Source organism: Brachypodium distachyon, chromosome 5 (genome assembly GCF_000005505.3).
Source record: "Brachypodium distachyon strain Bd21 chromosome 5, Brachypodium_distachyon_v3.0, whole genome shotgun sequence".
Lineage (NCBI taxonomy): Eukaryota > Viridiplantae > Streptophyta > Magnoliopsida > Poales > Poaceae > Brachypodium > Brachypodium distachyon.
The window spans coordinates 26124314-26392809 of NC_016135.3; the positions used below are offsets into that span (position 1 = coordinate 26124314).

Below are 268496 nucleotides of genomic sequence, written 5' to 3' on the forward strand. Positions count from 1 at the left end.
CACAGCCGTGCGCAGAAATATTTTACTAACTCAAGGCCATGATAAGTTATCACCGTGGCCCTGTGGTATTCCTACTGTGACCTGCTGCGGCTAGCGCTGAGCGTGATTTACCTAACCCAACCAAACCAAACCAGCCCACGTTAATCCATCCAAGTGACACTTAGGACGAATTTGGTTGGGGCACTTTGGGCCCGTATTAGATACCCCGTAACCCGATACGGGTCCGGGTGTTTGGTTGTGACTCTATGTAACCGCTTTAAACTGTATCGGATACATCTCTTCGCTAGGGGAATAACGCCCGACCTCGAGCAAAATCAGATTCGGGAATCGGCTTCTCTTCCTCTCTCCGCACGATGGCGACCTAGCCGGCGACCAGTCCTCGTCCTCGTCTCCCCTCCCCTCCCCTCCCCTCCCTCCACTTCGTCCTTCCGGCGGTGTGCGGCTCAGGCGGCGGCGGCTGCTCTCCCTCTCTGCGACATCGACTCCTCCGCGATCTAGGGTTCACAAGATACACCCCGATTCCGCCATCGCCTCTATTCTTCCCCTCCCTACACATGATTCCGCCCCTCTCCTCTTTCTTGATCTGCTGCTCTTGATTTGGATTGAACATGGCGGCTCTCTCCTCTCTGCTCAGATCTGCTCCCATTAACACCGGAGGAAGATGTCGCTCAAAGGTCGCCGACGTCAGCCCCAGAATCTCCGCCGCCCCCACCGGCAACCACAAGAACTGGGATAGGGACTTCGTCAAGGTCGACCAGGCCACCCTCCTTAGCCTCATCCTGGTAGATCTCCTATCCCTTTGGCCCCTCAGATCACATTAATTTTTCCTTGCTGCATGTTCTTGATGTAATTTGCAATTCCATGTTCTTGTTTTTTTTTTGCGGGGGAATTCCATGTTCTTGTTGTCTGATGAGTACCACAACATTGATCCTCTGATTCTTGATTATGCATTTAAAAATTATTGTCATGGCTAGGCTAACCTGGCATTGCTTCTATTATTATGACCAGTAGTTTCACTAGTAGATTGCTTCTGTTCTGTCCAAAAGTAGAACTGACAATTGCTTTTATTTTTACTTTTAGAGAAGAAAACCTTTATTACTGTGTACAACATCTCTTTTTTTTTTACCCAATGTTTGTTCTTATGATGAGTAGTCTAGTGCTTATGTAAACCATATCTTAATTTTTGTAGACCAACATGGCTCGTCTCCCATTAAACGCACGATCAAGAAGAAGGAACCTGAGAATTAGGCTAATGATGAGTAGTCTAGTAATGATGTATTACTATGTGTGGTTAATGTTTTTCGTCGCCTATAGAAGAAGGTGTTTGAAAATAGAGAGGAGGATTAGGAATAGGAGTCTTAGGGCTCAGCGATTGTTTGAGATGATTCATGAGAGTGACAAGGGTTGCATATCTGAGCTGCGTGTTAATAAAAGAACCTTCCACATTCTATGTGATATGGTGGCAGAATTTGGTGGCCTTAGGGGCACACACAATACTTCACTTGAAGAAATAGTAGCTTCCTTTCTATATACCTTGTCTCACCATATTAAGAATATGACAGTTGGCAAGTATTTCTACAGGAGTGGAGAGACAGTGAGTAGGAATTTCAATGCTTGCCTTCTAGCTGTGCTTAAGCTGCACTCTTTGCTGCTTGAGAAACCAGAGCCTATACCTGAGGACAGTGACGATCCAAAATGAAAATATTTCAAGGTAATTAGATATTGAGCCAGTATAGTACCATATTTGAAAAATTAATGATATAATGGCCTGTATTAATTTTTTTCTTGTTTTTTTGTTGCTGTTGTAGAACTGTTTGGGTGCCTTAGATGGTACTCATGTTAAGGTTACTGTCCCAGCAGACATTAAACGGAGGTATAGGTCGAGGAAGGCTGAGATTAGTACCAATGTCTTAGGTGTTTGTGGACCTGACATGAAGTATATTTACATGTTGCCTGGATGGGAGGGCTCTGCCCATGATGGGAGAGTTTTAAGAGATGCTATCTCACGCCCTAATGGTTTACGAGTACCTGCAGACCAATATTACCTAGTTGATGTTGGATACATAAATGGGAAGGGGGTTTTAGCTCCATACCGAGGACAGAGGTATCATATTGGTGGTTGGACCGCACAAAACCCACCAAATAGCGCTGAAGAATATTTCAACATGTGTCATGCTAAAGCTAGAAACATTGTTGAGAGGTCTTTTGCTAGAATCAAGAATAAATGGGCAATTTTGAGGTCTCCATGCTTTTATCCTCTAAAAACACAATGCAGAATTATAATGGCATGTGGTTTGATGCACAATCTGATTTTAGAAGAGATGGGAGATGATGAGGATGAAGATGAGTTTGTGGTGGAACAAGATATACATGAAGGGGAGCACCATGCACCCGAATTTATCACATCTATCTCTTCTTCTAATGAGTGGACTCATCGTAGAGATGTTATGGCCCAAGAAATGTATAATAACTATAGAGCTAATCACTGAGGTGTGTATTTTGGAGGGTTCTATTGTTATTATTGTTTATTCTATTTCATCTTTTTTGGTAAACTAACTAACTTTTATATTGTTTCATCTATGGATAGTATTGAAACCAACGCAAGAGGAAGGGGAAAAAATAAGAGGAAGTGGACTATTGTTGAAGATGATGAGCTTATTAAGGCAATGTATGAGCTGTCCATGGACCCAAAGTGGAAATGTGATGGTGGTTTCAAAAATGGCTACTCGTCTGTTCTGGAAGCTCAACTTGCAAAAAGCTTACCTGATCATAACCTAACAGCAGTTCCACACATTGAGTCTAGAGGGAGGCACTTTAGGACCAAGTTCGGTGCAATTGAAGTAATGCTGGCAAGGCGTGGTTTTACCTGGGATGATCAGAGGAAGATGGTGCAATGCGAGAAGCAGCAATATGATGATCATTGTAAGGTAAATAATAATCCCTATTGCTTGCTGGCTGGTAAATGATGCTGAGAGTAATGATTTCTTTGCCATGTGTGTGATTAAGTGAAGTAGAAAAATATGCTTGCTGGCACGAATGCAGATGGTTAATTTGGTCATGGACTTGAGTCAAGTGTGGAAGTGTGCTGTTTGAGTGAAGTTGTTTTGATCCTAAAAATTGTGTCTTTTGTTTGATATGTTGAATTGTTAGAAGGATATACTAGATAAATGAGTTTTGTCAGATTTGATACTCCTAAAGATGTTGTTTTGGCATTGCTTGGATGACAGTTGGTCTGTCGTTGTTGTAAGTTTGGCCGTTGTGGCTGCTTGAATTGTTAGAAGTACCTGTGTGGCTCTGTACTGTCTCAACCTGGCGTCCTTCCGGCCAGATGCAGGTGTAAGCACTCCGTCCAAAACCAAACAACGGAGTGCAATTAGAAAGCAGTATAGACATTAACCAAACAAAGCACGTAATGGGAAACATTATTCCGATGCGGGGTGATCTGATACGGAGCATCCAGTCCGATCCCCTGACGCAACCAAACACGTCCTTAGGTGGACTGGTTCCGTAAGCCAAACCAGCCCATCATAACCCAACGTACCTAGGTGGTCTGGCTCTAAACCGGCGAACCCACCCACCCAAAGACGAGAGAAGGAGAGCGGCGCGGCGGCCGGTCGGGGGAAGGAGTACGTGGAAGCTAGCTGCTAGCCCTGCCCCAACATGCTCAATAGGAGAAAACGAAGAGAGATACGTGAAAAGGAAACAGGGAGGAAGAAGACGCATGGGCAAGCAGCGGCACCCACCGACCCATCCGACCCAAGCCATCCCATCCAGCTAATCATTTGCATGCTAAACCATCTACACCCACCCAAACCATAATTTCCCCAACCACCAAACTAAGGCTACAAAACCCACGAAGCCCATCTTAACCCAACCGAGCAAACCAAAGCTCAGCGCTAGCTGCCGCGGCTGCGTCCGCCTGCAGGTTTGAGTGGAAGACATTTTAGTTAGGCTGTTGGATTTGCGTGCGAGTTTGAGTTTGAGTGCGTCTGTGTGTGAGATTGTTTCAGTGTGTCTATGTATGTTAGACCGTGAGTTGGGTGTTGTTTGTAATGGGAGAAAAATCGATTTCGAAAGTAATGTATGATTAGGATTCGAGTAAACTCGATGATCCCCTGCAGCATGGACGAAGACAGGAGGGTAGGGGGCGGGGGGACAGGCCGCCCTATGAAAATTATTTTTTACTTTATACTTCCTTCATTTGGGTTTATAAGACACACGTGGAATTTTATGTCAAACTTTGACCAAAATTACATTGGCCGCCATGAGTTTGTCTTTGGCGCTATCTGTTTTTTTTTCTTATTGCTACTCGAAACGGAAACATAATTCTCGTTAATCATGGCACATCAAGCTCCAGCTCGAAGCAAACGCGCCATGAGTTCTTCTTCTTCACCGCTTTCCTGCACACAAAATTAAAACCCACTGCCTAGGTGCAATTGCACCGCAAGCTGGGAAATTCCGTGTGTTTTCCTCATAGGAATGGTCGCCTGTGCTCTGCTCATGGCGGTAGGCTTCTGGTGCTATGGCCGAAAGACCCGTGCCAGGAATCGGGCGGCGGACGGCGACGGCTGCGCGGCGCAGCCGCCGCAATGACGTGCTGCGGCGCGTGCTGGTTCGAATGGAAGACATTTTAGTTAACTTGTTGGATTTGAGTGCGAGTTTGAGTGCGTATGTGTCTGTTAGGCTTTGAGTTGGATTTGAGTGTGAGTTTTAGTTTGAGTGTGTTCGTGTATGTTAGGCTGTGAGTTGGGTGTTGCTTGTGATGGGAGAAAGATCGATTATTTCTTTCGAAAGTAATGTCCGATTAGGATTCGAGTAAGTTCGATGATCCCCTGCCGCAGGGACAGAGACGGGGGGGGGGGGGGGGGCAGGCCCCCTATGAAAATTGTTTTTTACTTTATACTTACTCCGTTTGGGTTTACAAGACACACGCGGAATTTTATGTCAAACTTTGACAAAAAATTACATTGGCAATATGAGATTATTGCGGCACAAAACATATATTGTTGGATTCGTATTGAAAAACTCATTCTAATGTTATAACTTTTATGTACATATACAAAATATAATTTGAATAATTGTTGGTCAAAGTGTTGCACAAATTTCAATAGAATCCTTATAAACCCAAACGAGTGAGTAATTACTTCTGATTTTGCCCCGCATAAGCTCAACTCGCCCCCCTTATATACTAGTAAAACACCCGTGCGTTGCAACCGGATAAAACATAGAATATAGAGACATATATTCATGTAGCCGAGTGCTTAATTGGTGATGATTCATTTTCTCAATGGACTGTCGTATTTGTCTTTAAAATACCGTTGCAACGGGATAAAGAAAGAATACTATGAGACATATATTCAAACAACTGAGTGGTAGTGGTGATTCATTTTCTCAATGAAATATCATTGTTAATACTGACAGATGATTGAAGCTTGATAATTTTAATATATAAAAATCATGTCATCTCACCTGCAGAACTTGTCGCTCAACAACCAATGTTGCAATCTATGTCATCTTCTTCATAAAAGTAGTTTAAACAAGAATACTTAACATAAACATGGGTGGTACATCAAGTTCAATTTTCATTTGCTCAAACGGATGATCCACTATTTTTTGCAGCATGCACATTTCGATGGAGTATACCCAATAACTCGAACCTCTTAGCTGAATTTTAGTTGCATCAGTTTAAGGCTTTTCTAGTACATACTACGGCAGAAAGAAGAAGATGAAACTGCCGGAAAGAGCAACCTACTTAAGAAATTGTGCAGAGAAATGAAAGATATTAGCATAAAGGGACATATAATCGATGGAAAGTAGTACAGTGATCCATGTAACTGTCAGCCCAACGAAGGTGCAGGAATGACAAACAAGCAAGCATGCCTGTCCTACTTGAAGCAACACCAAAGTTACACAGCACGACTGGAGGATCGCAATTTTTGAAATGACACCAAAATGAGATATCTCATGTTCCGCAGAACAACAAGGAAATTAAACTTGTAGAAAAAAAATAGTAGCAATGAAGGGCCAACAGTACTACCTTATAGTACAGTTCAGTTCAATGCGCGGGAGTGAGAGAAGAGCGTGAGCGGGGAAGGAATGGAAGACGTCGCAAGTGAGGCTCGGGTTACCTTACATGGATGAGGGAGGCAAATGCAATGAAGCTGGTCGCACCGGCAGGCTGGGGCGCCGTCATCGTGGTTCCTGGTTGTCTTCGTCAGAAACAAAAAAACTTACAATTCCCCAACCCCCGATCCTGAATCTCGGGCCTGTGGAGATCAAATCTGCCACCAACGACGGTTGCGATGCGGGTGCATATAACTCTTTCCTCGTGCCCGTGGATCCGCCATTGCCGCATGCCTCCTCGATTTTGCCGCCACCGCCGTGATGCGGGAGAACAGAATCGTGCGCGCGAATTTGAGGTCGGGCACAGTAGCTCTGGCACACGTTGGGAGCGGGCTGGCGTCGGCGTGCGCCTCCCGCCGCCTCGGGGACGTGCCCGTGAGCGCCTGCAGGCGGGAGAAAACTCCCGGCGACGAGGTGACGTACGGTCGACGCCCGCGGTTCTCACCACCAACTGTAATTTAATAGATAGTAATAGATATATCAAATTCATGGTTCCATCCGTTCCCTGCAGGCCTATATATACATACACACACACATTAATACATCCGAATATCGGATCGATAAGCCTGGTTAACTGCACATACATGATCGACACGATCAACAACCATGGGATCCTTACTGACACGATTAATCGATCAACCATGGGGGTCCTTACTCATTTCTTCCCCTTGATGATGATGATGATGATATATGTGTCAGAGGCCCGTTCACAAAACGGTGAGTAGTTTCTTCCGATTCCTTCCATTAATCTGTTCCCGCGCTCGACTGATTCCTTGTAATTTTTGAGTAATAATACTTCCTCCGACCAGTATTACTTGTCTCAAATTTGCTCAAATACGGATGTATCTATATGTGAAAAACGACTAGATACATGTAATATTTCGACTAATAATTCTGACCGGAGTAATAACGAAAGATCGTCCGTATGAATCGCCGTTGGTGATGAACAGACAGCAGGACGCCGAGGACGCCTTGTTCCACGCCCGGACCGCCCTCAAAAAATAGAACTCCAACCATCCGGTACGTACAAGAAGAAAAAAGAAATTGCTCAATGAATGCATCTATCGATCCACGTATAGCTCCCTGTCGTTCCAGTTTACGTCACCGTGCCCGAACACAAGCTAGGAAAGCATGCCGGCATGCGCCGAAATCAAGACACTACGCCAGGCTAGGCACACCTCAGGACTCAGGATTCAGTGAACTGGAGACATGTTACGACTCGCTATTCGAGTGAAGTGAGTGCCGGCCGCCGCACTTTCTTTAATCGAGAGCGCAGCCATGCACGGCACAGCACATGCATGCCGCAGCTAGCGGCAGAAAGGAAAGGTAGAAAAGGCCGATGGAACGTCGCGAACCAACGGCTGTCCGTCGCCTGGCGTACGTCAGTGGTCGATCGGCGGCCGGCTGGGGCTGGATCGATGTCGATCGATCGGCCTGCGGGGCCTCATTGCCCAGGACGGATCCGCCCAGAATTCACGCAAGATTCCCATGCCTTTTCTTTCTTTCCGCGTCGGACATGGCCGGCAGTGGCTCCGGGAGTTGGTCGATCGATCGTGTGGGTGGTGGTGGACCTGCGCGCGGTTCCCGAGGAAGGTCTCGTGCGGCTAGTGCGGCTAGTGGGGGCGCCCAGCACCCAAGATCCCCCGAGATCCCCATGTCAGTCTTTGCTGTCTTTGCTGTAGTTGCTGGTTGGGTGCTGAGTGCTGTTGCCTGACAGCTGCTGCCGACTTGCCGTACGTGCTGGATCTACATCTACTGGAGCCGGCCGGCAAAGATTCCACGGTAAATAATCTGCTCTACTACTCGTCAGGGCCAAAGCCACACGAAACGATCGACGCTGTGCGTGGATGATCAGTGAAAGTTGGTACGTATTGAAATGTGAAATCTCCGGGAGAAGTTTCTCTTTCTTTCTGAAAAGATGTCTAGAGAGAACTCAGATGCACGTTCTTGCGTGCATCCCATGTGTTCTTGCGTTTTGATCATGAAACGGAGCAGCGCAGTCTCATATTTCACGTGCTTGATTTAGTATGTAATCTCATGACGGGCGCGCCGCAAATGTAACCGGGGACGTTTACGATGGTCAGCACGTACAATGCATGCGGCCGGACGGACGACCAAAGTCTCCATGGTTATCGGCACGACAAAATGAAGGGAAAATATGCATGCCGAGTAGTCTTCTTGTACTCTGTATTAGTTTTTGCAGCCAGTTGGATGTGCCGCTAAGCATGCCGGCTCATCATCCATTGACCAATGGCAAGGCACGAGATAAGGTTAATCTGAAGATAACATTCTCTTTCTTCTGAGTACTGACCTCTGTATTTGCATGCACTACTTGGCTACGGGATGGATGACCGGATATATATGCTTGTTGCTTTGCAGGATTGGCTTCAAACTGGTCACGGCAAGGCGAGACTGCCACGCCGCTGCCATCCATCAGAGATGTACTCGATCTCCTAGTCTGCATGCATGCCAGTACCGGTATTTTGCAAATCTGTAATCTTAAAAATTGCGTGCCGTGACAACGTCAAACGTAGACATGCATAATCGAGTACGCGAGCTAACTGGCCAGGTCTCATCTCAATAAGAATTGCACGCGGTCATGTGTGTTTGTGTGTGTGGTACGTAGCTCAAGAGCGAGGTTCAGATGCACCTGCCTGTTGGATACGCGTTCTGCTCAGGCTTATATGACATCACAGATGATGAGATGACCATGGACAAGATTTGGGGTACAGCTCGATTGTCCGCCCTGCCGGCAATGCCGTGATTCCGGCCTATCTTGAACGGTGTGACTCGACGATCCCATCGAGTTTTCCGCGTGAAAGATGGCCGAGGATGGAAACTCAATTTGCACCCGATCATCGCCGCATTTAACTTTTTTTTTGAGGGGATCGCCGCATTAAACTAACACGCCTCTTTTTCCTTGGGCCTTTTTTTAGCGGGACCTTGGGCCGTTTTTTGGTGTTTAACTTCCCAAACAGGCTACTGGTCAAGAAAAAAAACTTCCTAAACAGGCCTTAAATGGGGCAGGCATGCAACTCAGAGCCTGCATTCTGACACTGATACGGGCCCTTTATGGGCCGCAGTAATTCAGTCAAAACGAACCCACTTGTACACCGGACTGGGCTAGTCAGCCAGTAGTAGCAAGAAAGAAGGGGCTCTTCCATCTTCCCGTCGCATCTTCCCGTGCAGCCCGCTGCCCCGACCGCCGACGAGGACTCCACACGACCTTGAGGCTGTCGCGCCGCGCCGTAGAGCTTTGCCCTCCCCATCCCAGCCCTCCTCGACGCCAAGCTAATCACCACCAATCATTTCCATTCGGGTTCCCCCCCCCGCAGTCATCTGATCGGCGCCGCTCCCAGATCAGATCCGCCCCGGCGGTCGTCGGAGCACCGCCATGGCGCTCAGCCTCCGGAAGAAGCAGCTCGGTAAGCTCGAACCCCTCCCCGCGTTGCATCTCCCTACTAGATCTACATGTCTGGTTCTAACAACCTCCCTCTCGTGTCTCTGATCCAGATGTGATCACGCGGATGCTTCACCTTTACCAGCAGCAGTCGTCGCCCGACGGCGGGGGCGACGGGGAGGAGGAGGCGTACAAGATCCTGGTGATGGACGGGCCCTGCATCTCGCTCCTCTCGCCGGTGCTCCGCGTCGGCGACCTCCGCAAGCACGGGGTCACCCTCCACCTCAACATCGACAAGGCGCGGCAGCAGGTCGCCGACGCTCCCGCGGTCTACCTCGTCCGCCCCACGCCCGCGAACGCCGACCGCATCGCCGCCGACGCTGCCGCTGGGCTCTACGCCTCGTTCCACGTCAACTTCTCCACATCCGTCCCGCGGCCCGTCCTCGAGCGCCTCGCCTCCGCCACCGCCTCTTCCCGCTCGGCGCACCGCGTGGCGCGCGTTGCCGACCAGTACCTCGACTTCATCTGCCTCGAGGACGGCCTCTTCTCCCTAGCCCAGCCGCGCGCCTATGTGGCCCTAAACGACCCCGCTGCTGCCGACGCAGACATCAATGCGCTCGTCGACGCCGTTGCGCTTGGCCTCTTCTGTGTCGTGGCTACGCTCGGCTCTGTGCCCATCATCAGGTGCGCAAGCGGTGGCCCGGCCGAGATGGTCGCGGCCGCCCTGGATGCTCGCCTTCGGGATCACCTCCTTGCCAAGCCAAACCTCTTCACAGAGGCTGCGTCCAGCGCTGCCTCATCGTTCCAGCGTCCGGTCCTATGCCTGTTTGACAGAAATTTTGAATTGTCAGTAGGGATACAACACGATTGGAGCTACCGGCCTCTGGTCCATGATGTTCTCAGCTTGAAGCTGAACAAGTTGAAGTTGCCATCGGAGAAGTACGATTTGGACGACTCCGACCCATTTTGGGTGGCCAACAGCTGGTCTCCATTCCCCAAAGTGGCCGAGGAAATAGAGGCACAGCTCGCCAAGTACAAGCAGGATGTAGATGAGGTGAACCAGCGCACGGGTGGTGGAAGGGATGGTGTTGAGTTTGATGGCACTGATCTTATTGGGAACACCAAGCACCTCATGAATGCGGTGAACTCGCTGCCTGAGCTGACAGAACGGAAGAAGATGATTGATAAGCACACAAATATTGCAACCGCGTTACTTGGGCATATCAAGGAGAGATCTCTGGATGGATATTATGAGTGCGAGAATGATATGCTTGTGAATGGTACCGTGGATCGGAACATGCTGCTGAGCCTCCTCAGAGGGAAGGGCACCAAGGAGGATAAGCTCCGTTTGGCTGTGACCTATCTGCTGTCCTTTGAGGCGCCACCACCATCTGAACTCGAGCAGGTCGAGGCTGCGCTGCGGGAGTCAGAAGTGGACATGTCTGCATTCCTGTATGTGAAGAGGATAAAGTCGTTGAACACACAGTTTGCTGCTGCATCAAGCACCGCAAGCAGGAGCAACATTGTTGATTGGGCGGAGAAGCTTTACGGGCAGTCCATTAGTGCTGTGACGGCAGGTGTGAAGAATCTCTTGTCAGATGGGAGGCAGCTCGCTCTGGCAAGGACAGTTGAAGCCCTGATGGAAGGTAAACCAAACCCAGAGGTTGACAACTACCTATTGTTTGATCCACGGGCCCCTAGATCTGGAACTGGTGGGCAGTTTAGAGGACCCTTCAGAGAAGCAATTGTTTTCATGATTGGTGGTGGAAATTACATCGAGTACAGGAGCTTGATCGAGCTAGGGCAACAGTCACAGCCTTCCAAGCATGTCATTTATGGAGCAACAGAGATTCTTAATGGGGTGGAGTTTATTCAGCAACTTGCGGAATTGGGGCAGAAAGCAGGGTTGGGTGGTGGCAGCAGCAACATACCTCTGCAGTAAAAATGCTCTTATCAGACGTTTTTATGTTGAGCAGTGATTCAAGCTTCATAGATTACAGTAAATAGTCTCTTGCCAGACACTTTGATGTGAGTGATCCAGGCTGCATAGCCTAATGGTATCAAATTTCTTAAACTCAAGTTTATGGCACTGCTTGGAATGAGTCACCAATACAAAGCTTGCTTGCGATTCCAACTCTTCCCGAAGTCTGATATGTTCAAGTGTCCATGTATGCTCATTTTCTTTTTGTTTCTTTTGCCCCTTTTGAGGAATGCTAGTGGAATCTTGTTTGAAATTGAATACAACAAAAAATCAGTCCAGTGAATCTTCTGTCACTAGTTCTGATTTTGGATATATTGATTTTGTTTAGAGTTTGTGATGAATATTTTTCAAAGGGGACCCCCTTTTCAAACGGTTATTGTAACATGTCTCATCTTGACCAAAGCTTTGAGAAGAATATATTTATTTCTGTTGCAGTTTACTCTGGGAACTTTTATTATTTTGTCATGAATAAAAATATTGAAAGCTGATCCTAGATTATGTGCTATGTGGTCCGTCAGCTCTTTGGAATTGATAAAAAAAATAGAAGTGGCCCAAAATCATATTGTCTCCAGCCCGTCAACTATTTGGAAAGAAAGGTAAGTCAAGAAACTGATAATCTGGCTTCTTTTTATGGTCAAATGTTGCCTACGGTTCATTTAACTATTCAAGACATTGCCACTTCCATTGGAGCTATGCATTCTGTGAATTGTTTTGGTGTCAGCATGCCAACATATTTAATTTATCCTTAATTAGCTTGTCTTTTTTCTTATAAAATGCTCATAGGTGAGAACAACCCTGTCAATATTTTCATTTTAGCCTTCTCTAACATAGGTCTAAGCATTATATAGGTTGCCGAATTTGTCAGTTTAAACTGTTTATGTATCATTATTTTATCCTCTAGGCCGAAAATTCCCTCCTATTTCAAGTTTAGCATTAACAGTAGTGGTCATGGTTGGATCGGCATATTTTTCACTGGGAATTCATATCTTTAACTTTTCTCTTGCCCATCTATTGTTCACCAATATACCTACTGTTTATGTATCATTATTTTATCCTCTAGGCCGAAAATTCCCTCCTATTTCAAGTTTAGCATTAACAGTAGTGGTCATGGTTGGATCGGCATATTTTTCACTGGGAATTCACATCTTTAACTTTTCTCTTGCCCATCTATTGTTCACCAATATACCTACTTTTTTTATTCTGCTATTGCACTAGGCCACTGGCTACACCTTTGTGTGGCTTTGTTCTTATTTTCCTTCTTTGTATATCACATGAATAAAATTTGGACAATGAATCGGGGCTGAGGCCTGTTAGCTTAACGCAATCTATAAAAAAAATACAACCACTGTTAAGCACACTACATATGTGATTGTGCTCAGGGTTTCGCTATTTGAATGTATATACATGTAGATGTATATGAAATAGATAGTCAGATAGGAATCACTTGGACCAGCTCATTTAACTCTACAGAAAATCACATCCCATGTATTTTTTATCCAAGGCTTATTTTATGTACCGAAAATTATGGTGAGTTTTTACTGAAAATATATTGAGTCATTCTGTTTTGTTATTTTTTTCCCACGGACTCATTTGATGCCACTTGCAGCCTGAACTGAAAAATACCAGAAACAGCTATGGTATGTTGTGCTTTGTGTTCTGCTTGGCTCCCAGGTCCCAGGTATGTGCAGAGCCAGCGTTGGCATCAGCAAGGCCCTCCAGATATTTGCTATTAGATATATTTCCTTAACTGGTTACATTAATATATGTACAGAGTAGCACAGTCACATCCTGTAATCCAGATGTTTAGAGTTAAGATGCATGTGGCCAAAACAGATTGGATCATTCTTTACTGGGCTGAAATAGGCAACGTGCGGCAAGCTGTGTCGCCTATTGCACATTAATAGTTTCCTATGTCCACTAGATATTCAGGCTATGATTTGTCATGGATATTTTCAAGACTATTGTCTGTTGTTTCTATTGGTACTACTAAAAGTCATTCAGGAAGAATTCGATCTCTATTTTTGTTTGTGTTTGGAATTTTTGTTTATCCGATATGATACCGATCTTCATCAGAAAGAAATGCGTTTGCTGTGCTCCTGCCAACCTGTATGGATCTGTGTGGAACGGAGGGAGTACGTGACAGTGGCAACCTGTGAAAGTGCAACCAGGTAAGCTGGTAAGTTTTCTCATATCCTTCTGCTGATACAGAAGTCTCTGCAGGTGACAATCCAGCGAGACGGAACATGTGGTCGATGATCTCTCTCTTTCTAAATCTCCTTCTATCTCTTCATCTAATCACGAATTTTCTTCTCCCCGGCTGAAACTTTGTTCTCTGGTACAGAGCCCTGATTTTCTTTTTCTTTTTTTGAGAATGGTACAGCACCCTGCTTGGAAGGTGGATCAATAATTACTGAGAGAGAAGGGCCTTTTTAAGCTTTCCATGAACTAGTCCAATTCAATAGCCCATTCACTGGCAGGACATACAAAAACAAAGCCCATATTCTGACGCTGATTAGGGCCCTTAACGGGCGAATCGACCGCACCAATTAAGCCAACACGAGCTCATTTTACTAGTCGGACTGGGCTAGTCCGCCAGTAGCCCTAGTAGCAGCAAGAAAGAAGGGATTCTTTCGGCCATCTTTCCCGTGCCGCGCGCAGCCCCAACCGCCGCCGCCTTCTCCATACGGGCGCGAGGCCGCCTCGCCGCAGAGCTTTGCCCTTCCCGTCCTGCCCTCCGACGCTAAGCTAAGCACCACCAACCCTTTTTCCTTCGGTTCGCCCACCGCGGTCCTCTGATGGGCGAGCGGCTCGCCGGCGCCGAGAAAGAGGTAAAAGAGCAAAGAGCCAGCAACCGGAAAACCTGCCCGACAGGTCTATTACTCATTCAAATTGGCTTTTTTGTTGCCCCGTTCTTCCCAGGTGCTCGTTGAGATTGTGAGGTTCACCCAGAAGAACGGGCTGAAAGGAGCCGAGGGGGGATGGAAGGATTTCTTGGGTCGGAACGACAAGAAGTTCGGCGTCTCCGTTAGCGACCCCAAGAAGCGAACCAAGGATGTGCTGCTCGCTTTCCTTCTAACCTTCTCCAAAGATTTCCAGAAGGTAGTATCTTGATTCAGCCATCTGTGTTGCACTGCATATGGCTGTATGCAGTTCGTTTTAAGTATCGGGTCCATGGTACTGACGATTTTGAGGCTCTACATTTGGTTCTAGTACTTCAGAAAATTGGTAAGGCGTCACACGGAACGAAGAGCTATAGAGCAGTACATGAATGATTTTTCTGGAAAGGTTTCTCCTGAGCAGGTAGTGTTAACAATCAGGTTGCTAGATTCATGTGGTTTCATCGACACCATCATTATTTACTGAACTTACAGTATTGGTGTATGTTGTGCATTGCAGAAGCTTGTTCAATTGACAACAGAACACATTGAGTACAGGAAAAATTACTACTTCCCATCTTACCAAGAGGTGCATGCTCTGTTTTCTTCTGTTTATTCACAAATCGATGATCCAGCCCTTAGGATTCCTGCTAGTATTAAATTTTTCGGTTGGACTACTTTTCATGGTTGTTAAAGGATCACATTTGTAATTGTAATTGTTGTTAGATTTTTCATTTAAAAAAAAATCCTAGTCCAAATTCCGAGGCTCAAATTTATAGCCTCATCTCCTTCTCATACTTAAGCAAGTTTAATGAAGTATTAATGTATTGAATTCTTCATTTTACCTGTCTGATAGTTAATGAATGTTTAAGCTTCTCGTTGATCAGAGATTATTGCCTCTACTTACTTATTTGTAGGGATGGAAAATAATGCGGATTGGAAAAGTCTCTAATAGTATGAACTCGGGAGCCATGTTGGCAATTGATTGCGAGATGGTCCTTTGCCATGATGGTACAGAAGCCGTTGTTCGAGTGTGTGTTGTAGACAACAAACTGGAGGTAGCACATTATTGTTTGTAAACCAATTTTGTTTAGATTTTTTGGATTGTCAGTTCAACCTCACTAAAATTCATTTTTTCCAGGTGAAGTTGGATACACTTGTGAATCCCTGTAAAGCTATTGCAGACTATAGGACACACATCACTGCTGTGTCTAAGAAGGATTTAGAAGGTGTCACGTGCTCACTAGTTGATGTTCAGGTAGGTTGTTCGCACAAACATCTTTCGTATATTTATATTTCCTTCATGGTGGTTATACTTGTCTTTCTCTTCCCAGAAATCACTGAAGAAAATCTTGGCCAAAGGAAAGATTTTGGTTGGCCATAGCTTATATAGAGATTTACATGGTAAGCTGCAATTTGATCGTGTCTAATCTCTTCAACCTTTTCATGTAGTTATTCAATGCTTCCACTGTGTTTGTTTTGGCTCAGTTCTTTTTTGTCATCCAACATCATTTAACTCAAGTTCCTATTGTTTCCCTGCTTGCAGCTCTGAAATTTGATTACAGTCGAGTCGTTGATACAGCATATATCTTCAAGTATGCGAATTTGCCTACTACCGCATCAGCTTCTTTAAACAGCCTTTGCAAGGTATGGTCATAGGAGCACTATATAGCATTGTTCTTTGTTCTGTCAAACGAACAAAGTAAAATTAGCCATGTTTTGTGACCCAAGACACACAATGCATAGAAAGGACTAATCTTATTTCATTTACTACCCTTTCCCCTGAACTTTCTAGAGTAAATGTTTGATAGAGTTATGCAGGATTGCAAGATACTTTATCTCTATTTTATGATTTGATATTTCTCCCTGTTCGAGCTTGCAGTCGCTTCTCTTATATTTCAGAAACTATATGATGGTATGGAACCATGGATTAATGATTAATTCGATGATTTTTTGTGCTTCTAGTCTGTTTGTGGGTATTCTGTTCGAGAGGAAGGAGAACCACATAATTGCTTGAAGGATGCAGAAGCTGCGATGAATCTAGTTATTGCAAAGCTTAAGAGTGGATTTGATGATCCCATTGAAATTGCAGAGAATTGTGTAAGAGTTGAAAGAATGTCCTTTATTCTCAGTGCTGTCTGTTATTGAGTTGACGCCTGATATGTGTTTCCACTTCCTAGGTACCTGAATCTGATCAGTTGAAGTTGCTTGCTCACAGAATTCCAGTCTATCTGCCTTGTAAAGAGCTGCTTAAAATTTTCTCTGGGAATCCCAGCATTGAGGAGAAGGTTTTCTCAGATCTTTTGTTGCTTGCTCTATAAACGTGTATGCATAGTTTATTGATTTTTTTCCTTTCCTTTTCAACAGATTGAATCAAGGATTCGAGGCAATTTTTATTCTACGTGTATTTTGTTCAAGGACATAGGTGAGGCAGACAAAGCATTCGAAGAACTAGATGGCCAAGAGACTAAGGTATGCTTGAGTTCACCAGTTGGTTCTTTGTCATAGTGGCGTTGTGCTTTATTCTTCTGATTGTCAAATTGAACCAGTGCATGATTAACCCTCTGTATCTTATACTTTGCTGAATCATGCAGGACTCGAGTGGGCGACTTCAAAAATCTGTGCTGCTGAAGCGTGACAATGGAGATGTTGTGAGCTTCTTTGTCCGGAAGATGGTATATGGTTCCCGGATCACCAACTCCGAAATTTCGAAGAAGAGGCCACAGCCTATTGAGAACGAGGATCCAAAGAAAGAAGATGCTAATGGAGATAAGCAAAAAAAGCAAAGAACTAGCAAGAAGCGTGTGAAGAAAGCAAAGACACCAGTGGTTGAGTGAAGAACGTTGGGGAAAGAGGCTGACTGCTAAAGGCCATTCTGTTACAAATGGATGCAGGGAGGAGGTGCTGCTGGAGAAAGATTCTGAGATTAGAGAAGTGTGAAGCACCCGACATGTCGGTATAGTTTGATCGTGACTCGGCGAAACAATTTTGCCTTGGCGAATGCTGTGTTTCTAACTTCTATACGAGAATAGTGTATCGCTGCCTCTACTGATCTCCGAGCTCTTAAATGCTGTGCTTGATGATCGGCATGTAGGTGCTTGACTGCCAATTGCTAACCATGAATCATGAAAATTGTGTTCTAATTGAGTGGTTTGCTATCTAGCGGTGTTACTTCTGTACTTTTGAGCTGAAAGTGGTATGGATTTTAGGAAGCCCTTGTTGTGGGAGTTAATTTTTTTGTCTTCAAGATTGTATCATGCGTCTTGTTTCATCTGTATCTCTCAATTTGTTACTGCAGTCCCATGCAAGGAGACCAAGACATGCATATTTTGATCTCTAATTCCACAAGGACCAAAATATGCATGACCTCGACTCGAAAACAAAGAACACTAAATTGCATATACATCGAACGAAGTACAGACGGGAGCAAAAACCTGTGACGGAACATCACTAGGCGTCAATATACCCTTTACATGCATTCGAAAGCATCCAACGCACCCTCATTTACATATGATTTCAGAAACTTTAAAAGGATCAGTTCATCAGAATGCAACATGGAGGAGCCAACCATTGTGGGTCTTCCATGTCTCTTTAGCCGATCAACTAACAACAAACTTTTTAGCTAAGAGCAGCAGCTGTTCCTGTAATCAAATAATGCTGTTAAGCTTTAGCCAGGCCCAATTCTTGCTCGGTTTCAGAAATTCGCCTATTCCTAGCACTGTGCTGTTTGACTATACAAGATTTTTTCTGTGGTTTCAGGTTCCACAATCCACAGGTACCTTGAAGCTTTCTTGGTTCCGGTAAAGATGGCATGTCCAGTGGAGAGACAAATTGGCACTTAATTGAATATTCAACAAGTTGATGCAAGATTTAAGATTTTGACAATGTGGCATCCAACTTGTCTGCAATCATTGCAATCCATGCCTGAAAGGAAGTTCACCAGATGATGAGTAATTCTCTAGCAAGCCCAGTGTCCTATGTGTGGTCCTCTTTAGATTATAATTAGATGGAAACTACATATTTAGGAGAAATCATGAAATTCAAGTATTCAAAATAATGCTAAATGACCTCATATCCAAAGAAACAGCATACCTGATCAAGATTAGTGAACCCCCTTATAGTGTCACCACCAATAATTGCAATTCCGTTATCACCAATTGGCTGCAAAATTAGAGCCTAGAGAGCAGAAAAGATGTTAAAATCTTTGCATGGAATTTTCATATTACTAACAGACTTTTTTCATATAGCGAAAATTAAAGGATTGCCTGGAGGTCATCTACTCTTAAAATGAAATTGTGAAACACAATAAGTTAAAATCGTACAAACGCATGCTGACATACAATAAGTTGTGGAAAATGAAATGATTTAGCACCTGTGTGTTAGCTGGTAAAAATGGCAACTCAGACCTTCCAGGGTATAGAGCAAGATTTGCTAGATAAGATTCTGCAAAGAGAGCATAGTTTTGGTACTGTATACAGTTAGAACAACATCTGAAAACAAGACACACTCACGCTTCTTGGATTCGATGGCGCTTGTGTAAAGGGAACCTTGGGTGAACTTCTGTGCATCAACGGTAACTGCAATATCATCTTCAGGAGAGCCAGCGGCAACCCCAATCTGAAGAATGCAATTACCTCCGTACACAACAACCAAGGATTTGCAGCAAGTTGCAGCCGTAAGGGAATCCCATGTCCTATTTATAAAGAACATAAGTTGTAACCAGATTCATAACACAAATTCCTTCATAGTATGAAACAAGCACACAGATTCATGTATCAACTAAATTATTGTTCGTTTGTTTTGTAAATCGAGTACGAATCATCTCATTCATGTGCATCAGTAGAACCGTTACCAAAGTAGTTCATGAAGAGCAGGACTTGATACACCTGGAACAACTCTCTTACACTCGACACCTTGAGGAGCCACCTAGTATATACATCATATCGAACATGGAAAAAATTACTACACGAAAGAAGAATACGGGATACATGATAAAAGCCAGTGCAAAAGTTCTCACCGGAGAAATGGATTTCGGGCGGATGGACAGCCAGACAAGGCCGGCAAGAATATCAGTGACAGAGAGCGCGAGAGTCAGTATGTCTGCCCTGGACTGCGAACTGTAGGGAAAACAAAGAAAGCACTGAAACAAGCAGCAATTTAGGGGCTCTGCGAGAGCTAGGAGTAGAGGAAACCAAACAAGAAAAAGAGTAAATTTTGTGGCTCTGCAAGCAAAATGCCGGGAGACGGACCTGGAGGCGTCGGCGACGGCGGCGATGCCGGAGAGTGCGCGGTTGAGGAGGACGGCGAGGAGGGATACGCCGCCGACGAGGATCGGCAGGCCGCGGACGAGCGTGTCGTTGCTCCGGACCCAGCTCCCCACCCACTCCTGCCGCGGCCGCAATGCCCTGCTCCGGAGCGTGTCTTGTTGCTGCACAAGTGCAGATAAAAAGCAAAATAAGACATTATTAGAGTTCATCCAAGGCAAAGAGGAGCAGAAGACAGGATGTTGTGAACGGAGGGAAGCACCCACGCTAGGCGGCGGGGAAAATGGTCCGGAGGGAAGCCGGCTGCGGTGCCGGAGCTTCGTGGATGGGGATGGAGCAAAGGCACGGCTTCTCAGCAGGCTCAGCTCCATGCTGGCGGGCTATGCTCCAGGAGAGCAACCCCCGCGAGCGGAGGCCGCCGGACACTGTACGTTGCTGGGGACGACGACGTGGAACGACTGCGGCCGGTCGTTATTATTGTGTTCCTGTGTTCGATTTTGCAGGAACGGTTATTGCTTGCCGTGTTGGCTGGCGCGCCAAGGAGTTTTGGCCCAATCCAGCAAAGAAGAAAGAAGAAGCGGCCATGTGTCGACGGCTTCCGACGGGTGTTTGTGCCTGATAACCTGCAGAATGTTATCTGAGGCGCCATCAAGTGCCCCTAGTTGCACAATGAACAGAGATTATACCTTTGGGCATCGGGCCAGCGGCACACCGTGGCAGGCAGAATGGCCCCAGTCTATTAGCAATAACTAGCACGATACCGTGTGTTGTTTTTACAGATTGAAAATCCCAACACACTACTCCCTCCGATCCCTCCAATCCTAAATTGTTGTCGAAATATTGCATGTATCTAGAAGTCTTTTAAAAATAGATACATTCATATCTAGACAAATTTGAGTCAAAGAATTTAGGATCCGAAGGAATACATATTTAAAGAAAATGTTGTACTGTCATTTATCGCAATCTCAATGGTTTGAAGGTGACTGACCGCCATCGCCAATTGAGGTCCTCGTAGGATTAAGGATTACTATAACAGTAGCAATAATAATATTGATACTACTACTAATAATAAGAACGCCCGCTCTTAGATTTAATCGCTAATTTGCTAGCACTCCCAACAAACAACACTCTGCTACAGATACATCACACCAAGAATTACACATACTTTACACCCCAAAATCGAACACAGCATTGTAACACGACGCAATTGCAAAGAACGGTTAGTTTTCAAACTATACACGAGCTAATGGAATTTTTGGCATGCTTATCTAATTGCCAGCTTGCTACAGTCATAGCTCCGAAAGTATAGCAGGAATATAGTGGGAAAGCTCAGCAGTAAGGGACTGAAACCCGTTGACAAGTTGCGTGTGGAATTCCTGGTCTTCTTCCCCTATCAATCTAAAATGCACACGGATAGCGCGCTTGCAAACCGCCATGAATTCAAGCAATGCAGCGATGAGCTGCTGCAGTTCTTGAGATCGGAGCCTGGTTGCAGGCTCTCCAGATAAGAAAGCAGTGCAAACACTTAATACACCACTGTTGACCTGCATCACAATTTATTTATTTTTGGAAATTAGCAAAACAAAGAAAATAGAGCAAGTAGTAGTTAAACCTGTGCAGAGTATCCTACCTGAACAGCTACACTTCCTTGGAGTATCCTTTGCAGGCTTTGAAGTCTTGGTAGTTGATCACCTTCAGAACTACGTGGTTCTTCTAATTCATTTCTCAATGCAGCTGTCCTTGTTTCAATCATCCCAATTGCATTCTCAACAGGCGAAAACTCTAGAGATTCAGATTCGATCACTAGCAGGCGATTTACCAAAGCAGGAAACGAGCCCTCTGTTTGGAGTACCGTGCGTCTCTTCCATTGAGATTCGAGGCCACCTTGTGTTTTCCCATTCTTTGTGAATGGTGTATCGAAGAGGAAACGGTCAAACACGCGTGCACGCACAGTGCCAGTAGATAAAGAGAGAATCCTTTCCCTCCTACTCTCCAAGTCCTCGTCCTCCATTACAGGATCAACAGCAGTTATCTGCAGATAGCAGACACCAGGTTGCAGCTCATCGGCATTGACTTGTCTCGAGTCAGGAATTATGTGTAAATTCTGATTGCCATCCATCTTAGCCTCATAGGTGTGACTAAGCTTCTCCATGATGTCACCCAGACGAACATCCCGTGGCTCTCTAAACACATACTCCTTTTTATTGAGCTTGCCAAATCGATCCCCATAAAATCCAACTCTGTAGTATGTGGCATCAATGAATGGAATAGGGCTAGCCTCCTGTTCAAGAATTGACTCATAGATGTTCGTGAGTGACGCATGGCACTTAGCCAGTTGCCCATAAGCCCTTCTGCTCTTGTACACAGGAATAATGAGTTCCTGAATGCTAGCACAAAAATGGTATAGTTCAGCCTGTGCGAAGAGCTTGTTGGCAAGTTCAAGATACTTCACAGCTGAATCCACAGTAAGCTTGGATGCACCATATCCCTCAACTTCTGCTGCAGATACTTCTGCACCCACATCAGTGCCGACAATAGGACAGATCCTACACAGGGAAGCAACATGCTCCCTGCTCCACACAGCATCATTCCTTCCAACAAGTGCCTATAAGAAAGAGTGAAGGTCAGAAATCGCAGGATTGCTGGGATGGAAGAAAAGGAGTTAGGATACAACCTGCATGATCACACCAGCTACAGCAACTGCACACTGTGCAGCTTCAGCCCATGATTGCATCTCCTGGTGGGCGTCACATAGGTGCAGTAACCACATAATATGAAGATCGGGAACAGGTGCATAGGCCAATGCTAGCTTATAGAAACCCTCAGCAGCTGCACACCTGTCCAGAGTTGTTACGGAACCCTAAAAGGAACATCAAAATTTACAGGTTAAGTGCTCGGTACTTCCTGAAGAAATTCAAATGGATAAAGGTGACACAGCTAAAAACAGAATCACAAACTGGTTTTTCAAGTGTCCACATGACATAAACAAAAGGTAGATTTGCCTGATCCATTTTAGCACAATATATGCTGCGACACTTCCACCATATGGATTCATATGCAAAACTTGCTTACCAAAAGGGCATGTTCAAGGCCAGCATCAAGGGCCTGGACTAGACATTTTGATAGATGTTTAACTTCTACCCAAGACCACCTGTTGTCAGTGGAACCTTCAGCAGCCACCTCCAGTGCGTTAACAGGGAGCCCACAGTCGTTCAACTGATCCTTACTTCTGACATCAGCCATTTCCTCTAGTGATTTTCTAAGACGCCGAGCTTCACCACTTTCTTCAAGAGAGCCATCAGATTTCATTTGAGTTACTTGCACATCAGACAGCAATTCTGACAAAGTAATAGTCAACATGACCCTCAACCTTGTGGTGCTCTTGAAATAGTTGAATGAGTTCTAGAAGCATAAAAATATCTGTATCAGGATCATTCGTTTTATGTTTTTACATAACTGAAATTTAGCAACCAGCTTACCCTAACAAGGATCTGCAATCCAACAACGGCCCTTTTCCTAACAGAATCATTTCGGAATACAGCAAGTCGCAAAAGATGAAAAGCAATTTGCTTCAAGAAGCGGTCATTCTCCCGTGCCATCAGTGTTGCACCATGAAGACTGAATATATTATAGACCACAGGAAGAAAAGCTTCCCAAAAAGTTAAGGGCTGGCTCCTAGACAAAAGACCCATTAAGATAGATGTCACACAATCTAGCTTAGTGTAATCAGTAGAGATGCTAAGAGAAGCTGCCGCAACCGAAAACTTCTCAATTATTCCCAATACTTCAAGGCTCACAGCGGTACTAAGATTTTCTTCCCAGAGTTCCTGTAGAATTTTTTTGTCAGATTGAAGAGTTAAAAACACTGCAAGATCCACATGGGAATGTACTTACCAACTTCTGTCTCAGTACTGGATGTAGAGACTCTCTCAATGCCCTGGCTGTTGATCCAATTCTTGAAGATTGTGCTTGAGCAAGTGCTTCCCTCAATGAATAGGGTTGATTTGGGGAACTTAGTTGAGGGCTAACCCTGTTCCACATGTATCCATTTTCTGGTGTTCCCTGAGGCTGCGTTAAATAGCAGTCATGAGTATGAAAACAAACTAACGATTTTCCATGGTCATATTTACAAAACAAATAATGGAAAGCACTATATTCAGAGAGACTAAAACTCTAAAAGTAAACAACTCCCTTAGGGCCATTGGTAATAATCCAAACAGGTGTCTATTTAATGCACACTTGACTATTGATAATACTCCCTCCGTCCCATATTAAGTGCCGAAATATTACATGTATCTAGACGCTTTTTAGGTATAGATACATCCATATTCGGGCAAATTTGAGTCACTTAATATGGGACAGAGGGAGTAGTTGCAAGCAAGCTTCAGAGCTAGGGACCAGTGTCACTGGCCGAAATTTTCCTCAGAAAAACAGGATTTTTTTGTGACTAGGCAACAATGGTTGGCTTGAGATGGGAGTATTTAGCATATCGGAAGGGCTACTTGGTCAAAGCCCGTTTGTCAGTGGCCATTTTCTGAAGATCTACGTTATTCGAACGGTAAGAAATTAATAAGCAAAAAAAAAAGCAATGGCCAAAGTCAAAACTGCAGACCAGTATAATGAGGAGCCATCTTGACTGACTAATCGGCTGGTTAGTCACCATTAATATTATTAAAAGCAGAAAGATGATAATGTCATTGAAAGCTTAATCGATTGACTAAAACAACCAATTTACCTCTTCATTTTTTAACAAGCTTACTATGACACGCATTACTGCAATGACATGCACGATGTTATTTAATTGTTGTTCAGAAATAAGGGGGATATGAAAATGCATTGTTCTGAACTCATGTGGACTCACCATAAACAGACCAGACATGTCTAATCAGTTTCTGCCAGAGATGCCTACTGTACAATTTCTCTGCAATAGCGTGTTAAATGTTACCAGATTATCTGCCGCAAAGAACCCTAAGCAACAATGCTGATAAGTATTGGAACCTACTCCAGTACATGTTACCAGATTAACTGTTAAGATACTACTCTAAGCTAGGAAATTCCAAGAAAGCCAGAATGATTCAAGCTCCAAGCATCTCACTTGGAGCTTATGTAATACACAAACTATTTAATACCGTGAAAACTCTTTTTGGTAAAAACATTATTGCTGGAAAGTTAGGCTCGTATAAATAATGTGCCAACATACCCTTATTTCATGGCGTGAAGCCTCGGACAAGTATGCGTTAACTGATGGGGATAATCGATCAGAATACTTGGGGGACACAGGGCGCTCAGCATCAGGACTCCGAGAACTAGAGCCTAGCAGCAAGCTATCTCCTGTTCTATTGTGCTGCAGAGAGCATTCAAAAGACTTAGTTCTGAATAAACTACTAAGAATCATTGTGATTTAATGGTAACAAAGCAGATTCAGAACCAATTATAACAAATAAATGCAAACTTCCTATACAACCGATTATTAGACGAGTGCTTGTGTAAGTTGAAATAAGTAAAAAAATACAGCAGTTGCTCAATGGAAAAAGTTGGATTCAATACACTCCTACCAGTTCCCCAAGAGCAATTTGCAAATCATCGTATCAATTTTACACCCCACACCTCCTCTCCACGTCCCTCACCTAATCTTTTTATATAAAAACGACGAGGTTGTTTTCCTGAACAATCACTAAAATAATTTGCATAATTTGTAACCATGATATTTCTTTTATATATAAAAAAGAAGCAGGTATTCTACACCCTCCTTAATTTTTACAAAACTTTCGGATCACACCCATGGACGGCTTCGAAGAGCTACTTCATTGGCGTGGATCCATACGATGCATACTTTATCTCCCTAGCTCATTACTCTTGGATGCATTTATCCCTGTCATGGGTTACACTCTAGCAGCAGCTCCCAGATATGCCGTAGTGCATTCTGGAGGCATTGATTCAGCAGGGACCAAATAATTGCATGAAATGAATCCCTCCTCTCTTAATGAGCAAGTATTAACCACTTCCAGCTTCCGGATTACCTTTCCTGCATTAGCTGCCAAAAACTCATACAAGAGCTTGGGCAAACCAACCCGACAGCAGTGCTGGTGAGAACAGCTAGTGCTGCAGTGCGTAGTGACAGCCACGGGCCAGGTCATTGTCATGGAGTTGAACAGTTCTTTTGCCAGCAACAATGACAGCATCGTCACAGTCAGTGGCGAAGCCAGCCAAGAGAAGCACCGGTGTCATCCCCACTATGCCAGTATTTTTTACAAATAAATGTTCTTTGCTAATTTATAAAGAAAATGCATGAAATCGTTGGTGTCAATTGACACCAGCCACATAACATAGCTCCGCCCCTGGCCACAGTATATACCTACACTGACCATGGCCACAGAGAGTCTGAGCATTTCTTTTGCCAGAAACGATGATAATGTCGTCATACGTCATGGCATTTACCTATCCACAGCCACACAGCTAAGAACAAGGTTGAGGTATACTGGCACGCACATCTATTCTTCAGTGAGGTATCACTCTTGCGTGACAACCTGAACAAGCTCCAAGTTTCCCCAGCATGGCTGATGACGACGTGCAGCTTTGGTTATGCAGTGTCATGGCGTACAGTCAAAGCTGATATTATAGCGAAAAGAACAGACACATGGAACTAAGGCGGCCTATTGATGGTCCGCAACCAGGTTGGCTCTGAAACAAAACGACCAGTGGTGGCTAGAAAAGAGGACAAAAAGATGACAGGGTGGGTCATGCATCTGTCAGACACGTGGCAAAATCACCTTTCTTTGCCCTCCAATGTGGCAAAATAACCACTAAAACAGTCAATAAGGGGTTAAATGATCTTGTTTTGAACATATGGTGCAAGATACTGGACTTATTCCATGACAAAATGTGGGGTAGCAGAAGCGTTATTGTCTATATCTGTAAAACATGTCATGAAATATGACGAAATTCTTTGGAGCACACCCCTTAACTCTCTGTTGTGTGGTGTGGACACACCAATCAGGATGCATTCTAATCAGACCCCAATATCAATGTCAAAAAAAAATTGTGTACTGAGGGTTTAGTGAGATTGTAATATCAGAACAGAAGGTGATATACATTACAATCAATCACAGAATTTGATAATACAGGGAAATAATTGAACATTCTAAACTATCAACAAGGGCTATTGTACGAACCTCAAAATGGGTTATACATTCTTCAAGTAGCTTGAAGAACAGTCTGGTTCTAGCAATGCTCTGTTGCCACGCTTTTATAAGAGTTGTGTCATCCAAGTTCCTTATGATTTGCAAAATGACCACTAGAACTTCACGCTTTTCAACAGCATTTAGATTATAGAACACAGGCATCTCATCTAGAATCTGAAGAAGTGTTTTTCACAGGTAAAGAAATTGGTAATGAGAACCGTGTATGTGTGCCAAAGCTTGAAGAGAAACAGAGTACTAATTACTGATAATCATTTCGAAGAAGTTAACTGTGAAAATAAATTTCCATGCACCTGTCCTATAAGAGGGAAATACAGCTGAGCAATGTACAGCTTGTCTTCACTTTTTTGATACCGTGCGTCAAATTCATGCTTGCTTATCAGGACAACCAAAATACGAGCCGCCTACAATAGTTGCAACACGGTACATTTTCACATAAACAAGAATAAATTGCCATCACATATGGGACAGTTAATAAGTGCATTGAGAGGTGGCCCTAAGTATTTTATTCCAATTGAGATGCTTACTTTTGCTCGCTGTAATAAATCATCATGGTCAAGGGTGAGAAAGATCTCCTGGATAAGAACAGACGAGAGATAATTCCTGCAACAAGAATATATTGTCATACAAATCACACCCGGCCCAAAAAATATTAAGCTAAAATGATTAGCAGCATGTTGGCACATGAGATGTTCATTTGTGTTCTAATTGGATCTTCAAGATAAACAAGACTAGAGCAATCCAGGATTGGTTAACACTGTGCATAGTAAATGTAAGGATTAGCAGAAAACGTGCTAAATGCATATGGCAATAAATTATGAAGAACGGAATAAAATGCAGTAAATAAAACATATAGCGCGAAGACTAAGGGCTCTGAATAACGGAACTAGCCAATTAAACATTTTCAGGAGCTCGAATATTAATACTTCACTAGTAGCTTGGTAATAACAGATTAAGATCTAAAATAGCATTTGAAGAAACAGGAAAAGGAGAGGCTTACCTATCAGAGGGGTCTCGGCCAGGCATCTCAACAAAAAGATCGTGATCACATATTATCTGCAGGAATGTCAATTTGCAATCATGGAGAACTGATTGACAAACCCCTGCAAACTTGTCCATATACAACGAAACCTGAATAACATAGATGTTTAATTAGCAGCATATGAAAGATAGTTATGCATATCTATACTTGGAAGGAAGCTCCTCACTAGCTTTACTCTTGTGGATTAGCAACTTGATAAAAATCAACTGATGTAGTATCCAATCAACAGTAAAAGAAATAGTACGCAGGTTAAAAGAAGCACTGAAAATATATCAAATGGTAGCACTTGAAATAAAAAACTTCAATGTTGAGGTGAAGGTGGACTTCCAAGTTTCAACATTACCAGCTCAAAAACTTGGCGTGGCTCGATGATTGATAAAAGATCATAACAAAAGAAAGCAAGAGTGCTGTTCAAGCGCTTTGCCAAATTTAAACCCTTTTTACAGCGTTCATGAACCTCAGTTAAAAGGCAATCAAACAGCTGCATGATACATCTGAATACACCTTCTTTCAACTGTAGCGGCGGGACATCTTCACCTAGCACATGGCAGCACATCAGAACCATACATTGTAGTATAACTAAATATTCATGTACTGAGAGTATGAAACTACTATATTTGTAACTACAGTTACAAGTGCTTGGTGGTTGGTGCTACCTAGTGGAAGATTGTGGTAGAAGAGACGACTTTGTTCCAATCCCATTGATTTTACAATAAGCTCCAGAAAAAACCAAGCCATTGCCAACACATCATCATAGACAGGCCCAACTCTATAACCTTTAGCCTAAAATGACAAAAGAGAGTAATGGTGAAGCAGAGCAGCAGAAACAGGCGATTCTAATGAAAAGAAGCCAACTCTGGAGTACTCCCTCCGATCCATAAAAAGTGCGCTCATTTTGTACTAAGTACAAATTTTGTACTAAGTGGGGACACTTTTTATGAATCGGAGGGAGTACTCAATAAGCAGAGAAGTGTAACAAAAATAATCATCGTCAGAGGATATATGCAAGAACACTAAAAGTAAAACAATAAGATGTAAGAATATTTCAGATATTCGACATGGTCCATGTAATTTACCGATATAATTCTAATAAACAATCGTCTAGCGTGATGGTTACTAGGCACCTCTTCTCTCCCTGCCAAAAATAATATAAACCTATTGTATATGTGTATATATATGAATTACTGGAGTGCAACCTTGACAACGTGATGGTGTGTGCAGGCAGTTACATTGCTGCATGGAGTTAATGGTGTAGCCGTTGAGTGGCTCCTGTGCATGCTGTTAAGTGACATTGGCCGGCATTGGCCGTGTGGTAATTAACCCAGCAGTTGGTGCAATTAAAATTGAACAGACGCCTTCCATAAAGAGATGCATCTATTAGAACAGACATGTGTCCTTGGAAATGTCTCTTGATGCATATATAAAGTGAGTCTGGCTTGCAAGCATTCATGGTCAGCAAAAGGACTTGCGACACAGGATGATAAGGGACTGCGCGATGCGTGTACAAGTAAATGGTGCACGTTGAGTATGGACAATTGGACATACACATATACATAAGCGTCAAAATGTAGATACATAGTACACATAGTAGTGTTGTTCTTGGATCATCGAAGAGAAGACAAAACACACTACTACGACTACTCTAAATTGATGATGCCTGAGATTCCGCATGGATTATGGAGGCAACAAGGTACTCTACATCGGAGGTTTCTCACGGTTTATAGAAACTGAAGTCTGAAGGTATTTAAATCAAAGAGTCGAGAAGGTTGAATCAAATCTGTGTTTCAACAATCTTGGAGAAAAGTTCCACATCACAGTTTTTCTTACATAAGAATCAAACTGTCTCGTATCAACTAGTCCTTGTGCAAATGCTTATTATTAGTGCAAGTGGTATGCATCCTCAACAATTTAGATAATAAAACTGCAAAGTTTGAGTAGGATTGCATGATATCAAGTTCTGAAACTTGTGAACACTGCAGCATTAAATAGTCCTAGCGACATCAAGGAGATAATTAAGGCGTTAAGACATTTCAGAAGTATTGAGAGTTGGTTATGTCCTGGGTATGGAGTATATGATTATGTCATGACCAGCCCATGCAGACAATCAAGACCATTGGATGACCGTGATTATGTTGGCAAGGGATCGAGTGGAACAAATTCAACAACTGATAACTCAAAACAAAGAGAAGGAATTGATACTAACCTTACTCCGAGCTAGGCTACCCCAAACAGTAGATAAACCAGGGTATACAGGTGTCTGCCGATCACCAAAGTCATCAAAAGCAAAATCAACATAATTAACAAGAAACCTATTTCTCTCAGCCCCATCAGATGATTCCTGCTGAACCCTGTGACAGAAATGCACTAATTGTAACCCGATTTGAGGAACACATGTGATCCTGACTCCTCAACTTTTATAAGCACCAATGCGCGACATGGATATTGGAGGAACGAAGACAATGGCAAGGTAAAAACTAGGTAAATATGTGAGGACGTTGCAAAGATCTTTGTGATAGGGCCTCTAAAGATGAGTACGACACAGCGGCCTTCTCAATCCGTGTCTGTTGTGCTGTAATGTGCAAATGGAATGTGGAACCAGCAAGGGCTCACATAAGGTAAAACTAACAGTTTATACTACTCCAAATGCTGAATCTCTTGAGAGAGAACAAACAATTAGTAGAATCAGACATCACAACACGTGAATAAAATGGCATCTAAATTCCAAAGCATCGATGTATTTAACTTTCTCCAGCAAAAATGCATGGATGTCTAAAGGTTGAGTAATAGGATTTGAGAAGTTGGCCGGACATGGAATGCTAAAGCTCTTGAAAGAAACTGGCACAAAGCCACGAACAAGTATAAAATATCAGAGGCATGCATAAACCAAACAAAAGGCAGGGAATTACCGGGTTAGAATATTAACCATGGCTCGAAATGCAGCAACCTGCAAAGGAAAAATATCTATAACGTCAAATATGGTGTGCAAAATTATCAAGATGTACACTCTGCAACAAATAAGCTCCGTCAAAAAGATAAGTGTGCTCTCATTCTGCAGAGTGGAAAGTTGAAACAAAAGCAAAGCAACAACCTGAAGTGTTTCACCACCATCACCAATAAGACGCAGCAGCATGTTGAGTATTGGGTGAAGAAATTGTAACAATGCAGTAGATTCAACATTCTTTAAACTATTTATGGCCTGCACCCAAAAAAGGCGTTGGTATAAAGTGCAAAGTACCAATACGATGTAAATAAGTAAATTTATGCAAAATACCACAAAGGAACATTGAAAGAAATAGTGCGGATGGATTTTCTTTGTTCCAGAATTTTACAATATTCTATGTCTTATTGTCATTGTCATGTTTTGCTTAACACCTTTGCATCTCTCAACATACAAACACTTATAGACTTGTAGCAAGGTATTTTAGTCAAGTTGTAGAGAACACACCAAATACTTCACTATTTCTTCCCCAAAAAAACACAAATAACTGGGCAGCATTTGCGTGACACTTAATAACACGTTAAAAGGTATGTTCATTATCAAGGATAAAACAAAATGAGAAAAGACACAGATCACTAGCATAGAACATCCACAGAAATTGAAACAAATTGCTAAAAAAACTCGGTGTAGGAAATGGTTAAACAGATATGCGGATCTGCAGGCAGTTCAAGAATATTATGTGCTACTTTTGCTAATAGTAAAGCATTGTTAATGAATAACAGGCCAAACAGAAGGCAAAAGCAGGATATCTTTCTTGTGTGTTTAGCATAAAAGCAAAAACATCAGCAGTGGAAGGATCATAAAGGAAATAAGCCATTCAACAGCAAAAAAAAAAAACATACCTCAAGAAGCTCAGAACCCCAAGGTGGACTTGTATGTAGTGTGTGGCGGTCATACTCGACAAAAAAGTCTCTTATCCTTTCATTAACTGGCAACAACGAAGAGCAAAGTCTTAACCGCAGCCTGAAAACAGCTTTTCCATCCTCCAGGTATTCCATTCTCTCCTGTATAAGAATTAAAATTCAAGTTAAAACTATTGCTGCAAATGTATTTGAAATAATTCTACAATCAAGGAGGAAGAAACAGTGAAAATAAAAGGACAAGCAGCAAACCTTTCCACTTTCCTGCAGGTAATGCGGAACAAGCTCTCGTAAAATTGGCAAAGATACCTCTGAAAGTAACCTGTTAAATTCGCAAGATTGTTATACATCAAGTTCAATTCCATTCTCATCGGCTCATAACTTATTTTTAAGATACCGCAAGCACTTCAGAGTTCCTCATCAAACTTGTGGTACCCATTGAGACAGTAGTCCGCATGTGATCTAATCTAATTGTATAGATGGCCCTCGAGAAGTATGTGTACAGTGTATACGCTATGTCCAACACGCTATCGCAAAAGGCAACCAGCTCTTAACTTCTTTAATTATGTTTACTCCTACAAACATGTCAATCAATGTCAGCAGTCTGCTCAACACAGGGCAACACAACCTGTTAGATGGTTTGATCTAACACAGAGAGTAGTATAATCTCTCGAACACTTACTCCCTCAGATCCATAATAAGTGTCTTGGATTTAGTACAAAGTTACAACTCCAAGACACTTATTATGATAACTTTGTACTAAATCCAAGACACCTATTATGGATCGGAGGGAGTAGTATTTATTTTTTAATTTTACCACCACAAGGACATTGTGCTAATAAGTATGGTAAGCAGTATGCACTAGTCTTGCTTGTGAATGAGTACCCCAGTGCTTTTTTAATTAGTTGCACAAAGTGGCAGAAGTGCGGTTCTAAAATTACTAAGGTCCGTGTCCGTTAATTTGCTAGTTAAACTATGTAACGATATAGCTTGATGATTTAACAATATAATGGTTGCTCCCAAGTTTTCGCAATAAACCTTAATTCTTCATATTATTCGATTTTGGTCATATAAACTGAATAGGTTAGCATGATACATAAAGTATTAAGTTGGATGTGATCATAATTCATACATATGAAGCAACTAACCAAGACTAGCTCAATTTAAGCATTTCGTGTATATGAAAATAAAGATGACAAACTAATACATACTGAATGTGCGTCGACAGTGGAAGTGCAGCATATCCCACAATCACCTGAAGGAGCACAAACATGTAAGACACCAGCAAAACAAATATCAACAGGTGGAACAAGCATAGTAGTGTGTTCTCATTGATAAGGAAAAGAAGGCATACTGGTTTAGGGGCTTCAAGTTTCATTTGGAGATCTACATGGAAGAATGTGAACAGAAGATGATGTTGGGGAGTCAATAGAGCAGGCAGACTGATCTTCACTTCATCATGGAAGCAAGACATTCTCGTGCCAACAGAAATCTGGGTATGGACAAACTTCTGTAGCGTTGTACTCCAATCCGTTGGATGAATAGCCTGAAACCCAATATATCTAGTGGCTAAGAATATTGAGCAGACACCAACAAAACAAGAAGAGTATAATAACTGCCGAGACGAACCTCCAGTGGAAGTTTACGGATGTCAGCATCATCCTTTCTCAATTCTACTCTTACGAATAGATTTCTCTTGCGGCTCAAGCTGACGGTCAATGGGTACACATACAGGCAATGGAAAAGTTGAGAAAATGGTTCGCTTCGAGTCATCATCCGAAAGTCAAAAGCTTGAAACTGTATCAAGAGAGAATGCATCTCATATAGACAGAAAAAGACTTGTAACCCTACGCATAAATTTAAACTCAACAAAAAGAGGCAGATGAGGAACTCTTCTAGTTACATTGTCACCATTCTCTGCATTGGAATTTTGACCATTCTGGTGTGCATTTTTCTGGGCAACAGCACTAGAATTCAGATAACTGTGGGCCCCATCAAAGCTATTCCTGTGATGTCTGCCATTATTGAGTTCAGCACCATGCAATTCATTGTTCATGCTCCCACCTTCAGAAATGGTATCTGCATCATTACGGTCATTATGAAGTTTTTCCACCTCTAGCCTCAGTACACCTTTAACTGGTTTGTGTGCTTTCCGTTTCGGATCCTACAAAAGAATTGGCACGATTAATTAGTTAACAATCACTTGATTAAAATTAACTGACTTTGCTCAGCTGCCGAAGCTTACTTGGAGGGAGTCCTCTATGTAGCTTTCCTTCACTTTGTTTAAGTTTGATATCTCTACAATAACCGAGCTTCCACTTGAATAATGGTTGAGTTTTCCGTCCAAAGCGAGCTTGGAAGTAGGCTCCATGATGCTATCTTGAGAACTTGAGCCTGAAATACTTCGTGCTAAAGGGCTGCTAGGAGAGGCTGCATCACCCACACCACCAGCATGGTTGTTTTCAAACAAAGGAATCATTGCCCATGCAAATGGCTCTTTATATGGCATGATTCGAGACCAAATTTGCAGCTTCTGCTTCTCTTTCTCAGTCAAGTGCACCTGTTGCAAAATTGAGCATAAGAGTAATGACGACACATAAGATTAAAAGAGGAGATTTCTTTCTTACGGGTTCTTTGCGGGAATAAACGGAAGGAGTTACTCCCCCTTCTTCAGTAGCAGCTTTTTCAAGCTGGATCAGAAGGCAGACTGATGGTGAAGGGGCATCCAACGAAAAAACACCCCAACGGTCCAAAGAAATATGAGCCTAATAAGATAAAAAGAAATGAAAATGGTCAATTCAAATTAGATTAATATGGGGGTTCAGTATAATTAACAGGCTGCGATTGTTTGTATTTGTAGATATCGACAGCAAAAATTTAGAGGATATAAATAAGGATCCAGAAGGGAGTATTTTGCTCCTTACATCTTGCATTTCTGTTGGAAGTATGCGGAAATAGAAGTCTTCAGATAGTTTTTCTCTTCTATCTCTGTTGTACAAGCAAATTGTACCGCCAAAAGGTTCTGCACATGATACATGGTCAAAAGGCAAGTCAGCAATCATGATGTCAAGTACAAATGAGAACAATCTTGCATTTTAGTGGTCTTGAACCAAACAAGAAAAGCTGTTTATTTTTTCTTACCTACTAATCCAGCTTCTAATGACAAAGATAACACCTTTACAGTTATCTTCAATCCACTGCTCAGAGTTATAACATGTTATAACATGTGACTAGTAAGTAGTAACAAACATTTCTCAGAGTCTAAGAAGTGAAAAGAAAAGCAAAGACATATTTAATGCCTGAGTTTGCAGCTTAAAGCGAACCTGATGTGTGTTGCAGGGAGACTTTCTGTCACCCGTTGGCCAAATATCAAAGATCTCTCGTTGTTCCAATCAAATGCAGGTTCGTATGCCGGTAAAGGTGAGAGACTACAGGGCTGAAAAATCATGCAGGGTAACATGCCGTTAATGCTTACATCGAGATAGCAATTGCTGCTGCATATGCTAATGTCAGTTCATCAAATATACGGTAGATTGGTAGACACATTACAGATAAAAAAAACTGCAAGACATAAGGAAACAAGAAAGGAACTCAAGGAAGGGTAACTTACAAGCATTAAGCAAAGAAAATCAATGTTTGGTGTCTCAAAAGTTTAAACTGGTTCTGCTAGAAATATCCACGTCAACAATAGTACTGTGTGCAATGTAGTTTGTTTGCACTTTGCACAGCATGTAATAAATCAGGAAAGACTCAAAATGTACTAGTCAATTGAATGCATGGAGGTTCCAGACAGCTTATACAAGGGAACAAAAGTTCAACAAGAAAGCATTGTAGTAGCTGAAACAAAGGGCCAGCAGATGAATAACTGCATAATTAAATAAAAATTTAAATGAGGACCCTCATGTGTGGTTTAGCTAGTATGACACTAAAGAGGCAAGTAAAAAAAGCAAAGCACATGATAAACATCCAACTAAAACAAAATTTAATGAGCATAAACTTACTTTGTTTGAAGATGAAGCAGACGGTTCAGTCTCATATATTTGCCTCCCTGAGGTGCTTGGCATATCATCTTCAGTAGTTTCCTCAGGCTTGGAAAGCTGCAATTCTATGATAAACCAAGAATATAAATTTATTTTGTGGACAATATAATGAAGCTAATTCAGTCACACGAATGGTGGATTACCTGTTTCTATGTCAGTATCAGGTCCCTCAAAAATTTGACTTCGAAAGGACGGTGGTGCGACACTCTCATATCGACCGTATTTGCAGTCATCTTTAACAAAATCAGCCTTATAGCACTGTACCAACTCATTTAGATGTGGCCATTGCTCTAAATTTTCATTAAGCTGGAAAAAAAAGGCACTTAGCTTTTTTATCTCTAATTCTTAGAATATAAATTAGCAACAAGGATGTACAACACAATACAGAGGGAATAAATCTATCATGGAATGACATACACATGAGAAGAATGGAAAAAATGATAGTCACAGCCCATACCCCATGTGCCACATCGTATGCACTACCACAACAATCCAAAAGCTCGATAAACAACAGCCACATTCATACAACTAATAAACAAAATAGGACCATGACCACAAGTAGTTAATGACACATACCAGTGGATCCAGGTCCAGGTTCCCAGCACACGACACCCTTGGAATCAACTTGAACCGCTGCCATTCCCTCGCTGCTGCGTCCGCCACCAGCTGAACCGCCACCCACCAGCAAACCAATAAAGCACAAATCAGTGTGGCGCAACAACGAGCAGCACTAAACAAGAAGCAGCATCATCAACTGACAACCCGAAAATAAAAACCAACCCAATCCCATACGACGAGAGGTAATTCAAACCTGAGCTCAGGATCTCACCACTGTGGTCCAGATCCACGATTGAGGTGTGCCTCACTAAAGAAACAGTGCAAATGAATCCCCCTCCCACCCACTCCGCCTACCTGAAGCACCATGAACCAGCTGGAAGGCAAAAGCTGGGGGGAGACAAGGGTACGGACACTCATTGTGCATTGCTTGTGTTCATCATGTCTTGCTCTGCTCCACTCTTCCTGGGCTTGAGGGTTTGGTAAAGTGGAAAGGGAGCGAAGCAGGCAGGCAGCAAGTGGAGGTGGGAGGACAAGTGTTTTCTAATTACTGGAAAAGGAGGGGAAAGCAATACTAGTATCAAAAGGGGAGCAACTAGGCATTGGACATACTGCGCAGGGCAATAGTCAGTTCCATAAATGTTTCATGACATTAATGCATATGACGTATCAGGTTTTTTTCATTTTTGTTTCATAACATTTCCAAATGGATTCAACTAAATTTAGGAAATGGTTTCATAAAATTTTCAAGCTTGTATTACTAAAGTTCACGCATGTTCCAGACAAATTTCAAGCCTGTTAAAATGAATTTCACTCATTTCAGTCGGTTTTCAAGATTTCACTTGGATTTCAAAGATGTTCAAGTTTCATTAGGATTGTAGTGAGTTTCAAAAAAAGAACTGTACTACGGAGCAACCTCTCAGCCGCCCGACCCATCTAGCCCCTACCACATGTCCCCTTCATCTTGCGCAAAACTAGCAGCTCACTTCAGCGGCTAATCGGATGATGCGGGAGCGGGAGCGGGAGCGGGGCGCGACCATGCTCCAAACAGTCACCCCCCTAAGATACCAATTGAAAAGATACACCTACGTTTCACAAGTTTCTCTTAGGTTTCGGTAAGGTGCCACTCGGTTTTCAACGAGGTTTCACTTGGGTTTCAAGGACTTTTCATTTGAGATTTTAATGAGCTATGGCAAAAGTTACACCTAGGTTTCACTCAGGTTTCAATTTCGTAGTGGTTTCAGGTTTCGACGAGCTTCCATAGTACTTTCAGGTTTCAATTGGAATTTTGATGAGATTCGAATGCAAGCAATTAGTTCATCTACATTCCAAAGAACAGAAGATTAGTATAGCATCAGGTATGTGCAGTAAATTGAGGGACTCACCAAAAATCTCTTACAGACAATACTATATTGACATAAAATGAAGGACTGAAAACAAATGTGCAAAGGTTTCAGTCAGGTTTGAGATGAGTTTTGGACAAGTTTTAGCCATGCTCCACATGAATTACACATACTCCGAGAAATTAGAAGCAAGTTCCACAGGCATTACACATATACGGATAAATTGCAAGCAAGTTCCACATGCATTACCCATATTTGCAATGCGCACAAATAAATCAGGCGACAAATCGTAAAGGAAACTGCCATGGGCATGCCTCGAGAATAAACACAAGAGCTCCAGGGATCCCAAATTTTCACGTTGAACAGAACCAACCAAATCTGAACACAGAGTCGAAGAAAACTCACCAGATCCGCTGCCGACATGCTTGCAGTGAGGGTGTGCGGCGGTGAAGATGACCGACAGCAATGTCACCCAACCGGCCTCGCCTCGGCCTCCTCCCTCATGTCCCGCACCGTGCCAAGCAAAGCACTAGAGTGGAAGCCGGCCAGATGCTGCCGCGGCAGTTGATTGGACCTCGGCCCACGGGTGGAGGACCCGGTAGGACCTTGATTTTTTTGCCTCGGTTACGAACTGGGGAAGATTATGAAACCGGGAAGCTAAAGGGCGGAATCCGTTGGTGGGGTGATGGGAGGAGAAACGGTCGGGAGCGAGAGAATCGAAAGGGGAGATCAACCTGAAGTGGAGGCGCTCGCGCGAGGAGGAAGGCGAGCTCGGGCGCTCGGCAGCGGGATGGGCAGAGAGGTGGCGGCGCTCGCGCGAGGAGGAAGAAGATCCACAGAGCGAGGGGAAATTAATGGCGGAAGAAAGGGAGAGGGAGAGAGTAGATGGGGATGCTTTCAGGGAAAGAGACGATATCTTTCTCTATCGATGCGTGGGGCGCCGTCGTCGTCTTTCTACGCAGCTTGTGCCCAGCGCCGCTCCACTCCACTGCACTCCACTCCGCTCTCCCTCCCTACCCACTGGATTCCGTGATCCCTTCGAAGCCCCGCAAAAACCATCGTGCGCCCCTCTGGCGCTTTACTAGTTTATTACTGACGATTTCTCTCTCTAATGACAGTATTCTTTGCTCGGTGTGCTCGTGTTTTGCTGACCTGTGTCCCCTTATCCTCTTCTAAGCCAACGCTTCGTCAAAGTGTGCCTGGTGCTTACTACTAGTACTACTCCACTGTACTAGCTCAACAGCTGAAATCAGGAGCAATCTTGCTAGCGGTAGCTCAGCAGGTGAACTCAGGAGCAATCGCTAGCGGTTGAGCTAAGCAGCAATGTACTCCAGTATACATACATACTCTGTAGCTCCTTCATGGAAATTGCCACGTGGCGAATCAGATTATCAGACACTGGCACTTCGATCGGTTGTTAGGAGAGCTGCAGCACCGAGTCAAGCCTGCATTGTTCTGTTGTGTCTTTTGTTAAGGCGGCCTGGATTAGATTTTGTTGGTTAGCCAACTATTCTCACCGAACTTTGAAATCTCTTAAGGCTAGGAGCAGTTCTTTCTTTAAAAAGTACAAAACGTTCTTCTTCTTCTTTTTTCACAAACAAAAAATCCAAGTCTCATCTGAACACTGGTACGTGGAACCCATCATGCGAACGATACCCGGCTCGGCCGAACAGTAATTTAGAACATAGTCCTACCTATATTGACCGGATTTCGGATTTCTTCAGACAAATTTTTTTTGACCGGAATGGCAGGTGCTCTGCCTTTTCATTTAGAAGAATAGAAGAGTACAAAAATGTTACAACACCTAGCAGCAATGAAGCGCCTGATGAAAACAGGAATACACAGAGATCAACCAGCACCGGCTGAGAAAACTACAGGTTTACAATTTCTTCAGACAACTAAGCCGGCGTTACGGCTACGTGCGAGGATTTCTTACACGCTCGTACGGATTGCCAACTGTCTGTCGCGTCGTATCTGCCTGTCTCTCCCGTGTGGTTACAAACGCGGTGTAGATGCAGAAGGAGCCATGTAAGCCAAATTAAATTAACCAATGCGACGCCCTTGTCCAGAACCGGACGTCGCACTCTACATGCCATCATGCTCACGTGGAGCCAGTGAAGCGAAAGTTGCAACACATGCGTGCTGCCAGGTGCCACGAATCACCTGCTGCCCCATGAAAATTCCGCGATCAGCGCACCAAGGAGTTTCGGCCCAATCCAGCGAAGAAGAAAGAAGAGGCGACAGTGTGCTTCCGGTGCTCTTCTAGTTTCTACTATGTTTGGGCCAAAAAGTCTGGCCCAATTGGAACCCACGGAGATACAGAGCCATCCTACCGGAGACCGAGGCGAAGTGTCGCCGCCGAGTCGCCGATAGCTCCGGTTCGATTCGATCAGCCACTTACTGACTTACTTAGCTTACTGTAGATGTTAGCTGAAATGTGTGGTTGATGGTTGTTATCACCAACGGAGATTGATTGCTTAGGTTAAGCTCAAGAAGAAGAATGAATAGCGTGGTGACTGGTGACGCCCTGCTGCCCACTCGAACGCGACCGCTTCCCAGATCCATCTCCAGCAGCAGCAGCAGCAGCTCCCTCCCAGATCAATTTTCCGTCCCGGTCCCGGGCCACACGTCCTCGTCGTCCCCTTCTCAGCACAGGGCCACGCGCTGCCACTTCTAGACTTCGCCTCCCAGCTCGCCGCCCGCGGCCTCCGCCTCACCGTGGTCACCACGCCGGCCAACCTCCCGCTCCTCTCCCCTCTCCTCGCCGCTTACCCAAGCTCCATCCGTCCCCTCACGCTCCCCTTCCCAACCCACAATTCCCTCCCGCCCGGCGTCGAGAGCACCAAGAACTGCCCCCCTTCCTTCTTCCCCGCCTTCATCCACGCCTTCGCCGCGCTCCACCACCCCATCCTCTCATGGGCCAACTCGCAACAGCAGCAGCACGACCCCGTCGTCGCCATCGTGTCCGACTTCTTCTGCGGGTGGACGCAGCCGCTCGCGGCGGAGCTCGGCGTGCCCCGGCTCGTCTTCTCGCCCTCCGGTGTCCTCGGCGCCGCCGTCCCGCACTCGCTCCTCCGCCGGCTCGTCCGCCGCCCGCCGGACGATGCCGATGACGGGTTTAAGGTCGCCTTCCCGGGGATTCCTGGGGAGCCGGCGTACCAGTGGAGGGAGATCTCCATGATGTACAGGATGTACACCGAAGGCCGCCTGGAGCCTCAGGTCGGGGAGGCCGTGAGGAGGAATTTCCTCTGGAACTTGGAGAGCTGGGGATTTGTGTCGAACACGCTGCGCGCGCTCGAGGGGAGGTACCTGGAGGCCCCGCTCGAGGACCTCGGGTTCCGGCGCGTGTGGGCGGTGGGACCGCTCGCGCCGGAGAAGGACGTCGCCGGAGATAGAGGAGGCGAGGCGGCCGTTTCCGCCGGCGATCTCGGCGCCTGGCTCGACGGCTTCCCGGAAGGCTCGGTCGTGTACGTCTGCTTCGGGAGCCAGACGGTGCTGAACCAAGCCGTGGCTGCCGCGTTAGCCGAGGCGCTGGAGCTCAGCGCCGTCCCGTTCGTGTGGGTCGTGGGCGCCGGCGCCGGGGACGAAGTGGTCCCGCAAGGCTTCGAGGCGCTCGTGAGTCGCGGGCGGGTGGTGCGCGGGTGGGCGCCGCAGGTGGCGGTGCTGAGGCACGCGGCGGTGGGGTGGTTCATGACGCACTGCGGCTGGAACTCGGTGCTGGAGGCGGTGGCCGCCGGGGTGCCGATGCTGGCGTGGCCCATGACGGCGGATCAGTTCGTGAACGCGCGGCTGCTCGTGGACGAGGCGCGCGTCGCGGTGCGCGCGTGCGCGGGAGGCGTCGGCGTCGCCCCGGACGCCCGCGAGCTGGCCGCCATGCTGGCCGGCGCCGTCGGGGAAGGTGGGGGCGGCGCAAGGGCGCGCGCCAGGGAGCTCGCGAAGGAAGCGGCGAGCGCGACCATGGAAGGCGGGAGCTCCCGCGATGATTTGGACCGCTTGGTGCGAGAGATTCGGAAGCTTTGAGATCCATCCACGTGGCTCCGCACAGAACACGTGTTCTGGAAGGAAGACTGGCTTGCTGTATGCCTGTATGAATGTGATGGAAAAAAGGATGGGATGAGTATATAGTATAGATTTATTTATCCTAAATTATTTATTTATTTATTTATTGTGTATTTGTATATTTTTATTTGTTTGTGAAGAGATTTCAAAAAATCGGATACACATCTCTCACAGCACAAATAATTCTCGTATACACTTCCATTTTGCTGTCAATTGCAGAAACGAACCAACGTGAAAAAATGCATAGCGTGCAGGAAGGCAGTTCCACTCTTCAGGTTATCTCCGAGCAGATGGTTTTTGATAGCACAACTAGAATATGGAATATGGATGTGAGACTGAGCTTTGAACTCGGCTCAGAAATTCAGAAACTCCGGCAAGCCATCTCCCCAATTCAATTCTCCAGTGGCTGCTGGGCCCAATGGGCAACTGCAAAGGCAGCCCAAGCTCTAGGTTGGACGTACGTCTCCGGTTCCCGTTGCCAACGACGAGCCGGGCCCCCGTGACGCTGAATCGTTGTCACAATATGGTGCTCTTCCCTGCCAAAAAAATTTGGTGCTCTCCAATCTCGATATTACTCCGTACCTTATTTTTCCTGCTTTGCTGGCCTGATGCACCTCCTGAGAATTATCTCTTTTGTTGCGGGTAGAGAATTATCTCTTTCAACTATGTGTACTGAATCTGATCTCATATGTTGCAAGTAGCAGCACTGACAAGTTTCCAATCCCATTCGCGTGCGATCTACTAGCTTCAAATTTAAGGAGCACCAGTCTCAAACACAGACCAAACGATCCCGAAATAAAACTGACCGACGCGTACGCCGACATCTGGTCTGAACAAGCCGTTTGCCAGCAGGAAACACAGGGGAATTAAGCGGCCGTGTCAGGAATGCCGGAAGCCACGGAGGACCCCGTACGCCGACGTTTGACTTAACCAACCTACCTGGCCCATGTTTCACCAGCGAAACAGACCATGTGGCAGCTTGAGGGGAGGTATCTTCCGTCCGTTCTCCTGCTTTAATTCCATTTCAAGCGTCGCTGCTCGTGAATCGGCATCGGTCAGTACTATTTGCCTCAGTTGTACGTGCACCTACGGCTTCCTCGATTGATCTTCTTCCTGGGCAGCAGTGGTCCCGTACTCGCATTGTTTCAACCCAAAGCAAAAGCAAAGCAAAGAACCTTCCTGATGAGTTGGAATCCAGCATCCAAGCGCACACAGCTGGGGAGATCTGGGATGGAAAACGTTTCGCTGCTGGCCTTGAGTTGTGAACCATGTGGGGGAATTGTGGTTTGTAGAGGCACCGGTGGTTGGGTCATTGGGTCAGCAGAGAGATACTCCAGTAGCCAAACTACTCACATTGCCAAGTTTTTTATCTGCTTAAGTCACTCATCCAGACATCCACAGCTTTCCTTGCTGACAGCCTTTCAAGACAATCCATCTATGTTTGTAATTGTATGTGCAAGTTTAAGATATTTATATATGATTACGGAACTGTTCAAAACCGTGTAGCGACAAGTGAATGAGAGTGAAAGGTCCAGCAGGAGGAGGACATCACATGAGACGAGATGTGTAACGTCAACTGAAAACTCCCTTTCGGCCCTTGATTTAGCGTGATTGCAGGAGACTGTTTTAATTTGTGCACAGCTGCCTACCTGGAGATTATTCGGGTACTAGCGCGGCCGCAAAGAAGTCAAAAGAAGTTTGTTATGGGCATGTGGGGAGGACGGGATGGATGTACTATGTGGAAATGAGAGCCCCAATATGATATGATTGGGATTTGTGATGCTCTACTGTTGCAAGGTGGATTGTCCAAGTTTGGCGCCTCACTGAAGATAAAGAATTAAAGACTGATATTAGTCGGTACCGAAGTCGTAGTACCAGTGAAATTAGGGTCAGTCAGTTATCTTTCCCAGTCTCCGAGTTTTCTTCCATGTTGTTTAACATTGTTTCAAGTGTACTTAAAGCAAAAAATCATAACATGATTGGGTTCTCATGTGTCTCTGTACTCCAGATTAGGCTATCACATCCTATACTACATCCTTTTTTGTTCAACTAATGGAAGTCCTGATGTCATCCAACCACATATTACAGCGTATCTGCGTATGCTTTGCTTAAATGCTTCATGGATTTTCGTTGGGAATCACTACAGCAACCGATTCGCTAATTAAGGAAAGCCGCACCTCCAATCAACTGAAATCGGCATCGCTAATGCTTTCAAACAAAGCATGTTATCATCTTAGACCTCTGGATCAGCTGTAGACGTCTCGTCAAGCCATCAACTTGCCATTTTTAAGCTAACGTCCGAAAGAATACTTGCCGAACGAACAAAAAACTAGGCAAAATTGCTCTATTACGCATGGTATCACCACCTAAAAAACTCGTTTCTCACCAGTCCTACTCCTACATGTGCTGGCCGGATCAACTAGATCAGACAACCAGCAGCTGTTGCACAGTAGATTGGTACTAGTGCTATATAAAACTGCAACTACAAAAAGGAAATGCAGGAAAGCAGCAGTGGTGGGAGGGGCTCTGCCTTTCAGTTTCAGCTGGGCGAAAGGAGACGCTCCTATCGCTGCCCTTTCTGTCGGCGTCCCTGCCAACGGCAGATGGCTGCGAGATGCTGTCCCTTTTCACCCGCCGTGCATTGCTTCGCTTCAATTCTTCACTTCACCCCCGTCCTGCAGGCTCTCTGACGGTAAACTCCCTGCAGAATGGCAGCCGGCCAGCAGCACAGGGGCCAGGTTTCCAGCTGCAGGTACAGGAATCCAGGACTCAGATTTGCTTGCTCTGTAGCGCTAGCTCCCTTGAGTTCGAAGCATGTATGGGTTTCTCCTGTGAACTGGGCCTCGTCGTGTCTGTCCGAGCACGGACGGCGTGTAGCGTAAACGACAACGCTCTAACCACTTCTCCATCAACTGGCGCTTAATTAAACAAGGCAGAAAGGGAACGTTAAATGGTGCTTAAAAGCATGGGGGTGGTGACTGAGAGCGGCAGCAGCCCGGAAAGGGAGAGACTCCACCTAATTGCAACCTAAACGTCGCTTTTCCTGTCGGTTTCGCCTCTGGGAGACGATGATTAAGCTCATGACCTTAGCTAGCTGTGCCTCCTGCTGATTATATTACTACTAGTACGCGGTAGCTAGATGAAATGAGCGCATATGGCATCTTAAACTAAAGAAAGGTGTCAAGGGGAGGGAAAAGTTGGGAGAGAAAAAGCAAAGCCATGCAACTCATGCTAATATATATGCTATGAACGATGGGGAATAAGTAATTGTTATGCGATCGCTGTTTGTGTTTATGTTTCACCAAACGGTCAGTGCCAAGCACAACAAACATGCATATGACTCCAGAATATACTCATATAAGTAGTTAACTTGATGCCAGAATGAAGTGTTCAACCTTCGGTATGCACATGTGCAGCCGCGCCTGTGTCTCAAAGCTCTGGTACTAAATTCTTGATTCAAATTTATCCAAATATGGATGTATCTATTCTTAAAAAGCATCTAGATACATGTAATATTTCGATAACAATTTAGAATCGGCGGGAGTATAACTGAAGAGAACAACAAGAAAATGACACAGCTTTATACTCTCTACTCCTAGTAGTAGTATTTTGTTTTCGAAACGCGAGCACAATGTATTATATTAAGACTGCTAACAAAAGAAATCTGGTCTAGCAGTACTCCTGCCACGAATCGACGAGTATATATCTTAATCAATTCGCCGACTGCTGACGGGACTGGTTGGTTGTTCCAGTGCAGCTTTCGCCAACGGCCGGTTTCCGGTGAGCGTGACGCCAAGCTGCGTAGGTGTTGTTGCAATCGGCGAAACCCTGGCCTGGCATACACGTAGGCATCCAAAACCAGCTTGAATACGCCCTCTGCATTGCGCTAGCCGACGGTGGCACCGGTAGAATGGCTTAGCGCGTCTCTGATTCTCTTCTATAGTTAGGTGTATACGCTGATCTAGCTACCTTAAGACAGTTGACCGACCGTCGATCGGATTCAGATCGAGTGGACAAGGCAGCTCCGTCGTGTGTAAACTGTAGCGGAGCCAGCCGGGCCTGTACTGTACCGGTCAGGTCTTTCTATTCTGTTTCTTGAATCTTGATTGAAGCCAGATCGATCGATCAGAGTCCGACCGAAGCCGACTGCACACACAGCCGGTCTGCTCATGTGTCAGTTCGTGAGCCAGCTACCTTGTACTGCTCATCTTCAGGCTCCTTTCCCTTCCAAGGCGAGTACTAATAACTGAGATGTTCCTTTCTCGAAAGAGGAGTGGGATCTTTGCCCTTCCCTGCCTCGCGCAGGCATCTTGCTCTTTTTAAGAAGAGGGGATCTGATCTGACGCACAAGTCCATGCAGCGGCAGCGCTGTCAAGCCTTCATCAGAAACGACAGTGGCATTACCAAAAAGCAGAGTTATAAAAGGGAGGCGGCCTTGAACGGTAATGCGGAGTAGATCCGTAAATGGGATGGCCGTAGCACGAGAGCTTTTACGGGTTGTGATGTGCAGCAGAAATTATGAATTCAGAAGTGGTACTATGAGGAGTATATAGTTTGCATTCATGGCCGCCCTCTGCATGTGCATGTGGCTTGCACGTGTGTGCCATCCCCACTTGGTTTAAGAGGCAAGCTCCTTTTGGTAAATTCAACGCGGTTTGGTTAGCAAAAGGGGCAAGAATTAAACTGTGATGCGTGCCTTTGCTTAAAAGAAGGAAGAAAGTAGTACGTGCTTGTGTTGTGGTGCGGAAAAGGGTCTCACACTACTTCAAATTCGACATGAATTTGAGTGTACCATATCAAACTCTTCGTGGCCGATGCCAAATTTACGCTTTGATATATATCTTATCACATCTTATCGCGACGTCAAGCTAGCGCCTCGTCACGGCACCGAGCTTGCTCCTTGTCCGGATGTTGAGTCACGCCTTGGTCGATGCCAAATCTCGTCAAAACAGTGAGCTTGCACACTGCGTCGGGACGCTAAGTCAAGCCTTGGTCGATGTGTCATACATAATCATGATGCCAAGCTCGATCCTCGTCCGGACTCGGAGTCATACCTCGGTCGATGCCATATATCGTCCCGTCGAACTTATCCCTTGTCCCGAACGTTAAGTCACGCCTCGCGCGATGCCACACATTGTCACGCCGTCGAGCTTATCCCTCGTCTGGACGTCAAGTCATATCTCCGTCGATGCTAAACATCATCACGCCATTGAGCTTATCTCTTGTCGGGGCGTCAAGAAACCCGGCCTTGTCCAGATGTCAAGTTATGCCTCAAAATATTATTGGAATATTTCATGAGAGCGAGGCAAATGACCATCGTGCCCTTCCACTGTCCCCCAATGGGAGAGGGGCAAAACTGTACTCCTATCGTATCCGGGTCTTCATTATATATTAAATACCATTTGTGTGTACGTGAGAAATGGGATCTCACTTTGTAAAAACTAGACTCACTAGCGACAAGAATGTTCTCACTTCACCGCTCTGCAGTTTTCAGTTTACCTCGACACGATGAGGGCATCATGTTTCGCTATGTTGTAATAGCATTCTTCTCGTGTTTCAGCTTGGCGTACTCCCTGTGCATTCCCGAAGACCGACGTAACTGATATCAAGAGTGTCCAAAGTACAGTGCCTAGTCCCGTAAACGGAAGTTTACATTTCATGACGGAACGAGACGTAGCCCTCGGCCTTCGAGACCAACGGATCAGATCATTCTGGGGATCCTACTGTCTTGATCGTTGAATCGCGCCAAACTCTGGGACTGCAAAAGGAACACGGCCAAAAAAGAATAAAACAAGCGAATTTACTGTATGACAACGTGGGTTTTAACCTCGTAGCTCACAATAACTGTACAACTATTGGCACCGGAGTCGTAGTAGCAGTACTCCACTCCGTACGATTTGCTACCGTTATCACATCTTGTCTGCACAAAGTTTTGATACACCAGCGAGTAGGTAATTCCTCCTTCACGATAGGGCCTAAAAAGCCCGCCTAAAGTAAACGAGCTTTTTAAACCGTAGTAGTAGTGCGGTGAATGGTGATTTGGCACGCGCTACTAAAGGCGTGCTTACTTTGATAACAGCCGAAATTTGGCCACATTTCCGCTGCCTCCCCGAGTTCCCGGCCGCGTGTTCACCACGAGGAACCAAGAACCAACCGGCCGGCACCGCCGCCTCTCCCCCGTGCGGCACGGCTGGCTCCCCTGCGGCGATCTGCTGCTGCCAACTGCCGAATTCCCAGAGTAAACCCCACCCCCGTTCCATCCCCACCTCACCATCCACCACCTGCGCCCTCTTTTACTTATCTCCTCCTAATAATTGCCTTCTTCCTCGCTTTCCCTTCCCTTCCCCGGCCCCGGCCTCACCTCGTCCTCCTATCCCCCACCTTCTCTTATACCACACTTCCCCCGCCCCGCTCCTAGCCAAAGCCAAACCCAACCTGCAACCAGCAACCCAGCCAAAGTCTGCCCCCCGGCCCGGCGAGCTTACGAGACGAGGATGAAGCTCCCGCTGTCGGCGGGGTCGCCCGACGCGGCGGCGCTGCCGGAGTCGGCCAGCAAGCCGTCGCTGCCGGCCACGTGGCTGATCCTGCACGCGCTCTTCTGCGCCACATCCATGGCCGTCGGGTTCCGCTTCTCGCGCCTCGTCGTCTTCCTCCTCTTCCTCCCGACCCCGCCCATGGACCCCGCCGCGCACCTCGTGTCGCTCGTCTCCCCGCCCGTCATGCTCGCCAGCGCCAACGCCACCGCCGCCACCATCACCACCACCACGACCACCACCACCACCGTCACCACCACCACCACGGTCGCCGAGGCGCATCACGACCACGGCCATGTCCACCATGGCCCCGTCTTCGTGGGCCGGCACGCCATCCGGGTCCGCTCCTGGCCGCACCCAGACCCCGCCGAGCTCATCAAGGCGCACCACATCCTCGCCGCCGTCCAGGACGCGCAGCGCAGCAGCAGAAGACGCGGGGCGGAGCCGGTGAGGCCTGTGATTGCTGTCACCCCGACTGCCACTTCCGCGCTCCAGGCGCCGTGCCTGACTTCGCTGGCGCACACGCTGCGCATCGTCGATGGCCCGCTCTTGTGGATCGTCGCCGAGCCTGGCCACCGCACCGACGCCGTCGCCGCCGTGCTCTCCCGCTCCGGCCTCGACTTCCTCCACCTCGCTGGCCCCGCCGGCGCCTCCACCGCGCGCCTGCGAATGCACGCCCTCAGGTACTGCCTTACTACTGCTAAAAGATGCTCGCCGTCGCAGCACTAGATCTCGCCAAGCGGCGCCCCTGGTCTTATTAGATGGGATTTCCCGCATCTGTTTGTTCACAATTTGGATCTCTCTGGGGATTAATACAGGGAGATACGGAAGCAGCGGATGGACGGCGTGGTGGTGTTCGCGGACGAGAACGGCATCCTCCGCACGGAGCTATTCGACGAGGCACAGAAGGTGAAATCCGTGGGCGCCGTGCCCGTCGGCATCCTGGGCGAGGACGAAGGCACCAAGGAGTCGTTCCTCCAAGGGCCCGCCTGCGACGACGCCGGGAAGCTGGTGGGATACCACGTCTCGGAGGAGACCCTGCTGCCGGCGGAGCGGGGCGACATGCTGCTGTCGAGCAGGCTGGAGTGGGCCGGGTTCGTGCTCAACGCGCGGGTGCTCTGGGAGGGCGCGCCGGAGCGGCCCGACTGGGTGCGCGACCTCGACGCCGTCGACGGCGCCGCGCACCTCGACAGCCCGCTCGCGCTCGTCACCGATGCCGCCCGCGTCGAGCCGCTCGCCAAGTGCGCCCAGGCGGCGCTCGCGTGGTCGCTCCGCTCCGATGCTCTGCACGAAGTCAAATTCCCGCATGAGTAAGTTTTCCTTCGTCCCTGTTTGTTTGGATTCCTCTTCACTTAGCGAAAACGAAATTACAGCGTGATTGTTCTTTTTTTAGATGACAGCGTGTTGTTGATTGCTACTGATTGTTGATTAGTGCCTACGTTAAGTTAGTCCCATTCTTAGATCTAAGATTTGGTTTCATGGCGCGACAAGAATGTAAGTTAGGTCGTGCAAATTATGGTTGGTTGGCCATGATGGTCACTGTGTTCCTTCCTAATGAGGTTGGTGGGCGTGTACGATTCGGGGGGCGCCCAGAAATCAATTCGTTTAGGCCTTAACCATGTGCCCACCGGACATAAACAGGACCTTATTTTTGAACTGTCTTTGGCTACCCTCGGTATCATACTACTAGTCCCTGCTCATAACGTGTATGTATAGGTTGTCATCGATGTGACAGTCTATCTCAGTTCGCTGCTGTTTTCGCCAAATAGTTTCAGCCGTCTTGTTATGCTTTTCTTGTAGTATGGCCCTGGTAGTACAGTACAATAATACAATACGGGTATACAATGTAGTACTCCCTCACCACGACAATTATTTAGGAACGGAAGGAGTACTAATGTAGTACTACCGTATACTCCAATATTAGTATACTGTATATTCCATGTGGGTATTCCTCGAATTCTGCCACGATATTAGGATTTCCTTTTCGTATTAGCGGAACAATGTATAATAACCAGGACATGAGAGATTCCACTGTTCAGCGACGCTTATGGTGTAACTTGTTTAATCATCATAGGGGATAATACCACATTCATCTGCCTTTCTCTAAAAGACACATTTAATGTCTTGCACATGCTCACCTAATCTAGCTGGCTTATGCTTTATGTCAAAGAAAGTCGAGCCAGGTCATTCTAAACATTCATACTTACCACGTCAGTTGACATATCCTGTCGTCGATGGAACTTCCTGGAACCCATACATGAGAACCACTTTTGTTTAAAGACTCTGAAATGCATCCTGTCCGTAATCTTCATTTTTAATTAATTCCTTTTGGAGAAGTGTACAATAATACAGGTTGGTGGGTTGCTCGTTGGTGTTCGTATTTTAGACTGTCATGGGAAAATAATTCACAAGATTTAAGAGATGAATCAATCAGCTCATGATTTAATCCCTACTGCTCTTTCATTATTCTTACTGTTTTATTCAAAAATAAAAATGCATCCCCACTTCTGTTTGCTACGAGGAGCAGTACCTAACTATCTTCCATTTTCGCGCAGATGGAAATTTGATCCTCCTCTGGTGAATGCCGCTTCGCGTCAACAGAGCGTAGTAAATACTGAAGATGGTCACTAGAGAACAGAAATTTTGTGAACAACTGAAAATCAGAGCTATGGGCCGCCTGCTTTGTGAAGCCTCCACCGATGCATCTGTCCCTCGCTGGTGCCAAGGGCTCTCAACCCAAGTAACAGAAGGTAGCTCGGCTCAGCTCAGCTAATGTGTTGGGAGTGCAGAAAGTCACAGACGATACATCTATAAATCAGCAAGCATGTTTTGTATCATCATCGTATAAAATAGTTACAAAAAAAAGTTTAATTATATGCACCATTCATCGCTTCTCCATTAGGTAGATATTTTAGGCGTATTTCTTTTGTGTAATATATAGATCAGGGCAGGGGCTCGCGGAATTGGTCTGGGGGTTAAGGCCGTTTTGTTCGTGTAATTGTGTGAAATAATAATGATCCACCTCATTTGGTGACGGCGTTTTACCATGTATCCAGAGTGTACCGACGTTGCTCAGAAAAACAGAGCATGTGACGGTATCAGGTTTTGCGCCCAAAATGAAAATGTGGTCGGTGATGGTTATGGTGCTCCTCTTCCACTTTGCACATAATTTGTCGGTTATGGTCTTAGCAGCAGCTGCTAAACTCTGCCGGAACAAATAAGCTTGGAGGTAGTTATGGATCCTCTTATGACAGCTTGGAGCAGAGGCCCGCGTAGACGCCCACCATCGACGACGGCGAACGTGATCCCTCGCAGATCACAGCGTAGCCGCCTCTGACCGCGGAACACTCTGCCGTACTCGCACGGGAGAATCAGCAGCAGTGGCCCCTCTAGCGCCGTGTTGTCCGATTAGAAAGACCATTAGACCACTAACACTGAGCGGTGAATTTTGTGGTTTAACTGGTGGCCAGGCACCTAGAGCATTTTGCTCCTCCTCCCTTTCTTCCTTCTAATCTCGGCAATGTGCTTACTCAATAGTCAAGGTGAAGTTTGTGCTTAATTTGTGGTGAACTGGTGACCAGGCACCTCGAGCGCTTTGCTCTTCCTGGCTTTCCTCCTTCTCGGCAATGTATGCCGCATCTGGCATGAGTGCTTAGTGCTTACTCAATAGTCAAATACCCACCAAATCGTCCTGCGATGCGGCTACCAGAAGGAAGAAGAGGACCATGGCTGTAGAAGGGAATGGAATAGCGTGAACTTGGTACTGCGATACTGAGGTTGCTTTCTTCTCATTAGTCTATTTCTACATACTCCATTTTGGAATAAAGTTCTTGATCTGTTCACGGTGCTGAACCACTAAACATGTTCTCCTTTCCTCAAAATAGATTTGTTCACGGGGTAAACGAACAGTCATTCGGGAAAGAGTTGTTGGTTTTGTCAATGATGGGGAAGAGTTTCAACTCATTGCCTTTTCAGCTCAGGAAACTGATCGTAAAGTTGCAAATTAGTCTTCCATTTTTCACTTCAGGAAAAAGATTCTAAAATTGCGTCTCTGTGTGTTGACAATTTTCCATGTATCTGATCAAAAATAGTTTGATAGGAAATAGGAACCATTACTGATAAGTAAAATGTTCTCCTTTCCTCAAAATGGATAAACAAACAGTCATTTGGGAAAGGTTTTGTCAACAATGACGGGGAAGAGTTCAACTCATGGCCTTTTCAGTTCAGGAAACTGACGCGTAAAGTTGCAAATTAATCATCAATTTTTCAATTTAAGATTTTTTTCTTCTAAAATTGCTTCTCCGTGTGTTGAAAGTTTTGCATGTATCTACGAATTTGGTTCCTTATGGTGGAAGCAGCATACCGAGGTTCAAGTTCTAAACTTGACATGTGCGTTCGTATTTTCCGAATTTATTGTAGGTTTTAACCGGTGTTGTTCTTTTCATGAGAGTGACGTATTCTTCAACGAGTAGCCTGTGATACTTGTCAATCTCAAGATCTGTTAAAACAAGCTTTGAGGTACTGAAAATCTGCTACTTCGAGTAGAACAATAAGCAAGCTTCGAGGTACTAGTTAAAAATGCAAAAAATGCAATTTCACTCATCTTAATACAAAAACACTCGTACTTATTTATTCACTCCCAAATTCTGATGATTTACAGATGAGTTTTCCAATAGATCCACCGGCTGCAATCCAAACCAAACTCTACATAACCGTTCATGGGGTCAACAACCCAAGCAACATAATAAATCGATCTTAAACCACGACGGGTTTGGGCGGCAGGTCCTTGCCGGCGAGGAAGTGCTCGAAGAGCTGGCTAGCCTGCACGGGCTTGAGGGTGGGCACCATGTGCCCGGCTCCCCGGACGGTGACGAAGGTGAGACTCTCGTAGCCCAACGTGTACCCGCCGACCTGGTCGCTGGTGAACCACTCTCTCCACTCTTTCACAGTCTTCAGCCCCAGCTTCGTCAGCGCTCGCCGGGTGCCCGTGACGGGGACAACGCCGTCCGTGTCGCCGCTGTACACCCAGACCCGGAGCCCGGCTTCCACCGCCTTCTTGATCGCCGGCAACGTCGATCTCGGCGCCTCCTGCCAGTTGTGGAACACCGTGTCGCTGCACCCAGACCACCTGTAACAACACAAGATGTTATTACTAGCTTGTTACTCTCAGACCGTTGAGCTTGGACTTCAAAATGACGAACTTTTGCCGGACCTGTAGGGGATGATGCCGGACGTGTTGGCATGGAGCGCGTGTTGCACGTCGCGGCGGTTCAGGTAGGCATTGGTGTACTGGTCCTGGCACGGGTCGTAGGCGTCGTACAGGAGCCGGAGACGAAGCTGGCCATGGGTTTTCTTGTTCTTGTTGTTATCGGTGTTGATGGGGGATGATGACCGGCGCCGGAGACGGCGTGCCGTGGAGTTGGCGGTGCACAAGGGGGTGTAGAGGCTGTAGAGGTCGATGTCGTTGAAGCCGCTGTAGAGGTAGTTCAAGGCGATTTCGCAGGCGATGGTGTTGTTCTGGTGGTCGTTGTCGAACTTGCAGTTCTCGATGACGGCGGCGTGGAGCTCGTCGGAGACGAGGGCGTGGTCCCACGTGTAGTCCACCGTGCCGCGGCTGTCCGACGCGTCGTCGATCGCCGGGTTCCCGATCTTAAGGAAGAAGATACATGAACACCTCTAGTACTGTATTTTAATTTGCAGTGGCCAGCTACGTACCAGGTATCCCTTGAGATTGATCTGGTTGCTCTTGTGTTCCTTCTTGTTTTTCTCCAGGATCTTCTCGGCGAGCTGGGGGACATAGTGCCCTGCAATGCATATGCACAGAATTAGACACGTAGTAGTAACCAGTATGAGATTAATTTGATCGAACAGGAGCTATTGCTAATCTTACCGGCATAGCTCTCTCCGGCAAGGTAGAAATCATGGCCTTTGAACTGCGGGAACCTCTCGAACCAGTTCACGAGGAAAATGTACGCATCGTGGGCTTCACAAACACATGCATGCATCGATCGAGTCAGGTTGCATGGTTACAGAAAATTTGGACAAATAAAGGGATTAAGGGAGAGATGTATGTATGTACGTACCGGCGAGCTCGTCACCGAAACTAGTGAGATCGGCGGAGGTGTTTGTGTACGAGAATCCGACGCCGGCAGGTTGCTCCAAGAAGAGCAGATTCGCCTCTGCAGTTGCACCCATAAAGGTTTTAAGATTAACATTAAGATGATTGCAATTAGCAAACATGACCAAAATAATTTGACAACAACATTTCTAGATAAATAAAATCTCAAGAAACTCGAATAAAATTTGACAGCATGTCACTGAATTGTTGTTACCTTTGTTCCATGCGTTGGGGTTTAGCCTGAGCTCCGGACTTCCCTTCTGGGTCTGCAAGGGGCCCAGCTCCTGCAACGCTCCGTATCCCAGCGACGAGCATCCCGGCCCTGCATCATCATCATCCATCGAAGGCAGTATAAATTAACAAAATGCGTCATCAAAAAAGATTACTTTCACAGGAAATGCGTTTGTATACCTCCGTTGAGCCAGAGGACGAGGGGCTTCTTGCTGACATGCCGAGCGGCCTCGAAGAACCAGTAGAAGAGGGCTCGGCCGTGGGTGGCGTTCACCGTGACATAGCCCGAGAATTGCCTGAACCCGACACCCGCCGGCTGCCCCGGCAGGGATTCCACCCGGTCCGCCTCCTGCCGGTCGAACACTTTCTCGAACCCGCCGCCGCTGCCTTGATGGTGGCGGCCGTCGTGCCTAGCCGCCGCAGGTATCGTCAATGCCGTAGCAAGGGCAAATGCGAGTAGTAGAACGGCGCTCGCCGCCGCCGTCGACATTGTTAAACTTCTGCTGCTCTGTGGTGTGGTATACTGGTATGTGCTACAAGTCTAGGCCTGAAGGTGATCAGTTGATCTCATACGGGTTATATAGATGGCTGGAAGAATATACATATGGCAGAAAGTAATATTTTTGAAGCTGTATTCCAGTTAGGATTGAACGTGCATGTTTTGTTTTGGTAGGTGGTGCGAGCTATATTTGGATGGGAATCAATCTAGGAGGAATTAGAGACGTGAAAGATCAATGTATTTGTTAAGTGGTGATTGGTGAAGATGGGGTGGGATATCTATTAGTACCATATCAGGAGATTTATTTATGTAGATGCATGATATATCTGGACTGATTACCACACCAGGTTATTATTTCAAGGTTATGACAGTCCATGGTAATTATGTTGGCGAAAAAATAAATTGCAGTAGCTAGCATTGGCTGTACAGAGTATTTATGTTGGTGAACTTGCAACAGCTATTGGCAGAAAAAAGAGTTGACAAGGTAGCCGTGCCTTGGCATTCCATGGTTTAGACGAATTGTTATTTTTATCATCTGATTGCAATGCAAAATTTGCATTGCTTTCTCGTCAATGGAAGTGCCTCCAACAAAGCATCTCACAAGTTTGTTTGTAGCTAATCTTCAGTGCTCTTCAAATCTGTGATTCATATTCTGCGCTTGAATGGGAAGTATTTATACACTATGTACACTTGATGCCCATGAACATATATTTTCAAAAATATTTTTGAAATTCAGTGTTCAAAACTAAATGTTACTCCCTCCGATCCATAATAGGTGTATCCGATTTAGTACAACTTTGTACTAATTTTGTACTAAATCTGAGATACTTATTATGGATTGGGGTACAAGTTTTAACGGTACAAGTTTTAACGGTACAAATTTTACCTGAATTCATTTTATTTACTTTCACTTCTTCTCCATGAGCCATGACCAAAGGAAATACACACATGGTTACAATTCAGAGTTCCTAATTGACATCTCATTTGCAGTATGGCACGAAAACTAATAATAGGAATTGCAGCATATTACAGTCTATGTAAAATTATCTTGGAATTTCGGATGATTGGATGAACTCTTTCTCCAAGCTGTATAGTCTAGTTCCTTCGCCGCCTTTGTTGCCCTTGAATGACTGATCATTTGGAGCATTCTGGCTCACTCTTGTTGTCTGAGAATTGTCATGAACCTTTGAACTCTGTACGTCAAGTGTTGTTTCCACTTGCCTCATTGTAGGCCTTTCTTCACCTTTCAGACTTAAGCATGATACTGTGAGTCTTGCAACCACCGCAGCATCTTCAGCCCCTCCCTCCTCAACAATTTGTGTGTCTAGAATATCTAACAAGCGATTGTCTCTTACTGTTGACACAAAATGGGATGCTAGGCTTGTGACTTCTGATGAATGAGAAGAAAAAACTGGTGTTACCCTTGTCAGTAGCTCTGCTAGGATGACGCCAAAGCTGTAAACATCGCTCTTCTCTGTGAGTCGACTGGTGTAGTAGTATTCAGGATCAAGGTAACCATAAGTTCCTTGGACAGCTGTAAGTATTCCTGTCTCATCTATTGCAATTGACCTTGAAGCTCCAAAATCTGACACTTTTGCTGCTAAAGTATCAGTGAGTAGTATATTTGCACATTTGATATCTCTATGGTATACTGATATGGAAGCAGCAGAATGTAGATATGCAATAGCCCTTGCAGTTTCTAGTGCAATCCTCAACCTATCTTTCCATGACAAAGGGCTCTCACTTTTGCCATGCAGATGAAACGAGAGAGTTCCATTTGATATGAACTCATAAACTAGCAGAGGAACTTCTGTCTCGAGGCAGCAGCCAAAGAGCTTCACCACATTCCTGTGGTTTGTCTGTGAAAGTATGACAACCTCATTGATGAACTGATCGATTTCCCGTTGGAGGACGATTTTGGCCTTCTTGATGGCCACAACACGCTGATCAGATAAGATGCCTTTGTACACCATGCCATGGCCACCACCACCAAGGATGCGATTATGGTCAAATTTGTTGGTTGCTTGCTGTAGCTCTTCCAAGCTGAAAATTCTCGTTCTTTCGGCTATATCTTTGTTTGAAGAGATTAACTGTTGTAGAAGCAATCCATGGTTTTTCTTGAAGAACTTTTGTCTCAACTTCTTGACCCTTCGTTGCTTGAGTTTATTGGTGATTTTGGCAACACCCAAAAGTGAAAACAGTAGGGCCAAACCAGCACTTATTGCAACCAGAGTGATTAAACCTGCAGAAACGGAAGTAAGGATTGATAGTACAGTATATGCCGCATGCATTTCAAAATTTTGAACTGAAAGTTTGTAACTACTCAACTGTACCATGACAAAGGTTTTCTTAGAATATTTATCAGAACAATCATATAGGAAGTAATTTTTCTTTCCAAGGTCAGTGATCACAAGTCACTAATATATGAAACACACAACCCTCTGTATTTATTTATTTTTATTTCTTAAGACCAATGCCTTCAGAGCTTAAATATTATGACGACTGACCTTAAAACTGAGGAATGCAGGAGTTAGTATTTTCTGTAGCCGTTCTACTGATGTACTGCATAGCAAATAACTATCATAATTCTATGGTCCTTGATGATAATTAAGTAAAACCTTAGGCCAAGTAAATGAGTTGTATTTGTACCTGGGAGGCTGATGATGCTTTTCGTTGCTGAGCAGCGGTATGTCCCTGGTATGTTGATGCAGGTTCCTTGCAGGCATGGATAAACATCTGGCTGTTGGCACTCGTCGATATCTGAAAAAGGAGGGGAAAAAATACAGTTGAAAAGCAGAGGGATGTCGTAAATAAAAAATACAATATTGCTTGTCGAAATAAAACACACAATTTGCTTGAGAAAGCCGAGGTTTGTTGAAATTGCAGTTGAAGCCTCTAAACATTGAACAAAAAAGGTAAAAATTTGTGGTGCATGAGAATACTAAGAACAAAAGGAAGAAAAAATACAGTTGAAAATCACGTAAGGATCTATCATCTTACTTCAAAGTTCATTCCAAGATACTACTGTCAGCAAGCAACGAAAACACCACCAGTAAACGGACTAACGGAGTACACAACCCTCTGCACACCGGCTGCCGCCAGCTGCCTAGGTAACTGCTGGTCACCATGGGTAGGGGATGGTGATCCTGCCGCAGGACTCCAGGCAGGAGCAGCCTTGCCTGACGCCAAAAGGGTAAGGGACCTGCCGCAGGCCTCCAGCAGCCTGCAGCCGGGCAAGGCTACTGGAAAAGTGATTGCCACAAGGAGCTGAAGTGCCATCATTGTTGGCATGAGAATTGAGAAGCTTTGCTTGTGGTTAGGGAACGGAGAAGAACCATCTTGAGTATGATGCTGTTGTGGCATGGCTTTGGAAGTTGGAACTAGCTAGACAAGGGTGGACCAATGATCGTTTCCTGCTTCTTTTTTAGTAAAGGAAAGTAGAGATAAACAAATACTCCAGTGATGAGTGCAGTATTTACCTTGGCATCCATTAGAGATGTAAGGGTTGCCCTCGTATCCATTCAAGCACTTGCACCATAGCCGCATGTATTCATTGTCCTTGTAGACCATGACGCTGTTTAAGGTCGTGCACATTCCTCATTCAACTAATAGCATGTCCTTGTCACGGTTCACATCCAGCGACCATTCCAACACCGCCGGAACCACTGTTGAATCAGCAATCTTCTGTTGTTCTTCAGGGTAATTCAGCTGCAACATGGCCCCCTTTTCCCTGAACCACTCTTGATCGGCTATGAAGAACACTCCGTATCCCGAGTCATTGCCACGTGTCTGAACCAAGTGATTAAACCGGACGCTAAAGGATGAGAGACCTGGCTCCGCGACGAGCATCTCGCAGCAGCCGAGGCCAGAGCATGAACTAGCGTTTAACCCATTCCCGTACTGGCAATACGTGGCGCATACACTAATGTACCGGTCCACATCATCAACGAGGCCGACTACGAGGTCGCATCCCATGGTCATGAACTGGTTATGTTTTGCGGACACCGTCAGGCGGCCGGCGGTGGGTGCCAGGCTGGCGGGCCACGTTCCGTTGAACGTCTCCAAGGAGGATTCCTGGAGCATCTTGGTGTTGATCCGCACCGTGCCATCCAGCAGGGAGATCTCGACCACTTCCGCTGATGCCGTGCCACCACCTCCTACGAAGAGCTTTGGCGGCTGGCTCGTCTTGTTGCAGGTGAGGTTGAAGCCCTCACGGAAGCACCCTTGCCCGATGCCGAAAGGGTACGGGACGGTCACATTGCCGCACGCTTTGGGGCAACCAGGCAAGGCTACCGGAGCGGCTAGTGCTGTGGCTGTAAGAAGCTGAAGCATCAGTGCTGTGATCATGGCAGTTGCACATATCTTAGCTTTTATGGAAGGAGTAGATGGACTAGTTGGTCTCATCTTGCAGACCTTTGCTACTTCCTGCTTGCTCAATTCAGGACTCAGGACTATATATAATATATATACACACTCTTTAGCAGAAGCGAATGAGTGTGTTTAATTACCGCCCTACCTGCCGTAGTGAGCAGGGTAATTGAACCTGGTACGTCGCTCTCGTGTTAGTCAAAGTGAACGGGACAGGATGGTCGCACACTGATTAGTTATCTAATGATCCTCTGGTCTTACTTGGAAATAATGTGTCACGACTTGTCTTTAGCAATAATAACGTGTCTTCGTGGGAATTTATGTTGAAGGGGTCAGTGATTTGCTGCTTAAGTAACGAATGGTACTTTGTCAGTGATGTGACAATCTTCTGTTTTGCGTGGAAACTCATGGCCAACTTAAACTCTTATGTATACCTATAGTGGACTTCGTGGACTATGGTGTCATCGGTCAGTATGTTCGTCACTGGGTGCCATGGTCGCACAGTACCATCCGGGGCAAGGACGTGCCACTGTGTCCACGAACCCGTTAACTCCAGCGTCCAGACAACCAAGAAGCGGCAATTTTGACGACTGGGAGCAAAACACAAAATACCTCAATGCTGCTGGACCCCCGCTCGGTGGGAACTCACTTGGGCATTTCATCAAACAGCTCTCCTGCACTGCCAAGAACCCAAATTGAACTGAGGATTCGTGGCTATAAGCCTATAACCATATTCACGAGGATCGATCCTGTATCGAGTCACTCACCATTAATCCCCCACCAAGCACCAAGCACCAAGCACCTCGCGAAGAAGTTAGAAGAGGTGGACTGCGCCGCGATTACGGAGTGCAAGGCCCCTCTTCACAGCGGCTGCCGCTGGCCGCCGGCCGCCGGTCGCCTGAGTACCCGCACCATTCGCCGCGCCGGCCTGCCGCCGACCAGAACCCAAGCCGCGCGCTAGCATATTGTTCTCCGCTCTGTTATCTTTTTCTTTTTAGGGGAACCGCTCTGTTGTCTCTGTTAGCCTCGGTCACTCTTCCAATTCACACGGCCACTGCGTAGGTCGTACGCGGCTGGGACGAATCGCGGCCCAAATTCAGCGTACGCTGCTATCTTATTTCTTTGCCCTTTCCGGGTACGTTCTCCGTTTTCTAGCCAGCCCATGGGCCTCCCGGAAGTACCTACAACTAAATGCTAGTGAATGGAAGAAATTAAAGCAGTGTTTTCTCGAAGAGTAATGCACCGCATGTCCTAACTCTTTCGTAAGTTATTTTTTGAAATTTTTGAATCCCAATTGTTTCGTAAATGGTTCACCGCAGGCCCTAATATGGCTCGGGCGAATGCCTACGTGGCTGTCTAGGCACACTTGTCAGGTGCCAACGTGCACCTTTTTTTATTGAAAAAACATTCATGGAACCTTCGTGGCTCTTCTCGTGCCCCATCTATCCGGCGAGGCCAAGGTCGCCGGCGTCAGGGTACCCCTGCGGCTCCGACACGCGTGCCGCTCTTCCTCCCCCGCCCGACGAGTGCCCCTGCCGCTAGCGCTCCTCCGCCGCCGTCAGTCTTGCGCTGGCCGTCGACGTGGCTCCTCCGCCTCCGTCCCGATGTGCGCCCCTCCTGCTCCGACACGCGTCGCTACTCTTCCTCCATCGCCCGACGCGCATCCCCGCCGCTCCTAGTGGCGACGTGCTTGGTTCACCGGGGCGTAGCAGCAGCGACGGGGCGCCGCCTCGGTTCACCGTCGAGGGCGACCAAATCAGCTTCTCCCCCTTCGATTCCTCCCTCTGTTAGCCTCCCCATACCTTTCTTACCAAAAGCCCTCGGTCAATTCCAGTATTGGCGGCCTTTGGTGAGCTCCCAACGTAAGCCACCGCTGCCGGACCTCCGCGTCAATGCTGCTGCTCATGTCCTCCTCTCTTAAATTAATCGTGTCCAGAGCTTGCCGTACACCCACTGAGCATTAGCCCTCTACTAATGTTAGGATACAGCGAGCTAGCGCCGTGTGAAACCGTCGTGGCTCGCCGGCGAGCTACAACCCTCCCCGTAGAGCTAGTCCACCGTCTGGAGGTTCCTCTCGTCGCGTTGAAGCTCCCGGTACCAGCGTCGCCCACTGCCGTTGACCTTCCCCTCCGGCGAGCTGGGAGGAGGAGCATTGCCAGAGAGAGAGAGGGGCAGAGAACGGAGATGACCAGAGAGAGGGGCCAAGGAAAGAGCAAGGAAGGTGCTAGGGATGTTTTTGCAAAAAAGGGTTCACATTGGCACCTGACAAGTGGGCCCAAATAGCCACGTAGACACCAGGCACGCGCTCGAGCCATCTTAGGTCCTGCGCTAAACCACTTACGAAACAATGGGGACTCAAACGTGCAGTTTCAAAAAATTGGTACTAATTTGAGACTTTTACGAAAGAATTAGAACTTCTGATGTATTTTACTCTTTCTCAAAAAAAGAGGAAATTAAACAGAGGAAAGTTTTTTTTTTTTTTGACCACAGGAGTGAAGTTAGCACAGTAATAGTGGCATGACGATACCTTGGCATCCAACAGCGATGTAAGGATTGCCTTCGTACCCTTCCGAGCAGCGGCACCCTACTTTGGATACCCCAATGCTGGCAGCGAAGCTGTTCAAGCCTATGCATGTCCAACCAGAATCCTGGTTAAACATGACCAGATCACCATCGCGTTCCACCTCCAGCCACCATTCCAGCACGGTTGGCACGCTCGTCACCTTCCTGCTGGCGCCATAGAAGAAGCTATCGAAATGGAACGTGCTATTCCGCAAGGCGCCGACGTTCCGGCTGAACCACTCGGAATCAACCACGAAGGCGCCCCCGAAGGGAACGTCCACGTAGTCGTAACGGGCCGTCTGGGCCAGGTCCTTGAACTGGACCCCGTACGCGGGCAAACCCTGCGTTATGGTCGTCTGGCAGCAGCCGACGCCCGAGCACGAGGCGTCCTCGAGGCCCGGCAAGGTATCGCACAGCGCGGCGCAAGCGCTGACGTACTCGTGCCGGGAGTCCCCCTGGCCGTCCCGGTGGCCGGCGACGAGGTGGGCGATGATGTTGCACCCGACGGCCACGAAGACGTTGTGCTGCGTCGACACCGCGATTGTGGCGTTGGGCGTTAGGCCGCCGGACCACGAGGCGCCGTTGTCGACACCGAGAGTGGTCGCGTTTAGAACCTTGCTCCGGATTCGCACGGTGAGGTCTGAGAGGGAGATGGCGTCCACTTCCACGGCGTCGCCCAGGAAGAGCTTGGGTGGATGGCGCGTCTCGTCGCAGGTGAGGTTGAAGCCCGGGCGGGAGCAGGATTGCCCGATGCCGAAAGGGTAGGGGACGGTGATGCTGCCGCAGGACTCCGGGCAGCCCGGCAAGGCTACTGGAAAAGCGGTGGCCACGAGGAGCTGAAGTGCCATCACCGTTGGCCTGAGAAGCTTTGCTTGTGGGCAAGGAATGGAGGAAAGGAGAAAATTCATCTTGAGCATGACGCTGTGTTTGGTTAAGCCTGGCCTTTGAAACTGGCTAGACAAGGGTGTGGTACTACCGCTGACCGTTCTCGTTTTGTAGGAAAAATCGTTGGACTTCTCAGTTGACTTCAACTTCCACTCCAACCACGGCAGTATAGGCTACTGCTGATCAAGACACACTACAAGTTAATTCGTCGTTGAGACCACGACCGAAAGTTCAATTGGGTGGCACCGAAAGCGTATGTCACACTTCAGCTCCTAGCTAGTTACCACAAAACAAAGCGACTTCCCTGCTGAATGAATTTGTCACACGTTTTGGCGTTTTGCTTTTCGAAACTGGAAAAATTCATTCCACCTCCCCGATAGCTAGGGAGAGCTGTGAATGTTGTATGAGTTTTTTTGTTTCACGTTTAGATTCACTTTTCACATATCTCGGAAAGTTTGAGTGTTTGACAGATTACCCAAAACACTTCTCTCAATTATTCTTGTGTTTTTCCTATGTACTCTCTTCGATCCATAGCAAGTGTCTTGAATTTAGTACTCCCTCCGTCTGTTATTATGTGACTCAAATTTGTCTAAATATGGATGTATCTATATATTAAAATACATCTAGATACATATAATAGAAAGTTACTTAATATGAGACGAAGTGAGCACAACTTTGTACTAAATCATGTACTTCCTCTAATCTTAAATTCTTGACTCAAATTTGACCAAATGTGGATGTATCTATTCTTAAAAAGCGTCTAGATACATGTAATATTTTGACAACAATTTAGGATCGGAGAGAGTATTTAACATGCAATGACATTTTACTCATATATTCGTCTATTTATCTGTATTGTAATCGTGTGATCCGGAGAATGACCCACAGGGCGACCACGTTTCAAGGCAATGTGTATATGGGCTCAAAATTTGTTCAGGCTAGCCGGTCATATGGCCCAGCTTTAAAGAAAAGAAGCTAGACAGACTAGTGCCCATTGGATCGTGGGCCCAGGCAGGCGTCCGGCCTGTCCGCGCTGTGCAGTAGATCAAGGCCACCCATTGTAACCGGTATGCACCTTTTTTTTTCCTCCCTCTGTTCTGGTTCTAAGCAATGAAATTTCGTTTTCATTTAAGATGTTTCCAGCAAATTTCGACCTCAATCAACACGAAGGTGCCGGGCAAGCGCCAAAGCAATGAAATTTCCTTTTTATTTACGCGCACAAGACTTATCCAGTAGCGACGGCGCCTCTCGTCTTCTTCGATCTTCTTCTTCCACGCCTGTCTTGCCTAGAAACTCTTTCCGGTCCAACAACACTGTGCACTGCAAGCAAAATGCTGCTTAATTACTACTCTCTCCGATTCTAAATTGTTATCGAAATATTACATGTATCTAAACGTGTTTTAAGAATAGATATATCCATATTTCACAAATTTGATTCAAAAATTTAGGATCAGAGGGAGCACCGTCCTTAGTTGACTAACCGTTAGAATGGTAAGCATACATGTCGAGTATAAAAATATAACTCCTGCATCGGCTGCATGGGCGGTGGCTAGCTTGCAGAAATGCAGCTCTCGTGTCGGTCATGTGGATCAATAAATCCTTATGCGTGTCAGCATAACTCGTCAAGCGACGACCACAATACATGAACTCTGATATCCAAGAAATTTGTTTTGACGAAACACATATCCAAGATATAGAATTGCCACGCGTATCGTGCAGGAGTACCTGCGAACAGCGACACGATGAGTATAGAAACCACACAATTCCCAGCCGGAGACTTGTCCGCTTTCGTATGAGCGAAGCGATTGTAAATTACTCCGTACAGTACTAGTATGTCTGAAGACTGAATAAAGTATACTCTGCGTATACAGTTATACACTATACAGCCCTCCAGGGTCCAGGCCTTTAAGTAGTAGCCGGAGCCCACTTCCTAGCTCGCAAACCAGAAGCTCAGCAGCAACCAGCTTCAGCTTAGGCACTACAATGGTTAGGGCGTTGGATCTCTCCGTGGCTGCCAAAGGCTTCGCGGCCGGGGCCGTCTCCGCGCAGCACGCTGCGCCCGGTACCGTCGTGGGCTTTGTCTTCGTCTTCGTGGCTGCGGTTGCGATCGTGGCCATGGCCGCGTTCGGCTGCGCCGACGGCGCTAGCGGGCCTAAACGCCGCAGCCATTGGGGCGGCGGTGGCGCGGGAGGCGGCGCCGGCTGCGGAGGTGGTGGAGGAGGTTGTGGCGGCGGAGGCGGTGGAGGAGGTTGTGGCGGCGGAGGCGGTGGCTGTTAATTAATTAAGGATGCGCGTCTTATGGGGGGGGACTACGATGTACGATCAAAACCGAGTTCTTGGCGTGTACAGATGTACTGTGTATTGCTGTGTTACGGGACTATATGTATATATATACACGTACTCTCCGTAATATTGCAACACTACTGTAGATATGGGATCTCGTATTGCCTATACGTATATTTGTACTACTCATGTACCATTTGTGATTGTTTTGCGTAATTGCAGTTAGAATAAAGGAAAGTTTGTGGATCTTAATAAATGACATTATATTTGACATAAAAACAGCATATGTTTGCTAAACAAAAACTGAGTAACATATTTTTCCATAGGATTGGGTAAATGTGGCCAACAAGTCGAGCCGTCCCATCAGCACCGGTCATTTCCCTAGGAAAACAAAAACAAATTATCGGCACACGTATGAAAGTGTAGTGTCCACAGACTCACTTGTCATCCCTCCATACGGGTATACGGGTACACACGGGTATGAATTGTACATCCTCGTGCCCGTACACGACGGGCACAAGATTTTCTTGTTTACATACGAAGAAAGAGCTATGTGCCGCCTAGCCCAGCAAAATTACGCCCCGTCTTTTCATGCCCACCTCTGATTTAACTTTGCCGTGCAGACAAGAACTCAGCGATCAGCAATGCAAGCAGGCGACAGCCGACAAGCACACGCGTCGCCTGCAACCACATCCACACGGATGTTAACGATGTGAAATGCCTTTGAACCATCGATTCATCCAACAGTTCAAACTTCAAAGACGTCAAACCTCACGATGTATACACACTCGGCCGGGCGACATCCGGATTAGGGAAATATCTGCGTACGACCGCGTACTAATCAACGCCATCGCAATCTACAGAAAACAACACTAGTCGAGGACTTGTTACGGGTTACGTGAGAGTGAAGAACAGAGCAAGCTGAATAAGTCATCGGCTGACATTTCTCTGCTCCAGGTGCAGCTTCCAAGCCTTCAAATACTGACACCGACCGGCCTTATAACTCACATCACAGACAATCAATCGTTAAGCACAAGCTAGATACGATGGTTAGAGCTCTGGGAGGTCTCGCCGCTGGCTCCGTGCAGTACTATGCGCCCGGCAGCGTCGTGGGGCTAGCATTCGGGTTCGTGGCCGCCGTTGCGATCCTGGCCATCGCCGTGTTCGGCTGCGCCGGCCACAAGAGAAGGCGGAAGGGGAACAAGCCTAAACGTCGTCGCGGAGGAGGAGGAGGTGAAGACGGAGACGGCGGCGGCTATGAAGGCGGAGGAGGTGACGGGGGCGGAGGCGTAGGCTGCTGAGGACGGCCGGCCATCATGATTACACTATGTAAATTGTTTGGTCAAAGGTCAACATATAAGAGTATTTTGTATTCCATATTTGATATTGTGGTCTCTTGGACTGTACAAATTGAGTAGTGCCTTTGGAAGCATGTTGCACCGTTTCAACGGCTATGTACAAATATAAATTGTCCAACTAGGCGAGTCCACTACGTCTATATTTAATTTAGAAATACTATATGTTTTTTTAGCCTCTCTATGTTTTTCTCAAAATATTAAACCATCAGCAGGCTCGAATCTATTCTTCTTTCTTATAGAGGAAGCTCGAATTTATTAAGCAAAATTTGAGAGGAAGCTCCAATTTATTCAGTCCGTGAATCCCTTTCGTCAATAGTTTGGTCTTTGGGTTGGTTCGGTACATCGGTTTGATAACCCATTTTAGAGCATTTTCAAAATAAACCGGCTTTTATCTAAGCACCTAAGCATTGGTGCTTGTGTTCTATAGGACATGTGCTTAATTAGACACCTCTAGTATAGAAATAAACACTAGTGTTCGAGAATAAACCGGTTTAATTATGTAGCACTAGTTTAAGCACTTTGCATTTGGACATGCTCTTATACCAATTGGACCGCGATGGCTGAACCACAGGGGCCCATAAAACACCATTGGAGACTGACTATGGGCCGTCCCTGTGTTTCACTTGTGTCCGTGAGCGAGTGCCGGCCCGGGTTATTAGAAGGATTTCGGGCTCCCCTAAAAAAAAGAAGGATTTCGGCTAGGCCGGGCTAAAAGAACTGCTCGATCGTGGCGTAGAGCTTCGAAGAGGAAGCACGGCGTGGGCCAAGCAACCTCGATGAACCTGTCTCCATACTTTTTTTTTCTTCTTCTGAAAATCCCACCTATCAAAACGAAGACACAAGAAAGAAAAAAAACAGCAATATACAACACGGTGCATGGCTTCTTTGATCTTGCCTCAAAACTCTTGCCGGTCGAACCATCGTTCGGTGCTGGATAAAACCTCACGTACGTCTCAGCATATATAGGATCGATCTATAACTAACTCGTCAAACCAACAACCGATCAGGCTCAATCATCCAAGAGATACAGAACGCAACGGGACACGCGACACGCGTGGCATGTGGAAGCATCTGCGTACGGCGACGCGACGAGTGCAGAAATCTCATTTAACCGAAAGGGCGAAGATCAAAGTATATCTGAGATAAATTATAGGGAACTGACTTCTGATTGCGGCACGTACTACATCGTGTTATTCCTTCCGTCCTCACGGTCCGGGCCCTTCAACTAGTAGTCCAGTCGACCACCACCCCTTCGTGGCTCACAAACAAAAGAACCGCTCAGCCAGGCAAGATCTGGCCCTACACACGATGGTGAGAGTGCTGGATCTCGCCGCGGCCACCGAAGCGTTCGGCGCCGGCGCCGGCACCGTCGTGGGTTCAGTCTTCGTCTTCGCGGCGGCGGTTGCGATCGTGGCCATGGCGTTGTTCGGCTGCGCCGACGGGAAGCCCAAGCGACGCCGCCGCTGGGCCAGCGGCGGTCCGGGAGGCGGCGCCGGGTGCGGAGGCGGTGCAGGATGCGGCGGGGGAGGCGGCGGCTGCGGGGGCGGAGGGGGCGGCGGCGGAGGAGGAGGCCCTTAATCGAAGGACGTGCGTCTCATTGCAGGAGGGGGCGGCGATTTCTTGACATGGAGTTGTGTTAGTGCCATGTTGTTACTGTGCTCACGGGATTGAGTGTTGGCTGTACAAATATTCGCGCTCGATGTATACTTTTGTATGTAAGAATTGCTTGTGGATGCCATTTTGTTTTGTGCTTGTGGAGCTAGGCGATTTCTGATCATGAACAGCAGATGAAACACGAACTGTGTTAAAACAGTGTTCCTTTCCTTTGTGTCATGAATCATCGTGAGTTCTGCAGCGACTGCTGGGCCGGGTTCGTGTCGTAGAGCGTCGAAGAAGAAGCACAGCTTGGGCCGAAAATATATGGAGCCCATGTAGAACGTTCAGGGCCAAAGCACACGCTGGAGTCGGTTAAAACAAACACACACACTGTACTCCGTAGTGTGTTGCGGCCTACCGGAACGAGGAAACACGAAAGAAGATAAACATGAGAACGGTCAGCTGCTATCCCTCGCAGACCTCGTGGTACAATACAACGCAACGAAGTAAGGATGTTTGCTCCATGGCTTGCATAAGCCAAAGCACGCCGAGAATGATTGCATCTATTCCCTTTGTCTTAATAAGTGATTCAAATTTATGAATGTATCTATATTAAAGAGCCTTTTTCCGGTACCCTTATACTGCTTGAGGAGAGGAAGCAGTATATAATATCCACCCTTGGTTTCTAAAGGGTGGAATAGACATTTATTTTTTGAGATAATCCTTAATTAGGAGTAAAATGTCCGTAGTGGGCTTCAGATACGGCCTATTCTTTGTGTTCGCCTGTGTGCTCTTGCCGGCGGTGCCGGTCGACCTCCCTAGCTAGGCTTTCATGGTCGTGGCCCTCTAGATCCTGCCATCATCGTCCTCACCTGCAAGCCCCGCCTCGACCTTGCCGGCAATCACCATCGGCCTGACTGGCCGAGCCCTTGTCGACCTTGCCGGCAAGCCCAGCGGGCGCCGGCCGTCTCAGGCTCTCAGCTCCCTGACCACAGCATGCAAGTGAACATCGAAGCAGTGGGGATATCCGTCATATAACTCCGAATTAAAGTTCACAAGGATGGATGATTTTCTCTTTGCGAAGCGAACCTAGCTAGGTGTCTAGGTGTGCATAGTCCGTAGATCGTCAGGCACATCACCATCTTCTGACTAATCATGAATGCTCTGTCTAGGATATGGATTTAGCACTTTGCATCGATCATGAGAATTCACTTATATTTGAACTAGAGGCATGTTGAAGCAAGAACAGTTCGGAATCCCCACAAAGGAGCCTGAGACGGCCGGCGCCGCTGAGCTTGTTGGCGACGTCTCCAGTCTCGACAAGGGCTAGGGCAGTCGGGCTGATGGTGCTTGCCGGCAAGTCCGACGGGGGCTGGGGCTGGCGAGGCTTGCAGAGTTGCAGGTCAGATCGATGATGGCAGGATCTAGAGAGGGCCATGACCACGAGTGCCTTGCTAGCGAGGTCGACCGGCACCGTCGGCAAGAGCAAACAGGCGAACACCGGATGGGCCGTATCTGAAGCCCACTACTACGGATGTTTTACTGCTGATTAAGAATTATCCCCCCTAAAAAAAAATTGTCTTAAAAAAGAAATGTCTATTCTACCCTTTAAAAACCAACGGTGGATACTGTATATTGCTTCCTCTCCTCTAGCAGTATGAGGGTGCCATAAAAAAGCTCATATTAAAAGACATCTAGATACATGTAATATTTCGACACTTAATATAGCTCATATTAAAAGACATCTAGATACATGTAATATTTCGACACTTAATATAGCTCATATTAAAAGACATCTAGATACATGTAATATTTCAACACTTAATATGGGGCGGAGTGAGTATGTTCAGAAAAACTGAAAGAGAGAATGATTGTGTCTACGGGACAGCTTGAGTCATCAGAGTAACCTGGTACTGTAACAGTCTCATTTGCTTTTAACTGTGTTGAAAAAAAATGCTTTATTCGTTTTGACTGTAAGCATGAAGAAGCAAATCCAACATTTGTTTATGTGACCGAAATATTGAAATTATATTCACGGCTGCACTTCTGAACTGTAGCTATTGCTAGCAAGGCAAGAAATTCAGAGGTTTCACTTCGTACGGTGATAGCAGTATAGTTATATGGATAACTAGCATATATATGTGTTCTCCAAAGGAAATACTTAATCAGCAAAAACATTGGAATTTATATATCCTCTCTGACTCTGGAGCATAGCTATCCAGTAGCACAGGGGGCCACTAATTTAAAGCGATCGAACAAGGAAAAGCAGAAGAGGGGCAAGAAAAGGAAAAGAGGCAAAAGCTACAAAGATGTTCCTGCATTCCTGCTTCCATTTTACAGGGCTGGCTGCCTAGCTAAACTATGATGGCACTTGCGGAATCATGTCAGCAGAAAGACAAAGCTGAAAAGAAGCTAGCTGAGGCAAGCAACAAAGCCCAGCGATGACAAAAGCATAAACCAAAGCTACAAAAGGGAAAAGGTTCAGAAAACGAATTCTGCTACTACTACCTAGCCTGCTGCTTTGCTGCATCGATCATTTTGTTAGCAGTCTTCTTCTACCCTGTCTCTGGCCTGTCAGTGTCGTGCATGCTGCTTCCTATGTTTGCATCATGCCATACCCCCTTTTATGTCTTTGCTGTGTGTGCGACTTCTGAAACTATTGTCAGTTTTGATCTCATCACTTCAGGATCAGGCCCAGGGCCAGGCCACCTTCTCCTTTGCATGCACCGCCCGAATCATTCCATTCCAAAGATCGGTGTCTGAAAGGCTGCCATATTTGGGGAGTAGTATCCAAAGGGGCTGGGCGTCACGGAGCTTTCATAGGTCCCGCCACTGAATGCCATGGGCGTCGCGAACGGCACCGAAGACGGGCAGCCGTTGGAGTTTTGCTCCTGGTCCTGCTGCTGCTGCTGCTGCTGATGATGATCTTGCTCTTGCTGCTGCTGATGATGTAAGCTGCCTCCGCCATTGCCGTAGCATTGTGCCGCTGTCATTGTGGCGGCATTGTGGGCGTTGGCGAAGTCCAGGTTGACGCCGGAGCTGTAGAGGCCGTAGCCCAGCCCCTGCAGGTTCCCCTGCTGGTGGTGCTGCATGGCCAGGAACGACAGGTAATCGTTTTCATGCTGGTTGTACTTCATCGGGAGCGCCGTGAACGCCAGCGAGTGCGGCGCGATGCTCGGGGCATCGACGTCGGAGATCACCGGAGTGGGCTCTAAAGCACATTTGCTGCCCCGGTTGGCGCCCGAGGCGGTGCCGATCGGGAGGTTGCTGCTGCTGATGCTCTCGACGTTGTACCGGCCGATCTCAAAGTTTGTCACGGCGTTCAGGCCGCGGAACTTGATGGCCGCGATGTCGTAGGCTTCCGCGGCTTCCTCCTCAGTACCTATGTCAATGCAACATTTTTAAATTTTTGCACTAAGGTCCACATACTAAGTTTCTCATGTCAGTATAAAATAGTGGTAGCAAGATCAGTGCAACACATCGAACATATGGTTCATGGACATAAATATTCAGACCACGTATGCACGAGAATATGCCATGAGCTTTCAGTTCTAGCTAGACAGCAATGCAGGCTACATCATTAAGGCTTTGGACTAATTGGCTTGCTACTGACAGACCCACGGGTGTGGTGAGCTTAGTCAAAAGTAATAATGGCCGTTTCAGCATGCAAGGCGCTCCTAATATAATCACATGTCAGATGCTTTGTGGAAAGCTGGTCGCCAACAGTAACTATATTCCAAAGACCAAATACAGGTTGCTGCTACATGCAGTGCACGAAGAAAGAAAGTGTTCGGGTTGCCATCGATCTATACATAACAAGGCAAGCAAGCATGCATGGTCGTGGCTTCTTCTTTTTCCTCCTCTGGGTAAAAGCCCCCAAACCATCATAAAAGACGACAAATTCGAATCAAATGTGGGCATGCCAAGGATGCATCTGGTCAAACCTGATGATTTTGACCTAGATAGAATATGTCGACGAATCTAGCGGCAACACTAGTACGTTCAGTAAATAAATTAAGATTGAACCTACATGCAAGGCACAGTATTATAATGTGATGGTTAACGAAAAGATGCGACGAATGCTTGCTTGGAGGAGAGGGCCAACACGTGTTCACTCTTACTCCTTGGAATGCTTTCGGAATACTACCTAACAAGTTTAACAAAAGATTGTACCACCCTTCACTCCTTAATCTATCCATAATATATCCACATCGTCCCACTATGTCTGTTTTCCTTTTGGAAACAAAAGAGATAATGTAGCTGGTAAAGACATCAGATCATGCCTTAAATTTTATAGATATCCTGGTTAAATATCCAATGATTGTAACACACTGGCAGTACTGGATAATAGGTGACATGTATATATGCATTCTTTCTTTTTAGAGGTGAGGGAACCATGTTTGCGCATCCAGGTACAAATAATATGAAATTCATATGGCGTATACTCACTGAATGTTCCGAGGTAGAGGTCCTTGTTACCAGCCACCCTCCCGATCCTTGCTTGCCATCGACCATGCTGGTGATGTCTACATGATTGCATTGCATGCAAAACGAACACTTTTAGCAAACACCATGCAAGAGGCCACACATGATATTTAATCCACGAGTGAAATAAAAATATGAACCTTGTGACACCCCTGTAGATAGAAGCACCCCGGGAGAATCCACTACTCTTTCTGCACAACAATACAGGTTTTTCTCTCATTAAATCCACTTGAAAGACAAAGCTAAATGCTGAAACATGCATGCATGTGAGCGTGCACACAAATTAAGCTAGTGCAAAATTGGAAGCATGATCATGATTAGCCTAGTTCCTATATGTACCTCCGAAGGGAAGCTACAAACTCCTGGCGCGTCATGTGCTTCATCTCCTCAAGCTCATTTTCATAGTCAGCAACCTGAAAAAGAACACTTGCCCAATAAAGATGTGCCCACGGAAGCATACGCATGGATATGCAATGCATTTACTATGCCTTTTCTTTTGCAGCTGCCAAGATCGAGTTCTTTCAATCGGTCATGCAAGTATATGTATTGTTGTCACTCCGTGATCTTACCGGGAAGTTGGTGGTAGTGCTAGCACCCCAGTACTTCAAAGCGGCAAGATCATACGCCCTCGCTGCCTTCTCCTCCTTGTCATAGCCACCTGTTCAACAACAGTAGAGTCAGTACTAGAATCATCCACCACATCCTAGTTGCTCTCACAATCAATCTGAAGAAGAACTACAAGCCTTCTTACCGAGATACACTGAAGAAGACACCAGAAGCAGCAGCCATCGATGAGAAAACACATCATCGAGAAGTAAAAAAGTTAGGCACAGCCAAGGACGGAACCGGTTATGATCAGCCAAGTAAAGAAGTTGTGTGCTGACCTTGGCGGCCCTTGCGGCTCTGGCCTTCACGCCGGCAGCTGTTGTCCCACAGATGCGCTTCGTACCGACCCGTCCAACGATGCCTAAAAGATTCGCCAAAATGGGCAGCACAATCAGATTCAGCCACAACTTGATCGAGCTATATAGGAAGAAAAATCTTCAACAACTTTACTATTTCAGTCCGTTCTGTTCTTCCACATGCATGGTGGACTAAGTTGTGGACGATGGATCGATCTACGCACCCAAAAAAACAACCAGCAGAGCAGCTACCTAAGGCAGTTCTAAACTAACATCTTCCAGTAGTTTGCATGCAACAAGTACTAGTATATATACTGCTCAAGATCAAGAAGCCAAGCAGGGCATGCACATAGCACTTGTAGTTTTCTTGTGCAATAGACGGATCAATCAATCAATTAATCGATCGATCACCCTTTAGCTTGCTTACCGAGTGACGCCACGGTAGATGGAGGTCCTCTGCCCGAACGAGTCCACGGCCTTCTTCGTCTCCGGCGCCGGCGCCGCCACGAGCGGCAGAGCCAGCTTCGCCTCGGCCGCCTGCTCCTCCAGAGCCACGACCGGCGGCGGCGCGGCGGGCGACGTCCCAGTGCCGCCGCTTCCAAGAAACCCACCGGCGGCCAGGAACTTGAGCTCTGACTCGTACATCTCCGCCGCCGCTCCTGCAGGCACAACCGGCCCGCCACCGCCGCCATTACCGTTCCCCCCGCCGCCGCCGAGGAAGTCCTCGAGCTTGGGCGGCGGCGCGGCCCCGGCGATGGCGGCCAGCTCCGCCGCCGCCCCGCGTTCCTCCTCCTCCATGCCACCTGCACATGCGCCCATAGACTGATTAATGAGAAAGAAGAAGAAGAAGAAGAAGAAGAAGAAGAAGAGAGAGATGGATCGAGGCCATAGAGGAGTAGTAGTAGCAACTAACAGTGGTGGGCGAGGGAGAAGTTGAGCCATGGGTAATGGTGATGCTGCTGCTGCGCGGCGTCCATGTCCATGGCCGTAGTCAGAAACTCAGAAGTCCTCCTCGAAGCGAGCGTGCGTGAGTGTGTGTTTCGTTTCTCGAGAGCTGAAGCGAGAGGCGATTGGCGTCCTCGGGAGGTGAATGAAGAACCAAGAATGGGCGGTGCAGTCCAAGGCGTTAAAATAGAGAAGCAAGGAGACGGAGCACGGCTCGCGAGGGGGCCAGGGCCGCGGTATATTTCTATGTGGGTTTCGACAGAGGTGAGAACGAACGAGAGATGCTCTTTTACTCCGGCCTCCGTGGCTTTTTTGGCCGAAGAGTCGGGGCACTGTAGCAGCAGCTAGCGGTGGTAGGAGTTGAAGGACGAGTATTCTTCTACGGCGATGAGATGAGATGAGATGGTGTGTTTTACAGGTGGAGGCAAATGGTACGGGCGGCCGGGGGGGCGGGATATCCTTGACCGCCTTGGAAGCAAAGGCGGCCATGCATGCAGCAGATGGATAAGTTCGGCCGGCCTTATTCTCGTACAATTGATTTTACCTGGCCGTTCGATGTGGCCTCTGGCTTCTTCTACGCCGCTCGATCATCTTTTGTGGTGCCACGGCACCGGGCGTATATATACAGGAGTATGTCGGGGCTGAAGCTACAGGGGATCGGTCGTGAAGTGGGCCAAAAGGCAAAGGCAAGTGCATGCGGCATGGTCCTTACTCGAAAGGGACACCGAAATTCAGGACTCTGCTGTGCTGACGACCGTGTCGTCGGAACATTCAGACTAGCTAGCTACTACTCGTAAGACAGTAGTGCTTGGCGAGTTGGCGTGGCATTGACCCGTGATAGTATACACGCATGATTAGCAGTGGAACCAACCCGTAAAACATGATGTTGTGGGAGAGAGCGGGATCGGGGCCTCCGGGGCTTTATGCCTCGCATGGAGGAACCGAAGGAAGCATCGCCGGCCGTTGTTGCCTTGTTGGGGCCCGTCGTCCGGGGACACACATCCCTTGATGAGCAGTCCGCGGGAAATGCTGGATGGATGGATGGATGGCCGGCCAGTGATTTCGTCGCTCGCTCGCCATGCGGTGCATGCACGTGTGAGCGATAAGTCGCATGTTTTTTTTACTTACAGATCAATCGACATGTATTTGATATTCATTTCTTAAAAAAGAAGACGACCTCCCTTATGAATATCCACATCCAAGCTTAATTTCATTTCGCCAGGTGTCCGGGGGGAACAATGTTCGGCTAACTCGGTCAGTTTGGTTGCCGGAGTTCAGTAAAAACTTCGCCAGTTAATTTGGCGTACCGTTGTGGCGTTGTCAAGGTTTCGGTTCCATGGGGTGATAATAATTAAAACCTAATCTCAGCCGTGTTACAAAAACCAATTAAGCTTTTCAATCGTGTGATAAATTTTGCCGAGACTCGGAAGATCGACTACACGCAAAGGCATCGCCCTGGATCCTTCCTTCAGGGCGGCACGTGCCGCACGGGCGCCGTTGGCGACCATTTAGGCTGGCTGGCCGGGCAGCGCGCGCCGCGGGGCGAAGTCGGCATGGATGCACGTGAGGGACGCGTGCGCCGTACCTTTGTCTTCCCGGCGCTTATAATTACCGCGATGCTCTCTGACGTCCCCGGTGCATGCACGTGCGGCGTGAGTGTCCGTTCGTTCGTAGAGAATCCATGTATGCTGTCCGGAAGGGGGCTAGGAAATGGAATCTGGTCAAAGACTCTGAACCGGAGTGGGTAGAGACTAGAGAGGTGGCGAGGAGAAGAGAAGAAGAAGGGGGTGGGCGTCACGTGGACACGGCCATTTTTTAAGAGCCAGCCAACGTCGACGGGAATTCGAAGAAATGTATGGCAATTCGCTTGGCGTACGACCGAGTTTTTCACACTAGGCGAATCGCGCCTGCTCAAGATCATGCTAGCCGTGGACGGAGTTTGATCGAGAGGAAAAAAATTCACTTGAATCTATATGGTCACATACGTGATACGTTGAAAATTGACTACTAACTCTTCTTTTTTCCGGCTAGACTACTAAGGGCCTCTTTGGATCTTCAAATCCTAAGGAATAATTCCTATAGATACCATTTGGATCATAGGATTTGCACCGAATGAATTTCATGGGATAGGAAATTTTCCTCCAAATTTTGGAGGAATCCAAGCATGAGGTCTAACCTCTTTAAGGGCCTCTTTGATTCACGGGATAGGAAAAACGCAGGAATAGGAAAATCACATGATTGAAATGTCATGCCCATTCGTATATATCCTATAGGGTTTGTGTTAGACCAATGTTTGTTTGATTGAACACAGGAAAAACAAAGGAATTTGAAAAAGAGGTTGGAGTGGATGAAATATGGAATTTAGTGCAATGGAATCCTTTGAAAAAGAGATTGGAGTGAATTTTTTTGTGCATGGCATTCCAATCCTATATTTTTCCTATTTCTATGTTTTTGCAATCGTACGATCCAAAGAGGCCCTAACTGTTTTTTTTGGGGTAGACTACTAACTGTTGTCGTTCACTTTTGTCAGCATTTTTTGGATCAGGTTAGCATTAAGTCAAACAACCCGCTCCGATACAACACCATTTTTATCGTATCATAAAGTTTATAAGTAAATTCGGTGTACGGAATTGAGAAAAAAACGAAAATTCACTCACTGCAAGGCACTTGAAAAGAAATAACATAAATCCAAACGCTATAGCTGCCTGGTGAAAGAGATAAACGAGCTTCCCTAAAAAAACAGATAAACGAGCCGGCCTCTTCCGTGAAACAGGATAATTAAACGAGCCGGCCTCTTCCGTTGTGCTCCGAATGAACACCTGTAACTTGCATCGCGGTGGAAGAGAGCCCCGGCATGCGAAGGCGGTGGTGACCATAGCCATGCATGGACACCACCAACCCCAATTAGTAGGTGTCCTACGGATAACAACGGATCCTCTGTTCCGGGAGGGGGCACGTCACAGGAAGACACCGGATGACTCACGGTCCAGATAGGGACGAGAAAGGCTAGCAGAACATGCCCCCCCACCGATTATTAGTTAGCTGCTAGATCATGCGAAGCTGTTGTTGGTTAATCAATCATCAGTACTACTTACGTGCGTGAGTGATTCCGAAGGGATTCCATATAAATCTATCGGTGGATATGCATTGCCTGCCGCGCAGCACACGTAGCTGCTGGCTTCGCGCGCTTTGCGTCCCGTACGTACTAACCAAGCTTAAACTAAGCAGAATGCATGGGCTAGCTGGCTAGCTGCCTCGAGCGATATAATCAGACCGGTGAGCCGAAAAAGGCTCGACGCTCTGCACGTGCCTCGCACTACCGGTGTACTAGTGCTAGCTTCTTCTAGCTGAACCGCCTAGCTGTTGTTAACATGTTCGTGGTTCAGGTGTGCAGGGGTTGTACCGTAGTAGGTGTCTGCACTCGACAGAACCCACACTGCGTATGCATGCAGATTCCTCCAGAAAAATCTCGTAGAACTCAAGAGCATGTCCGTTCAACACACGCTTCTCCGTCAGACAAAATGAACGTGGCGAGTGAGTATGTGACTTAGCGTGTGTTTGGTTTGAGCCCCAATCAGCCCCATCAATTTTTTGGCAAATTTTGGCATGACCAAATTTTTGGCAAGTGGAAGTTGTTTGGATTACAACCATTGTAATGGGCCAATTTTTTGGCAAACTTAATGTTCCCATATTTGGTTTGCAGCCAACGTAACACAAACCTTTGAATGATGCTACAATTTTCCTTTCGAAAACTTTAATTAGCATGAACTACTTCTATTTTCTGGAGGTAAATCTAGAAGTAAATGATACAGTAGATTATAGAAGTGGATTGAGACAGATCAAAGCACCGAATCACTTGAAAGGAGATAACGTGGAGATACTTCTGATATGATTCGATGCATGCATAGGAGGCCTGCCGATTGCAGCGATCGGTGTGCATAGCCCGACGAAAAGGAAGGAAAAAAGATAAGAATAGAAGATATAGGAACTGCATTCTTCCGTATTCGTAATTCATCCAGCGAGAAAGACGTTACCAAATCTTTGGCGAAGCTTTTCCCCGCCGGCAACTCGCCAATGCTTCGCGTGGAAAATCGCAGGCGTGGCCCCGGTGTGCTGGGCGAGCCAAAATTTTGGAGTCCATCCAAACAACAGCCAAATGTCACCAGCAAGCCAATCTTTTGGTAAGGTCAGTTTTGGTCATAAACCAAACACACCCTTATTATCTGAAGTCTGAACGCTGAAGCTCTTGGTTTGGGTCATGCAAGATGCAGCGGCCTGACCTCCGAGGCGAACATACACATTGAGATTCTCGCTTAGTTTCTTTTTTTTACAAAAAGATACAACGATCCATTCATTGTCAAAGAGGGTCGCGCGATGCGGCCCGGGAACAAAAGTTTAGGAAAGTACAAAACTCATGAGAAAGAGGGGGGTTGCATACACTACGAATGTATACTGTTTGAGCGCCCAAGACAGTATATGCGTCTGAGAGACAAAATGAAAAAACATGAACTAGATAGACCTCTGCGTGATCCGTTCTCCACGGCGTTCTTGCCGGAGACCCGACGCTTTGCAGTCAGAATTTAGCGCCCGGATGTGTTGAGGAATGTGAATAAGGAATGGAGATGGGGTAGGAGGTAGCATGTGTGGGTGCTGTGCGGATCGATCCGTCCTGACGTCGCACATCCGATCTTCCGCGCGCCTGGACATTGTTCGCCAAGCTGCGGCGACAACTCCTGGATCTCGACGAGTGCACGCGAATACGATACCTTCGCTGCTGGGTACTCCAGCAAACCTACAAGCCTCACACAAAAACTAAACAGCGAACCATCTCCCAGTAGTACATAGCTGAAACTAAAACCTGACTAGAACAAATTCTAGAAAGATGATTGCTATGGGCTGGCGGTCAAAGAAATTCTTAATTCGGCGACATCAATGGTCACGGTCCTTCATGAAAGTTTGGAACACTACGGATGATATACGTCTTGGTCAAATTGAGCGGCGGCGGCGAATGGCAGCGACGACCGAGCCTGAGCGTCGCCGGACGGCGGGACAACAGCTGTAGAACGGAAGTGGAGGAAACCAAGGACGCCGGCCGGGCGGCGCATGCAGTGACAGAGCGCCGAAACCGGGAGGACGGCGGCTGAGTGGCAGTGGCGGAAAAGCCGCTCCGATGTGAACTGAAACAGCGGCATATTAGCCACGATCTACAGAACGAAGGAGCAATAAGCCACAATTTGTGGACGAAAATGTCAATATTACCTCCTAATTCAACGGCCAGATTTGATTATACTCTTCCCTCCCCCTAGACAGTATCAAGGTCCCGTAAAAACGGCACGGCGACGCGCGCCGACAGTCAAATTAAGACGGTAGCGGTTCTGCACTTCTGCTGACAGTTGACAATGGCGTACGTGGCGATAAGTGTGCATCACGTTTCCTACACGTGGAGATGGATGACGAGCATGCACATTACCTGAAGGTCTCAGCTGAGCTCATGTGCCTGCAGAAGAGGAAAAAAGGAGGCGACAATGTGACTATGAGTATAGCTGGAGGGGCCGCACATGCACGCGATGACTTGGTACATTTTGGGGGTAGATGACTTAGAGATCGAGCAGAGACCTATAGCTAGGGGACAAGTACATACAAGTGTATCGCCTGGCTGTTCGTTTATGGAGTTGTCTATGCACGGAAGCTGGTAGAAAGGCTACGTGACGGTAGCCCTTGTATGTAATCCCTCAATCTCATATTCAGTAACTCAAATTTGCCTAAATATGAATGTGTCTATGATTAAAAAATGTCTAGTACATATAATAGAATGTCATTTGATATGAAACGGTGTGAGTACATACTTGCGGGCGATGGAAAGACAGGGTTTACAAGCAAGCACTACTAGCACTAACCTGTGAGCAGAAAAAACGGGAGAAAAGGCAACCACCTCTCTCATCTCCTCCGGATGGCCACCGGCGGAGCCAGACTAATGCCTGGTATGCAATGCATACCCAGATTTCTTGGCTGAAACTTTATTACTACTAGTACTCTTATCACTGCTTAGTATACATGTGTATGACAGTGGTGTATTAGTATAATGCTAGCTGCCTTTTGAATTCCAACCGCATGGCTCACCAACATCTTGTCTCGTGTCAGCATGGCTTGCTTTTAGGACACTGCCTTGCAGATAGGATTAATTAAGTTTCATTATCGGTGAGATCTTGATCATGATTTTTCATATTCATGTGTCTATCCATTCGATGGTTTACCTGCGTGTAGTGTGTCGGTCTAAATATGAATGTAACTGATGAATTGAGCCGAAATCTAATACGACTAAAATTGTCAGTCTATCATATATACGCCTGCCGCCGTCTCCTCGCCTCCCTTGGTACACGTACTCTCTCGTCGACTAGTTTTTGGTCAGAGAAAAAAAAAGCATTGCATAGTTTTTGGTCAGAGAAAAAAAAAGCACTGCATACCCACCTTTGAAATCCTGGCTAGGCCCCTGCGGATGGCAATGGCGCCACCACGACGTGTCTCCCGTCGTCAATGTACAAATATATTGTCTGTTTGACATGGAGTTCAGGATGTTATTATACTTGTTTGTTTGACATGGAGGCCCGTCGGTATGTGTACTCAATATCAAATCAAAGGCTTCATGTTTGGAGTACAATTTTATAAAGCCAACTAGTAATGGCATCTCTGGCGCGCTTAGACTTCGCGTTAGTTTTGTGGATTCGATGCACACGCACGCACGTACAGTCGTACACACGCGCTCACTGGCCTGCAGCCTCGTCGTCAGTAGCGTCACAATGGTGCTGTCGGCACGGGCTAGCTGCGACTGCGAGCGGTCGTCCGGTTTAGTTTTCTCAGCACGTGGGAGGAGGGCAGGTGTACAGCGAGCGTGCCTGGCCAAAGTTTGTAGTTCGTGCAGTCTGGCCGGCGTCAGAAACGGCCAAGATCGATGTCTGAACCCTGAAGAAGGGACATGGAACTTGCGCGGGAGGAGCAAAAACTCAGACTGGCATCGGCGGTGCGGATTTCAGCTCCTCGCCGCTTGCGAGAACGGTCCAGAGCAAGCGCCAGGGACTTGTTATCCTCGAATACATATTTGTTTTTTCTGAGATCACCCTGACGATATCTGTGTCAAAGTTTAAAAAAAAGCCAATACTTCCCCTGAACATGAACCACTAATCATCTTCAGCTCCATGGTCCAAAAAACAACCCGGTTCTTGCGTTGATAAGAAAAAAGAAGCGGTAAACGCATATATGCAGCATTAAGAAGCAATTTTCGACTTGCACATTACCTTAAGCAAGCCATATTGTCGGTACAGCAAGATAAAAAATGACTAGGAATTGCTCCTTGAGCTACCCCACACCATCATATAATAGACAAGCACTTGTTTTATAAACCAGATGCAAAATTTGTTTTGGCAGTATTTAAAGTATACATGATATCCTCGTCTCAAACTGTATGATTTATCCCCTTGCTACAAATTTCTCGGGGATATTCGAGTACTATCAATCTACAACAGCTCTTATTCTTTCAACCATCCACATATAATAAATATCGGTAACCATGTTAGATGTCAAAGAATTACACCGATTAACTCCAATTTCTAGGCAATGGGACGCTTCATTCTGAAAACTCGCGACTGGGTTGGCGTCCACCATGTCATACAGGTAACACATCTTTACTTCTACACGCTAGAGCTAATAATGTGAGATGGTATTTACCATACATCACGGAGGTACCTGCCTTCCATCTGTAGGCTCTTTACATAGCTCTCGGTTTTGGAGTTATCCAAAGATCCCTGAAACAAAATGTCAATGAAGTGTTGAGAAAATCATGAGTGTGACTTTTCTTCACAGCCCCTCTGACTTATAAAGATCTCAAAACAGTAACCGCGGTTTGGGAACAAATGTCTTTTATTTACCTGCTCTTGAACTATTGTGTGAAGAACTCTGTGTACGTCTCGCGCCATGCCCTTAGCGTCACCACAAACATATACATAACCACCCTGAGAGATGATGTTCCAGATCTCTGTGGCCTGTAAACAAGAGAGCAAAATCTAGTTGAGTACAACTATATCATGGAGATGCATGTACTCCCTCTGTCCCATATTAAGTGACTTTCTATTACATGTATGTAGACGTTTTTTAGGCATAAATAAATCCATATTTGGCCAAATTTGAGTCACTTAATATGGGACGGAGGGAGTATATAACTGGTGAAGAACAACAGTGTAGCAAAAATGCCAAGCTTATATGCAACCTTCTCCACCATCTTATGCTGCACATATTCTTTGGTTGGTCCTTCACGAGAGTAGGCGACAACTAGCTCAGAAAGCGCCCCCTCCTGAAGGAAATTTTGCAACTCATCTTCATATATGTAGTCCTGCAAAATGGCCATTCAGAAAATAAGATCAGTAATAAATTAGCAACACACCATTTGTTTCATTGACTAGATTTTGATCTGTACCATATTACGGTTCCTGCATCCAAAGAAGAGGATTGAAGTACCCAATCCAACTCCAGATTCTTTTAGAGCTAACCTTTCCTGATTAAGCGGGAAAATGAAGTTACTAGGGCCATATCAAATCCCAAGTGAGGAAAATACAAGCTCCTTGGTAAAACAAACCTGCAAGAAGCCCCTAAAAGGTGCTAGCCCAGTCCCAGGACCAATCATGATAACCGGAGTGGATGGATCTGCAGGTAACTTAAAATTTGACTGCCTCACAAAAATTGGTGCCCAGCTGCATTCTTCGCTATATTCCAATGGAAGTGTGTTCTGCGAAGGACACATTCAAGGATAAATAAATCGACTACAAGAAACTCTCTTGTCACAGGAAATTCGATGACTTCATACAGGAAGAAATTTGAAATATGTAAAAGAAACATACCTTCATCCATGTTGAGCAAACTCCTTGGTGAATCCTTTCCGTTGGTGTAGGTCCATAAACTAATGCACACGTCACATGAATTCTGGAGGGAGCCATCCTGTAGAGGTACTCAAGCTGTCAGAGATCCCGATCTCAAAAGCACAATATAGTATCATTGAGATAAGCCACATGGTCCCATACGACCACAACCAAAAGGAGGTCTGTGTTAGCTTATACAGTTTCCCTAAAAAAATGACCTATGATGTGACAAAGCAGCGATGTTGAATGAGAAGAATTTATGCATTGTGAAGAATTTTACCCAACAATAGAGCTTTAAACATACTTTTTTACATGGGCAGTAAATAGAAGAATAATTAAGTAAATAACATACTTTGGAGACGATGATATGGAGTAGTATCGGGGTTGTAGCCGAGGAGCTACTGCTGCAAAGAACACTCCCAAGGGAGGCTTAGCAGATGGAAATGCAGCCATGACTTCAAGAAGGCTCCTCTGGCTAGCTACTATCCACTGAGAATACTCATCCTGCATACAAAAGTTAACATTCAGTGATGAAGGTCTACCAGCTAAACAAACTACAACGTAAGCTCTTAAACATCATACCTTTCCAGCAGGAGAGGCCAAAAATCTCAGTCGTTCAGCTTCAGTCGGGTCAGAAGCATGAGAAGCTAAAGCAACCAGGGCAGCCTGGATGAACATGTCATTCAAGGATTGATCAACTTCTCAAAACAAACTATAGCAATTTAAAGAAAAACAGTTAGCTAGTCATGAGTACCTTCTTCGGTGAATTGAGTAGATCAGCGTAACGTAAAAGTGCAGTTCGTAAGGTGCACGGAGATGGGAAGGGTGGGGCCAAGGAACCCCCTTTACGAGGAGATCCATCTTCTGCATCTGCATGTATGGAGAAAACTGTGTCTGGGGAAAGACCAAGAAGCCTTTCAGCCTGCTCCACGGTATCGACGGAATTTTCTGAATACACACCAACATGATCTCCAGTTTCATATCTGAAACAACGTTTTAAAGCATATAAGTTGCTATGTACTTGCGTTTGTTTAGCTTGCACAAAAAGGTTTAAAACTACGAGGAGAAACCAATGCAACAGTTGAAACCCGGAAAACAAAACATTAGGTAACAAATGGCCCACAAGATGCTTCCTGAATAGTCTGGAATAAAACTACTACCTCCATTCCTAAAGATAAGATGTTCTAGCTTTGTCCTAACTCCTAAGTAAAAAAATTAAAAGTTCGACCAAGTTTATAGAAAAATAAACTAATATCCACAATATCAGATAAGCATATTTTGAATATATTAGATATATATCATGATGGATGTAATGAAACTAATTTGGAGTTCTAGATGTTGGTAGGTTTTTCTATGAACTTGGTCAAACTTTAGGTCATAGCCAGAACATCTTATATTTAGGAACATAGGGGGTACATACCATGAAGAAAAGCGAGAAACTTAACAAAATATGGGTAAAATTCTAGGCAACGGATATCAAGAAACTTACACAAGACCAGTGCCTGAAATATCAAATTCCAGATGAATACAGGAGCGGTCAGAAGCTGGTTTATGTAGTTCCTTTCGAACAGCAACATTAGACCTTGACAATCCACAACACGGTTAGCAATATTGTAATTTGTAAATACTCAACTGTAACTGAATAGAAGGTGCCGATAAATATTTGGACATGCAAATACCTGCAAGGGTGATGGATATCAATAACGCCGTTACCATTGGCAAGAGTCCAGGATTTATCTTCAACCACTAAATCTGATTTATCGATAAATACAACTCTGTATTCAGGTATAGCAGCAGTGTACGGAGTTGATGCACCAGTAGTATCATCGTCATCGCGAAGCAGTTGGTCAAGTTCTGGCCATACTTGTTCTTTCCTGCAGATATTAAGAAAAAGAACAATTCCCGTTCAAGCTACTGCAGCACAACTATATAACAGCAAAATGACATAAGCATCCCAGAAAATTCATAAAAATATTAGGCGAACAAATGTCTCAGACAACCACTTGATTCGGTATGCCAAATGATATGTGACTTAGAAGTTATAGTTCTATTTATAACCATAGGTCCATAAGAACCATAACCCATCCAAGCTGTCTAAACTGTCACATGTAACGGAATAACTGAATAATAGTATGTATTTTCTTCCTAAATGTCTGAAATTATATATAATCCCAACTTAGGAAGGCGAATGCCATCACATTACCGGTTTGAAAACAAAGTTAAAGGCTGCAACATCTAAAAGTAGCTAAGCAAACAAATAGTAACAGCTTTCTTACAATCTATCTGGTTCTAGAAATACAAATATCAAAGTTTCTTCTCATCCACTTTTGCATATCATGAGTTTGTTGGTGTGTGCCATTCCCAGATCCAGATTGACCAAAAATCAGTCCCAGTTTCGGATACAGCCAAAAACAGAAGATTTATTCATGCCAAGACTCAGACCAATCAAAGCAAACACTTCACACCCAAGCCTGTATCTTGTGGATACATAAACAAGTCAAATAGATATTACCAAAATACAGAACAATCAAGCAAAGATTTGGCACCCAAGTCTGGACCTTGGCATCTTGCTGACAGAAAGCGAAGCTAAATACTAGCTAGTCCACTCTTGTCCCTATGCAGAAGATATGTACCAAACAAAGAGAATGCATAACATATTATATTGTCTGTCCTTTTCATACCAAGCGGTGAAGTCATCCTCAATGCATTGATCATCATCACCAAGGCCACAAGGAACAAGACGCTTGCCACCTAGATACCAAAAAAAAAATCAACAGAATGATGCCTACAGGATCAAATCACATACGCATCAAACAAATAGAATATATGCAGAAAATAATCACCGACTATATCATGCAACGGGCTCAACAAAACACTAGGTGAAAAACTAACATAGCAGTATATAATGAAAAAAAATAGAATACGTGTGCATAGACATACCATATGCCAAAACTTGCTAGTGAGAATTAGAGAAATACTATAAGTTCGATGACAACTGTTAGGAATCGCGAATTGTTCAATACTGTTGCCAAGATCACTAAAGTTGGAAAATAGCAACTGATGTGTCGATGACATGTGGCCTCATGCCCCACATATGCTCCTTGCATACAATGGTGTTCTCCAATGAATTTTTCAAAATGAACCATGTATGGTATTTTTTAGACAATAATTAGGATATCAAGGTGGAGTTAATTAGCACATGTTTCCTATTCTGCTCCTATTCAATACAAAAACGACGAGAGTCACTTTTCAGAGCAGTAAAATCATCAGGTTCAGGTTGTGGAAGCTTTTATCTCCAATCATAATACAGGGATCAATTCCACCATCCTGCATGTTTTCTCCTAGAAAAAAGCCTAGCGATGAGCCTCCAATTCTTTTGTCGGTTTCTTGTTGCTGCAATGATGCTTGTACCATTGCTCCTATTTTTGCATGATGTGACAAGAGTGTTGCAAGATGCTGTTCTGGACTTCTGATTCCTACGAGTTATTGAGTACTACTGAATTGATGATTCATGAAATTTCCTTTGCTCATGTACTGCAGAATCTTTCAAGAGAATGTTCCAGTCTTATCTTTTGATTCGTACAAGCTAATTTATTTTGCTCATGTTCTGCATAATTTTCCAGCGATGTTCATGCTCACTTATGCTTGTGTCTTACTACATTGGTGTAGTCCAGTTTACCGATTTAAGCCCTAAATATAGTTTCTGGTCAAAACAAATCTGCAAGATGACAATCGTCCACCAACAGAAACTGTTATGTTGGGAAATGTGTTCCCGTCTTACCGCAACAAATTGTTCAAAAACAACAATGCACCTACAGTACACCCTATTTTTCCAAATACTCGACATCTTTTTACCAAAGGTCTTCCCCAAATACTTGGTACTTTACACGTCCTAATGCATCCTTTTCCATTTTAACATTGCCATGTTGTCCACCTTGTTGTTTGAGCAACTTACTGAGAGGGGCATTTTTTTTAATTAAAAAACTTCGACAATGATCACTGAATTATGTGTGTTGGCAAGAAAATGCCAACTATTTGAAACAGGGGTGTGTCTTCTCAAAATTTCTTGGAAAATATCATAAATTGAAGGCTTACCCTGCTCCTCCAGCAGCTCGTCCACCACCTTTGCAACCTATATTTTACATACAGATAAACTAAACATCAAGATACAGCACTAATCAACCTTTGTATCAGCGACATCTCATTTTCAATGAAGCAAACCTTATTAAAATGCTCATATTGCCTGTTCCCAAGACCAAATACAGCATACTTAAAATCCTTCAGCCAAACTTCCTTCTCCTTCCCCTGCTTAGGTAAAAACATAAGCTGACTAAAATTAGCCTCATATTCCTCTGCTTAGGTACAAACTAGTGAGCAAATGTCAACGAAACAAATTTTACAAACCTCGGTGAACCATTTGTAGAATCTTGCTGCATTATCAGTGGGCTCCCCATCCCCATAGCTGTGGTTATCAAACATAATTAGCCATGGAAGTTGATAACATAAGCTGACTAAAATAGCTGATTATGGATAATTCGTACAAAAAAATGTTTTGCTCAAGTCTGTTACATCTTTTCACAGAAAACAGCAACCAGATTGCCAGCAACATATTGTTCACTAGACTATACATGATAACAAATGAAGCTGATTCTCCCTGAAAAAATGCCACAGCCAATTCCAACTCAGATAGCAATGAATGCCTTCATTGAGTTATCGCATCATTCCCAATTGCAATGATCACTCGTGAGTTAACAGCAGAGACACACATTGTGCTAGACTTATAGTGTCTTACGTGTCTTGGTGCTGGCACACAGTTCACTCGCGCGTTACGACAAAAAAAAGAGGGTAGGAGCATTACGGAATCAAGCGCAATCGACAAAACAGGCAATTCAGCAATCTACCAATCAAAACAGCGAGAGCTCACGTTGCTAAGAAGAACAGCACGAGTGTTTCCTTCTTCAGTTTCTCCTCGTACTCGTCGTCCTCCGCAGCATAGTCATCCTACACACGTTCCAAGCTCCAATCAAATTCCCAACGACAAGCAGGTAGCAAGCAGTTGAACGAACAAACAAGCACATGCAGATCATCGCCAATTACCAGATCCACCACTTTGAACACCGTCTTCTCATACCGGACCTTGGCCTCCTCGGCCATAGCCTACACCAATCAAATCCCAACAGAATCGAATCGAATCAGACAAAGGCAACTCTAGTTAAGAAAAGCACGGGAGCTTTCGGATCGGGGGACCGGATCGGATCGGACAGCGACCTTGGCGAAGCCCTCGGCGGTGCCGGTCTGCGTGCCGAAGAAGATGGTGACGCGCTTGCGGCCGTCGTCGGCGTCGGCGTCGGCGTCGACCTTGACCGGCGGCGGGCGGAGAGGCGTGGCGGCCGGCTTGGACGGCGCGCCGCCGCCGGATCGGAACCACACGGCCAGGACGAGCAGCCCGGCCACGAGGGCGGCGGCCGTGGCCGCGAGCGCGACGAGCGGGTCGCCCCCCGCGGCGGCGGCGAGCTCCGGCGGGAGCACGGACGCCGCCCACGACCTCGCCGCCTCCAGCGCCATCCTCTCTAGCTAGCTACCCCCTTCCGGCGGAGGGACTGGCCCGGGGAGGGCAGAGATGGGGGGAGGGCAAGCCGAGGCGAGGCGCTCGTGGGGCGCACCTACCACCAACTGCTGAACTGCTTGGCTGCTGTGGAGAAGAGAAGGAGAAGGAGACGCAAAGGGGTTGGGGGTTAAGTTCCCCCCGGTTTGTTTACCTTTCTTTACTCGGGATTTTCTTCCCTTTTCCGGGACGACGAGCTAGAGGCGTGTGTGATCTGTTTTTTTTACTACCCTTGTTTACTTTTTGCTTAGATTTAGAAAGTTAAAAGGCTGTTTTCTCGATCTGGGAACGGAAGCCAGCCGTGTCTGAACTTGGGATCTCCAGTCCAGCATCCGCTCTGCTGTCCGGGGCCCGCCCGGGTGCTGTAAAAAACGGCCATGGAAAAAGCAACAGCAGATTTGGAACTTTTCGTTACTATATATCGTCACACATAAAAAGGTTTGCATCTGCAAGGCGATATGCGTTATTTTTCCTTTTTTGCATTTCAACGGGAGTATTATGCCGAGAGTGCTTCAGGGAAAGGAGCAAAATGTGGTGCCAGGGGAGAGAGTGGCTAGGACGATGGCGAACGTTGTCGGGCAACCGATGACTGGAAGAGTGGTAGAGGCTATTGAAGCGTGTCGTTGGTGCTTGTCTAAAAGCCGGCCGAAGTGTTAGCTGCATGCAGTATGCGCGCGTCGCCGTCAAGGGGCGTTGAGTCTTTTCTTTTTCTGAAACACTGGAATATTAGCGTCACTGACGGTTCTTTGTACCGTGTAGCATCTTGAGAGAAGAGCAGCAGCTATGGACTTCATCAGTATCCGGATACCAATTTCTCATAAAACGTATGCTATGGCGTCTACTCATGGGGGCGGTATGGCTAATGTCACTTTTTCATCGACGTGCCTGTTATGATCTCGTGGGAGCGCGGTGTGGCTAATGTCAGCAGTGGTACAACAGCTGCTTTGGAGGAAGATTGGTGGATGATTGTGTCACAGGAAAGACATGGAACTCCATGCATCGTTGTCTTCTGGTGGTGCCTTGGTGGATTTAATGTGCCATTCTAGACAGAAACGATCAAACGAGTACATACACACACACACACATATTTATTGCAATCGCAAGCCGGATTATTTGTTGAGGCTCTGCCTTGATTAGAGAGACGGTCGAGCAACAGAGCTCGTGTCAAGCCGGATGTGGCTTTCGAATCAGCGCGCACGTACATATAAGAACTCTCAACCAAGTTAATCATGAGAATTCTGAACCGCTAACTTGCCCGCGGTTAATTTTCTGGTCGTGCAAGCAGACGACGGCCGGTTTTGACCCGAGAGTTAGGAGAGACGTACATGCCTGCAAAATTATGTGTAGGGAGGAAATGTGTAAAGCACGCTCGCCCAGTAGTAATGCCGTCTAAAACTTATCTGAAATCGCATCCGTTTCTGTTTCAGAAAGTTTTTTTTGTTGTTGAGAAATTCTGTTTCAGAAAGTTTGACGTGCAGAGTCCAGACTTCTTTCGCTTCCCGTCCAACAAGTAGATCCAACATCCACCAACTCCTGCTGGGCCGTGAACCTCTGCACTTTGCAGACGCGCACACACAAGGCCCGTTACCAAAACCAGAAGGAAAGGGTCCAACGGAGCAGCGGAAAGCCTTTGCTCAATTGCCGCACCGAAATTATTCTCAAAAAAAAATAATTGCCGCACCGAAATCGGCAAGCAGGATGACTTCATCACCTGCCCCCGGAATTGACTCCGCGATTTTTTGGACGTGGTTTAGATAGATGTCTCGGTTTTCATCGGCGATGCTTTCATGCTTCGGTCGTGTTCGTGGCCAGATGCGGCCGTCCAGCCCTTTGTCTTTTCTTCCTGTGGCGTCATGAGCCATGACTGGTTCCCCAGCCTTGCGGCTCGTGGAGTACGTACGCGCGCGCGGGTGCTTCATTTTCTTCGCCGGCGCCGGCTAAGCTGCTAGCTAGCGCGTGGTTCTAGCTAGGCCGGCCGGGCTCCATGGGTCGTACGTACTACAGTACGTATGTACGTACTACAATACTGGTATTGACTTCACAGCTAGCTACTGTGTACACCTTGCTGGCCCTGTTCTGTTCCGTGCATGAATCCATCCTGCGACGTGTCGAACTGTCGGTGCATGCCTGATCAAAAAACCAAAAAAATCTGAAGAAATCATAGAGTTATCTTAGGAATAACATTCTGAGATCCCTTGCAGGAGCTCCGCGCTGCGTGGTCAAATTTAATTTGTTGATGCCTGCCCGAGTGGGGCGCTATCTTCCTCTTCCCTCCCTCCCGTCTCTCCCTAGTCTCTTCCTTCCTCTCCAAGCAAGTGAAGCGGCTGCGCCGGGACCGACGGCGATGAGACAGGCCATAAAGGTGGGCCAAGGGCGAGGAGATCGAGCTGGAGCAACGGTGACGTAGCGGGCAACGACGGGGCAAGAAGGTTACAAGATCCAGCGAGGTAATAAGCCCGGACGACCCAACTATGGGTCAAAAAGAGTGGCCGGCGCGAAAGTGATGGTTGGTTCCCGACCTTAGAGGGATGGCCGATGTTAAATTATAGGAAACGTGTGTATTTCCAAGTCGATGATCATGGTTGATTCTTTATCCAACGAAAATCAGGTACATATTGCACATAAATTAAAATGGATGCAACTTTGGTCCACTTCTTCGAGATAGGTACATCAATTTATGATAAATCGTTCTCAAAATCTAAAATACTTGTGCAAGGTCCGAGTGACCAATAAAGTAAGGGTATAGCTATATCTCAATCACCTGATATTTAAGCAAAAGGTTTAAATCTTAGTTGGCGTATCAAAACCGTTGAATTAAGATCTAAATATCATCTTCACTTCCTCATCTTTCACATGTCGTTGTTGGATTAAGATTCAAAAGTCAAGAACTTCAACTCATCTATAACTAAAAAACATGTAACTTCTCAGTAGCAAACCGGCCGATATAAAATAAAAGGAGGATGTATATCTATATCTATACCTATCTAAAAAATACGGACTGTTCCCTTCACCGTCGTCTGTCAAACTTTCCATAAAATTTGTGGGACCCTTAGGGTTGCATGTATATTAGGCCTAATAAGCCGGCTGGCCCATTACCTGCACCAAATTGGACTGGAACTCCACCAGATCGGTCCAGATTCAATCAATCACGAATACAACACAACTTCAAACTTAACGTATCAATCACCATCGGTCCAATACAACCTCCCGTAACTAAGCATGTATCAATATCGGTATGGAATATGGATCGTATGAAAAAAAGTCATAAAGCAATCTCAGGAAAATCAATCCAATCCGAGCCAGAAAAACTGATCCATCCCTCTCTCCCAGCGAAGCTCCACGCCATGGCCCATGGATCGTTACAATAGTCGGGATAGGATCGATCAATGTACTTGCTCGTAAATTATGCCTACGGCCTACAAGCGTCTCTAAAAAAATTACTACTCCCTCCGATCAATATTAATTGTGTCAAATTTGCCCAAATATGGATGTATTTATGCCTTAAAAGGGAGTATGTCTACGGGTGGACAGAAACTACAAGTCCGAATGCATGGCACAAGCCGCTGCACAACGCAATCACCCACGAAGATGCAAATCGGCACAGGCACAATGACAGTTCGACTGTCGACAGATCGGCCTATACGAGGGATTCTACACTAGACTCTAGACATCGCTGACGCCTTGAAGCCAAAATTTATTTAGGTGGATCTATTTGTAAGCTAGCCTTTTGTGATAGGTTTAATTAGCTCTAATTGCTGGTTAAAGTTTTGAGATTGTCATGTCGACTAAGAAATACGTATCCGAGAAAAGAAAAAATAGAAAGCGAGCAGATGATTTGATAAAATCACAGAGAGGATAAATTTATAAAATTTTATGTGTTGTGACGAATTTTTGACATATTTTATACATACATATTTGGATATTATTTAGATGTTCATATTAGGGGCCCGGTTTTTTAAATTCGCCTGAGGCCCTCGAAATCACAGGACCGGCCCTGGCCGGATGCCACCCAGTTACCCACCATATCATTGGCAGCCGCCTTCGTTGCTCCCATCAACACAATGCCAGGGCCACCGCCGCATCCACCCTCCAATCCGCCACCACCAGGTCCACCACCACGCTGCTGCCTATCGTTGTTTCTTCCTCACAGGTAGCCCCAGGATCGTTCCCTCTTCTTATCTGGGCAATCCGGCTATTGCCTCACACCTGCGCCGACGAGGTCATCCACCGCCGGACCCCGAGCTGCCTTGCTCCCGTCTGTTTCCGCGCGAGGGGTTCCGTCGAATCAGTTCGCCCTTGTGTATCAGTACTTTGCCGGAAAAAATGCACTTGCTAGCTACTAGCTCCATCCATTAATTCAGAGATATGCATCGTTTGTGGATCGAATTTAGCTAGCTACTAAATACCCTGTTAGTTTCCTCGGTTGAATTTAACTAGCTTACTAAATACCCTGTTTTTGCTTATGCTGGTACAGGTTTTTTTTATGGAATCTTGCAATGTGAGAGTCGGAAACGCAGCAACAAAGATTTTTGTGATGGTGCTTCTCTGTCTTGCGGGCTTCTGGATTCCGGAGGTCTTCAACCGAGGGGTCGTCCCACTCGCATACATAATAAGGAAGAGGAACAACATGACCGAGATGTCATTCACCTGCTAGACGGCATCTATCTTCCGTGTGCAAGCTCAGCGGGCCGTGGCAGCTCACGGAATTTCGGCTAGTAATTTAAAATAAAGGAGATGTATATAATTCATAGGCTGTCGAGCTCAGATCAACCGTGCGGGCGTACACAAATCCATCCATCACGCGACACCGACATGCATGTTCCCAATCCCACACCACACATGCAGCATGCATGCATGCATGTACGGAACGGTAGGATCGATCGATATGGAGTGAACCGAAGTCCGAAGCCCGCGGCTCACACGAACACAGACACGGATCCTTCAGAAAAAAGAACACACACGGAGGATATACTGGCACACATTCCAAATCCCAGTATATTCCACGTAAGCTTGATGGCGACGGATATCCGCATCACTGTAGTACCTACTTCCCCCGCAAATTAACGGAATAAAACGTCGCTGGTGTTCAAAAGGGAGATCCCATTATCCCAACCGTCCCCGACGTCCGATCCGTGGCAGCCGCTCGCTGGGGTCCAAATCAAACAAGTACACAGAGAACGATCATATAGATGGACGAGAAGGCGAATTAAGCCTCGCTCTCACGATAAAAGCACAAAGAAGTCAACAGCCCATTAAAACCGAGGGGGACGTACGTGCTGGTTGCGCATACTTGGATTGGATATACGAAATTGACGCCCAACTGCACGGGGCACAGTGCCCCGGATAGTGACAGCGCCGTTCGATTGAAAGTACGATACGATTGATACGTATAATGCTTCGAACCCACATGTTCAGTCAGTTGCAGACAAGCTCTGTGTGCTCTGGTTTTCTTTATTGGCACCAGCCGTGTCATCAACGACACAGGCCAGCCGGGGAAAAATTGTAAACGGGAGAAAAAGCTTAGATTTCGGGAGACAGATCTCGGGACGATGTACTGGCCGGGCTTTATGAATCAATCGATCACCAGGAGTGGAGTGGAGTGGAGTGGACTAGAGTATACTAATTACACGTGGTTAATTATTAATCGGGCAGGCGTGCAGTGTGTCTGATTAATTGATTATCTGGCCGCACCTCCTCCGCATTGCTTGGTCGTCGTCGTCCTTCCGTTCGACGATTTCTTCGGGAGTATCCGGATCCTCTTGGCCACGCGCACGAAATCCCTGACACGACAAAGGGCAAACTTAACAAAACCGTCATGCATCAGACGACACTGATCTTATCGGAAGTCAGAACACAATGTTAAGCATAGTGGGCAACTAGATCAAGGAAGGAAGGTGGGTCTCTCAAGAAATATATGTATCAGCTATACTCCTTCCGGCTCGTATTAAGTGGTGTCGTGCAACAAACTTGTGACAATATGGGACGTTCCCGTCAAAAAGACAATATGGGACTGAGCAGAGTACTTACCTCCAGTTGAGGTCGCCGGCGAGGAGGAGGTCGTCCTCCATGTCCTCGTACGCCACGACGTGTCCCGGCACGGCATTGGAGAGATCCACAAGCGCCCCGCCCTGGCCCTCAACGTCCGCAGCGGCAGTATTGCCATCGTCTTCGTCTTCATCGACGAACATGCGGCGGAGCGCGGCGGCGAGGCTGCGGTACCCGGAGTGGCGGCCGAGGTGGACGCGGTGGGAGATGCAGCGGTCGCCCAGCACCACGGTCACCGGCGGCACCACGCCCGCCGCCAGCGCGTCCTCCTGCCCCTGCGGCGTCGTCGATAGCCGCAGCACCTTCCGGTTCTGCTGCTGCTGGTCGGACGACGGCCCTCCAGGCGCTGGAGGCGGGCGGCGCTTCGGGTGCTGCTGCTGCTGTTGGAAGAAGCCGGTGCCGCTGCCGCTGGGTCCGGAGCCGTTGGCGTTGCCGCTCATCATCTTGATGAGATTACCGCGCCTGATTGATCGATTGCCGGCCTGGGTTTGTGGTGTGGGCGGTTGTGTATGAAGAAGGGTTTAAGTGGGAGCACTGCTTAAGTAGTCTTGAACTCTTGATGGTTAGTTGTGTTTTTTTTTCTTTCTCTTGCGGCCGGATTCTGGGAGGATTTATAGGAACGTGATGTTCTGATGGATCTCATCTCATGATGATGACGGGAGTGAGAGGAGGTCAGCTAGCTGCTAGTGTACCTAGGGTTACAGGGCCGGACTGCACGCTCGTTTAATAATGCAGAATCGATCACCAAAGTATATTCTCACATACAACGCCAGCTTTGACGACTTGTGCGACCGGACTGCCTAATTAATAATATGCAGAATCACCAAAAATATTCTTGCACATAAAAACGACAGCTTTCACGACTACTGTGACCATGCATGTACCGCTGCCGTGTCGTCCTGCTGTATAACACGGACAAACGTAGGCGTAAATGGAACCATGGACATTTTATCTCGTACGTGTACTAGCCGATGGACAGAAGAAAAAGCTGAACAACTGCTGGCGATTGCCTTGTGCCAGCAGGGTTGCTTGCAAGTGAGAAAAGGAGAAACACACAACCACACACACAGACACATATAAAACCCCATTTAGTATGTTACTCTATCTTGCAGGGTAACCCGAGGCATATGTACACGTAAACTAACAGGTCCAGATCAGCCACATACAGTTTTCTTGCTGTTGCTGGGGCATACTAGATGGGCGTGTGTTCTCCGGCCTGGGAAGAAACGGTTGAATGCTACACCAGCCATGCAGCGAGGGGAGCGGGAGTCTGTTCTCGTTATCCGTGACGAGGCGGATCAAACCGTTTCGACGCACGCGACGCGGCCTAGCTATGCATGCACGCACGACCGCGCAGGCGTAGCGGCCGCCGAACGGCTCGCCGTTTGACCCTCTCCTGGTCTCGTTCCTCGACCCGGCCTCATCCAAATTAACATGTATATGGACGCTTTTCGGTTCATGGATACATGTAGCCTAAAAAAAAGTTCATGGATATATACATGTGTACATATCTAGATAAAGCTGTGACAATGAATTTAAATCGGAAATAGTGTTAATTTTTCGTCATATCTAATATCTAATTAAAGTAGCAGAAACTCTATGGCTCAGATTTAACAAGTTATCGGATGGTGAAGATTCAATCTAGCGGATAATTAAAACCCAAAGCAGCCCTGACTACTTTAAAGTAGCAGACACAACTGTATGGAAATCTCGGTAGTACGAAAACAACAACAGAAAAGTATGAAAAGGAAAAACACTCGGTTTGAAATCAATCACGTTAAGAATCCATGAAAAAATCAATCTTCATAATATAGATATAGAGATCAATTCGGTATGGAAACAGGAAAAGACACGGCATGGAAACCAAAGAATAATACAATACGTACTATAATTGGTACCGTATGGATAGGTAGAAGAATCCCTGAGATTCACCACATCAAGCTGCTTCGACGAGCTTGCTTCGCCACCTCGCGCGCAGCTATAGTAGGTAGTCGAACGGGCCGTGCAGGCGCAGCTGCCTCGCTGCTGTACTCATGCGGCTGGGCCGTCCCCTCGCCGTTGCATCCATGCCGCCGCCGCCGTATTGCTGCACCGCCAACCTGCAGCTGCGGCCGTCGTGATCTCTCGCCGCCGATGCCAGGACCGAGCCGTCCAGCCTTCCTTTACTAAATCCGCCGCATGCCTCTGACACCTTCGGCGTCGCAGGACGGCAAGAGCCGTCGAGGTCAGTTTGTTTTCTTAATTTTGCGGTATTGCAAACAGAAAAAAAAAAACCTCGGTACAGAAACAATACAGAAGATATGGAACAAAAAGTGTCGGTATGAAAATAAAAATATAATCTTCGTATAAATTAGAAATGAATCGCAATTTTTTTTAAAAAAATTCGCTGGAGACAGGCAAATTATGTATCACCGGTAGACACGGTACAACGTATCCAGACCGACTGTATTGGATGTAGATACCCGTCCTTTGGCATGCAGCCGTGCCACCAAATACAAAGTAAACAAATCTATATTCTATATGAACCGATTAGAAAAATTACATACATCGACTACGATGAAAAAACACAATAGATGTTTGAGACCTCAAGACAATTTTTTTAAAAAACTTTAACATAAGGTAATATGTCTCATCGGTATAGAGCAATCAATAAAAGCAAATCGAAACAAATCGGTATTTTTTCAAAATAAAAACAATCGATAAGAACATAACGTAGAGGTTTGTTATGTAGTACTCCCTCCGTCCCATGTTAAGTGTCAAAATATTACATGTATCTAGATGTATATTTTAGTATATAGTTACTTCCATTTTAAAAAAAAATTGAGTCACTTAATATGTGATGGAGGGAGTACTATAAACCAAATCTCATCAAGGTTAACATAGCTATAAAGATATGCAAATTGATTTCTGATTGGTATCGAGTAGAAAAAAAGAATAGGGAATAGAAACAAATTTAATCCGATCAGTATGAAGCAATTCAGAATAAAAGAAAATTTAGACAAATTGAGAAGAAGATAACATAGCGGTTTGTTACGTAGTATAGACCAAATCTCATCGGTACGCACGGACAAAAAAAAGGAATTCTGTATAAGAATTTAATGTTGCTACAAAGATAAAAAATTTATAAGAAGTGAATATTGGTACGGAGCTATAGAAATTGATTTCTGATAGGTACCGAGTAGAGAAAAGTCAGGAATACAAACAAATTTGATGTGATCGGCATGGAGCAATCTACATCTGCCGATAGGTAGCAGCACCCTCGCATGAAAACGCCAGCTGGAATCTAATCTACCATAGGCACAACCAATTCCACAACCATGACCGCAAGTCAAACAAACTCTCGCCACTCGCCGTCAAAAGCAGCAAAAAACTCAGAAAAAACACACTGGAATAAAGGAGATTTCGTGTGGAACATCGGCTAAAAGAGAATCTGAAAAATCATACGGACACAATTGGATGGATAAAAAAGTTCTTATTGCATCATGAATATCGAAATAATAATTCAGGATTAAAGAATCTATACGTGATGTCTAAAAGAGCACTTTTAAAATGATAAAAAAAATTGCCATGCAAATAATGCAGCAAAAAACACAAGTGTTACGAGTATAAGATGAACACTTTTGTATTGCAGACAATGGTAATACATTACGAATCTCTTAGTAAAACATGTAATGACTACCTAATCTACAATATAATCGATGTGATATGAACAAATCTAATCATTTAGACCATCCAGTCTTATCATTCAGAAAATCTATATCACCAAATAGTAAATAAATATAACAAATCAAATTTCCCAAAGAGTCATTAACCAAGTCTAAATTGCATACAAATATAATACACTTAGACTGCATGCAAAATTAGTCCATTAAAAATATAAAAAAAAATTATTTCATTATGCAAATCCGCGCAATCTGGCTAGTTTAATCTAAAAACAACATCGATAGGTAAAGCACGACACATGCATATTCTAGCTACATTAAACACCTGCACAATACTAACGTACCACATGCATATTCTTTGTGTTTGTTGGCGAAACAGTGCTCAACAATGAATGATAGACCCGGCCGGCCGGTGCCGGCTGGCCTGACACGCGCGCGTGCATGCATGTTCGATCGATCGACCGATCCTTCGATCTGTGTGGCGTTGCCACTTTTTGTCTGTTTGGAGCGACGTACTTACTTACTGTGTACGTACTTATGTTACGTTGAGCAGAGAATGCATGGGTTGCATGAGCTCGGTCGATCACCGGCCGCATGCAACCTATTAAAGACTGGACTTATAGTTATGTCTGCGGATGCATATCTATAATATTTATAAAATTGATTCTCACTAAAACTCATTTAACGTTTGCAAGCTCAACGTGCAAGGTGTTCACAGCACGTACCATCCACATCCCCACTAAGACGCATTCAATGACATGTAAGGTGTTCATAGCACCATCCACATCAAGCACATCATACAACCCATATGGAATTCATTTTGGAGGCACATTCTATAATTCAAATTTTTTAGCGCCCAAGACTTTTCGTCTAAAAATTTCGTCAACTGCCCATATTTTTTTTCCATGAGAATTCCAAATATTTAGGTTCCGCGTATTTTTTTCCTTACGAAATAGTTAGTGTTCGTGTACATAAAAATGCTCGCATTATTTTGTTGCAATGTGTTTTGTATGATGAAGTGGTTCTATAATATTCATATTTCTTTTGTATTTGATGATTTTATTATCATTTGTCCGTAACATCAAATGCAAAAATCAAATACTCCCTCCGTCCAACAAAAGATGTCTCAACTTTTACTAAATTTGAATGCATCTATATACTAAGTCATGTGTAGATACTTTCAAATTTTGACAAACTTAAGACATTTTTTGTTGAATGGAAGGAGTAGAATTTTTTGCGGCAACACACGGGGGGAATCATTTAGCACGAGAGGAAGTATTAACCGAGTAACGTGTAGGTATTTGGTACAGTGCAGACTATGGATTCAGTTAATTGGGCGAGCGTGCACGCAATGCCAGCAAGCCTGGAGTACTGCAGTGCACAGATTCGCGTACAGTAATGTGTGTATTCGTGTGATCGTGTCTGATTATGCAGGCCTGCCTGCATGCATGCAGTATGCACAGACATCCTTGTTCCGCATGCAGACCCGGCAGAACGAGCGCACCGATCGAGAGAGGAAGAAGAAGAGACGCAATTTGGGGATGGCCCCGGCATTCGTGTGTGCCTGGCCATGTCGTTTTCCTCCCAAGTTGTAGCTTGCAATCCATGTGAAGGACTACGCGTGCGACTATCTCTGTTGGCACTAGTTTATAACTTTATATATGCATATCTACTGTGTGCGTACTGTGTATACGTATGCTTGAGTTTTCGCCTCGATATTTTCGGAAAGGAAGGGCTAAATATTTGCGTGAAATTAGCGTGCTCCTCCGATTCATATTAGTTGTCTCAAATTTGTTCAAATATGGATATATTTACGTATAAAAAACGACTAGATAGATACACGGAAGGAGTTACGTATATTCTCTTTTTCTGAGCCATGCATGCATGGGAATATATAGGGTATAAGCACAAAAGCACAAAAGTGTCTCCCCTACGCATTGCATACGACGTCCGAACCACGCTGCATGTGCATGTTTTGATATCAGCTGCATATACATAGGTCGGGTCAAGCTAGTCGTAGCTAGCTTTGTCCCAAAGCCACCTACTGCCCACTTTTACGACAGATTTGACGTTGTTTATCGATCCCACAAGAATCCGTGTGCGCCAGATTTGCGATCTGGTGTGTTATTTATTCGTTCCACATGCGAGCTGCACGTACGCACGCACAGCAGCACGAACGTACGTGCTCTCTACGGACGTGGACCAGCTGCTAGCTATAGCTAGAGCTAGGTGCACAAGCGGGCGGGCGGCCGGACTTGGAGATGCCGAAGTTAAGACGATCGAATGTTCTTGGCCCGTAGGCAAATGTACGCACCGCCGCGTTAACCCGCAAAATTCTTGCCTGGCCGAGCGAATCGGGGCTGGCGGCTGCGGCTGCGAGCGAAGGGAAGGGAAGGAGGAAAAAAACGGGCGATGGACCGACGAGGCGGCGTCGATGGTGTCCCCGACGTACTGCTTTGCCCGCGCGCGCTCGTGCGGGTTGCTTCTCAGGGTTGGGCTTCGGGGTTTGGTTTGCTTGGGAGCGGAGCTCGATCGGGATCCGGGCAGCAGGCAGCAGCGGTCGGTGTTGTGCGTCCGTTGCGTGCTCCGCTCGCCAGTTCCCACGGTGCCTCGGCCCTCGCCCACGGTTCTAGTGAAGACTCGTTATTACGTGCGGGTTTCGTCGGTTTTTCAGGCGTGCATCGATCCCTCGACTGTGCCGGCCGGTGCTCCGTAGTTTTCTGAAACCCAGGCGTTGCACGTACGGCTTGCTTCCTTTCTGTCTTGGATGCAATTGGAAATTATAGAAATCTCTAAATTAGTACTCCCTCCGTCCCCAAAAAGTGTCTGAATTTGTACAAGATCTTGTACAAATCCACGACGGTTATTTTGGGACGGAGGCATCTTGTACAAATCCACAACACTTTTTGGGGACGGAGGGAGTATAAAATTGGACGAAAGGCTTGCTTGATTCCGGCGACGAGAGGGGTTACTCCCGGCTGTGGCGGGAGATGCTTCCGGCAGCGGCGGAACCATATAAACCGCTTTCCAACAGAGATGAGCGGTAATGTTGGGCTGGGTCGAGAGCGTCAGGCACAGGGAAATTGCTGGAATCGTCCAGTGCCATATGGAATTTAGTTAGTACGAGAACCTTATGGGCAAAGAAAAGTGCATATTTGATCGTATGTCCCACTTTACTTTACATTTTGATCATCTGCCTCTTACTATAAGCACTTACCTAGAAGCTGTTGTAGAACCGAAAAGAACTATTGGTCAAAGAAGCTCAACGATGCGAGTGTGGGATATGATGCTTGATATAGGCACCATGAGAACTGATTAATTGGCCTGAATATTCACATGTATGGAAGGTTGAAGAACATGTGTGATGATGGAGTATCCAAACAACTGACTCCGACAAAAAAACGGAAAAGGAAAAAAAGGGCCATATTAACTCAATCAATTGAATACCAACCGACTTACTACAGTGGGCGGCCTTGTTCGTTTCTGTATACTGTATACACTATGATCTCCTCCTCCTCCTCCTCAGAGCTTCCGTTTGTTTTCTCGAACACGCCGAGCGGCGTGTCATTTCCATTAAGAAGAAAGCGCAAGAAGCGTGACTGTTTCCGAGTCACTCGTGCCAAGATGCTGCTTCAGACAGGCTGAACTTTTGCCGTGGAGAAGCAGAACAGCTCATCAAAATAAGATGTCTTTTCAAGGGTATTTGGTACACTAATTACAGGTGTGGTTGGTGGCATCAATCATCACCTGCAACAGAATAGCAAAGTTTAATATTTATGGCGTAGTAGAAATCAGAAGAAAAAGCCATTGGTCTATGACTGACGGATTATCACTCACTGGATTGTGGATCAACATGAACAAAGAAACTGGCAGCAACTATTAGATAACACAAGATCAGCATGAGTCCTTTCAAATAGTTTGCAATGCCATCCTGCAGGAAAAAAGAAGACAAATATAGGAGCAAACGAGGAATGGTAAGGTCTCAAAATGTATTCCAGCTTACTGTTCAGGCTCCAACAGATATCAATGAAAACGAGGAAACAAGAAAGCTAGCTAACTATAAAACTTTCAAGGTGGAAAAATCCCAGAGAAATCACCAATTGCAACCTAACGGGACCTTTCCTCTCTTTTATTCAGGACATGGAGACAATTACTGTTCAGTGAAAGAGTTAATGTGGTATCAAATTGATTATGATCATTAAATCACTACAGGTTTAGTGTTTATATTTTTTTTTTGAGGAATGCTTAATGAAAATATTGGATGTATTATTTAAAATAGTGCATAGTGGAGTGCTAATACAGACAGTTCACTTAGATGGAGTGCTACCAAAAAGTATTAATATGTCTTCATATTAAGAATGCACGTTTGACGAAAAATATGTCTTAATATTCACTTAATAACCTACCTGTAGCATAAATGCCACAACAAGTACTGTTATGAAGAGAGTCGCTGTCTCAAATAGTTGAAAATTCAAGTCCATCTTTTGCCCCATCATCCAACCAACGACGACACAAAATGGAATCTGCATTAACACAGACATATGTCAATTTTCACAAAGAAGAATCTGACGTTATACACAAACGAAAATATAACATGGACGAAGAAGAGTAATCTACAGAGGCACTTAGTTGAAGTGTTCATTTCAGTTTTGATTATCTATTTATTAGTTCATTTCTACACTTAGCTGGAGAGCACACATTCAGGCAGATATCATGACAACATAAATAATAAATGCAAAAGCATTACCACAAACATTGATATCTGCGTTGACGATCCAATTGCAACACCTAATGTTATGTCCTGTAGCAAAGAAAAATAAATACGCGGACAGTTAGGAGATAACTGAAGGATGAAAACTCAAAAGTAAGCATGTCTAAACACTTACAAGCTTATCTTTCATGGCAAACATTATTGCGCTCGCATGTTCTGCTGCATTGCCCACGATAGGAAGCAAAATAACACTGATAAAAGCCACTGGTAGGTTCAATGAATCAGATGCTCCCTGCCAGCAATAGAGCAAAACGGTGACCAATTACATCCTTGCACATGTATACAGTTGACATGTAAGACTAACAAAATATCTGTATCATGGCAACAGTAGTTGAATATGTCCTACGATGCATAGTAGTTATTATATATATGCCCACTTGTCCATGTATTTGCCATGTCAATGAGGCAAGCATAACTTATCATATCTATAATATATCCATATAACCATTCCCAAATTAAGATGACATTTCCATGACAGACAGCGTTCACTATCAACAAAATTGGTTTTCCTAAGTCCTCAACTGTAACAGGTTAGTTGTAACAGACTTCAGTTATCACATGCAAAGAGACACTGGTGTTTTTGTTTTGTCTTCTTCTACTGGGGCAGAGAAAGAATACCTCAATGGCATTAACCAAGTATTCAGATAGGACAGAAATCCATATCGTTAACACAGCAAGCCATGTGATGGCCTCCCACATGCTAATCTCCGTTTCTTCATCTTCCTCTGTAGTATCCTCATTAGGCACCTCTTCCTGTATATTGGTCAAACTTTCAGAAAATAAGGAAGCATTTTTTATTTAGAAAATGGAAGCTTTATTACCTCTGCCTCTATTTTTTTCTAGAAAATAGAAAGTGGAAGCTTTATTACCTCTGCCTCTGTTTTTGCTAGAAAATAGAAAATGAGGAAGCATGGTTTGCATTTTTTATATTTAAGGGTCTAAATAGTTCCATAGCAAGGAAAATCATATGGTTTTTCAAGTTGAAAGTAGAGGTGCAACATGGTGACCCTCAGGGTACCCTTTGACCCTACTTAGTTCAAACAAATGAACTAGTTTTCCAAAAAGTTGTGTCATTTTAAAATTTTAGTTCATTTGGTTGAGCTAAGGAGGGTCAAAGGGTACCCTGAGGGTTACAATTTTGCATCTCTAGTGGAAAGCAACACAATAGTTTGTGTTAAGATTGAGCTAACAACATGGATAAACCCACAATAGATACTACAGCCTGAGAGGTATGGTCTTTTCATCAACAAGAAATAAACAGATTTAGGCACCACACTTACACTGCCAATTTGACTGTAACTGTTGTTCCGTCCACTTAATTGAAAATAAAGATAGCTTGCATATGCCACAAGCATAACACAACTACTGAACCTTGAAAGAGCAACCTCAGAAGCCCCTTGCTTCACTTCTGAATGTGTGAAATGAAGGACAGCAGGAAACATCAGTCCCATAACAGCCATCAACAGTAAACCTGAGTTAACAACAGCAGTTGCCTGTAATTAAAAGAAAAGTTTCACTATCAGAGGTTTCCCATGGAAAAGATATATAATAATTAATCAATCCACAAACATCACCTTACTGAAGACTTGGTCTTTGTTGCGATGAACAATACCACCAGCAAAGAAAGCGCAGCCAACTACCAATAGCATATTTGATAAAATAGAACCCAACAGTGATTGCTGAACTACTCGGATCATTCCATTTTTCAAAGCATATATTGCTATTATCATCTCAGTTGCATTTCCGAATGTAGCATTCAGAAGGCCTCCGACTGCAAATTCGAGAAAAATAGAATATTTTCTCTTATTTGAAAGACTCTGGATTTTCTAATAGGTTATAAACCATAAAGATGAAAATACATACGTGTTGGACCAGTGTATATCGCGAGCTGCCTGTAGAACAGTGAAATTGGTGTCAAATTTTATTATGCCGGGAAAGAAAGTAGAGAGTTTACTAACTCACTCAGTTGCATAACCCAACCGCTCGGCTAGTGGTGTTATTCCTAGCATGCTGAAAAGGAAAATCAATCCCTGCAATTTTAATGAAGTAGAAAACGTTTCAGCATTGACTGAATCATCTTTAACTTAAATGTACCATTGAACTGAACAGAATGAAGAAAGGTCTCTGAATGATGAAACATTAGAGCATAACAAAAACTACTGAAAAAACTACTCCTTCCGTCCAACAAAGGATGTCTCAACTTTGAATAAATTTGAATACATCTATACGCTAAGTCATGTCTAGATACATCCAAATTTTGATAAACTTGAGACATCTTTTGTTGGACGGAGGGAGTACATGTTATTGAAGATCAGTGAGTACCATCACAAGCTTTCCTCGAATGCGTACTATCAAACTTCTCCAAGTGCTATCGACTTAAATGTGTTATTTTGAAGTGAAAAAAGCATCAACTAGTGATCTATAAATTAATAGCATTGAGATGGAGATAAATTCCCACGACACACTTACGTGCATCCTTGTAGTGTAGTACAGAATGATCGTAGCAGGCCCAAACGGCAACAGCAAGTTGAGCTTGGACGTGAATATTACTGTCCTGATGCTCTGCAGTACTCTCTCCACAGGTCTCTGCAAGCTCCAGGTCTGAACCACGCTGGACAGCCCGCCATTTGGCACCTGCGGACCGTTTGCCTTGAAAGCCCCCATCTCGATTTGATGACTTTCCATCATCTATAACCACAGGAAAGAGTAGTATCGTAAGCAAATAGCACTAAAAGAAGCAAGTTTTCTAAAATTAGGTGCAGATTCGATTCCTGTTCTGCGTCCAGGGGACTTGACGTGGGATATAGGGGCCGAATTTTTTGGAAAATTATGCTGCGCCCGCACCAGGGCACCAAGTCCGCCCAAGTAAAATAGAGGTCAGAAGAACCCAATCGCAATATGGACGAACTGACTGATTTTTACATTAGCAGGGTAACACGCAGCAACCAGATCGACAACTAGCTAAACGGAGAGGAGAGTGATCTATGTCTTACAATTGCTCGCTGCCACACCGAAAGGACGGATCCCCAAGATAAAACCTGACAAAGAGCAATCCCCTTATACGAGGAAAAAATTGAAATCTATCCACGCGGTCCAGCACAGCAGACCTGGCTGGCAGTTCAGTCGCCCTCCGGAACCGAATCGCGAAGAAGAAGAGAACAACAAAAGGGATGAATAGGTGGAGAAATTAGAGATGGAGAACCGGCGAGAAGAGGAAAAGCATTGGAGCCGGGTAAAACTCGGAATTCTAATGCGGTTTCCTCATGGCGCACTAAGCACGGGAAGCGAGCAATTGTCTTCCGAGGAAGACGCACGACGGCACGGGAAGCCCACTAACCGAGCACGACTAATACTAAATTACTAGTACTACTTGCTGCATCCGACCTAAAATCGATGAGAGAATACTAGGAGCAAACATCAACTGAATCTGACACACCACCAACCTTGGGCGCTGCAGCCGCCACCCGCAGCGGCCGGCGGGGTTAGACGGGATCGGCCGCCAGTCCTCCTAGTCTTCGCGCGGCGTTGGCTGCTCCCTCGGGATCATCATTCGCGCGCCGCCTGCAGGAGGGGGGAAGAAGAGCGAAGCTGTGTGCGAGCTGGTGGAGGGGAATTTGCAGGTCTGGGGTGGGTGGCTGCAGGGAATTCCGTAGCAGCTGCTCTTGCTGCTGCTCCCCCCACGACGCCCGCGCCGGCACCGGCAAATCTGCTCGCTCTTTCCTCGCCTGCTTCCTTCCTCTCCTCGGCGGGTCGTATGCGTCCGGGGGAGCAGTGCCTAGGACGGCTTCTCCATGTGAGGACTTTGGCTTCGGTTTGGTTTTCGAGTCGTGTTTGGGGGTTTGGTTTGGGCGATTGAAAATTCTTTGCCGTTTAAAACACACCAGACTGGGAACACTAGATTATTTAAGTTAGGAGAGACGGCAAGTCTGGAACAGATTTTTTTTTTCCTGATAGATGAAGCGAGCTTGTTGAACATTGACCGATTAATTATTTAAGGGACATTCATACTTGAGTAGATCAAATACTAGCAGGTTAGCCTGTTGTGAGAATGTTTCTCTGTTGCAGAAGATTTGAAAGTATGGATGTCTTTCTGACAAATTCTAGTTCGGCGGTATCTACATACTCGTATTCAGATAAGGTCGGTCGTTTTGACTATTACTAACATGGTTTCGGTTATGCATCTAGGTACATAGATTTTAAATACATACCAAATGACATCAATCTTATGCCGCGTAGTTGTAAACATCGAGTAAAGCCTAACCAAAATAAAATAAACGTATCTATAATGTACTGATAAAGTTATCTTTTTTAGGTTAGACAAAGTTATTAGACCAATTTGTAACTCATTATACATACCAAAGTTCTAGCTAAACACAAGAATGCATAGGTCCCGCACTTTGCAAGAGCAACACATAACGTTTTAGACAACTCTTGTATAAGAAGAAAAACTCTTGTATTTCCTTCGAAAAAACGGTCTACCACAACAAAAATCATAGAAATCAGGTCACCTTCGGACCCTTCTATCGCTCGGCTTGGGCGACTCGGGGGAACACCACCTCACAGCCGCTAGACTTTCATCTAGCTCCTCCTCTCCTACTGATGTTGTTGGCCTCGTCATGGTGACGTTCAACATTGAGGGGGTGCTCGTGGCTTTTTCGGATGTCGCTGTTGATGTGTGCTCGTGGAAAGCAATGGTTGTGTCTGTCATGGGTGGTGGCAGGTGGTCGGATATGTGCGGCGATTCGGCTCCCTTTCATGTTGTTCTAGACCTAATATGGAGCTCTAGCACACATGCTGGATTGGACAACAACGACGTCTTTGACATCATTCCCTCCACGGTGGCGAAGTGTTGACCCTTGGTGGCGTTAACTGCTTTGTCTCGAGGGTTGTCAATGATTCGGCAATCCTCTGATCTTGTTTTTTGCAAGGTTATATCGTGTTTGGTGAGGGAAAGCATATCTATGTATTTGTTGCGGGCCTCGGTATGCGATGCCTTTCACATTCACCGCCGAAACATGGTTGTTGGGTTGTAATTTAATCGATATGTGGCATTTCGGTCTGGTATACGTCTTTAAAGATATCAAAAGGTATGATTTTAATCTTTAGTCATTTTCCGTCAAAATTAATTGTAGGGCACAGCAGGCACATGGAAGAGGAGTTGTGGTCCCTGGGATTATCGGATAAGCTCACCTAGAAAATCCCAGGGCCCACCGACAGTCTGATGCCCAACCTGCCCCGAAAATCCCCATCAGCTCAGTAGACCACCATCACGAGTTCACCAAACACGCTGACCTGACGACCCCGCACAAAACCCCCCAAAACTCGAGCACCGAGAAGCCAAACCATGGCCCTCGCCACGTTGACGACCCCACTCGCGCCTCTCGCCGTCTCCCCGGCCCCGATCCGCGCCTCCCAGTGCTCCCTCCTCTTCCTGCGCGGCTCTCCGGCGCCCGCCCTCCTCTCGCTCCGCTCGGGCGCCCGCCTCCTCGCGGCAGTTGCCTCCAAGGAACCCGAGCTCGGCGGCGGCGGCGGGGACGGTTCGGGATCTGGGAGCGGTGGTGCGGGCGGGAGCGGAGGCGGTGGGGCCAGTGACCCGAAGGAGGGTGGGGAGGAGGGGGAGGGAGAGGAGAAGAAGATGGGGGAGGGGCTCTCCATGTCGCAGAAGCTCACCCTCGCCTACGCCGCGCTCGTCGGAGGTAACGCCACCAGCCCAAAATGATATATTCATTCCTTTCTTTTTCGTAGCGATACATTGCAGATGCGTTGCATTCTAGTGAATTGCAGTATGTCCTTTGCGAACTACGACCCATCATTGATCAGTTGCAAACAATTATGGCCCGCACGAACTTATTGGTTCTGAAGTCAAATGGCAGCATGGGACTGTGCTCTGTGCTGTTCTCCAGTGCCCCTACATTTTTCTCCAGTCCATGGATTCAATGCTCAACTCTCCTTTTAGATAGAGACAAGCTGCTTGTTATTGATATAAACTGAGACACATATCTCTTGGATAGTAGGGTTCCCTGTTATGCAAGACCAAATCTCTATATCCTTGTTAGTCAAGTTTAATGACTACTAATTATGTTCCGCACGAACTTATTGGTACTGAAGTTTGACTTGCGATAGAAGGTCAAATGGCAGCATGCACTGTGCTTTGTGTTGTTCTCCAATGCCCCTGCATCTTTCTCCATTCCACTGCTTTCCAGCATTGTTTCAATGCTTAACTCTCCCTTTAGATAGAGATAAACTGCTTGCTATCGATGACGCTCCGGGAGTGTTTTGGTATCACATATTTGACTGCCTTAGCAAGTGATACACATCTTGGATAGTTGGATCCCCTGTCTGTTATGCAAGACTAAATCTCTATGCCCTTGGTAGTCAAGTTCAATAGTTTAAATTGACTTAACAGCTGTACAAGCCAGTAGGCAGGCTCATCAACACTCTTGATTAATCTGTTCCTTCTTTAATCGAGCAACATAGTGCTTAGCAAATTGCAAAACATAAAAATTGGTCGCCTTCCTATGTGTCAAAGAATACTCTTCTCGCTCTTAGTGTTAACTCCCTCGATTAGGCTTGCAAACAAGAGCATTTTGATTTCATAACAGGGCTAAAGTGTTCTCACTAATTTCTATCAACGGAGATTCTAAGTGGGGCACGTGCCCCACTTGGTCTTATCATACGGCGCCCGTTGGTCCGTCTGATCACATTTTCTCCCGATCCGCCTCTGTTCTGGATCTCGTCTCCTGATCCCCTTCCCCCGATAGCGAGCACTCCTTGGTTCTCCTCCCGATTGGAGTTTGGCGCAGCGGCAGAACCCAAATACCGAGCAGGCCGCGGTGGCGAGCAGGGAGGCCACGGGCGGCGGAGCAGCGTGCGTAGGCAGAGCAGGGAGGCCACGGGCGACGGAGCAGCGTGCGTTGGCGGAGCAGGGAGGGAGCGGGTGGTGAAGAAGGGCGCGGCCATGGCGGCGGAGCATCGTCAAAGTAGGGTGGCGACCACGGTGGCTGAGCAGACGCTGCCCCCAAATCCCGAGCAGGGGGCGAGCGCTTCGGCGGCAGTGCACCACAGCCGCAGGTGCAGGTGTTTTGAAGTCATTTTATTCGGTTTCCTTCCCTTTCTTTTTGCATCCATGGCGCCATGGATGAGGGTGAGCTAGCTAGTGCTGCTAAGCTCGTGCGTCGAGCGTGTGAAGTGTGAACCGGAGGAGATTGAGGAGCGAGCTAGAGATTCTGTGATGATGACAAGTAGGAGCTTTGCAAAGCATCTCTCTGCAGATTATTCTAAAAAAACATCTCTCTGATCAACTATGAATAGCTCATCTAAAAACTAGCTCGTTGTACAGGCAGGGTGTTCGACGTTTTGTCTCACCCAAATGAGCTTGCATGTACCACCGTTGGTTTATGCCATGTTCAGATTATTGTACATGTACAACTTTGTTTGTTGTAAGAATTTTGTGAGGTCGTAATTTGCTTGATCGGCTTACCATCGTGTCAAAAGGCCACGGCTGTCATGATTGTAGGAAAATTGGAAAGTACTGACGATCCACAAACTGCACTGTGATTTTGCTTTCATCTGTGGAATGTGTTTTATCTCTAAATAGCTGTCTTCGAAAGTTAAATGTAGAAGCAATTGCCATACATTTTTTACCCCATCGACCATGTTATTTGATCCTAATAGCCACATTGTTTATGAGTGCTCAATTTCCATGTTTTTTGTCCCTTGCAATCAGATTATTTGATGCTAGTTGCCATATTATTTACCACCGTTCAATTGCCATGTTTTTTGCCCATACCGACCAGGTTATTTGATCCTAGTTGCCATGTTGTGTAGCACAACACAATTGCCATGTTTTTTGTCCATAGCGACCAGATTATTTGATCCTAGTTGCCATGTTGTTTACCATCGTTAAATCGCCATGTTTTTTGCCCCCAGCGACCAGATTATTTGATGCTAGTTGCCATATTGTTTACCACCGTTCAATTGCCAAGATTTTTTGCCCATAACGACCAGGTTATTTGATCCTAATTGCCATGTTGTTTAGCACAACACAATTGCCATGTTTTTTGTCCATAGCGACCAGATTATTTGATCCTAGTTGCCATGCTGTTTACCACCGTAAAATCGTCATGTTTTTTTCCCCCAGCGACCAGATTATTTAATGCTAGTTGCCATATTGTTTACAACTGTTCAATTGCCATGTTTTTTGCCCATAGCGACCAGGTTATTTGATCTTATTTGCCATGTTGTTTAGCACAACACAATTGCCATGTTTTTTGTCCATATATAGCGACCAGATTATTTGATCCTAGTTGGCATGTTGTTTAGCACCGTTAAATCGCCATGTTTTTTGCCCCCAGCGACCAGATTATTTGATGCTAGTTGCCATATTGTTTACCACCGTTCAATTGCCAGTTTTTTGCCCATAGCAACCAGGTTATTTGATCCTAGTTGCCATTTGTTTACCACCACTCAAATTGCCATGTTTTTTTTGCCCCTAGCGACTAGGTTATTTGATCCTAGTTGCCATGTTGTTTACCACCGTTAAATCGCCATGTTATTTGCCCCCAGCGACCAGATTATTTGATGCTAGTTGCCACATTGTTTATGACCGCTCAATTGCCATGTTTTTTGTCCCTAGCGATCAAATTATTTGACCGACCGACCTCGAAAGAAGTAGCTAGTCGAGCTAATCTATATGATCCCACGTTCTCTTAATATGTTCTCATGGCAAGCATACCCAGTTGTTTCTCCCCGTTGATCTCGTTGATGGCGGTAAGGCAATCGGAAGCAACTGGACTGTATTGGGCCGCGCGGGCGCGTGAGCTACGTGGGCCACGTGAAGTGGAGCGGGCGCGTGCATGCGGCCGAGAGCGAGCGCGTGGCCGCGCGAGGTGCAGGCCAGATCGAGCGCGCGGGCATGCGGGCGAAGGTGCCGCTGGCCACGCCTACGTGGGGCACGCCGCTGCCTAGTTTGGTCCTTCTATCAAATGCCTTAGATTTTTAGAATAGGAATTTTTATTAACATATTATTATTATGTATGTGAAACTAGTATAGGGCGAAGGACTCCTGACAGTATTTTAGCTACACCAACCATCTTACATGGAGTTCTACAACCTTTTGCTGTGTTATACCTGAAAGCGCTCTGATATACACAGAAAAAACAAACTGACTGTTCTTACCAAGTTGCAACTTGTTTTGAGAATTGATTGTTAGCCTTCTAACTTTTGTAGCCGGTGGAGTAATGGGGTACATGAAGAGCGGAAGCCAGAAGTCGCTAGCTGCAGGAGGCATATCAGCCCTGGTGCTGTACTTCGTTCACACTCAACTCCCAGTGAGACCTGTCTTTGCATCGTCGATTGGGTTAGGTATGGAGTGTCTTTTCCTGAGCCATATTTGTTTTGGTACCTTTCTTCCTTGCTTGGGAGCTGCATCAACACCGAGATTCTTGTCCTGATGCCCTAATTTTTGTTGGCTTTGCATCACAGGTATATCAGCGGCACTACTGACAGTCATGGGATCTCGCTTCAAGAAGTCTGGAAAGATATTCCCAGCTGGTGTTGTGTCTCTTCTTTCCTTCGTCATGGTTGGTGGTTACTTCCACGGAATTTTGCGTAGCTCACATGCGTGATGCAGTCGGTGTAAATTACCAGATGCACCTCCCGGCTTTAGATTTCTGAATCACTTCTTTTGTGTGTGTTTTAAAGCACTTATCTGCATCTACTACTTTGTATTCTAGGGACTTGCTGTTGTACCTATCGTCATGTTGAATTGATGTGATGTCCTAGCGAGCTAGATAAGCATGTGATCAAAATAGTGGTGGACGATAATTTGGACAATCATGTACGAATCCAGTTCTTTTACCAGCAATAAAAGGTTGCATTTTGGGTGGAACTCTGTGCTGGTATTGAATTATCATGGACACAAATGTATTTGTGAAGGAGAGAGCAAGTAACCACCAAACTGATGCAAATTTTCCCCCTTCTCTGTTGCATCCATGGTTAGGTTATTATGGAAACATGAAATGCAGTATGTAGCTGGCATGGCAACACAACCTGACCAGTAATATCTGCACTACAATCGGTGTACACTTTACTCGGATTCAAGTAGGAGTAGCTTTTGTTATACGTTGTTTTAAAACTCTTCTCTTACACTGGTAATAGTTGCGGCTACGTTTCTTCAGCAACACGCGCGCAAATCCTGACAGATTGGTTCAGCCACCTGTTAGGTTGGCTGCTGCAGAAAGCCAGAAACGGTGCCTCAGAGTTCCAGCGTGGTTCAACATTTCCAGGAGCGGTGCTTTTGGTGCCAGCCCAAGTGATGTTGTTTATCCAGAGGGAGAGTCCAAAAGGATGATGACCTGTCCGGTCCGGGAGAAGGGGAGCACCCCGAAGGTGTGAGCCATGCCGTGTAATGCACTGCAAGGGAGCCTGGAGACCAGAGGAGTCAGATATGACCACCAAGGAAAATGCAGTACGACGAGGCAGACGACACTCAAAAGAGTGCTTCATGGAATCAGGCTTGTGTCCGGGCGTCCGGCGGCCTGCAGGTTATTTCAATTCCAGCAGAGGCAGACGACACTGAAAAGCTCCATCCTTCAACTGGTATACTGTGTAAGACAGAAAAAAGAACGACAATTCGAAACCAACCAAAATATAGTTGTATAACTGGGGCAACACAGATGGATGATATCATTGACTAGGGGAACAAAGTCACGGTCAGACAGACAAGGGGCACGATTTACAGGGACAGCATACCATAGCAGTTCGGCGGAGTAAACAGGTTCCGCGACAGAGTAAACTAGCAAAAGAGAACAGAACAATGGCAATAGAGGTTCTGGTCGAATTATTATCACGACACTAAGGTGTAAACATCGCATCAGCTAACATAACACACATCCTTTTTTTTTTCCTTCTTCGAAACGTCAGGGACTGTCTTTCGGTTACTGGGCCTTGCCCTCGGCAGCTATCTCCATCCCAGATGCTCCCATGCCTTCAGATGGCTTTGCAGGGCTGTAAGGAGCTTTGCTCACGATCCTGCTTCATAAGACCGTTTAAAATAATCAGTTGAAGCCAGCAAAAGAAAGGTAGCTGAAAGCCTGAAAATGACTCCAGCTATATATGCAAGATAATCGACGCAGGTATTCCATCTGGATCGGACTACAAAACTATTCTGAGATGTCGTAGCTTGCATGTTTTTTTTCTTTACATCTTTAGCGTCCTCGTGCAAAGAAAAAAAACTTAAAGGCAATCGGTCGTCCTATGAAATAATGGATGTGACTAAATCAACTAAGTGCAGCTCAGTAGTCTCCTAAAAGGTGTAAAATGGTAATGCAGAACACTGATTCCTAAGTCGTAACTACCAACTGAACTAGAAGACAAGCAAAGATGATCTATGAAATGCATGAGCGCTAAAGGGAGAACCATTAATTTTATCACATGAATCATGTCAAAAATCGATAATCGTACAATCCAAGGCTATCAGCTTGCTATGCTACATATTATGGAATAATTCTCTGTAGTGATCTAACTATTAACAAATCTTACATTCCGACTCAAAACTAGAGAAAATGTTTGTCTCTTGCAAGTTCATTTTCAAAGAATCACGCAGATTTTGTACTACATAATCATGGAGCACTTGACTGCAAATCACGTGTATCATCAAAACATTTGTGCTAGAACATTCAAGTTGAACATAGAACAATCATCCAAATATAGCTCAAAGGCCAAATAGATTAATTGACTCGATCATGAACTGGGTGCAGTAACAAAAGTTTTGGCTTTGGCCTCATACAAATGGATTCCTGCATGCTGTGGTACAGCATACCCAACATGTGGAGAGATAAACCAATAAATTAAAAGGAGGGGGGGGGGGGGGGGTGTAATACTAATACTACCCACCAGAGAGTAGAGACTAGAGTGCTGTTTCTACTCTTCATTTATGCTAACCTGTCACGACGTTTCTCCAGGAAGCGCTGAAGGGAGTGCCTCCGGGCAATGGGGAGATCTGCAAGGCAGGTGAGATTTAATAAAATGTTGGATCTATCAAGACTCTTTAAAGACACTCCATAAATTTGTGAAAATATCTAGTGGCTTACCAGCCTGAAGCTTCGAAATCGAGCTAGGATCTGTGACAGCCATAGGTTGTCCAGCTGCTACAGAAGTGCTCTGAAGTGAGAGTGAGCGGGTAAGCGCTGCAGCTTGGGCAGCATTGTTTGCAGGCATCACTGGAGGCTTAACAGCTGTGGCAGCAGTAGTTTTTGTGGCCGCCGCAGCAGCTGCTGCAATAAGCATGATTGCTTGAGCCTATTGATGCAAATGACACAGCTAGTGTGTTAGTACAGTTCAACAATTTGCCTGAGAACATGATAGATGTAAGAAATGTAAAATATTACCTTCTCTGGTGGCACTGAATCATATACACATACTGATCCACCGTAGAAAATGGTAAGCTGTGCAGGATTAGCTGGAGGGCTCGACATTGGCAACATTCCAGACCTAATAATTAAAAGCAAAAATGGTAAAAATATGTAATGAAAAAAATACTATGAAAGTTGGCAGATGCATCACACGTGGCACTCACTGATTGCGTACATGAAAATTAGATGGAATTTAAGGGCAACTTGCAATGTAAAATTGGAGGCCAAGTTAGCTCACTGATGTACACCGTTCAGTCACGTATTTACAACACGCATGCCATATTCGCATCGATTTAGTTGGAGCAAATTAATGACAAATATTAAATGTTGACTCACTTCATCTGCGACCAGGCATCTATTCAAGAACTATTCTACATTCTACTTGATGGGTCCTTATTATATAAACTCCAGGCTTGGGTGCAATCACCAAGCGCTCAGGCTAACAAAAATTGAAAACAAATTCTAGATGTAATTCATGGGTTACCATACTTAAATTTCAAGTTCAAATTCCTTATATATTCAGAGTAATACACTGGTAAATCTAACATTTTTTCAGTATTTGAATTTGTGCTCTTAGAACGGAATGAAACTTTTGAAAAATTATACATAGGTAGAAGTTTTGGAATACATCTAGAATTGTTTTTTACTTTTGTGGAGTTTGTTAGTTAAGCGCATGGTAACTGTATCGTAAGAGCTTGGTGCAGGCAATACACCTCCCCTACTAAGTGAATTGACGCCTAAGTCATGCCTTTCTGGTACTCTGGTCCTATGGCCCACACCACAACTTTCAGTAACTGTAAAATTCAAGTCAAGCTCAGTAACATCAACTACTTTGTAGGTGCCCGCAATTTGAGTCTAACAACATCTATGTTGCATGACGTGAGATCAAACAACAGCAGACTATGACTTGAATGTGGTCCACTCTGAAGTATTCAACATCTGGTGGACGGGTTTGTGCCACATAACGTCCAGTTACTTGTCTGACTAGTTCAAAAGCTGTCAAGATAGATTTAATCAGCATAGCTTCTATTCCATCCTAAGCACTGGACCTACCAACATATTGGTATTGGACTCCACAGTTTTTCTTCAAGCGTTTACAAATAATAGATCTAAAACGTCCTGCAAATTATATAGCTATACGCAGGAAAATGATGTGGCATTTATTCTTAGTGAGAACATTTGTCATGTGGCAAATTATTTTAACTCCAACCCTAAACCTTATCCATCATTTACAGCAGCCCAGCATGTAATCATTAAACAATTGCCAAACTATACGGGTTAATATTCTACTGCATTTATGGGACACCAAATTATGGGGGGCATAAATATTGTAAATAATTGTATGTTGCACGTACAGCATCGCAGCCAGCAAATATGCCAAACAGCTCAGAACTAGTATCAGGCTTAGCAAACCGTCCCATGTACGGTTCAATAAACCGGGATAGATAAAAGGGGCCTTAACAAACATATCACGAGATATCTGAAGGATTAGTTCAACGCTGTGGTTTGTCAATAGGTGGCCAGGGACTACGTCCTTGGTACCTAGCTCCACAATTTGTCCTGAAGACTTGAAGTAAACAGAGAAGAAAGTGTTTTCCTTTTCTTTTTATTGAATCCTTGGTAGGTTGGATGTTGTCTGATTGATGACTCAGGTTTAATCAGATCTACACTTCCTCCCATTTTTCTCACAAACGGCTTGAGGTGTGTATCACTGAGAAGAATGCAAGTGACCTAAAGGAGTTCCCACCATGAACCTAACTCAACAATTGGATAAAAAACTTTCCATAACGCTATCAAGAAGAATAAAAAACTGGAGCGGTGAGGGAGGGGGGTAGAGCTGTTTGGATCTGTGCCCCTCTTGGGCAAAGTATTTTCCAGCCATAAACTAACTCAGTTAGGTCTAGAAAAAGAAAAATTAATTAGCGGAGAGAATCAAATCGGCTGTCCCATGGAAGCAAACTTGATATAATTGGTTTTTTTTTGCCAGGGATGTAAACTCATCGATAGGAGCAAAACAAGTAAATTAGTTTGCCATGAAATCAACAAGGGAGGTTTTTGCAGTTATAGATCAGTACAAAGAGGAACTTAACGCATGCGAGTTTAATAACAACAAAGGATGAGGAGTGTGGCAAAGCCGGATTTCCAGCAACCCAAACATCCGGATGAGAACACCTGCTACCAAAATTTCACCCTCCTTTATCCGAATTGGGACTTAAGAACAGCAAGGGAGGCCGTTTTTTCCCCAAAAACAGGAAACGTAAGAAGGGAGCATTTGAACTGCAGGGAGATAGGATCGTTAGCAACGAGAACGAACACGCATTCCTGAATCCACACCGACTCGCACTCAATTTTGATCCGCCGCACGCAACTTCGATCCCCAAGGCCAAAAGCAAGGGCTCCTCCACGATAACACCGAACCTCAGGGTGCCAAATGCGAAAGCTCATGAAGAACAGGGGAGAAGCGACGGAGCCGGCTGTGAGACGAGAAGTGAAGATAGGAACAAGAAGAGAAGCCGTATACACAAATACTCCGAAAAAATTCACACCATGGACACACCATCTACGAAGAAACCACCATGGTTTCTGAAGAGCAAGAAGGATTCGAAAGCTACCTGCTGCTGCCGTTGGCCAGTGGGGGTCTGCCGAGTCCTTGCCCTTGCTGCGACTCCTGGGTCTCCTTCTCCTGCTCCTTCCTCCCCTCTTCCCCCTTAATAGTGCTCCTCTCCAGCAGATCCATCTCTGGCTTCAGCCAACTGCTCTCTCTCTTCTCTCTCTCTCTCTCTCTGGGGCTTGGGAAAGGGACTTGAAGAGAGAATTGAAGGAAACGGGAGGGCTCGGAGATAAAGAGAGACCGGGAGCGGGTAATGTGTACAGCGAAAGGAGCATGTGAATGTCGTGACGAGCTAATAAAATAATACCGCTACACAATATCTTTATGCATTCAATTGTGCTCTGTGCTTTTATAATCTGTCGCACTGTACAGCTGCTAATAAAGATTTGCAAGAAACAATCTGCCACGGTGAATGGGAGTCAGTGATTGTGGTAAATGGCTAGCCATGATTCCATGCTTAATTCTGATTTTTCTTTAATGCATTTGTATGGTTGTCATATGTGAGTATTTCTATGGAAACAACATGGAATAAATTTTTTTATAAGAAACATATCAATTACATTAAAAACAGTCCAATCCACATCCCCGAAGTAATTTATTTCAGGTCATTTCTTCCTGCTCCCACCTCCATGTAAAAGTCTTGTTTGGCTTGACTACACATCCTGCTTTTTATTTCGGCAGTGTGCGATTCATGTAACTTGAGGGTTTCATTCTCCCTTGCGTTTTCTTCCTCGGTTATGTACCCACGGAGTTTTCCATCTCTGTCTATGCTTGTCTCCAGAGACGGGTGTGACGAGTATTCGATGGCACATGGCCTCTCCATGCTGCCATAAGGAGCGCCGATCGTGCATAGCGTCCATCACCATCGAGTCGTCACCACATGTCATCATTTGTCGCTAATTGTTGCCATGTACCGGCCTTGTAGTCACCATTACCTGGAGGGTTTGGCTTTTGCCAGTTTCCTACTCGTTGATGAAATAATGAGGCAAGGGACGATAGTCGAGGAGGTAAAACCTGAACTTTTGATTAATGGATTTTAGTTACAAGACAATGGAATTCTCTTAAAAGTTGAAAATATAACGTCTCTCAAAAATACGTTGAAAATTTCTAGTTTTATAGCTGAAATTAAGTTTATCAAACTTTGTAGTACAAATCCGTGGTTGTTTTGTCGTCTTCGGCGTTGCCACCAACAACATGGAATATTGCCGGTGATTGCGGAAGGTTGTTTGTCCTCTAATTGAGAAATAGTCTATGTCCTTTTAGTATCGATCGATCTATAGTACTGCTTTTACTTTGTCAAAAGAATTGGCGTCAGTTGAAGATAAGGAAAATCGAGAGGATTTTTAATTGTAGATTGTTTTTCGAGATCAAATGGGCTCCTCGCCCCTGTTCCATTCATCTCTGATGAACAAAGCAAACAGTTGTGGCCATCTGCCTTTAGCAGGGAGATTATTGGAAATTATTTGTTTCCCCCGGTACTTTTGATTTTCTTTGGTGGCCCTTTTCACCTTGGTAATTCCAAAGATAATTTTTATGTTCGTTGTGTCAAAAATTACGCCAAATGTATGCAAATATAATTCTTCTCTCTTTACCTTATATAATCTTATGGATCAATGGTTTGTTTTTAGATTTGTATATGGAGTAGTCGTCCTTCCCAAATTACTCGGTGGCTCAACGTCCACGCATTGTAACATCGTAGGAGGAAGCAGCAATAGCCAATTCTTCGGTCGGCAGTCATGAAATGTTGAATGTTTTACATTTGACCCAAGGTCTAGGTAGAGGCATAACTTGACCTGGCCTGGGCCTCTGTCAAATCTAACCAGCTCCGAGCTCATTTCTGACCGAGAAAGTCACGACCCCGTGACAAAAATCAACAAGGCACCACCGTCACCAATTTCCAAAGACGCTAAATAACGAGCTCCACGAACCACACGATCGATGGAACTAAACTTGTCCGGTGGATCGAGCCCCAACAGAATGCGCTAGCTAAAAACCGCGTGCACCGCCGCACGTCACCTCGCGTGGCCTACCACCTTACCTGGAGGAGACGGAGACGTGCTCTGCAGGGCTCATTCATCCCGTGGCCAGAAAACGGAAGGGGAAAGCCGGCCGTTCGATTACCCGATCGAGCACGAGGCCGTCCCGACCATCCGATCAGATCCGACGGTCACGGAGAGCACACGTGCTTTTCCCCCCTTTCTTCGCTGCGAGTGGACGCCCACTCGGACGCGACGTGACCCGTGCTTAGCCAGTTCCGGCAACGGTCCTCTCGAACAGAAAAAAAGAGGAAACTAAACTGCCTGCCAAGTCTCCTCGAGGCCATTTTTCGGCAGGGCAATAATAAATCGCCGGCCTTCGTCCCGATCGAGATGCGTGCACAAATTCGGGAAAAAAACAGAACTGCTCTCTCTCCTCGGAGAACAGACAAGTTGGTGTCCGAAAATCACGTGTTCCCCGGTAGAACAAACTTGTGCCGACATGCAATGCACGGAGTCAGGCATGCATGGAGAAGAATTGGAGATGATGGCACCGGCCGGTACACCTAATTTTGACAAGCTTGGCCAGATCGTGTGTACCGATCGAAACTGATTCGAAGATCGCCATGGATGAATGTCTGGGGAGATATGAGCAGATCGGTCGAATCCCCTCGTTCTGTCCGGATGATTCGAGCGATCGGCAAAAAATCGATGCCCCGTCGACCGGGCAGCCATTTCCCAGATGTTTTTTCCGTCTCTACTACGTCCTCCACCTGACAACGTATAGTGTTTAATATTATGCGGGACAGGTGTCGACGACGGGGCTAAAATGGAATGCTGGCGCGCTGAGTGGAACCTCCTCCAAGGCTCCAACCAGACGGAAACGCAAGCAAGACAGGCTGCTTGTGTAGTCTCATCCATCCATGATCCATCGTGTAGTACTCCTATTGAGCGTAGCTGCTGACTAGCACGGGATCGACAATGGATGGTGGCCGGGTGATGAGTGGCGGTGTCGGTGGTTCCACGAGTTGACTCCGTGATCTGTCCATCCATCATCCATCGTCCATGGCAAGCACGGGCCGATGGTTTCTGGGATACGGCTTAATTTGATCGAGAGACCCGACAGGCTAAAATGCAAACAGATTCACGGTAGTAGCTAGCCGGTTAGGTTCTCGGTGCGGTTGGCTCCGTGATTTGGGAGAAACTGTGTCCGTCTGTACCCTGTACGTCTACATGCAGCTTGCACATGTGATCCCTCGCCCGGTTAAGTAGGATGAATCATGAGCTCCAGTACACTGAACCGTGTTCGCGCGTAATTTATAGCATGTACTGCAAATCATAAAGTACTTTATATCATATGTGTCGAGTGACTTTGTTGGGTTTGTCAGTTCCGGCTAGGGGACAGTGGATGGCATCGAGGTGAGAAAATATATTCTTAAGTGTCCCTTAAGTAAGCTACTAGGTGTTCCACCGCAAAAAAGAAAAAAAAAAAGTAAGCTACTAGGTGAGTCTTCACTATAGTCAAGACCATTAGTTAAGACTGCAGGAGTACAAAGTTAGTAGAAATTAGTGGGGTAGATACACATAATCCCTCGATTAAGTGCGTCGTGTAACACACTCATGGAGCTACTATTACTATACTCAAGGTCCTCTAGAAGAGCTACTGGCTAAAGCCTAAAAAGAGTTGTACTACTCTATGCAATTTACTCATTTTAATCATCTCTTGCCGTACATTTCAATTACTTTTCGTCCCATGCTTATATTCTACTACTTCCGAGATTCATTGCTTTCCACGTGAAGTCTTGTCTCTCATCGATGTTTTTGTAGTGTATACGCTGTACTTACTGTACGCCGTACGCGCATTATGATCCTTACATTAGGCTGGCCAAGTAAACTATGTCTAATTTATGTCTTTCGAGCGGCGACTATTGCTTCGTAATTGGGGATATCTTTTTCTCCATCTCCGCCGCCTTAGCTAGGTCAAAAGATTCCACGAAGTGGTTAGGGAGGAGACATTGGAAATCATTCCAGGAAGTAAGTGTGCTCCTGTCCAAAGCACCCAGCCAAGCCTTAAACAATCTAGCGGGGCAAGGTGTTTGAGGCCTTTACTCAAGCACGCAAGGTCATGTTTTGTTTCGACGTGCGCGTTCTGCACGCGGCCTAATCATCAATCTTGTATTAGCTAGATCTCCGATTAATCAAACGCATGACACACCATAGCCGTCTGTATACAAGTACTATATATTTTTGTACTAATTTGAAACGTCTACATCTTACAAAAAAAGAAGAAGCGTCTACACAAAACAATGGCCTGGTGTCGAATCGAGAGACAGCGCATTTTCACAAAAACCACCGGAGCGTACGAAATCCTGGCAGCCAATTGCCGACCACGGAGCTCTCCAGACAGAAAATTAAGGGACAAGAGCTGGCCCACATGACAGCGAAAGGTAGGAGGCGACGACCAAAACAGACCAACCGGGAAGCTTCCCCTCAATTATACGCACGTGCAAATACGCTCCTCCCCATACTTGTATACAATCGAAACCGAGCTACTCTCCGCCGTGCCGCCGCTAGGGCCCACCACATCCATCCCAGGGCCCACGTGGACGCGTGTCCACACCCCGCTCCTACTTTTGCGAACAAACCCTCCATCCCAGGCGAAATTAAACATCTCATCCTTCTTTGGAGCGGCGTCTCGAGAGTCGAGAACTGGAAGGACTCATCGGCAAAACTCGCGAGAAGGTCTTTTTGCCCCGTCGGTGACAAAGGCACGGGCGGAGAGAGGGAGACGTGACATTTGCTTGACTACAGTACATAGCGAACTCACCACGAAGCACGGTGAAGTGTAGATAAACTACTGTTCTGCTACATGCACGTCGTGCCTTTTCTAGTTTTCTTCCTTTCTCGCGCGTGAAGAAAATAAAGACATCGTGCACATAGACGGGGAAAAAGAGAGAGCTCCTAGCAATATAGCAGCACTCCAGGTTAATTTAAAAACTGTGGTCGGAAAAGCCCAGATCCCATCAACCTTGCAGACTGTCTTGCATCTGTCACGCGGCGGGACACAGAATAAAGGGCATGGGTGAACTATTTTAAACAGTTGGTGATGAATGTACGCATGGGTGTCAAGATGCCCATGATCCATCGGGCACGTACGGCATGGGGGGCGGACGGGCGGTTGTGCTCCGGAGTGGTCCTCTCAACAAAACAGTAATCGGACGGTCCTAATAAGCCGGGGCCGGCCCCTCGGCAGACCAGCTTCCTCTCCTGGCATTAGCGATTTAAGTAGCGAGCGTCTTGGTCCCAGGTCTGGGTCACGTACAGGGAACCTGATTACTTATGGACTTTGGCCAAAAAAAAAGATTACTTATGGACGTTACTTATTTAATGAGACACCATCGATGCGTACGCAAAGGTCACAGCGGGGAGTAACTTAGAGACGTTAGTAGCCTAAGTTACTGTCTTCATAGTGTGCATAATAACATATATGTGATGTCATGCATCATTTATTAGGTTGTAAACTCATCTTGTCTTATTTTGTGTGATGTTATGGTAACATATCTGGTTACCACTTTTTTTTTTCATTTAATATCAATGTCATGTCATCAAAATATCTAATCGGCATCTCATGTTCCTACTCATGTTACTCCCACTATGACTACTAGTCTAAGCTTGCACACTCTCCAGCTCGCCTTTCCTTTCTTATTCAAATTATAGTTCGCATTTGATTGTTTAGTACGGTTGTTATCGAAAGAAAAGAGGGGATAAATGGTCACAGCGGCTCTGCAGGCACCGTGTTCTGCCAGCCAGGAGCGTTTTGCTCGTGCTCCTATGATCGGTAGGGGTCCCTCCCCTAGATATAGCTATAGGAGTATAGGACCAAGAAGCTCTTCCTCGCTGGTGTACTCGCATGCGGCTGTACGCCTCTTAAATTGGATTGCGTGAGCGCCTCCAGTCCTCGAAAAGCATTGTGCAAAGGAAAGTGCACGTGGAGTGTTAGCATAGGTGTTTTTTGTCGTCAATTTAATATCGGGTTCAAACAGAAACACTGGCATATAATCCTGCAAGAAAACCCATAAACTTTCTGCATTTATAGCAATCTATTATTGTAGAAGAAACAGCACTATTGCTGCATTAGAGCACCAGTACGACCTCCTATAGATCCATGTATGTATGTATCCCTCTCTTTTATCCATTGCTTGTTCACAAAGATTAAAAAACGATGTTCATGTAGCTTGGTAAATGTCCATATCCGTCGAATATACCCAAGTATATATGGAGCTCTCTGGAGAAAATAGAGGCAATAGGAACGTCAAATAATGACAACGATAAATAACAAGAGCCGAGACAACAGCATCAAGTAGAAAAGGACATCAGCAACAAGAGAACTGGTACATCTAGCAAAGACCCACGTGCCACTATATTATATTTAATTATCAATTGGGTATCGTAATGATTTTTTTAAAAACAATCTACGAAGCAAGTATGACGTCCTCCCTTCATACACTTTGCTCCAGGGGATGGATGGATATCCGGTTCCATATTAACCATTGCTAGCTTATCGATCTTGAGAGGCCGAAAAGCTGTGTCGTGGTTCTAACGAGCAGGAGAAGAAACAGACGGAAGGGAAGAAAGAGGGGCACGAGAGGGCCGCACGGGTAGACCAGGTTGGTTCTGTCTCATGAACGAACTGGCTCACTCCTCTTCCCCTTGTCCACTGAGAATGGCTGCTATTGCATATTGTGTGATGGATACATGCTGGTGATCGATCCAGTTGGCTGCGCGCGAGCAACCGTGCACCGGTGCACGACCGATTGGTAACGCTCTCTGGTACACCAACTCTGTAGTTTGTACTACCACTCTGCATGCCAAAAGAAACGTGGCGTACGGTCAAATTAACACGAGCCAATTGAACCCCATCCTCGGACACGTACGAATGAAACACCGCACCGCACGCCCGCGGGTACAACTTTTAATTACTTCGCCTGTGGCCTGTGCACGCAGAGGACGAATTAATTAACAGGCGCGTGAATCGATATCCACCACGTCGAGCCCGAGCAAGATCGAGGCAGGAAACAACGTCCCGGTCTGAATATTTTGTACGCCGGGCGCATTTGTTGCCGTTGGTCGTACACTCGTCGTACCGTGTACGTGCCGACTGGCCGGGTAATTGAACACCACGTACTACGTACTTGGACCGTGCCGGCCGGTACGTCGGCTCTGCTAGATCGTCAGAGGTCGCTGTTCATTTTCTGCTGCGTGTTCACAAAATCAAACGATGCATGCATGTGCTAGCAGAACTAAGGATTAAGGAACCAAATTACAGGAGCGGCCGCATCTAGCAGAGCTTATGCAGAACGCAGAATGCTGCTACCCACTCGATCGCCGTGTACGCTTACGTGCCAGCGTCCGGCTTAATTAGCTAGTGCCGGTTTGTCAAACAGCGTACTCGATCTCCCGGCCGGGACCTCAATTCTTAGCTTGGGGATCGATCGATTAGCTAGCAAATTAGAGTGTAGCCTGTACGTACGCACGTAGTTCCCACAAACTGAAGATTTCCCGACCAATGGATCCCCGACTCGCCGTTCCCTTTCGCGTAGCTTGGAGGTTACGTACTTACGTTCGCACAACTCTAGGACTAGCAAGCTATAGGTGTGTTCAAGACGAGACATTATAGCAAAACAAAAAGCCCGTCCGAGTAGTCACTTCTCGTGGCATGACAAACGTGTGTGCTAAATCGATTACAGTGAAGGGCTTGGTCAGGTTCTAGCTTGTACGGAGTAGTACACTGTACACCGCGATATTCTGCTTATGTCCCGTTTCTACATCATTATGAATTTACTACGGTTACTTAAATTTTTTATTTGACTAGTTAGGTGCCCGTAGGTGCCCGTGCGTTGCAACAGAATGAAAATATTTGTAGAAAAAAAGACAGTAAATAAAGTTCGTGATATGGATATCTCATCCCATTATTGATTTCTAACAACAAAATAACATCACTACATGTTTCTTGTTCACGCAAAAAAAATACTTGTCTTTCATATTTTACAATACATGGTGGTGAAATGTATGGAGGTGTTAATGTTCATTGGTCCAATCAACTTTAGAAATTTAGCAACACGACGATGCATGCTAAACTTAGCCAGGTGGCACCAAGCTTGTTGAGAAATCCACGTATGTCAGCTTCAGTCTATGCTTAATGGGTGTCATATATCTGAAAAGTTAGTACAGCTACTTAGAATAGGACAAATATATTTTGTTTGTTAGGTTCAAAGATCAAACAACACACCCAGATCTTTTTCCGTATAATAACTATATATGAGTGCAACAGTGGATTGTTGAGAGCAGCTCTAACTCATGGAAGAGTACAATTGCTTTAAGGTACTGTAAGCTCTCACTGCAGTCACTTCAATGTCCACACAGTTTCTAAAACAAGATGCATGCTGATCCAGCTACATATCCCATTGGTTACAGGGGCATGAATCATGTCAAGTTAAGATGATTTGGATGATGAGAAAATATCTCAACTCTTAATGGTATAAGTCGAATCTGGAGCATATCCCATTGGTTACAGGGGCATGAATCATGTCAAGTTAAGATGATTTGGATGATGAGAAAATATCTCAACTCTTAATGGTATATGTCAAATCTGGAACTCATTTTACTTCAGCTATCTTGGAGTCACAGTCAAGAGTTGAAGCTTTTGTGGAAATTTAAATATTCAATATCTTGAATATTTACGAACCAGGATCCTTGAAAAGTAAAACCATGTCATTGTCAGGAAGTACTAAAATCTTCATTAACACAACATCTGACAGTACCCATGCTTGCAATCAAAATTTAAGCTCTATCTAGTAAATATTCATTCTTTTATATCACCAATCAACACAAAAAGCAAGCTTAATGTAAGATAAGGGCACTGGATTACCTCTAGCATGAACAATGTGGAGATGTTGTTGAACGCATGAAAAAGTGAAAGACAACAAACATGACAAATTATAGAGGAGTTGGGTACCTTCTTATCAATATTTGTATAAAAAAACGATTAAAAAAACTTAGCAGTCGAAGAAATTTTGGATTCACTGGTAAGCTTTGAAGGCAAGACTCTAACAAGATATAGTCCAATCATTTTGCTACCAAGTCTCAGTGCAGCTCTTCCCTCTATATGAAATCTACCATGCACCAAACCATCAAGTGTAGAAGCTGTCAGAGTAGAAGCTGTCAGAGTAATAGATGAGCGCAAACCTCATAACAGACTGGGGATAACCAAAGATTCTGGATTGACAACCTTCAAGGTAGAGAGAAAAATTAGTATTCATCTATTGCAAATGTCCAGCAGCACAACTGACAATACAGAGAATTTCGTTACAATATGTTGTATTCTAAAACAAGGAAAAACATAAAATGTTGGCTCAGGCGTTTTTGTTTACACTTTCCACATTTTTATTTTACAACTACAGTGTGTACACAAATGTGCAGATCTTGCAAGAACAACATGGTAAGAACTCTGAAAAATAATTAGTAACAAAAGAAGGGCATGACTAAGTTACTGAGACCTGATTTTGAAAGTATGCTTGTGAGACCTGATGCTTGAAGTGCCAGGTGTGCAGACTTAACATGTTCTGGTGGAAAGCCTGAACCTATAAAGGTGTCCTAAATATTTAAGCAACGTTATGCTTTATAACCTGCAGAGGGATTCACGAAATCTCAAAAACTGAATGTCTATTGCAAAGTACTATTTGCCAAAATATGTCATCAGTAGTAACCAGTAAGGGAATAAAATTCTTATCAGATAATAGTCGCAATCATGTATTCATGTGAGTGACTAAACAAGAAAAGAGGGGGATTTGCTGACAAACTTATTTACTAAAATTGACAAGAAAACAACACGAGGACAACAATAGGACATAGAGGTTATCCAGTGGCACAAACAGGATCACGCTCAAGGCTCAACGGCAAGAATATGACCATGGAAATAATCATATAACATCTGAAAAAATTGACTATTGAAAACCGATAGGCTAGCATGTACTTCTCTTGATCATATATCCTAGGGAACATCTGAAAATGCTGAAAGTACCCTCTGTAGCTTCTCCATATGCTCCCTGCACTGAAAACGGAAATGGTGTGCTTTGAACAAAACGGTCATCTGAAGAATCCGTTGCATCCAAAGGCAAGTTTTCAAAGTAAACATGGAATCAAAGAACTTATGTAGCGCGACGAGGACGTCCCATAGTAGCAGTTGGTCATCCATTTTCTAAACTGGTCTTCAGTTGTGCTACCCAGACCATGTTTAATAGAGTGCCCAACTGCCCATCCATGGAAGGAAACCTCAATCAATTCAGATGCACATTGAGGAGGAACACGAAGAGAGGTAGGGATAGAGTTAGTTACCTTGAGGTGTTGGACGCCGGACGGGTGGTCCATGAGGGCGAAGCAGGGGGCCGGGCGGGGGGAGAGTAGCCGGCGGTGGAGGACGCCTGCGCGTGGGATGCCGATGAAGGCCAGCATTCCGGTATTGCCCCCCCGCCGAGCGCGTCCTCGATGCGCGTGAGAAGAGGAGGAGTGGCGGATGGCGTCCCTCGTCCAGCGGTCTGGTGCCGCCCCTGCCGCCGTCATTTGCCACTGCTTCATATGAGAGGAAGAGCGCTGATGGGACGGCGCTGGATCTGGAGGGTTAGGGAGGAGGTGCTCTGGGTCGGTGGCAGCAGTTGTCGAGGGAGAAAGGAAGCCGGAGATAATCACGGGATTTTGACCGGATGGCAAGGTTTAAATCGCGGGATATTGTTTTGTTTGGCATGCTCTCTGCGCGTGCGCGACGACAGACTACGAGACTAACGCAACTGGAAATTAAGAAATAGTAACGAAATTTAGACGTAGGACAACCAGGCTCGCAAAGCTCGACGGCGCCAACGGACAAAGCGAAGCGGGCTCGTGTCTCTCTCGCCACGCTGCATCGAATCTCCAGCGCCCAATTCCAATCGGACGGCCCCGGTCAACGCGGGCTGCTGAGCAAAACCGCGCGGCACGAAAGCGTTAACTCAATGAACTTCCGACCCCACATGTCAGACTCCTCCCCTAAACCACCAATCCCCAAACGGCCAAACCCCACGGTACCGGCAACAACCCAACCAAACCGCCTCCCACAGTCCCACCCCCCGTCTCCGCTCCCCCCATCGCCGCCGCCGCCGCCACCGGCGACGGCGACCCCGATGGGCGCCACCGCGTCCGTCCTCTCTCTCCCCGTGGCAGCCGCCTCCTTCCCCGGGGCCGCCACGGCTATCGCGGGCGCCGCCGGGTGCTTCGCCCTCGGCTACCTCCTCGCCCTCACTCGCTCCCCCCGCCACGCCGCCGATGACCCCACTTCCGGGGGCCCCTCGGACGACGAAGACTCCGAGGACGACTCGGAGGAAGATGATGACGAAAAATCCGGCCGCGGCCGCGCCCGCACGGCGAAGGGTGCCGCTGGGAGGAAGCGGACCGGTCTCCGGCTGCTGTTCTGGTCCCGGAACGTGGTCACCAAGTCCGACTCTGCCAGGGAAACGGAGAGGGCGCAGGCCCAGACCGCTTCCGCACCCCTGGAGATCGAGAACCTCGCCCAGATAATTGAGGATTTCAAGATGGTACTTGGAGTTTTTAGTGAAGAGCTCTTATCTGTACTCATTTCGTTGGTGTTTTTTGTGGATGGGTTGGCAGAATAGGGGATTGATTCCGTTGATTCTGTTTGCGTGGTGCAGGTGCTAGTGGTGAGAAATGACCTGAAGATGGGGAAGGGGAAAATCGCAGCGCAATGCAGGTAAATATCTTCAGTCACGAGGATCCTCATGTTGTTTGAGCAGTAGAAACTTAAATGTGGAACTGATGTCGATTATTCACACAGAGGGGTGGAATCATGGAATTGTCAATGTGTCATGTGGTTAATAGTTGATCCCTAGCTAATGTTTAACTGAGTCTGTTTCTCGGCAATAGGAGATGTTTGGGAGTTGGTGTATTTTTGATGGCTCTTATGACGACCTACTCTTATTAGCTTGGTAGGAGATGAACAAGGTTGTGTTAAAACTTAAAACATTTGTCTGTCTGGGATAAAGATGCGATTGCACAGGCAAATAGGTCATGCCAATGTCATGTGAGTACGTGACCCCAATCGAGTTGTGCTTCTTACTGTTAGTTGCCTATGCACCGGTATCTACTAAGTGTAGCGCCATGTCCTTCCATAGATCATCGTGCAGTTGCAGTGTACATTTCATAGCAGTTACCAGTATTATTTTGGTATTTTAGGTTAATCTAACAAATACCTATCCAGCCAATGTTTTTTCAATCGGAACTACTTGACCAGACAGCAAGAGGCAACTTTAGTACCAAACCAAATGCATTATTCACCCCTCCGATGGCATTCCTCATTGTCGCTAGAACTGGAAGCCATTAACCTAACAGGCTAACACAAGATGGTTCCTTGAACTCCAGGAGTTTATTCAACATCTTGAACATGATAGGAATGCTGCACAAACAATATTTGGTTTGTCTTGGTGCAATTTGATGTGGCAAGGAAACAAGTGGAACGTTTCAATTTCAAATCATCCTTATCTTCGCTTCTGAGTGCTTGTCACTTTCAGCAGCGGAAGAGTTATCATGTTCACTAGATTTTATTTTTATATTTGATATGGGAGTGGTGGGCTAATTATGCTACTTTATTTCGTCTTTCTGTTTGGTCAGCCATGCGACACTGGGCTTGTTTAAAAAACTCCAACAGAGAGCACCAAAGTCATTGAGAAGGTATTGTGAAATCATCAATAGCTACTTTCTGTTGTTCGTATTAGTGTGTAATCAAATGGCCTATCATGGCACAGAGATAATAAAAGGAAACCAAATTCCTTTATTTTGCCATTTTCATCTTTTGCAGGTGGGAGAGGTGTGGGCAAGTTAAGGTGGTTGTTAAAGTAGAAAGCGAGGAAGATATGCTTGTTTTACAAGTAAAAATTCTGCCCTTTTGCACACTGGCTCATTAATCTTGAAACTTCCTTGAGGTTATGACTTATGAACATATATTAGCATAGCAAACAAATAGTGCAAGTATGGAAACAGTCATCAAATGTTTTGCTCTACCAATCAGATAACAATTAGTAATAAAAATAATATTAAATATTGTTACTTTTTGATTGAATTGAACATTCTGCACAAGAATATGTCCTGTCCTGAAACAGCTCCAATAATCTTACTCCTCCCCCCTTTTTTAGAAAATGAAACCTTTGGTTCTTGCTTATTTGGCACGATTTTATTTTGTGTTACTTAAACTTTTCCTTATCCCATCACATTTAAATTCACTTCCGGGTGCAGGGGAGAGCAAAATCCACGAATCTGCCAACTCACATCACCATTGATGCTGGAAGAACACAAATTGCACCAAGTGAGTTGTTTCGATCTTAATTTACGCAATTCCCTTAATCCAGTTTAATTTGTCTGTTTATGTCTTGGATTGATTTGTTTTGTGTTGCAATCCTTTAGATTCAAGAACAGTCATGGCTATTCTCGGTATGTTACATGCATGCATGCCTTTGTGTATCATGTTTTTCAGTACTTGTGGACTTGTAGTTCGTTGCTGATTCTACTGTTAAATTTGAGCAGGGCCTGCTGACATGGTTGACGATGTCACTGGTGGTCTGAAGCTTTTGTAGAATCACTTCTTCATCCTCAAACATCAGAGTTCAAAGGGGAATGCTGAAATTTTGCAACGTACATTGGTCTTGCACTTCCACTGATCTGCAGCTGAAGAGTGAACCTTGGCTTCATTGCTTAACTTGATGTCGTTTTTCCAGCTAAGCCTTAAACAGTCAAGGGGTAAGGTGCCTGAGGCCTTTACTTGATATCGTTTTTCCAGGATTTATTTGAAAGGTCGTGCCTGCTTTTACCTGTACCACTGTTGTCTTTAGAGATCCTGTTTCAGTAAATCGGATGGATCTGTAGCCAAGAAGTTTTGGACCATTCATAAAATCTGTGACATAAATTTGTAGTCCAAAAAGTATATTTTAGTGTAACATGAAAAATCTGAACTCTTGTCTGGTTTTGCCCTCTTTTGATGCAAGTTCGAATCTTAGCAGAAATGAAGAGGTTACAATACTACTACTACAGTAGCAGCATGCAAGTTCGAATCTCAGCGGAAATGAAGAGGTTACAATAGTACCAGTAGCATGCAAGTTTTACTTCAGTCTGAACGGTAGAACAGAAACACAATGGTACAATGATGGAGTATATGAATATATCATCTTTTACGTACATACAGGCATCATGATTTACTGCAGCAGTTAAGCCGCTTTGATGAATGTAAAATAAGGAGTACATCTAATCATGAAATCATGATTTAGTGAAAGTTACCAGTCAAACAGGATGAACTAATTCTCTAATTCACAATACAGGTCAATTCTTTCCTCTCTTGCGTAATTCCTATCGGATTTTCAGATGCTCTGCAGCCTGCTGTTCCCACTGAATATACTGTTTAGAATCGCAGCCAGCCTCACGCCTCCCTGGGCAATCCTCTTCTGAACAACGGGCAGCGCCGAGAAGAAATAGTCATCTGCATGCAGTTCAAGTGTTCAGCATCAAGGATCCCATCATACTTCTTCCAAATGATCAAACCATGAATTGGTCATTTGCTGAATTTACACAAGCAAAACGGTGTGTAGTCTTTACGATCTCTTACCTCCTAAGGTGTCACCTTGCTCCACGCCCTCGTATGCGCCGCAGGCCAGCGCCGCGCTCTCCTGGGCGTACCTGCAATGCGATTCGATTCGATTTCAGCCGTTAGCCTCTCAAAATTCAGTTGTGCAGGTCGATTGTAGCAGGATTCATTCATGTAAGATGACGGCCGGTGAGCTTTACTTGTCGGCGCAGGTCTTTGTTCGGCTCCGGCAAGTCTCCCACTGCTTCTCTTCACTGGACCACTCGTCCTGTAAGACAAAAATTCAAGATGCTCAAATGAAAACTTGTCGGTGTATGCTGAAGTGATTTGTGCAGTTCAGACTTCAGACTGCAGAGGTAGGTTAGCTTACAGTGATGTTGCGCTGGATGGCGTCGATCATGGTGCTTTGGTCGTCGTTGTAGAAGTCCTTCATGGCCGTCTCGATGACGTTGACATCCCAGACGTGGTGCAGGTTGCTCTTCCGTCTGTACCAGTGGACGATGATGGTGTTGCCGCCGAGGTCGGCGACGTGGCCGCAGTGGAGCGGCTGGTGGACGTCGCCCACGAAGTGCGCCAGGAACATCAGGCTCTCCGTCGGATCAACTGATAACAGATAGAGGAGCGCGCGGTGTAAGCACTCACTCAGGAGGTAAAAACACAACATAATTTTTACTGCGTTATTAACAACTACTACTCGAAATAATTTAGGGGGATATGGGTCGGTTGAAGCTTAATTACATGTGCTTTCAGAGTCCTTGAGCGCGGCCGTGTAGTTGTTGATCGCCCCGACCACGCACATGTCCTTCTCCCCTTTCGTGTTGTGGCAGTCCCCTGTCCAGAAACAAGAAAGCCCAATAGAACCATCAATTCAAGCCAGTCCACAAGACGAAAAGCTGAATTCGGCTTTGCACGGTGCGTCACTGCTCGGGCAAACGCCTAACTTCCTCGCCCAATCTAACAAGCAATGTGAACACCGGACGCATCATCTCAAAAGATTAGATTGGCAGGCACTGATAAGCCGAGCCGGATAAGCAGTACGTATATCCCCTCGAAGATCCATCAAAGAAGCAAAAACTGTTCCCAGGCCTTTATCCGAAGAGACCCGGCCTTTAGCTGCAACCACTACTGACCAGACAGATCCATCAGTTGCTTCTGTAGCGGGTACGTGACGTGAGTAACGTGCCGTGACGAAATACTTCTAATTAATCAAGGACGAGCTCAAAGTCAAAGCACGCCTTAATGCCCAATCACGAGATACAGTACTAGACTATCTCTCCAAATGATTGGAGACTCAGCAACAACAGCAAGATTGATGGAGTGTACTGTTCTTCAGAGTTAAAAGCATATGAGAGCATTTTACGTACTGGCGTAGTTGAACTTGCAGTCACCGGGTGTGTCGGCGAAGTGCAGCGGGCTGGACCAGCGGTACCGGAAGCGCTGGGTGTCCGCCCACGAGCACACCTCCGCCAGCTCCCCCTTGGCCCACCCCGGCAGCAGCTCCTTCACCGCCGTCGCCGCCGCCTCCGTCAGGAAACTCTGCGAAAGAATTCGAATTCCACCTCAGTTAATTAACTCTGCCATGAAACCAGACAGAATTGAAATCACCAGTGCTGGTTAATTCAGATGTTTTAGGTACGTACATCGGCGATCTTGCAGGTCATGTAGTGTCCCTCCTTGCCCCACGCCTGGGCCGCCGGAGCCCTCGCCGCCGCGGCGACAAGGAGGAACTGAAGAAGCAGGAGCAAGCCCATCTTCCTAAGCTTGACTTGAGCTTCGCTAGCTCTTGTCCTTGTTCTCTGTGTTCAGTTGTTGTGTTGCTTTCTTTCCATCTTGTCCGGCTCTGCTATTTATACAACCAGCATTTTCGCAGATTCCTTATTCTGATCCTCGATGCTTTCTGGCACGAACAACCGGAGGGAGAAAGGAGTTTGAAACCTCCAAGGGACTGTTACTCGATTACTTCCATGTGGCTTCGATATAGCTCGATTGCTTGCGCCATGTGAGCATCTCGACCATGATCATGGGCTGCAGATAGATAGGTGTGGTTCGCATGTGCAGCACGTACGTAATATTTATAGCAGACTCCGTCTCTCCCCCGGGTCGCTATATATATCCGTTCCGTTGTAAATTTCCAAATCGACCCGGGTGACAGCGAACCTGCAGCTCCGGTTTCTGAATTCTGAACGGTACGACGGACGTGCGAGAAACCATCCCGAAATTGCTTGGTGCTTGCTCAACAGCAAACGACGACTAATTAAAGCATCTACTACTACTGTATAGGAATTATGCAAAGCTGCTCGTCTTAAACAATGAATCTGAGACCGAGGATAAGGTTTTATGTTACGAATTAAATGCAGAGTTCGCAGGATTATTATTGTAGTACGGAGTACTTCCTCCGTCTCATATCAAGTGACTTTCTATTACATGTACCTAGACGGCTAGATATTTTTTAGACATAGATACATTCATATTTGGACAAATTTGAGTCACTTAATATGAGATGGAGGGAGTAGTTGATAAGTCCAGTTTTGGATCGGAAGGACATGGAACTCTTGTGAGTTGTGAGGAGGTGCCAATTTAAAACTGCACGTCAAAGTTCCGCAGTTTTGCACGTTTTGTGTGTATATGCCCAGTTGATCAACGCCAGTGTGTCCTGTAAAGAAAGGCATCGGTGTGTTCCGCTCCGGCATTTGATCAACGGTGAGTCTGATGATCGCACAAGTGGCACGGACATGCAGCAAGATCACAAACTCGGCGGCTCATCCTCTGTGTAAAATGTACAGGGTTGCCGTGTCAACTGGTTTGTCACAAATAAGATCCACACACCATCCTCTCGCAAAAAAGAAAGAAAAAAAGAGATCGACACACCCTAAAACCGGGATTGTCTCAACAAACTTGGTAACTGAGGTTAGTAGTTTTGTACGGATCTAGTATTTCTCATACTAATATATATAGACTAGAAAAAAAACCGTGCGATGCTACGGAACAACGAAAAGTGTATCAAGCACGAGTCGGTGGAGGCGAAGTCTGGACATTGATTTTTTGATTGGATTGATTTCCATACTGAGATTGATACCGAGATTTTTTGTTTGGGTTCGGATTGATTTCCATACTGAGATGGATACGAAGAATTTTAGATTTCATGCTAAGGAGATTGATTTATTTTAGGACTGTTCTTATTATGTTGTGGCAAATTTGGACCGTACGATAATTTTCGGTAAATCTAAACCGTAGAATTTCTACTACTGAAATCGTGAATAAGGCGGGAGGTAAAGAAAATAAGGGACAGTGACATATTGATTGTAATTTTAACGAAGTTGACCGACTAACACCGACCAACAGCGCCCACCCATCACCACCGATTTCAATTTAATATATTGTAATAGATAGATTATCAGTAGCCAGTACTCCGCATCGGACAGTACAAAATGTATATTGACTAATGACAATGGTGTCAAGAAATACCCTGCGCACGATGGTCCTCCTAACAGCCGCCGCCGTCGCCTCCTCCATCTCCGCCTCTGCCTCCTCCATCTCCACCTCCTCCGCCACCATCGCCCCCGTGACCGCCGCCGCCGTCTCCTCCTTCGCCACCATCGTCTCCTCCGCCGCCACCATCGTCTCCCCCAGCTCCTCCTCCTCCTCCCTGTCGCCGTCCTCTGCCAGAATTAATGACATAGTGAACAATCAAGCGGAGCACGACGAAGACCACCGTCACAGTCACGAAGATGACGGGAACTTTTTTTTGATCCTCCATGAAAATGTCACAGCTACCTGATGCTGGACGATCGAGCTTCTCATGCAATGCAATCGATAGTCTGTGAGTTAAGAAAGACAGATTAACCGGACAGTATTTGAAGGCTTCGAAGCTCAGAGAAACGTCAGCGCGGATGACTAGTCATGCTCTGTTTCAATCCCGCGTAACACCGCTGAAGCCTTCGTCGGGCGCTGATCAGTACGTGCGCAGATTATTCGTTTTTACGTCTCTAAAGGTGAAGTTTGAACTTTTCGATAAAATCCGTCCGCGTGGCTGCAGCCTGCATGCAGGCAACATGTATGTACTTGTGTCGTTTTACTTATCGGTTTTGCTAACGCTCAGTCGCCTGAGAAACGTTATTTCCCAGTCGATTCAGTTTTGCCAGCGATTTGCATGTACGTGAACTGATTTCCGATCGGTTTCTATTGAGTCGACGATGGTTGCCGTGAGCAGGCCAGGTGAGGTGGATGGGCCTGGATTGACTTGTGAGTGTCATGATGGTTTTATGGGCTGGTTTTCGTGTGTATAATCCAATAACCCGTGGAAGTGTGTCTCGTTTTTTTTGCTTGGTTACATTTTGACTTCTCTTTTTATTTCTACCTAGAAGTTACATATTTTTGTTCTACGTAGATTCTGAATATATATACATTATGGGCAAGGCTAGGTTTTGGGCCTATCTAATTCAATACAAAAGATTAAGAGTGCAACTGATTTTTTTTTGTGAAATTTTGATTTTGAAATGTACAATTGCATATTGCATCTTCGGACGGCTAAAATTACACATGTTTCTTTGTGGTCAAATTTGGATTCTGAAATGTACAATTGGATATTGCACCTTCGGACGACTAAAATTGCACATGAAATTTTGTCTGCAAATTTGGATCTTGAAATGTACAATTGGATATTGCACATTCGGACGCCTAAAATTGCACATGAAATTTTGTATGCAAATTTGGATTTTGAAATGTGCAATTGGATATTGCATCTTCAGACGGCTAAAATTCCGCATGTTTTCTGTGTGCAAATTCAAATTTTTGAAATGTGCAATTGGATATTGCACCTTCGTATGACTAAAATAGTAAATAAAATTTCAGGCGCAATTTTTTAAATTGCACATAAAGTTAGATGTTAATTTCTGAAAGTTGCAGATTCAAGTCAGGTATTACTACATGAAACCGATGTTATTTTTTGTCTTTTATAGACCAAGGCCTAAATGTTAGGTGCAAGTACTCTTATAAGGCCCATAAACATGTCAGCCCACGAAAAAAAAGCCCAAGCCATGCACTCTGTAGGCTGACGGGGAAGGGAGGGTCAATCGATCGAGGGAAACGTACGTCGACTGAGAAACACAGTTTCTCAGTTGACTGGCTCGTAGTCACTCCCTTTACTTATCGCTTGCTTGCATTGCAGGGCAACACGCTGGTCATGACTCATGAGTTCTGTCAGAAAGAATAGTTTGCGCTTCATAAGGGTGATTTGTCAACCACACCTCGCATTTATGCTGAGTTGGTGACATGTACGGAGTACTTCGGTATCAGTTGCCACACATAAGTCATGTCAGTTCGACGAAGATGCGCCTAATTCCTAAAGAAATCTAAAGAAAAGATGCAGGAATCTTCGTCGTTGTCAGGCCCAGAGCCCCTGTTAATGAAATCGGAATCAAGATCATTGTTGACAAATGCTAGAGATCTACTTTGCTTCTTCACCGCATGACCTTGGCTTACGTACTCTTCTTTGGACTCACCATTGTCTGTAATCCATATCATTGAAAGAATTTGGTCCTTTACTCCTTTTTCTTTCTATGTCTCTTTTGATAATTAAGTTTGGTTACACTCTGCCATTAGAACTGTGCAAGACGGTCTCTTTCTTTCGATTTGTGAACGTATACAAACATATATATTTACTCGGTGGAAATTTTGAACATTATCACACAATGTCTCTGTTATTTATGTAAGATGTATAAATAGACCACACAACGAGTTTGCACGTGTACAATATATGAAAATGTATGAATATAGAAAAACGAAAATTAAGTGATGAATATATGACTCTCACTGCAACAATATATCGTGGTGCTTATGCATGTAACACTGCATGTGTTTCCTTAACAGCATCCTCCTCCGCCTCCACATCCTCCATCACCTCCGCTGCCACCTCCTCCTCCTCCTCCACCGCCGCCGCCTCCGCCCACGTAGCCACCGTCCACATAGCCGCCGCTGGCATCTCCTCCGCCTGCATAGCCGCCGATGGCATATCCTTCGCCTACACTGCCGCTTGTAGCCCCGTAGGAGGCGCTGCCGTGGGGCCTTGTAGTTGTAGGCTTCTTCCTGCTGTCCGTCACATGCAATGCAACTGGTGTGGGGGCAGATGGCACTACCGCTTTCCGGGCATCCGGTGCAGCTAGGTTCACCGTCAACCCCGTGGATTAAGGTGCAGGTCGACCCTTGCCCCTAGAATTACCAGCAGGGTCAGGACCCACAGCCGGGGCACAGTTAGGTTCAGGATTGAGGTGCAGGTCGATCCTTGCCCCTGGAATTACCAGCAAGGTCAGGACCCACATCCGGTGCAGCTAGGTTCACCGTCGACCCCATGGATTGAGGTGCAGGTCGACCCTTGCCCCTGGAATTACCAGCATGGTTAGGAGGATCAGCAGTAGGGTCAACCCGCCCCGTCACATTTGCAGAAGAATAACTTTTCTTGTGGCCAGCGAAGCCAAACACGTCGATGGCCAGGATCGTCGCAACCGTGGGCAGGAAGCCGAATGCCACCAGACCCACGACGACGGTGCTGGGGGCATAGTAGCCGAATGCCAGACCATCGTAATAGTTGAAGTTGCTCGATCGAGCTCAGCTCCCCTCCGATCGATCTTTACTTGTTGTACTCCTTCCGTCAGACAGGATGAACTGAGAAGATCCGCAGGCCAAAGTATTTGTAGGCTGTACGTACATACGGTAAAGGGGAAATTACCGTCCGTCAAGTAATTATTTTAAGTTGACCGGTGAAGTCTTCGGTCAAGTGCTCTGTTTAGTTTTCCTGCACTCGCCGCATCAATTGCTGTAGCTGGCGCGGTGGATGATGTCATGCATGCTGACGAGTTTACCCTGATGGATTTGTACCTACGTGGTACGTAGTTATATGAGTTTACATGCATGTATTAACGCACGAGTTTGAAATTTGAACTAGCTCGGTGGACAATGGATGGTTATGCATGGTTCCAAGGTATTTCGCGTGTTCAACTTTGCCGCGTTTCTGCAAACCGACATAGACTTGTCGACTGCGTGTATTTGCATGCACACGCAAACGACATGTATCCTTACGAGTTACGGTTTCGGTTAACCGACGTACTCGATCGCTTTCGCATAAACGTACGGCTCTAACGAACACAGTCCGATCAATTCATAGTTTTCATGGGCACCATCTGGAGTTGTGGTGTTGATTAAGTGGCAATTTCGCAGCAAGCTGCACGCTAGCTGGCTAGACTGGTCAAATTTATTTTGTTCTAGACCGACCCTAGACCTCATGCTTGCACCAGGCCCAAACCTCTTTTGTTTCTGTTTTTTTTTCCTTTCGTTCTTTTTATAGAATTCCTTACTTATTTTTCCTCTTGCGGTTTTTTTTTGTATTTGTGTTTTCAACTGTTTCTATTAGTTTTTTTCATGTGTTATCACTTCTTTTTTTCAAAAAGAGAAGAAAACGTAGGCTCACATAGACGAAATGCGTTGAAGTTTTAACAGTAGGCTCATGTCACCCTGCGCAAAACCGAACTGAAAACCAAAAACCAGAGAAAAATAACTGAAATTTCGGTTTCCTGATTTTCGGGTTCAGGTCTGGTTTTAGGAAAGCCGAACCGAATGACTTTCGGTTTTTCGGTTAAACCGAATTAACCGAAACCCCACTGTACGAAGGAAAAATATGCGGGTGCCACTTGGGCTAAGAGACATTTGTTAATTTCCTAAGGAAAACATATTTTTGACTAGTTCACCTGTCAGGCTTCCAGGTTTGGCTATTTTCCCTTGGCTGTTGCTATTGGGCTGGGTATACTAGTCAGTAGCATTATACATGCTCTTGACAACATATTGCGTACTGGTGTTTGAATTTATGTGTGACAAAACGTTATGTGTTGCTCAAAAATTCGCATCAAATTTGGTTATTTTGGTTATTACCGAAACCGAACCGAAACCGAATGGTTAAAACCGAAACCGACCGTATTTTTATACGTAACCGTATTAACCGAAGTATACAAACCGTAATAACCGAACCGAAAGACCGAACGCACACCCAGAGGCTCACGGCAACATTCATGATTTTCTGTGATTCTTTCAATTTTCTCGGAACTTCTACTTTTGGATTCAAATTTTGAAACTAGAAAATGTCATTTTCCTACTAGTCTTTTGCCTAATCAAGTTGAAATTTTGACAACAGGCAGTGAGCATGATTTTTTATTTTCTCTATTTTTCGTCCAAATTTTCTGGAATGAAAAAACATTTTGTTGAGTCGGTAAAAACCTGCCACGCATGTGAAAACCACCTTCCGACTGCGTCAGGGGTGATTTAAACAATATTAAAACTTGAAGGTGGTGTTTTAACCAGTATTGGAATTCAAGGGGTAATTTAAACCATGTGGTTTGTTCGGGTTGCAATATAGATTTATCGCTCGATATTTTGGCATCGGGTGACTGTAGACCCCAGTTTCTTTTTATAAAAGATGCGTCAAGATTTGAGTTAGTGTAAAGCTAAATGTATAACTATTTAGAAGGGGTCGTCCTATGCATCCGGCTGCTTCGGTGTATCCCTGCATCTGCCGCATCTCAACCGGCTGATTCAAATCCACGGTCCCGATCCCGTACTTGGAAATTTGCAACAAAACGCCGCAGCCTCCCTACCTTAATCATGTTAATTTCGCAAACACCCCTCCGCCAAGCGCAGGTCTCCTGATTCCAGCCTATGTACTACATTTCCCCAATCTCCCGACTGCTCCGACGATCCTCAACACAGTGGCCAACAGCAATGATGAATGTGCGCATGCATGTTTGGAGGCAGCGGACCATGTCCAGGAGGCAATCGACTACTTCTGAGACCAGCGTTGCGTTGTTCTCCTGCCGGACGATCTTGGAGATCCGAGGAGGCGGCGACCAGATCCTGGGGACGGAGATTTGCTGGTACTCCGCGACTCTCACCGCGCTACGTTGGCGACGATCATCACATCCCCGACTTTTTTACTTGTTTTACTTGTGCGATTCTTCTTATCACTAGCCCTCCCCAGTGATTCATTGCAAGCTGTTGATTGACTCGATTGCTCTATGAACCGAATGAATGAGATAAAGAAATTGGTTCAGTTGAGAATGGGTCGCTAGTTGATACACTTACTAATCTATACGCCATAAAATTTAGCAAAAATATCAATTCAGATGCAACGCAGGGCCGGTGATTAAACGTATCCTTGATTTATTGCGTTGGCTAAGTATTGCCCTTGTCTTCGGCTCGCTCATTCGTGGACGCCATCAAGATAAATTTGAAGCACCCGCTGCATGCCCTTACTCACTTCTTGCCGGCCGGTGCTCAACACTCTGTCAAGGCTGGCAAGGCTTTCCTGCTCATCGAGTCAGAGGTGATTTGGGCCTGGGTGCCTCCGGGACAACAGCACAGGCGCACACTTGTAATCGCCGTTGTTGGCCACCATATTGTAAATCGGCCAAGATTGGAGAAAAGAGCACACAGGCTGGAGAGCCTGCAGGCTTGATCGGGACCGTGGATTTGAATCGGCCGGTTGAGATGCGAAGGATGCTGGGATGCACCGAAGTAGCCGAATGCGTAGGATAAGATCCCTATTTAGAACTACATCAAAATTTGATGTAAATAAACGCAAATGTATAATTATTTACAACTTTTTAGAAACGGGGAGAGTACATAACTAAGAAACATCCATTAAAGAAAAGAGCATTGTCTTACATTTGTACACAGCTATTCATTACGAGTACACTGCAAATTTGTATCTACAATTCTACATCCTTCAATAAACGAATGGTGATGTTTTCCAACGACGATATCTATCGGGGGCTTTCTAAAAGGCTCCACCGCCTCCTCCTCCACCGCTGAATCATCCTCCTCCGCCGCCGCCGCCACCATCTCCGCCCCCAAAGCCTCCGCCGCCCCCTCCTCCTCCGCCGCCGCCACCATCTCCGCCCCCAAAGCCTCCGCCGCCCCCTCCTCCGCCACCGTCGCCTCCATATCCACCGCCGTCACCCCCTCCGCCAGCGCCGTCTCCGCCTACGTAGCCGCCATCGTCACCTCCATCAGGACCATCTTCTCCCCCACCTCCGTCTCCCCCTCCCCCTCCCCCTCCGCCTCCCTCTAAATCTCCCCCTCCACCTCCTCCGGCAGATTTGAAACAGCGGCTGGCGATGGCAAGCATGGCGGCCACAGCGATCATAATCGAGGCCCCGATAGCAAAAATTTTACCCGGGTGGAGCATCGCAGCTAGTAGCTGGTGATGTGCAATCGGGTTGGCTTCTCAATCGATTGTCCTTGAGCCGGTCGGCCAGTATTTGAAGGCCTCGAAACCGTGCCGGCAGCAGAGAAATGTCTGCTCTGTTGACTTGTTCATCGTCATGCTTTGTTCTGCACTCCTAGTAACCGCTGAAGTCTTCGATCGAATGCTATTTTTATGTGGATTGTCAAGTTTGAACTGGTTTCCAAGGTTGTATTACGCGTGATAACTCACCCGCCTGGCTGCAGACTGCACTTTTCTTCCTGCTTGCGTTGAAGTTTTCTTACTCCGTATTAAACTCAGGTTTGCTCTGTGTCCTGTTTTTCTCGCATGCTCTTGCCAGTTTCATGGAGCTCAAGATTTATTTATCTATATATTCGCATTTGATTTTACTTGTAAAGAAAGATTGAATGAATCTGCTAGGAGAGAAGAAGTCAAGTAACAACAGAGCATATCACACAAGAAATCAGACAGATGATTAATCAAAACACAAATATCACACAAGTTGCAGTTGGCACACACATATAGCTGGACATCTTACACACACACACATAGTTGTTCCATGCACAAATTAATACTCAAGATACTTAAACAAACAGAGTGGATAGATATAGCAAAGAGGTGTTTTGTCAGGCCTCTTTTAGCAATCATCTTCATAATATTCACTCACTACAACTTCCTCGACATGATGTGATGAAAATTTTCAGTTGCTTCAAGATCCCACCCCTGTGACGTGATTGACTCCTTGTCCCGAACAAGAAGAGACCAAGCAACGGTAATCTCCACCTCAACCTTAGTGTCACCAAGGAAACATGTACTCTGACTCACATTGAAAGTTTCGGCCGTGAAGCTAACCTCACCTTGTGCAGAGACATCACCAGATGGGGAATAGGCTTGTATGACAAATTTCAAGGTTCCTCCCAGTGGTACAGAAACAACCTCCCTCGACAGAGAAAGGTAACCATGTGAACAATCAGGCATTGCTTTACCACGAGAATCAAGCAACACAATTTCCCTCGATGAGGGATCAGTGAAAGAAGTTACTTCACTCCCAGTCGCCATAGCTGTCTGTGACGGTGAGGAGCAAGCAACTCGACCGCCATATTCAGAAGGCCATGACTTATCTCTAACACGGACACTCAAGATAGTGGCCTGGACCGCTTGCTCAATTCGTTCCATGCACATTTCTATTTTGCAGAAGCAGTTCTCAAGGCAAATGGTAGACACACCGGTTTCCCACGCAGTATACTCGCACACACGACTGATCAATGGTCTATCTCGAGAAATATTCTTGCCTTTTACTCTTAGTTGCACTTCGAAGTCAACAGGTTCTCTACACAAAATTGCACGAGATGGGCCAATCAAGCGCAAAAATGGATCCTGCAAGCATGATCGATCACCCTATTAGTATACCCATGAAAATGAAATACTGGAAGAATAAAGAAGTATTATACTCGTAAGCAAACTAACACATAGACATGAAAAAGAAAAAATAAGAAGTGTTGGAAAGGATTCTTTTTAAATAGCAGCAAAATATTTATGCGTTGCTACGGATAAAACAAATTAGACTGCACGACAATAAATTAGATTAAAAACACAACTATATATTAGTGGCGCTTGCTAGTTATTTTATCTCAAATTTGATGAAAAACGTCATCACTATCTTAATTAATTAATAGATTCGATTGTTTTCATATGGAGGAGGTGAGAAGGAGGCAGGGAGGTGAAACACCACTGCCACCAATTGACTTGTTTTATATAAGATTAAAAGAAATAGTATACAATGTGCAAGGATGTGGGCAGGCATTAAGATTCGCAAAAGAAAATAAATAGCAAATCAAAATGCTAGCAAACATACGTCTTGCTTGAGTTTCTGGGGCATGATCCTATCACAAGAGAAGAGAAGGTTGCGATTTCGATCCACGACGTCTCGGGCAGCAACGACGCCATACACAGACAAAGGCATCTTGAAGCCGCATTTTATTTCTTTGAGTTCAATGGAGAAGATCTGCAAGGTTGCCCCAGGGACCGCCGCGTCGTTTCGGCGGCATCCAGGTGTCAAGTGCATGGGACTCACTTGAGCTGCAGCATGCACCAAAGTGAATTAGAAACCCCATGAAGACATGAACCATCAAAACAGATGAGAGAGATAATTGAGAAGGGAATGCATGCGTGATATTACTCACTCATGTCTGGGAATTGACCATGCCCATGCCCTGCATGCGTTCCCCAGAGATTCCCAGTAACTACGATAGGCATCGAAACGTTTCTTTTCAGCAGCCATTTGCTTGGCCTCCTCCGATTTGCCTCTGTTCATCTCCTCCTCATTAGCAGCAGCAGCAGCACGGGCACGCCCGGGAACATCCTTGGCTTTTGCTTGCATCGCTGAGTTTTTCCTCCCCGCCGCCGCTGGACCTTTTTTTGGTGTTCTTATAACAGGGCACTGCTGCTGCTTTAAGTAAGGGTTTCTACGACTACGAGGGAGACAGTGTCCGATACATATTCGGATTCAGGTATCGGTCTCACGCTCAGACTGGGCCGGCGCAGTGGATTGAAATCCAAGGCCCAAGGCCCCTGTTCGCCTATTATTTTCGAAAGGATATTCGGATATATTTACAATACCTCTCCATTTACAACAAAGATTTCGGTATTAAAAGGATTAAAAAAAATAGATAAAAACTGTTCGATGATATTTTGCACGAGTACAAAATAAAGAGAGGTACTCCGTACAAGAAAATATAGTCAGCAGCATATATGCATCAGCATAAAGACTCGAGAGTACAGGATTCGGCGGAGCTACTGGTTGGCTCCCTTGGTCACATGCACCATCAGGGTCAAACAAAATTTCTAATGCTAATTATATCCTGCAATTAGCTAGTGCACTAGGGATTATTAGAAAATGTGCATCAGGCCAAGCTGTCACTTTAAAGAGTGCATTCGGGTGCTTTTTCCTCTAGCTCCGCCCTATTTCTCTTGGAGAGATAACGCGAGTAGCCGGCGGGCTCTTCTGTTGGACCGTGTTCTTTTTTTTTTGAGCGAAACCGTGTTCATATTTATACTGATCGACTCCTTGGACCGTGCTCGGTCTTCAGTGCACAGGCCAGGGGCCCAATATAAGAGCACTCTAACCAGGCCTCTATAAAATAGCCCGATAAGCTTTGTTCCTTTCCATCCGGGCCACGATAGAGTCCGGCCCGAATAAATATCGCGTCGATCGATAGCGTCCGAGCCTCCTCTAAAAAAAAAGATAGCGTCCGAGCCTCCTCTCTCTCAAAAAAAAAGATAGCGTCCGAGCCTCCTCCCAAAAAAAAAGATTGCCTCCAAGCCACAAAAGACGCCCCCGTACACGTACAAATGAAGAGCATGGACGATACGGAAACAGGAAACGCCCGACTTCCCGAGGCCTCGAGCTAATAGATCCCCGCTAACGACCGCCTGATGTGACCGTGAGCCAACTAGCCAATGCAAGCCATGTCCTGACGGCTGACGCACAAAAAAACTGCAGCCGACTACAAACCTCACCTGTCAGTTGACAGGGAACTTCAATGTGCATCATCGCCCTGCCGTTAGCTCGACCAATAACCAATTCTTCCAGGAACCCAGCTCCTCCAACCTCATCACCCACCTTCAATCTTGCGCCAAACGAGACTTATTTTAGGGACGAAAATGCTGTGTCAACCTCCCTCCGTCGAGGCGGCATACAAGCCATGAAAACTGTCCATTCGCGGACACGCACACGCAGCCAAAGCCCGCTGCATTCGTTGGCTCCCAGCCACAGCCAGCAATCAGCGATTCAGCGCTCAGCAGCAAACAAAGCCACCTGTGTGGATCCGGATCATTCAGCAAGCAGCAGCAGGAGAGGAGGTTGGCACGCTTGCTTCCGTTGGCGGCCTGGGCCAGCAGCCAGCGCGCATATAAAAAGCCTTGCTCGATCCTCTGCGCTTTGCCGTGCTGTTCTGTTCCCTGCCTGCTCTTCAGCCTCTTCTCGCCGAGGCACACTGGCAGGACAGTGACATCGCTCGCTCGCTCCTCTGCTGCTCTTCCCTCGTGAGTACTTTGAGCGCACGCCACGGCGCAGGGGAGCAGTTACGGGTAGCTCTTTAGTCTTTACTGCTTCGATCTTCCTTCGTGTGTGTGTCCAATTTAATGCCCCGCTGAATGCCTGAAACGAAATGGAGCAGTTTCGTTCCGATGGCTTTGTGAGCTGCTGCTGCTGAGCCGCCATTGAATGCAGCCATCGTTCCCGGCCCTCTCCTCCTTCTCTTGAGTCTTGACCTGGCTTTGGAAGGAAGAAGAAGGCGATGAACTATCTGAGGAGCCGGAGCCTGAAGCGGCTCCTGTCCCTCGGCCGCCGGAGCAACCCGGACGAGGAGTGCGCCGACGCCGACGCCGTCGCCGCCGAGCCGCCGCCGCCCAGCAAGCCCACGTGGCGGTGCTTCTCGTACGAGGAGGTCGACCAGGCCACCAATGGCTTCCACCCAGGTAATTAAACCCAAATCAATCCCCGCGCGGTTCGTCTCCTTCCTCCGTCCGTTCCTTTCGCTCCGCCATTGTCGCTCTTAATTGATTGGATTTTTTTACTTTTGCGATTGGGTTTGGTTTTGGGGGCAGACAACGTGGTGGGCCGGGGCGGGTACGGGGAGGTGTACTGCGGGATCCTGGAGGACGGGCGCGCCGTGGCCGTGAAGCGCCTGGCGTCGTCCTCCGCGGCGGCGGCCGACGAGAAGAAGGAGAAGGACTTCCTCACGGAGCTCGGCACCGTGGGCCACGTGCGCCACCCCAACGTCTCCTGCCTCCTGGGCTGCTGCCTCGACCGGGGACTCCACCTCGTCTTCGAGTTCTCCACCCGCGGCTCCGTCTCCGCCAACCTCCACGGCCAGTCCCCCCGCCATTGTTTACATGCTCTGTTTCGATTCCCCTTTCGTCCCAAATGTGTGTTGCTGATTGTGTTTGTGGTTGTTGCAGACGAGAAGCGACCGGTGATGACGTGGGCGCAGCGGCACGGGGTGGCGGTGGGCACGGCGAGGGGGCTCCGGTATCTGCACAAGGGGTGCGCGCGGCGGATTATTCACCGGGACATCAAGGCGTCCAACATCCTTCTCGACGCGGACTACGAGCCCCAGGTATTTCTATTTCCTCTGTTCTAAACTCCTCCCCTGTACTACGCACTTGACCTGTTTGTGGAAATGACTGACTCTGCAATGGCATGGCCTCGTTGCGCAGATTTCAGACTTCGGGCTCGCGAGGTGGCTGCCGTCGGAGTGGACGCACCACGCCATCGCGCCCATCGAGGGCACATTCGGGTGAGTTGAGCTTGAGCAATAAGTCTCCTTGACTTGATCGTCCTAGTGATAAAGTCTTGGTAACGTCTTCCTGGGTTCAAGGCGAACGTGTGCCCTGACTTGTTATTTTTTTCCTTTTTTGTTGGTGGCTGCACTGCAGGTGTCTGGCGCCGGAGTACTTCACGCATGGCATCGTGGACGAGAAGACGGACGTGTTCGCCTTCGGCGTCTTCCTCCTCGAGCTCATCTCCGGCCGGAAGCCCGTCGACGGCTCCCACATGAGCCTCCTCGCATGGGTAAGCCAAAACTGACAACGCGGCTGAGGAGTGTTTTTTGGTTGGGGACACGTATCATTGTGTCACTCTGTGAACTTGGCATGCTCTTGCATTGCAGGCCAAGCCTTACCTGAACGACGGCGTGGTGCAAGGGCTCGTGGACCCGCGGCTGGGCGACGCCTACGACGCCGGCCAGCTGAGGCGCCTCATGTTCGTCGCCTCGCTCTGTGCCAGGTCCGCCGCCGCCTGGCGCCCCACCATGACAGAGGTACGTGCTGTCCTAAGTCCTAACCTCACTAAATCAGGGTTTAGGCCGGGGACACTTCAGAATTCACACACTGATTACACAGTTATTACAGACTACTTATGTTTTACTACTAGTATCTTGTTAAAACGAGAAAATTACTCCGTATTACACTTCGCACAAGTAGTTTTCAGTCCTCCTGATTGTTGCAAGAGTATTGCAACAGTAGTCCAGCTTCGGAATGACAGAGCAGCTCTGACAGAGTGCCTTAAACCATCCATGGGCCACTAAGCACTAATGGTATCCCTCTCTATCCCTAACAATGGCCACAACCCACAACGGCAAGAGTTCAGGACATCTTAATCCCCCCCCCCCCCCCACACACACACCCCACCCCCATCCGGTGGTCTCATCGGGCTAACTGTTGCTTGTTCCGGCAACTAAAAACATCGTCCAAACCACGCCTTCCGAACCGGCAACTGCTACCAACCTATACAAACCTCTTCAAGTAGATTAATTGCCAATCCAACAGAGAGAAGACAGAAACAATCAAGAGTTTATTGCAAGGCATAGTAAAGGTCTAGACGGTAGGTTCAACAGCTCTACCATACCACATAATAGCATCAACAGATCACAATAGGAAAATGGGATAAGCACACGCCAGAACTGGCAGGAATGAATAATTGTCAACAACAGCCGTTGCATAAACTGTTGGAAGGATCTAGTAGCAGACACCGTTGTATTTGTATACAAGTAGTATACTATATGAAAATTTCTGTCTATCAGGTTTCTCTAAACAGAGGAGTCAATAGTCAAGCCATACTCTGCTGCAGCTGACCATTTCTTTCTCTATGATGTCCGGTGCTAGGTAGCTTTCTCACTCGAGTATAATTCCCCTATCTGAACTTTATTGTTTATAACCTGATAATAATAATAATAATAATCCGTATATGCTTCATCCATCAAATCAGACATCCGATTGCAGCCTGAGCACTAGCAGCAGCCATCCACATGTATAATCGAGAGTTGTTCTGTGCCTGCCGTAGCACCAGCAGTAGTAGTCTAGTGTATCTGTCCTAATCGATGATCAGCCAATTGCATCCCGCACGGTTGGTAAATACTGCCACATCTGGCGTTTTGTGTCAGTTGTGACAGCACGCCTTGCGTTCTAGTTTAGCTCACTCGCATCTATACTGACAAGCTGGAGAGCAACAGTATACCAAACCGGGTCTGCATGTAGTATTGTAGCATGTCGTCTGCGTCCGTTTTCGATCGAGATCTCGTATTCAGTTTGGAGCTTACTGAGTCTCTTCATTCCACGTTGTGTTGGCTATAATATACATAGACGCCCTCCGGGCTCCGAATCAAAATAATATATACATGCCCTCCGCGAGCGAGTCTCTGGCATAGTTGGTTAGGGGCTAGAGTAGCACCCATTTGGTTCTGAGTTCGACTCTTTCGGGAGGCGAATTTCAAGCCGAAGGGTTAAAAAAATCCTCTCGTTTGTCCCATACCAAAGCACAGGTCTAAGACCGACTTTGATTTCACGTGGCGCCGCGGTGCCGTTGTGTATGTGTGAGGCATGAGGTTTGGAGATTTTTTAGACCTGTCTCGGGGGTTTCTTCCCCCCGCAGGCCTAGTTAGTTTAGAATACGTGTCGGACAAACATTTCTAGTTTGCCGACACTGGCAGTATCAAATTGATACCATTGCATCGATCACTAACATACATATAAATTTAGAAGAACACATCATTTTCCAAGAAAACGATGATTTAAATGTCGCGTTGGAGATCCTCTCAGTGTCCTAAGAGACATGTTATAAAGGCATGCGTCGACTAATGCACGACGGTATCAGGCAATGGGCACATCACGAATAAATGGATTAAGTCGAACTTAAGGAAAGAAGGTTGCTTGAATTAATCAACCGATCAATAAATCTCGAAATTGACCTTGGCTGAAAAGTCTTGCTCCCAACAGCCCCAGGAGCTTAAATTCACTGCACTCCTGTCAACTTGAACAGTCAGACCACCAACAGCAATGAACTCATGGAACTATGTGAGCTACAAGGCAAAATTCGTTAGCATGTTAACTCTCGGGACTGTAGGGAAGTAGGTGGGGAATGAAGATCAGGACAAGCAACAAAGCTTACCTGTCTATTTTACTCAACTTTGGAACTAGACAAGGGCTCTCGTTGGCCACATCCCAACTCCCAAGAATGGCCGGTTTCTTGATATCAGAAAGGGGCCGGGCATAGGATGCTCTGTTGCTTCTTTCTTTCTACCGACTCACGGGAAGCCCAAGCAAAGTGGGGAGGGAGGGGGGACACAGGCCAGCTCAAGAACACAAATCTTGGGACAAACGCACAAAACATGCCACCCCAGACGGGTATTAAAAGGTCTGGTCTACTCTAACCAAAATCCAATCATGCATTAGTTTATCGCACTTGCGCCATTGGCATGTAAACTATCACTCGGCGGATACTCTCGTTAGACCACAGAACTCTCACATGCTTCAGGATACAGGGCTTCAGTTTGAGCAGAGCGTGGATTGTACATTCAGTGTATGATAATTGAGTTGAGTTGCCATTTTTATATTCTTGAAAACTGCGACTAGATTATCCATTTCTCAACAAGCACTGTCTACATAGTTATCAGGTCCAACCTTGCTCTACGAATTCTTCTGTACTGACTGTGCACGTGAATGGTTATGCACTAACTTTTCTAGCAGCCAAATCCATTTCCATTGCATTTGGGGTTACCTTTGCTGTTGCTGTGAATGTAAAAAAGACCACCATTGTACTTGATCAACTCAGTCCACCAATGTACTCTGCAGTATTAATTGGCATTGGCAACAGTAGCACTTAACTAACTTGTTTCACATGGGCAATTAACGGCAGGTGCTGGAGCTACTGGAGTCCGGTGAGATATCGCAGGAACGGTGGCGGATGCCCGAGGAAGCCGTGGAGGATGAGTTCTGGGATTTCGACGATCTCGACGACTTCGACGAAGACGATGACGACTACGACGACGAATCGGATACGCCCTCGATAACTTCATCAGCGTGCAGCATCCACGCCAATGATTGAGCCCACTCCCAACAAAAATGTTTTGCAGCTGTCAGTAGATCGATCGAAACGCACATTTGGGTGATTTTGTCTTAGGAAGAGATACGATCTCTCCTCGAGATCTTATCCGTGTACATAAAGCAAGTCGAGAAAAATAGAGAGATCCAATCCATCAATCAATTATTCAAGCCCATGCATACAGTTCCCATTATTAGTTCCATGTCTACCTCCGTTATTAGCACGCAAGAATCTTTCCATAAACCCCCACTGAACAGTAGTACTACTATATCATCATCGTCCGAGCTGGTCATCCGACAGGTGATGGGCAGTTTTCCCCCCTTCTGTTAGAACTACTTCTTCATATTGACAGCTAGGCTTGACGTGCCAGTGCCACTGTGCCCCCCCCAACCAACCTGAACTGTTGTTGGTTTACGGCTCGGTGAGGCACCGATGGATGGATCTGAGACGAGACAGTTGCCCAGCAGTCACTGCATGCATAATCCTTGTTTTGGTTGGTGGTTAGCTAGCAAAGCGGCCGCATCCCCGGCCGGCACCAGCAGGCGGCAGCTTTGCTAGCTGGGTTTCGGTTCGGGATCCCTTGGTTAGCTGCTTGATAAGACTCAACTCCGGTTGGAAAGCTGGAAAGAAAAAAGGCAGCAGTAACACGAAATGGCCGTCGAGATGGCAGTCAGCAGGCAGGGGACGAACATGGCCGATTTGCATCTGGGTCTGGACCTGCGTCGCGGCAGCTACACGGCTACTCGTTTTGGTTGTCAGCTCTCCTGCTGTTCTGCAACTTGCGTTTACTCCCTCTGGGATCACTGGATCAGGGACTGTACAGCATCGTTGATCCAACATTCAGACAAGCCTAATTAACATCTGCGGGACAGTTAAAATGATACACATCTGCTGTCACGGCCATGTGACGTGCAGGCAGGCACAGAGTTGAGTACGCTGGAGAAGTACAGAGTACAGACAGGGTAAGCCGTGCTGCAGGGCCAAGACGGAAATTTTTCAAACAATTCGCGCCAACCTATGGTGCACGGATGCGGTTTTCCATCAGTTTTCCATCGGTCCTTCACTCTCCTGCTGTCAGATCTGTCAGTGCTGGCTACAGTAGTATTAGTAGATAGGAGGACCGGGTTATCAGTTATCTCAAACAGTATCACAGCCTAGGATTTTTATGAGCACTGTAGTAGTAGCAGTGGCGTTGTATGGACTATGGACCCGCCTGATTTTCAGCCTCACATAATAGCTTGGCGCCACGTCAGTGCGTCCAGCAAAAACGCTTTCATGGCGCTATCAAAGGTGACCCGAAGGTCTCCTAGCTCTGCCACGCTGGCCAAGAGCTGATCGTATTGATGGTCAACGGCACCATCAGCGAGGTGTGTCAGTTAGTGTAATATCAAGTTATCAACGCCAGTGGTAATGGCGCCGAGCTTAGGGTCAGAAGAGAAATAAAGTCTAGGGGATTAAGGTCCGGTTGTTTAATTAGGAGTAAGTGCTAAGTATGGTCACGTAGGACAATAGGAAAACCTCGTCTCGTGGAGTGGCGACACCCAAGTTGGGATTTCTGATCGTGTTGGATGTGAGACTTTAGAGACTGCAGTGTGCATCTGCAGAGCCAGAGCCAGGTACTGGACCAAAAACAAGCCATAACAGCCCCCACGAGCATTATATATGAGCGTAGACAAGAGTACAGCCTAGGCCTAAGCACGGTCCGTGATCTCACTTTGTATACGCGTGTATGAGCCTGTGACGAGATTGCCAATGGTCCAAAGGAAGACAGAGCTGCGCACCGAATTGCCAATGGCGACGAAATGAACAATCAAACACAGACTGTCAGACTGGCCATTTTTTTTCACGGTTATGATAAGTTAATCACACACGAGAGATTCTCAGCTGCACATGTTTGAATTTCGCAAATTGTTCTGCCGGGCGGCCATGCACGCGATGAATCGTGGATGAGAATGAGAATATATATGGGATAATATATGAAGCTGGGTCATGGGTACAGATAAGCTGCACTGCACGCGCGGCTGATCGCAAACGTGCTCCGATTTTTAGAATTCAGGGTGCCGTATTAGATTAGGTGGTTAATGTCGGTAATCAAACATGCGCGGCCCCCAGACTCCCCCCTCACCCACTCCCTGTACAGTCTTTCTTCTCTTTTTTTTTGAGGCAATCAACGGGCGGAGGGTATCCCCACCTGAATATATTACTTCAAGGGATATGAATTACAAGAGTGAAAGGAGGTAGTCACGCCACAAGCCGACGGCTACCTTTAGATCATTGTTCTTCAATCTAAAAGTCCATAGAGAAAGATCATCGGCAATTAGCCAAATAGAGCGCTCGACGGTCACATGTTCATTGTCAAATAGCATCGAGTTTCTCATCTTCCAAAGACGCCAAAGAACAGCAAGAAGCACAGAAGGCCAGTCGATCTACGGAAGAGTGGCCGGCGCGGGCAGCGTCCAAAGGCTATAGAAGACCGGACCGTTGATGGTCAGGCCAAGTGAATGCCAAAGAAGCAGCAAGCCCGGGCAGCGAAGGAAGAGGTGGACTCTGTCTTCGACGGGGTCATGACATCGCGAGCAGGAGGCGGACTGCAGCAGGGTCTTGTGGAGTAGGTTTTGAGCAGTGTTGAGCTTGTTCATGAAGAGTAGCCAGGCGAACACCTTCATGCGAGTGGGGACGAAAGTGTCCCAGATCCAGGGAGCGTTGGCGTCGGGAGTATTGCGAACAACAGCGAGGTAGGCGCCATGCACTGTGAGCGGCCTTCCATCCCGCATGGCGCGCAGGTCCGGAGCGTCCGAGAGGTGCACATCCTGCAACAAAACAAGGAGAAGGGGAAGCTCGGCAGCAGCCGCTGAGGTCAGTCTATTCCGCAGATCAAGTTCCACCCCAGCATTAACAATATCGGCCACGAAGGCATTCGGTTTTTTGTGGTGTGAAAAAAGGGCTGGAAAGGAAGAGGCTAGGGTTTGTGGGAGTAGCCAAATATCTAGCCAAAAGAAGGTGGAAGTACCTGAGCCTATAGAACAAGAAGTTAAGGATCTAAGCAGCTCAATATGAGAGGTAATAATCTTAGCAAGGTGGGAGGAGGGTGCGGCCATTGTTGTTGGACCCAGTTTTTCCAAGGCAAATTATCTGAGTGCAAGAATCTATACGCAAATTTTAAAAGCAAGCTTACATTCTTCACCGCGATGTTTTTTATACCAAGACCACCAAATTCTTTAGGGAGGCAAACATTTTCCCAAGCCACTAAACATTGAGCCCCGGAGCAAGAATCTTTTGAAGTCCAAAAGAACGACCGTCTGATTTTGTCTAACTTCTCAATAATAGAAACAGGTAATTTAAAAGAAGGCATGAAGTAATTAGGGAGGGAGTCTAGGACGGCGGAGACCAGGACGAGGCGGCCTCCTTTAGATAGCAAGGAGGCTTTCCATCCTGCTAGGTACTTATCGCAGCTGGAGATTATGGGCTGAAAGGAGGAGGCTAGGAGCTTGTAGGGGGAGAGAGGTAATCCTAGGTAGGTCTGAGGGAAGGAGTGGATGTTCGTTCCCAAGGTCTCCGCAAGGGAGATAGCAAGGGAAGGGTCCACATGGAGTGGGACGAAAGTAGTTTTTTGGAAATTAATCGACAAGCCTGAGAAAGAAGCGAAGTCATTGAGGATCTTTTTTATTTTCTGGGCAGCCGATAGGGAAGCATGTGCGAGAATGACCGTGTCGTCCGCATACTGCAGGATGGCGCAGGGATGGTTTGGGAGGATGGGATGGAGGACCGAATTGTCTTCGGCGGCGTGGAGCAGCATCCGTTGAAGGACATCCGCAATGATTAAGAAGAGGTATGGCGATAGTGGGTCCCCCTGTCTCAGACCCGATCGGCACTGAATCCAATTCCCGGGGACCCCATTCAGAAGGACGGCAGCCTTCCCCGTTGACAGGATGGATGTGAGCCAGTCGCACCAGATGTCTAGGAAACCGCGTAGGCATAGGACCCACAGTAGGCCCCCCCAGTTGACAGGTCGAAAGCTTTTTGGAAGTCAATTTTTATTACCATTGTGGGCCATTTTCCTCTATGGCACGCAGAAAGGAGGTCCGCAGCGTAGACGAAATTTTCCGAGATTGTTCGTCCCGAGATGAGGCCCGTTTGGTCAGGGTGGACAAGTAAAGGGATGAGAGGTTTAAGGCGATTAGTGAGTAGTTTTGCAATTGCTTTTGTCAGACAGTTTTGCAAAGACATCGGTCTGAAGTTGTCGGGAGAGGAGGGGTCATCTTTTTTTGGGATAAGGACAATGAAAGCGCGGTTGAAACATTCCAAGCCTACGGACAAAGAGTGGAAGTCATGGGAAAAGGGTAGAATTTTATTTTTAATCTGATGCCAATATTTTCTATAGAATCCTGGATCAAAGCCGTCCGGTCCAGGGCTAGCATTAGGGTTCATTTTTAGGAAGGCATTGGCAATTTCAGCATTTGAGAAAGGAGATGCAAGGGAAAGAAGCTGGGGGAGAGGAGTAGGGTAAAGGGCTATAATCTGGCCAAGGGGAGGGCAATTTTTTGTTGTTCCAATGATGTTTTGGAAAAAAGAACGTAGGATTTCGGCCTTTTGATCATGTGACCTGTACTCCGTTCCTGCATGTCGAAGCATGACAATTTTATTCTTTCGAAGTCTGGAGGAGGCAGGAGCGTGGAAATATTTTGTATTTTCGTCACCTAGGCAATTGAATTTGATTTTTGCACGTTGGCGCCAGCGCAAGATTTTTTCTCTGATTGCCCGGCGAAGGGCTAGTATGACCACTTTGCGAAGACGCATTTCAGGAGGGGAGAGGCCAAAGAGTTCCTCCCTGAGATCCAGGAGGTTGATGACCAGTTTGCAATTAGCTTCACGTATGATCGGCGAAGCAACAGACTTCCGCCAAGTTTTTAAACCAGATCTTGTTTTCTTGATTGCAGCCGCGAGGGAAGCAGCCGAGTCCGATCCCTGCCCAGCAGCATGCCAGCAGTTGCTGACAAGCGCGGCACAGGAGGGCATAGTAGTCCAAGCGTTTTCGAAACGGAAGCAGGGAGAGGTGGGGATGGCTGTGGAGATGGAGATGATCAGAGGCACGTGATCGGACGCGAAGCGGGTGAGAGAGGATAAACTCGTAATTGGAAAAGCCTGATCCCAAGCATTATTGAAGAACACCCGATCCAGTCTTTCTAGAGTAGGAAGCTGGCGATTGTTAGACCAGGTGAAACGTCTATCCAGGAGGGGCAATTCGTGAAGGGATAGGGAATTAGGCAATCATTGAACATGTCGGCCTCTCTTTGTCGGAATGAATCGTTGTTCCTATCATCCGGGGGTCAAATAAGATTGAAATCTCCGAGAAGTAACCAGGGAGTGCGACTGTCTGGAGCGATCAGGGCAAGTTCAGAGAGAAAATCTTCTTTATTTAGATGGTCGGAAAGAGCATAAGCATTGGTAACAATCTTCTTTATTTCTCTTTCTTTTCATCTTCTTTCTTTCGTTTTTTCTTTTCTTTTTGAGCCCTTTGGAGCTCCTTTGTTGCCTGCTTGTGCTCGTGCTTCTTGCGCTTTCTTTTTAATGGAAAAGACACGCCGCTTGGCGTGTTCGAGCAAAAAAAATGTCGGTAATCAAACATACATGAAAGATTCGTCAGGCATCGAGCCTCTCCTACAGTTTTCGGTAAAAAAAAAGAGGCATCGAGAGTTGATTAATCAGATGGTATATACATTAGTGCGTGAAGTTGTTGCTCGATCAGCAAGATGAGTGCAAGGTGCAGGCAGGTGCTGCACATCTTTGGGATGGGCGGCTTGGGAAAGACCACACTTGCCAAGATGGTGTACTGTACAACGACAGCAGAATTAAACAACATTTCGAGCTGAAGATGTGGCACTGTGTCTCAGGAGATTTTTTTTTTTACGGGCTAAGGCAAGTGCTTTGCCGATCCATTAAAGAAGAAGAAGAAACCAGTTTAGTACAAACAGAGAAGGAAGCAAAACCCCTTAGATCTTGAAAAGAGAAAGGAAAAAAAAAACCGATGCCAACAAACCGCTCGGCTGTACAAAGCTCAGCTTACAACTCCTTCGCGAGGCGAAAGAACTCAACATCAGCAACAATGGTCTCCAGCAGCCTCAGTGCAGAGTGCAGAGACTTCCTTACCCTGAAAAATGCGGTGGTTCCTTTCTTTCCACAAATTCCATGCCACGTAAGCCCCACACGTCATGGCCGCTGCACGCGCCGGCGATCGCTCCCCGGCTGTTAAGTGGTACTCGAAGTTGGTTTTTTGCTTCCAATATCACTTCTGAAATATTATCACGCGCTCTCCGAAAGGAAGGCGCGGATGGCCGAGGATGAAGGTGACCATGCAGAGAGCAGCTTGGCAAGCAGCATATGAAGGTGACCACACCGGGTGCTCAAAACTGACAGAGAAAATGCCTGCATGCCAAGCAGGTACATCAAATTTTTACAACACACGATTTTTTTTCCCAATCATGTCCTTATTACAGTCCAAATAATATTTACCCAAGGGAAACCAAACAACAAATTTTGGAACTGACGGAAATCGAAACATTCCTAATAGTAACCATTCAGTACTCCAGTAAATCTGTCACCGCGAAGTTACTTTCAGGACTCTCGAGCATTTGTCGTTTCATTAGATACCAACCCATATTCTTCCAGAAGTGAAGAGTGGTGAGTGTGGTCACAATTTTCACCCAACGTTGATGGGTACAAGGGCTTGCGTGTGGTGGATCACTATCCAAAACCTTGCCTTGCTGAGAAGGTTCATCTGTAAGTAGAGATTGAAAATTATGCTTTTGTCATTCTGAGAGCATTCATGAACTATAATGACGAGCAAATATGGAACCATTGAAATTAATTAAGAAAAATCAGCTGACCGGGAAACCATGTTGAGAGTGAAGAAGTTGGTACTGTTGAGCATGATCCCCTTAAGTTGCAGCTGTTCTTGTCTCCATGTATAACCTCATGCTCAGTAGATGCACTTTGGTCTTCATACTGAACAACTTCCAAATTGTCATATGCAGTTGTCCAGTATTTTTTCACCAAGTCCTGAAATATACAGGGAATATTATTGATTTTTCCAACAAGGTAGTATGTCAACATTACAGATATACATGTAACAGAGAAAATAGTAATTATTTACCTTCTGAGCCTTGTTAAAATTTTCATAAGAAGTGTATATACCACCGAAATCTGCACCAGTAATGCAGTAAAGAGAGTTGAATAAAACGGTAGCATTCCCTTCTTGAATGTAGTAGGAATGCTGTATGTGTTCTTGATTACAACTCTGCGCATGTACAACAATGACGTCCCAGTCATGGTCTGAAATATTCCCACAGTCCTGCGTAAGGTTATTGGCGAGACAGAATTTGTTAGCTGCTTACTGATATCATAAAACTTTCTGGGAGAACATTAAGTATCAGTAGTATATCATTTTCTCATACTTTACGCAGGTTATTCTTATCCTTATTGTAGGACCATAAAAAATTCTGCACTGTTTCGATACCCTTCTGCTCTAGTAGCTTCCTCCTTTTACCATTTTCCGCAATTTCCTTCAGCTTATAGACTGGGTCACTCAGAGATGGAGACGGGTCCTTTTTGGCCGCTGTAAAAAGTAGTGTATCAAACAGATCAGAATGATGTAGCCTAGTATTACATTTTAAGATTACCATCCTTTTATAGAACAGTTATGTTTTGTCGTGTAAAATAATTAATGCGTAAAAAATATACAACTAACCTAAGAAGAGGAGGGAAATACAACGAAAATACTTTTTAAAAAACTGAAGGAATATATATGAATGAGAGTTCTAATTATCTATTCAAAGATAAGCATGTATGAGCATCTAAATTTTTGTATTAGAATGGAAATGCTTAAACTTACCGTACCCCCGACCATCTTTCACAGCAAAAGAATCAGATATTCCTTGCTGGATATCTTCTGGTATGCTATCATCATCAACCATGACTCCTAACTTGAATTTTTTGCTTGGTAACCAACTTGAATTGTCTTGGAATTTAACACCATGGAGGTCAGCCACACCATTTTCCAGCCTTAGATAAATATTTTCCGAAAACAAAGATGGTTTTCCAGTCCGGCCAGATACTATTTTTCTACGGAAGTAGTCTCTGTTCCGCTTCTTATTGGCATTGTTAAATTCACCATCAAGGACAACAATCTTAACTTGCATACAAGACAAGGGCCCGTGTGTGACGATTCCATTGTCACGATCGTATATAGCTACCTTTATTTGATTACCATCATCTGCTGTTATGTCATGTCTTGAATACTTGTCATTACAACATCTGTTCTCAAATTTCATTCTATAGGTTGTAATTTCAGTGTGATCAGAGGAGGTCCTGAAAAATTATGTCAATCAATCAAATATGACACCTTTCCACTAGAATTGCCTCACAGTCTGCCAGGAGTATGCATTATGACATAAAGACTTGAATAATTGATGGTAGTATATTCTACGGCAAAAAATTTCCAACCTGATATTACTATTTTGCTGAACATGTTCTCCAGTTCTCTCCATACTCTGTCAGAGAAACAGATTTGCAATTGTAAGTCAGAAAGCGCTGCAAGCAAATTCAGCTATAATGGTGCCCAGCTGTTCAAAAGGTTAGAAGAACATCTAAAACTTAAGCATGCATTTCTTTACGCAATTAATCTCACTTTTTTTACTATAAATATGTCCGGCCGTTTGTAATGAATAGATCCTGTCACAATCATATGATGTATTGGCAACACATTAGTTGATGACATATTGGACTTTTCCTCTTAGTTTGATTATTTAGTCCTGACAATAGGCATGACTAATATTTTCACCTAAATTCCTCAGTTCAAGTAGATGGCAAGATTTTCAAAAATATGCCTCCAGGCATTGGATCACTTGTACAGTTTTTTTTTTTAAGATCTTTTTATTCTTGGATAGATAAATCTTCCATAGTATGGTAAAGGGTTTCTATAATTTCTTTTGTTTTTCATGTAATCTCTGTTCAATTTATTTTATGTTTTGCAATACAGCTATACAAGTGCTGCGGCGTCTCCCCTACAGTTCCCCTTAAAAAAAAACTGAGTCTGGCATTGCTATCACATGGCCATTTTTAGTGTTCACCGATTGCATTCTCGATAAAGCTTTTGTGTCAACTGCATCCTCTGTACGCATAAAATTCCAACCATGAAGCCTAGAAAACGTAAGTAAATTCTTACTGAAATTAAGGTGTTGAACCGTTCCCGCATCAGCTGATGGAATCCTTGCATCTCTTTCTGCAAGGTTTCGAACCCCTTTGACACACATTCCATCTTGTTGGTGAGTATCTCAATCTGGCTCCCGTATAAATCCTTATTCTCCCTATTATGCACGTCAAGAAGAACAAGAAAACGGTTCAAGAACTGAAGAAAATATGAAGTTTGGGTATGAATGCACAGCAGAGACATCAAGTAAACAGATCGAATGATAGGTAAACTGGCAAGAAACCCAATCGATCAAAATCATCAAAAATGTAAACAGGTAGCAACTTGTGGACTCCCTCATTATTGAATCAGGTTTACATGTAGCAACATAACCTTTTCCCTCAACTCTGTTACCTATCCAGAACAAAATTATTAGGAGCGCGCCCGGTGCTCCATTTGTAGTGGGTGCCTCAGGAGCAGCACGTACACCCACCCAGGCTTGAACCTGGGCAAGGAGACATTTTCTTTCCCTCTTTCAGTTTATCTTGCGTGTGGATCTAATATCCACGCAAGGAGACAAGAAAGTGAGTAAACTCAAAGGAGTAAGAGAAGAAAAATAAAACTCAAAGGAGAGACAGCAGGGAGAGAAATGAATCAGATGGGAATTGTCAAGAGACGATGAAACATGGCATATGAACAGCATCAACGGCAATATCATTAAGCTGCAGCCTGTCTACTTCACCAAATGTTGAATGTTTTGAGAACTGACACCAAATACTGAATCTTCCTTCCAACAAAAAAGTACTCTTTTTTGCCCTAGGTACTGTTTTGCATCGTGGATCTAATGTGTACTTACATGAGGAAAAAAGAAAAGGTGAAGTCCTGTTAATTAGCTTCTTGGAACAAACTCAAAGCAATACATAAACAGCTGATGCGAGCATGGGAGAGAGAACTCACTGGCAGCAGCGGCGGCATGGCCGCAGCCGCTTCGCCGGCGGTGGTCCCCGCTGGTCCTCGCCACTCTCACCGTCGCGGTCCTCCTCCCTGTTCTTCCGACGAGGCCGAGAGAGCGACATCGCCGGAGGTTGAGCAGGAGAAGCAGAAGGAGAGCACGGGAACGACGCGTGCGCCTGCTACAAGTGGAGTAGACTTTGGTCTCTGGGTACTGGTTTACTGGAAGTCGAGCTACTTGAGCGTACTCTACTCCAGTATATATATAAAACGCGTCGAGAGTACAGACTACAGAACAACGGGACGACAGGAATAATCGCCGGCTTTTCCTCGCTGCGTGCAATGCTTATGCACAAAGAAAGAAGATCAGCCGTCCGTGAGTTTGTATTGGCCAGCGAAGTACTCAATTGTCGGTCTTGAGTGCCAAGTTCGTCGAAACTTCGCCGGCAAGATTTTCAACACTGTAACGCGGCAAACTGATGAGGTCTAATTGCGATGTGGTAACAGTTACTCCGCGTCACTGATTTAGAGTAGTACTCCTACTACTACACTACTACAGGATCCTTCATTAGTAACAGGCGGAAAACAAGCCCCTTGCTAACTTCCTTACTGATGTGTGCACCATTAGTGTTCTTTCTCCATCACTGGCGGTCACAACACAACGCCCGACACTGATGGGAATTTGAAGAAAATAAAAAAAAAGTGGCCGGTCCCCGGCCAGCCCCAAATCCACACACCAGCCCGTCGACCTCACCGCACCGTCGTTATCAACTCCCTGACGTCGCCGTCGACTCCATGAACGCGCCACCCGCACAACCTTCGCCGTCAAATCCACAGCCGCCACTCATGCCGCTGTCCTGGAGATGTAGCCGCTACCGGTCGCCTTCAATGTTGTCGTCGTCCTGGGGATCCATGGCGGCCGAGGGAGGGCTGAGGTCGAGCTCCATGGCTGCAGTAGAGAGAGAGAGAGAGCGTGAGAGCGAATGGAGAGAGGAAAAGAGAGGAAGACTTACCGGCGGGAGAGAGGGAGGACGGATCCTGGCCGGATCCGCGGCGGTTGGGTCGGTGCAGGCCGGATCTGGGCGCGGGCAGCCTCCAAGCGCCACCCTGCGTCTCCTCCAGGCGCGGGGCTCGCGGGATGGCGGCAGGTCGGGCGCGGGCCGGCGGATGGGTGCGTGGGTGGTGGAGACAGAGAGATAAGAGAGAAAGAAGTGGACTGGGAGGGTGCCACCTCACCGATCCAAGCCAATCAGAATGAAGCACACACTGTTTGTGCTTCTTTTTCATCAGTGTCGGCCGAACATAGCAAGACCGCTACTAGTAACTGAGACATATATTCTCTACTTTGTTTTTGTTTTTATTATTTATTCTTTCACAATTTAAATTAGGTTATTGGCTTGTGCAATTCACATTACTTATCATGAATGGTGACTAAGGACTCAAATGGTGATTAAATTGATACACAGTTTGGTTTGATGTATCAAACTATGAGGTTTAAACCCAAAGTTATAAAACTTCTACAAAGATAGTCCATAATGTGAAGCATGTACCATTTAAAGTTATAGTATTGACTTGTCATATTTATCCCAAGCTTGTATACACATTAAATTTGGTCTAAAACTATGTCATCTAAGTGTGAAAAATAACAAGTTTGTACTACATAGTTCATTTTTCAAATTTTAACATATGATATTATTTTCCATCATGTCAAGCAAGAAAAACTAAGACTTTAGCAAAAAGAATCACATTTTGCTGATTTTTTATGAATTAGTTATGATTTTTCCAATCTTCAAAGGTCTCTGGGCTCATCAGTGGCGGGCCTTGATATTGAGCCCGCCACCGATGTGTGCTTTTCTGAGTTTTGTTATTTTTCACATTGAACCATTAGTAACGGGCCTCCCGGGGAGGCCCGTTACTGATGATTAGTCATCAGTGACGGGCGTGAACGCGACCGTCACTAATGTTGGTCATCAGTGACGGGCACGTAAGGCCCGTAACTGATGATGGTCATCGCATTGACTTCCATTTCACGCCTTCGCTGACTCTGCTTGTCATTCGGCTCGGTGATGAAAATCATGTAGCTTTGGTGATGCTCCTTGTACTCATTTCTCCCAGCATAGCCTGGGATCTCCTGTTCTTCCACCTGATTGACAGCGTTATTTGCTTGAGGGGGTCTCTGGATCTGCGCATTCGTGCCTGTCAGCGGAGGAGGGGGAGGTAGCCGACTTGCCTCGCCCTTCTCGGCCCGTTGCATCCAACTACACTGCCGGGTTTTATGGTTCGCTGGCTTGTTAGGGTTAGTCGTGTGGAAACGACAAGGTTGATCCAGCATCACTTCGAAGGTATACTTCGGCTTATCTTGCCAGGGCTTCTTTTGCTCACCCTTCTTGACCCACTGCCGATTTCCTGTCTTATGACGCTGGCTTGAGCGGGCATCAGGTTGATTCTGAATTGCAGCAACATGAGCTGGCCCATATCGGTAATTCGGCCTGTCATCTCTCCTCTTGTTGCGATGATCTTGATGATCGTTTCTCCGGAACGCCCCGGCTGGGTTGTATACTGGCTGCTCCCTTTGAGGCTCTGCCGGCATCAGCGACGGCTGAGTCGGATCACCGATCGCGTACATGTTGGCTATCCTGATCATCTCAGACAAGGTGGTCGGCATCTCTCTTTGCAGCTTCTGCCACAGCATGCTGCCGTGCCGACATCCCTGGGCGAACCATGCTATGGCCTGCGACTCCACTATTCCTTCACAGGAATTGCGGAGATTGTTCCATCTCGTCAGGTAATCCCGGTCGGTCTCGTTGTCTCTCTGCTTGCACATGGACAACTGCTGAGGGCGATTCGGCCTCTTTGTAAGTGCTAGTGAAGTTGCTGACAAAAGCTTCCTCGAAGTCGATCTAGCAGTTGATGCTGCCTTCCGGCAAATTGTTCAGCCAAATTCTTGCTGGTCCTACAAGCATCTGGGGTACGTAGCGCACCGCCCATCTGCGGTTGCCGCCTGCCACACTTACCGCTGTGACATAGTCTTCCAGCCAGTCTTCCGGCTTAGTGCTGCCGTCATAGGTTCTCGTACCCCTGGGCAGCTGGAAACCCGGTGTAGGTCTTTCTCTCATGATCCGGCTCGCAAAGCAGCATGGTCCCGGAGGGCCTTGCTCTTCCAACAACTCATACAGGTATATTCGGTCAAGACGATGCCGGGCATCCAGGGGTGACACCTGCCTGTTGCCGACCCTGCCTCCGAGTGAGCCGAGGTTATCGTGTTCCCGTCTGATATAACCCTCGTCGGCCAAGGCCGAGTATCCGTCATCGTAACGGTCATGTCAGCGATCATCACCTCGATAGATTGGGTTTTGCCCAACACCCTGCTTTCTCGCAGCAGTATTGGGTGCCGGACCCCGAATTCGGTGTCCTTGATCATGCGAGTAGCGCTCTTGCTGATCTCGGCGATTACCGCCAGGACGCAGACCACTCTGACTGTCATCGACCCTCTTGCCTATCTGTCTCTCGGCGAAGGCTGGATCAAAGCGCTCAAGCTGCTTGTCCCGGCCAGAGGTGACACTTTTGTCCCTCTTGCCGCTAGGCGAGGACACTTGTCTGTCAGCCCGGCCGCCGGCATTTGTGGCCGAGTGAATGACTTGTGATGCACCGGGCTTGCCTTGCATTCTCATGTATGCCTCATTTTGCTCGTTAGCCGTTCGGAGCAGCTCTTTCACGTGCAGTTGCTGCTGCCGAAGTGCCTTTCCTATGAGATTCGGCAACTCCTCAGCCGCAGCCTCGGCAGCCCTGAGGTTCTTGGAAGGGGTGCTGTATTTTGGCTTCAGGGCCGAGCAAAACTTGCTGACACTGCTGGAGCACCCCTGCCATCTCTTGCTATCTCGGCTTTCAAGTTCTTACCACGGTTACGTACTTCTCCAACTCTGCTAGGGTCAGTCAATGCAGTACAACTAAGACCATGAGCTTTGTTATACTTACGGACCGAGATGTCGAGCTGCTGCCGGGCGTTGGCGACGTCGACGGCCTCCTTCAGCAGCTTCTGCCTCTTCAAGTCCAATTCCGCCTGCAGCTGTGCCGGGTTAACGTTGGACGCAACCGGCGTAGTCAGCCGCTCGATGGAGGCCTGGATCTGAGTCGGCTTCGGCGGCAAGGCCGACGTGCCGGCCTGGGCAGCAATGTTCTCCGGCTTCTCCAAGGGGAGCTTTGCCGTTCTTCCGGACTTGGTTTGGGCCGCGCCGCCTCCTGCGGCGTCCTTTCCTGTGTCGGCACCTTGAGCAGTCACCATGACCTCCACACGGTCAGCGGGGCAGTCGGCATGCCGACCGCGAACCGTGCAAACGGCGGGTAGATTGTCGGCCACCACCACCTGCTCCAGGTACCTGCAAGGACGGTTAGTAGCGACGTAGACCTCGTGCATGCCGAAATCGATGAAGTGGCCGGCACAAGGGAGCGGCGCGCCGTTGAAGCAGATCGTGTTGTTGTCGATGAAGCCCAGAGAGCTGAATCTCTGGACCAAACCGGAGACGACGCGCTCTCCGGTGGCGAGGAAGCTTCCCGTCCTGATGAAAACTCCAGCCAGCGCCGCTGCGGACCCCACGGTGGGCGCCAATTGTCGTGGTGGTGTCACGGCAGATGCCATGGGATGGCTTGAGTTGGGGCCGATGGACGATGGAGGTGTTGGAGATATGCCCTAGAGGCAATCATGTGATGATGTATTCATGAGTTATTGTTATTGTCCTTGAACATCATCACTGATATGTATCAATAAATACGTGATTTGTTTGTGAGACTATGTATTCTATGATGTTGTTCTAATGGTCCCTGGTCATTGAGGTTATGCGGACACATAACCTAGACTAGTAATGTGAATCAGTATGATGACTATGTTTCACAAGTCATAGGGCAAGGTGTTGCCGACTGATAGCATGGACTCGACAATGAGATTGTTGAGTCGGACAGACCCGCACTGAGACACAACGAGATGATTGTCATTTGTTAGTCTCAAGTACGATGTATATGCCAGTCCTAGACCTGAGGTCATCGCATGAGCTTGGGATGTGAATTGGCCTACTTAGGGGTTGCCAAACGCTACTCCGTAACTGGGTGGTTATAAAGGTAGCTTTCGGGTTTGCTGAGAAGCATGCTGCGAGTCATGGTTGATCAAGATGGGATTTGCCCCTCCTGTTCGGAGAGATATCTCTGGGCCCTCTCGAGTGATCAGATTCGGAAAGCATGGCCATGCGACTTGGGTTAAGTGTTAACCCGTTCGGGAATCTGTATCACAGGAACGAGAAGAGAGTCGAGCTATCCACAAGGATGACAAGCACTCGCCTTGAGCTCAACACACATATCGTGAGGCAAAAGGAATGTTGCATATGACACATTATATGGTTCGTCAATATACCTTGTGGTTACTCGGGAGTTGGCACGTGCTGCTAGGCGCCGCTACCAACTATCGACTTGAGTCGGTGCCAGTGGACGAGTAAGGTGTTGCTCGGGCCCGCAGTCCGAGCTCGTAGTCGTGTTCGACTGGCCGTGAGCCTGAAGGGTCACACGCTTAAGGGGTGGGAACCGAGTTGGATCGGATCCAACTCGTATCGGGCTTAGACTCCTAACGGGCCTCAAGTGTTGAGCCCACTAGGGATGTCTATATAAGCGGAGGAGACCAACCCGTCTAGGGTTACACGAGTACAGACGCGAGTTAGACTCGGCCGTCACACCTCCACGCCCAAAGCCTTGCGATTGGATCTAGCAGTCCGTCGCACGGAGTTCCTCTCTGTACGTGTGGATACCTCGGAGGCGCTGCACCTGCGGCGCTTGGACGAACTGTTCGTGGGATCGGCGAGGAGGAGCAGGCTGTTCGACTACTCGGCATCGACGCGCTACATCGACTCTACTTCCACTGCGGGTCTGCGCGTCTAGTGGTAATCTCGTGATCCATTATCTACAGCATTGGTCCGGCCGGTAGCGGTAGAAATTTTATTTTGTGCTAGCGTAGCATACCGCGTTCCCCAACAGGAGGATCCGGAGGAGGGAGGACGTAAAGAAGAACACGCACAAAACTACCAGAGACACACAGATCTACCCAAATTCGGAGCCCTCATGCCGAGGTAAAGCTCCTACTCCTGCTTGGTTGTACTAGCCGAGATAGCCGAGGTTACAATGGTGCTCCTTGAGCTGTATTCTTGAGGAAGAAGAAGAAGAAGAAGAAGAAGAAGATGGAAACCCTAGAATTGCTCAGCCTCCCCCTTACCGCAGGGGGTAGGGGTCTATTTATAGGCGCCACATGGTACACTGCCATGTGGACCGAGTCCAACGTCACTATCTACGGGCCCCGCCGGGCACGCGGCGTTGCTCCCTCCAGGCAGTACTATGGGGAACAAAACAACTTTACTTTTACTGTGTGCCGGCAGCAGGTACAGCTATCCTCTGCCAGCTCCGTCAGGGAATCTCCTTTCGGTGCTTCCAGCACGTGGTCACCTGACACCGTGGTGCAGGCGCTGACTACTTTTCCGGGGTGATGATGGCTTCGCTTTTACTTCGCCCCGCGTGATCTGGATAAGACCGTTGAGAGAACTCGGCTCCTGCCGAGATTCCTGCACTCGTCTTGTTCCTGCAAGCTTTATAAAATAAGATTGTTGTGCCGGCATATACCGGGTATGCCGGCTTAGCTGGCTGTCTTACTCGGAGATGCCGGCATGCTTATTTCTGCCGGCCTTACCTCCGTTATCTCGGCTAGAGCTATCTCCGTTACCTCGGCTAGAGTTGTGTCGCTATGACCCTACTCGGGGTCATCCCCCCGACACAATTATCGAGCTAGTATATCTCATGTGAACAGCCATGTACACCTAAATTACATGCATTTCGACGACTTTTGCTGGAGCTCAGAAGTTACCGACCCAAAAACACATGGGTTACCACGCCGTTCAGAGCTAGTTACCGGGCTATATCTTATCTGATCAGTCATGTACACCTAAATTACTTTGGTTGCAACTCAAAAGTTACCAACCCATAATACATGAGTTACCAAACCATTCACTACTAGTTATCATGAGATTACCATAACAACTCAAAAGTTACCAACTCATAATACTTGAGTTACCAAACCATTCACGAATAGAATAAAAGCAATTACCACATTATTAGAACAGAAAACAGCAATTACCAGGATACTAAAAGCAACAACACCAGAACCTAATCAGATAGGCTATGAGTAACCAAAGCATTAGATTAAGAGTGACCAAGCATAAATAAAAAGCAATTACCAGGAAGCTAAATTGGGAATTGCCACATGATTAGAACAGAAAAACAGCAATTACCAGGGTGCTAACAATTATCAGAACCTAATCAGATAGGCTATGAGTAACCAAAACATTAGATTAAGAGTGACCAACCATAAATAAAAGCAATTATCAGGATGATAAATTGGGAATTACCACATGATTAGAACAGAAAAACATCAATTACCAGGGTGCTAACAATTACCAGAACCTAATCAAATAGGCTATGAGTAATCAAAGCATTAGATTAAGAGTGACCAAGCATAAATAAAAGAAATTACCTGGATGCTAAATTGGGAATTACCCCATGATTAGAACACAAAAACAGCAATTACCAGGGTGCTAACAATTACCAGAACCTAATCAGATAGGCTATGAGTAACCAAAACATTAGATTAATAGTGACCAAGCATAAATAAAAGCAATTACCAGGATGCTAAATTGGGAATTACCCCATGATTAGAACAGAAAAACATCAATTACCAGGGTGCTAACAATTACCAGAACCTAATCAGATAGCTATGAGTAACCAAAGCATTAGCTTAAGAGTGACCAAGCATAAATAAAAGCAATTACCAGGATGTTAAATTGGGAATTACCCCATGATTAGAACACAAAAATAGCAATTACCAGGGTGCTAACAATTACCGGAACAGAAAAAAAGGAACAAACAGTCCTTAACAGTGGGATGCCTCTCAAGCTTAGTAACAGAAACCTAACTAAATCCACCGAATCTCAATAGGGCCAAAAATAGCCAATCAATTCCGGAGAAAACACACAATCTAGGCTAGTATGAGCAAGGGCGCATCGAACCATAGGTCAGGATCCGCAATCACCAAGTACCAGAAAATCGGTTCCCCAAATCAAACGGGCTCTAAAACGCACAGGATCCGCGCTACGGTGCAATAGGACGGGGGGAAAACGCATGGTAAACTCCTAACACGAACACGCATCTAACCCTAGAATCGAAATCAACATGCATCAACAACACAAAATCACGGGGAAAACCTGTGGACGTCTCAAATCTAACCGTCCTAGCGCACAAAACCGACGGGGGAATCGCACAACGCCGTAATGGGACAGATCCCAGCATCAAATCAACGCGGATCCGTGGAGATTGGGGGAAGAAATGACCTGAAACCGCGATTTGACGAAGGGGGCGGGGGCGCAGTCGCTCGCTCGCCTGACGAAGAAGAAGGAGAGGACAGGGGAAATGACGAACGGGAAGAGAAGAGGGCGCAGTTTCCAAAAACTGGCGATGTCGGGAGGGCATTTAAGCCTCTGTGTACAAAAGGAACCACCCCCTCTCAGTTTTCTCTCTGCCGCGTGGGCCGGGAGATGCCTGGTCCCACGTATCAGTGGCCGATGCTTGGCTGCAGTTGGTAACCATCCCCACTAGAAACACAACGCCCACCTCCGCTAGAATCAGAGCCGTCAGATCGCTAAGAAGCGTGGATCAACGGCTGCGAACGCGTCCGCACGTAAGGGAAAGCAACAGACGGCTGAAGAATAGATTTTCCGTAATATTAATACTACTAAAGAGTGACGGACGTAGAAATAATTTTTAGGTGGGCGGAGTTTATGAAAGACTATGAGACAAAATCATTGTTCTCATTTGGTAAAGTAGCAGTTTTTAGGAAGAATCTGCAGATTGAAACAAATGGGCCAATGAGCCGGCCTGCAGAGCCCAATGGGCCTCGACGCATTGGAAACCACGGTAAAGCCCAATGCTTATAGCCCAATAGACACCGACCTTGCGCCTACCTCCACCTCCACGTATAGGTAAGCCGGAACAAAGCAGAGACCCGAACCCAAATCCAAACCCCTCCCCTCTTCTTCCTCCTGCTCTTCCGCTCCTAGGGTTTTGCCTGCCGTCAGCGACGCCGCGATGGATCCCACCTCGTCGTCGGCGATGGCGAAGCAGACGTGGGAGCTGGAGAACAACATCCCGGCGAAGGTCATCGACCCGGAGGCGATGGACGAGGTCTACCGCTTCGACGAGGTGGCGAACGCCCGGGCGCTGCAGCAGAAGCCTTGGGCGAACGACCCCCACCACTACCGCCGCGTCAGGATCTCCGCCCTCGCGCTCCTCAAGATGGTCGTCCACGCCCGCTCCGGGGGCACCATCGAGATCATGGGCCTCATGCAGGGCAAGGTCGACGGCGACACCATGGTCGTCATGGACGCCTTCGCGCTCCCCGTCGAGGGCACCGAGACCAGGGTTAACGCCCAGGCTGACGCCTACGAGTACATGGTCGATTACTCCACCATCAACAAGCAGGTCAGGTTCACACCCCTAACCGTCATCACTGCTTATTTTGGGGCTTCCGATCGTACCAGATTGCAATGTTGCTCCCAACAGACCGAATCTGTGCTTACCCGCGTGAAAACTGCTATATTTTTCGTATGAATTGTTATTGTCACGTAATCCTAGTGCGGTGTTCATGTGAAAAGTTTTGGGATGGATTACTGGCAGCGCTGCTACTTCGGGGTCTATCTGTTTTATGTTTCGTGCATTAAATCTCTGCAGTTATATGGGGCCAATCAATTGTTGTTTGTGTGGTCTTTGTAGTTCTTATGTTTTCTTATTAATAACTTCTGTGTTTGTGTTATGTTCCCTCGGATAGTCAGGTTTGTCCTGTCCACACAGATAGTACTGATAACTTGACTTCGCTTTGGGTTCTCAACTATTGCTAAAGAATCATTAAGTTTTTTTGTTGCATGTGTGCAAGTTGGTAATTTGCTACAAGGTATGATATCGAAACATGACTAGTTTAGTTGTGAGTAGTTGTACTGGTGTGCTTGATAGTTTACTTGTTGCTGGTGTCCCTAGCACTGGTGTAGCTTGAGCGGTTCCCCATTGTTCCAAATTTTGCTGTCACCAATGAATTTATGAGCGCAGTATTATCTGAACTCAACTCTCTGAATTCTGCCATTGTTGTTGGAAGTTATGATACAATATGCATACTTGATTGTGCATTTCTTTACCCTTATTATTGGAAGTTATCATACAATGTTTGATCTGTTTTGGCCAAATGTATTTACGTAAAAGTTACGGTGAAAATGCTGCACCTGAGATGTGTTAGGAAATATGCACATGTGGGTGTGTGTTAGAGCTAACTGAAACTAACCGGCATATGCACTTCCATTGGATAGGCTGGAAGGTTGGAAAATGTGATTGGCTGGTATCACTCACACCCTGGTTATGGATGCTGGCTGTCAGGCATTGATGTTTCAACTCAGATGCTTAATCAGACGTATCAAGAGCCATTCTTGGCTGTTGTGATAGACCCTACAAGGACTGTTTCTGCTGGTAAAGTGGAGATTGGAGCTTTTAGGACATATCCGAAAGATTACAAGCCACCGGATGATCCTATTTCTGAGTACCAGACCATACCACTCAACAAGATTGAAGATTTTGGTGTCCACTGCAAACAGGTTACTAGATTAATTGTTCATCTATCTTTTTTTTTTCCTTCCAGATATGTATGGTTTAGTTCTGTTCTAACTTGATTTCATGCAGTACTATCCTTTGGATATAACATACTTCAAGTCATCCCTGGACTCTCACCTCCTTGATCTACTCTGGAACAAGTACTGGGTCAACACATTATCTTCATCACCACTTCTGGGCAACAGGGATTATGTTGCCGGACAGATCTTTGATTTAGGTAGGCATTCACTTCCAGGGAGATTTCCAGGAACTAGTTTTTTCTATTATATGCAGTTTTGTCTTGTGATATAAATTGAGGGATACTGATAAGTAATTTTTTGTTCAACAGCTGATAAACTAGAGCAAGCTGAAGGGCAACTGGCACACAGTAGATTCGGCATGCTTATGTCATCACAACGAAAGAAAGAGGTCAGTTTCTACATTCATGTCCTTTACACTTGCTTACCATGAAGGGACACCACTGTTCCATTTGCCCTTGTGAAGTTTGCTAGTGTGTTGCTATTTTTATTACTCCCTCCGGCCGGAATTACTTGTCACTGATTTAGTACAAATTTGTACTAAATCTGGGACAAGTAATATGGGTCGGAGGGAGTAGTTTATTTTGCAAACTTGTTGATTGCGCAATTGTTCTTGTTATATTTGTCTGCATGAGAACTGGTAGAAGGAAGAATAAGTTACAAATCTGATTACTGTTTTTTATCACAGTGCTTAACCATGGCTGAAGTTATTGAAGATGTGATGTAATTTTTTGTAGCAAGTAGAATTCCTGAAGTAATGAGAAGTTGCCCTTGAGAAAAAACTTGTCTGAATAAGTTGTTACAAGTTATTGGATGGTCGTGCCTGTAGGAACGATGCTGTCATGTCTTGTAGTTGTGAAATTGAGTTTAGTGAAACTGAGAGGAATCTTGAGCTCGAGTGCATGAGGTGCTACTAAACCTAAGACACGAGGCGGGAGGTGGAATTACACATCTATGCAACAGCTCGTTGAATCAAAACAGTTTATGGGCCGTTGCTGTAGATGTTTAATGAGAGTATGGTTAAGATCTGTACTGAACTGAAACAGTATTGAGGGCCAAGTTTGATGTACCTCTATGTTCACACCCTTCCAGCATACAGTTTGCTGTAGATGTTTAATGAGAGTATGGTTAAGATCTGTACTGAACTGTAGATTGTTAATTTCTTACCCATCATGATTATAATTTTTTTAACAATTCCTAGCAATTCTATGTTTGATCTGTTACTTGATTAATTTATCCCAAGTGTTATGGCTATGTCATTTTCTATAGTTAGGTTTGTAAGTTCATTTTTGTATTTGTTGATTTCTTCTGTTTTGAATCCTTTTTACCTTGTGAACTAATTGTAGTTTCATTTGTTTTCTTTCGGCTTGCTTAGCCAGAGGACTCTCCGCTGGCTAAGGTTACCCGGGATAGCTCCAAAATTACTGCCGAACAGGTTCATGGTCTCATGTCACAAGTAAGTCTTAATTCATGTACTGACTCAATGTGTTCTAATTCTCTGGTTACTATTTTCTTATCTTGCCTTAACTTTTGCAATATGATGGTTAAAGGTCATAAAGGACATTCTCTTCAACTCAGTGCACCCGTCAAGTAAGGCAAGCACAAGTGCTCCAGAATCACCTGTGCCCGAGCCTATGGTTGAAACTTGACTCTGGTGAAATGCTTTACATGCTAGGCTGTTTGGATGCTGGATTAACTGACACTCGGCTTGTGAGCTGTTTTATCACTTTAAAATTGTTGCCAGCATACCCATCTCAAACCGCGTAAGCTGAGTTTCTTATGCCAAAACTGAAACGATATGTAATTAGGAGTCACCTTTTGTGTCTTTGGCTGACATTGAGAGGGCTTGTAATTTACTTTAGGGTCTGCATGGAGTAAAAACTTCTTGGATGTACTGCTTATCTTTGTCAATGTTGACGGCCTTTCTCTGGTACCCTCTGCCTGTATTAACGTTTCGATCAAGCAGTAGGTTCGGTTTTAGTCTTATATTATCGTAAGACTGCATTAATCAATCTATCCAGTTCATTCCCGCCTCGCTGGAAGTTGCGGTCATGACCATTTCAAAATTCAATCGTCAGCTGACAGTGTAGAGCTACGATGTTTTGGAGGTTCTCCAGTTAGTTGACTTTGACGACGGGAATTCATTTAAAAACATGTTATAGCAACATTCTATTTTCTCCTGGTTGTTGCAATACCTGCGTCATTATTAGTTTCAAGGACATGATCGAGGAATTGATTAGATGCTTGTCTGAATTGATTAACTGCGCAATACGTGGGTCTCTGTATGCATCGTAATCCCTCTCCTGCACGAAAACTAAACAATTGGTGCATTAAAGTAAAGTTTCTTTGTTAATTAACATAACTCAACATCATGCAGTTGTCCACTTGCGTTGAGCTAATTGATAGTTATGTGTTCTGAAGTTTACCTCTCTCGAGTCTTGACTAACGACTTCCACCAATTGTGGCTGCTATGCATATATCCGCCTGCTGTTGAAGTGCATTGATACTGATTAAATAGAATGATTCTTCTGAGAACTTGGGGGAAAATCCCAGTCCACCATCCACAGTCCAAGTATTAACTCGTACCCTAGGGCCTAGGCTGCTATGAACAGAAATGGAAATAAGTATATAAACGAAATAACCGGTCCCTTGGTCTGTCCTTTGACCAGCCAAAGAAGACGGTAGTCGTTTCGTTGTGACCTCGTCCGCTCATAATCATCCTGAATCAATACCAGAAGTAACTGTCAACTATTGCGCCATACTATGTTCAACCCATATAAGAACGTTCCCCGTGCCCATGATACATCGAAACCAACTTACTACTCATTGCAGCTATCCTCTTCAATTTCAGATCATCGGACTCGAGTCTTGACAAGCCGCACGAGCGTACGCACAAACATTCCCAAACATTCGCAGAAGCATAAAAACATCTCCCAGCCAGCACCATGAGAGCGCTCAACATTCTCATAGGCTCGGCCTTCCTCTTGCTGATCACCTCCTCGCCTCTCTCGGCAAGCGAGCGGCGGCGGAGCACGCTGCGGCGCGGCGACGCCCTCGCCGTGGACGACGTGCTCGTGTCGCCGAGCGGCAACTTCTCGTGCGGCTTCCACAGAGCGGCCACCAACGCTTACACCTTCTCCATCTGGTTCACGGCCTCGGCCGACTCCACCGTGGCCTGGTCGGCCAACCGCGACTCCCCCGTCAACGGCAGGGGCTCCCTCGCCGCGCTCCGCGACGACGGCTCGCTTGTCCTCCAGGACTTCGACGGCCGCGTCGTGTGGAGCACCAACACGAGCAGCGGCGCCGCCGACCGTGCGCTGCTCCTGGACACGGGCAACCTCGTCGTCTCTGACGCCTCCGGCCGCGCGCTGTGGCAGAGCTTCGACTGGCCGACCGACACGCTTCTCCCAGGGCAGCCCATCACGCGGTATAGGAGGCTTGTTTCTTCCTCGGCTAGGGGTCTTCCCTACTCCGGCTTCTACAACTTCTACTTCGACAGCAACAACATCCTCAACCTGATGTACGACGGGCCCGAGATCAGCAGCAACTACTGGCCGGACCCGTTCAACAAGTGGTGGGACAACAACCGGACCGCCTACAACAGCAGCCGCTTCGCCGTCCTCGACGCCCGCGGCCGCTTCTCCGCCAGCGACAACCTCAACTTCAACGCCTCCGACATGGATTCCGGTTCCGGCATCGCCGCCATGAGGCGGCTCACGCTCGACTACGACGGCAACCTCCGGCTCTACAGCCTCGTCGGTACCATCTGGCGCGTGACGTGGGCGGCCGTGTCGCGCCCTTGCGACGTGCACGGCATCTGCGGCCGCTACGGCGTGTGCGCCTACGACGGGTTATCGTCTGCCGGGGCGCCGGCTTGCTCGTGCCCGGAGGGCTTCGAGGTGGCCAACGCCGGCGACTGGAGCAAAGGCTGCAAGAGGAAGTTCGAGGTGCCGTGCGGCGAGGACGACGTGGAGTTCGCGGAGATGCCGCAGGTGGACTACTGGGGCTTCGACTTCAACTACACGGAGAAGCTCACCTTCGAGACGTGCAAGCAGATCTGCCTCGACGACTGCAACTGCGAGGCGTTCGGGTACAAGAAGGGCACCGGGAAATGTTACCCCAAGATCGCGCTCTGGAACGGCCGCCGCCCCGTCGGCAACCAGGTCATCCACCTCAAGGTGCCCCGCCGCCTCAACAACAATGGCAGCGGCAAGCCGCTGGACCCTTCCAAGCTCTTTTTCAGCGGCCACGCGTGCACGGTCAGGGAAGTGAGCGCCAATGTCAGCTCGTCCTACCTTCGAGCCGCCATGACAGGCAGCAGCAAGATCAACTTCGTCTACTTCTACTCGTTCTTGGCGGGTCTGTTCGTGATGGAGGCCATCTTCATCGCCGGCGGGTACCTCTTCGTGTTCCGGGCTGCCGACCCGGCGGGAAGGCGAATCCGCGACGAAGGGTACAGCATATTGCTCAGCCACTTCAGACGGTTCACCTACAACGAGCTGTCGAGCGCCACGACGGGCTTCAGGGACGAGATCGGCCGGAGCGCGTCGGGGGCCGTGTACAAGGGCGTGCTCGAGGACGGGCGCAGCGTGGCCGTGACGAGGCTGGAGGAGCTGACGCAGGCCGACGAGGTGTTCCGGTCGGACCTGAGCGTCATCGGCCGGATCAACCACATGAACCTCGTCAGGATCTGGGGCTTCTGCTCCGAGCACTCCCACCGGCTCCTCGTCTCGGAACACGTCCAGAACGGCTCCCTCGACAAGGCCCTCTTCTTCTCTGACGACGGCGAACACTGCGTACCACCACCACTGGGTTGGCAAGCGAGGTTCGGGATCGCCGTGGGCGTGGCCAAGGGTTTAGCGTACTTACACCACGAGTGCCTCGAGTGGATCGTGCACTGCGACGTGAAGCCGGAGAACATCCTCCTGGGCGGCGACTTAGAGCCCAAGATCAACGACTTCGGGCTGGCCAAGCTCCTGAGCCGCCGGGACGAGCAAGGCCGGGTGCTGTCAAGCGTGCAAGGGACGCGAGGATACGTGGCGCCGGAGTGGGCGCTGAACCTGCCGATCACGGGGAAAGCCGACGTGTTCAGCTTCGGCGTCGTTCTCCTCGAGCTGCTCCGGGGCCAGAGGGTGTGCGACTGGGCCGTGGAAGGGGAAGAGGAAGGGAAAGAGGTGCGCATGGACTTTCCCCGGCTCGTGGCGCTGCTGAAGGAGGAGATGAAGGATTTGAAAGGGGTTTGGATGGAGCAGTTCGTGGACGCGCGCCTGCGTGGGGACTTTGGGCACCTGCAGGCGGCCACGATGCTGGAGGTGGCCGTGGCGTGCGTCGATGATGACCCCGGACGGAGGCCCGGCATGGACGCCGTCGTGCAGAGGCTCCTCTCGGCGCAGGATGCCGTGCCGCCGTCCCTGCGCCATGCGTCGTCCCCTCGCCCGGAGCTCACTCATCACACGGTCTAATTAACTTCATTCTGATTAAAACCAGCCAATTAAGGCTTCATTCTTACGAGAATCTCAAATTTTTCCCGTTTGTTTTTCTGGTAATTTTGTTGACGTCTCAGTCGCGGCCAGGGCCACAAAAGTGTGACCCTCAGGCTAACCGTTGACCCTCCTTAGTTCAACCAAATGAACTAAAATTTCAAAATAACACAATTTTTTGGAAAACTAATTCATTTGTTTGAACTAAGCAGGGTCAACGGGTACTCCGAGGGTCACCAGGTTGCACCTCTAGTCGCGGCATCAGTCACTTGTTCTTCCTGGAGTTCGGTTCAGTAGGTGTAAACTACTAGTGCGAATTGGATTACTGAACTGAATCTATTTTTTAGCGTTAAATTTGTCTTCATTTTGTACTCCAGACTTGCTCGTTGCAACAGCAAACCAATCATTTTACGATATTAGTATTTATTTATTCAAACTTAAGCCTTGGAAACATCAAACGACCCACTTTCGAGTACATCAGGTAGCCTGCTGCCAGCAGCCCTGCACATATTCGTTTCAATTTCTGAACGTAGGGTAGAACGTTGATGTTCCCACATTTTCCTTAATTTGTTTGTTTATCCATGATGTCACATTTTTTATGGAACTTTGGACTCTTGCATCGTTGATTTCGTTAATAAAAGCGGGAGCTATACTCCTCTTCTTTGAATAAAATGCCGCGTCCAGAAGATCTGATTGTAGCATCAAGCATATTTTATCCTTTTATCTTTCACATGTGGGTCAAGAAGACAAGTGGACAAGATTTGAATGAGTTTTGCACAAACGAGGACTCCCAATACTCTTCCCAAATTTGGGGAAGAAATGGAGAGTGTGGACCACTTTTGTGCATTTTGCTCATGTACCTCGTATGAACAGATTTGGACAAATGGAAAGGGTTTGGGAGTTCCCTTGAAGATCCCTTTAGTGCGTTTCCCTAAAAAAAATGCCCTTAGCACGCGCAGCTTTAGACTTACAGTGGACCACGTGTCCAAAGTTGTTACACAGTACAATAATTAAAATCGCCATTCAAAACGGCATACTTGGCAAGTTAGTCCTATCTCTTGGAGCGCTCTATAGGCTTTTTGTGCTCAGCTTAAATGTTGTTGTTGTTCAACATGAATTGCCATGTTTAGTTCATAATCAAAGAGTGTCAGATTCACCCTTACTATCAATTGTTCGTCATGGAAGTTTATAATACACCCACATACGTCGAGCATTAAGCACCAAATCCTAGGATGGGCAAAAGTACCTGGAGCCACCGCTGGACGATGCCAATTGCCAAGCACAGCACGCGCACGGCCAGCACAGCAGCCGGCAACGGAACGAGATCCGGTGCCTTGCCGTAGTAAAGGCACGGCGTGCCCTGCACCCTTTCATCCACCGTCAAATTGAATTCGACGGCTAGCAGCCCATGAAGTAATCGGAACCAGCCTAGACGAGCCGAACTGAGAAAATAATCACCGGAAAGAAATCTTCGCGGGCATCCCGTGCGAAACTGGCACAGACATTTCTCCGTGAAGAGAATGAATGTTCAGAAACAATGAGAAACAGACACTGCAATTTCTTCTTCAGTGCAGTTGTGCAGAGAGACGAGAACAGAGAACATCCAAGGTTAAGGTGAAGGAACTCAATTGAGATCCAATAGAAAAATGATTGACTGGTCGCCGGTTTTGATGCGCCCGGTGTCGCCGGAGTCGTCACCGCGCCCATGGCCAGCGCCTTGATTGACGGCATCGTTGGAGGTGCCCAAGGTGATGGGTTCGTCGTTGTTGCAGGCGGCGACGATTGATTTGGCCAAGCCGGTGCCGGCATCGTTTCGTCCGGTGGTTGGTCATGCCGCTGGTGGTGCCGGCGTCAGTCGGCAGCTTGACGTGGGTGGCGGCTGGCTTGTCTTGTGTCAGCGACCTCTATTTGTGCTCGTCGATGGGCTGCAATGCTTGGGCTTGGGCCAGACTGAACATACATGAGGCATTGCAAAATACAAGGAGCAGGGCAGTGACAAGAGTTTTCGGAAGGAGGCTACGGCCTGGAAAGCAAGGACAGGCTAGTGCGTGGAGGCGACTGTTCATCTTCATATCTCTTTGAATTTCCCTAATGCATCTGGCTTGTAACGTTGAATCATGTCCTATTGAGTCGATCAGTAGAGAGGTGCTCACATATGGCATCAGAACCATACCATGTTCCACCACAAATAGAGGTCCTTCATTTGGCATCAGAGCCATACGATCCTCCACCACAAATAGAGGTCGCTGACAGCTTGGGGCTGGACTATCCAAAACAAGAAAGAGGTAAAAACATATGATGCCACACCACAGCCCAAAGAAACTTCCAATTATACGTATTTGCCAAAACACCTTCAGAGTTACTTCGCGACTTCTAAAAACCCAACGTCCAGGCTATCCCTAATACTTTGTGGAAATAACAGGGGATATGTCACTAGCTAGCTCTATACCATGTCCCATCCCTTGTTTCCTCTCATCACTGCTTACATGATTTCTCGATCTACAACTCACAGTCAATCTCAGCAGTGTTGCCAAATGACCAACTTTCGTCGCAATTCGCGTCTCTCTCAGTCCACAACGCAAGTGTTGTTGTACCCACTAGACCAGCAGAGCCATGGCGGCCGAGACAAATGGTCGGGTTCGGCATTTTAGGAGCCAGAGCGGACCAGCCTGTTCTACTTCGTGTCCGGGTGTTGCTAGATACGCAACGCCAATGAAGCACCCAAATAGTAGACGTGAGAGACCGTAACTACTGTTTTACTCTGCTTAATTTCGTATTTTCCTGACTTAAGTTGGGCCGTCAAACTTACGCTAAACCATAAGCCACTATACGGCATGCATGCAAGCAAACGAATCGAGAAACGCATTACCGTCATCCATTGCAGCAGCATTAAACTATTCAAGCCGTAATATCTCACAAGGTTTGATAGAGCAAAGGAAGACATGAACCATCGTCCACGTAATCACTGAAACAAAAGACCACGTGTTTTGAAATATAAAACAACATGTGTCTGCCAAAATAATAATAATAATGGTTTAATGTCATTATGTCAACCGAGCACTGAGGTATCAAGCAACAAAATAGGAAAAAAAAAACTAAGGTGGGAAGGCTACCTGCTTCCTAAAATGTGCACAACATTATTATGGTCTTCTCTGCCAAGGAATTCTGATGCTACGGAGTAGCCATCTGAATAAATGCGAAATGATGCACAAAATAATTTTCCTGGTTCATGCACTGTCGAACTAATTTCTACCTTCATTTCTTTGAGCATGGTAGCGTTGTTGAGAACATAAAGTGCTAACTCTAGTTGATCTTTCTGACCATAAAATCCTGTGATATGAACCATATTGAGATGACAGTGTGGGTACGAGGGAAGTCTCCTTAGTTCGCCATCCTCGAGACAATATCGTCGGTGATCACGGTTCATAACCATCTAACAAGAAATTCATCGTATTAGTATATCAAGTAATCAAGAACAAAAGAAATGAGAGAGAGAGAGCATCCAGAACGATACTCAAAATTCATAGAACAACTAAACATCTTTGGATGATTTCCACACATTTTCTTTTGCTTTTGTAAAGTAGGTAGCTGTATGGCTCAATGAAAATGTTTGTCATCCTTGATTCAGAACCACAAGCATTTAATGTTCGTTAATTTATGGTTACCATGGTACATAGCAAGGTAATCCGTCTCTCGTTCGGTACAGACTGGTCTTCAGATGAAACTAGCTACAACAGGTGTTGATTGCAACCAAACAGTATAGTTACCTTCTAGGCATTGTTAATTTGCTTAAGTTAGAAGACACCACTAGTTTGCAAAAATTAGAATTATAGTGGTCAGACCTCTTTCCTTTCATAAGGCTTTTACATTGTCAATCATGCTCAACTACCTGAATCCAATATACCGTTGTCTAGCTATATACAAATAAAGGCTTGAGTCAATAAGCTTACGTGCAATTCAAACTTTTCCAAGAAAGGAGCAGCTTCCAGCAGACATGCAAGGTCAAGAACATCAAGCTTCTTTCGGCAAATAATGGTCTCCAATCTCAAATGGCGTAGGGAATCAAATTTAAAAATTCTTGTCGGTACAACAGCTCTCTGGCAGAAAATTAATATATAGAGCATTGATATTCATCTTAACAGACCTGAAATGGATAGGAACTATGCACTGAAATCTAAAATAACGGTTGTAGTGCAAACCTGAATGTGTGTGCATCTTAAAGTCAGAACCTCAAGGTCATGCAGAGTATTGGGGATTTCACTGAAGATGAAATCAATAGCAGAATGTTTAGTTGACAACTTAATGCATATATTTGTTAGTCGCAAAGATCTAGCAAGTGCCAATGGTATTATTGGGCCTCTATAGTCAAGTTGCGTGATACCACAATTGAGCTCTATCTCCTGCAGTAAGGGGCATGTCAGAACAACCAAATGCTTGAGTTTGTTCAAATGTCGAGTCCTTAAACTAGTAAGCATTTTGCAATGGGCGATACGCAGGGACACAAGAAGGGTGCATATGAACAGTAAATGTTCGGTGTCTTCATTGGTGATATTCACACTTTCCAAGTTAAGTTTAGTCAGGTTTGGAAACCCTGTGAAATCAGCAGGCAGCCTCAGAGAAACAAAGTTGAGCTCTAGAGAATTCAAGTGCATGTAGCTGTTGGTGTTGGTACTGTGAGAAAAGAAGTCATATGGCACTATTTCAGGCCCATGTGCTTCCCAATCCATGTCAAGAACAAGCTCCTTTGCTTTTGATTCAATTGCATAGTTTACCCATGTATCGACATAATCGGCATGCTCGTTATGTAGAGGTTGGATAACTCTGAATTGCTCAATCCCTATCCCACTGTGTTGCCGAATGATTGAATTGACACGCTTGATAAACATCTTTCTGTTGTCGTCACGGCTACGAGAGGTAAAAGTTGTTCTTTCATTCTTTGTCAGGATTGTTTTACGCGTAAAATCCAGCTTGGTACAGCCACCACGCCAAACATGCTTCCACTGGGTTGACAATACGCTTGTCCTTAGGGCTTCTTTCAGTGGTAACTTTGACAAGACAGAGAACAGTATATCCTACAGTAAACCAAAAAACCACGATTCGACATCAACAAAGCTAAAGCAAGAAGATCCTCGAGACTATGTTGTACCAATTCATGTTTGCCAGGGGATACCGTGGGGAGACTGATGAGCTGAAGCTTCGATCTCTTGATTCTCTTCCTCTTGGCAGCTGCTTCGTGCTGCTGCCCCGGTGAAGTTTTCCTCTTTTTATTCGGCATCGGAGACTACTGGCTCGAAGAGCCTGCCGTGCTTTACTCTGTGAAAAACAAACAAACAAAAAGGGTCAAATATTAGTAAGTTCTGATGCAATCGCCTCAGCAAAATAGGGGGAAAAAACAAGCTTTCGTGTATGTATCCTCCTCTACGGCGGGGCTGGATCTAGGCCTTGCAATCTTGCACGGAGCAGATCGGAGGCCGAAATTCTTTTGGATGGGGGAGCTGGCGTACCGAAGGGGTTCCCCGTGTAGAGGCAGCTGTTGGTCGGCCGTGACAGCGGGAGTCGGCGGCGAGGCGAGCCAAAGGACACAGCCGTGTAGTCGACGGCGCGGGCAGGACGTGAAGCAGAGAGGGAGAGAACGAGGATATGCTCGTGGGGTCCAAAAGGAACCAGCTTGGTCCAATAGAAGCCCGCCGAGGCCCGAGGAACCTGCATCCGGATAGAACTCTCCCGACGATCCTCTCAAAAAAAAAAACTCTCCCAACAAGAGAGAGCTTTGCGGTCGTCCGGGCCGTTATTTTCCTACGAGGCCTGCTGTTTACGACACGAAAGAGCGTTCTGGGCCTGGCCTTCGTGGGCTGCGCGTATTTCCTTGACGCAGAACGCATAAACTGCTGCAGACGGCAGACCTGCAGTAATATGTTCTCTGAAGTGACTACATATTCTTTGCCCTGAAGCCCAATGAAACTCGAAACATATTCTCTGAAGTGACTACATTTCCTTATAAACTTCTGCAGTAATATGTCTCGGGGAGAGAACTAATTAAACCAATGGAGTAGAAAGAAGAGCGGCATACGAAACCAATACCAATAGGAAAGAAAAAACCACCACCAAAAGGAAGAACTTCGATTTTCTTTCTTCCTGACATGCAAGGTTTCCGGTTACTGGTTAGCCTAGCTAGCTCCCCAAAGGCCAAGTCTGTCATGCATCATCCCTGTTGCCATCTCTCACTGTCCTGTAGTAGGCTGTAGATATGCGCTGTACCAATATACTACCAAAAATATATATATATACACCGTATATACTACTCCCTCCGTCCCAAAATATACAGAAAATTCAAGTCACTGGGACGGAGGGATAGCATCGATGGTTGGCCGGCACTGTCTCGTGCATGCCGCGGGATCGATCGGTAATTCCCAAGTGACAATCCGTAACACCATTGGCTGCGTCTTCCTCGCAAACGTCCCCGCTCGAAATCCAAATACGTATCGCCACTGCTGCAAAAATCTCCTTGTCTCGATCACACCAATGCTTGCGTACGTACAACAAGAACGTGTAATCCAAACGGGAGCACGCGCTTATATAAAGCCCATGCACGAAGAACACATAATAATACACCAGCTGATCGTCACGAGATCGGCAGCTAGCTAACCATGGGAAGCTTCAAGCTCTCCATGCTTGTCTCCCTTCTCCCCTTCCTCCTCTTAGCCGCCGCCGCCGGCGAGGAGCTCAGCACGTACATCGTCCACGTGCAGCACCAGGACGGGAGCCGCGTGTTCAGCACGGCCGGCGACCGCAAGGCGTGGTACAAGTCCTTCCTCCCGGAGCACGGCCATGGCCGTCTTCTCCACGAATACCACCATGTTGCTAGTGGCTTTGCGGCCCGGCTGACGCGCCGTGAGCTCGACGCGATCTCCGCCATGCCCGGCTTCGTCGCCGCGTTCCCCGATGTGATCTACAAGGTGCAGACGACCCACACGCCGCGGTTCCTCGGGATGGACACGCTGTTTGGCGGGAGGAACGTCACCGTGGGCTCTGGCGACGGTGTCATCATCGGGGTGCTCGACACTGGCGTCTTCCCCAACCACCCTTCCTTCAGCGGCGCCGGCATGCCTCCCCCGCCTGCAAGGTGGAAGGGCCGGTGCGACTTCAACGGCTCCGCATGCAACAACAAGCTCATCGGTGCCCAGACCTTCATCAACGGCAGTTCGTCCCCAGGTACAGCGCCGACCGATGAGGAAGGCCACGGGACGCACACGTCGAGCACGGCCGCGGGAGCGGTGGTGCCGGGCGCTCAAGTGCTCGACCTGGGCAGCGGTAGCGCGTCAGGGATGGCGCCCAACGCACACGTGGCCATGTACAAGGTCTGCGGCGAGGAGGACTGCTCTAGCGCGGACATCCTCGCCGGCATCGACGCCGCCGTGTCCGACGGCTGCGACGTCATTTCCATGTCGCTCGGCGGGCCGTCGCTGCCGTTCTTCCGTGACAGCATCGCCATCGGCACGTTCGCCGCCGCGGAGAAGGGGATCTTCGTCAGCATGGCAGCCGGCAACTCCGGCCCGGCCCATGGCACGCTGTCCAACGAGGCGCCATGGATGCTCACCGTGGCCGCCAGCACCATGGACCGTTTGTTCCTCGCCCAGGCGATCCTCGGAAATGGCGCCTCCTTCGACGGCGAGACGGTCTTCCAGCCCAACAGCACGACGGCCGTCCCGCTGGTGTACGCCGGCTCGAGCTCGACGCCCGGCGCACAGTTCTGTGCCAACGGCTCGCTGAACGGCTTCGACGTCAAGGGAAAGATCGTGCTCTGCGACCGCGGCGATGGCGTCGCGAGGATCGACAAGGGCGCCGAGGTACTGAGAGCTGGCGGCGCCGGCATGATCCTGGCCAACCAAGTCCTCGACGGCTACAGCACACTCGCCGACCCGCACGTGCTCCCAGCATCCCACGTCAGCTACGCTGCCGGGGTGTTGATCAAGAACTACATCAACTCCACAGCGAACCCAACGGCACAACTCGCCTTCAAGGGCACGGTGGTCGGCACGTCGCCAGCGCCAGCCATCACGTCATTCTCCTCTCGCGGGCCCAGCTTCCAGAATCCGGGAATCCTGAAGCCCGACATCACGGGCCCCGGCGTGAGCGTGCTTGCCGCGTGGCCATTCCAAGTCGGGCCGCCGCGGTTTGACTTCAGGCCCACATTTAACATCATCTCTGGGACGTCCATGTCCACGCCGCACCTCGCCGGCATCGCCGCGTTGATCAAGAGCAAGCACCCGTACTGGTCGCCGGCGATGATCAAGTCTGCAATCATGACGACCGCCGAGGTCAACGACCGCTCTGGCGACCCGATACCCGACGAGCAGCACAGGCCCGCCGACCTCTTCGCCGTCGGGGCCGGCCATGTCAACCCAGTGAAGGCGGTAGACCCTGGCCTCGTCTACGACATTCAACCCGAGGACTACATCAGCTACCTCTGCGGCATGTACACGGACCAGGAGGTCTCGGTGATCGCGCGCAGCGCGGTGAACTGCTCGGCCGTCCCGAACATCTCGCAGAGCCAGCTGAACTACCCTTCGATCGCGGTCACCTTCCCGGCGAACCATAGCGCGCTGGCTCCGGTGATAGTGAAGCGCAGGTTGACGAGCGTCACGGACGGGCCGGTGATCTTCAACGCCGTGGTCGACGTGCCGGCGGACAAGTCGGTGAACGTCACCGTTTCGCCGAGCGCGCTTTTGTTCAGCGAGGCGAACCCGTTCCATAACTTCACTGTGCTCGTGTGGTCGTGGTCGACGGAGGCTAGCCCCGCACCGGTGGAGGCCTCCATCAGTTGGGTGTCGGACAAGCACACCGTCAGGAGCCCCATCTCGATCAGCTTCGCCTCGCTCTAGATCAGCTCTGAGAGCTGCGACTAGCGTTTTCCTACAACGTCAGCATTTCCCTTACTTCCACACGTGAGTGAGTCGGTTGGAATAAGAATGTGATGGTGCATGTTTGAGTCGATTAATTTGTAAGCAAAACCATGGCATTAGCCAATGTTTGAGAGGTTGTTCTGACTTTCCTAGCCGCATGTTGTTCGACTGTGGCACCTGATCTGTGGGCGCCCGTGCTGAGCTCTCGTGCTGTTGCAGGCCGGCCGGGCCGAGAGTCCGAGACGCGGGCTTGTGCCGGCCGGGCTCCGTACGTGCTGCCTGCCGCATGCAGTGGCTCAGTCAACGTTCGTCTGGGAGCAGACTAACCAGCAACTACGTCCCTGTCCGTTCCATGTCGCAGTACGCTAAGCTAGATCGATGCAGAAACACGCCGATCACACGCCAAACCATAGTACTACCACACACACACAATGCATGATCACGCCAACGCTCAACAGCCGCCGCCGCCACAGCCACCCCCATGACTGTGTCCACCGCCGTGCCCGTGCCCAGCGCCGGAGCTGAACCGCGGCAGCGCCTTCTGCTTCTTCTTCTTCTCGGCTCTCTTGGCGCACCCGAAGCAACCATGGGAGTGATTTTTCTACCCACGGAGGTGGGTGCCTCACCTATCCTGGCCCTTGAAGCTTAGTAGCCCACGTGGGAATATGTGTACATTAGAACCTGATGGTGGGGCATTAAGGACACCGAACAGTGATGTAGCTTGATGGTGGGGCATTAAGGACACCGAATATCAGCTGATCACATGTCTCGCGCACTGTTCACGTAGGTTGATGTAGCTTGATGGGAAATGTGGGCCATAATTTGATGCCACGTCGATACGTGATGCTGCCCGTCTGCCCCCCCATGGCGCACGCGTCACTCTTTCTTCTAGACAGGCCGAAGCACGGCTTCCCCCTTGTAGAGCAGCTTCCAGGCACCACACCCGCCGATATGAATCCATGCTCTCAACACTGTTCTCTCTCTTCCAAGTACCGTTCTCAACTCTCTGTACGTATTGTTCTCTCTCTCCTAAACACTGCTCTCAATACTGTCTACATGTTGTTCTCTGCCTCAAGTATTGTCTCAACGCTGTGTGTACGCAGTGTTTAGAGAATGCTTTTTTTTCCTCACCGTTCAGTTAGCTACACGGGCGACGGCTGGAGAGGAAATTGCACAAACCACCCATCCTTGTGAGGCTTGTTGCGCAAAACACCTATTATTCGTACCTTTTGCGTCAAACACTTACTATTCGTCTAATTCATTCCACATAAGTCATAATCCGAGTTTTAGTACATTAACGACGTTTCTAAGATGGTGCCGACAAATTAGTGCCAACATGGCATCTCGGCCTTGCCGGCGGAGGTGCGAGGCTCGTCCGTCTGCGACCCGGCCGGGCGAGTCCCGTGCGATCGCCCTCGTCGGGGCCCGTCCGCTCGCGAGTCGCGCCGGGCCGCACCGCCCCGTCCGCCTGCGCCAGAGCCGCACCGCCGCGCCTCGCCGCCCGTGCGCCTTTGCCGCGTGTGAGCCGAGCTATGCCGCCCGCCCGTGTGCCCGCACCTGAGCTGCACGGTGCCGTACCGCCGTGCCTCGCCGCCCGTCTGTCCGCGCGCCTACGCCGCGTCTGAGCCCAGCCGTGCTAAAACTCGAGTTATGACTTACGTGCAACAGATTAGACGAATAGTAGGTGTTTTGCGCAAAAAGTATGAATATCGGGTGTCTTGTGTAACATGCCTCGCAAGGATGAGTGGTTTGTGCAACTTCCTCACAGCTGGAGCACACTCGCAGGAACAGGAACAGCAATAGGTTCAATGGGCTCCACTCGGGATACTTTAGAGTGTGTCCTCTGAGCTGGTTCCTTCCATCGGCCCCCATGTGAACAGAACCAGTAGCGTGTGGGCCTGCACCTGAGTGAACAGTGACCTACCAAAACCTGTTGTACTCATTGTAAGTAATAGTGGGGCCATACCTGCTAAATGGCTGCAAATATTATGTTTGGAGAGTTAAACCGCCTCGTATCCCTGTGGAGCCGAACGATGAGGACAGCTTGGTACCTAGCCAGGACATTCCGAGGCGACCATGGCAGCCATCGCGACCACCGCGAGGGCCACAAAGGCCACGACCAATGCGGGGTAGCTTCCCACGCCATGGTGGACTCCGGCGTGGGCGGCCGGAGGTCCCATTCTCACCATCGCTTAATTAATCAATCAATCGAGCTCGATATCCTCCTGAGGAATCTTGCTGCTAAATTAATGAACGACGCGGATGCAGAGACTTTGCAGATAGTGGTCCTCGACGTGTCTCGATCTCGACAGACTTTCCTTCTTGCTCTCTCTTTCGCACTCAGATTATTACGGGAGGGAACTCGGAAGAACCAAATCCTGCTTTTGTAGATGTGTGGCTCGATCCGCTTATGGTTGGATTAGGTGTCCGAATAGGTAACGACAACATTCCATATTTCCAGCTAACTGTTCGGACAAGAACTCATGATACATAGAGTACATACGGAGTACTGATCAAGCCGATCCCCTGTCTACCCATTTTGAAATGGCCTTTTGAAATTGAAAAACGAGGCACTTTTCATCGCAGAATCCAAATCCAGACAAAGTATAGATATAGAAACATGCAGATCACACGCGACTTGTGATGTAAACAATAGAACAATCAAATACCCACAATTCTCCAAAGTCCAACGCACTTCCTACCAACAACTACGTACTCGTCAACCGCCGCAGCCACCGCCGCACCCGCCACCACACCCGCCGCCGCTGAGAGCTGAACCGACGATGACGCCCGTGGCCAGGCCAGCCGAGCGCGAGCCCGGCGCCGGCGCCCCTGCTTCCCGCCGTTCGGAGGCGGCGGCAGGTACGCGTAGCTGGGCTGCGCCGGGTAGCCGTAGACCCCGACGGGAGGCGGCGGCGGAGGGTAGCCTTGGCCGTAGTAGTAGACGTCGTTGTTGTTCCGGCGCGGCTTCTTCGCTCCCTCGGCGCAGCCGAAGGCGGCCAAGGCAGTCACGGCCACCGTGGCCACGAACGCCAACAACACGAGCAAGCCGGGGCTTCTGAGGTCATGGACGGCCAAGGCGGCGGGGTGGGCGCTCATGTCACCCAGCCTCACCATCTTAACTTGCTTTCTCGTCGAAGCCCAGACAAAGCTAGAAGATTATGCTGGGGTTTTCTAACATTCTCTTTAGGGAAAACATAAACGCTAACTGATCATGCATTAGAGCACTCAACAGATGTGAATAGGGATGGCTTACACGTAATAGCAGTAGACATCGCGTGATGTTGAGTCGACGTAGTCGATAATGGTGTCCCTCCCGTCTGTACCGCTGTCCATATGCAGGAACGCCCATGGCACTGGTCGTCGGTGGCAGCAGCCTTCCGGTGTGCTTCAGCATCGCATCACTAGGGGTCAAGGTTTCACGGAGCTACCACTCAAGGGGTTCGCATCAGTTGACCACTATTTTAAGGGTGATTATTTTCACTTTGCCCAAATTTGCTCGATTAGTCTATTTAACAGCGAATCTGACAAACCGGGCCCACATGCAAGACAATTTGTATCCACTCCATTTTTTCAACCAGCCCCTATATGTTTTATTTTTTCCTTCTCTCCTCTTTTCTTCTTTCCCTTCTTTTTCTCCATCTCCGGCTGGAGCATCTCGCTGGAGCAGCACGCAACGGTGGGGAATTAGGAAAAAGGAGAAGATGCCGCATGTCTGCATGTTGCTCTCTCCAAATTGATTCATTCCCTCGCTCTAACACTCATTCATCGTTCGTGCCAATATTTTTTCAGGCCTCAATCAATCATGCATCCATATATTCATACAGGCAGGCAGAGCCATGCGTCTCCGGTTAGGCCAGAGATTCCGGACATAGCTCGCGTGCCGGTCGGGGGCAGAGCAGGCCCCGCGGAGGCGGGGCGCTGCAGTCGGGCGGAGCATGCAGGCGGCGTTGGCGGGGTCCCAAAACCGGGAGCAGAAGCGGAGGGCGTTGGCAGGGTCGCACAGGCCCGGCGGCGGCGGCCTGGGGTGCTTCCTCCGCCTGTCCGCGCCATCTTCGCCCCAATCTCCGAGATCGGTCTTTCTCCGCCCCGATCCCCAATCCCGCGTGGTGTTCGATCCGAAGGGAGGGGGCTACGGCTTCGCAGCAAAGAATAACTCTAGCGGCGGCGGGGATCGCCGACGTGCCGGCGAGGTACCTCAGGGAGAGGAGACCAGGGTGGGCGGCCGTATACATGGCAGCCAGAGCAGGTAAAGAAGAAGCTATGGGGTTGGGGGAAATAAAGAAGAAGCTCAGGGGGCTGGGAAAAAAATAGATTGTGTGACGTGGATGTCAATAATAACCACGTAGGACCTTACATGTGGGTCCGGTTTGTCAGATTCGCTGTCAAATAGACTAATCAGTCAAATTTGGGTAAAGTGAAAATAACTACCCCTATCATAGTGGTCAGCTGATGCGAACTCTTGGAGTGGTAGCTCCATTAAACTCTAACCCCTAGAGTAGTGGTTTTGTGAAATTTACTCTTAATTCTTTCCTTTTTGTCTTATACTTACAGGTTTTGATGCTTGTAAATCATTAGAAACTTCAAATGTTCTATTTTCTAATAGTATAATTTTTATGATATAAAAATCATATTAAATTAGTTAAATTTTTAACCTAGGGATGCGTTGGGGCCCCATATACCGGAACGGAGGTAGCAAAATAAAGTAATTAAACATAGCAGCTAGTGATAGTGAGTGGAAGACTTAATGCACTACATTATTAACAACTCATAATATTATCTACTCCGTATTAAATTGTTAAAGAGCACATACATAAGCAAAATTATATTATCTAGTAAATTTATTAGCAACATTATGAGATGGTGTGACGTCGGATGCCAATATACCCCAGTTTCCTAAGACACTAAGGGTCTCTTTGATTCGTAGGATTGGAAAAGTAAAGAAATATGAAAAATGTAGGATTGCAATGTTACGTCCACTTGATCCTATAAGATTTTGTTTGCATCAAATTTGTTTGATTGGACCAAAGGATTTCTTCCAAGCTGTTGGAGTGGATGTAAATTTTTCTATGGAATGTACACTACAACACAAATGTCTTGTAAAGACATTTTCATTGAGGCAATATACTCTTTGTCTTTACCTAGAGAAAATTTTGAGGCGGAGTTTTATGTAGAGGCAGTCTATGAGGCGTTATGGATGATGTCTTAAATATAGAGGCACTAGTTGAGACATTATGGTGTAGAGACATTTTTTGAGGCATTTGATAGATTGTCACAAGACTCATGTAGAGACATGATTTTGAGATACTTGATGACATGACCTTATGGTATGGTTAGAGATACTATTTGAGACACATTTTATGTTGTGTACAGACATTCTTAGCAAGTTTGAGACATGTAGCAGACTACTCATAATAATTTCATTAGAAGTATAAGCAAGAGCTGGTATCAAGTTGAGATGGTTAGGTGAGTATGTAGTTTTCCTTAAGGTCTTGAGTTCGGTGATTGGTTTCAACATTATTTTTTCAATGTATATTTTCTAGGACATGAGTATAGAGACACAATTTAATGTCTTTAGAAAATGTCGCATTGAATGTAGAGACAATATAATGTCTCTATGAAATGTCTAAAAAGTACAGAGACACAATGCAATGTCTTTACGAAATGTCGTATTGAACGTAGAGACGGTATAGTGTCTCTATGCAATGTCTAAAACAATAGAGACGTTTTATTAGTGTCGCATCACACATAGCGACACTGTCCGTAGTGGCAGTTTTGTGGCATTATACAAGTGTGTCTAAAGTTATGTAGAGACAATTATAGTGTCTCTACGAAACAAAAATAATGTCTCTACGGGCCATTTCTCTTGTAGTGGTAGTATAAATAAATCCTTAGAAAAAATTCCTATAAGATTTAATCCTACGAATCAAATGACCAAAGTAGAAAAAATTCTTAAAGATTTCAAGCCTTCAAAATTTCTATGGAAATCCTTTGAATCAAAGGAGGCCAACATGGTCTAGCTTAGCTGACTGTAAGACCTCAAGGGCACATGATTTGCAACATAGGTTAACTACTACTAATATCATTTAGAATCAAGTATAAATCGTGCATTAACTGCTGCGAAAACTCTAGGTTTATGACTTTATGAGAAGCCAGTTACTGAACGAATGAAGGAACGGTCATATTTACCACCATCATTAGCATCAGGATTTGCAGGAACAACGTATGCATTTTTTTACATCCCAATCAACAGCTACAGTTCTCTTTGCGATAACATTTCCGTTTACATTTTTTATAGCCTGGTTCAGAGAAAATCGTGGCCTATTAGGGCGTCTAATGAATGAGCACTCTTACTGAATAAGGTATTGACCATACATTATTCTGCATCATGTTTGCATGTAAAAGACGCAAAAGTAACTACACCCAAAACAAATCCTTTGAAACTAAACATGCCAATGATCTCCTTGATAGGAATCCGTCAGAATGAAACAATATGCACATATATTGCTTGTCTTTTATCTTATCTGGAAAACAAGTTAGGAAACAGAGCATCCTTCTTTGTAATCCTAGCCTTCTAGCTTTTCTCTTGTATTTTTCTTCCGGCCCACTTCGCACGACTCTCTATGACAATAAATGAATTGCTGTGTCCGTTTCGTCGAGAAAAAAAAGTTAGGAAGAGTTGAATTTGCATAAAGAATGATGCTCTGTTACACAACACTGGGACACCTTGATCCCGATGATTGATCTATCTATGTATAGTTCTTAAAAAGCGCTCTGTACTGATCCATCACCACTGACGGGCGGAGAAAACCCTTGGGCGCAACTGTTTAATTGCCGCTAACAGGCGAATGAGTAGCAGGCAGTGGAGACCGTACATCACTACAATCTATAAAGCCTGGCTTCCATCCCGACGCTCTGCCCAGCCCGTGTACTACTACCGCTAACAGGCAAATGGCGAACCACCTCTTCCGCTTGCCCGCGCTACTGCTCCTCCTGACGCTGATTGCGTCCACCACCGAGCTGGGAGAAAGGGAGGCGCACGTCGAGCCGCTCGACGCAGGCGGCTACAGGACGTACATCGTCCTGCTCGAGCGACCAGGAGGCGAAGACGACATGGATGACGATGCTCTCAGAGCATGGCACCAGTCCTACCTGCCGTCCATGACGACGGCCCTCGGCCAGCCGCGACTCAAGTCCTCGTACCGGACCGATTTCACCGGTTTCTCGGCGCGGCTGACGGAGGAGGAGCTGAAGCAAGTCTCTGCCAAGCCCGGCTTCGTCCGCTCCTTCCCCAACGTAATCTGCTACCTGGCGCTGCCGAACCGCATGAGGCGCCGTTCGTTTACTCCCACCCCGGCCGGGATCAACCCGGATATTTTAGATTCTATCTCAAAGTCTCTAGAATCCATACCAATCCCTACCGGGAAAACCACAACCGAACAACGGTGAGCCGTCGCTGGACGCGCGATGACGGATTTGGGGGCATGACGGCATCGACCCGTCGGAACGATGGAAGGTCTCGTGCGATACGGACAATGACAGGATGACGAATTACGCGATCGGTCAATCAGTCAATCAATCAGTAGCATGAATAATGGTGACAGATAATCCGCTAATTGATGCTTCCCCTTTTAGTGTCGACAATAATCATTTCCTTAATTGTGTTTATAATATTTACTGTGGTGATCTCGCGGCATTATCTTCTAGCATTTGTTCAATTTGTTATCTCTTCTTTGCGGTCTTGTACAATTCTGTGATCTCGAGGAATTATCTTGGTTTAGTTTGTTGAAAGCGGTTATCGAGAGGTATTGTCTTGGTTCAACTTTCGTTTTTTTCCTTCTTCCTGAAAGCCTGTGTTTCAAATCTTCGTCCGCGACCTCTGTTTCTTATCGATCGATCAACCTACCAGGAATTCTAGGTCCGTTTGTCGTTTAATCAACTCTTCGATGAATTTTGCTAAAAAATACTGTTACGTCGCCTTTGCAAGTAGTCTGCCTTCTTTCTCCGTGCCCGTGATTTCGAGGTATTATCTTGGTTCAAATTTCGTCTCTTGTTTGCAGTTTCAAATTTGATTTTTTTTCCATTTTGTATATATCTTTGTTTGTGATCCGGAAACGGAATCCAGTGGATGTTACCTGCAGCTTCTTGTTGTGCTTAAACCAACCTACCTATCCCTTTGTTTGAATTCTTCGTCCACGGCTTATTTGACTTGTAATCTGCTTTTCGACGAATTTTGTTAAATCTACTGTTAGGTCGACTTTGCAAGTGTGTTATCGATAATGCGTTCAGTGATGCATTGTTGAACCTGGTCCTTTTCTTATCATGCCTCACAATGATACAATTCTGCAAAAGCAAACATGGTTTTTTTCCAGGCAAAATCTGTGCCGGTTTGTCCATGCCACGAGCGGCGCTGACCATGTATAACATCGACAAAGCTTGTGTCTTTTAAATTCACCAAGCAATGGTAGGATCATAAAACGCATAAAATATTTGACCTTTGAATTGTGTATATGCAGTGGAACATGCAAAGTCACCCGCTTGGGTGCTCCAATTTCATTCCCAAGCTTCATGTTCTCTTCTGCAACTTCTCTAATAATTTTTCTAGACCTCATATGATTCTTCTCAACACCTTCATCATCTTCTAAATGCATCACATGGTGCTGCTCGTCATCCCTGCACTGCTTGCCATTCACAAAATTCACAAAGAAGCTCACATCTCATTTCAAACATTCAGTGGACTGAAACAAAAATGGCCAAAGAAATCTCAAAATCATCTATTTCCTCACCTTCCTAGTCCACTGCGGCGACCTGTGGTATGCTTCTCCGGTCACGTTTGCCCACTGCTCACCCACCACCGCCATCAACTCAACCTTTAGGGCCACACTCAGGAATAGATGCCGTTGCGACTCGCACTAGACGTTGCCATGCCGTCTGTCCTCTTGTGGAGTTTTGGGGAATTAGAGATTTCACGCACAAAGAATAAAAAAGAAGGAAATGGCGCACGGGGAGGGGGGCGGGGGAGGGGGAGGGGGTTGCAAAATTCCCAACGTGACGTGTTCCAGCATAACAGGCTGTCTGAAACATCCTTTTAACAGATACGATCCAGTGTTGGAGATTTATTAAAAAATATCGAAGATTTAGGACAAAATCAGTAATAAACTGGTTAGTCAGTACTACAATTGGTTGTTTGTCTGGTGCTATTATCTCTCTTTTGATTTCCACCGAGCAGTAAATATTCGTGGACGGTGATCCATCCTCGATCTCCTCCAAGGGATCTCACCAAAGAACCCTCGAAACGGGAGAAACCCACGTTTGCTCACGTGAAGCGAAGGAAAGGAAGCCTCGCAGCTCGCAGTTCGCACGCACGGCACCTGGATTGATCCGATACGATGTAAAGAGGCGAGAGCAAGCAATTACGCGCTACCCCGAGGGCCTAGCCGCAAGAATCCAAACCCGAGACGAGCAGCCGGATGAGAAACTTCCACTAGAAATTGCCCAATCCCGTCCCGCTCTCCCCCTCTTCCTCCTCCCTCGAATCCCCCAAATTTGATCTCGTTTCAGGGCGAAATTGTTGCCTCCCCCCGCCCTGTCGCTCTGATTCGAGCGAGCTGGTCGCGCTCTCGCCTGGTGTGGTGTGGGTTGATATAGGGCGGGGAGATCAGGGGATGGGGTACTTGAGCACCGTGATCGGCCACCCCACGGACGGATCGCCCGTCAGCGGCGGCGGCCTCAGGTTGGTGGGAGCGGCTTCCGGAATCTCTCTCTTCTGTCTCCTGCTTTTTTATTTGGCGTGTGGTTGTGCTTGATCTGCTCGGATCGTTGTAGTGCCATTTCGATTCGTCAATTCGATTTGGTATGCACGCGCCTAGCTCCGCTCTGGTGCGCGGTTGGGGTGGGTAAATGCGATTATTCTCGCCAGGTTACTGCGATTTTGGTATGAGTTAGGTGCATCACACGGAACTTAGCATATCTGGAGCAACGAGGCAGTCTGTCGTGGCCGTAGTGTGTGTTTGTGTGTCTTATGCTTTGGAATCAAGGCTAACTTGGTTGGAGTTGTGCCATCGATTTAAGTAGGACATCCAACACTTATTTTTCATAAGGAGACTGAATTACTGAAGAGTTATGGATCTGCATCCCATACGATAAACCTGAGCAAAGCATACCTACTTGGCATGAGTAATTAGGACGGTTATTCTTATTCTGAATGTATACCAGATGAATCCTTGGTATTCTCAGTCGGTGAGTAGGTGCAGGATGCCCTGTTGGGCATGCTAGCGTAAGATTGGAGTCTAAGTCTACCTTAAATGTGCTTTTACGTTTTATTGGTTCGGAATCAGGTCAAGCAAGTTAATGGAATGGCTCAGATAAGCAGTAATATTGGTTGACATATGCAATTTTAACCGGCTTAATTCGGCTGCACTTCCCACTCACCCACAAAGAGTCATGATAGTCACAGATGGTTCCGTTAGTAATGCACCTAGGAATCTAGTCAGGTCTGATGATGTATCATGCCATGGCAGCTCCTTTATTAATGCGAGACAGTATTGCATCCTGATGTGGCTCGGCAAACAAATACTACATGGTGAGGGTTCTATCAGTTGTGGCGTCTGAAGCTCTTTTTTTTACAGGGGTGTCATTTCTAGTGTAACTGTAGTTATTGTAATGCAATCCAGATGCATGCACTGATATGTTTGTATATACTTTGCATGTTTTACTCTGGGGTCTCTGATATTCTGGTAAATTAGCAACTTCATATTTTTCTGGTGTTATTATTTTTCTGGAGTAGGATTGTTGGTTTGTTGTTATAACACCTATTTTCTCAGCATTTCTCATTTATTTTTCTGCCAGCCAGAATGGTAAGTTTAGCTACGGTTACGCGAGCTCCCTTGGTAAAAGGGCTTCCATGGAAGACTTCTATGAGACAAGAATAGAAAGTGTCGATGGACAGCTTATCGGTTTATTCGGAGTTTTTGATGGTATGTATGTTTGTCTCACTTGAGTGCAGTTTTTATTCCTGGTTAATTCTTATTTAAGGTATGAACTTCTCTAAGAGTGACTTTTCTGCATTTCCTGATGTTCCTGAATGTTTCGAGGTTTTCATTTCTTGATTCTATGTTGAATCTGTGTAATATAATGAAGCTACCACCATAAAATACTTTTGTCTTGAAATGTACTCCCTCCGTCCCATAATTCTTGTCGTTGTTTTAGTACAAATTTGAACTAAAATAACGACAAGAATTATGGGATGGAGGGAGTATATTATTTTGTGTGGCTGGAGCAACCATCACTATGAGGGGTGAATGGATAGAACATACAAAATACCCGTAAAGGGGCACGATGCTTAGAAGATAAAGTTGAACAAGTATCACGTATCTGCTATTTTTTTTCCGAAATGGTTGTTGAATATATGGCTTACTTTTTATAGGTCATGGTGGTGCTAAAGTAGCTGAGTATGTTAAACACAACCTCTTCAGCCATCTTCTTAGGCATCCAAAGTTCATGAGTGACACAAAAGTCGCTATAGGTATCTCTTTGTTCTCTTTGCTATTAATCGGCCCGAACACCGGAGCTGTGTGAAACAGCTAACAGAATCATTGCATGGCATTATTATCTGCAGATGATTCTTATAAAAGTACCGACAGTGAGTTCTTGGAATCTGACAGTAGTCAAAACCAGTGTGGCTCAACTGCATCAACTGCTGTGCTTGTTGGCGATCGTCTGTTTGTCGCAAATGTTGGAGACTCCAGGGCTATCATATGCAGGGGAGGAGATGGTACTCAACAGTTCACAGTTTACTACTTTTGTATCCCATTTATGACTTTTTGGTTGCTTTTAATTTATACTTTCTGAGACAATTTGCACTGATTTAAAATTATACTAAATATGGCAGGATAGGAAAACACGGCAGACTTTCCATGATTTTCCACTAACATAGTAAAAAGCTGTACCGGGCCACAATTTGGATTCATGCTCTCTTTTTTTCATTAGTAAGGGTTTGAAGAGTGTTACTGGATCAGGGAACATCCTATGAAGGGATACATTGGCGAATGTGTGTTAAGAGGTTGAGAACACAATATTATAGTACATCTAGTCAATAATATGTTTTATGCATGCTTGTAAAAGTTAAGAATATGATGTATGATGTATTTTGTTATCATTTGATGCCTTTCCATGCAGACTCGAGGTATTTTCATGGTAAACTAATGCGATGGGAAGTACACAGGCGTAATACTGTTTAACAGTTCTTCCCTTAATGTGGCCTCCTGTCTTTTGCAGCTGTACCTGTTTCGAAAGATCACAAGCCTGATCAGACAGATGAGAGGCAACGTATTGAAGAAGCTGGAGGTTTCGTGATGTGGGCAGGTACTACACAGTATACAACTGTACACTGCATTCTCTTCATGTTATGTGGATGAAATGTGATTGCCTTCCTAATGCATAGGAACATGGCGCGTCGGTGGTGTACTCGCCGTTTCTCGTGCTTTCGGTGACAAGCTCCTAAAGCAATATGTAGTTGTGGATCCAGAGATCCGGGTATGAAACCTTGGCCAGTTTAATATTTGGTATTTTACTTCTCTCTAAATGCCTGCATGTGACTAGTGTTCATCTTCATGAATTGTGTGGTCCGGTTGAATGTGAGGGGGTTGTACGTATAATTAATAATATGTTTGGTCTCACCCCAAGTTTGCCATGCCAAATTCTAGCCAAAATTTTGGTGGTGGTTTTGGGTTTTGGCCAATGTTGGCAAGAAAAATAAACTAGAGTTGGTGGAAGGGTTGGGTACCCATCCAAATGAAGACTCTGGCCCTCATTCAAACATACCCAGAATTTGTTTCTTGTTTACGACTACAACATACCTTTGACATCAGTGTTATTTCGTTTTGCCTTTTTGTAATAAAGCGATAAATGCTATAGTTAGTTCTTCTGATCTGTTCTATGGTCAAAGTACTCGCGTAGTAAAAGTTACCTTTCAACGTGAAGGACCGATTAATTTTCTTTTTTGCCTATGCCATCTTGGTGAGCTTAAGAAAAGTGTTCTTTATATTCGCCTTTAACAAATGATGGTTGTGTTTAGTAATGCTTTGTTGGGTCATAGGAGGAAGTTGTTGATGATACTCTGGAGTTTCTCATCCTTGCAAGTGATGGACTGTGGGATGTGGTCTCTAACGAGGTAATTTAAGAAAATAAAAGGATTTCAAGGTATTTAACATATGTCTGTGCTTGATTCAGCCTCCTATACAATGTCTCTAATGCAGGAGGCTGTCGACATGACTCGATCGATACAAGACCCAGAAGAAGCTGCCAAGAGGCTCTTGCAAGAGGCCTACAAGAGGGAGAGCAGCGACAACATAACCTGTGTTGTTGTGCGCTTTTTTCATGGGCAAGGGAGTGGCGGACCTGCTTAAGGGCAGGTGCGAAAAGTTACTCTGACGTGGTGTTGTATTATGATGATACACATTCCTTAATTGATACCCCTGAAAGTTTAAACAGAAATAAACCGGAAGTAGGATTTGTGTAATCTGATGTGAGAAGAAATCTGAGGAATGACTGTACCTTAGCCTTAGGGTTAACGATAAATGAGCGTTCAAGGTAGTTTCGTTGCAGATGGGGTTGGATCTGACAACAGTGTTGTATCTGTTTGTGGATTGCCCAACCACGTGTGATGTATCCATGACTCTCCCCGGTTAAGTGACTGTTGTTGTACTGAAGTTTAGTGAATGATAAATGTAATTGACTTGTTGGAGAGGATGCTAAATGTTTTTAACGTGTCTTGATATCTAATTCTATTTGATTATGTTGTATACGTAAAAAGCATAGTTTTATTGACCTTATACAGTGAACAGCTAACAAAACCACACGCAGAGTGGTGCTATGCTGTTAGATTGTCCGATGCGTCTCTGGGCATTCTTACACACTATATGATGATACAGACAGTGCTACGCTGTTAGATTGCGATATGCATCTCTGGGTTTTATTACAGTACACAAGTGTTCCCAGCAGATCAGCATGGCCATTGTCTTGGTAGCTGCTTCAGCCACTAGTTCATGCGCTGCTCCTTCTGCAATCGAAGAACTTGATCATGGTGTTTGTTCGAACAACCTGCATGAAAAAAATAAGTCAGCTGGAGTTCTGAAATTTGCTGAATTTGATCACTGTAAAACTAACGATAAGAATCGCAGCTTAATTAAGCAGTTTCGTCAGAAAGGAAAGGAAACTGCAGCCAGTTTATTTTTTCCCACGTCCAGCAAAAGAAAGAGAGAAGAAATCCTGACAACACTGGCCCTCAGACAACTCCAGTAGAGACAGAACACGAAGACAAAGACAGAGACAAAGATATGACTGGAATGTTCACAAGGAGAAAAGGGAAGGAACTAAAAAGGTGTGATATATATGCAGGGAGAACTCAGTACACATCACGATTTATGATCATCAAGGCATACGAGAGATGCCAGGTTAGGTTCGGCGAGCGAGCCTTCGTTTTGTTTCCATCATTGTCCTCCAAACCAAGAGTAAAAAAAAAAAAACGATACCAGCAACTGAACTTAACACCTGCAAATATAGTTTTAAACTGAAAAAAACAGACGGTTCCAAATTTTTAAAAAGGAAATACCAAAACAGACGAAATGTACTTAAAAGCGATCACGTCGACCAGTATATGTAATCCTGATGCCAGAATTCAGAAACACAAACGCAGAAGAGGAACAAGATTAGAAGAGCTTGCAAGAAGCACAGGGAAGCTACTAGTGGATGGATGAACTACAGAGCTTTAGTCAACTTGCAATGCCTCAGGCACAAGTGGCGGTTTTTATAGGGAAAACCGGTCAGACAAGAGCTTAAAGCCTTCTTGGCGCCCACGGCGCGGTAGGTGTAGTGCTGTGCTGAATGATGTGATGGACCATTTTTTTTATGCTGATTGATAAGAGAAAACCATAGAAAACGTGCTCGTGGATGCCGAGACTGAGTTAATAAACGTACCATGTGGAGTGGATCACCTTAAACATTGTATATGCTCGCAAAAAAGAAGCTGAGTGTGTTTACTTCCAGTCGATCGCCGATCGATTGCTTTCGTAAGTCGACCTAACTCCCTTTTCTTGCGTGTGTCGTAGTTTTATACAGGCTTCTGCAAAAGCCAATAAAAGATGTCACAAGTTTGTTAAAATTTGGATGTATCTAGACATGACTTGGTGTATATAGATGCATTCAAATTTGGTCAAAGTTGAGACATCCTATGTTGGACGGAGGGAGTAGTTCTATATAGGATTCTTAACACGAAATTCGAACTCTTCTACAAAAGTACTTCTATGTAGGCTTTCTTAGTATTCTCTCCGTTTCATAATTCTTGTCCAAATATTACGTCTATCTAGACGTTTTTTAGAAATAGATACATCCATTTTTACGCAAATTTGAGACAAGAATTATGAAAGGGAAGTAATACATTTTTCAACATGGCTTAATTGTTGCATTTTGAAACTGAGCTCGTGTTGAAGGCGTAATCCTTAAAGGCCACCGAGTATACGCAAACGATGAGGAAACACGAGTAACTGGAGCTTTCCGTTTCCGTAAGCCCGTCTTCTTCTCACACCCTCGCTCGAACGCCGCCGCGGCGCCGCCACGAGCCGTGCGCGCGAGACGACGGAAATGGAGAATCCAAACGGGAGGAAGAAGAAGAGGAAGAGAGGCGGCGACGAGGCAGCCAGTGGAGGCGCCGCCGCCGCCTCCTTCGACCGCGACGTCTTCCCCATCCTCTTCGCGCGAACCACCCGTCAAAACCAACCCGCCGCCGCTGCCAGCCTCCTGCGCCGCCTTCTCTCCCAGTCGCCCCCGGTGCCGCCGCTCTCCCCTCTCCCAGGATCCCTCGTCGCGCTCCTGCCCCTCCTCCTCTCCTCCAGGTGCCAACCCCCAAACACCCCTCCTCGTTTCTGCTCTCACGGCAATGCACTCGTGGTCTGCCCTCAACTCAGCTGCTCACTTAATTTGTTTCTGATTTGTGACGCAGCTCGCATTCCGTGGCCGCGCTGAGCTGCGAGGTGGTCGGCGTGGCGGCGCTGCAGTCCATGGAGGCCAGCGAGACGCTGGCGTCCGATGGCGGGATCGCCAGTGCCTTGGCGCGCGCGCTGGGGTGTGGCAGCCAGCGAGTGTCCGAGGCCGCCTGCAATGCCGTGATGGATCTCTCGGCGTCTTCAGTTGCAAGAGAGCGTCTCTCCGGCTCGCCTGTTCTGCCGAGGCTATTGTGAGCATCCAAACTGTTTATGTTTGGTTATTTGCTTAGTGATTGATAGTACTCTTTCTTTTAAGGCTAGTGGTTGATAGTACTCCAGTATGTTTTTAAGACTGAGGGGCCACTGACCCCAGTTTCAGAAGCTCAACTCCTTACAAGCGGTTGAAAAAAACTAGAGATAAAAGTAAACGATACAACAGTACAACACTACTATTACGGTATGAATCTCGGCAACTCTCCAGCTGACAAACAATTGGTCTCCAACCGTTGCGATGACGAAAAACTCTGCCACTGAAGAAGAATTCTACCCCTTTGGCCCAGCTTGCTTCGCACAACGTCCTTCTGAAGTCCAGACCACCAATTCAGCCGATAAGAAAACAGAATGAATTGCATTAGGGGATTCGTTGTAATTTTTCCCTGAAAACAGGCTTGATGTCTGGTTCCCCGTAATGCCTATAGTACAGCAGCAAATATTTTTCTACTGATTGATATGCATTGTCTTCCAAATCCAAATATGTTTGATTTAACTGGTAGAACTATGACTTTGTGTCAGCGTGTTGTACTAGTTTGGTTTCCTACTGATAACTCTGAATCTATGGAAGTGCTAATAGATTACTCAAGATTAAAACCATCCTTTCATTTCACAAGAGTGAGATACTCTCAATGATTTAGCATCGAACCATTGTGGGATTGTTGGCTTTGTGGTACATCAACTGTAACTAGAAGGCTAGAATTGCAGTCTCTTTTAATTTCTGAAATATATACTCTTTGTTTGTACTTCTTGAATCTCTTCAATAAGTGGAGAATTGACGTCCTTTAGGAATCTATTTTATCAGGTGAAATCTACTTTTAAGGTTGTCCGTAGCAGGATCACCAAGAGTCAAACAAGGATTTCAGAACCAAATAAATATTTGTGCTTGATCATTGACACAATGGTACTCATGGTGAATTCATGCAAAGTTGACAAGTTGCACAATCTGCAAAAAGAGCTAGTTAGCAAAGCTGTTCCATTATTGTATGAAATCTGGAACCAAGTTCGACTCTTGAAATCATCAGCTGACTGCGACTGGAAGGATCAACTTCAGAGTAGAAGTAATGAGATATCTGGAGCTATATTTAGGCTTTCAATGGATCTTGCTTATCCAGCCCACCCGGAGCCTGATGAAGTCAGGAAAAGCATTTTTGGACAAAGGGAATCTGACTTCGAAGATTTTGTCCTGACATACTGGGAAAAGTCTCCTCATTTGTGCAAGAAGAGAAGAAACAATCTAAAGGAGGATGCTGCGTTCGCTGCATTGCACAATTCTTTTGATCTTACAACACCTGATGCAATCATCGAGTCATTCATACAGGGGCTTGTTTCTTGCCCTGCTATTGTTTCGGATGAACTCAACATAAATTCATTTCTCCTTGATGTTCATGATTGCTTGGGTGCTGCTGCCAAGTATAGGCAAGATGTAAGAGTCGTGAGAACACAAGGCCAGACTTCAAGGGGATCTGGGAAGGAGGAGCATTTCTTCGATGATGGAACGGTATTCCTGGATGCAGCTGCATTCATTGAAGACTGTAAGGATGCATTTAAGAGTGGTTTCTCGATTGCCTTGCGGGGCATGGAGTTCCGGTCTGAAAAGGTTGCTGCTATAGCTTCTGCTCTGGCTGATCTGTTTGGTCAACCTTCTGTAGGAGCCAATTTATACTTCTCGCCTCCAAGATCTCAAGGCCTGTCCCGGCATTATGATGATCACTGTGTACTTGTTTTGCAACTAGTTGGACACAAGAAGTGGAAGATTTGGCCCAGTACAAAGTCAGTTTTGCCTAGACTATATGAACCTTTTGACTCGTTAGATGGCCTGGTGGACGATAGTGGTGGAAGGATAGAAGTTTTACGTGAAGGCGACATAATGTATGTTCCAAGAGGCTATATCCATGAGGCTCACACTGCAGTTGCCGAGGAAGAATATGAAGTCAATGCATCCTCCAATTACTCACTCCATTTGACCCTTGCAATTGAAGTTGAGTCACCCTTTGAGTGAGTATTCTCCCTGTTGCAAGAAAATGCATTCTTATCTGCACGTATGATGGTTCTGTTTCTGATCATTTACCTTTGTTACAGGTGGGAAGGATTTGCACACATTGCTCTTCACTGTTGGTTGGACGAGCAGAGTCGATCCGTCAACTCCAAGGTGGAAGGACAAGCTCTGTTATTCGCTCTCCTGCTGCATGTGGCCATCAGGCTGCTCTCCGACAACGATCCTATTCTCAGGAAGGCGTGCATGGTTGCGGCAAAGCTCCCATCACCTAGCAACTCCTGCGCGACGACTCAACCAGACTCTCTCAGAAGCATCCAGAGATCAACCTTCGCCGAGATACTCAACAACATCGACAAGAATTGCAGCTTCCAGGATGCCCTGAGGTCCATCGAAGTCGCGGTCAATGACCGGAATGACGAGGCCTTCCAGTGGATGTCCTGGCTCCGACATCTCCCGCAGCACGGAGACGGGATCAATTTCTGTGACGTGCTGGGAACCCTTGGAGAGGATGTGAAGACATTCAGCTCCGACCGCGAGCGAGCTTCGGCGGGGTTCACGGAGTTCAAGTCGAGGTTCTGTCGGAGCGTGGTGTTCGAGGATGCGTGCCAGGGGTTTGAGACGCTGCTCCAGAAGTATAGAACGTCTAGGAGCCAGTACATGAGGGGCATGCTGGCGTTGCACGGGAGACGTGGGTGTTAACTGCCGGAGCGGAAGCCGGATTCCTAGCTCTTGCAAGATACTATAATTTTCAGGGATTAACTTGCTACTTACTCCATTTGTTATCAGTCAGTTTAACTTGCTTGATGTACTACCACTCTGATTGGATATCTGGCATGTTACAAGTGAGAATGATATTGTCAAGCTATAAAAAACTGAAGGGTTTCTGCTCGAAACAACCGGTTGATACACGAAACAAATTCAGACTTGACAGTGCGCAGGCATCTTTCCCCGGCACCGACCGGCTCGGATCCGACTGAATCTACTCCAGGTCCCCCGAAATTATTGCGAAGGAATGACGATCCTAAACCGTCGCCTCCAATTATTGCCGCCTGTTAAAGTCAGAGGCTTCAAAACTGATTAACATAATCACGGTGCCGGTCAATCTATCTCATAATAAATAAATAAATAAAAACGTCTAAAAGCCGCCAGTCGCGACGTTTGGTTTGGGCATTGGAGAGGTCGCCTGGAGACGGACGTGACAAGGAGAGGCAGCCGCATCTTCCATATCCAGAGTCCAGAGAAAACCTTTGCAAAATTTATCCGGAAGAACGCGTGCCATCGTGTGCTTTGCTAGCTTTGCTTTGCTTGCCTCCGGTGCTCCTGCAAAGGCCAGAAATCTCGTCCACCCAGAGCCGTCGGAGCCCTATCCCCTAATCAAAAGCCAGATGCCATTGCCCCCCGCCCGCGGCCACTAAAATACTCTCCATATATCATATCACCAACACATAAAAATCCGGTCTTTGCAGTCGTCGTCCCCCTGCCTCCTCTTTTCTCGCCCCGCCTGCTTCCGCTTCTGTCCGGTGAGTACGTTAGTCCATGCGATTGCTTAAGCTTCTTCTTCTTCTTCTTCTTCTTCTTCTTCTTCTTCTTCTTCTCTGCTGCATTTGGTTTCGCTGATCGGCCAATGGCAATGGCGGCTGCTTGATCAGTAACTGAAGGTTTCTGAAGGGGAAGGCGCCGGCAGAGCGAGTGGTTTGCTTCAGAGATGGCGCAGGCTGTGGTGCCGGCGATGCAGTGCCAGATGGGGGCGTTGGGCAAGTCGGCGGTCCGTGCGAGGCCGGCGGCGGCCGGGGGAAGGGTGTGGGGCGTTCGAAGGAGCGGGGCGCGCGGCACGTCCGGGTTCAAGGTGCTGGCCCTCGGCACGGAGACCACCGGCGTCGTCCCCAGGCTCGAGCAGCTGCTCAACATGGACACCAAGCCCTACTCCGACAAGATCATCGCCGAGTACATCTGGTACGTACTACGCCGCACCTCCCACAATGTTGCATCCTCTGGAGAACAGCGGTGGATTGAGATAGGACAAACCCGCGCTTTTTGGGGGGATTAGATTAACGCGGGGGCAAGCAGTGCAGTGCGGATTTGATTTGCCCCCTTAAAGTTGATACTACTACTAATAAAATCTGAAAATTTTGGGATACGCTTCTTTTGCCTTTTCAGTTCCGACAATTTAATACTAGTAAGGTTAGGAGAGTGCACATACTAGCACTTTTGGGAGGGAGCAAAGAGGATCCCACAAATTGATCCTGGTATCTTAGTACTAGTAGTATTAATAAATCTGCTTTTCTTTCTTCACATTGTGTAGGGTTGGAGGATCTGGAATTGACATCAGAAGCAAATCAAGGGTACGCACTCAATATGATCACGGCATCAGAACTATTTCCGTTTCTTACATATACAATTTTATAGTGTTCTTAGGGGATGATCACTTATTTTTCTCGAGAACTTTAAGGGATGAGCAGTTGAGCACAGATTACTCCTTTCTTACTTCCTTTTTGGCTCCTGACAAGAAACTGTAATGCTCCCTTTCCAGACGATATCGAAACCTGTGGCGGACCCTTCGGAGCTACCAAAATGGAACTATGATGGTTCGAGCACAGGGCAAGCTCCGGGAGAAGACAGTGAAGTCATTCTATAGTAAGGGGGGATTACAGTTCATGTGCACTTCAGCCTTGGGCACACAAAAGTGTTCTGGATTTATACTTCTGTTACTCTATTTATGTTTGTGTTTTGTCCTTTTTCAGTCCACAGGCTATATTCAAGGACCCATTCCGAGGTGGCAACAACATACTGGTACTTTTCCGTTTCTCCAATTGCCTTATACCTTTCTGGATTTACTAATATGCTATAATGAAGAAAGGGTTGATAGTGGAGGGGCAGTTTACTGGTTACATGTGCGAAATGGCATTTGCTGAAAACGGAATTTGCTATTTCAGGTTGTTTGTGATACCTACACGCCAGCTGGGGAACCCATCCCTACTAACAAACGCCACAGGGCTGCACAAATATTCAGTGACCCAAAGGTCGCTTCACAAGTGCCATGGTAAATATACATTGAGCAGCTTGGTGCTGTACAAGAGCCCGCTATTTTTTTCATCTCACTTGTTTGCATACAAAGTTGAAATGTTTTACCCTATTGTTTTAGGTATGGAATAGAACAGGAGTACACTTTGCTCCAGAGAGATGTGAACTGGCCTCTTGGCTGGCCTGTCGGAGGGTACCCTGGCCCCCAGGTATTGCATCAAGAAGTGTTTGATTTATCAGATAAAAAGCTTAGGCTGGCTGAAACGCATGTCTTGCAAAAGCTTCATTAAATACTGCATTGAGTATAAAGCTTCCATTATTGAGAAGTACTACATTGAGTGGTAATATTGTGCTGGAAATATTGCAGGGTCCATACTACTGTGCTGTTGGATCAGACAAGTCATTTGGCCGTGACATATCAGATGCTCACTACAAAGCATGCATTTACGCTGGAATTGAAATTAGTGGAACAAACGGGGAGGTCATGCCTGGTCAGGTATGCCTTCGTATTTACATCAACCCATGCATTCTTATTTTGCGTGAATCGGAATGATGTTTTTAACCTGTTTCTTCAAAGGAAAATCGAATTGTTCAATAACAAACCTTATTCATGCAGTGGGAATATCAGGTTGGACCTAGTGTTGGTATCGATGCAGGAGATCACATATGGGCTTCAAGATATATTCTCGAGGTACTTAAAACAATGATCCATGGCTCCTTGATATCATGAAACTTTCATTATCTTCTTTTTGTTATCAGAATATGGTTAAAAAGTCCATTGGATTGGTACATTATGGTAAACACTTTTGGTGTTCACATTATGAAATATATTCTGACACTGAAGTTCTCTTGTTGAAAACCATGAAACCTGTTCTTCACCGAAATATCGGATAGTAATAATCCCATAACTGACCATCCTATTCACCTTCATCAGAGAATTACAGAGCAAGCTGGAGTAGTGCTCACTCTTGATCCAAAACCAATCCAGGTATGTCCCTGTGAGTTGTTTGAAGTAATTTATACACTAGAACTTAGTAAACTGAAGATTAATCTTATGTAGGGTGACTGGAATGGAGCTGGCTGCCACACAAACTACAGGTTCCGCTCTTTTTTGTTAATATTTATTTATGATGCATAACTTTACAGAGTGTGTCTTGCCATCTTTAAACAAAAAACGTCAGGAAACTACTAAATCTCTACTGAAGTAAATACCATGGGGTTTGTGGGAAGAAAACATATGCTGAGACTAATAGAAAACGTTTCTCAAAATACTGTATATCAAACAAGGGCATAAATGTGAAGTGAGTAAGTGACTCCCTTGATTGTTCTTTTTTAATCAAAATGGGCTTGTATTCACTATAGTCCGTCACTAACCCTATTTAGTACTAGTTCTTTTCTCAATACTTGATACAGTTTGATCTTAATCTGCAAGCAAGAAGCAATCTTAATTCTTCTTTTTCAAATGTAGCACAAAGGCCATGCGTGAAGATGGAGGTTTTGAAGTGATCAAGAAAGCAATCTTGAACCTTTCACTTCGCCACGATTTGCATATAAGTGCATATGGTGAAGGAAATGAACGGAGGTTGACAGGGTTACATGAGACAGCTAGCATATCAGATTTTTCATGGGTATGGGTGGAGCAACCTTTCTTTATCTTTTAGTTGTATTTCAGTTCCTGCTTACTTACAAGCTGTACTTATGATATGCTTCATCTATCAGGGTGTAGCAAACCGTGGCTGCTCTATTCGGGTGGGGAGAGACACCGAGGCAAATGGGAAAGGTATACGCTCTTCTCTGTTCCCTGAAACTAAGTCCAAAATTTTGGGAATTCAGTGAAACAATGCTTCACAAAAATAAAATTTCACAGGGCATTAGGCAACCATAGTTCTAGCATAGTCCTCCCCTTGCCATAGTCCTTGTGATGATTGATTTTTTTTTCCGGCGAAATCCACCCCCTACATTTGCTATTCTTCATCCATTATGTGTAAATGTTATCGACTCAAAAAATGACCTTCGATATGTATGCATCCAGTCACCTGCCTCACAACCGAAAGAAAAATACATTGGCCCCCAAATCCATTTCTTGTTATACTGTCGTCAGTATCCATGCATTGCAACTGGGTAATTTGCATTTTTCAACTTTAAACTATTTGGTAGGCATCTAGGGCTCTTCAGCCTTTTTCTTTCTTTCTTTCTCTTCGCCTATGTTGTTGTTTTCTCGCACTTGCTGTTCACTGTAGCTCTCTCTGTGTCATTCTCGCTAATAAAATGGCAGTGTGTCGTTTTCGTCAAAAAAAGACTTTAAACTATATCCTTTATAACACCTTCTTGCTCAACAGGATACCTGGAAGACCGTCGTCCGGCCTCAAACATGGACCCATACACCGTGACAGCGCTGCTGGCTGAAACCACACTTCTCTGGGAGCCAACCCTTGAGGCGGAGGTTCTTGCTGCCAAGAAGCTGGCCCTGAAGGTATGAAAGGGCCAAGAAGATGGATTCAGCGTGGTGAAAAAATAAATCGACGATGAAATCATTCGTCATCCATTCTTATGTTTTTGGTTCTGTCGGGGCATTGTCTGTACAGTTTCTAGAACCACGTCACCTTTTGCTTGAACATCATCACATTTGATCTGGGTCTGTACCTTGAGTCCATTCAATTGAGAACTGGAGTACGAACATCGATGAACAATTGAAACACACGAGGATTTTTGTTTATTCTCGACAAAAAAAAGAGGGGAGAGAACAAGGTTTCAGGTTCAAAATTTCTTCGTTCTTCTGTAAAACTCCAGTGCCGCAAATTTCTCCTGAAGATTATAACATGCCGCCCCCTGTATTCTGAACATTCGTATAGGATTGGTGGCAGCAGGGCAGGCACGGTGAACTGTATCGAGCTGAGCTGAGCGGTTCTCCGTGTAGACTTTAGCAGTCTGCAAATAGGCAAAGAGAAGTAACGCCGCCGTGCACTTGTGGACGACCAGAAAGGCACGGCAATCGGGCAGCTAGAGTCTGGGCATCTCGTTTACAAAGGACGGCATGCAAAAAGGGTACAGACAATTCCGTGAACGAAGACACAGAGAGACTGGGGTAAAGAAAGATTATACAGGAACTGAAGAGAAGAGAAAAGAACAGAATGCCTATATCTATGATTTGTTTCCTTTGGGATGCTTGTGATGCGCCGGCGGGGATCTAGAGTGCATGGTCACCCCGCTGTAGTCCGCGCTGTGGATCAGCCCTTCTTCTTCCTCTTCTTCCTTGGCGGCGTCCCTCAACCCAGCGCCCTTCTTCACTTCCATGGATGCAACCTGGATACACGCAAAGCATGGTACTATGCATCAAATCAATCATGTTGTTGTTGGTTTTTTCTTGCACATTCCTCAACAAGTTAATTATAATCAGGAGCTGATTAGAATCGATTATGATTACTGCTAGTGTCTTGAATTTCTTCTGAACCAAAAAATAATAATGGTGTCATGAAACTCTAGCCGTGTACTTGTTTCTGAATTTTGGAGGGGACATGCGAACTAACCTCGTGCTGCTCCTTGCCTTCACGCCGGTAACGGTGGTATCCTGGCAAGTCTGATTCTCCTCTGCCTTTGCGACCTAGCAGAACTTGTGCTTGCTTGCTGTTCAGAGATGGATGGACAGAGGAGGAGGCAGCGTCTGCAAGAGTGGCTGCTAGAACAAGGCTTGAAGCTAGTAGCACTAGTACACAAGGCAGCTTCTTCTCCATTGGCGATATGGAGACTGGACAGAGCAAAGACGGAGAGGAATCAACCGAGGACACTGCTCTGCTCTTTGTTGCTGAATGCTCACTCTCTCCTCTATAAATTGGTGACGGCAGGGACAAAACGCAACACGGTACCTGCATTTCTGACGTATTGGCAAAACACCCCCATTTCGAAACTTCAAAATGCCACGTTGATGATCACATTAGAGTGATTGAAACCTAAGCAGGCACCATTATGCAAACATGCTGAAAGCTTGAGTACAATTAGTTCCTGGACCATAACATCACATGTGCGTGAATGAGTGAGAGCAAAAACACAATGTCTAGCCTAGCGAGTGTACAATTATTAGGTAGGGTATAGGGAACAGCAACATTTGGCTACTTGCTGTTGCTGTCCTGTAGCTGTAGGCCTCTCTTCTTCTTTTTTCTCATGTGATATCCCAGCTGAAAAACCTGACAAGAAAACACATGAGGACCCCCGGCAGTTGAGCACCAGCAGCAGCCTGCAGTCACCAAGAGCCAAGCAGCCAGCGTTACCACCACCGACCCTTTGAATCTTTGGTGCGTGTCGATCTGAGGAATACTGGGCTTATCTTGTGCGTGCATGTTTGGTTGGCCATTTGGTGCTGCTAATTGGCAGCTTTCATGTGACCCTGTTTACTCTTTCAGTAAGGCTATACATTTCTGAGCCGGAGGTTGAAGTTTGAGCTACCTATCACAAGATTTGAGAGCCGATGGCTACTTGGGTGCCCAACACTCCAGCAGCGAGAAGGCAAATTCCAAATCTGTGTCTCTCCATGGACATTTGTAGATTGGAGCTACGGTTGGCAGTATGTGCTGCTACAACGCTATGGTACTATTTGTAAAGTTGATACGATTTGGTATTAATTTTCATTCTGATTAGAGTATCTGATGACACGGTATATATGCGGGGCTCGAGACGGAGGAGGTCAAGCTCAGGAATGCTTCTTTTATCAGACCTGTCTTGTCTCTTGCTAGCCGCGGAGCTGTCCAGTTTTCTGGACTCTATACGGCCGGGGACGGACAGGTCAGCTAGAATAACATATCAGCAGTAACCGATAGCGTTGTGGTCTCCGACGTGTCAACCTGGAGTTAACGACGGCATCTCTAATTAATTCGTTTCGTATATATTATCTGTGTCTTTTGATATATGTTCAGAAAACTCGAAGCAACAAATGTGTTTTCTGAACATATTCTGGCATCACTGTACTAGGGACTACTCATCTTGTTTGCCGGTTAGCTGAATTTAAAAGGAGGAGGTTGGTTAGCAACAAATTAAACTACTGTAGTACATATATTGATCATCAATGATCGATCATCTGAACAACATCTGACAGATTCCTTTGTCAAAATAAACTGATATTATCGATCGGTTTACTCGAACGGCAGTCGTGTAGTCCCCCAAAATCAGGGCGCTTTCTGTGACCTGCATGCGTGTGATAAAACCTTTCGCTTTTGCTTCTGTTTGCTTGTCTGCATGCATAAACCCATCCAATCAGACTATAACACGCTCCTTAAAGCATCATGAAGCTGCATCTCGAGACACCCCAAACCCTCTCTGCCTCTCTGGTGCTTGCTTAACGTACCTAAACCAAACAAGCTCGTGTAACTGGCGGCCGAGCCGGAATTAGTCAAAGGCCCATGCAGCCAGCGCTGTTTTGCTTGCGCCGGCTTCTGCGCGTGCAGGTCGGTCGACTTTGCACTTGCAGTGCTCGATCGGGGGGGGGGGGGGGGGGTCGAGTCCGTATCATCAGTGCGTTATTGACCACTGGAACAGGACAGGAGACAGCATCATTGTTGAGAAACTCGAAGGGGATCGATCGAGAGACCCAACCACCGACGCGACCGATCGATGGTATGCGATGGCCGGACGCTGATTTGACACGATCGACCGAGCGAGCGATCTTCACCACTTTCTCTCAATCCTTCACACGGTTTATAATGAGAGGAGATCAGAGATCGAGACCACACGTAATGCTTGCCTATAGGTAGGTCAACAAACTTATCCTCGATTGAACTTCTTCTGGTACAAAGTTTGTTTGTTTTACTACGAGAAATACCTGGCAAAAAAATACTAGTAGCACAACCAAGATGAACAGTTGAACACAGTTTCAACTACTACACCTGTTTGGAAATAATACGCCCAGGTGGGACACCTTACTGCTCCAGCCATTGGTCGGTGAGTAGTGCTGCTGGCCGCTGGATTAATGGGGCGGTGCATGGCTTCTGCGGCTGTCTCCATCTCACGGTCCAAGTTACACTCGAAACAGCGCCCAACTACAAAGTTTGTTCCCTCAAAAAAAAAAACTCCAGTACAAAGTTTGTTTGTTTTACTACGAGAAATACTGCACGACCTTTTGCATGAAAAAAAAGGATGGTTTTGCAGTTTTGCTCCTTCTTCTTTTTTGCATGGTTTTTGCGGTTTTGCTGGATCCGCGTCGAACAGTTTTTTTTTTTGGAGAATCCGCGTCGAACAGCTGTGCGTGGGTTGGGTGGACACTGGGCGTTCATCAATTCGAGGCCCATGCCGCTTGATTATGCAGGCCCATTAACGAGCGATGCATGCATCTGCTTTTAGATTGTCTCTATCTGACCACCGCAGGTTCCACTAAAAGGCAAGCCTGGTGATCGCAGTTGTCTTGATCATCGACTTATCGTACACCTTGCATTGACCCTCATTTACATTTTCCATGCTAGATATAAACATTTGTCTGCAGGCTGCTCACCTAAATGCACGACTCAGGCGAGTGCTTTATATCCCTTTAATCAAAGCGATTATTTCAAGCACAGACGGACACCCCGATAAATAGAGTAGCAGGGTCATATTGAATGTGCTTAATTTGGAGGGGTTAATACTGTATATATAACGAACTGACCAAAAGATCATTCAATTAAAAAGACCTGCTAGGCCGGCCCCAACCCAATGCAACCAAATTGAGTAGTCCGAGCTAGCAGAGCGTGACAGCCAACGGCAGAACGACTATCATACTCAGTACTGCTACTGCATAGATTAAATATAGCGATCAATATAGTTAGCTCTAGCTTGTATACATGGGTCCTCGTAAAGGATAGCCGAGTGCGGCCAGTTTTTGTTAGCAGTTCCACCACATTATATATCCTCATGATGATACCTAGCGTGCTAGCTATGGATAATAATCCATGCATGGTATTAACAGCGTATACATTCTTTTGAAGACTATATATACCCCCAAAAAAGTAACCCCACGTATATATTGGCGGATTAGCTGATGGAGTATATATAATCCATGTACTCCGATCATTTCGATGCAGCTAGTCAACGAATTGAAGCCACAAAGTATATGTTGCTAAAGCTGAACAGTGTAGCGCATGACATGATAACAGATTGACACAAGTGCTAGTCAACGAAATTGAAGCCACAAAGTCTCAACCAAATTGCTCCGATCCATCGATCCCCCCCTACCATGCATGTTGGATTACGCTATAACACACAAGGACGACCTGTCTAGTTCAAACTCCACCACTCATGTACAGCTACGTGCTGTGTACCACTCATCATACACAGTGGAGTGTACTATATAGTGTAGTGCTCCAGTACGAGTACGCACGTAGGAAAGAGCTAGCAGCCTACTAGCCAGCACGGAAGAAAAATCAAACCTCGCATTCTGCACACGCGTACCAAGAGACTACTGAAGCGTCGACAAGTACATGCAGGGTCTCTGTATCAACTCTCAACGTACAAGCACGGGTACTAGCTACGTTGCGTACGTACAAGAGTACGTCCATGTCAATCTCTCTAGCTAGCTAGCCTGCGTAGAGCAAAGGACCATATACACAGATGTACTGGATGCCCATGCATGCAAGCTACTATAGCCATAACATATAGGCCGCCATAAAGCTCAACCTGAACCGGAGCCACGGCAGCTAGATCGAGTAGCTTGCTTCGGCTCCAGGCAACACGCACCGGCGTTGCTCCGATCTCGTGATCTCGTCTCAATTAGCTAATTTGCTATAGCTAATTAAGCAACAAACCGGCCGGCCGAAACTGTAGGAAACAGCCCGGATCGAGTCCCGGCCGGCCGGATCGATCCAAAGGTTTCTTTGGCTGTTTCCGCCGCTGATCTCTCCCAAGTCTTCCACACATGCACATAGGCAATCTTTCCCCTGACCCGGCCCTTTCTGTCCCCTGCTTCATCCTCCATCATGGAAGGAAGCTGCGGCTACTTAATTAATTTCCCTAACATCTTTTAACATTTTTTTTCTTCTTGTCGCTCTAGATACACTCTGTAGTCTGTACTCTGTACGTAACAGGAGTAGTTCTGTCTCTCTCTCTCATCGATCTGGCCTACATACTTGTATCAGAAGCAAAATGGCCGGGGTGGCCATAAAACTTCGTCTGTCTGGTCGATAGAGTCTCTCTCTCTCTCCATTTATGAACAATGATGCTCGTATATTTATTGGCATCTAAAAGGAGGGGCGAGCGAGGAAGTGGCATGGGGTTGCAGGTTGCAACAATCCGCAGGCCTTTTCGAAAGCCCGTTTTGACCGTGCCACACGAGTCAGCATATGCATTTCCTTGGCGCGTTACCTTGAGCCGGCTCCGACGATTACAGTACGAACTGACCAAATGAACGAAGAGTACAGTTACGTATACCCCGTCGACATGTTTAGTATTGTGCGACAGTAAAGCTGACTTTCTACAACACTGTGTGCTTCCACATTCCACAGTCAGACTGTATTCTTTTTTCCTTGGCACTGCATCTTGAAGTAAATCTTTGATGATATACATGCATGTATCATGTATGCTTAGTTTGATTGGCCCTTGAGATGCATGCAGGAAGCAGAAGTAACTTTTCAACTTACCTGTAATTAGCGTTGCACTTTTACCTTATGGTGTCAAGCTGAAGCCAGCCTCCAGATCATAATCCATGGAGGCAGACAGGGGAGGAGTGAGAGAGCAGAGAGCCCCTACTCACCAAACTTTCCATTTCGTCCCCACCTTTTCCCGTCCGAGAAAAGTTGCCTTGCGCGCGCGGGTGTTTCCCCCGCTCTCTCCCTCTCTCTCTCAAGCTCGAGACAGTGGCAGGGAGGAGCAGAGAATTGAAGATCCTTAAATGCGGTTTGGTGGCATCCCCCCACTGGCCCTGGCCCCTTTGGCCTGCCTGCGCGCCCGGATGGGTGCAACACTGCTTCGCCACCCCCACCTACATAAAACCCCCGCCCTTCCCTGTTTCCACTGCGAGAGGAGGAGAAGAAAACCAGCTGCCTGCTGGCCAAATCTACAACACCTACACTGTAGCCAGCCAGCCAGCCAAGCCATTGAGATTGAGAGCCATTCCTCCTTTTAGTTTTACCCCGCTTTGACTCCACTCTACCCCCGGCTACTCCAGCTAGCTTCTTCCTCTCCCACACGCCAATACTCCTACATTCACTTGCCTGCAAAGCTTGCAGCTTTGCTAGCGCGCGCGCGCACCGCCGTCCGATTCTTCTTCCATCGACCGTTCCGTCCGTCGATGAGGCGGAGGCAGCGGCGGTGGTCTCGCGCGGCCTTCGTCGCCGTCGTCGCGTGCTTCTTCTTCCTGCTCCTCGCCGCGGCGCGCGCCGAGTCTGCGTCGTCGCCGCGTCCGGAACGCGCACGGCGTCTTCTGCTGCTGCTGGCGGAGAGCGAGGGATCCGCCGCGGCGAGTGTTGGCGCCGGAGAAGAAGGCGGGCCGCGGAGGAGCGCGTTCGACGCGGTGGTGGAGGGGCTCGTCAGCATCGGGCTCGGCCGCCGGTGGCGCGCCGGCGGCGGCGAGCAGCTGGTGGCCGACGACAAGCGGCGCGTGCCCACGGGGCCCAACCCGCTGCACAACAGATGAGTACTTTGGTGCCGCGTGGCTAATCGCCTGTTAGCTAGCTAGTACTAGCACTTAGCCGTCCAGCGACACTGCTGGGCGTCATGCGTGCGGGGCGACGGGGAGGAGAAGAACGGGAAGGAGAGGAGAGGAGCCTGTAGTATTATTTCCCTTCTGCTTCCCTTTCTTCTCTTCCCCAACTCCCCTCTTTTTTTTTAGCTTTTTGTTGCTTGGTTGATCTCTTTTTACCTCATGTTTTCTTGTAATTTTTGATTGGTTTGTGAAGTGGACAGCGAAGCTATTCTGTTGATTGAAAGAGATAGATATATGAGTATACTTCTTCTTGATTGCCCTAGCATCTTTACGATTTACCTGTGATTTCACATTTCTATGGACCGTCTGGTTCTGCATGTTCTTCCTGTGATTTCATATTTATATTTTACCTTACATCTTTTCCGCGAAATGTTGATTGTGTTGATACATTGATGAGTACATATGCTTGCATGTTCTTGCCTGTAACTGTCCTTGCTAAGGCTAATTTACCTTATTTCTGGGCCGTAAACTGTTGGAGCAAGCCTGGATTTTATCATTAGTTAGTTTTGTATACTTTTGCGCGCTCAATTCTTCTGGAGAAAATGGAGTACACCTGGTGCACGGGGGAGTAGGAAAAGCTTGGACAAGAAATAGCCGTGGATTGAAGGATACGATATCGTTCCGAAAAGGGAGGGGGTGGATTGCACGGAGTCTTCTGGGAGAAGTTTCAGAGAAAGTTAGTCTTCGAAAAGCTGGGATGAACACAGAAATTCTTCCTTTCAAAAAATGATGATGAGGGCCTTAATCGATCACCTCTCGATGGGGAATGCACTATGAGCCTTAATTTCGGAGTGCCCAGCCCTTTTTTTTTCAATTGCCCCTTCTGTCATTTTTTTCAGCAGAATTCCTTTCATGTGTGATGAACAGAGGATCGACTTAGGGGGCAAGCTCTTGCTGATTTTAAAAGTATGCTGCTATATGCATTTACTCCACTGTTTTTCTTTCGAAACGTATAAGACTATATAAGCTACTGTAGAAAAATAAAGACACAAGACAAAGTTCCTCGTAATTATACAGACTTCCAAGAAAAAGAAAACATACGCAAAGTTGTGTACCAAATCGATGGAAATGAAAAATAACCCAATTAGCCCAAATTTAATTGTAGCCATTTTTGCAGCTTCTGCCGAACGAGTTCCATACTTCCATCGATACATCCTGCTACGTGATCGCTTCGATGGCCATGCGATTTGATGGCCGTAATCGCCCCCACGTACGATCAGTCGATCACAAATCTAGCTAATCGATCATCCTACATCATCCTTCTGTTGTCAACTCTGTCAGCATCGACAAGAACGGGACGCCGGCAGTGTCACCGTTGCGGGGGCTGCTCTTGCTTGCTTAAATCTGATGAAGTGGCGCGCGCGGCGCGATATACATGAGGGGTTTGATTGATGGCTGAGATGTCGTCTCGATTATTTGCCATCAAAATCATCGATCCGTTGCCATCTATAGTATCATGACCCTCGATGGTCCTATGGAAGGTTTGATTGATAAGCTAAGCCCGAACGATGGGTGCCGTCACGTGACACGTACACGGCTCGTGTTCTAATCTGAGCCGATCGAGAGACGGCGTCAATCAAAGGCTGCACTGCACGGCCGCACGAGGCATGCACATCACCTGCCGTGGCACCCGCGCGACCAGTAAAAGTAAAAGTTCGAGTAACGTCCATTTTAAACCCTGTGATGTAGAGGTGGACCCAATCGAACTCTGACATGCAAATCACTGAACTTAGCACCCTAAACTCTCAAATCCCGGTCATTAGTGTCCTTAAGTGGTTTGCCAAACAGGGATCCATGCTCCCACAGCCACCGAACTGTTCAAAATGAACACTTCAGAAGAAAAAAAGACAAAAGAGAGACTCGATCGAAATTGATACCAACGAGAAAAATTAACTGGAAGTTGAGCTTATCAACGCATCCACACAGGCATAATACCTTCTTCCAGGATTTCGCGGACTCCATGAAATTCACCTCGGCGCCTTCACGCCGGCAGTACTTCGTTGGCTCATACTCCATCGGATTTTCACGATACGGCACCGACGAACGCCTATCTCGATCCCACGGTGCCTCTCCGCCATCGACGACCACCGCTCGACACAGACCCGGATGACATCTCCACCGCCGCCGACTGCGGGACGCGAATCCTAGTTTTTTTTCCCCGAATTTCAAACTGTTAGTTTCTTATTTCGAAGCGGTAAATCTTCTTATCTAGCGTGGCCTAAACAATCCTAGCTTAGACCCTGCCACGTCAGCAATCCCGAGGGTAATCCTACTTAAGGACACTAATGACCGGGATTTGAGAGTTTACGGTGTTAAGTTCAGGGATTTGCATGTCAGGATTCGATTGGGTCCACCTTTACAAGCACAGGGTTTAAAATGGAATTCACTCTAAAAGTTTGTGCGTCACCTGTCGAAAACGAAGTTTTTCTAATTTGCACTTGACAGCGCACGTCTGAAACCTGAAGGGTTTTTTTTTTTCGAGCGCCTGAAACCTGAAGTTGGGAGGCTGGGATCACCGACGAAAAGAGAACGGGGTGTTAAAAAATCATGATGGATTGTCAGTCGCGAACCGTTTCAGATTAGTTTGAGCTTGCAGGAGCGAATTCCGGTGGCCTGTAAAATTTACAAGTATATAAACCCGCGCACAAATCACCGATTCCCGCATGGGGGGCTCTTGACCGCGTGTCAACTCGGGACACACGGCGCCGTACTCCTTGGTCCTTGCCATTGCAATTGGCAGCAGCAGCAACAGTACCCGCGCCACCCGGAGAGGAAGAAGCTCCCTAAAAATTGAAGACGCGACAGTGCAGTGCGCACCATGAATTGCTACATGCACAGATGGTACGTGCGTACGCGCTTCAGACTTGCACTAAGTAGTGCCGTTAGTTAGACCGACGGTCGGTCGAGCCAGTCGACGGACGACGACAGAAGGCCGGGGTACAGGGTACCACGTAGGAGCAGCTAGCAGGGCAGAAGCAGGGGTTGGAGACTGGTGCAAGATTTATGGAGGACAGGACTGTCAGGAACACCATGATGCCCCGGCGGAAAACTTTTACGCCCCGACGACGATGTGGACGGCTGATTCGGAGGGTTCGACGGGGTCAAATTAACAAAGGGGGACTTTTCGTTTTGGAGGGTGGTGAAGGGGAACTGACCCTGGGAACCTGGGTTGAGTCAATGTCATCGACCGTTGCGTTTGCCCTCTGCTTCCCGCAAGCAGTAGCAGCAGTATCCGTACATACGGCCCTAGTGCTGCAAGCCTCTGCAACGCGCACCGGCTCAAAACGAGACGCTTCTTGTATAATCAAGGTCAAACGTGTCTGGAACTCAGGTCCGACTCGGGATTCGTTTTTTCAGACACCAGTGAAGAAGAGACGTTGCACATATCAACCGGTTCTGTATTTTTTTTTTGAAACGATAGTGTTATATTAATCAAAAGCCAGAGTTTTACGATCACGCTCCAAGCACACAGGGAGGGACAGTATCCCTCAAAACACCACCTCCTGGCGAGTCTAAACCGAACTGCGCAATCTCATGCGCAACTACATTATGGGAACGGCTTGTAAACTTGAACTGAATGCCAGGGTCAAAGAGAATAAGGTGCTTGATTTCCTGAACGACTGGCCGAAGAGAGGATCTCGTAACTGAAGCCTCATCCAGAACTGTGACAAGGTTTTGGCAATCACTTTCAACAACCAGAGACAGAGAGGTGAGGGCTGTGGCAAATTTTACTACTTCCTCCGATCCTAAATTTTACAATTTCATCCGATCAACCGGTTCTATATTACTGCTTTTGTAGTTTACTGCTTCTTCCGATTCTAAATTTTTGTCTCAAATTTGTTCAAATATAGATGTATCTATTTTTAAAAAACGTCTAAATATATTTAATATTTCGACAACAATTTAGGATCGGAGAGAGTACCGTGATGAATTCAGGTTTTAATGCGGCAGTGCCGTGCTGATCTTCTTCCACTACGTATTCGCTAATACTATGATGGTACTAGTTGAAGAATCGTATCCCTGTCTCACCGATGCAGCAAGAACGGGGATACCGAATCGACCGATCGATCCACCAGGAGAATCAAAAGGAAAATCAATCGTACGTGCAGCCGCATGCATTCCAAGATACTAAAGTCTTCTAGTATCGAAGGGAGGGTCCATGATGCCATGAAACTGCCATTACCACGTCTGCTATCCTGTTAATGCGTCTGCGATCACTGCGCGCGAGCGACTCCATTATTAAGCTGAGGCGCAGGCGTCAGCTAAATCTGAGTAAATAACGCCTCTACTGCTGAGTGCTCAGGGGGAAGCTTTTGAGGATCCGGGGTTCAGACACGCCAGTAAAATCAGTGGTACAAATCGGTACGCCAATAAATGCTGTACTAAGTAAGATTCGCTTTTAAGGGGAAACATAATTGAAAACGGGGGAGTAAATGCTCTTCTCCTTTGTCGCGCTATGCCGGTTGCCTCGGGGCAAACGAAGAGCAGGGAGGGACCGAGGGAAAGGGATGCATAGTACCTGACAGGGCAAGACGAGCAGCGTGGATTTCCTGTGGAGCACACCAAGTAGGCACTCGCAGTCACGAATTAGTGTTGCACGCAAACACTGAATGAAAAGGATGATGCAGTATGGTTCGACGAATTAGAGTAGTAATTTCTCCAAGCCTAAATTGTTGTTGAAATATTATATGTATCTAAACGTTTTTTAAGAATAGATACATTTGTATTTGGATAAATTTAAGTCAAGAATTTAGGATCAGAAGGAGTATAAGGATTGTTGGAACATCGTAAACTTGTTACCCATGTTGCTGAAATTTGTAAGTACCGTTTTGCCGTGCAATCCCGTGTTTACGTGGAGATTATACTCAACCGGGGAGAGTTTTATGGGCAATAAGTTTACGATGGCTCGGCTAGGCTAGGCTAGAGCAGAGGAAGACTCGCCCGCAAACAAAAAAATAAAGAAAAGAAAGAAAGAAAGAGCAGAGGAAGACTGACACTGACTAGCTGGCTACAGACCTTAGAGTCAGCGAGTAGGTGAACGCAAGGTCAAAGCTAGCCGAAGGCCGGCCGGATGATCTTGACCATGATTTTACCTACGCCTGTGTCCACTGTCGTTGAGACGTTGAGCGTATCGACGCAATGAAAGGGCGTGCCAAGTATATCTGGCTCGTCATGTCTTGTCCTGCTGCTTCCTTGTAGCTAGCCTACACTAGTTTGTATAGCTGCATACTGAAACTTCTTGGAAATTCCAACCACTATTTTGGATCTTGCTCTGTCAATGCGACGGCGATCAGAGCCATCGTAGCTAGCTAGCACCTGAGACAGAGCGCAGCTGTTACAAATAAAATTTCGATGATTAGCATCTTTATTATTTTCTCATCTGGACTGAACTAGCAAAACAATTACTCCGCACACTATTTTATTCCAGAAATCTAGCACACTTTACTGAGTACTTAAGTGGACAGTCTCGTCTAAAAAATGTCCATGTGTATATCTATGCTGTACAAGAAAAGCCAAGGAAAGTAAACAAAACAAATCTTCGCAAAAATGCCAGTTGGGCATCCCATTATCCATGCTGCATCAGCAAAATGCCACGGGGTCCATGTCCATGGATCATTTTCCGAAGCTCATGTCGTAGGGGCGGTCGACCATGGGCGAGGGCGTCATCATCCAGTACGAGGTGGGCGACCTCATCTCTAACGCGGTCATGTCGGCGCCGTCCCCGCCTTCCTGCTTGAGGTTCTTCCTGTCGAGGAATGCCGGCTTGAGCGGCGGCGGGATGGACTGGTCGGTCTTCATGGTGAGCATCCGCACGGCCTCCGACATGGCCGGCCTCTGGCTCGGGTGCGGCTGCACGCACAGCAGCGCGATCTGGCACACCTGCATCGCCTCCGCCGCCTCGAACCCTTCCCCTGCCTGCACTCTCCCGTCCACCAGCTCCGGGACCCTCGACTCCTCGTACAGCCTCCACGCCTGCACCCAAAAAGACCCCGAATGAAAAAGGAATTTCACATTGAAGGAACAATGGATTCTTCTTCAGTGGTATTGATCGTTGAGCGTACGTGTTCAGGCAGGTATTGCATCTCGTTGGGGAGCGAGAGGTCGGTGTTCTTCCTGCCGCTGAGGATCTCTAGCACCAGCACGCCGAAGCTGTACGTGTCGGCTTTCACCGTCAACTCCCCTCTGATGGCGTACTCCGGCGCCGTGTACCCCCTGAGGACATGACCAAACACATTTGTCACCAACTGTTTTGATTGATTTTTGACTGAGCTCTGATGGAGCGTACGGCCAACAAGCAAGAACTCACAGGGTGCCGGCGAAGGCGGTGCTGAGGTAGGTCTGGTCTTCGGGGAAGAACCGGGCGAGGCCGAAGTCGCTTATCTTGGGCTGGAACTTGTCGTCGAGGAGGATGTTGCTGGCCTTGATGTCCCGGTGCACGATCCGGAGGTTGGACTCCTCGTGCAAGTACTGCAGCCCGCGCGCGATGCCCACGATGATCTGCTGCCGCCGTCGCCACCCCAGGAACGGCAAACCCCCGCCATCCGCAGCCCCGGCGCCTGCAAACAGGATCTTGTCGAGGCTCTTGTTCTTCATGTACTCGTAGACGAGGAGCCGCTGCGTGCCCTCGGAGCAGCAGCCGACCAGGCGGACCAGGTTCTTGTGCTGGATGCTGGTGATCATGTTCACCTCCACGAAGAACTCCGACTCCCCTTGCCCGGACTTGCCCACGCTCAGCTGCTTCACTGCCACTTTCCTCCCGTCCTCCAGCTTCCCCTGAGATCGTTTCGTATTCAGCACCAGCAGGCACCATCAGCACCACAAAATTCGAGCAGTGTATTCTAGAATTGTCTTACGAGGTAGACAGGGCCGAAGCCGCCTCTGCCGAGCTGGTTCTTCTGGTGGAAATCCCTGGTGGCCTTCTTCAGCGTGGCGTAGTCGAAGTAGGTGATGGTGCGCAGGTTGCCGCTCATGTTGCCGCTGAAGTACTCGGGCACGTCTGTTGACCGATCGTGCATGTGCAGAGACAAGAAATTGCAACGGCTGAATTAGCACGAATTTCTTATGGTTATAATCTGCGTGCACGATGGGGATGTGACGCTCGATCACCTGAAGGTGCTCTCCTTGGCCTTAACAGTCTCCTCAGGATGGCCGGCCCGAGGAACTTCCAGCAGATGCCGAGCAGGATGAAGATGACCACGACGAGGACGATGATGAGGGCCAGGAACACCACGCTGGCGTTTGATGCCGCCATTGCTGCCGTCTGTCAATATCTGCATATCCACATTCAAGCATGCAACACCATCGTCAGATTTCGAACTGCAACTCTCTGTTCTTCTTTTCTTTCAAAGTTGTTTTTGCCAATTATTCATCACAAATCAAACCAAACCCTCGAAACGGGATGCCGAACAGTAATTCAGAGTTGCAAAAGGGTGCGAGTAAACCACAGATTAACTTCTAGTATCAGGCTGGGTGCATGGATCAAGAGACAGCCAACTAGCTAGAGAGAGCTGCTGGTTCTTGCAGAGCAGAGCAGAGCACGTCGTACGGCGTACGTACCTTGTGCGTCGGATCCTTGTCGCCACCTCCGGGCACGCATGCGCGAACGGGGCGAGCTTCCCTTGACTCGCCGGCCTCGATCTCTAGGCCTTGGAAAACGACGACTAAAGCGGGGTAGAGACGGACAGAAGGGGGGGAGGGAGGCTTCCAACGCGGAGATGAAGAAGGCGGGGGCTTATCGGTGAGCCCGAGGGGCCGCGCGTGTCCGGTAGCTCTCGACCCGCTGGCACTGCCGGCCGCGCTAGCTAGCTAGCTTTCCATCGATCGACCACAGAGAGGCAGCGCCACGCAGTTCGGTGCGTCAGCGCGGCTTTGGCGACAGCGACGTTGTGTGTGGAGACATGGAGCGGAGCGGAGCTGTCCTTAATTTGGCGCGGACGTCGGAACGCGTCGCTCGCGTATGGATATTGACTGGTTGGTTTACTTTAATCGCAATCGGCAGAGGGAATGTCTTAGCGGGGGGCGGGCGGCGAAGACGACGATGAGGCGGGCGTTTTGGAAACCGACGGCCGGTGCTCCAGATATCCCTGATGCTGGCCGGTGGCTTTTGGTGATGTCGTGGAGCCGCCGTGCGCACGTGGCGGCCGGCCGGGGAATTGAAGCGTGCGTGCGTGCGGCGGTTCTGGATCTGTCGATCGATTGGCATGACGGCGGCGGATGGCCGGTTGTGTTGCTGGGGGGCTCGGGAGTCGGGAGGATGATCGAGACGGGCATTTGGCGGTTGCGGCGAGGACGTTGACGAATGCGGTAGAAATGGGCCGAATCTAATGGGCCGGTCGTTGGGGGCGGGGCACACAGACGTAGGGATGGAGCAGCAGCCCATCCGGGGCGTCCTCGAAAAGGAAGAAAAAGCAGCCCATTCTCGGTTTCGGCCCACCACCGAAGGGACGAGAGTGGATAAAATTGATCAAAAACCTCTGAAAAAAAGGATAAAATTGATCAAAAAAAGTGGGTGGCTAATGAGAAGCTCGGTTCGTTTGGGCTCGCTAAACTCGTCAGCATTCGTTAGCTCAGTCATGCTCGCTATCTTAGAACAATCTAAAACATGTTGACTGGCTTGTCTCATTTTGCCCACCCTCTATCTATCAACGCTTGTAACTTGCTATGATTACGGCAACGCCGTCAAAAACTCTTTCGTTTTCTCAACTTGTGGGGGGTATGTCCAGTCAAACGGTCGGGAGATGAACATTTTCGTGTTCTCGAGACCGTATGAAGAATTATCTTTCAGTACCGTTAGTATTTGTAGAATGTTTGGTCGAGGTAATCATTTCGGAGAACAGAACGGTCAAGTCTTGTTTGGTTAAGAGAATGGTTAGGGTGACAAAATGGAATGGCTAAGGTCCGGAGGAATTGGTCATTGCATTGGGAAGCTCGTGTTCGATAACGACTGAGGAAAAGAGAGTCACTTGATCGAAAGAAGAAAAAACAAAGAAGAGACGAGGAAACACATCAATGCCTCGATTCAGACAAAGAAGCACCCAAAAGCTATTGACGGCGGTGATCAAGGTGGTAAGGAAGCTTTCGAAAAAGCATACGATAAAATAAATTGGGCTTTCATATTTTCGGTGCTTGAAATGAAAGGGTTCCCCTCAACATTTGTGGACTGGGTCATGAAGGTAGTCACGAATGGTAGCGTTGCAATTATGGTAAATGAACAATTAGGTCCTTACTTTAAAACCAAAAAAGGGCTCCGCCAGGGAGACCCATTATCCCCCTTTCTTTTCAATTTAGCTGCTGACACTCTGGATGTCCTTATTCAGAGAGCCGAAGAGAAAAATCTGTTTCACGGTTTAGCTAGTCACCTTTTAGATAGTGGGACTTCAATTCTGCAATATGCAGACGATACAATATTCTTGATGGAGGATAGTTTTGAATATGCTAGAAATCTAAAATTCATTTTATGCATATTTGAACATATGACCGGTTTAAAAAATTAATTTCATAAGAGTGAAGTTTATTGTTTTGGGGATGCTGTCCAAAGACAAGAAGAATATGCTAAATTATTCTCTTGTCAAAGGGGACATATTCCCTTTAAATATTTAGGGATTCCTATCAAAGATAAAAGGTTATACAATGCTGATTGGAAATACATAGAAGATTGAGTAGAAAAAGAAAATGAGTGGATGGAAAGGAAGCCTCCTTTCCATTGGTGGGAGATTGATTCTGGCTGAGACTTGTCTTAGCAACGGCCCAAGTTATATGATATCTCTTCTGAAAGGGCATTTCTCTCCTAGTTAATTTTGATGGTGATGACAACGTGTGTTGTGGACTAATCGTGCGTTAAGTATTTCAGATTTGATATCAAATGGCACAAAACGATTCGATGCTCTCAAGTTGGAAAACGAAGAGTAGTGGAGTTTTAGCGGCGTTTTCGGTTATTGAGTCGTAGGAACTCCGTACTATTAAGAGGGAGTCCACATGGGAAGGTAATGGGTGAATCGCTTTTCACGTACACAAACAAACATCTTGCACCCACATAAAGCCTACCAAAAAGTGAGAGAGAACCAACTCTAGAACCTAACTGGTGTGCATTTGCCTGCCCAGGTCCGGAAGATCAGGTGGGGTTCCGGTACCCCGGAACTTCCGCCCAACCTCTGGACCAGGTCCGCAACGCTACTGGAATCCATTGTGGATTTCCGGAAGTTGAACCGGAACAGGGCCGGAACTTTCGGTCACCCGGAACATGGCCGAAACTTTCGGTCACCCGGAACTTCCGGTGACCAGCGGAAGTTCCGCCCCTGGAACTCGCAGTGCATAACGGTTAGATTTTGGGGAGTCCAAATATATACCCCTTCGTCCCCAACGGGTTTCCTGCCCGAGCACGAAGCAAAGAACAGCCCCCTCTCTCCCAAGAACTCCCTAAGTTTCATTCTACTAGATCTCCCTCCATAAAGTTTCCCCCTTGTTGATTCTTTGAGGATTGGAGGAGAAGACCTAGATCTAGGGTTTCACCAAGTCACAAAGTTGATTCCCCTTGTTTCTCTTGTGGATTTCATTTCTCTTGGGCATTTGGGAGCCCTAGACGGAAGTGGTTGCCTTGAGCTCTTCCCTTGAGGATTGTGGAGCTTGAGGATTGGATTGGGAGCCTCCAATTGAGTTGTGGAGCTAGCCCCAGTCAAGTTTGTAAAGGTCCGGTCTTCGCCTTTAAGGAAGCCATTAGTGGAGCTCACTCACCTTTGTGGTGCCGTGAGAGGAGAATAGAGTGAGCCTTTGTGGCGTCTCTACCTTTGTGGTAGAGCATTCCTCCAAACGGAGACGTACACCTCCCTCAATCGGTGGAACTCCGGTGAAATCTTCGTCTCTCGTGTGGTATCCATTATTACCCTTTACATTCTTGTTATCTAGTTGCTTCGGCTATTGCACTTCATCTTAGGGTTGCATTACCTTTAGAAAATTTAGTAACCCTAGGTTAAGTGTTTGTATCTTTCTAGAAAAGAAAAAGAAAAATATTAAAATTTGTTAGTCGCCTATTCACCCCCCCTCTAGCCGACCATACCGATCTTTCATCTTCTTAGGATACCTAAGGGGGTCAAGAAAAAATTAGACTTCTTTCGGGCTCATTTACTCTGGCAAGAAGATAAAGGTAGAAAGAAATATCATTTGGTAAATTGGGAGGAGATTTGCCAGCCTAAAGATCAAGGGGGCTTGGGGGTCACTGATTTAGACATTAAAAATAGTAGCCTTCTTTGCAAATGGCTTTGGAAACTTGAAAATAGTGAAGGTGATTGGCAGACCATTATTAGGGCAAAATATACGAAGAAAGGTTTACTAGCTGTTTACAAGCCAGGAGGTGGACAATCACACTTCTAGCAAGGATTAGTTCAGGTGAAGAACATTTTTATGAATTGTTGTAGGAAGATAATTGGTAATGCGGAAAGTACTTGCTTCTGAGAGGAACATTGGGTTGGTGATATGCCACTAAGTAAAAAAAATCCCTAGGCTCTATAACCTGGCTTATAAACACTTTCATTCCATTGCAGAAGTAGTTAGAACTGACTGGGGGTGCATTCATTTTAGAAGGACTCTCAGAGAAGAGACCAGGCAGATGTGGACAGATTTGCTACAGCTGTGTGGGGATATCACCTTAAATGCAGATAGAGATAGATGTGTTTGGAAACTTACTAAATCTGACGTTTTTTCAGTAGGGTCCCTGTATAAGCTATTAAAGGATAGACATGTGGTAATACCTTATAAACATCATTGGGCTTGAGGATCCCACTTAAGGTGAAGGTCTTTAGTTGGTTAGCCGTCAAGAACAGGATCTTGACGAGGGACAACTTATCACACAGGGGGTGGAAGGGATTCACAGATTGTGAATTCTGTGGATCTATGGAAGCAGTTGATCATCTTTTTTTCCAATGTCCCGTGGCTCATTTCTGATGGTCTGTGGTGGGTTGTGCATTTGGCATTAACAAAGTACCACAGAACATGCTGGAGTTAACTGAGTTCATTATGCAAGGAAATAAACAGTCAATTAAGAATTTGAAAGCATGTGGAGCTACAGCCATGTGCTGGAGCATCTAGAAAACTAGAAATACATCTTATTTCGATAAAACACGGTTGAGTAATCCTATTAACATTGTGTTTTCTGTTTGTCGCTGGCTGATATCTTGGGATGGTCTTCAAAAGCGCGGTAATCGGGGCAAGCTGAAGCAAGCTGCTCACATGTTGTCCCGTGTCGCTCAGGAGATCTATCAAGCAAGATATGGGTGGCGTCCAACTGTGAAGAGAGTCGTGGCGTCACGAGAAAGTGCTGGGTGTTCTGAAGTTTCAATAGACCAAAGTAGTCCTGTAATGAGCTAGTTTCCTATGCTAGCTGGATGCTTCTTAAGTCTTTTGTTATTCTGTGTTTGTTGGAACCTCTATGTCACAACACTCTGGTTTCCTTAATGAAGTCGGAGGCAAGGCTTCTTTTATTCTAAGAAAAAGGTGGTAAGGAAGCTCTACTTGAGAAAGATCGAAATTGATAAACAAGAAACCATTAAAAGATCAAAGTGATAAGAGAGGTGGAACAAGTTTGGAAAAGTTTTATCATAGACAAGAAAGGGGAATAGAAAAAATTTCAATACATGGGAAAACGATCTTAAATTTGATCAGATTTTGATAACGTCACATGGAGCGTGTAAATCAGATCTTAACACACTAGACCCGCCTTGTCAGACTTAGAAAAAACCAAAAGCATTCTCCCCACCCACCCGACGACCCGAGCGGAGCCGCAAAATAAAACGAAACAACGTAATTTCAAACCCCGAGACCCTCCCTGGATCAAACGCTAGGGTTTCCCCCATCCCCTGCTCCTCCCCTCTCCACCCCCATGGCCGACGCCGCCGCCGCCGCCACCGAGGCCGCCGCCATCGCCCGGCGCCTCGCCTCCTGCAACACCTCCGCCCGCGTACGCGCCGTACGGTACCTCCTCTCCGACTTCCTGCCCGCCTCCGCGGCGCACCTCTCCCCCACCGACCTCCTCAAGCTCTGGAAGGGGCTCTTCTTCTGCTTCTGGCACTCGGACAAGCCGCTGTACCAGTCCTCCCTCGCCTCCAGCCTCGCCGGCGCCGTCTCCTCCGCGCCCTCTCCCGCCGCCGCCGCGGCCTTCCTCTCCGCCTACCTCGCCACCATCCGCCGCGAGTGGCCCCACATCGACGTCCACCGCCTCGACAAGTTCTACCTCCTCAACCGCCGGTTCATCAACCACGCCTTCCTCTTCCTCAGAGCCCACGCCTTCGCGCCCGACGTCACCTCACAGATCATATCAGTTGTGTCGGAGAAGGCCCTCCTGCCGGAAGCTGACACCCCCTCCGCCGGCACCTCCCGAGGACTTGGGTACCATGTCGCCGATGCATTTGTTGACGAGCTATTGCCTGTGCTCCCCGTTAGCTTGCAGTCGATGGAGTTACTGTTGGCTCCTTTCTTCACTGTGTTGGAGAAGTCGACCGATAGGGTGTTGGTGAATAAGGTTAGGTCCAACCTGTTCGAGAGGTTCCTGGAGAGCGGGAATCAGTTGCTGGAGATGATGAAGAAAGGGGTTGAAGTGGAGAATGGGAGTGCGGAGGAGAAGCTTGGGAAGGTCGGGCTGTTGTTCGGATTCAGCAAGAGGTTCTTGGATATTGGGGCTAATGTTGAGACTGTGCTGGCGAACCGGAAGGTGGTGTTTGCTTTGAGGGATGCGTTTGTTAAGCTCGAGAAGGGACTGGAGCTGTCTGAGATTAAAATTGATGTGCCAGTGTTTGAGTGTACAGAGGTGTCATCGGTGGAGAATGGCATGGATTTAGATGAGGCAAAGGTGGAAAAGAAGAAGAAGAAAAAGGCAAAGAAGGCGCCGTTAATTGAAGCTGGCGAGGAGGATGGTAAGGCTTTGAAGAAAGAGAAGAAGGTGAAGAAAGACAAGAACAAGAAGGAGAAAAAAGAAAAGAAGAAGAAGAACAAGGTGAAGGTCATTGATGGAGGGGATATCCCTGGTCTGAGTGCCGATGACCCTGCAGGGGACCAGCAGATGGATAATGACACTGATGCCATTACGTTTGATGAGGTGTCAATGTCCAATCTCCAGAAGCAATTTGAGAAGGCTGCAGCTGAAGCCGGGATGCCCAATGGAGGCAGCAGCTCAAGTGCTTCGCCCGTGACACCAAAAACCGGAAAAGGGGCTAAGAAGAGGAAACGGTCAAAATCTGTCGATAGGTTATCAGAAGCTTCTGATGGAGATGTTGGTAGCGGAGGTAATGTTCTCACACAGGATGGAGATAAGAGCGGTAAGAAAGTGAGATTCTCTATGAAGAGCAACCTAGTTTGGAAGCCTCACAGTCCTTTACCACCACAGTGCTTGAGGTTGCCACCATCTGCTACTCCAAGGGGGAGTGCACTGAAAAGGGGAGTTCAGCCTGGGCCTATTAGAGAAAGCTCCACGCCAGTGAAGAAGACTAAGCCAAAAGCAAAGTCTGCAAAGAAGATGTTGAAGAAGAACCCTACCTCAGCTGTTAAGCGCTTGCGGAAGTTGCAAAGCTTCTCTGCATAAACTCCTGAGTGTATGATGTCATGTCGGTCCCATTGTGCCTTCTAAATTGTGTTTTATCATTACTTAATTCTTCTTCTTTAGGTAGTCTTATACACTGTTTTCCTTGCTACCTTCATTTTTTATGGATTGCTTAACAATGTCTCCTCATAGTGCATTCATGATAATCATGTGATGATCATTGTTTGGTAGTAACAGTACCTTTTTATCCCTCTATATTGTTTGAGGCTCTGAATCTCTGATGAATCCCTTCTGGTTCCAACTTCATTTCTTCTTGCCATTACGCCTTTGTGTTCGTACAGTTGGTTTATTTTGGATTGCTTCCTCCAAACCGCATATTCAATATTGTTTGTGATGAAGATATGTTGATTGTTCTATGTGGTGTGACTAACCTTTTGACATTACAATAATTGGTAATGCTTCTGTTACAAATGAATAGTATGCATGAGATGGCCCTTGAAATATTCTGCTTTGGCCATGCCCCCTGTTTGCCATGTTATTCTGCATAGGATCAAGATAGGGTAAGCAGTTAACTCTATGGATCCTACATCTTTGTTGAATTGAAATTCACAAGCTGATATCATTTGTAACCTTTGGTGCAGTTTAGGGGCAGATTGAATATATACATCTACAGTTCATCTTGCAGTTTAGAATGTATATTCATTCGATAGGATGCATGATTAGGATTATGTGTTCTGTTTTTTTGTTCAAATATTTCGAGTCCAGGATGTACCTAACTACCTATATAGATTTATATGGTTCACAGAATTGTTGTTACTCCCTCCGTCCTGAAATAAGTGACGTGGCCGGAAGGAAGGAGGAGATTCGGTGATTAAATTTTGTCAGTTCACTCTTATATACCGCGCAACTTTAGCATTCATGTGCTTTTTTTACGCATAATTTTGTAATGCTTCATCTTATGACAGCTGATGCTTTAGTGGCCGTCTTCAAGAGCTAGACACCCTCTGTCCAGACTTCTCGCATGGATGGTTGATGTACTGGCGTACTGCTTGCGTTCGCTAGCATGAATGGTTCCTCAGATTTTTACTGCGTGCTGGTTCTTGGCACTCTGGTTGAACTCGATAAAGAAATACCAGCAGGAAGTAGCATTGGAAAGAGAAAAGTCCTTTTCAAAAGCTCCCTGCTTGTTTTTGCCCTGTTATCGCGAGTCGTGACTAGCAAAAACAAGCCAAGAGACTAACTTGTCCAACCTCTAATTTTTTACTTCTACACTACGGCGCCTTGCCATTTCTCAAGCGATTCAATACGAAATGCGAACCATGCCGGCATCATGATAGCCCATACTTCTTTACTTGACTATAGAACGTTGATGATTTTTTTCTCCTCTCATTTTCTTGAATTTATTTATTTCTCTTGGAGTATTTTTTTTGTTTCGAAATTTGTTATTTTCTCCTCTTGAGTATTCCTGAACGACCGTTGCCGATAAGTCCCCAGCGGCCAGCGCCGCCCCGTACGAGAACCCCACCCCACCGGCCGCCGATCACACAGACACGCGCGCGCGCGGCGCCCGCCATGGCCACCACCTCCCTCGCCGCCGCTTCCCACCGCCACATCCTCTTCCCCTCTCGCTCCAACCCTAACTCTAACCTCAGGACCCCCAATCGTGGCCGCCTCTGCCCCACCTTCCCGCCCATTCTCTGCTCGTCCTCCTCCTCGGCGTCTCCCCAGCCCACCGCCGGCGGCGACGAGGAGGAGGAGGCGGGGCGCGGGCGGAGGCTGTCGAAGCAGTCCTCCTGGGAGGCGACGGACGCCGAGGGCGACGACTACCTCTACCGCCTCGGGAAGGAGGCCGACAACATGAACATCGCCGTCGGCGCCCGGAGCGGCATCATCGACGACCTCTTCGTCGGCAAATTCCTCGGGAGAGACTGTACGTTCCATAATTCCTGATCGGTCCTCCCTGATCCAGTCATTCGATAAAATGTGGTATAATTATAAGCTTGGATAGAGCTATATGTAATCAGTGATCACTCGTCAGAATTCAGAACTGCACATTTCTGCCTAGTTCAGCGGTGCGCTAAATAATCGTTGGAGCTGAAGAGCCCGAGCTTTTTAATTTTACCTTTTTGACAATTCCTCGTTGAATTTGGCTGTAGCTGATATCGTGTTCGATTACCGTCAGAAGGTGACAAGGAAGTTTGAGTACCTGCAGGGAGATTACTACATTGCCCCCTCCTTCCTCGTGAGTTTAATTTTTAGTTCATGTACAGCGGTGCTGGTGTATTTGATCATCTTGTTACCTACTATTATGTTCTTCTCAGTATCTGAGTGACAGAGATTTGACGCTGCAGATTTGTTGTGTTACAGGATAAAGTTGGTAAGCAGTTTAATGTATAAGGAAGTTTGCGGCATTCTTATAATCAGGTATTGCATTCTCAACTTGTCCAAAAAGTGCATTTGATTTGAATTTGCGTCTACATATGTACAGAGTATCCTTATAGATATAAACTCAACAGTTCAAAACTGCTAAGGGTCTGGTTAACTAACTTAATGCAGCCATTCACTATTGCTCTTATACAAAGGTGTGACAATTACCCAATGTACCTTTACTGGTAGCTACGAATGATCAACATAGAGCAATCAAGTCACCGGGCTGGATGTGTTTTAGGCAAACTGCTAAATAATGGCATAACAGTGCTGGTAACAAATGAAATGTTAGCAAATCATACATGTATGTTAACAGAGACTGCTAAACCCACCCTAATTAATAACTTGTGTTGTGAGAATTAATGTTTATAAGTACCATATCATCCAATTTCAAGAGTTGGCTAACAGTATTTGGTATGACTTTCGGAAATAGCTGTAGTGTGCTTAACAATTTATTTTGATCTTTTTCTCCAGGTACAGGTACTAAAGGACTGATGTTTGTTGTTTGCAGCGTGCCACATTGTAAAGAACTACCTTGCAAATAATCTTAATATCAAGGTTCCCCTTATACTTGGTAGCGTACTCTACATCTTTGTTTCTGTGCGTGAGTGTAATATGAAAAAAGTGTGCAAGTGTAATCCAGTGTCATGCTCTATTATTAAATGATCTCAAGAGCGTTGTGCCATGCAGGTGTCTGGGGTGGAAAAGGCCAAGGCAAAACATTCCAAACTGAACTTATATTTAAAGCAATGGGTGTTGAGCCTGTTATTATGTCTGCTGGAGAACTTGAATCTGAAAGAGCAGGTCAAGAAAGACTTCACACTTGAATTCTATTATGTTTATACATGCTTTATTTACTACGATGTATGTTTCCCAGAGTGCTGTTGAGATGCAACTATTTAGGCCTTTTTCGTTCATGTAAGCCTCATTCCAAACTAATACATAGTTGTTTGAGTGTTGTTTTCCTTTTCAAACAATGAAAAAACTCAAGACTAGAAATATTTGACACAATTTTGCAGGCCATGAAAGTTGTGAATTCTTACATGAACTCCTCTGAACATATAAATTTGTCTTACATTAGAGCCTTTGGCTAATTGGGACTGTCCCAAACTTTATCCTTTGGTGGATAAATACTGGTAGTGTTCAGATTGAGAAGTGTGTGCTAGCTCAGTGGTAGGGATACTGTCTGCTTGTCTGGTGCTCCAAACTAGCTGGGGTGAATCCGAGGTCGATTATTCTTAGGAAAACTCCGAGGGGTCCCTCCACCTGTGGTTTCGATTCTAGTGTTCAGATTGGTTCAAGTCCGTGTTGCTCGGTCAAAGGTCTGAACAGATTAGTTAACAAAGGAAGTCAGCTGCTATTATGTTCTGCCAGATCTAGGTCCATTGGACAAAGTGGTGATTCATAGCTGTTATACAGTGATGTAATTATCAAAGTTGCATGGTCTGAGAATGTCTAGGTGTTTGTTAGTTGCTCAAGTGTTGTGTTCATGTTGCAGGAGAACCTGGGAGGCTTATACGTGACCGATACAGAACGGCTTCTCAAGTAATTCAAAATCAAGTAAGAAGGTGTATTCGGCTACTCAGTTTCGTAGATGTGCCTTTCAGATTCAGTTTTCTGCGAAGTGACTAGTGAACATGAAAGAAATAATAGAATTAATATTTTTCAAACTTGTGTTAACATACAGTATATGATCATTTGCATATGTGAGTAGGTTACATTCATTTGAGGATGCTCTAGCACGTCAAACTAGGTTGATGGTTTCCATATTGACATGATAAAAGGTGATAATTGAAAGTTATACATACAAAATCTGCTGGCTCAGGGTTAACTTGGGGTAGTGAAATGCTTTTGAACTACAGAAAATATTGTTACTCTTATCATCTAAATTTCCATCATGTGCTTCAATGTGTTTATATCTTGTGATGGTAAATTTTTTGCTGTAACTTGGAGCTTATATGCTTGGACAACTTCAAGTGCTCTACAGTGCTTCACTCTTTTGTGTCATTACCGAATTATCATAACATATTAGCATATTCATACTGATGCTTGTGATTTGGCTCATTTTCCTTTTCGTTACAAACACTGTGCTCACAAGTTTTTTGGATGGTATAGGGGAAAATGAGTTGTTTGATGATCAATGACCTAGATGCTGGTGTTGGAAGATTTGGTAAGTCATTAGTGAGCATACTTCGATGTCATTTTTTATCATGGTAGATGTAGGAGGTCATTGTTTTCATGCCTTATTTTATGTGGTTGGTGAATATTAGAGTTATCGTTCAAACTTGCAACATATGCAATTTCTAGTTAAAAAAAGCTAATTACAATATGTTATTCTTCTTGCCAGGAAACACGCAAATGACGGTCAATAATCAAATCGTGGTTGGAACTTTGATGAACTTGGCAGATAATCCTACCAGGGTTAGCATTGGCCAGAAATGGAGAGAATCTGATATAACACACAGAGTGCCAATAATAGCAACTGGAAATGATTTTTCAACACTATATGCTCCTTTGATTCGTGATGGGAGGATGGAAAAATTCTACTGGTATGTTTGCCTGAGCATCTGAAGCGATTGTGTTGACAATATGAAAGTTCTCAACTGGAGTATTTCATTTTTGTCCTAATCTTTTGTATTATTTGATGCATACGTTCTTCTTGGTACTACCATTTTTACAGTACATAATGTAAATTTTCCTTGATTTGACTCTCTACTTCAGGGATTCTCTTTGAAGATTGGTGCTGATTTTGTTAATTATATGCAGTTTCATGCTACTTCCTTTCAACAATTATTGATATTTTAATTTATACAAGAAAAGTTTTAACCTTGGAACTTGATATATGATCATTTGTGCTTAATAGGCAGCCTGACCGTGAGGATATAATCAACATTGTTCACCGCATGTATATGAAGGATGGGTTATCTTTTGAGGAAGTATCAAGAATTGTAGACACGTTTCCAAACCAAGGTACTCGTTTGCCAGAACTGTAACATCTAACTTCTAAGCCGTGTTTGAGGCTTGTGTGGTTCTGGATGGTGGAATATGCATTACACAAGTCACTCACACTGTCACACATATTTTGTGCTTGAATTATTTACCTTGTCCTCTTGTAAGAAGTTACTTAGGTATTATTTCAGCTCTAGATCAGAATGATTTTTCTTTGAGATTTTGAATGCATCGATTTCTAAAATTCATATGTATTTTTTTCATGTTAGAAGACAACTTTTGGATGTGCAATAGCCATAGCAATAATTGGATTTGTTAGAAAAATGTTTGCCAATTAGACGGCTTAAGAAAATGGTTGTTTTCTGATGTTTTCTTAGCGTTGGGAAGTGGGTGTAAACTTTTAGGAACATTTTTTTTCTGAGAAACCAGCAGGATCTCTGCCTATTCACTAAGAAAGCAACTTGTTACAAAGACCTCGTTGTTAAGGGCAAACGCGAAGCCATAATTAGTCTAGAATCTGTACTATGAGCCATAATGTTTTGTTATGTCGACCCACAAGTGTTAAGATGATAAGGAAACCATTAATCGCCCATGAAAAACACCTATTTTTCATTTTGAAGTTCTATCCCACTATGTTTTTTTTTTTGGTACTGGTCGAAATTAGGTTTCACCTAGCGCAGGAAGTATCATTTACACTTCTACATTTGAATAATTTATTAAAAAACCATTTCAACTTGCTGCAGCTCTGGATTTCTATGGAGCTTTGAGATCCAGGACGTATGATCAGGCTATCTTGCAGGTACTTATTTTGAATTAACAAAATGTTTTCACGTGCAGTTGTGTTTGTGCAAAATGGTCGTCCCTGTTTAGTTTCAGACGCAGAGAAAGTTATCTGTATATTTTTCATTCAACTAGACAGGGTTAGGCTAACCTGCTCATGTCTGGTATACTATGGCCAACAAAAGTACAGAAGTTTGGCAATGGTATCTCCAAATGTGTCTTTGGTATACCTTTGAAAGTGTTTCTCAGAAGATGCCTAAATAATATATCAGGGTTTAAAAGTGTTATTAAGAAAAATCCTAAATAATACTCCCTCCGTCCCATGTTAAGTGCCGAAATATTACATGTATCTAAACGTTTTTTAGGTATAGATACATGCATATTTAGGCAAATTTGAGTGGAGGGAGTATAACATGTCTTCACTTGTGTTGCAGTGGGTAAATGATATTGGTGGTTATGAACAACTTGGTGAGAAGCTTCTCAAGAAAAAGAAAAGAGAGAAGCTTCCAACATTTATTCCTCCAAAGGTATTTAAATTTCAAGCAACGCACTAACATAAATTGTTGTGTCATTCGGCTATCAGTTCTGTCAATATCACAATAGCTGCTCTTTTTGTCCATACGAGAAACTAATCCCATGTCTAATATCCTGGTATGATTCTTTTTGGTCATCAGCCAACACTAGACGCATTGATCGAATCAGGAGACTCGCTGGTGAAAGAGCAAGAACTGATAATGAATTCAAAACTGTCGAAGGAGTATATGAAGAACTTAGAAGGCTAGTCCAAAACACACAAGGGCAAGTACGATCTAGTCCAGTATATCAAACCCCAAGTCAAGCAGTCCTGTAAATTTCACTGGTCGCTTATATATGTGGAAGTATATAACATTGTGAAAAAGCACACACAAAATATATTTTTTTTGACACGTGGCGTACGCATTGCTAATGTGTCTTTTCTTTTTATTTTATTTGCTTTCCGTCGGTTGAACTGTACCGAAGTCCATGCGGTGCTTTCAGAAAACTCTCCACAAATTGTGGCTTCAGATGTGGCTGATGAGAGAATAGAAGGATATCATCGTCGTCCTGGCTCCTGTCAGCGGCTGAAGTCGCCGGGTTGACTTGATAGACTCAAACGTCACCGCCTGAAGTCGTCCACAGCCGGTGCACACGTCCAAAGCGCATCATAAATAAATAAATTCATCGTACTGAAAGGCATTCCGGCAGGGCGGTACCACTGAAAGGCAAGAGTCGCCACACTATCACCGTTTCGCGTTGTTGTCACCAAATGGAGAAACAACATCCTTCTCCAAGGACGGAATCGAATCAATTTTGAAAGAACATCGCACGCGACGTCACTGAGTAAGATACCTGATTTGAATGTCGTAGGCATACACTAGAGCCATGAATGTCCCACAAGTGTAGAGAATCACAGTCGTCTTCAATGAGAAGTTTTTTTACCAAAAAACATTTGGTAGCAAAAACAACAAAATTGACTTAATTGCAGAAATTGAAGACTCATGAAAATTACCCCGTGTCAACCCTATAATAAAAGTAATAAAAATAAGAAAAAGGCATCAATACATACTTACAACCATCAGATTCTCATCCATCCCATGCATCCACAACAAACTACTTACACATGGATAGGGGAAACATCACGGAGGATGAAGGTGGAATTCTTCCAACGGCGGAGATCGGCGACCTGATCTACCTCCGCACAAATATTGGCATGGCAACAACGCAACAAAATGTTTTTGTGTGAAAGGGTTCCTCCGCAGAGATGTATACGTTGGGGAGGTTATGTCTTCTGAAAGGCATCACCACTAAGACTTCCCTGGCCCGAGGCGGCTTGCCTAAAGTGCCATGGCCTTGTGGGGCCCAGCCGGTGCTCAATTTTGGGTGGTATCATCCCTTTGTATCATGCATCTTCATCTTATGGTACCCTAGAAGGAGATGTGCCTCCAAAGTTCATGAAGGACCTTAGAAGCTAGGACAAACAAATAGGCACGCTCTTGAATCACCTCGGCATTGCTTCAAGAACTCTCCTTGCTGGCTAGGGTTTTTCCCTTGTTAGTTTTGGTTTGAAGATGTAAGAGCCATTGCCGTTCGGTTAGTTCGAGTAATTAATGTTGGGCCTACGTGCGAGATTGTGGGACATGCCACAATGGAAATTCATGGCCAAGTCATGGAACCCTAGTTGGCCCGGGAGGGATGCAAGGTGTCGGAAGCCCAAGAAGATGGGTTAGACCGCAGAAGCGGATCACCGCTTCCTAAAATTACTAGTGCGTATGCTATATAATATGTGCACATTCACAATATACATACCAAAATTGTTGACATATACACCAAAATTGTTTTTCAAAAAAGAACGGGCACAAAACTCGTACTCTTGGATCGTCTTTGCACCGCTCCCGACGGTGGGTCAGGTTGTCTGGTGTATTGTTCGTCCAGCGGCTGGCGGTGTCTTATCGTGGGCGCCGACTGTAAAGACTTAATATCCGACGTGCGCATTTGATTCTTTCTATCAATCCATCAATGCACCGAGCACCCAATCTTTTTGTTTTCTCAGGAAAAAAAATATCCACAAGCCGTACACGGTACACATGGCGTGCGCACCGCAGACCCGGGACCATCTAGAGAACACACGAGTCTCACATACATTTCGTGACAAATTCACATAGAAAATGACACAATATCCCCTTGTCTAACATGGCATTAGAAATGAGAGTACACTCTTTTTATCTGCCCAAAACCGTGGGAGGTTTCTTTCCCATGACAAAAACCGTGGGAGATGAACGAGCAGGGCTAGCGGCCGCCCGTGCATGCGTTACTTCTGTGCTTAGCTTGATTAATCTGAGTTTCCACTCTATCTGCTTAAAGATGACGATTTGGGTCATGAGCCTCGAGGGGTCGTATTAGGAACGGGCGCCTGGTTCCGGACCCGAGGCAACGTGGACACTACCCGGTAGCACTCCCACGGCACATATCCCCTGGCTGCTAGCTCTCTTGCCTCTATAAATAAGCCTTCGTTCTCTCTTCACTTCGGCATCGATCCCTCTCTTCCTCTCACAAAGAGTGTGTGTGTGTGTGTGACGGTCGCCGGCGATCGCCGGATCGAGGCTGATCAATGGAGTGGTGGAGGAAGGCGGTGGTGGTGCCGGCACGGCGCGCTTTCGTCGCCGTCGCCGCCAGGCTTCGTCGCAATAAGAACAACAAACAAGGTAACTAGGCTCGATCGACATATTACATCGGCCAGTTCATATCTCCTTTTCATCGATATGTGTATGATCGAGTTCCTGTGATTAAACATGCATGGATATGTGATTAGTAGCTAGTAGTTCTCTTGATCACTGACGCATGAGTGGCATCTGGCAATACTTAAAATTCATGATCTATATGTATTTATAGTTGATATCCTGTGCAATCCAGCTCTAATTAATTTAACATCACCCTATACCATATCCACTTATCTGCAATGCTGAAAACGGTTCAAAGTCTGATGCTGCGTTCGGTTGATCTCAGCGTTGACCTGTGTGCAGCCGGAAAATTAATAAAAAAACTATTTTTCAAGAACAAAAAAAAATCTGAGCATGCATGCACTGGCATATCAGTGAGCAGTACCGGACGATCAGTTAGCCATGCCAGCACCTGTTCTCCACTCACGCTCACCTATAAACGATTCTAGCGTGCAGTGAACTAAAGGATATTATGTTTGTACGTATCACGAGGCAGGCTGCAGGCAGGCATGTATGCGTGGCCGTCAGGTCCCGGCTGTGCAACAGGACAAGCCAAGCAGTCCAAGTATTGTAAAAAGATGGGCAGCGGCTACACATATGTGCATGCCTGGAAGTTTGTCGCACTGGTTTCTGTTCTTTCTTTCTTGCATGTCTTGCACTTTTTAGTCATAGGGCCGGCCTACCCCGTGTTTTCGTCGTGGGCTGAGCGGCATAATGTGTTTATGGTTTGTCCGGGAGGAATGTTTCCTCTATCTAGCTAGTGCATATCTGAAGTAAAAAAAAAGGAAAAGAAATGGCGTGGATCATTTTATCATCCTTACGCACTTGCGTATGCATGCATGGATTTTATCTATTAAAATAATAAGATGGACTGATCTTCATGATGTGCATTGTGGTCACGATCAGCATATCAGATGAAGAAGGTACATGTAAATATGTATAAGACTGTACACCAGTACGGCCAGTCTTAAAAAATTTGAAAGGGTGTGCAAACTTGTTTTAAATCTTTTAGAATTTGTGAAATTGTTTGGCGGCCGTAGGACTTAGCCGGTAGACAAACGGTCGATGCATATATATATGGGACATATATGTGCTGCATGCAGGCGGCAACTGCCACTTCCTCAGCGGCAGCATGCATGGTCCTTCTCGTCTTCGTCTTGTGCTGAGATATATAGTGTCTATCTATCTGTACGTCATCAAGCATCCATCACTAGGGATGGATGGATATGCAGATAGAGATACACAGGAGATAGATGAAGATCGACCGGTCACACTCACGCAGGAGAAACGGCCAAGATATATCAGAGAGCGGCGGCCAAGAGATAGACACACCTGCTAGCTTCTGCACATCCTTATATATCTCACACTACTTGACACCCAGTACTTACCGACCAAATTTACCTCTTGGTGATCGATGCTGATAATGAAAGTTTGGCATTGGTATTTGGCAGTGCTTTCTTCTTCAGATGGTCTGACGAGGCTGACGGGCCTGACGAAGCTCCGGGAGGACGTCCAGTCGTGCGGGTACGAGGACGTGCTGGTGATGTGGGAGATGCTGCAGAAGTCAGAGCCGGCGCCAGAGTCATCGGAGCCGCCGAAGCCGCCGCCCAAGGCCCCCGGGGGGCTATTCTGCCGCTGGCGCCGCCGCCGTTCTCGCCGCTGCTGAGCGTGCCCGAGCGAGCTGCCATCCCACCCGCCGCAGCTTCCACCGCCCCGTCGTCGCTGGACAGTCGTATATGGTGTGATCGAGTCGAAATCGCCCCCCTGTGGATAGCCGGCCAGCTCCTTCTTTTCAGTGTGTTTTGAACATAATGCTACCATATGTAAATATTCGGGCAGTTTCCATCGTAATATATACCAGCTGCTTGTGTAATGTAGTACGTATATAGCTCTGTGGCAGCCTTTCTCTAGCTTCAGAAACCAATTCACCATCGGTCATCAGTCGCCAGGAGCCACCGAAGAGCAGAAATTCAGTCCAGTCTCTGCACCATGACACCGGGCTGCCGTCAGATGTCTGTGTCATCAGCCAGAAAACAGACATTCGTGGATTACTCATTTTCCAGAGAGATACTCCTGAAAAAGGAAGCAGCAGAAGAACACATCATGTTAGAGGGCCTGCAGGTAGCAGAGTTTATTTGTACAACTCACATTACATTCAAGGTTTCGTGAGAAGAAATATTCTCCCTTCAGGAGTAGGCGAAAACTAAACCAATATTGGCCAGCCTCCAGGGAGATCGACATTCAAACACATGATGTTAGCATACCTGCAAAATAATTCCTGCGTTTACCCAGATACTTCATTTACCATGCTACTGGACCTTTGAGCCTCTCACGGTTGAGACTTCAGATACAGACCGTTCAAGCAACTCATCCGGTGACACACAGGGAAGTTCATAGATAGTCTATCCTACAAAATACTATGGAAGTACTGCCACAGATGAACAGAGCAAGACTCCCAATAACAAAACTTTTGGAAAATAAGATTACACAAAGAAAGTGCAATTTGACGGTTTAAATAATCTAATGACTTCACGGGTTTCAGATAAGCTGAAGGGCGGATGAACTTCAATAATACTGTAGCAAATTGCATCCAGTCAAGTTGATAACACAAACGATAAGGTAAGTACGAAATCCATAAGACACGGCCCGAGAGGAAGTGCCACTGTATCAGCTATTTGGAGAGGCAATTCATCAGATCAATCCTGAACTATGAGCTTCTTCCTCAAAAGATGAGCTTTCTTCCTGACGAACGGAGGGCTACAGCCTGCAGATGTGCCTTTTCCTCCACTTCATGATGTATTTGAGAAGTGGAGAACGAGTGAAGGAACATGTAACACCGAATGCAGCAATAAGTCAATCGGTTGAAACTTGTAATCACATTATTCAGATCAACACTTGGGAGATGAAATCACTGAAGATGGAAGGATAGCTTACTGAGACAGACCACACTGGTGTATACAATTGATTGAATAGGACTTCTTCAAAACCCACTTTAGATGGAGCAGAAGATCAAAGATACAGCAACCTTGCAGCATGCATCTATCAGTATAGAAAATGCATCCATCAAGTTTTATCTGTCCAAAATATTGGTAACCCAGCCAAGTCATACAGAACTGACATTGCACCGGACATTTCTTTCTATTGCAAAAGTAAGTACTGGACAAAAAGATGTTAGATGGGAGAAACATTAAACTTAACAGTTGTCAACAGGGATCCATTTGCTTCAGGTGACAAGTGAAAATCAGAACCTTGATACACGATTCAATTATTAATATAGCAACCATTTCATATCTGACTAACTCAAAAAAGGCTTCGGACAACACACCACCCACTCCTGAACATACATGCACATTGAGAGACAAAAAGAGTATTACCGATCTAAAATATAACTTGCAAAAACAGTTACAAAGAATTTAAATAAAATTAACATCCAAGATCCTGAAATTAGTACTGAAGATACTCTAGAAAATTTTGCAATCAATAATGTACATCCTGACCTAGAAACTTACAGAACATTTCCCTATAAGTTACAAGACAGCTCTTGCATTCTGCTGTCTTCTGTCCCTTTATGCGAAATGTTACATAGAAGTCGGGACTTATGGATGTAACAGTCTCCACATCAGGAGTGCCAATGAGGCCTAAGCAGCATGAACAGAAGATGATTTCTTTTATTGGGGCAACATTTATCAGGACAAAGAATGACTTTCTTTCACTAAAATCTGGGAGCAGAATTCTGCCTTGATCCCCAAACATGCATCTTCTGTGATGTGACTGCAGTATTGTTACTTCAGCTCAAATATACATCAGATGGGGCAGGGAGAAGTACATCGGACAAAATTTCATCTGAACTAGCAACCTCCATCTGTCAGTCATTTTCCTCCGAGGGACGTATTGATATCTTCTCAAGAAGGACTGGCCAGTCCTCCCCAAGCTGTTGAGGGTTTAACTGCATTGCTACCCTGAAATCATCAACAGAGATCAAGTGGTGACTTCTGGTCTCATTTGTGGCTCCTGATGGTCCACTGCTTGGTTGCATCTGAACATGGTTCGGCAACCAAACACCATTAATTTGCTTTCCCTGGGAATGCTGCTTGTACGATGCCCCTTTTCTTGTATCACCTCGAACACCGGATCCTTTTAACTCAACAGTTGACCTAATCAGGTTCTTCAAGTACAGGTCCAGGCCATTATTCAGAAGGTCAGCACAATCCATTGTGACACCTGCTAGACCCAGTGCTTCTGCTGTTTTCTCCATTCGCTTACGCAACACCTCCGTGTTTAACAGCTGCCCATGCTCACAAAAGCTGCTAAAGCGATCTTCACCTGCACTAATTGGTGGCGGCAGTAATTTCCTTGCCCCACCTGCACTTGCTGAACAGAAGGGGATCCCAAGCGGAGCTCGTACAGGACTTTTTGACATTCGAGCAGAATGATCTGCAGCATCACTCATAACTCTTCTTTGCTTAAGCATATTTTCAGGTAGCAACTGTTCCACATGCAGACGCTTTCCTAACGGTTCTGCGGACTCACATTGTTGAAGACACATTGATCTCTTCAACTCAAGTGAACTTAGGGTGCCATTCTCTTGTACTGCAGCCCCCCCTTGAACAAATTGGGTGTGATTGGCAGCAGCCTCCACCCTACCATTCGGCCCCATGTGTTTGATCCGGTCTTTTAACTGATGATCTTGCACTGTGCCCATTGACCTTGATCCCTGCACCTGCAACAGCCTGACATCCCCATTGCAAGAATTAAACGCTTCAGCAGCCTGAGAAACCTTCTTTGTCGATGCTCCAACAGACCTCCCGACATCTGATGGTGGAGGTGGGCACTGTGCCTGGTAGGCATTGTAGAGAACCGAGCGGATGAGCCGGTTGTGCAGCCGGAGGTTCTCCCGCCCCAAGGTAAGCAGGCACGCCTTGTCAAAATCTGGCTTACTGAGCCTCTGTGATAGGTAGCCACTCAAGTAGCTGAAGTAGCGCCGCGACCGGTCCGGACCAAGCCGTTTCTCCATCTGAGCCTTCAGCTCCCGGAGATCAACACGACCATTCTGCTGCTGCGGTCGTGGACCTGGAGACGCTGGTGGCTGTTGCTGCAGCTGCTGGCGTGCAGGCAGTGGCCACGCCTCCTCCCTTACTGTGTCCATAATAACTACCACCCCCTCGAACCCCAAAACCTGATGATTGGGAGTAGAGAACTCACGAATCGCACCAGCTCGGATCAAACAAATCACTAGGGCTTATGCCGCTTCCTGCAGAGCGCGAGCCCGTAGACCAATTCCCAGCTCCCCGGACACGGAGGGGATCTCATCTCCACTGGCCCGGCGCCAATTGCCGAGATACCAAACAACTGCCCCAGAAGCGGCGCGGCTGGCCCGAATCAAGCATACAGGCGGCGACTCGGACAAGCGAATTGTGTTACCTGACCAAACCCTAGAGCAATGGAGGCATGATCCCAGCCCCGCCGAAGCACCGGCGAGCTCGCAACCGCCTGGATCTCCGGCGAGAATGGCCCGCCAACCGCGCCGGACCGAAACGAATCACGACGGAAAACAGCAGGAATTGAGCTGACCTCCCGCGGAGCAATCGGGATTGGGCGGAACCCCCAGGGGGATTGGAGAATTTGCGCCTGCCGGAATCTCGCGGCGGCGGCCTGCTGCGGCTTCGCGCTTGCTCGGCGCGGGGCCCGGCTGCTGCCTCTCACGGTGTGGATGGGGGCCCTTGGCTTCGCTCTCTCCCTCCCTTCCCTCCCTAAGCTTCTTCGTGTTCCTCTCCCCCCCCCCGGCTTGGGCTTGCCTCTCTTTTTTTTTTCCTCTTCGAGGTTTTTTTCTTCCGGCCGTTGAATTGGATTTGATCGAGCCAGAAAGAGAACGGGGGACGGACTACCGAGCCAAGAGGCCTTTTGCTTCCCGGCCTTCTTGTATGGTCGTATGGCTCTGCTGCTCATCTGCTTCTGATCATTTCATGATTCAGATGATAATGGAATATCGCAACCTGCCTATTTTACTGTCTTCGGAACGCACAGATGGGTAGCAGGTTTTGTTAAGCCTATCTCATTCGCCAAGTTTCTTAATTTTCTTGGCTATTTTTATTCCATTTCCGCTTGAACATTGATTATTTTGCATACATCGACTCATTTCAGCCTTAGTGCTAGTGTTTTATTTGGTACCAATGTTTTGTTTTGGTACTGGTGTTTTCAACATTTTTTTTGTGCCATGCTTTGGGAGAATTTCTGTGGATAAATAGGTCGGTATATCTTAGAACTTTCCTATAAGAACCGGCATGTCACAAAATTGTAGTAAGAGAGATTTTTTTTTTTAGAAGGCATTGTTTTGGAGCATTGTGATATGGTTTTAATATATCCAAATGATGTTCTGTCGGTGGATATTTGATAGATAGTAGAGAAGCCGACTATCACGAAGCCTCATGATGGCACTAGTTTTGGTAGATAATAGAGAAGCCGACTAACACAACGAACACCGTAAAAAATGAACATACTAATACTTAAGTATAACCCGTAGTTTTTGCCCACCCAAGGACCGGCGAAGCAACTAAACAACTGAGAAATGTCTTACGGTTTAGGGTCCAGTTTGAATCTAGGTCGTTTACTTTAGCTTATTTGTAGCTTGTATAATATAAAAAAGTTTGCACATCTCAGACATGTTATGAAGTTGATATAGCTACCTGAGATATGAAAGTTTCTAGACCCATAATCTAGCTACTAATACAAACGCTCTATCAGCTTCCAGTCAGTAGAGATGTGAACTCTACTGAAGATGATAGAAAACCTTTCATAGTCGCAGAAAGTCCGCTCTTGTTTGTCGCATTTGGGTTAGTACCATTCTCAACTAAAAGCTTTACAAGCTCACAACTCTGATTCACATCAAGCGCTACGAATTCGCTTAATAATATATATATATATTTTATCAAAATTTCTTTAAATCCTGAACACTCTTACAGTTGCATTTTCAGAAGCAAAAACTAAAGCAATCTCTCTCTGAAAAGTGGTGTCGGCCTCAGCTCGCTTTGCCAATAGAAGTTCTGCAATTTGGAGTCTTGCATTTTCAGAAGTAAGATGTAGAGCGGTCACTCTCTCACAAGTAGCGTTAAACAGAATTTCTGCTATTTGGCGCGAATCTGAAGGAAAGATGGAAAACATGAAAAATTCTTAGTCACATATACACATGATTAAGTGTCGAGTAACAAAAGAAGACAAACAAATTCTATTTTTGCCTCCTAAACAACTCGTTGGCTCACTTTTTCCTAAACTTTTTGTAAGCTTACTTAACAACATAATATATTGCTTCTCCTCTGGTTTCGCCCCATAACCTGGGATTAGCCTTTAATATTCACATCAATTTTGATATTCTTTGTTAGGTATTTGCACATCTCGTACAGCCCCCACTCTTCATCATGTGGAGGAGGTTGTCCGCCGCCTACTTCTCCGGAGACTTCACTGCCACCATGGCCACCACCAGGCTGCTGCCCTTTTTCTTCAATGTTTTCTCAAGCTCTACACGCAAATGTTAACGGATCTTTGGTTAGTTGCTACAAGGCACTTTATAAAATATGTAGAGAAATAAGTGAAAGCAAATCCTCTGTAGTCCCAACACATTGCTCATCTCTAATTTTCCAATGATCTCCAGCGCTAGTGCGTGCCTAGCTGACTGCGCGATGAGGGTATCCCCGCCGATGAAGAGCTCACCGCCCCTTGGGGGAGCGTCTCCCGGAGGTCGACGTCATGTCCATCTCCTAGCTCGGGAAGAGAACTTTACAAAAGGGGGGGGGAGCCCCTCCTTGAATCCCGTCCCTGAACATGGATGAAAAGATGGACAAAAACTTTGTAAGCATTTAAGCAAACCTTTTGTAAACTTACTTGACACCATAATATTATTCTTCTGGTTTTGCCCCTAACCTGGGATTAGCTTTTAATATTCACATCAATTTTGATATCCTTTGTTAGTTATTTGCACATCTCGTACAACCCCACTCTGCATTCATGTGGAGTAGGTTGTCCACCACCTCATTCTCCGGAGATTTCACCGTCGCTACGGCCGCCACCAGCCTGCTGCCCTTTTTCTTCAATGCTTTCTCAAGCGCTACACGTAAATGTTAACGGATCTCTGGGTAGTTGCTACAAGTCACATTATCAAATATGTAGAGAAATAAGTGAAAGCAAATACTCTGTAGTCCCGCACTAGTGCATTCCTAGCTGACTGTGCGATGAGGGTACCCCTGCCGATGAAGAGCTCACCGCCCCTTAGGGGAGCGTCTCTCGAAGGTGGACGTCATGTGCATCTCCTAGATCGGGAAGAGAACTTTAGAAGCTTCTAGGGGAACTAACATGGACAAGGATGGGGGGCGGAGCCCCCCGGCGATATGTGTGTGGGGGGGGGGGGGGGAGCCCCTCGGTGCCCTCCTTGAATCCGTCTGAAAAGATAGACAAAAACTTTGTAAGCATTTAGCATGTTTGATAGAAAACAACTAATAAACATTGGAGCGTCCTCATAAAACCCCGCAGAACGATCCATGTGACGCCTAGAATCAGTTCATCGATTCCAAAATAACGAATTAGAGAGAAGGGCGCAGGGCAAGGGGGATGGATGCGGTGTGATTTACTGGAATCAGCCGCAGCAATCCTCAAGCCCTCCCCCTCCCGAAGCAAACCATAGGAAAATCGATGGGGAGAAAAAGAGGAAGAGCAAAAATGACGAGAGGGGAGGAGGGGAGGGAAGCTACGGAACGGAACAACGCGACTCCCTATATATTCAACGGTACCCTGTCGGCCGTCGCCTCTCGTTGGTCCCACATGTAAGAAGCTGAGGCGGGAAAAATCGGACTCGGGCCTAAGCCTAGACTACCTGGCGGCTGGCTGGCACCCGCACAGTGCCCAACGAAACAAATAACAGCGGACAAATCAATCGTACTACCAACGAAACAAATAACTGCTTTTGGAAAGTGGAACGAAGCAGAAGCCCAAACAAATGGTATATAATTACATGGTAACATGGATGTACTCCAGTCTAAAAATTCCATTATGTTGTTTTACCCGACATTGGTGTTGAGTAAAAAGGAACTCTTCTGGCTGGCTCGTTTCTGTTGGAACCCCTCGCCCGGTCTAATCATGTGTACTAGTGAGCTTGCACGTGCAACACACATCTCCACAATACATGTCTTTTGAATTTAGTTTCTCAATATGTTATTCATTATCACTGTTTTCTCGTTGAACCATTTAGATAGTTGTGATTATGTAGCAATGTAAAGCTTGCGCGTGCAACCTATAAAATCCACTAGCACATGAAATATTACAACTCGCCGAAATTGGAAGCAATAATTAAAATACAACTACTCCACAATATAGTAAGTGTGTACCTGCACGCATGTCCTAAAATATAGAACATGTATTTTGAATCTCATTTTCAGAAATCTGTTTGTAAAATTTGACTACAATTTTTCAGGATCCATTTTCCTGAAACGGAAGACATAGTTCACCATGTGAACCATAACAGATGTACATGATCAGACTATAGACATGATAAGAGGTTGGACATCCAAATAGAAATTCAAGTTAAATTGTGTCATTTATTCAATCACAAAACCTACCGATCGTCAATGACGATAGACAATGACGTTTACAGGGGAACAGAGATAGGGATGATTTCCCATGAATTTTGTAGCTAACAGTTCTACTTTAAGAACTCTTTACAAAAAGGAAATATATACTCTCATTGTATTGGTAACTATTCTTCATAGAATGGCATTTTTTTTTGTATGGACACGCTACTTCACTTTCAAAGGAAGAAAACTACTGTCAGCTTAGCTAAGCCGCAAGTTCCAGCAGAGTATGCAGGCTCACATTCGAGCATTGCCCTTCGCTTGTTGAGTAAAAAGTAACTCTTCTGGCTGGCTCGTTTCTGTTGAACCCCTCGCCCGGTCTAATCCCGTGTTTTGTAAAATTTGCATAACTCTTTGCCCAAGTAACCGACAGTTATGAGTGTGACTTCTGAAAGAATTATCCAGCTTGCAGTTCGGCAGCACCATAACAAAGAACAAAGATTCGTAATACCCAAATGAGTATTCTACCCAAATACTTAGATGTGTAGGTGAGTGGCTCCTTGTTGCCTGCATGCATGCATTATAAACTTTTTTTTTGTTTTTGCTTTCATAAAAACTCCGGCCACTCAATCAATCACGAACCTGCAGCGTCGCGCTCTGTGGCCAACGAGCGGGCGTGCGCTCGTTATAATTATCGATACTTAAAATTAGATGAACCCAATCCATGCGCAAGCAAATGCATGTAATCTGCTTCAAATCTTTCGCTTTCCCAAACAAATGGTGCATGAACATGTAAATGATCCAGATAGGGATTAGTTTCTGCACGAAACCAAGCAGCTCCAACATCAGAATCACATGATGTGCAGTTATAGGACAGGTGTCCAATATCGTTTTTCATTTTGGCCACAAAATGGAGTACACATGAAAAGAACTGATAGAAAAGAACTGCAGTTATAAAATTTATTTTACAACCCATCCAAGATGCTTATTCTTACTTCAAACATCTCATGCAGGGTATTAACACTGATTTGCCCCTTTATGTCATGCAGATCCCGAAATAGAAATCAATGTTGAGATCTTTTTGTTCCGATATGCCCGCCGAAAACAACAAAGATTTGAATAGAATGGAAGAAACGTGTTGACGCTCCTTGTGACAATTTCCATTACGCATATGATATTAATAATCTACCTGAAACATAGGAAACATGTCAACGCGAATCCAGCAGAAGGAATAGTACTGGGAACAGATGCTCAACAAGTATGGGCTGTGAAACATATTCATGTGTGACCAAAAAACAAAACAATGTGCAGATAAGCTACTTTCGCAATTGGTTGCCACTTTGCCAGTAAATGCTGTCATAATTCTTGGCAATGATTTGTATATGTTAATCGACCACTCCGAAGTTCAAATTTACTCCAATGCGCCACCTAGTATCCCGTTTCGAAGTTCAAGCACTTGACCTGGTCTAGAACATCAGCATTCCCAATATATTACTCCAAACATGATCAGAGATCCGGTTTCGAAAGTATGAACTTAAGTACTTCTATAATTAGTTCGGGATGGTTGAACAAGGAAACAGTATGCAAGTGACTACATTAATGAGAACCATCTCCAATAGAATACGGAGTATGCATAGTATTATACATCCCTTGTATGCTTGTACTATGTTCACAACATACTTGAACATATTACTAGTATAAATGTTACCTGCGCAGAAATTGACTAAGGGCTAGCTGATTGAATCCTCTGGGACAGTTGAATCCTGAATAACACGATCAGGATCCAATTGACCACTGTAATAACTAGATGGGACTGCAGACAGTTCCAATTTTCCAGTCCACTCCTCACCAGGCTTCAGAGTAACCTGCTTTTCTATAGCAGCTGCCTCCACACATACCATGCGTTTATACTCATCATCCCCAAAATCTGCCATAGCCTTAGCCTTTTTGTCCCAGGGGTTCCAAACAACTGTAACCAAGAAGAAGAAAAACAATCCTTAAATCATTCTTCAATTATTATTATGATGACGATATAATATACGCCCTCCGTCCCATATTAAGTGACGAAATATTACATGTATCTAGACGCTTTTTGGGTATAGATACATCCATATTTGGGCAAATTTGAGTCACTTACTATGGGACGGAGGGAGTATTACAGTTCTAAACAAAGAAATATCAGAGTTCACCATACCAGCATCGGGAAGGCCTCCTTTCCTCACAACAAATGTTCTTTTCTTCTCATGGTCAATAATGGCAATTTTTGACGGTGTGCCCAGATATATTCTGTCCAGCTGCAATTTTACATATGCTCCCTTGAGTTAGAAACTTGGAATGTAAAGAAAATTGGAAAACAGAATGTGATTTGGATGCCTTGGTAACGCACTTCAGATTCAAAAACAATAGCATCGCCTTGTTCAGTGAAGCGGGCTCTATCTTGTAAGTTGTCTAGGTAATCCAGAGTTTCAAGGCCTTCTACTCGTATCTCACTGAAATATTAGCGCGGAGTTATGACTGTGAAGAAACTATTAAGAAATGAGGCAGCTCACGAGAAAACAGAAGTGGGGCAGTCAAGAGATCGGGCAATTATAGAATGTTCAGATTTGGGACAAACATAGGAATGGGGATACTGATCACTTCAAACACTACTGTGATTTTTTTTTCCCAAAGCTGACTGTGAGCTGAAAAAAAAACATACCTTATATCTGAAATTGAAAAGTACGTGTGATATGCGAAGGTAAAAGAGAATGACTTCCCATCTGCATTGGTATTCCTTATACGTGAAGTCAGCATCAGATCTCCACCAGGTCCAAGTGCAATCCTCAGACGGTACTCAAAACTGCAATACAAGAATTCATCTGACTGATCTATTTGAAAACACTGGCAGCTATGGTTGGCTTCTATTACAACAAAAACTATAAACAAAAGAACGGAACAAAAATAAATACCCTCTGTTTCCTGAAATATCATTAATCCACTATTAATATGTAATTATTTAGGATATGCCCACCTATGTGGCCAGATCTTTACGTCTTCTTCAGTAGGTTTAAGGATTAAATCGATGTAAGCTTTACTGGAGATTGGTACTGGAAATGGTGGTGGATCAGCTTCAACAGTCCAGGTCTTGTTCCTTGCAAATCCATGTGGTTCCAGATGCCCAAAGTTGGAAAACTAGAACAAGAAGTACTTAGCAAAAATAAAATCAGACAAAAGCAGAAGAGACTATTGAAGGAGAGAAGAGAGGAGAGCAGGAAACGAAATTCTCATACCTGAGGAAAGCAGATCGGTATACCTCCACGTATAGCTTTTGGAGGTTTGAAAATAGCCTGACAGAACAGCGACATACTGACATCAGCCAAGCAAACATAAGGCAATCGAGAAAGAGGTGGGATGAAGATTCTAGTAAAAGTCAGATCAACATAGTATTTCCATGTTGACAATGCAAAATGAACAGCACGAAAATATTAATGCTGCCCTAACACATTATTATGGCTCATGAGAAAGATTGTACTCCCTCTGGTCGGAATTACTTGTCGAAATATTACATGTATCTAGACGCTTTTTAAACATAGATACATCCATATTTAGGCAAATTTGAGATAAGTAATATGGGTCGGAGGGAGTAATAAAAATCTATATAAAGGTTGTTTACTTACTGAACTAAACAGTCAACCATAAGATAAAACTTGTTGTCGACTGCAGCTGATTTTTCACTAGCGTCAGACTGACAAAACTGCTGGGCAAGCTTTGAGAATACATATACATTTTTATGTCAACATTTCTGATAATAATTAAGTCAAGTCAGGATTTAGAATAAGAGAAGCATATGCTACAATTGAAACAATGATGAATGAACCTTTTAGAAGCACTGTCCTATTTTCATGCTTAAGGAAAATAATGGCACCTTATTACTGACAAAAAGCAGCTCCTCCCCATGCTCATCTTTCCATGATGTGACATGGCCACCGTACAAGTACACCTGGAAGAAATAAAACATAAGGGAGTCAATAAGTAATAGCTACCTGCACGAAACAAGCTCTTAAAAGGTGATCAGAACTTCATAAGTCATATCAGCTTCTGTTTATTGGTCTGCTACTTTCACTCCATATGTGTGTTTCTAAGGTTAGGACTTGCTTGCAGTTCCCTTTTTGGATGGCAAGTTCGCTGTTTGTTTCTGTCAGAAATTGTAATGGTTGCAAACTTCTACTCCCTCAATATGTTCCCTTTTTGGATGGCAAGTTCACTTATTATGGATCAGAGGAAGTATTTGTAATGATGGTCATGGAATTCCACCCGGTTGCAAATAGGACTCCAAGTCACAATGAAATGGACTGATAATTTATAATGAGCTTGTTGTTCTATTTTAGTGCCATTTCTATAAGATGTCCATCTATGGAATATTCATACTGCTCCCTGATAATTATTCCATGAAGAATACCTATTTTTTTGTTGGAACAGCATTCTTGATATCCCAATATTTAGAGAGAAAACCAATGTGTCAAGTGAAATGGTCTCGGTGTTGAGCCTCTAAGAGGCTGGCCTTGGGGCAATACAACATATATGTCCGTGGTTACTGGTTACTTAGACCACGTGCCTTCTTCGTATACTAATCTATCTATTTAATGTCAACAGAAACACATCCATACAGTAGGCAAAACATGATTGGGTTAACTTCTAAATGACAGGTGGAATATAATCATGGCAGTACGGTTACAGACTTTAACTTTGCTTGGAATAGCATCACAAATGACCACTGGTGCGCCACCAATTATTTCTCCGTCAGCTCAAACTATCTCCAGTCATTTTTACCTCTCATCCACCAGGGTTGACCTCATGGCCTTCTCAACACATTGCAGCAGAAACTAGCATCATGGAAGCAGCACAAATGGCTGATCCACTACTCATCATCGCTGTTTGGATAACAGAGAGTAAAGTAGGTAACAAGAGGTAAAACAGAAGCGGCTCCTCAAGAAGTGATTGATGCATGACAGTATGGGAACTATCCAACCAGTTTGCCTTGAGCCCTAGACAGTAGACAGCCTCATCCATCACTTCTACAGGCACATGCAGGACTGCGGGTTTGGGGAATTTTTCAAAGTTAAACCAAGTACCAAACAACAGAAAATCAATTTGTTCGACTGACAAGTCCTAACTTAGAAATGCACATACCATGCTTGACATCATTCATTCATTCCACAGTCCTAACAGTTGACTAAACAAGCAACTGTGTTGAAAAGCTCCTTCAACGATAGCTAAAGCAGTTCTGCGTTACAATACGTGTTATCAACATCCTCAGCCAAATTCATCAGCAGTTCTCTCCTGGATGGATCCATGCATTACCATAACCCGTTCTTCGGGGAGCAGGCCTTTTGCACAGCTGAGACTCATGAAAAATATCCATGTGTGTTGTGGAGTCTGCACACTACTATTTTAGGCCCCCAAAATAACATACTCAGGTTCTGAGAAACAACAGGAGATAGTGATCAAGAGAGCTAACGCGGTCGGCGGTAGGCAGAACTTAGGTTGTTTTGTTTTGTATGGCAGACAAAACCAGCATGTTGCTACTAAAGTCTGTACTGCCTGATCATGTTTTTTTTTTCCAAACAACCTTTTTGGCCGGATTCCATTATCGAAATAACAGAACAGAGGTTCACACCACCCACGTAAGTCTCAAACACACTTAACGCTTAACGCTAGCAAGAATTCACACCAGAAGTTCTACAAGCTAAAGTAAAAACGCGAAACGTAAAAGTACTTACTACAGACAGCACCAAGGGCCGCCAAATCTCTGTCCCAGGCTGAGCATGAAATGGATGCAAACATTCAACAGCGACAAACTTCTGCCCTGCACCCTGCAGCTATACCTAGCTGCAAGGAATTGATTCCATTGTAGAACCAATGTTTGACACTCCTGGGAGTCACAAGCACAAAGGTCCTCCATTATAGAACACGCCTTTTTTTTGTCATTTTGTTGATTTCCCGATCACCAACACCAATCAACAATACAGGCGACTAAGAAGGCAAAGTCCTAATAATGAACGGATCAGAGCAATCATCTGCTCTGCTATGTATACCGGGTAAAAACTCCACTCCGAATCAGCTCCATCACAACCTGCACTTGATCGATGATCAAGCCAATCCCACCTCGCAAAGGTAAAATCCGCAACATTTGTGCTTATACAGTTGTGCTAACAACTGCCAGGCGAACGGTGCATTGGAAAAATGATCGGGATCGGAACAGCAATTGCAGGCTCTGCCCCCGTAACATCCAGCGCCACGGATCTGTACCGAGATCTGACCGCCGAAACGCCTACCAGGTGGAACCGCGGAAGAGAGACATGGGGGGGCGTGCATAGCGATATCCTACCTCGGCGGAGCTGCCCCGGACCTCGCGGAGGACGACCTTCTCGAGGCCGTTCACGCCCTTGCAGCGCTCCACGGGCGCCGGGCCCTGCGGCGCCGCGGCGCCACTCTCCTCGCCGGCGCCGGCTACCGACGACGACATGTCGGGAATAGCAGCAGCGAGTGAGGCTGGAGGTGGCGAGGCGAAAGGAGGAGGAAGGAGATCTTAATTGGGGAATTCTTCTCTTCCAGGACCAGCCAGAACAGGGCACACTCCCGTTCGCTCCGGGGGTGGGCTTTTTAAGTAATTAAATCTCGAGATCGCGATTTATTGAGACTTTATTTATTTTCGTTACTTATCTGCGTGTGTGCTACGTGATCTCGATTTTCTTCTATTTAGAGTACAGTAGTTTATTCTGGAAAACGGCGATGTTCAGATCTTTGCTTGTCAGTCGAGCCGAGAGGATTACTTCGATGTTACATTCTGACGTGGTAAACTTTCGCTGGAGTTCCGGCGCTTCTTGCACGCAACGTAATTCTGTTGTCGACGCATGTAATTCTCGTGTTAAGCAATCATACAATTCTATACTGTCTTAAGACCACGACAAATATTTAAAAACGGAGTGAGTACCGTTAATATGTCGTGAAAAGAATTGACGAAAGGAGAGGATGAAATTTTTCTCTTCAAAAGAAAAAAGCCTACGTGGAAGTAGACTATCTTGGACCAAACACATAGGACATAGCCATGCGTCGTTGATGACTTTCATTCGTCGGTTGTGTTGGAGAGTTTAGCCTGAGGTTGGCAGTGACGTGGCCTAATCCATGTCACCATGGTAGGATTATGATCCAAACGCCCATACGTCCTCGTCACCGTGTCCAATCAGTGATGCTAAACCTGCAATGATTTTTGGTCGGTGGCTGACGTGACAGCGACCCCTGCCGCCTGCCGCGCGTGTGCTGTCGCAGCGGGCCGGGCCGGGCCACAGCACACCTTTTGCTGTGTCGATAGTCTTTGCTTCTGCGGGCCGTGACTGCTTCTGCTGGGCCTAATCCAAAGTTGTTGTTCACCCCGAAAAACCCAAGTACATTTCCTCTCAAAAAAAAAAACCGAAGTACATCCTTTTCCTTTTCTTGGCCAGATCTTTCGGTGTCTCTTCTACCAATACCAATCCGTCTTTTTCTCAAAAAAAAAAAAAACAATCCGTCTTCGTTATCCATTATGGATTCTCATCAATAGAGGGGTTGTGTGCTTTAAAATCGAAAACCCTTCTTCGTTATCGAAAATCCGACAATTACTCGTGTTCGATTGCACACATTCAGAATGAACACGCGCAAAGGATTGCTATAGCTGCTAGACATCAAAGCCATGGGGCATGGTGCGTGGGCACGCAAAGAAGGGAATTTCAATCGATCGAGGCATATTTCCTTAGATCAGTCGCAAAAAAAAAAAAACAGAGGGCCAGCATCTGTCGATCCATTATCTATCTTCTGAGGCTGGAGAGATTACACAACAGTCAGTCGTTTCTCTTCTTTGCTTGGCGGCCGGACCTCCGCCGCGCACGCCGCTGCCGCCCGCCGCTCTCCTCGTACTCCGAGTACTTCTCGTCGAGCTCCTCCAGCGATTTCTGCACCATCGACCATGCATCAACAATCAAGGAAACGGTGCTTTGCATTGCATGTACCGAGAGGGATAAAAGGCAAACAAAAAGTAATGTACGCACCTCCCGGATCTCCATGAAGCTGACGGCGTAGAAGGTCGCGGCGGCGGCGGCGACGATGCCGAGGATCGGGAAGACGATCTGCGCGGCTGCACCTTCCATGTTGTTCTACCGTTTCTCTGTTTTTTGTGTTTTTGTTTCCTGCAGCTGTGCTGCGGATTATCGGCTCTGAGAGGCTCAACTGAAAGAGTTCCTGTTCTCTTCCTCCTCAGCCAACCATCACCCAACCTCATCCAAATACAGGATGCTCTGCCTCTCAGGCTCTCAGCTAGTCAGCTTACGTTCCTTCTTACACCTACACCCCGCCGAAAAGAGATATTCTTGCTTTGCAGTATCGCGGCCACACAGCCTTGAGAAATTTTGCACCACAAGGCAGCAGGCACACACTGTCTGTACAGCTACAAAATGTTATCTTCACGTCTTTGGTGCGAAGTTGCTCGCTCTAGAACAACAATTTGCCATGCACGCTAGTACACTAGTACTGGTATTTATTTATTTATTTATTTATTTATTTTCACACAGTTCAGTAGCAGCCGAGAAGGTAGATTACAGAACTAGTACGTCGATTAATTAGAGAAAGCAAGCGAGGAGGGGGCTCTGATCCTCTCACGCTTCGCGTTACTACTGTTCTTCATCCTTGGGAATGTGCTTGGCGAGAGCGACGGCGCTGACGTAGTCGTGCACCCGGTGGAACGGCAGCCCGGGCAGCGCCAGCGCCAGCACCCGCATCAGCAGCAGCAGCCACCCTTCCCTGCAGTACACGCTCCGGGCGAGCTCCCGCGCCGACTCGACGCGGCTCGCCACGAACCCCTCCGCCGTCCAAGGGCTGCTCCGCGTGTCTCCCGGGATCTCCGTGAACACCTGCATGCCATTGGGCATTGGCAACGTTAATTGGCACCAGGAAAATGCAGAGGCGTTAATTTTGTTTCTCGATCTTTCATGTGGATGAAGATGGGTTTTGGAGGCGCGCGGCCGGGCACGAACGGTTCGTTGGCTCTCATTGGAAGTTGGATTTAGGCCACATTTGATTTATCTTGCCGGTTTTCAGGAGTGCAGTGTAAGGTCAGATTTTTCGTGACCTTACATCGTCAATGATTGCTGAGTAGTGAGTATCTTGCTAGACTTGTCAGATTTTGGCATGAGAGATGAACAAAAAAGATCACTTTCACTGGATGCCGGTTCTGGACTGTTCATGCATGCCATACACCAATTGCTCCACGAAAAATGGGCAGAAATGCTACGAAAATGTTTGTTTTGAACGAAGAGGGAACCAGAACAGGGTATGCACCTTGAGGTTGTAGGAGACGTCGAAGTGGAGGCAGAGTCCAAAGTGCAGGAAATGGGCGGCGGGGGAGCTCGCGCTTGCGGGCAGCCTCGGCAGAGGGTCCCCGGCGTAGGTGAACCGGAAGTGCCGCTTCTTGGGCCTGTCGACGTTCCGCTCCACGAACATGGCCAGCATGGCGTCCCCGACCCGCGGCTGCCCGAACGTGTACACCCCGGCCAGCCGGTCCGCCTTCTCCTTGTGGTACGCCATCACCGCCGGGAACAGCACCGCCAGCGCGCCGCCCGACCCGTGCCCCGTCACCAGCAGCTTCGCCTTCGGGTTCGCCTCCAGCAGCTCCTTCACCGCGTCCCGGAGCGCGTAGTACGCGTAAACCTGCATGACACAAAAAATGTCAAAAAAAAACATTGCACGTAGGAAACTAGCAATGCTCGATGCAGAGGATTTGGGGGGCACCTTTTGGGGCTTGCCCTTGATGTGTTCGATCCATTTCGGCCAGCCCATGTTGCGCTGCGCGCCGAGCGCGTGCGCGTAGGGCGCGCGGACGCGGCCCAGGCGCGGCACCTTGTACCACGACGGGTCCAGGTCGGCGCGCCACCGGGACACGTCGAACGCCGGCGTGCCCCTGAACGCCACCACCACCAGCTCCGCGTCCGGCGCCGCCCTGTCGCAGAACACGAACGCCTGCGCCGTGTACGCGCCCTCAAACTCTGCAAAAACAATGATACCATGCGTGTTCATTGACTTGATCTGCAATAGAAGTATGGCCATTATTCTGCTTCGGCTTTGGTGCTTGGTTGCTTACCGTTCCAGCAGTCGTAGAACTTGACGAAGTCCATGCGCCAGCGGCGGGTGACGACGTCGCGGATGAAGGCCTCGTTCTCGTACGCAAGCTTGGACGCCATGACGCAGAACGCGGCGTGGTACCGGCTGTCCCCCGGCGCGATGCCGCTGTGCAGATCGACGCGCTGGTCGATGAACCCCGTCAGCGACCGGTACGTCGCAGACGATCTGTCCGGATACTCCATCCTCCCTGTAAATCATTCAATCATACAAGCAATTAAGTTCAGTCCTGCATTGCAGCCGAGACCGACTGGCGCCAGATCCTGCTTGTGCGTGCGTGTGGAGCTGACCGTGGAGGACGTTGTCGATGAGGTTGAGAGCGAACTCGAGGGCGGCGCCGATGGCGGCGACGGGGCCGGCGAGCGAGGCGAGGAGGATCTGCAGGAGGAGGCTGAGGAATATGTGCAGGCGACGGGGGAAGCTGCGGATCTCGGTGCTGGTGAAGCAGTCGACGGCCCTGTTCCGGCCGACCTTGGGGGAGACGAGGAGGTGCAGGAGGTCCAGCGGGCCGGCCCTGTCCGGGCGCAGCACCATGTAGTCATTGCTGAAGCAGTAGTCGAGCTTGCTCATGCTGCAACGAATAAGATCAACTGTCGAATCGACGCCGGGCAACAGCAACGAGCTAGATAAATGGACTGCCGTGTTCACAATCGACTGAATTTTTCTCTTTTAAGAACACGGTCGATTTTTTCCCATAGCTGTTAGCTGTATTTACCTGTTGTGCTCTGCTATCCTCTACTTTGTTTTCTTGTTTGGGGCGAAAAGTTGTGATATTTCTGGTTTGGCACGCGCCACGGCAGAGTTGGAAAGCCTATCCCGCGGCATCGGAGACTTGCGATCGATCGCTCGAGCAAGGCTCACGTTGCTGCCAAAAGCATATCCGGGCTTCTGTGTCGCCGCCTGCGCGCGCGGCGTCCGCCACTCGGTGGCCGACGCTTCTCGATCGCGCGAATCTTCGGGCCTGTTAATTACGTCCCAATTAAACCCGGCCGCAGGGAGTGCACGGTGCAGCCAGGCCACACAGACACATTGATAGCTAGCTAGAGCACAAAGCAAAGCCAGGTCAGCCGGCTTCAATTCGGTCATCGTCCATGGGGGCGTTGGCGGCGTCGATCGCGTCGCACGTGCCGACGGGGCTGCTGGCGTCGCTGGCGTCGTCGGTGGCGAACCCCGGGGAGCTGCTGCGGAGGGCGGGGAGGCTGGAGGACGAGATCAGGGAGCTGCTCCGGGTGAACGGGCGGCGCGCGGGGGCGGCGGCGGCAGAGCAGGGGACTCGGGAGCGGTTCCTGCGCGCGTACGAGCGGCTCAAGAGCGAGCTCCTCAACGACCGCGCCTTCAACTTCGACTTCACCCCCGAGACCAGGCAGTGGGTCGCCAAGGTACCAATCCGTGCATATCTTAGCGTTACGTGGAGGATAATTAAGCTCGCCGGAACCGGACCAGGAGAACTTGGGTATCCCTCGATGGCGTGGCAGATAGAGCCGGAGGGCAATTGCAATTTCGTCAGAGTTTTTAATCTCAAAAAGATTCTAGGCACGGCCCAAGAAGGGCCAGGCCCGTAGTCAGTTGAGCACAGGCCGCCATCTCCTGGCCCAACTCTTGCTGGCATTGAAAATTGTCAATGACCTCGTGTCCCTTTTTTTTCCTCTTCTTTTCTGCAGATGCTGGACTACAACGTACCTGGAGGTGAGCAGCTGCAGGCGATCTGACCAGTCTTTCTATGATCCTCCTCCTCTGCTGCAAAATGAGTCTTCACGTTTCCAAGTTCGCGTCAATGTGTTTGACAACATGCTTCTTTGCCCGTTCTCTCAAAGGGAAACTGAACCGGGGCCTGTCGGTGATCGACAGCTACATGCTGCTGCGAGAAGGGACCGAGGTGGACGACGAGGACTTCTACCTCGCCTGCGTGCTCGGCTGGTGCATCGAATGGGTAAAGCAAAGATCCTCTATCTATCTTAGCATCTACACCAGCTAGCCCGGTAAACGTGAGATAATTTCAGTGAATTTCTCTCTTTCGACTGTTCTGCAGCTCCAGGCGTCTGCACTGGTGCTGGATGACATCACGGATAATGCCTACACGAGGCGCGACAACCTCTGCTGGTACAAGCTACCCACGGTGGGCTCTTGATTTACAGTCGTTCAGTGGAACTATCTATCATGAAAGATAAGCTGGTAACAAAAGGCAATGTTGGGTTGTTGTTTTTCAGGTTGGAATGTCTGCAATAAACGACGGCGTGCTGCTCAAATGCCACGTCCAGGCGATCATCAAGAGGTACTTCAAGGAGAAGCTCTACTTCATGGACCTCATGGAGCTATGGAACGAGGTAAAAAGTACTCCAACCAGAGGACATGCACGCATGACCAAATACACCAACAGCTTCTAACACGGTTTGCTGGATGCTATGTTCTATCTTGTTTTTGGCCAGATTGGGCTGCAGACTGCCATGGGACAGATGCTGGATCTCATCACTACTCATACCGGTGCCAAGGATCTCGCGAGATACAGAATTCAGGGGTATGCAAGTGCTCTTTGGTTAGCAATTTAGAAACAACACTTTCGCCTTTCAAAAGAAAGAAAGAAAGTTGAATGACATGTGCGATTTTGCTTAACACATGTTCCCCCCTTGTTTCTAACAGGTACCGTCGAATTGTCAAGTACAAGACATCCTACTACTCATTCTACCTGCCGGTGAGTCTTGGCATTAAAACCAGATTAAACTGCTTCAAAATGCAAAAGTAAAATAATTGTCTGTTAACTAGTTCAATCTTGATTCATCACCTTGACCGTTGAACAAACCTAGGATAACTATTTGGTGGTCATGAGTCATGACATTTGTTTTGAAATCTATAAATCTCTCTGTTATCAGTAATAAATAAAAATGTAGCCATTCAGGATACTGTACTGTAGAATTAGAACTTCAGTGCAGTATTCACCGATGCTTGGTTTGCACAGAATACGTATTTTAACCGAAAAGGCCACCACGATGCGGCAATGCATAATGATTCTGAGTTTTATTCTTCGTGTAGGTTGCCTGTGCATTGCTCTTGAATGGCGTGAAATTGAGCGATTACGTCGAGTTGAAAAATGTACTCGTTGAAATGGGCGTGTACTTTCAGATACAGGTTGGTGTGTCCTCCTGCCTGACTAAATGGTTACCCTCTAATACAGGTACATAGCAACCTCATCTAGTATTTATGACTGAAATGTAACCTAATTTCAGGATGACTACCTGGATTGCTTTGGTGACCCTGAAGTAATTGGTAAGGTACAAAAGAGTCATCATCCATTTCTCTTTCTTACGGCTGTTCTTTCTGGCTTCAGATTTTTACTGTCTCTCTCTGCTGTAGGTTGGAACAGACATAGAAGACTACAAGTGCTCCTGGCTAATAGTCCAAGCTATGGAACTGGCTGACGAGAATGAGATGAAAATACTATACGTAAGAAGAGCACCTATTTGACTCTTCAGATATCACACCTTCTGTGAAAATACGACCAAGTATGCTAACTGCCTATATTTTCATTAACATATTATTAACTTCTCAGGAGAACTATGGCAAATCTTCTCCAGAAAATGTTGCGGCGGTGAAGAATGTCTATAAGGAGCTTGATCTTCAGGTATAACTCAGTCTAACAAGATTTTTACTTTCTCTTCAAACGAATCAAATTTTCCAGTTCGGCCATATTCTATTTGGAACTATTTTGAATTAGTATGTTCTTAGCCTGATGGTTACTATCACCTTATCTTTTCCAAAAAAGAAGGACATAACTGCTCACTGATGAACTCTTCATGCAATTTTGTTTATCTTATGTATGTAGGACATATTTTTGGAGTATGAGTCAAGAGTTTACAAGCACCTGGTATCAACCATCGAAGCAGAACCAGACCGCGCGATCCGCGAGATTTTAAGGATCTTTCTTAAGAAGATTTACAGGAGGAAGAAGTAGACGGTACTCTTGTTTTCATAACGGTGCTTAGCTATGGGAGCAACCTTAATCCAAAGCTTGGGATGCGACGCGCTCCCTTGTACAACGTGTATGATATGAACTCGGAGAAGACCAAACAGAATAAGAATTACGATATCTTGTAAGTTATATGTACTGATCTGATGATCTGATCTCAATAAGAGTTGTCACATAAGAAATTAACAAGCTAATTATCCAGTTACCAAGTTGTGAAAAAACTGAGCAGGTTTAAGTTGTCATAGTCTACAGAGGCTAAAAAGGTGCATCAAGGAATTAAATAAGCAAGTGTTGCAGGGCCATTAGCCATGCTGAGCTTCCTTAAACCCTCTCCATCCCACACCTCCTGGTCTTCCGGGACTGCTGTACCCGGTGGAAAATTCAGAAAAGGGTAGTACTCAGATGCTTGTGGTACCCAATTACTCGTTTCCTAAGGTATGTTTCTCTTCTACCATTGGCCACTTCCAGTTGATCAATATTTCCCCAGTGGTGGCTACACGGCTAGCTGATACTCGCTGTGAGCCACACTATGCATGGTTCAGATGAGCTCAACCGTGTATTCCTCTGTTCGTGGATGATGCCAAGTTTTTGTCCCGTGATTGGAGGCCACACTTTCTTGTCTGTAAAGATAGCAGGGGAGCAAGCTTGAATGGAATTTCTTGTCCTTTCCCCCGTTCTATTCTGTCATCCATGCAAACTGTAATTAGTGTTCTTGTTGTTTGCCATGCATTTCGTGGCCAGGCTCTGCTCGGGATTGGCATTACCATTTCAACCACCTATTTTCGCAACACTACAGCTACTATGCTTACATGCCTAAAAACCACTAATTTGCTTACAACGAAGCCATGGAAACTACAGAAGCATAGGTTACAACTTGCAAGGACACAAATTAAAGGTGTGTCACGGCATCTAAATCATCGTTTGTTCCTCCCATGATCTGTGTATGGATTTTATCTGTTCCCCATATTCTGCATCCACACGGATGCTACAATTTCTCCGTGAATGACGGGGATCCTTTTCCAGCTTTTAAAGCGACTCCAAGTGACACAACACAACTAGCCGTGTAATGGAACGTTCAATTCCTCTTTTCTTTCTTTTTTCTTTGGAACACACTACAAACGCACATGCTCACAACACGCGCGTACACTCACTCTTATGAACACCTCCGAAAGATTGAGCCGGCAGATCTTGATATATTAACGAAGTCACTGCTGGGGCCTCGTTGTTGACGGGTACGTCACCTACCACTGAAAGAATAGCACCGGTTAAATTCTGAAATATCCAAGAAATGTGACACCCATATGTCAAGTCTAAGATTTGAATCTGAGTGGGTTGGTTCCATAAAAAAAAACAAGCCACCTGAGTTAGGCTCAGTTACATCAATTCCTCTTTTCTGAACCCAGAAATCTAACACAAGTCTTTGTGCAGAGAGAGAACAGTGGGGGCACTGGCCAAGATAGTGTGTCAAGAGAAGAAAGCCAAGGGCATATTTACTGAGCAGTAACAATAGGGGCGTAATGGACACTTTGCTTGCTTGATCAAACAAAATGGCATTGTTAATGTCACGCAGAAAGAGAGAAGAGCAAAAACAAAGCACTGATCGAAACAGGACATGGATGGGTACTGGCTGCCGCGAGACGAATCCAGCAGAAATGTCCAAGATCCCTGGCATTCTGCTGCGTGAAATAAACAAAGCCTTTTCGCTCTGCTTTTCCGTTGCGATAGACCGAGGAGGCAGAGGTAGACGTACGACGGATCGATTCCCCCGTTGAAAACAGTAGAAACACGGCTTGTCCAATGCGCTTCAGGCTTCAGAGGAGGTTTGGTCACTAATTAACACTGTCAATCTGCTCCGCTGGTTACATTAATCTGCTTCTCCAATGTCCAGTCAGTAAGTTAGTCAGTCCATCCAATGCCTATGCGCGCATTGCTGCGTTCTCCCGTTTCCCCGAGAAACCAACCCAGCAACTCTTCTGAAATACTCCACTGTATACTCTAGAGATGTCGGCTTGTTTTCTCCATCCAAGACATGGGTCGATTGTAAAGTAATCTGATCTTAGCAAGGTTAGCGTATTGACTGTCGTGTGACGCACACAGCACACTCGACACTTCCGTTGCTAGTTTTACTGGGGCCATGCAATGGTCCATGGCCACACAACTGACGCAGATGATTCAAGGGACAAAACAAGCTGGCCATGGATTCGCCCGGTCCCGGTTACTATAGCCGGTCACAGGCTCAACTGATGGATCCATCCTCTTGCAAATTAGGCACCGGTCGAGGGTGTTCCGTGTTTCTCGTTTCCACGCAGGCATCAGCATGTCCTTGAACATATAAGATGCGCCCTTTGGGCTCCGGACACGGGGGAAAGGGTGGCGGCCGCCCTCCTTGCCCCTG

The 268496-nt window shown here is 46.3% G+C and overlaps 34 protein-coding genes and 5 long non-coding RNA genes across 49 annotated transcripts; 18 read left to right on the plus strand and 21 right to left on the minus strand.

The window, feature by feature from the left end:
- The first annotated feature begins 9244 nt into the window (after positions 1-9244).
- Positions 9245-11943, plus strand: LOC100838354 (SEC1 family transport protein SLY1). Its single transcript, XM_003580657.3, has 2 exons — positions 9245-9548; positions 9637-11943. The coding sequence occupies exons 1-2, from the start codon at positions 9518-9520 to the stop codon at positions 11463-11465; spliced, it is 1860 nt and encodes a 619-aa protein (XP_003580705.1). The 5' UTR covers positions 9245-9517; the 3' UTR covers positions 11466-11943.
- A 2199-nt stretch (positions 11944-14142) lies between these two features.
- Positions 14143-17618, plus strand: LOC100838655 (small RNA degrading nuclease 1). The gene is made up of 12 exons (XM_024455663.1): positions 14143-14332; positions 14424-14603; positions 14715-14804; positions 14901-14969; positions 15298-15438; positions 15522-15638; positions 15715-15784; positions 15927-16027; positions 16346-16480; positions 16561-16668; positions 16748-16852; positions 16975-17618. Exons 1-12 carry the CDS (start codon positions 14300-14302, stop codon positions 17215-17217), a joined length of 1392 nt encoding a protein of 463 aa, XP_024311431.1. The 5' UTR covers positions 14143-14299; the 3' UTR covers positions 17218-17618.
- A 152-nt stretch (positions 17619-17770) lies between these two features.
- LOC100836599 (protein COFACTOR ASSEMBLY OF COMPLEX C SUBUNIT B CCB4, chloroplastic) lies at positions 17771-20188 on the minus strand. Of its 3 annotated transcripts, XR_001404718.2 has the most exons (9): positions 19911-20179; positions 19630-19808; positions 19398-19497; positions 19233-19306; positions 18892-19073; positions 18753-18823; positions 18473-18556; positions 18160-18304; positions 17771-18021 (listed from the first exon to the last, which is right to left on the minus strand). XR_001404718.2 is itself a non-coding variant. In XM_010242232.3 (8 exons), the coding sequence occupies exons 1-8, from the start codon at positions 20013-20015 to the stop codon at positions 18251-18253; spliced, it is 813 nt and encodes a 270-aa protein (XP_010240534.1). In that variant the 5' UTR covers positions 20016-20188; the 3' UTR covers positions 17771-18250. The 3 variants fall into 3 exon arrangements, 2 of the variants coding, with proteins under 2 accessions (XP_010240534.1, XP_010240533.1); XM_010242232.3 differs by having other exon boundaries at positions 17771-18304; positions 18928-19073; positions 19911-20188; XM_010242231.3 differs by having other exon boundaries at positions 17771-18304.
- Positions 20189-20674: 486 nt separating this feature from the next.
- On the minus strand, positions 20675-38660 carry LOC100836912 (guanine nucleotide exchange factor SPIKE 1). Of its 2 annotated transcripts, none has more exons than XM_014895728.2 (31): positions 38087-38660; positions 36360-36449; positions 35927-36089; positions 35745-35848; positions 35067-35179; positions 34885-34940; positions 34668-34765; positions 34371-34508; positions 33989-34303; positions 33647-33907; positions 33373-33540; positions 33098-33289; positions 32955-32998; positions 31996-32065; positions 31726-31887; positions 30974-31081; positions 30792-30829; positions 30089-30233; positions 28542-28668; positions 28229-28416; positions 27844-27974; positions 27371-27446; positions 27137-27247; positions 26817-26999; positions 24845-24988; positions 23539-23712; positions 23124-23471; positions 22717-23046; positions 22319-22504; positions 21275-22249; positions 20675-21188 (listed from the first exon to the last, which is right to left on the minus strand). In XM_014895728.2, the coding sequence occupies exons 1-31, from the start codon at positions 38102-38104 to the stop codon at positions 20934-20936; spliced, it is 5511 nt and encodes a 1836-aa protein (XP_014751214.1). In that variant the 5' UTR covers positions 38105-38660; the 3' UTR covers positions 20675-20933. The 2 variants fall into 2 exon arrangements, with proteins under 2 accessions (XP_014751214.1, XP_010240535.1); XM_010242233.3 differs by having other exon boundaries at positions 28229-28422; positions 38087-38658.
- Positions 38661-40204: 1544 nt separating this feature from the next.
- Positions 40205-41920, plus strand: LOC100837216 (UDP-glycosyltransferase 89B1; the record flags this gene model as incomplete). The annotated part of the gene is made up of 1 exon (XM_010229017.3): positions 40205-41920. A coding segment is annotated over one exon (1497 nt), but the record flags the coding sequence as incomplete, so codon positions are not given.
- Positions 41921-47863: 5943 nt separating this feature from the next.
- Positions 47864-51414, plus strand: LOC100839476 (probable glucuronosyltransferase Os04g0650300). Its single transcript, XM_010242235.3, has 3 exons — positions 47864-48956; positions 49092-49583; positions 50829-51414. Exons 1-3 carry the CDS (start codon positions 48235-48237, stop codon positions 50902-50904), a joined length of 1290 nt encoding a protein of 429 aa, XP_010240537.1. The 5' UTR covers positions 47864-48234; the 3' UTR covers positions 50905-51414.
- Positions 51415-52902: 1488 nt separating this feature from the next.
- Positions 52903-55112, minus strand: LOC100837525 (serine carboxypeptidase-like 34). Its single transcript, XM_003579352.3, has 7 exons — positions 54803-55112; positions 54606-54713; positions 54357-54452; positions 54164-54256; positions 53989-54077; positions 53486-53922; positions 52903-53401 (listed from the first exon to the last, which is right to left on the minus strand). Exons 1-7 carry the CDS (start codon positions 55110-55112, stop codon positions 53029-53031), a joined length of 1506 nt encoding a protein of 501 aa, XP_003579400.1. The 3' UTR covers positions 52903-53028.
- An 874-nt stretch (positions 55113-55986) lies between these two features.
- On the minus strand, positions 55987-63333 carry LOC104581450 (wall-associated receptor kinase-like 8). The gene is made up of 3 exons (XM_024455661.1): positions 62017-63333; positions 57771-57881; positions 55987-57363 (listed from the first exon to the last, which is right to left on the minus strand). The coding sequence occupies exons 1-3, from the start codon at positions 62966-62968 to the stop codon at positions 56165-56167; spliced, it is 2262 nt and encodes a 753-aa protein (XP_024311429.1). The 5' UTR covers positions 62969-63333; the 3' UTR covers positions 55987-56164.
- Positions 63334-70340: 7007 nt separating this feature from the next.
- Positions 70341-74929, minus strand: LOC100838963 (AP2-like ethylene-responsive transcription factor AIL5). The gene is made up of 9 exons (XM_003580659.4): positions 74474-74929; positions 73988-74363; positions 73543-73625; positions 73410-73418; positions 73228-73316; positions 72998-73071; positions 72799-72849; positions 72623-72699; positions 70341-71555 (listed from the first exon to the last, which is right to left on the minus strand). The coding sequence occupies exons 1-9, from the start codon at positions 74541-74543 to the stop codon at positions 70909-70911; spliced, it is 1476 nt and encodes a 491-aa protein (XP_003580707.1). The 5' UTR covers positions 74544-74929; the 3' UTR covers positions 70341-70908.
- A 6947-nt stretch (positions 74930-81876) lies between these two features.
- Positions 81877-89125, minus strand: LOC100837832 (NADPH--cytochrome P450 reductase). The gene is made up of 18 exons (XM_003579353.3): positions 88680-89125; positions 88509-88568; positions 88336-88412; positions 87816-87873; positions 87633-87716; positions 87507-87543; positions 86093-86162; positions 85091-85285; positions 84901-84993; positions 84166-84394; positions 83994-84077; positions 83764-83915; positions 83394-83490; positions 83132-83281; positions 82973-83050; positions 82766-82888; positions 82428-82541; positions 81877-82304 (listed from the first exon to the last, which is right to left on the minus strand). The coding sequence occupies exons 1-18, from the start codon at positions 88974-88976 to the stop codon at positions 82224-82226; spliced, it is 2079 nt and encodes a 692-aa protein (XP_003579401.1). The 5' UTR covers positions 88977-89125; the 3' UTR covers positions 81877-82223.
- A 5310-nt stretch (positions 89126-94435) lies between these two features.
- LOC100838136 (auxin-responsive protein IAA33) lies at positions 94436-95757 on the minus strand. Its single transcript, XM_024455664.1, has 2 exons — positions 95044-95757; positions 94436-94796 (listed from the first exon to the last, which is right to left on the minus strand). The coding sequence occupies exons 1-2, from the start codon at positions 95502-95504 to the stop codon at positions 94694-94696; spliced, it is 564 nt and encodes a 187-aa protein (XP_024311432.1). The 5' UTR covers positions 95505-95757; the 3' UTR covers positions 94436-94693.
- Positions 95758-102000: 6243 nt separating this feature from the next.
- On the minus strand, positions 102001-107354 carry LOC100839780 (vacuolar cation/proton exchanger 3). 2 transcript variants are annotated; one of them, XM_003580662.4, is made up of 12 exons: positions 106938-107354; positions 105964-106182; positions 105457-105524; positions 105358-105386; positions 105069-105265; positions 104775-104987; positions 104113-104247; positions 103610-103726; positions 103471-103524; positions 103130-103246; positions 102561-102654; positions 102001-102470 (listed from the first exon to the last, which is right to left on the minus strand). In XM_003580662.4, exons 2-12 carry the CDS (start codon positions 106180-106182, stop codon positions 102460-102462), a joined length of 1254 nt encoding a protein of 417 aa, XP_003580710.1. In that variant the 5' UTR covers positions 106938-107354; the 3' UTR covers positions 102001-102459. The 2 variants fall into 2 exon arrangements, with proteins under 2 accessions (XP_003580710.1, XP_014751669.1); XM_014896183.2 differs by lacking the exon at positions 106938-107354 and adding an exon at positions 106488-106798.
- Positions 107355-108767: 1413 nt separating this feature from the next.
- LOC100840081 (protein FATTY ACID EXPORT 7) lies at positions 108768-113383 on the plus strand. The gene is made up of 3 exons (XM_003580663.4): positions 108768-109190; positions 112723-112857; positions 112978-113383. Exons 1-3 carry the CDS (start codon positions 108839-108841, stop codon positions 113118-113120), a joined length of 630 nt encoding a protein of 209 aa, XP_003580711.1. The 5' UTR covers positions 108768-108838; the 3' UTR covers positions 113121-113383.
- Positions 113384-114145: 762 nt separating this feature from the next.
- LOC100840384 (protein TIFY 3) lies at positions 114146-118786 on the minus strand. Of its 2 annotated transcripts, none has more exons than XM_010242236.3 (5): positions 118520-118784; positions 115884-115986; positions 115587-115794; positions 115438-115495; positions 114146-114528 (listed from the first exon to the last, which is right to left on the minus strand). In XM_010242236.3, the coding sequence occupies exons 1-5, from the start codon at positions 118642-118644 to the stop codon at positions 114432-114434; spliced, it is 591 nt and encodes a 196-aa protein (XP_010240538.1). In that variant the 5' UTR covers positions 118645-118784; the 3' UTR covers positions 114146-114431. The 2 variants fall into 2 exon arrangements, with proteins under 2 accessions (XP_010240538.1, XP_003580712.1); XM_003580664.4 differs by having other exon boundaries at positions 114149-114525; positions 118520-118786.
- A 7661-nt stretch (positions 118787-126447) lies between these two features.
- On the minus strand, positions 126448-129383 carry LOC104585453. Its single transcript, XR_733264.3, has 2 exons — positions 128889-129383; positions 126448-128803 (listed from the first exon to the last, which is right to left on the minus strand). It is a non-coding gene; the product is annotated as an uncharacterized LOC104585453 (long non-coding RNA).
- A 214-nt stretch (positions 129384-129597) lies between these two features.
- LOC100840692 (peptidyl-tRNA hydrolase 2, mitochondrial) lies at positions 129598-132545 on the plus strand. The gene is made up of 7 exons (XM_003580665.3): positions 129598-130117; positions 130232-130290; positions 131208-131267; positions 131395-131464; positions 131829-131898; positions 131997-132023; positions 132117-132545. The coding sequence occupies exons 1-7, from the start codon at positions 129707-129709 to the stop codon at positions 132164-132166; spliced, it is 747 nt and encodes a 248-aa protein (XP_003580713.1). The 5' UTR covers positions 129598-129706; the 3' UTR covers positions 132167-132545.
- A 177-nt stretch (positions 132546-132722) lies between these two features.
- LOC100840993 (endonuclease 2) lies at positions 132723-135235 on the minus strand. Its single transcript, XM_003580666.4, has 7 exons — positions 134808-135235; positions 134532-134703; positions 133906-133998; positions 133538-133770; positions 133368-133435; positions 133189-133259; positions 132723-133062 (listed from the first exon to the last, which is right to left on the minus strand). Exons 1-7 carry the CDS (start codon positions 134916-134918, stop codon positions 132944-132946), a joined length of 867 nt encoding a protein of 288 aa, XP_003580714.1. The 5' UTR covers positions 134919-135235; the 3' UTR covers positions 132723-132943.
- A 7768-nt stretch (positions 135236-143003) lies between these two features.
- Positions 143004-144653, plus strand: LOC112269424. The gene is made up of 3 exons (XR_002961271.1): positions 143004-143713; positions 144118-144185; positions 144280-144653. It is a non-coding gene; the product is annotated as an uncharacterized LOC112269424 (long non-coding RNA).
- Positions 144654-146996: 2343 nt separating this feature from the next.
- On the plus strand, positions 146997-152490 carry LOC100841296 (probable receptor-like serine/threonine-protein kinase At5g57670). 2 transcript variants are annotated; one of them, XM_010242240.3, is made up of 8 exons: positions 146997-147502; positions 147592-147892; positions 148022-148285; positions 148376-148533; positions 148634-148713; positions 148853-148988; positions 149086-149235; positions 152109-152490. In XM_010242240.3, exons 2-8 carry the CDS (start codon positions 147712-147714, stop codon positions 152295-152297), a joined length of 1158 nt encoding a protein of 385 aa, XP_010240542.1. In that variant the 5' UTR covers positions 146997-147502; positions 147592-147711; the 3' UTR covers positions 152298-152490. The 2 variants fall into 2 exon arrangements, with proteins under 2 accessions (XP_010240542.1, XP_003580715.1); XM_003580667.4 differs by having other exon boundaries at positions 146997-147892.
- Positions 152491-158271: 5781 nt separating this feature from the next.
- Positions 158272-163585, minus strand: LOC100838743 (calmodulin-binding protein 60 B). 2 transcript variants are annotated; one of them, XM_010242238.3, is made up of 8 exons: positions 162436-163585; positions 161515-161656; positions 160794-160840; positions 160183-160658; positions 159746-159906; positions 159445-159642; positions 159179-159350; positions 158272-159069 (listed from the first exon to the last, which is right to left on the minus strand). In XM_010242238.3, exons 1-8 carry the CDS (start codon positions 162552-162554, stop codon positions 158870-158872), a joined length of 1515 nt encoding a protein of 504 aa, XP_010240540.1. In that variant the 5' UTR covers positions 162555-163585; the 3' UTR covers positions 158272-158869. The 2 variants fall into 2 exon arrangements, with proteins under 2 accessions (XP_010240540.1, XP_010240541.1); XM_010242239.3 differs by lacking the exon at positions 162436-163585 and adding an exon at positions 161893-162403.
- A 7917-nt stretch (positions 163586-171502) lies between these two features.
- Positions 171503-175110, plus strand: LOC100841802 (COP9 signalosome complex subunit 5a). Its single transcript, XM_010242241.3, has 6 exons — positions 171503-171987; positions 172863-173144; positions 173230-173377; positions 173489-173568; positions 174553-174633; positions 174728-175110. Exons 1-6 carry the CDS (start codon positions 171595-171597, stop codon positions 174824-174826), a joined length of 1083 nt encoding a protein of 360 aa, XP_010240543.1. The 5' UTR covers positions 171503-171594; the 3' UTR covers positions 174827-175110.
- Positions 175111-176105: 995 nt separating this feature from the next.
- On the plus strand, positions 176106-178723 carry LOC100839047 (putative receptor protein kinase ZmPK1). Its single transcript, XM_003579357.2, has one exon. It carries the CDS (start codon positions 176123-176125, stop codon positions 178637-178639), a length of 2517 nt encoding a protein of 838 aa, XP_003579405.1. The 5' UTR covers positions 176106-176122; the 3' UTR covers positions 178640-178723.
- A 2941-nt stretch (positions 178724-181664) lies between these two features.
- Positions 181665-184321, minus strand: LOC100839354 (putative F-box/LRR-repeat protein At3g28410). The gene is made up of 5 exons (XM_003579358.3): positions 184162-184321; positions 183828-183970; positions 182857-183729; positions 182608-182754; positions 181665-182090 (listed from the first exon to the last, which is right to left on the minus strand). Exons 2-5 carry the CDS (start codon positions 183930-183932, stop codon positions 181767-181769), a joined length of 1449 nt encoding a protein of 482 aa, XP_003579406.1. The 5' UTR covers positions 183933-183970; positions 184162-184321; the 3' UTR covers positions 181665-181766.
- A 935-nt stretch (positions 184322-185256) lies between these two features.
- On the plus strand, positions 185257-187712 carry LOC100842098 (subtilisin-like protease SBT1.7). Its single transcript, XM_003580669.2, has one exon. It carries the CDS (start codon positions 185305-185307, stop codon positions 187537-187539), a length of 2235 nt encoding a protein of 744 aa, XP_003580717.1. The 5' UTR covers positions 185257-185304; the 3' UTR covers positions 187540-187712.
- A 2278-nt stretch (positions 187713-189990) lies between these two features.
- On the minus strand, positions 189991-191025 carry LOC104585455 (protein SRC2 homolog). The gene is given in 3 exon segments (XM_010242242.3): positions 189991-190364; positions 190366-190392; positions 190394-191025. Coding segments are annotated over 3 exon segments (396 nt in total). The 5' UTR covers positions 190678-191025; the 3' UTR covers positions 189991-190279.
- A 16-nt stretch (positions 191026-191041) lies between these two features.
- LOC106865563 lies at positions 191042-192115 on the plus strand. Of its 2 annotated transcripts, none has more exons than XR_001404730.2 (2): positions 191042-191273; positions 191353-192115. It is a non-coding gene; the product is annotated as an uncharacterized LOC106865563 (long non-coding RNA). The 2 variants fall into 2 exon arrangements; XR_001404731.2 differs by having other exon boundaries at positions 191042-191239.
- Positions 192116-196895: 4780 nt separating this feature from the next.
- On the plus strand, positions 196896-201342 carry LOC100842406 (probable protein phosphatase 2C 45). Of its 2 annotated transcripts, none has more exons than XM_003580670.4 (8): positions 196896-197293; positions 198409-198536; positions 198986-199084; positions 199178-199333; positions 199837-199923; positions 200003-200094; positions 200657-200731; positions 200817-201342. In XM_003580670.4, exons 1-8 carry the CDS (start codon positions 197226-197228, stop codon positions 200964-200966), a joined length of 855 nt encoding a protein of 284 aa, XP_003580718.1. In that variant the 5' UTR covers positions 196896-197225; the 3' UTR covers positions 200967-201342. The 2 variants fall into 2 exon arrangements, with proteins under 2 accessions (XP_003580718.1, XP_010240545.1); XM_010242243.3 differs by having other exon boundaries at positions 196898-197293; positions 198413-198536.
- Positions 201343-201362: 20 nt separating this feature from the next.
- Positions 201363-202356, minus strand: LOC112269478. The gene is made up of 2 exons (XR_002961322.1): positions 202172-202356; positions 201363-201660 (listed from the first exon to the last, which is right to left on the minus strand). It is a non-coding gene; the product is annotated as an uncharacterized LOC112269478 (long non-coding RNA).
- A 733-nt stretch (positions 202357-203089) lies between these two features.
- Positions 203090-206705, plus strand: LOC100839961. The gene is made up of 4 exons (XM_014895977.2): positions 203090-203450; positions 203558-203791; positions 204600-205808; positions 205893-206705. Exons 1-4 carry the CDS (start codon positions 203200-203202, stop codon positions 206506-206508), a joined length of 2310 nt encoding a protein of 769 aa, XP_014751463.1. The 5' UTR covers positions 203090-203199; the 3' UTR covers positions 206509-206705.
- Positions 206706-207167: 462 nt separating this feature from the next.
- Positions 207168-211546, plus strand: LOC100842712 (glutamine synthetase, chloroplastic). The gene is made up of 14 exons (XM_003580671.4): positions 207168-207329; positions 207459-207762; positions 208112-208151; positions 208340-208443; positions 208551-208599; positions 208743-208849; positions 208952-209039; positions 209198-209326; positions 209447-209521; positions 209765-209818; positions 209891-209928; positions 210299-210458; positions 210550-210610; positions 211170-211546. The coding sequence occupies exons 2-14, from the start codon at positions 207515-207517 to the stop codon at positions 211307-211309; spliced, it is 1293 nt and encodes a 430-aa protein (XP_003580719.1). The 5' UTR covers positions 207168-207329; positions 207459-207514; the 3' UTR covers positions 211310-211546.
- A 266-nt stretch (positions 211547-211812) lies between these two features.
- LOC100843016 lies at positions 211813-212715 on the minus strand. Its single transcript, XM_003580672.4, has 2 exons — positions 212358-212715; positions 211813-212133 (listed from the first exon to the last, which is right to left on the minus strand). Exons 1-2 carry the CDS (start codon positions 212697-212699, stop codon positions 211972-211974), a joined length of 504 nt encoding a protein of 167 aa, XP_003580720.2. The 5' UTR covers positions 212700-212715; the 3' UTR covers positions 211813-211971.
- An 11161-nt stretch (positions 212716-223876) lies between these two features.
- Positions 223877-226321, minus strand: LOC100840576 (cold-responsive protein kinase 1). Its single transcript, XM_003579361.4, has 6 exons — positions 226043-226321; positions 225593-225756; positions 225340-225482; positions 224793-225259; positions 224548-224698; positions 223877-224458 (listed from the first exon to the last, which is right to left on the minus strand). The coding sequence occupies exons 2-6, from the start codon at positions 225735-225737 to the stop codon at positions 224099-224101; spliced, it is 1266 nt and encodes a 421-aa protein (XP_003579409.1). The 5' UTR covers positions 225738-225756; positions 226043-226321; the 3' UTR covers positions 223877-224098.
- Positions 226322-231287: 4966 nt separating this feature from the next.
- On the plus strand, positions 231288-233294 carry LOC100843321 (ribosomal RNA processing protein 1 homolog). The gene has a single exon (XM_003580673.4). The coding sequence runs from the start codon at positions 231357-231359 to the stop codon at positions 233049-233051; it is 1695 nt and encodes a 564-aa protein (XP_003580721.1). The 5' UTR covers positions 231288-231356; the 3' UTR covers positions 233052-233294.
- A 1200-nt stretch (positions 233295-234494) lies between these two features.
- Positions 234495-240104, plus strand: LOC100843623 (ribulose bisphosphate carboxylase/oxygenase activase, chloroplastic). Its single transcript, XM_003580674.4, has 12 exons — positions 234495-234939; positions 235166-235251; positions 235377-235386; positions 235948-236010; positions 236127-236240; positions 236935-236996; positions 237552-237606; positions 237784-237985; positions 238300-238406; positions 239129-239184; positions 239600-239692; positions 239840-240104. The coding sequence occupies exons 1-12, from the start codon at positions 234582-234584 to the stop codon at positions 239945-239947; spliced, it is 1314 nt and encodes a 437-aa protein (XP_003580722.1). The 5' UTR covers positions 234495-234581; the 3' UTR covers positions 239948-240104.
- Positions 240105-245752: 5648 nt separating this feature from the next.
- LOC100844231 lies at positions 245753-248190 on the minus strand. The gene has a single exon (XM_003580676.4). It carries the CDS (start codon positions 247545-247547, stop codon positions 246267-246269), a length of 1281 nt encoding a protein of 426 aa, XP_003580724.1. The 5' UTR covers positions 247548-248190; the 3' UTR covers positions 245753-246266.
- Positions 248191-249350: 1160 nt separating this feature from the next.
- Positions 249351-250726, minus strand: LOC112269458. Its single transcript, XR_002961307.1, has 3 exons — positions 250584-250726; positions 250316-250499; positions 249351-250210 (listed from the first exon to the last, which is right to left on the minus strand). It is a non-coding gene; the product is annotated as an uncharacterized LOC112269458 (long non-coding RNA).
- Positions 250727-252740: 2014 nt separating this feature from the next.
- On the minus strand, positions 252741-258571 carry LOC100843931 (putative glucose-6-phosphate 1-epimerase). The gene is made up of 9 exons (XM_003580675.4): positions 258323-258571; positions 255860-255934; positions 255225-255281; positions 254966-255126; positions 254654-254794; positions 254342-254444; positions 254150-254249; positions 253664-253924; positions 252741-253144 (listed from the first exon to the last, which is right to left on the minus strand). Exons 1-8 carry the CDS (start codon positions 258458-258460, stop codon positions 253686-253688), a joined length of 1014 nt encoding a protein of 337 aa, XP_003580723.1. The 5' UTR covers positions 258461-258571; the 3' UTR covers positions 252741-253144; positions 253664-253685.
- Positions 258572-260476: 1905 nt separating this feature from the next.
- Positions 260477-262998, minus strand: LOC100841180. The gene is made up of 6 exons (XM_024455558.1): positions 262856-262998; positions 262431-262711; positions 262103-262330; positions 261754-262007; positions 261304-261672; positions 260477-260876 (listed from the first exon to the last, which is right to left on the minus strand). The coding sequence occupies exons 2-6, from the start codon at positions 262708-262710 to the stop codon at positions 260637-260639; spliced, it is 1371 nt and encodes a 456-aa protein (XP_024311326.1). The 5' UTR covers position 262711; positions 262856-262998; the 3' UTR covers positions 260477-260636.
- A 142-nt stretch (positions 262999-263140) lies between these two features.
- On the plus strand, positions 263141-266295 carry LOC100844842 (farnesyl pyrophosphate synthase 1). Of its 2 annotated transcripts, none has more exons than XR_733267.3 (12): positions 263141-263519; positions 263802-263826; positions 263955-264070; positions 264170-264256; positions 264348-264464; positions 264567-264655; positions 264778-264829; positions 265168-265263; positions 265362-265401; positions 265489-265578; positions 265685-265756; positions 265958-266295. XR_733267.3 is itself a non-coding variant. In XM_003580678.4 (12 exons), exons 1-12 carry the CDS (start codon positions 263232-263234, stop codon positions 266084-266086), a joined length of 1206 nt encoding a protein of 401 aa, XP_003580726.1. In that variant the 5' UTR covers positions 263141-263231; the 3' UTR covers positions 266087-266295. The 2 variants fall into 2 exon arrangements, 1 of the variants encoding a protein (XP_003580726.1); XM_003580678.4 differs by having other exon boundaries at positions 265362-265406.
- The last annotated feature ends 2201 nt before the right edge of the window (positions 266296-268496 follow it).

Excerpts from the sequence above, each read along its gene's own strand:
- LOC100838354 (XM_003580657.3), top strand. The coding sequence starts at position 9,518 with ATGGCGCTCAGCCTCCGGAAGAAGCAGCTCG. Across the intron at positions 9,549-9,636 it reads CCTCCGGAAGAAGCAGCTCG|ATGTGATCACGCGGATGCTT; the intron begins GTAAGCTCGAAC and ends TCTCTGATCCAG.
- LOC100838655 (XM_024455663.1), top strand. The coding sequence starts at position 14,300 with ATGGGCGAGCGGCTCGCCGGCGCCGAGAAAGAG. Across the intron at positions 15,439-15,521 it reads TTGTAGACAACAAACTGGAG|GTGAAGTTGGATACACTTGT; the intron begins GTAGCACATTAT and ends CATTTTTTCCAG. Across the intron at positions 16,481-16,560 it reads TTGAAATTGCAGAGAATTGT|GTACCTGAATCTGATCAGTT; the intron begins GTAAGAGTTGAA and ends TCCACTTCCTAG.
- LOC100836599 (XM_010242231.3), bottom strand. The coding sequence starts at position 20,015 with ATGGAGCTGAGCCTGCTGAGAAGCCGTGCCTTTGCTCCATCCCCATCC. Across the intron at positions 18,557-18,752 it reads TTTTACCAGCTAACACACAG|GCTCTAATTTTGCAGCCAAT; the intron begins GTGCTAAATCAT and ends TCTGCTCTCTAG. Across the intron at positions 18,305-18,472 it reads GGTTCACTAATCTTGATCAG|GCATGGATTGCAATGATTGC; the intron begins GTATGCTGTTTC and ends ACTTCCTTTCAG.
- LOC100836912 (XM_010242233.3), bottom strand. Across the intron at positions 34,766-34,884 it reads ATTAGAAGCTGGATTAGTAG|AACCTTTTGGCGGTACAATT; the intron begins GTAAGAAAAAAT and ends TATCATGTGCAG. Across the intron at positions 31,888-31,995 it reads ACCTGCAGGAAAGTGGAAAG|GAGAGAATGGAATACCTGGA; the intron begins GTTTGCTGCTTG and ends ATTCTTATACAG.
- LOC100839476 (XM_010242235.3), top strand. The coding sequence starts at position 48,235 with ATGAAGCTCCCGCTGTCGGCGGGGTCGCCCGACGCGGCGGCGCTGCCG. Across the intron at positions 48,957-49,091 it reads CTGCGAATGCACGCCCTCAG|GGAGATACGGAAGCAGCGGA; the intron begins GTACTGCCTTAC and ends GGATTAATACAG. Across the intron at positions 49,584-50,828 it reads GAAGTCAAATTCCCGCATGA|ATGGAAATTTGATCCTCCTC; the intron begins GTAAGTTTTCCT and ends ATTTTCGCGCAG.
- LOC100837525 (XM_003579352.3), bottom strand. The coding sequence starts at position 55,112 with ATGTCGACGGCGGCGGCGAGCGCCGTTCTACTACTCGCATTTGCCCTT. Across the intron at positions 54,078-54,163 it reads TGCCGGAGAGAGCTATGCCG|GGCACTATGTCCCCCAGCTC; the intron begins GTAAGATTAGCA and ends TATGCATTGCAG. Across the intron at positions 53,402-53,485 it reads TCCGGCATCATCCCCTACAG|GTGGTCTGGGTGCAGCGACA; the intron begins GTCCGGCAAAAG and ends GTGTTGTTACAG.
- LOC104581450 (XM_024455661.1), bottom strand. The coding sequence starts at position 62,968 with ATGCTCAAGATGAATTTTCTCCTTTCCTCCATTCCTTGCCCACAAGCA. Across the intron at positions 57,882-62,016 it reads CATCGCTGTTGGATGCCAAG|ATATCGACGAGTGCCAACAG; the intron begins GTATCGTCATGC and ends CTCCTTTTTCAG. Across the intron at positions 57,364-57,770 it reads AAGCATCATCAGCCTCCCAG|GTTTAATCACTCTGGTTGCA; the intron begins GTACAAATACAA and ends CCGTTTCTGCAG.
- LOC100838963 (XM_003580659.4), bottom strand. The coding sequence starts at position 74,543 with ATGGACATGGACGCCGCGCAGCAGCAGCATCACCATTACCCATGGCTC. Across the intron at positions 74,364-74,473 it reads CTTCTCCCTCGCCCACCACT|GTGGCATGGAGGAGGAGGAA; the intron begins GTTAGTTGCTAC and ends GCGCATGTGCAG. Across the intron at positions 73,072-73,227 it reads GCACTACCACCAACTTCCCG|GTTGCTGACTATGAAAATGA; the intron begins GTAAGATCACGG and ends GTTCTTTTTCAG.
- LOC100837832 (XM_003579353.3), bottom strand. The coding sequence starts at position 88,976 with ATGGCGCTGGAGGCGGCGAGGTCGTGGGCGGCGTCCGTGCTCCCGCCG. Across the intron at positions 87,717-87,815 it reads TCTACAAATGGTTCACCGAG|GGGAAGGAGAAGGAAGTTTG; the intron begins GTTTGTAAAATT and ends TTACCTAAGCAG. Across the intron at positions 84,395-84,900 it reads ATTTCAGGCACTGGTCTTGT|ATATGAAACTGGAGATCATG; the intron begins GTAAGTTTCTTG and ends ACGTTGTTTCAG.
- LOC100838136 (XM_024455664.1), bottom strand. The coding sequence starts at position 95,504 with ATGATGAGCGGCAACGCCAACGGCTCCGGACCCAGCGGCAGCGGCACC. Across the intron at positions 94,797-95,043 it reads GCCGGCGACCTCAACTGGAG|GGATTTCGTGCGCGTGGCCA; the intron begins GTAAGTACTCTG and ends TTGTCGTGTCAG.
- LOC100839780 (XM_003580662.4), bottom strand. The coding sequence starts at position 106,182 with ATGATGGAAAGTCATCAAATCGAGATGGGGGCTTTCAAGGCAAACGGT. Across the intron at positions 105,525-105,963 it reads ACTACACTACAAGGATGCAC|GGATTGATTTTCCTTTTCAG; the intron begins GTAAGTGTGTCG and ends TTAAAATTGCAG. Across the intron at positions 103,525-103,609 it reads TTGCCATGAAAGATAAGCTT|GACATAACATTAGGTGTTGC; the intron begins GTAAGTGTTTAG and ends TCTTTGCTACAG.
- LOC100840081 (XM_003580663.4), top strand. The coding sequence starts at position 108,839 with ATGGCCCTCGCCACGTTGACGACCCCACTCGCGCCTCTCGCCGTCTCC. Across the intron at positions 109,191-112,722 it reads CTACGCCGCGCTCGTCGGAG|CCGGTGGAGTAATGGGGTAC; the intron begins GTAACGCCACCA and ends TAACTTTTGTAG. Across the intron at positions 112,858-112,977 it reads TGCATCGTCGATTGGGTTAG|GTATATCAGCGGCACTACTG; the intron begins GTATGGAGTGTC and ends TTTGCATCACAG.
- LOC100840384 (XM_010242236.3), bottom strand. The coding sequence starts at position 118,644 with ATGGATCTGCTGGAGAGGAGCACTATTAAGGGGGAAGAGGGGAGGAAG. Across the intron at positions 115,987-118,519 it reads CTGGCCAACGGCAGCAGCAG|GTCTGGAATGTTGCCAATGT; the intron begins GTAGCTTTCGAA and ends TTTAATTATTAG. Across the intron at positions 114,529-115,437 it reads CTGGAGAAACGTCGTGACAG|CAGGATCGTGAGCAAAGCTC; the intron begins GTTAGCATAAAT and ends GGTCTTATGAAG.
- LOC100840692 (XM_003580665.3), top strand. The coding sequence starts at position 129,707 with ATGGGCGCCACCGCGTCCGTCCTCTCTCTCCCCGTGGCAGCCGCCTCC. Across the intron at positions 130,291-131,207 it reads AAAATCGCAGCGCAATGCAG|CCATGCGACACTGGGCTTGT; the intron begins GTAAATATCTTC and ends CTGTTTGGTCAG. Across the intron at positions 131,899-131,996 it reads AAGAACACAAATTGCACCAA|ATTCAAGAACAGTCATGGCT; the intron begins GTGAGTTGTTTC and ends GCAATCCTTTAG.
- LOC100840993 (XM_003580666.4), bottom strand. The coding sequence starts at position 134,918 with ATGGGCTTGCTCCTGCTTCTTCAGTTCCTCCTTGTCGCCGCGGCGGCG. Across the intron at positions 134,704-134,807 it reads TGACCTGCAAGATCGCCGAT|AGTTTCCTGACGGAGGCGGC; the intron begins GTACGTACCTAA and ends ATTCTTTCGCAG. Across the intron at positions 133,771-133,905 it reads CAAGGACTCTGAAAGCACAT|TTGATCCGACGGAGAGCCTG; the intron begins GTAATTAAGCTT and ends ATCTGTTATCAG.
- LOC100841296 (XM_003580667.4), top strand. The coding sequence starts at position 147,712 with ATGAACTATCTGAGGAGCCGGAGCCTGAAGCGGCTCCTGTCCCTCGGC. Across the intron at positions 148,534-148,633 it reads ACGCGGACTACGAGCCCCAG|ATTTCAGACTTCGGGCTCGC; the intron begins GTATTTCTATTT and ends CTCGTTGCGCAG. Across the intron at positions 149,236-152,108 it reads GGCGCCCCACCATGACAGAG|GTGCTGGAGCTACTGGAGTC; the intron begins GTACGTGCTGTC and ends AATTAACGGCAG.
- LOC100838743 (XM_010242238.3), bottom strand. The coding sequence starts at position 162,554 with ATGTCGCTCTCTCGGCCTCGTCGGAAGAACAGGGAGGAGGACCGCGAC. Across the intron at positions 161,657-162,435 it reads CCATGCCGCCGCTGCTGCCA|GGAGAATAAGGATTTATACG; the intron begins GTGAGTTCTCTC and ends CGTGCATAATAG. Across the intron at positions 159,351-159,444 it reads ATTTTAACAAGGCTCAGAAG|GACTTGGTGAAAAAATACTG; the intron begins GTAAATAATTAC and ends TGTATATTTCAG.
- LOC100841802 (XM_010242241.3), top strand. The coding sequence starts at position 171,595 with ATGGATCCCACCTCGTCGTCGGCGATGGCGAAGCAGACGTGGGAGCTG. Across the intron at positions 171,988-172,862 it reads ACTCCACCATCAACAAGCAG|GCTGGAAGGTTGGAAAATGT; the intron begins GTCAGGTTCACA and ends TCCATTGGATAG. Across the intron at positions 173,378-173,488 it reads CGGACAGATCTTTGATTTAG|CTGATAAACTAGAGCAAGCT; the intron begins GTAGGCATTCAC and ends TTTGTTCAACAG.
- LOC100839047 (XM_003579357.2), top strand. The coding sequence starts at position 176,123 with ATGAGAGCGCTCAACATTCTCATAGGCTCGGCCTTCCTCTTGCTGATC.
- LOC100839354 (XM_003579358.3), bottom strand. The coding sequence starts at position 183,932 with ATGCCGAATAAAAAGAGGAAAACTTCACCGGGGCAGCAGCACGAAGCA. Across the intron at positions 183,730-183,827 it reads AGCTCATCAGTCTCCCCACG|GATATACTGTTCTCTGTCTT; the intron begins GTATCCCCTGGC and ends GGTTTACTGTAG. Across the intron at positions 182,755-182,856 it reads TAAGATGCACACACATTCAG|AGAGCTGTTGTACCGACAAG; the intron begins GTTTGCACTACA and ends ATTTTCTGCCAG.
- LOC100842098 (XM_003580669.2), top strand. The coding sequence starts at position 185,305 with ATGGGAAGCTTCAAGCTCTCCATGCTTGTCTCCCTTCTCCCCTTCCTC.
- LOC100842406 (XM_003580670.4), top strand. The coding sequence starts at position 197,226 with ATGGGGTACTTGAGCACCGTGATCGGCCACCCCACGGACGGATCGCCC. Across the intron at positions 199,085-199,177 it reads TGACACAAAAGTCGCTATAG|ATGATTCTTATAAAAGTACC; the intron begins GTATCTCTTTGT and ends TATTATCTGCAG. Across the intron at positions 199,924-200,002 it reads AGGTTTCGTGATGTGGGCAG|GAACATGGCGCGTCGGTGGT; the intron begins GTACTACACAGT and ends CCTAATGCATAG.
- LOC100839961 (XM_014895977.2), top strand. The coding sequence starts at position 203,200 with ATGGAGAATCCAAACGGGAGGAAGAAGAAGAGGAAGAGAGGCGGCGAC. Across the intron at positions 203,451-203,557 it reads CCCCTCCTCCTCTCCTCCAG|CTCGCATTCCGTGGCCGCGC; the intron begins GTGCCAACCCCC and ends TTTGTGACGCAG. Across the intron at positions 203,792-204,599 it reads CCTGTTCTGCCGAGGCTATT|GAATCTATTTTATCAGGTGA; the intron begins GTGAGCATCCAA and ends GACGTCCTTTAG.
- LOC100842712 (XM_003580671.4), top strand. The coding sequence starts at position 207,515 with ATGGCGCAGGCTGTGGTGCCGGCGATGCAGTGCCAGATGGGGGCGTTG. Across the intron at positions 208,152-208,339 it reads ACATCAGAAGCAAATCAAGG|ACGATATCGAAACCTGTGGC; the intron begins GTACGCACTCAA and ends CTCCCTTTCCAG. Across the intron at positions 210,611-211,169 it reads CACCGAGGCAAATGGGAAAG|GATACCTGGAAGACCGTCGT; the intron begins GTATACGCTCTT and ends CTTGCTCAACAG.
- LOC100843016 (XM_003580672.4), bottom strand. The coding sequence starts at position 212,699 with ATGCAGGTACCGTGTTGCGTTTTGTCCCTGCCGTCACCAATTTATAGA. Across the intron at positions 212,134-212,357 it reads AAGGCAAGGAGCAGCACGAG|GTTGCATCCATGGAAGTGAA; the intron begins GTTAGTTCGCAT and ends GCGTGTATCCAG.
- LOC100840576 (XM_003579361.4), bottom strand. The coding sequence starts at position 225,737 with ATGGCGGCATCAAACGCCAGCGTGGTGTTCCTGGCCCTCATCATCGTC. Across the intron at positions 224,699-224,792 it reads ACCGCCTTCGCCGGCACCCT|GGGGTACACGGCGCCGGAGT; the intron begins GTGAGTTCTTGC and ends TCATGTCCTCAG. Across the intron at positions 224,459-224,547 it reads TGCAATACCTGCCTGAACAC|GCGTGGAGGCTGTACGAGGA; the intron begins GTACGCTCAACG and ends TTTTGGGTGCAG.
- LOC100843321 (XM_003580673.4), top strand. The coding sequence starts at position 231,357 with ATGGCCGACGCCGCCGCCGCCGCCACCGAGGCCGCCGCCATCGCCCGG.
- LOC100843623 (XM_003580674.4), top strand. The coding sequence starts at position 234,582 with ATGGCCACCACCTCCCTCGCCGCCGCTTCCCACCGCCACATCCTCTTC. Across the intron at positions 236,011-236,126 it reads CAAGGTTCCCCTTATACTTG|GTGTCTGGGGTGGAAAAGGC; the intron begins GTAGCGTACTCT and ends TGTGCCATGCAG. Across the intron at positions 236,241-236,934 it reads ACTTGAATCTGAAAGAGCAG|GAGAACCTGGGAGGCTTATA; the intron begins GTCAAGAAAGAC and ends TTCATGTTGCAG.
- LOC100844231 (XM_003580676.4), bottom strand. The coding sequence starts at position 247,547 with ATGGACACAGTAAGGGAGGAGGCGTGGCCACTGCCTGCACGCCAGCAG.
- LOC100843931 (XM_003580675.4), bottom strand. The coding sequence starts at position 258,460 with ATGTCGTCGTCGGTAGCCGGCGCCGGCGAGGAGAGTGGCGCCGCGGCG. Across the intron at positions 255,282-255,859 it reads TGCTTTTTGTCAGTAATAAG|GCTATTTTCAAACCTCCAAA; the intron begins GTGCCATTATTT and ends CTGTTCTGTCAG. Across the intron at positions 254,250-254,341 it reads CTATTGTTTTTGAATCTGAA|CTGGACAGAATATATCTGGG; the intron begins GTGCGTTACCAA and ends GTAAAATTGCAG.
- LOC100841180 (XM_024455558.1), bottom strand. The coding sequence starts at position 262,710 with ATGAGCAAGCTCGACTACTGCTTCAGCAATGACTACATGGTGCTGCGC. Across the intron at positions 262,008-262,102 it reads GTTCTACGACTGCTGGAACG|AGTTTGAGGGCGCGTACACG; the intron begins GTAAGCAACCAA and ends TTGTTTTTGCAG. Across the intron at positions 261,673-261,753 it reads TCAAGGGCAAGCCCCAAAAG|GTTTACGCGTACTACGCGCT; the intron begins GTGCCCCCCAAA and ends TGTGTCATGCAG.
- LOC100844842 (XM_003580678.4), top strand. The coding sequence starts at position 263,232 with ATGGGGGCGTTGGCGGCGTCGATCGCGTCGCACGTGCCGACGGGGCTG. Across the intron at positions 264,830-265,167 it reads ACTACTCATTCTACCTGCCG|GTTGCCTGTGCATTGCTCTT; the intron begins GTGAGTCTTGGC and ends TTCTTCGTGTAG. Across the intron at positions 265,407-265,488 it reads ACCCTGAAGTAATTGGTAAG|GTTGGAACAGACATAGAAGA; the intron begins GTACAAAAGAGT and ends TCTCTGCTGTAG.